Raw genomic sequence first — 215,114 nt, 5'->3', positions numbered from 1 at the left:
TTCCAGGGGCCATGCTCAGTGGGCAGGACCTGATGAGCATTTCTTGATAAGCATTTCTTGAATGAGTGAAGAATGTGCAAAGGGCTCAACAGTGGAATTACCAAGCAAACTCCAAACTCCCAGGGCAGAGATAATCTGCCAGGAGGGAGAGGCACCATCTCTCAACAGTTTGCCTCCAAAGTGTGCGGGAGGGAGAAGAGTCAGGAGTAGTTGATGTGCCAGTGTGTCCAGGAGGTGGCAGCTGCCTTACAAAGACCTGACCACCCAGAACACGGTCTGGGGAACAGACCCAACCCCCTCTCCATTCTGCTCCCCAGACGGCCAGCTGGCAGCAGGCTCAGCCCAGGGTGGACGACTTGTTTCCGTGAATAAAGAGTGGTGTGTGGACTCGGAGTCGCCAGTCCTCGGTAAGCACTCTCTTCTTCTGGGTCAGAGGGCAGCCTCTAGAGCAGAGCTCCTGCCCTCCACAGTGGTACACACGTGGGACTGGTCCCCCCTGGTCTGGGAGTCGGGTGGTTGCAGCCTGGCCGCTGCTGGGCATACCTGTCCTGGACCCCAGGTTGGCATGCTCTCTCTCAGCTCCCTGATGCCCCCGTGGACGTGGTTAGGAATCCCGAGGCCTCTCCTTCAGGGGCAAGGAAAAATTAATATATTCTGTAGTCTCAGACTCAGCTCACCCCTCAGTCAGTCCACACGAGCATGGTTTTATCTGGTCTATCTTACGTCCTTGGTTTTATTCTTTACAACTGAAGGTTGGGTCACCGGCTTGCCTTCAGAGGGAAGAAAGGACCGTCGGGTGCCAGCTGGGGGTCCTAGATCCTCCCCTCTTAACCCGGAGCCCTGAGCTGGATGCCACTCTGCTGTCCTAGCCCCACTCTGCAGGCTCTGGCACCTGCTGCTGCTGGCATGGGGAGGGCGGGGCTGGGGTCACGCACTCCAGCCCACCCTGGGAGAGTCTGGCGACTGACTCGGACTTGGTGGTGCCGAGAGGGGCCAGCCTGGTGGAACAAGAGTCACGCCAGCTGTGAACAGAGAGCCAGTGGGCCTGACGCAGCCATCCTCCTGCAGGGCAGGCCCGACCCTGTCCCCTGGAGATGGAGGCCCTCGCGAGAGAGGTGCCTGGACCCGAGAGTGAGTCAGAGCTTCTCCAGGGAGCTCGGGCCAGGCCTTCTAGCACCTCTATCCTGGTTCCTCCTGGGAGGGATCCTAGGCTTTTTGGCCAGCGCTGGATGGGGCATTAGGGACATTTTGGTTCAAACCCCCACTGTGCAGTGGTCACACAGGAAGTGTCACCCCCGAGGCGTGAGCTGGGCCCCCACTCCTGCCCCCATTCCCAGCGTCACTGCGGAGATGGCCTGGCCCTGGCTGATGCTCTGCAGGTGGATGATGGAAGGAGGGGGGAAGGCCCCCAGCATTCACTTACTGAAACCCTATCAGCCCAGACATTGCAGAGGAGGACCCTGAGAGGTGGCTAACTCTGGACGGGGCCACTGGAGGTCACGGTGAAGCAATGGCGCAGCAGGGGTTTGGGAGGGGTCCCTCCTGCAGGGATGGGGAGCCTGCTCCTTGAGGGGCCGGGTAATTGGGAAGCTGGCCAGATTATGACCTTGCAGGGACCGGGGTCAGGAGCATCGTGTTACGGTTAGGGTTAGGGCAGTGTCCCCTGGTGGGCCTGGACTTGGGAAGACCGCCGAGCTGCAGCACGGGAATTCAGAGGCCCCAGAGATGGTGTGCCTGGCCCATACAGCGTCTCACAGAGGGTTTGGATTAACAAGAGGCCAGGGAAGGTCTGCAGAGCGGGGGCTTCAGGTGGGGAAGCTGCCAGCAGCCTCAGTGACCACCTGTCAGGGCTGGGCCGGTGCAGAGGGCGCAGGGGCAGGAGACCAAGGGCCAGGGTGCAGGGTGCCGGCAGAGGGCGGAGGATAGCAAAGGGAAGTGGAAGCAGGGGCAGGAAGGAGGGGAGAGGACGTGCCCTGCTGGGCCCCGTACATCCTGTGTGTCCTCAAGGTGGATAGCCCCATCCGTGTCTGGGAGCGCAAAGCATCAACACGGGCCACCCCTCGTCTCCCAGGTGCAAGGTTTGTGCCAACTCCTTGGGGGAGCCCTTAGCCCTTCGTCAAGGGGGAGGCAGGTGGTGTTTCTGGAGCCTTCCGTTGCAGTGTGTTGGACTGGACAGCGTCAGGACATCCTGGGTACCCCCTCGGACTCTGTGGATCAGCACCTCCCAGCGCCAGTCACAAGACGGTGCACCCTGTGTTTACGATAGATGTAGACAGCGTGGCCTCTGGAACCCCCAACTTCCTGGCTTAGTGACCCATATAAAGCACAGAGATCTGGGGTGGGCAGGCCTGAGCAGGAACTCGGCAGGCCAGGTGGAGCCCACAGCACGCCCGCGTACCCCAGGGCCTGGGGCCAGGGATGGGGGAGTGAGCGTCCAATGAGTCCAGGCCTTGAAGGCCAGGGTCATGCCTTGGATTTCACCCCAAATTCTTGAGGATTCGAGCAGGGAGAAGCTTCTGATGTGTGCTGAAGAGGAGCAGGCTTGGGGAAGGGGAATGGGGTAGGGGTGGGTGGCGGCCAGGCCCCTTAGAGCCCCCATCAGCTTCTGCATCCTATCTGCCTCCCTTCCTCCCTCCTTTACTACCCGCCCCCAATCCTCCCTCCTTATTTCCCCGCCTGACCCAGCTGGTCCCAGCTCACCTCGCATGGTCCCAGGATCCTGGTCCATGACCTGCTCCACTAGGAAACTTGAAACCCTGTGCTGACGGAAGGTGCAGGCCTGGGCCCAGATGTGCAGGGTGACAGGTCCTGAAAAGGCACCTGTTGACCCCTCCAGGGGCATCATAACCCCATGGATCCCCCTAGCCTGCCCCCCTCTCACCATCACCTCCGTGGCTGGAGGTGCACCTGCGAGTCTCCCCAACCTTGCCTCAGGCTGGAGGCCAGCACTGGGAGATGGAGGGTGCCTGACTCCTCGTGCCTCAGTTTCCTCAGCTGCAGGATGACCCATGCTTGCAAAGGGCCTTTGGTGCCTGCAGCCCCTCTGGGGTACCAGCCCACGGCAGGTCAGCAGTGGGGCAGGGGAGGAGCACCGCCTGCCACCCCGGGCCTTCTGGAGCCAGGCCTGCTGCCACCCTGCACCTGCAGATCCCCCCACTTCTCCTGGCCTCGGCTGGCCCCTCACGATTGCCTTCAGAGACCCTGACAAAGGTCACCACCCTGCCCTCCTTCAAGGAGCCCCAGCCCTGGGGGGACAGCCCCTGGCCAGGCCCCCTGGGCTCCCCTCTTAACTCTGTTCCATTTCTCTCCCCCCTCCCCCCTCTGCGCCTCTCCCCCCCTTCCTCCATCCCACTCCCCCACCTCCAATTTTCTCTCCTCTCTCCCCTCTGCTTTCATCTCCCCTGTTCCCATCCCTCTTTCCCTCCTCCCTCTGTTCTCCTCCCCACTTCCTCAGGCCTCCCTTCCTCTCCTGACCTCAAGGTGGGAAGGTGACCTGGTGGCCAGTGCACATCCTTTAACATGTTTATTGTGGTAAAATATGCATAACACAAAATTTACCATCTTAACGATTTTGAAGTGGCATTAAGTGCATTCACCTTGGTGTGCAGTCACCACCGTCCATGTCCAGAACTTTTTCATCTTCCCAAAGTGAAACTTCATACCCATTAAAATATTTTTCAAGGACTTCCCTGGTGTTCTAGTGGTTAAGACTCCACGCTTCCACTGCAGGGGGCGCGGGTTCGATCCCTGGTCGGGGAACTAAGATCCTGGATGCTAAGATCCCCGATGCTGCATGGTGTGGCCAAAAAAAAAAAATTTTTTTTTTTTAAACTCATTGCTGGTATTGGAAATGAGATTTTACAGAAGTCTCAGTTTCCGGGCTCTCCTGAAAGCTTGGGAGCCCAGGCAGATGGGATCCGGGCGATGGCTGTAGCAGGTGGGCAGTCAGATACCGCAACCCCAGCACTCTGCACTGCCCACCACGGACTCCCTCTGCATCCAGGCATTGGAAGTGGGGGGCAGAAGAGTTTGTGTCAGAGTGCTGTAATGATGGAAGGACTTGACCAGCAATTGCAGGTCGAGGGGACTGTGGGCCAAGGAATGCAGGTGGGGTCTGCAAGCTGGAAAAGGCAAGGAAGAGGATTCTCTCCCAGAGCCTCCACAAGGACACAGTCCTGCCAACATTGATTCTCGCCCCACGAGACCCATCTGGGGCTTCTGACTCCCAGGACTCTGAGAAAGTAACTGTTTTTTTAAGCTACTGAATTTGAGGTAATTTGTTAAAGCAGCAGTAGGAAATTAATACAGGCACTGTCAATATTTTGTACTTTAACCAGTTTAATAGGTGGGTGCTGGTATCTTATCGTGATTTAGTTCGCATTTTTCCACTGGCTAACTATGGTACACATCTTTTCGTGTGCCTTTTGCCATCTATATATCTTTGGTGAAACGTCTGTCAAGTATGTTGCTCATTTCCTAATTGGATTGATTGTTTTAATGTTAAGGTTTAAATTTTTAAAATACATTCTAAGTAAAAGTCCTTTGTTGGATATGTGATTTGCAAATATTTTCTCCCAGTCTGTGATTAATCTTTTTATCCTTTTAGCATAGTCTTCCTCAGAGCAAAAGTTTTTAATGTTGATGAGGTTCAATTTATTAAAATTTTTTTATGAATCATGCTTTTGGTATCAAGTCTAAAAAATCTTAATGTAGTCCTAGATTTCAAGGAGTTTCTATTTTTTTTCTAGAAGTTTTATAGTTTATGTTTTACATTTAAGTCCATGATCCATTTTGAGTTAGTTTTTGTATGAAGTGTGAGGTATAGGCTGAGGTTCTTATTTTTACCCCCTGGTGGCTCCAGCACCATTTATTGAAAGGGCTATCATTCCTCCACTGAATTGCTTTTGCTCCTTCATCAAAAATTAATTGGACATATTTCAGTGGATCTATTCTGGGTTCTTAGTTCTATTCCATTGAGTTATGTGTCTACCCCTCCATCAGTACCACACTGTCTTGAGTGCTGTAGCTAATATGGTCAGCTTTGACATTGTGAATCTTTTTCTCTTTTATACTTGTTTTGGTTATTCTAGGATCTTTCCCTTTTCGTACAAATTTTAGAATAAGCCTGTCTAGACTACAAAAAATCTCATTCAGATTTTGGTAAGAATTGCACTAAACCTGTAAATCAATTTAAGAAGAATTGACATCTTTACTATGTTAAATCTTCCAATCCATGAATGTGGTATGTCTCTCCAAGTATTTACATCGTTGATCTCTTCATCAGCATTTTGTAATTTTCTTCATATAGATTCTGCATGTGTTTTATTAGATTTGTACCTAAGTATTTTTTTAACATCTTTATTGTAGAGTATAATTGCTTTACAATGGTGTGTTAGTTTCTGCTGTATAACAAAGTGAATCAGCTATGTGTATACATATATCCCCATATCCCCTCCCTCTTGAGTCTCCCTCCCACCCTCCCTATCCCACCCCTCTAGGTGGTCATAAAGCCCCGAGCTGATCTCCCTGTGCTATGCAGCTGCTTCCCACTAGCTATTTTACATTTGGTAGTGTATATATGTCAGTGACATATGTACTTAAACACTTTGTATTCTTTGGGTCAATTGTAAATGGTATTGCATCTTTTATTTTCCTTTCCTCTTATTCGTTTTCAATATATAGAAATGAAATTGGCTTTTTTTTTTAACATCTTTACTGGAGTATAATTGCTTTACAATGTTGTGTTAGTTTCTGCTGTATAGCAAAGTGAATCAGCTATACATATACATATATCCCCATAGCTCCTCCCTCTTGTGTCTCCCTCCCACCCTCCCTATCCCACCCCTTCTAGGTGGTCACAAAGCACTGAGCTGATCTCCCTGCGCCATGCAGCTGCTTCCCACTAGCTATCTGTTTTACATTCGGTAGTGTATATATGTCCCTGCCACTCTCTCACTTCATCCCAGCTTACTCCTCCCCCTCCCCGTCTCCTCAAGTCCATTCTCTATGTCTGTGTCTTTATTCCTGTCCTGCTCCTAGGTTCTTCAGAACCTTTTTTTTTTTTTTAGATTCCATATACATGTGTTAGAATACAGTATTTGTTTTTCTCTACAACTCAATTTCTTTAATGGTTATGGGACTATTCAGGTTATTATTTCATCTTGTCTGAGTTTTGGTAGTTTGTAATTTTTAAGAAATTGGTCCATTTCTTCTAAATTGTCAAATTTATGTGTATAAAAGTGTTCATAGCATCCTCTCATGATCCTTTTAATGGTTGTAAGTTCTGTTGTGATATCCTCTGTTTCATTTTCAATATTGGTAATGTGTGTCTTTTCTCTTTTTTTTTTTTTTTTTTTTTTTTTTTTGTGGTACGCGGGCCTCTCACTGTTGTGGCCTCTCCCGCTGCGGAGCACAGGCTCCGGATGCGCAGGCTCAGCGGCCATGGCTCACGGGCCCAGCCGCTCCACGGCATGTGGGATCTTCCCGGACTGGGGCACGAACCCGTGTCCCCTGCAACGGCAGGCGGACTCTCAACCACTGCGCCACCAGGGAAGCCCTGTCTTTTCTCTTTTTATCTTGTCAATCTTAGTAGAGTTTTATTAATTTTATTGATTTTTTTAAGAATCAGTATTTTACTTCATTTATTTTCTCTGTAGTCTTTGTTTTTTTTTTTATTTTGTTTATTTCTGCTCTTATCCTTTGTATTTTCTTCCCCTTCCTTTGGGTTTATTTTTCTCTTCTTTTTACTGGTTTCTTGAGGTAGGAGCTTAGGTAATTAATTTGCAGTTTTTCTTCTTTCCTAATGTACGCATAATGCTATAAATTTCCCTCTCAGTGCTGCTTTAGCTACATCCAACAACTTTTTTTAAAATTCAGTTTTCTGTCTTACTTTTCTTTGAGACTTCCTCTTTCAGATATGTTGTTAAATTTCCAAGCAAGTGTTTGTAGAGTTTCCTACAAACTCTTGTCTTTCTACTGATTTCTACTTTAAATCCATTATTGTCAGAGGGCATACTCTGTGTGATTCAGTTCCTTTAAGTTTGTTAAAGTTTGTTTTATGACCCAGGATATGGTGTATCTTGGTGGGTGTCAGTGGGCACTTGGAAAGAATGTGTATTCTGCTGTTGTTGGGTGTAGAGTGTGTTCTGTAAGTATTAATTCCTGTTGGTTGATGGTGTTGTTCACTTCTTATATCCTTGTCCATTTGGTAGTTTTATCAATTGCTGAGAGTCCTCAACTTTTTTTTTTTTTTTTTCTTTTTCAGCTGTGCCATGTGGCTTGTGGGATCCTAGTTCCCCAACCAGGGATTGAATGTGTGCCCTTGGCAGTGAAAGTGTAGAGTCCTAACCACTGGACTGCCAGGGAATTCCCTGAGAGTCCCCAACTTTAATTCTGGATTTTTCAATTTCTCCTTTCAGCTCTACCAGTTTTGCTTCATGCATTTTGAAGCTCTGTTGTTTGATACATACACATTTAAGATTGCTATACCTATTTGGTAGATCTTTTTATCATTAGGTAAAGTCCATCTCTGTCCCTAGTAATTTTCTATGCTCTGAATACTGCTTTATCTCAACTTAATATAGCCACTCCTGCTATATTAATATAAATCATAAAAATAATAAAAAAGTATATGTTTTGGTTAATGTTTACATGGTATACTTTTCCCATCCATTTATTTTCATTCTATTTTGAACTGAGTTCCTTGTAGACAGTATGTAGTTGGGGCATGTTTTTTTAATCCATTCTACCAATCTCTGTCTCTTATTTGGTGTATTTAGACCATATATAGTTAATTATTGGTATGTTAGGCTTTTAATTGTTATTTAAATTTTCTGTTTTTTCCCTTTGTTTCTCATTCCTCTGTTTCTTTTTCCTTGGCTTTCTTTGGATTTCTTGAACCTTTTTTAATAATTCCACTCTGATTTATTTGTAACATTTTTTAGTATATTGCCTTGTATACTTTTATTTAGTGATTGCACTAGGTATTTCCATATACATATATAACTGGTCACAGTCCATTGGTGTTGACATTTTATCACTTTGAGTGAGTGTAGACACTTTTGTTAATGTCTCTTTATCCTTCCAAATTTTAAAATACAACTGTCTTCAGTATTTCCTCTATGTTGAGGAACCACATTAGATGGTATTAGGATTTTTGCTTTAGCCATAATATGTGATTAAAGAAACTGATGAAGTGAAGTAGTCTATTGTGTTCATCTTTATTTACTTTCTGACCACACCACTTGGCTTGTAGGATCTTAGTTCCCTGACCAGGGATCTAACCTGGCCCCTGACAGTGGAAGCATAGAGTCCTAACCACTGGACCACCAGGGAATTTACTGTTTATATTTGTCCTTTCCATTGTTCTTTTCTTGAAGAAGTTTCCAGCCTTCTTTTGTTATTATTTTCTATTTGGAGAGCTTCCTTTAGCCATTCTTTAAAGATAAGTCTGATAACAACAAATTCTCTTAGTTTTTCTTCATCTAGGAATATCTTTATTTCCCCTGCATTCCTGAAGGATAATTTCACTGGATTTTGCAATTGACTATTTGTTTCTTTCTGCACTTGAAAAATATTGTGCCACTCACCTCTGACCACCAGGGTTTCAGGTGAGAAATCTGCTATCATTTGAATGGTATTCCTCTATTATAAATATATCGTTTCTGTCTGGCTATTTTTAAGATTTTCTTCTTTGCTTTTAGCTTTCAGAAGTTTAATCATGATGTGTCTTGGTGTGGGTCTCTTTAGGTTTTTCCTATTTAGGGTTTTCTCAGCTTCTTGAATCTGTACATTTATGTCTTTTGTAAGAATTGGGATTTTTTAAAAGGCCTTATTACTTTTTCACCCCCTCATTCTTTCTCCCTGCCTTCTGATGTGATATGAATGTTGGATCTTGTGTCATTGTCCCATAGATCTGTGAGGCTCTGTTCATTTTCTTTTTCAGTCTGTTTTCCTCCTGTTGTTCAGAATGAGTAAATTCTATTGATCTTTCTTCAAGTTTACTGATTCTATATCCTCTGTCATCTCCAGTCTACTAGAGAGTTCATCCAGCAAAGTTTTTAATTTGGTTAGTATATTTTTCAGTTCTATCATTTTTTTGTTTGTTTTTTAATAAGTTTATTTTATTTGTTTATTTTTGCTGCGTTGGGTCTTTGTTGCCACGTGTGGGCTTTCTCTAGTTGCAGTGAATGGGGGCTACTCTTCGTTGCAGTGCATGGGCTTCTCATTGTGGTGGCTTCTCTTGCTGCAGAGCATGGGCTCTAGGTGCGCGGCCTTCAGTAGTTATGACGCCTGGGCTCAGTAGTTGTGGCATGTGGGCCCTAGAGCGCAGTCTCAGTAGTTGTGGTGCATGGGCTTAGTTGCTCTGTGACATGTGGGATCTTCCTGGACCAGGGATCGAACCCGTGTCCCCTGCATTGGCAGGTGGATTCTTAAACACTGCACCACCAGGGAAGTCCCCTATACTTTTTACTTTATAGAAAATATTTATTTTAAAAAAATTTATTTTATTTAAATAAAAAAATTTTTTCTCCAACCCCTAACCCCACCTCTGGCAACCAACAATCTGTTCTCTGTATCTATGAACTTTTTTTTTTTTTTTTAAAAGTTCCACTTATAAGAGACATTATATGGTATTTGTCTTCCTCTGTCTGACTTATTTCACTTAGCATACTGCCCTTGAGGTCCATCCATGTTGTCACAAATGGCAAGATGTCATTCTTTCTTATGGCTGAATAATATTCCATTGTATGTGTATACCCCAATTTCTTTATCCATTCATCCAGCAGTGGGTATTTAGGTTGTTTCCATGTTTTGGCTACTGTAAATAATGCTGCAATGAATATGAGGGAACATATATCTTTTTGAGTTAATGTTTTCATTTTCTTTGGATAAATACCTAGAAGTGGAATTGCTGGATCGTACGGTACCTCTATTTTTAATTTTTTGAGAAGTTTTCATACTGTTTTCAATAGTAGCTGTACCAATTTACATTCCTACCAACAGTGCACAGGAGTTCCCCTTTCTCCACATTCTTACCAATACTCGTGTTTTTCTTCTTTTTGATAGTAGCCTTTCTAACAGGTGTGAGGTGATAGCTGAGGTGATTATGGTTTTGATATACATTTCCCTGCTGATTAGTGATATTGAGCACCTTTTCATGTACCTATTGGCCATCTGTATGTCTTCTTTGAAAAATGTCTATTCAGATCTGCCCATTTTTAAATTGAATTTAAAATTTTTTATTGTTTATTTATTTTTATTGCTATTGAGTTGTATGAGTTCTATATGTATTTTGGATATTAACTCCTTATCAGACATTTGACTTGCAGATATTTTCTGCCATTCAGTAGGTTGCCTTTTCATTTTGTTGATGGCTTCCTTTGCTTTGCAGAAGCTTTTTAGTTTGATGTAGTCCTGGTTCCAGTTCAAGACTGTGACTTAGGAAGATCCTAAACTCCCCTCCTCCCATGGAAACGCTGACTCTACAACTATATATGGAACAATTTCCCCTTAGAAAAATCTAAGGGCTGGCTGAGTGATAACTGTACTCAGCAAATGAGAAGAAAACCACATCGAAGTGGGTAGGAGCGGCTGGGAAGGAACTCAAACCCTGTAGCTTCTCTCTGATGAGAGGTGCCCACATCAGGCACCCCAACTTTTAAGACATGCACTTGAAAGACGAGCCCCTAAAACATTTAACTTTGAAGACCAATGGGACTCACACCCCTAGACCCACAAGACTGTAATGATATGAGTGGAGACTCTTATAAAGGGCTGGTGCACTTGGACCCACACACTCTAGGGCCCAGCTCACAGGCAGCCGATCACACCCAGACTTAAAGTGAAGAAGGCTCATCTGCTTATATTAAAGCATTGGCCTGAGAGGCAGGCATCTAATTTAACACACACATCTAAGAGCCTGCTAGAACCCTTTCTGGGGATGGAGACTGGTGGCACTTTGTGCTTTCCCTTTGCCATGCTCCAGAGCACCAGTATCTCCTGGAAGGGAACTTCTACACACATCTGATTTTTGTGGCTGCTGCCGAGGGGATGCCTCTTGATCACCTGGCTCTGGAGGTCAGAAGAGCTTGCATTCCTTGTCCCATAGGACTGTAATAACTGGCGTCACCCAGAAAGGAGCCCATACCCTTGTCTGGTGCCCTGATTTTTGTGACTGCTTCCAGGGGACACATCTATTGATACATTGCCTGGCCTTGGTAGCCAGTGGGGCATACACTCGTGGGTCTCACAGGACTGTAAGCAATGGAGAAAGAGTTCTTAAACAGCCATCAGGCACAGCAAGAAGTAACAGACCGAGGAGCTTTGTCTTTCTATGAAGAAGGCCTATTGGCTAATCATCATGACTGAGGCCTGAGGGGCAGGCTTCTAATTAGGTATGCATTTAGGGGCTAATTATAATTTTTTAGAGACCTCAGAGGGTGGATGTTATCTTTCTGCTCATCCTCTGCCATGCTACAGAGTGCCATGTCTTCTGGAGGGTATCTTTACCTGCATTGGTGCTCTGTTATTTTTGTGTGGTGCCCATTTTTCAGTGGCTACCACCCAGGAAACACCCCTTGATCACCTGGTTCTGAGGACCAGGAGGGCTTGCATTCCTGAGTCCCACAGGACTGTGACAATTGGAGAGATGGTTCTTGGCAGGCTGCCACCCCCGGGGCACAGTGGACTGAGGCATACCCTCCAGTCTTTCTGTGAAGAAGCCTTCTTTGCTTATCTTAGAGCATCAGCTTGAGGGGCAGACTTCAGGTTTGGCACACAGTGGCTTATAGAGCCACTTCTCAAGGCATGTAGGCTGTTGACACCATCTTGGCACTCTCCATCTTCCTTGCTCCAGCTCACTGGTATCACCAAGAAAAGAGCTATGCTCATCAGGAGCCCTGATTTTTGTAACTGTGGCCCAGGGGGTAACTCCAGATCACCTGGCTCTGGTGGCTAGCAGGGCTTACACTTACAGTTCCACAGGACTGTGTATATTTGCATACTTTAAAAGCTGCTGCCTGAAGGTCTGACTTCCAGTCAGCATGAGCATGAATCTAGGTACTGAGATCCTCTTTGGGACATTGACAGGTCTTGGCACATTCTTAACTACTGGGAGCTATTAAAAATAGAATAGGCTGTTTGGACAAGTACAAAATTTGAGGGAAAATCAAGAGTTGGGGCAGGGTTGAACAAGTTTTATCTTCTAGACAAGGTTACTCCTTCAAGACTGGGAGAGGTGATTGTTTCATCTACTGGATAGGAACCTACACAAAGAGTCAAGCAAAATGAAGAAACAGAGGAATAGTTTCCAAATGAAAGAACAAAATAAAAACCCCAGAAAAAAGCTGTAGTTAAATAATTAAATGATATTTAATTATTTACCTGATAAATAATTTTCCTGGTAAAGAGTTCAAAGTAATTGTCATAAAGATGCTCCCTGAACTAGGGAGAAGAATGGATAGACACAGTGAGAACTTCAACAAAGAGATGGAAAATATAAGGAAGTACCAAATAGAAGTAACAGAGCTGAAGAATACAATAACTGAACGGAAAAATACACCAGAGGGTTCAACAGCAGACTAGATGAAGCAGAAAAAACAATCTGTCAACTTGAGGACAGGGCAGTGGAACTCACCCAATTAGAGCAGGAAAAAGGAAAAAGAATGAAAAGAGTGAAGGTAGCTTGAGGGAATTATGGGACAACACCAAATGGACTAATGTTTGCATTATAGGAGTTCCAGAAGGTGAAGAGAGAGAGAAGGGGACAGAAATCTTATTGGAAGAAATAATGACTGAAAACTTCCCTAACTTGGGTAAGGAAACAAACATCTGGAGCCAGGAAGCCAAAGACTACCAAAAGAGAGGAATCCAAAGAGACCCACACCAAGCACACTATAATTAAAGTGTCAAAAGTTAAAGATGAGAATTTTAAAAGCAGCAAGAGAAAATTTGTTGCATACAAGGGAACCCCCATAAAACCATCATTAGATTTTTTTTTTTAGCATACACTTTGCAGGCCAGAAGGGAGTGGCATGATACATTCAAAGTGATGAAAGAAAAAAAAACTTCCAACCAGGAATACTGTACCCAGCAGAGTTACCATTCAGAATTGAAGGAGAGATAAAAAGAGTTTTACGGACAAGCAAAGCTAAAGGAATTCATCACCACTAAACTACCCTTACAAGAAATGTTAAAGAACCTTCTTTAAGCTGAAAGGCTGCTAAGTAGTAACAAGGACACATATGAAAGTATAAATCTCATTGGTAAAGGTAAATATACAGTAAAGGTAGTGGTTTGATTACTTATAAAGCTAGTGTGATGATTAAAAGACAAAAGCGGTTATAATGAGTATAGTAATTAGCTAAAGGATACATAAGATAAATATATGTAAAATGTGACATCAAAACCGTTAAGCAGGGGGTGGAGAGGAGTAAAAATGTTGAGTTTTAGAATGGGCCCAAACATAAGTTGTTATCAACTTAAAATAGACTGTTATAGATATAAGTTGTTACATGTAAGCCTCATATAACCAGAAAGCAAAAACCTACAGTAAATTCACAAAAGATAGAGAGGAATATAAGCATACCACAAAAGAAGTCACAAAGGAAGAGGAAGAAGAAGAAGAAGGAAAAGAAGAGGAAAGAGAAGAAAGGAAGAGAGAGGAACTATAAAAATAACCAGAAAACAATTAACAAAATGGCAGTAAGCATATACCTGTCAATAATTACCCTAAATGTAAGTGAGCTAAATTCTCCAAAAGATTTAGAGTGGCTGAATGGATTAAAAAAAACAAGACCCATCTATAGGCTACCTACAGGAGACTCACTTTAAATGTAAGGACACACAGACTGAAAGTGAAGAGATGAAAATAGATATCCCATGCAAATGGAAACCAAAGGAAAGCTGGAATAGCTACACTTATATCAGACAAATCAGACAATAGAAGACTGTAATGAGAGATAAAGAAAGGTGTTACATGATGATAAAGGGGTCAGTCCAACAGGGGCTATAACATTTATATATGCACTGAATGTGGAAGCACCTAAATATGTAAAGTAAATATTAACAGGCCTAAAGGGGGGAATAGACAGCAACTCAATAGTCGTAGGGGACTTTAATACCCCACTTACATCCAGACAGAAAATCAATAAAGAAACATTGGTCTCAAACAACATGTTAGAGCAGATGGACTTAACAGATATTTATAGAACAATCCATCCAAAAGCAACAGAATACACATTCTTCTTAGGTGCACATGGAACATTTTACAAGATAGCTTGTATGTTAGACTGCAAAGCAAGACTTAATAAATTTAAGAGAATTGAAATCATATAAGCATCTTTTCTGACCACAATGGTATGAAACTAGAAATTACACAAAGAAAACTGGAAAATTCATAAATATGTGGAGATTAAACAGCATGCCACTGAACAACCAATGGGTTGAAGAAGAAATCAAAAAATACCTTGAGACAAATGAAAACAAAAATGTGACATACCAAAATTGATGGAATGCCGTAAAAACAGTTCTAAGAGGGAAGTGTTTTTTTAATACATTTAATTAAACAAATATTTATTAAGCACCTACTTTGTGCCAGGCACTGTGTTAGGCACCCTCACTGCATGCTGTCCACACAGCATGGTAATCTCAGAAATTAAAACCGAGGAAAGGAAAGTTGTCACAACCCTACAAACTGGGGGCGGGTGGAAGCAGGCAGAGTGCATATAGACGATTCCCGTGCCAGAAAACACACCCACCAGAAACTTGTTTTCTTTCTCGGGACAAGTCTCTGCTAAGTGGTTGTTTTAAAGCATCTCTGTATATACTGAGAGGGAAGTTGCTGTCACCACACCCCCATACACTGAGGCCTGATGGACTTTCGAATACTATGAATGCTACTCAAAAACAGGAGATGGAAAGGGTATTTATATTTGGATTAGAAAATACTCTTTCAGTTCATATGGTTGCAACAGCCCTTAAGAAAGATAAACATCCTGCCCTGACTGCATAAACGTTTAAGGTAGACCTAGTTCTGGATTCCTGAGTCAGAATTGTCCAGTTGTCTGCAAACTTGCAAGGCCAGAGAAGCGAGGGGAGATTTCTATTCTGGAGAGGAGAGAGTGGACGGCATCCCTGGTTTGGAAACATGCCAACCTGCACCTGCATTTACAGAAGCAACGTGAATGGGAGGACATCCTAGTGCTACTCTGTCTCATGCACACACTGGGGACTCAGAAATGGCCCTAGTTGTTGGCGCCCAGCATGGAGAGCCCCCTGCGGAAGTTAAGCAGGTCGTCAGTCTTCCCATCCAACACCTCCAAGAAGCTCTTCAGCTCCACGTTCAGGTGGCGCTGTTGGTACTTACTCTTTTCAATGTTCGTCTTCAGAGAACACACGTTGTCTTCTAGGTTCTGACTGTCTGCTGCCTCTAATTTCTCAGCGATGTATTCACACTCTGACCTGAGTTGTGGAATGATTTCACTTTGTTTTTGGAGGTCTTTCAACTTCGTCTCCTTTTCTCAGAGTTCTGATTCCAGCTCCTCAACTCTTCTCTTCAACTGGATAGCCTTCTTCTTCTCTCTGTTTATCTCACTGCATTGCTTTTCCAGCTCATCAAATCTTGTTCCAGAGCTGGTCGTTCTCATCGTGGCAGAGGGAGAATTGCCTCTTCCACTGCTCCACGCTGGCTGCTGAGTCCTGTAGTGCCATGGTCAGCTGGGTGTTGCTAGGAGGGAAGTTTATAGCAATAGATGTCTATCCCAAGAAAAAAAAAAAGTCTCAAACAACCTAACTTTATACCTCAAGGAACAGGAAAAAGAAGAACAAAGATGAAAGTTTGTAGAAGGAAGGAAATAACAAAGATTAGAGTAGAAATAAGTGAAATAGAACTAAAGAGACAATAGAAAAGATTGATGAAACTAAGATCTGGTTCTTTGAAAAGATAAAATTGACAAACCTTTAGCTAGACTTACTGAGATAAAGAGAGAGAATACATAAAATAAATAAAATCAGAAATGAAAGAGGAATGAACAATTATACACCAAAAAATTGGACAACCTAGAAAAAATGGATAAATTCCTAGCAACATACAACCTACCAAGACTTAATCATGATGAAATAGAAAATCTTAACAGACTGATTACTAGTAAGGAGATTGAATCCGTAATCAAAAATCTAACAAACAAAAGTCCAGAACCAGATGGCTTCACTGGTGAATTCTACCAAACATTCAAAGAAGAATTGATACCAATCCTCTTCAAACTCTTCCAAAAAACAGAAGAGGAGTGAACTCTCCCAAACTCATCTTATGAGGCTAGCAATGTCCTGATACCAGAACCAGCTAGAAAAGAAAATTCCAGGCCAATATCCTTGATGAACATAGATGCAAAAGTTCTTAACAAAATATTAACAAATTGAATTCAACAATCCATTAAAATGATCATACACCATGGTCCAGTGGGGTTTATTCCAGGAATGCAAAGATGGTTCAATATCTGCAAATCAGTCAATGTAATACATTAACAAAAGGAAGGATAAAAACCGTATGATCATCTCAGTAGATTCAGAAAAAGCATTTAACAAGATTCAACATCCATTTATGATAAAAACTCGACAATTGTAGGTACAATTTTTACTTTGTAGAAAATATAGAGAAATTTTTTATAAAAAAACATACAACTTCTTTGCTGAGACTTTCCATTTCTTCATTTTTTTCAAGAAAGTTTGTAAATGCTTATTGAAGCATTTTTATGATGGCTGCTCCAAAATTCTTGCCCCATACTTCCAACTGCCAGTTGAGCTTGGCATTGCCCTCAGTTGGTTGTCTTTTCTCATTCAAATTGTGGTTTTCCTTGTTCTTGGTATGACGAAGGATTTTCAACTGTATCCTGGATATTTTGGTTATTCTGTTATGAGTCTTAATCTTATTTAGCTCCTCTATTTTTGCAGGAAGTCACCCTTTTCAGGTTTAATTTATACTTTCAGGCCTACTTTTATGGGTTAGGGTTCCAAGGTTTAGTTTTTGGAGTTCTTGCATGGCAACATGGCCTGCGAGGCCGGCGTGCTTCCACTGGGCCTGGGGCTCTGCATGGCACTGGCTGGAGGTGGGGAGACTCAGGGCTCCATGACACTTTCTCCCTTAGATGTCTGGTGGGGGAGCCCACAGCACCAGCTCTGTTGGGCCTCCCCTCTCCATCCTTTGGCCCAAGGGCAGCCTTTCCTGTTGTCTGCCTGTTTTGTCGATGCCAAGTGGTGATTCAGATTGCAGGCCCCTGCGCCAGCCCTGGGTATGCAGGAGATAAAAAGCAATGCCGGGACATACAACTTGTTGTTCTCAAGTCCCGTGGCCCCAGCCTGCCTGAATTCTTTCCAGCTTTCAGGATCCTTTAATGGGTGTCTGCTGGATTATGTCCAGGGAGGAGGAACTGGAAAAGGGAGTCCACGCCATCCATCCTGTTCTGGACTGAAAGTCCATTTCTGGGAGGTCTTACCATGTCAATATTTTCTCTCTAAAACAGGGAGCCATGATGGCTCCTAGATGACAGCTTGGCAGATGGCAGCCCACACAAATGGCACTGGGGCTTGAGGCTGCCGGAAGGTTCCCATCATTGTGAGGGGCGGAGAGAAGGCAGGCAGAGAGGAGCTGGGAGAGGGGTGCGAGGAAGTGGTCCAGAGCATCCTGCAGCTACCCAGCCTGCTGTGACCCCGGCCCCACAGACCTCCCCTCTGATGGGGCACGAAGCACAGCACAGTGTGGAAAGTGCAAATGATCTGGGATGGGGAGACAGAGGGATGAGGAAAAGGAAAAGGGAGACAGTGAGTGAGGACCGGAAGACAGGCTGCTTCGGGAGCCTCAGCATCCATCCAGCGTCTCCTCATGGACCTGGGGGCTGACATTCCTCGCGGGAGGCTCTCACGATCCCCGTCCCCACCCCCAGGGCTCAGGGACCCCTGCAAGCAAGAAGGGAAGGCAGAGCCGGGCCTGGGGCCAGGAGGAGCGTCTGGGGATGCGGGGTCCCCAGGTGGTGCAGGAGGAGGCCACTTTTCTCAGCCGTTCCAGTCCCAGAGATAAAAATACCAGTTTGCAAAATCAGCTGCTAATCTTGTTGCTAGGTAGAGTTCAACCCCAGAATTGCCATTTTGTGCTAAGTTTGGCTGAACAGCTTTTCCTGGGAATTAGACTCAGACACAGGCCCAGGTCTTAGAGGGGGCACAAGGAGACAGGCGCTTTGCTCATAGCCTTGTGAGGGGACAGACCAACAGGGTGTGTGTCACACCCAAACTGTGGAGGGACAGTGGCCCCGTGGAGGAGTCCCCACTCCACGGGGAGTCTGTGGAGGCAGCACACGGGGCTCGGGGCTCCCAACGGGGAGGGGCTGGGGGCAGGGGATACTGCAGTGAGCACCCTTGGGCGCCTGGGGGGCGGGGTTCCTGAGGTGCGGCCTAGAACCCAGCCCCTCCAGCTGAGGACATGGGACCCAGGGACCAGAAGCCCTAGGGGACTGTGAGTCCTGGAGGGGCAGGGGAGAGGGTTAGGAGCCAGGTGGAGGGGATGAGGCTGAGCCGCTCTGCACAGAAAGGCCTGGAACTGCTGACATGGCCACAGCAAAAGGAGGCATCTTAATGACTGTAATTAAAATGCCAAGGCAGGTCTGTAGCGGCCAGGTGGTTGCTGAATCCTGCTGAAGAGCTGCAAGTGCCTGAGACCAGGGGCCGCGGGCCAGCCAGGCCTCTAAGTCCTCTGGGCCAGGAAGGGGAGGGCCATACCCTCCTGGGAGCTTACACTCTGGTCCTTCTCCTTCCTGGCCTCATGGACCTCACGGGGACAATTGTAGGACCTTCTCCCCAGGCTGCTTTGTTCGTCTGTTGGTTTGCTGGTTTTGGCCGCATTGCGTGGCCTGGCCCCCAGCAGGGAAAGCACTGAGTCCTAACCACTGGACCGCCAGGGACCTGCCTTCCCCAACCTGCATTCGCACCCAGCCGCATTCTGCTTCCTCTGGGCCCCTGCTCTGCTGGGAGGTACGAAGTCAGAGAGGGCTCAGGGCCCCTGGAGCCTGGTGGGGAACTCGAGCTTCCCGGGCAGAGGCCCACTGGGGGCCACACAGCAGTGGCACCAACCAGACTGGCTCCCGCCCTCTGCTCCCAGCCTAGAGCTTGGGTCATACGGAGGGGGCCGGGGGTGGCTCAGGGACCCATACACGGTCTGTCAGGCACAGTCCTCAGCCCGTGTCTGCCGCCTTCTCCTTTCTGGACCCGGTTGTCAACAACCTCTGCCTAGGAAGGCCACTAAGGTTGCCTCTCCAGGGCCCCTGGGAGGATGCTGACACCCCTGCCCCTCCAAGTGCAGGAAGGGCTCCCTAAAATGTGACATTGGAGAGGAGAAAGAATCCTGGGCCTGGGCCACGTGTTTGATTTAGAACACAGACCTGGCAGTGCAAGAGTCTGGCCGGCAGCCACTGGAGGCCACGGGAGGGCAGCATGTTTTCTCTCCTAGAAGCAGGAGGTGGGGCTGCCAGGCCTGTCCCCTTCCTACGGGCCACCAGCTGTTCTTTTTGTTTGTTTGTTTTAATAACAGCTTTATTGAGGTATAATTCACATAGCATAAAATTCACCCTTTTAAAGTGTACAATTCAGTGGTTGTTAATGTATTCACAGAGTTATGCAACAATCACCACTATCTAAATGTAGACTATTTTCATCACCCCAGAGAGAAATCTCATACCCATTAGCAGTCACTACTAATCCCACTCCCCATCCCCAGCCCTAATCACCCACTAATCTGTCTGTATGAATTTGCCTGTTTCATAGGATGAAGTGGGACCCCTACCTCACACCATACACAAAAATTAACTCAAAATGGATTAACAACCCAAATATAAGAGCTAAAAGCGTAACACTCTTGGAAGAAAAAACATAAATCTTCAGAACTTTGGATTTTATATTGGCTTCTTAAATATTACACCAAAAGCACCACCAACCAAAGAAAATTAGATAAAGTGGACTTTATTAAAATTAAAGATTTTTGTGCATCAAAAGACATTATCAAGAAAGTGAAAATATACAGAGTAGAAGAAAATAAGGGGGTTTTTTTGTTTGTTTTTTTGTTTTGGGTTCGTGGGCCTCTCACTGTTGTGGCCTCTCCCGTTGCGGAGCACAGGCTCCGGATGCGCAGGCTCAGCGGCCATGGCTCACGGCCCTAGCCGCTCCGCGGCATGTGGGATCTTCCCGGACTGGGGCACGAACCCGTGTCCCCTGCATCGGCAGGCAGACTCTCAACCACTGCACCACTAGGGAAACCCGAAAATAAGGTTTTAATATCCAGAATGTAGAAAGAACTCCTACAACTCAACAACAAAAAGACAAATCAACTAAAATATGGGCAAAGGACTTCAATAAACATTTCTTCAAAATAAATATACAAATAATCAATAAGCAGATGAAAAGATCCTCCATGTCAATACTCAATAGAGAAGTGCAAAAACCACAATGAGATACACTTCACCCATACTACAATGGTTATAATTTTTTTTAGAAAGGCAAATAACGTGTTGGTGAGCATGTGGAGAAGTTAGAACACTTGCATATTCCTGGTAGGAATGTAAAATGGTGCAGGTTCTGTAGAAAACAATTTGGTGGTTCCTTAGAAACTTAAACATAGGATTACCATATGACCAAACAATTCCACTCCTAGATATATGCCCAAATGGATTGAAAACAGGGACTCAAACAGATACTTGTGCACCATTGTTCACTGCAGCATTACTCACAATAGCCAAAAGGTGGAAAGAACAGAAATGTCCATCCACTGATGATTGGATAAACAAAATGTAGTATATCCATACAATGAAATAAAAATGAATGAATTTCTCATATAGCAGTTCACCCTTATCCATGGTTTCACTTTCCAAGGTTTCAGTTACCCATGGTCAACTGTGATCCAAAAATATTAAGTGGAAAAATTTTAGACAATTCATAAGTTTTAAATTTCTGCCATTCTGTGTAGTGTGATGAAATCTTGTGCTATTCTGCCCGAGATCCCCAATCATTGACATTGTCTGCTCCTGACATTCAACCACTGGCATCATCATGGCTCGATGTTCCAGGATCACTCTAGTCAGATGATCCTCCTCACATATGGTCAGAAGGTCAATAGTAGCCTGATGCTACATCACAATGCCTACTTCATTCACCTCATTTCATCTCATCATGTAGGTATTTTCTCATCTCACATCATCACAAGAAGAAGAGTTACTACAGTACGATAAAATATTTTGAGAGACCACAGTCACATAATTTTTATTACAGTATATTGTTATAATTATTTTATTATTGTTGTCAATCTCTTATTGTGCCTAATTTATAAATTAAACTTGATCATGGGTATGTCTGTATAGGAAAAAGCACAATATACATAGTGTTCAGTACTATCTACAGTTTCGGGCATCCACTGGGGGTCTTGGATTGTTTCCCCTGTGGATAAGGAGGGACTGCTGTACGTGCCACACCATGAATGAAACTTGAAAACGCTATGCTATGGGAAATAAGCCAGATGGAAAAAAATGGCAAATTGTGTATGATTCCATTTATCTGAAATATCTAGAATAGGCAAATTCATAGAGATAGGAAGTAGATTAGAGGTAACCAGCAACTGGATGGTGGTGGGATGGGGAGTTACTGCTTAATGGCTACAGAGTTTCTGTTTGGAGTGATGAAAAAGTTTGGAAAGCAATAGTAGTGATGGTTGCACAACATTGTGAATGTACTTAAATATCACTGAGCTGTACACTTAAAAATGGTTGAAATGGTAACTTTTATATTACATATATATTACAATAAAAACAACTTAAACTTTTTTCTATGTATTTCGGTTCCAGGGGATAGACAGATTGCCTGGACAAGTTAGTTTGCCTCTCTAAGCCTCAGTTTCCTCATCTGTAAAACGGGACCAGATGTAATACCTATCCTATGAGGTTGCTGTAAAAATCAAATGACATGACACATGTAAGTACATAGCACCAAGTTCGGCATGTGATAAGGGCTCCTTAGGGGGGAGCAGTCATCATTAGTTACTGTGTGTGTGTGTGTGTGTGTGTGTGCGCGAGAGAGAGAGAGAGAGAGAGAAACCTGTTCAGTTTCCAGTTTGATGCCATCCCTTCCTCGAGTTACTACTTCCAGCTGTGGTGGAGGACTTGGCTGGACCACTGCCCTCACTGAGAACAAGTAGAAAATCCAGATGAAAAAATTGGTTTGAAGGCCTCAGACAGCTGCAGACAACCATGAATTGAGGAGCCAAGTTTCCAAAGAAAAGAGAACTGGAGAGATGTGAGCTCATATTCTGCACACCACTTACATCTCCAGGTGTGAACCAGTTCTTGGCTTAGAGTGGCTAGGAATCTGAGCATGGGGCTACTACTGCTGAGAGGCAAGGAAGCCAGCAGAGTTCTCAGCAAGTTCATGGAGAAGCAGAGAAAATTTTAATTATAGTGCTGACAAAATAGCCAGCACTCAAGAGGCTGGAAGCCCCAAACTCAGATGTTTTCCCTGAAGCATTTGCCTATATATTTAATGCACATGATGAGAGACTAAGAAGCTAAGAGTGGAATTTTCAACAATCTAATGGTTATGAAGAGACAAAAATTGGGATTTAGGATCTGGGTTGGGGCCTGGGGAGGGCTCCACCCTAGGAATGGGCATGAACCAAAGATAGAAGGAGGCATAAAGACCTAAATCCTGTCTCCTGTTACTTTGGATTAAGATAGTCTGCCCACACTCTAGCTGCCTCCAGAGGATAAGATGGAGAAAGGTAAAAGAATCCAGAACCTCAATAAATTGTCATGGACTGTGTCTAACATTCAATTATAAATTATAGACATATCAAGAAAACCTCAGATGACTCAGATCTTGGAGTTATCAGACAGACTTTAAAATAACTTTTTAATATTTTAAAGAAAATGATTAGATGAAGAATTTCACTAGAGGAAAAAAAAAATATATATATATATACATTTTAGATCTGAAAACACAATAATTGTATTTACAATACAATCTGTGTTTATGATAGGACACTAGAGAATAGAGAATTAATGAAAGTTGACTGATAGGATTAGTAGAAGATAGGTCAGTAGAAAATATCAAGGCTGATGCACAAAGATGTAAAAAAGATGGAAAATACAGAAAATAATGCAAGAGATATATGGAACCTGTTGAAAAGTTCTAAAATGTGTACACTGGAGTCCTAGAAAGAGAAAGATATTGGAGCAGAAGAAATATTAGTGGACATAATGGCTGATAATTTAAAAAATAAATTAATGCTATCAGTCCACAGATTCAAGATACTCAGTGAACCCCCAAGCAGGATAAATACAATGATAATCTTAAAAGGAACCAGAGTAAAAATAAATAACTATAAAGTAACTTCAAAGGAGTAACAATCAGACATATCAGAGTTTTCAACACAAATGAATAATCAGAAGGCATTAAATAACATTTTTAAGTGCTGGAAAAAATAACTACCAACCTAGAATACTATAGAATTTGGTAGCAAAAATGTTCTTCAAAAGTGAGGGTGAAACGAAGACATTTTAGGAAAAATAAAAAACTTAAAAATGAGAGCCTTCGGGCTTCCCTGGTGGCACAGTGGTTGAGAGTCCGCCTGCCGATGCAGGGGACACGGGTTCGTGCCCTGGTCCAGGAAGATCCCACATGCCGCGGAGCGGCTAGGCCCGTGAGCCGTGGCCGCTGAGCCTGCGCGTCCGGAGCCTGTGCTCCGCAACGGGAGAGGCCACAACAGTGAGAGGCCCACATACCGCAAAAAAAAAAAAAAAAAAAAAAAAAGTCTTCATTGGCAGAATATCTACACTTAAAAAAAAAAGTACAGGGAGTTCTTTGAGCAAAAAGATAATCCCAGATAGAAGATGGAAACTGAGGAAGGAATAAAGAGTAATGAATGGATGGAAAGGGTAAATCTAAATGAATAGTGACTCTATAAAACAACAACAATAAGGCCTTCTGAGGTTCAAAATGTACATAAACCCATGGGAGTACAAGTTAACAATTCTGATACTACTATAATAAGCAAATAGATGGTGGATGGTGGTAAAAAAGGAAAGAGGAAAGAATTTAAAATAGAAATAAGTATACCTTGCGCCCTTTGTTTGTTCTGTGCCAAAGACAAAAAGGGGAAACACAATGTAGCTCTTCCCATATGATTGCATTCTGCTATGTTTTTTTGCTTTTGTATTTGATCTTCCCTTTCTGCATTTAGTATTCCCTACTCAACCTACTGAGTTAATTTGTACTCCTCTAAAAAAGGAAGGAAGGAAGGAGAAAGAAAGAAAGAAAGAAAGAAAGAATAGAAAAAAACCTATTCTCTACCCCAAAGCTTGGCTCTTATCATGGAAAGCCAGGCTTTCAATAATATTGCTTCAGCTAAAGTTTATAAATTAATTCAGGTAGTAATGTATTTCTTGGTTCTCCACTATAATTACCTTTTCCATGAAGCAGTGAATATCACTGAATAAATGAGAGAAGGACCCAGGCAACAAAAATTTTATGGAAAGAAAAAGACTATGTAAATATGTAAAAATAAAATGCATGACAATAAAAACAAAAGAACTAGGAAGGTTGGAAATGGAAATAGAGAGTTTTAAGGTCTGGGAAGAGGTTAAAAAAAAGAGTGCTAATTTATGGTAGACCCTAATACCCTAATAAGTAAAGGATGCATATTGTCATCAAGGGTAACCACTAAAAGAATAATAAAGGATTGTAAACAGTAAATAGTAAAATAATAGTAAAGGAATGCTTACAACACAGGGAATATAGTCAATATTTTATAATAACTATAAATGAAATATAACCTTTAATAAGTGTGAATTACTATGTTGTACACCTGAAACTTAAATAATACTGTACATCAACTATACCTCGATACATTTTTTTTAAAGTAAAGGGATGCATAATTAACAGGCTAATAGATGGGGGACTGGAATAATAAAAAAAATACTTAATCCAAAAAAAAAAAAGAGGTGAGAAAGGAGAGGATTGAAAGAATATAAAACAGGTGGGATAAATAGAAAACAAGGATTCACATAGTAGGTATAAACTCAAATATATCAGGAAGTACATTAAAGATAAAGGGACTAATTACTCCAAGATAAATACTAAGATGGACTGGATCAAAACAAATTAAACTATGTTGCTACAAGAGGCACATCTTAAATATAAGGATGCAGAGAGGCTGTCAATAAAGGGATGGGAAAAAAATAATAAAGGGATGGGAAAATACAGACCATGTGTGTTACAGGTCCCCAAGACTACTCTCAGGCTTGGTGGTTCACTAGAAGGACTCACAGGACTCAGAAGAGCTCTTATATTCACACTTGTGGTTTTTTAAAGCAGAAGGAGACAGATTAACATCAGCAAAGGGAAAAGGTGCATGAGTGAAGTCCAGGGGAAACCAGGCACCAGCTTCCAGGGGTCCCCTCCCAGTGAGGCTGCATGGGACACACCTAATTCTCCGGATAACAATGTGTGATGACACATACAAGGCATTACCAACTGAGGAGCTCACCTGAGCCTTGGTGTCAAGGGGTTTTGTTGGGAATTGGCTGCACTGTCTATATGACTAACCTTAGCTACTCAGTCTGCAGCCCCCAGAGATAAAGCTGATACAGCATAGCCCAGTGTCTCAGGCACACAGAAATAGGCATTCACCACAAGTCACGTAAGCTATCTGATTGTATAGGTCAGCTAGGGCTGCCATAACAAAATACCACTGACTGGGTAGCTGAAACAACAGAAATTTATTTTCTCACAGTTCTGGAGACTGGAATATCGAAATGTCAGCATTGGTTTCTCTGAGGCCTCTTTCCATGGCTTGCAGATGGCCACCTTCTCCTTGTGTCCTCACACGGCCTTTTCTCTGTGCATCCATAGTGTCTCTCTGTGTGTCCCAATCTCCTTATAACATTAAAATGTTATAAAATCCACTAGCAAAATTGGATTAGGGCCCACCCAAGTGACCTCATTTTAACTTATTTATCTCTTTAAAGGCCCTCTCTCCAGATATAGTCACATTCTGAAGTACGGGGGATTAGAGTTTCAACACATGAATTTGGAGGAGACACGTTTAAGTTCTTAACCCTGGTCAAACTGATAGAGCATGGGCCAAGGCCTCAGGAATATCAAAACATGATTTTTAGGCAGGATATTCCAAGAGTGCAGAAGCTATTTCCCAGCAGCCAGTCAAGGATCAGTCCTTTCTTGGAATGTGCAGGGTTTGGGCAAACCAAGTCTGATGTATTAACCCTTTACTGCATACCATGCAGGCACTAACCAAAAGAAAGCTAATGTAGCTATACTATCATTAGATAAAATAAACACTAAGAAAATAAAGGTAACTGGAGATAAAGAGAGACATAATAATTAAAAGGTATATTTGACAGAAATACACAAAAATTAAAAATTTTGTATAAACCTAATAACATAAAATATATCAAAATATATAAAGTAAAAATTGACAATATTAAAAGGAGAAATTTAAAAATTGGCAATTATAGGGCCTTCCCTGGTGGTGCAGTGGTTGAGAGTCCGCCTGCCGATGCAGGGGACACGGGTTCGTGCCCCGGTCCGGGAGGATCCCACATGCCACGGGGCGGCTGGGCCCGTGAGCCATGGCCGCTGAGCCTGCACTTCCGGAGCCTGTGCTCCGCAACAGGAGAGGCCACAACAGTGAGAGGCCCACATACCGCAAAAACAAACAAACAGACAAACAAAAATTGGCAATTATAGTGCAAGACCTAACCTACCTTCCTTAATATATGAGAGAACAAGCAGACAAAAATCTCAGTAAGGACAAAATCTGAATAACATGATTAACAAACTTGACATTTGACATATATAGAAACCATACCCAATAATGACAGAATGCAGACTACTTTCCAATGTGTATGGAACATTACAAAAATTGATCATATGGTTGAGCCATAAGCTTCAATACGTTTTAAAAGATTTAAATTATTCAGATTATGTCCTAGGAGTGGAGGGGAACTTTTGTATTCTGTTAAAGAGTATCTACAAAAACAGTCTTAGTGATGAAATATTGAAAACTTCTCCCCTGAGATTGGGAATGAGACAGGATATCCATAATCACCCTACTGTTCAGCATTGTATTGGTGACTTAGCCAGTGCAAAAGGCAAGTAGAAAAAGACCTAAAGTTTGGACAGGAAGAAATAAAAGTCATTACTTACAGATGACATTATTGTGTAAATAAAATATCCAAAAGAATTTCAGGCAATTTATTAGAATTAATATGTGAAATTAGCAAGGTTGCTGGCTATAATATCAATACTTTAAAATTTCTATTTATATGGACCAGCAACAATTAAAATATTTTAAGAATTATCATTTCTGATAGGATTAAAAAGCACCAAATAGCTAGTAATAGGGTAACAAAAGACATGCAAAACCTTTACACAGGAAACTATGAACTTTAAATAAATGGAAGGATGTATACCATGTTTGTGGATTGGAAGACAATATTGAAATAATTTCAATTCTCTGCAATCTGAGCTATGTATTTAATGCATATTACTCCCCCCAAATATCAGCAGGTGTGTATGTGAAATTGAGAAGCTGTTTCTAAAATCTACATGAAATTGCGAAGGACCAAGAACAGGAAAGATTAGTTAAAGGGGGAGGAACAGAGGAACAACAGCAACAAAGCTGGAGGACTTGTACCAGCAGCATCATCACTCACTGCAAAGCTACAGTAATTACCCAGGGTGGCCTTAGTCAAGGATAGACAAATAGACCAATGGAACTGAACTGAGTCCAGAAACAGGCCCACACATGTATGACAACATTAACACTTGCTTATAAGTTGGGGGAAGAAGAGTCTTTTCCAAAATTACTGCTGGGTGAATTGAATACACGTACGGAAAAAAATCTTGATGTTTACTTTATATTACACACACAGACACACACAGACACACGTGCACATGCACATACACGCTCTTAATTCATAAGGATTGTAGAACTAATTCAGAGGGAGAAATGATAAAGTTGTAGGAAAAAGACATAGGGGAATATCTTTATGACCTTGGGGGTAGGCAATAGCTTCTTAAGTAGGATATAAAAAGCATAATGCCATGGAGGAAAAAATTAATACATTTAATCACACTGAAATTAAGAACCTATATTTATCAAAAGATACTGTTAATAATGTGCGAGAAGGTGAAAAGCCAAGCCACAGAGTGGCAAAAGATATTTCCAAGGCATATATCTGACAAAGGATTCTGATCCAGAATATTCAAGAATTTCTACAAATCAATAAGAAAAAGACAAGCAACCAATAGAAAAATTGGGGAAAACATGAACTGCACTTCACAAAAAGGGATATCCAAATGGCTCCAAAACATGAGAAGGTGCTCACCCTCAAGTTATCAGGGAAATGAAAGTTAAGATCACAATGTCACACACACACACACCTGAATGGCCTCAAATCTTACAACACCAGTTCTTGCTAGCTAGACTGTGGAGCAGCCAAAAGTCGTATATTGTGTTGGTGGGAATGTAACTTGGTACAACCACTGTGGGAAAAATTGGAAGTGTTCATTAAAGGTGAGCATACTCAACCCCAATGACCCAGAAATTCACTCCTAGGTATTTGCCAAAAGAAATGCACACACTTTCACCGAAACATGAGCAAGGATGTTCACAGAAGCATAATGGATGCAGGAATAGTGGTATAGTTGCATGGTTGGAGGTAGTGTGGCAACGAAAATGTTGCTAGTCCTAGACACAGAAACATGTTTGGACATCACATGGTATTGAGGGGGAAAACCTGGACACAAATGAGAAAATGCTTCACAACTCCAATTGTTGAAACCTCACAAACAGTCCATACTAATCTGTGTTGGCAAAGGTTGCTATAGCTGCAGTCACAGTGTGTGGGGGGGTCGTAACTGGGAGAGGATAGGAAGCATGCAGCCATTGTTTTGTTTCCTAACCTGGGTGCTGGGTGAAGGTGGAAGTTTTTTGTGTGTACATACTTGTGATTTATGCACTTTTCTGTATACATATGATACCTCAATAAAAATAATTATTTAAAATAATTATCTTTCTTGAACTTTGACCCATTCTGTTGGCCTCTCTTCCTCCTTTTTGCCCCAACGAAGATGCTTCTTATTTGAATGTTTTTTAAAAATAATCTCGAATTTACAGAAAAGTTGCAAAATAGTACAAAGAGCACCTATATGCTCTTCAACCAAATTCCCCAATTGTTAGCACTTCACTACATTTGCCTTATAAATCTGTTTCTCTATGTATTTTTTCTGACTCGTGTGATAATAAGCCATAGGCATGATTCTTCATTATCCCTCCATGCCCCTGTGCAAAACGGGAGTCCTCTCCTACGTCAACCCAGTACAACTGTTGAAATCAGGAAATTATCCTTGCTCCAATATCACCATCTAATCCCATGAAAATGTTGCCTGTGGCCTTAATAATGTCCTTTATAGGCTCAGCATTCAGCCCAGGACCCCGAGTTGCATTTAGCTGTTGTGGGTGTTCAGTTTCTTTCTGCCTAGAGCAGTTCTCCAGTCTTTCCTTCCTTTTGGGCCTTGAAATTTTTGAAGAGTTCAGGTCTGCTGCTTTGTAGAATGTCTCATTTGTTTTACCTCCCCTGTGTTCCTCATAAATGATGCAGAGGTAATATTGCAATGTCGATTTGTCCCACTCTGGTGATGCTCACTTCTGTTGTGTGGGTAAGATCGTGTCTGCCAGGTTTCTCCACCTGTGCTCTTCATTCCTTCCTGTAGACCTGAGTTTCCACCTGGTGTCATTTACCTTAACTGTAGTGTGTGTCTTCTGTCAATGGACTCTCTTAGTTTTGTTTATGTGAATTTATTTCAACCTTTTTTTTTTAAGGACATTTTTACTGGATAAGCATTTTAGGGGGTTGATAGCTTTTTTCTTACAGCACTTTGATGATGTCATTTCATTGTTGTCTGGCTTCCATTGTTTCTGGTGAGAAGTCTGTTATAATTCTTATAATCGTTCCCATGTAAGCAATGTGTCATTTTTCTCTGGCTGCTTTCAGAATTCTCTTTGGTTTTCAGAACTTTGTCTGTCTGAGTGTGGTTCTTATTATATTTATCCTGATTGGGGTTTGTTGAGATTATTGGATATGTAAATTGATGTTTTTCATCAAATTTGGGAAGTTTTTGACCATTGTGTTTTCATTCATTCTGCCTCAATTTCACAGTCTTTCCTTTGAGACTCTAATTATACGTGTGTGGGATCATTTTATATTGTTCCACAAGTCTCTGAGGCACTATTCATTTTCCTTCAGCCTTTTTACTCTCTAATCTTCAGATTAGATCATTTCCATTGATCTATCTTTATATACATTTTCCATTTGGGGACTGAAATTTCCAATCCATTCACTGATTAAGACCATATCTTTCTTTAATTCTTTGAACACAGTTATAATAGTTGCCTTAAAGTCTCTAAGTTCAACATCTGGGTCATTTTGTGTTCAGTTTTTCAGTTTCTGTAGATTGCTTTTTTCTTTCCTGGGGATCATATTTCCTGTTCCTTTGTATACAAAGTGATTATTTTTTAATTGACTATTGGACATTATGACTAATATGTTGTAAAACTCAAGATTCTGTTAATTTCCTCCGAAGAATTTTGACTCCTGCTTTGTAGGCAGTTCAGTCACTGGCTGATGACCTTGTTTTTGTGCTTTGTTGTTGCAGATCCTGGAAAATCCAAGGTGCTTCCCAAGGCCCTCTAATTTAGCATGACCTGATCCTGCCCAGCCTATATGCACAGCCTGGCTCTTGGCCAAGGACTTGCAGGTCCCCACGTGGAGTTCTGGGGACTGCACACAGCTTCGTCTTCTCCGGCATCCTGTCCCACATACTCCCACTGCTTCTCTGCCCGATCTGGTCTTTACCTCGGCAGGTCCATGTGACCTCTGTGCTCCAGTGCTCTGTGCCACAGAGGTGAGTGATTGTAAGTTGTCCTTCTCTCAGGGATTCAAGTCTGGCCTGTCTGTCACCTATGGCCTGAAAACAGTTGTCTCATACATTTCATCCAGTTTTATGGTTATCTCTGGTGGAAAGGTTATTCTGGTCCCAGCTCATCCACAATGTCTAGACATGGAAGTCACAAGTAAGCTTCTTGATGGAGAAGGTGGCGCTTGTCTCCACCCCCTGCCCCCACACCCTCCTTGAGACATTGCGCCCCAGCCAATGGACCCACCACCAGTGTTCTCTGCCTGGACACTTCTCAACTCTGGCTTCCAGGACTCTTTCCTCTCCTAGTTCTCTCACCCTCAGCTTTCTCCATCTGATCTCTTTGATCAACCCTTCCTCAGACCATCTGCTCAATGCAGGCTTCCCCCGGAGACCCATAATTGGCCTTTTACTCTCTTCCTGGTGACATTCACTATGGCTCCCACCCTCCTCCTTCTGATGACTCCCTGGTCTGTACCTTCAGTTTCCATCTTTGCTCTGGCCTGCAGGTCCATCTTCACCTGATGCTGCAGGTGGTGGTGCCAGGAGGCCCTGAGTGGAACTTAATGCCTTTACCCCAAAGCTGCTCCTCTCTCATGTCTTCCCCCAACCCTGCCCCCTCAGCAGGAGTGGTCATGCAGCCCTGCCCCCACCCCTGCCCCTACTCACTTCTCCCTTGCAATGGCCACCAAGTCCTGATTCCAAATGGGTACCTTCTAGCCCCCTGCCAATAATGGTAGCTATTATTAATATTGTTAACACCATGAAGAAGGTGAGATGTGCAGTTTCCATGGTGTGGCCCCTAGCAGCTTCTCTTGGGAGTTGAGAGAAAGGGGAAGGTGAGGAAGGTTCAGGAGACCCTGGGTCCTAGGGTAGGATCAAAATCAACATGGCCCCCCTGCAGAACCCTGGGCAGAAAGCCCTGGGCACCAACCACTTTGATAGAGACTCAGCCAGGTAGGAGTAAGGGAGCTGCGGTGGTGTGAGGGGCAGCCTGCCTGGGGACCGACTGCAGTCGGGGCTTCTTTGGAGCCTGTGCACACTGACTGCTGTGAGGGTCCAGGCTCACCAGCCAGTCTGCCGAGACCCCAGCTGAGGTCCTGCCCTCCAGCTGTATGGAGAGGGTTTCTGCAGTCACCTTCCTGAAGGAGAAGGAGCCTCCTCCTCTTGTGACTGTCCTATATGAGAGCCCTCAAACCCTAGTGGCCTGCCAGACTTGGGGGGATGCCGTGCAGGAGGGTCAGGGACCGGAGAAAGGGGCAGGAGGGCTGTGTCCATGGTGTGAAGCTTCTTCTGATCCATCAGGAAGGCCAGATGCAGGCAGCAGCTGGTGGAGGCCAAGGCACCCTGGGCTGGGGCCTGGGCAGCAGTGAGCCCACTACACTCTGCCGGCCTTCTGGCAGAGTCCACCCGCCCCCTCTTCCACCCACTGTCCTCAGGACCCCTGGGTGGAGGGAGCCCAGAAACCCGGGAGACCCCCATGTGATGACTGCCAGAGCAGGAGAGCCTGCACATGGGGGTGGGGGGCACCTCAGAAGAGGGCCCAGGGGAGTCCTGGCAGGATGAGGGAACGTGGCCCTCTGGGGAGAGTTTAAAGTGTTACCTCCCCTCCGCTACCCGAGACCCACGTTTCCAGGGTGTGCGAGGAGGCAGCACACTCAGAGGTAGGCGTTGCTTCCCTGGGGCTAAGGCCTGTGATCTTAAAGTTCTGTTTCCATCATTTGGACCCTTTCCGGGTGGCGCTGCATGACTGGCTGGATCACCTGCCCCTACGCCTTGGGAGGGCTGGGCTGCCCCCCACCCTTACCGCTGTCGGCTCTACAGCTCAGAGTCCAGTGTCCTCATTCTCAAAGAGGTGACCATGTGCCCGCATACGGAGGGCCACGGCTACACTAGCACTTGAGTTACTCTGGCTGTTGGCCGCCTGGCCGTGGCCTGACACCTCTGATGGAGCGCATGCCTGCAGTGCCCCATAATTACGGTGGCTGTGTGCAAACTGCATTATATTTGGCTCCCCCCACGCACGAAGCTCTTGTCTCCACGGAGCTCTCCCTCCCCATGTGTCACGTGGCCCGGCATCTCCATCCCCTCCTCCGCGTATCTGCCAGGCCAGTCCCAGCGGGGGGTGATTTGGGTTGCTTCCAGTTTTCTGGGTTATAAATAGCACTGCTATGCATGTCTTTATTACAAATCCTTCTTTCCTCCAAAACCCTGAATAACCGGTGCCCAGCGAGCGCATCCTTCCAAACCCTCCTTGCTTCCCGGAGCGTCCCACCTGTGCCGCGTAGACCCTCGCTATGGATGGTCGCCTGGCAAGTGATCAAAAAGGCACCAGGGGCAGGAATGCAGCCTCTTCCAGGTTCATGGGCATAAACAAACCAAACAAAAACTAAAGGAAGGAGCACCCAGTATTTCCTGATGTTTTAGTCCTTTAAATTTAGAACGAGCTCCTCGTGCACCTGGGCAGAGGCTGTCAGGTGCCCTGGGCCCTGGTCATTTCCTGGTCAGGGCTGTTGGGTTTGTTTGCTTACCTTTTTTTTTTTTTCATATTCTCATTGACTTTTAAAAATAGTACAAATATAATAAGTGAAAACATTCTTATTGTGCAAAGTTCACCATAGTTTTTGCATTTCTTCTATGGTATTTTACTTTTTTTTTGAGTCTCTATGAGTCATTTGTATTTTCCTAGAAAATTTTCCATTTCAACTATGTTTTTCCATTTATTGGTGAAGTTCTGTGCATAGTGTCCTTTTGTAACCTTTATGTCTTTATTTCATTTTTGTCCCCCATTTTTACCTTTTTGGACTTATTTTTGTTATTGACCAGACATCAAAAATTTGTCTATTTTACTATGAAAAAAATTTTCAAAGATCCAGCTTTTGGTATTACTGGTTAGTTTTACTATTGGTTGTTTTTTATTTCACTAGTTTCTGTTTGGCATTATCAAACTCCTCCCTTTACCTTTCTTGAGGTTGTCATTCTTTTCCAGTGTCTTCGGCTGTAAATCTTAGTTTATTCTCAATCTCGCTTGTTTTCTAGTAAGTCAAGCTGGCTTATCTCCTCTGAACACTGCTCGGCTGCATCTCACAGCATGTGAGGCATGGTGGTCACTTGTGTCCATTTATAAGTTTCATTTTTGTAGTTTCTGTAGTTTATAATTTAAATTTCCTGCTGAGTGGATGTAATTGGCTTCCTGTAGTTATTTATTTTTGAGACCCTCCTTTGTCTGCTGACACTTGGTCAATCGCTGGGACTGTTCCATGTGACTAGAAGAACATGGATTCTCCACACGTGATACCAACATTTTGTGTAATTTTATGGTTACCAAAGAGGAAAGGGGGAACAGATAAATTAGGAGTTTGGGATTAACATAAACACACTATTGTATATATAACAGATAACCAACAAGGACCTATACTGTATAGCACAGAGAACTATGCTCAATATTTTGTAATAAGCTATAAGGGAAAAAAATCTGAAAAAATACATACATACATATACATATCTACATAATATATATCTGTATATATATATATAACTAAATCACTTTGCTGTACACCTGAAACTAATACAATATTGTAAATCAACTATACTTCAATAAAAATAATCAATCAATCAATACTATTATAAAGCTAAAAAAAATTTAGGGGTAATTTACATACATAATAACATGTCACGCATGTAAATTACATTCACATAAAAATGTTCTGATTTTAAGTGTACAGTTTGCTACATTTTTGACAATGTATACACTTGTGTAATCACAAAGAAATACAGACCATTTCTACCACCCCAGGAACTTCCCTCGGGCTGCTGGGAGTCAATCCCCACATTGCCTGAGCAGTGCAGCTGCTTTTCTGATTTTTATAACCATGGATTAGTTCTAGAATTTTGTAGAAATTGTATCCTGCAGTATGTGTTCTTTGTGTCTGGCTTCTCTTGTTCAACTTTAGTTCCAAGAGATTCACCCATGTTGTCAAGTGTATCAGTAGTTCTTCTTATTTACATACACTGATTTGTTTACCTGCCCTCCTGTGTATAGACATTTACGTTGCTTCCAGTTTCAGCTACTGTGAATAGAGCTGCTATAAACATTGCTGTACAGATTTCTTTTGACATACATTTTTTTTTCTTTTGCGTAAATACCTACGAGTGGAATTAGTGGGTCATAGGGAAGGTATTTGTTTAGCTTTGTAAGAAACTGCCAAACAGTTCTCCAAAGTGGCTGTCTCTAATTTCTGCACATTTTCTTTTATAGTGCTTTGCATCTGTTAACAATAGTAAATCCTAACAGCTATTAGGTATTAGCTCCTGTCACAAAGCAGAGACTCCTAATTGGGATCAGAATTAGATCCCTGAGCTGGTGTGTACTCAGGCCCCCGCTCTTTCTGTAGCAGTGGGCTCTGCAGACACTGGCTCCTTAGGACTGACACCTGGAGAATTGGTGGGCTATGCTCACGGGTAAGGTGGCAGAGACCACCTCTTGTCCCCCCTCCAAGATGCCTTCTCCCCTCTTCTTCAGTGATGGATCCCCACATTTTAGCTGGGTCAAGACCTTTTCCCCAGCATCCTTTGCAGCTAAGTGAAGTCATGTGATAGATTCTGGCCAACGGGTCATCATGGGGAGGGTCATGTGGCCAAAGCTGACAAGGGCACTCTGTCCATCCTCCCTTTTGCTATCTGGCCACTAGGAACATGGATTTGATGGTTGGGTCTCCATGTTGGGGTCCCAGGAAGAGGGCCTGCCCCTAGTGGTGGAGGAGAGCTGTAGGCAGCTGGGTCCTTGAAGGCTACATGGAGCCAAGCAGCCATGACCGTGACCACCAGGGGTGCCACCTCTGGGTGCCTGGGGAGAAGGGAACAAACATCTGTTTCAAGTCAGCCCCTAGCTGTTGTACACAGGTCCTCTGTATTGGTGCTGGGGATCCCAGGCCTGTAGCCACTTCAGCATACCCTTCACGTATGTGGGTGGAGGGCGAGCAGGTGAGCACAGGAGGGACCTGAGTGCAGGGTTTCCTGACTCATGTCAGGAGGCAGATTCCATATGACAAGTCCCTGGTGTCCATGGCGAGGGAAATATGAGCTGGGCATGGCTCCCTGGCCCCTCATGGCCATTTGGGACCCTGGTGTCATGCTGCCTGCCCCCGCTGGCCTGAGCAGCCCTGGTTGATGGAGACGCCTGTGTGAGCATGTGGGAGGGAGCACCGGCCAGCCAGGGGCCTGGGAGTGGGCTCAGCAGGGGTCCCTGCACCCTGAGAGAGTGAATCTCCCAGACAGACCATGCTGTCCACCTTGTGCTTGGATGCCTGGTGAGAAAGAAGGAGGTCTGGAGGGTTTGTGCCCTCATGTCCATGGGCTGAGCCCTTGGACAGGCCAGGGGACGCTGCCCGTGTCCTACTGGTTAGCTTTATTACTCTGCTTGTTCGTCATTCAGGTGGCTCAGACTCCCTTGGAGGACTCAGGTACCAAGCAGAATGTGCAGATGAAGAAATGACAGATGTGGTGGTGCCTTTGCAGGCACTCTCTCCTCCGTCTTTTTCATTCCTTAAACACACCAGCTGGTTCTGGCCACAGGGCCGTTGCACGGCTGCTTTTTCTGCCTGAGATGCCCTTTCCCCCTATCCTAGTGTCTCTCTGCCATTCAGATCTCAGCTTAAATGATGTCACCTCCTCAGAGAGGACTTTCCTGGGCACCCACTCTGAAGTTGTCACCCTGTCACCCTCTTTGCTTTAAATCTGTGTAGAGCAAATATCACTACCCAATGTTTTCTTGTTTGTTTCTTGTTGGTATTGGGTGTAAGCCCTGTGAAGGTGGCAACCTTGTGCATCTTGTTTCCTGGTGTGACACAGTGCCTGGGCAGAGCTGGACACAGCTGGCACACACTAACTGAATGCATAAGGCCAGTAGTCACCCTTGAGCAGAGTGTAGTGATTAAAGGCACCAACTATAAAGTCAGGCGACTTTGGAAGCCAGTACTGATTTTTGCCATAGATTAGCTGTGTGATCTGAGCCCAGTTACAGATCTGTGCCTTGGTTTCCTCATTTGTAAAAGGAGGCTAATAATGGTTCCTATCTTGCAAGGTTGCTATAAGTTTATATGAAGTGGTGGGTGTTGGACCTTTAGAAGAGTTTCCATAGTGTAGTGGGTACATTGTAACTTGTAGCTATGGCCTTCATCATCATCATCACCACCACCATCACCACCATCACCACCACCATCACCGTAATCACCACCACCATCACCACCATCATTACTACCATCACCATCATCACCATCATTATCACAATTACCACCATCACCACCATCACCACCATCATAACCACCATCATCACCACCATCACCATCACCACCATCATCACCATCATCACTATCATTACCACCACCATCACCACCATTACCACCATCACCATCATTACCACCACAATTACCACCATCACCATCATTACCGCCACCACCACCACCATCACCACCATCATTCATCATCACTACTATTGCCTCCATCACCATCACCACCATCACCATCATCATCACCATCACCAACATCACCACCATCATTGTCACCATCGCCACCATTACTACTACCATCACCATCCCCACCACTATCATCATCATTATCATCAGCATCACCATCATCACCATCCCCACCACTATCATCATTACTATCACCATCACCATCATCACCATCCCCACCACTGCTACCATCATCTCCCCACATGCCTGCCATAGTGTCCTGCGTGGGCTGCCATGTCAGGGCCAGGTGATTGGAGATTGATGAACTAGGGTCTTCCTGCTCTGGGGTACGGCAGCCTGCTCTTCCAGGCAGATGGCTAGGACTGGGAGAGGTGGTGGCAGTGACATCCCTCCCATGACAGCAACCCCTGGAGGCAAGGGGCATAGGGGAGGCCGTGGCTTTCCTGGGAGAATGAGCCCCATGTGCAGCACTTTTGGCTCTGCAGATGTGATGCTTGCTGCCATGGTGACCGTCCTAACAATAACCTCCCAGAACTGATATTCCCCACACCCACCCCAGCTGCCACCTGGGAGAGAGAGCCCTCCTCACTGACGAAAACCAGCTAGAAAGGATAAGGTGGGAGGTGGAGATGATGTGGAGGTGCGGGTAGAAGAGGGCCCTTCCTGCAAGAGGGGTGAGAGGCCAAAGCCAGATGAGAGGGCTTCTGGGGTCTGGAACTCCAGAAAGCATCATGGCTGGTAGCCCTTCTCCCTTCCAGCTTTTCCACTCTCCCGGGGAGGAACCCTCTGGGTCTGGAGGTGGGGAGTGGGTTGTCCTGTGAGTGGAGTTGAGGGGTTGGGCTGTATAGGCAGGGACCCTCTGGGTCCCTTTGGTAGCTCAGTCATTCCTCACCGTGGTGCCCTGATCACCCTGCCCTCCCTGCTCTCCTCAGGGTCACTTGGTGTCATGCCTTTAATGTTCCAGCCCAGAGGAGGGGCTGCCCTGTTGACCTCAGGAGCTAACAGGAGTAGAACGGTGGCCTCAGATCATACCCTTTTAGTGACCCTGACTTCTCACGTAGACTTGATCCTGGGCAGCCTCCCCACCCGCGGGAAGGGACCTCAAAACAGACACCCAGAATGCTGCTGTGTCCTTGCCCAGGCCTGTAGGACGCCATGCATGTGTGTGAGTGTGCATTGAGTGTATATGTGTGTGAGTGTGTATATGAGTGTGCGAGTGTATGTTTGAGTGTGTGTGCATATGTGTATGGTATATGAGTGTGAGTGTGGGTTGCGTATGTATTGTGTGTGTATGTGTATGTGTGTGAGCGTGTATTTGTGTATGTGTGTGTGTGAAAATAAAAGAGAAAAGAGGCTTAATGGGGCAATAAGTTTTGAGTCCCAGCCACTTCTTGGCTGTGTGACATTGGGCAAGTTGCTTCACCTCTCTATCTCTCCTCTGTCCCCCCAATAACGTGGGGATCATATAGTATATGTCTCCTAGGACTGTTTGAGAATTAAATGAGATAACACCTGTAGAATGCACATAAGCAAATCAGTGTCTGCTGTCATGGTGATTTTAATGCCACTTGATCGTTGCGTGGCCTCACACTGGAAGCATGTGTGACCCTGTCAGCGCACAGGGTCTGCTTGTAGCCTGGACAGAGCCTGGTTTACTGAGGGGTGCAATTTTGTTTTGTTTGTTTGCCAATTGTATTCTACTGTGTGGGACCGTCTCCTCCTTCCGCTGCAGATGGCCCAGCATGTGTGGGGAGAGGCTCCTGTGGGGCAGAACACAACCACAAGAGCAAGCCTCTGTTGGTGGGTGAGGGGCCTCCAGTCCTCCCCTGGCTGCCCCAGGAGAGGTGGGCGCCTGCCCACGAGGAGGCACCTGGGGTGCTCTGGTTCCAGCACTGAGCCCTGAAGGTGGTCTCCCCCTCTGCCCTGCCCTGCAGAGATCAAGGCCACATCCTCCACAGGGCCTCCTCTGCCCCCAGTCCGGGTCTGGCCTTTACCCAGAGTGTTCTTTGGTCTCCAGCTGTCTCTTGGGTGCAAGCTGGGTCTGCAGAACCACCCAGCACAGGGACTGGTCACCACCTGGTCTGCTCACCTGCCTGACAGCCGTGGGCCAAAGGCATCCTGGCTGGGGCGGGCCCTGGGGCCATCCCCACCGCCCACTCCTGCCTTGGAATCCCTGCATTAGATCTTTTATCCAGGAAATATTTATTGTGGCTCTGGGGCCCGCCCCGGGCTGGCCACCAAGGTGAGAGAGATGGGCAGGACAGGCCCAGACCCTCTGCCTGGGGAGCCCACGGTGCAGCAAGTGGCGCCTGTCAGGGCCTGCTGAACCACCCAAATCCGGAGCTGGCTGCTGGAAACTTCATTTCCTCAGGGCCTCCCCAGGACGGACCCCGGCCCTTTCCTCTCTGAGGAGCATGGGGCTGCTGAGCCCAGTGGGTTGTCTTCACTGTATCTGAAGTCCCGGTTCTGGATGGCAGCCTAGGTGTGGCCCTGGGAGAGGCTCTTCTGTGGGAAACGGGGTCGGCCCAGCCTCTCCTGCCCGCCCCCCGCCCCCGCGCTCGCTCCTCCTCCTCTCCTGGGCCACTTTCAAGATGGACCCGCTTCTTCCAGGCCCGAGCTGGGAGCAGGCAGGTGGACTAGGCCTGGGAGAGGGAAAATGTGTGCCCCTACCTGGGCAGGGGGGCTGAGAGCTCTCAGGACCCCAAGATGCAGACGGAGCAGCCACTGTTTCCCTGATTCAAGGACACTCTTCCCCAACTGGCAATGTCTGTTCCTGGGACCTCTGTTCCAGACACCCCAGTGTCGAGTGCTAGGAAGAGGGAGGGAGGGAGGGAGGGAGGGGCTAGGGCCATGGGGGAGGGGGTAGCCTTCACCCTTTCATCTCCCACTCCCAGTGTCCCCAGTGTGCAGGCCTGGTCTGGGGGCCTCCTGGGCAGCTCTGCCAGGGGGCTGCACTGTGCGGTGTGTGGAGTGGTGGAGACCCGGGCAGGAGGGTCCTGTAGCATCTCCTCCTGGGGGTGTGAGGAATGAGTCTGTGGAGGGAGGACTCCCCCCTCCCCCATGTGCACCTGAGGCCCCTCCTGAGGTCCAGGTCAAGGCTGGCCTTCAGGGGAGAGAGGGGGCTGGGTTCACTGTGTGCAGTCTCGTGTGCGTGTGTGTGTGTGTGCGTGTGTGTGTGTGTGTGTGTGTGTGGCGTGCAGGGAGTCGCCAGGAGGCAGCGGAGAAGCAGGCTCAGGGAGCCAGCGGTTCCCTGTGTGCTTGGCCCCAGGCGCATGGCCGCGGGTGCTGGTGCCAGCGCAGCATGTGCAGGGCCGGGGCGCGGGTGCGAATTCTGGGAGCAGGAGTGGGTGCGAGAGCGTGTGCAGGGCGCGGGCGCTGCTGTAGGTGCAGGGCTCAGGTGCGTGTGCGGGTGCGAGTGTAGGGCGCGATTGCGGGCGCGGGGAGCGTGCAGGGGGCGGCGGGCGGGGCGGGCGCGGCGGCGGCGCTGACAGCGTCGCCCGCGCTCCCCGCGCGTAGGTGTGCGGCGCGCTCCTGGCGAGCACGGAGCGCGCAGATCTCGCGTGCGCTCGCCTCCCGGCGCAGCCCAGCCCGGCCCCCGCTCGGCGCCGCGAGCCGAGGTGTCGCCCGCGCCCGCTCCCGTGTCGCCGCCGTGCCCGCGAGCGGGAGCCGGAGTCGCCGCCGCCCGAGCGCAGCAGAGCGCACGCCAAGCCCGTCCGTCGCCGCCATGGCTACCACGGTGACTTGCACCCGCTTCACCGACGAGTACCAGCTCTACGAGGATATTGGCAAGTAAGAGCCGCGGCGCGTGCGGGCCGGGCCGGGGACCCCGGAGGGCGCCGCGCTCCGAGGGCCGGGACCCTGGAGACCCAGATCCTCTGCGCCGCCGGTTCCGGGTGCACTGCGGCCCCGCGCGACCCCGGCTCCTCCCGGCTCCGAGCCCGGAGCTCACGGCCCCGCGCGGCCCCGACCCTCGGGCCCCCGGGGCCCAGCCGCCGGACCTCGGCGCGCGCGGCCCTGCCGGGCCCTGTCCAACGCGACCGCCCGGCCGGAGGCCCCGGCTCGAGGCGCGGGGCTCGGCGCAGCGGGGGCGGCAGCAGGTGTCCCCGGAGCGCCCGGCAGACGTGACGCATTTGGCGGCCGGAGGTCTGAGAGGAGCGGCGCGCGGGGGCGGCCGCGGGGCCTGGAGCGCGGGGGAGGGGGCGGACCTAGCCGGGAGGGTCGTCCCCGGCGCGAGCCGCGCTGTCCCCACCCCCAACAAGCGGCTGGGCGCGGGGGCGGCGGGACTTGCTCTGCGCCTGCTTCTCCGCGTGGCTCCATCCGCGCGGGGGGTGCCAGCTGCGCTCCGCGCCGCGTGGGAACAGCCTCTGCTGTGGGTGCCCAGGGGAATCGGGGTTCTGGAGGATTTTCCCCCAGATCCTTCTGGAAAGAGGAGTCTGGAGAGCTGGGGGCTGAGGTCAGGGAGCTTGGATCAGGTCACCGGGGTGAAGATGTGGGGGTGAGGTGGGAGCCTGATGGGCTTCAGGGTCATGGAGGCAGGTGGGGGCTGGATTCTGGAGAGTTGTTTGCGGGGAGGTGACGGGAGGGACTTTGAAAGCTCGTTTCAGGTAGGGCCTCACCGGGGAACAGGTGGCTCCTGGGCTTTGCTCGCCAGCAGGAGCCGTGTAGGGCCCTAGACCTGCCTCTGCCGCCGGGCTTTACCCCGAAGCAGGTCGGCGGCTCCTCTCTGGCCTGCGGGTCTCCACTCTGTGCATCAGGGGGGCTGCACCTGGCGTCTCTACGTCCGGCTCCAGAACTCCTGAAGCCCTGGCTCCAGCCCGGCGCGGCCAGAGCCCCGTCCTCCTCCAGCCCACCCCGTGGAAGTGGCTCTGGCGAGGTTCCCTCTTACGCATCCAGCGGCAGATCTTTTTTTTTTTTTTTTCCTTTTATTAAGAAACGTCTGTGGTGATACCTTGTGTTGGCGAGGGATGCTGATCACTGATAATTGTGGGCGCGAGCTGGGAGGAGTGCGGGGGTGTGTGAATTCCCCAATCCTCCCTGCACGTGGGGGACGATGCCAGTTAGGCCTGGGGGGTGCTGAGGGAGTGGGGTGGAGTGGAGAAAGCCCGTGGCAGGGTGCGGGCAAGGCTGGGCCTTGGGGACCCCAAAATTCCCTTCCCTCAGGTAGGGGCTGGTTAAGTGCCTGTCCCCAAGGCAGGGGGACCTGGAGAGCAGAGAAGAGATCCAGCACACGAACTGTGTGCATCCCGGAGGCCCTGAGGAGGCTTCCGGGGCATGTCTCGGAGCAGGCCTGTGAGGACAGGGCGACGGGCTGGTGGTCCTCGGGTGGGAGCAGGTGGTTGTCCGAGTCAGAGGGCGGCAGTGGGGGGAAGGTTACCCCGTTCTAGGGGACCTTCTTGTCGTTTCTCTGCCTGTGCCCAGGCCCTCCCATCAGGCGCCCCCGGGCCCTTTGGCAGAAAGGCCTCTTCCCGTCCACCCCGTCTCCTCAACCTGAAGCTGGCTCTGCTGACCTCTCCTTCACTTTTCTGTGAACCTCCCTGGGCCAGCGGCCCTGTAGGGTGGTCAGACCAACCTCGGGCCTCCGGTTCCAGCAGCAGCGACTGGTTATTCTCGTCGCTGCCGTCCACACCCACACTGGGGGATGGAGGTCCTTGGGGCTGCCCTCGGGGAGGCCGGGAGGGGTGGCGGACCCTGCAGTGGAGGCCAGGCTCCTCGGGAAGGGAGCTGGGGACCTGGGGTGGGAGTGGGTGAGGAAGCCTAGCTGTCGAGGGGGCCCAGGGGCCTGGGAGAGGAGGGGAAGACATCCCACCAGCTGGGCCAGCCCAGCACCCCTTGGCGGGGCCCCCAGGCACCAGGCCCAGTGCGAGATGCCCAGGGGCCTGTCACAGCCCTGCTGGGGCGTCCCGGGGCGGGTGAGGAGGCTGGGCCAGTGCAGGGTGAGCTGCAGCGGGGCAGGTGGTCAGGAGGGAGGGTCGGGCACTCAGGCCAGCGTCTCCGCCCGGGGCTGAGGTCCGCAGTGGCCATGTCGGTGGTTGTTGACAGCGCCTGGCCGGCCTGAGGCACAGTTGGTGTTGCTTCCCGGCCCAGGTGGATGCGTCCAAGTTTATTTAAAGCTGCAGCCCCTGGCACCAGTCAGGCAACACTAAACTCCCTGCCCGGGAAGGGCCGGGCCACAGGCCCACAGCTGCTCTCGTGACGTGGTCACTGGCCTCTCCCTTCCCTGCCCTGTCCCCTTCTCCACCTGTCCCACCCTCGCCACTGCTGTCTCTGCGCGGGATCGTTCCCTGGGGACCCGGGCATCGGGTCTGAGGGCCAGGAGAAACTCTTTTCTGGGGCTCTGCCCTTCCTTGCCCAGCCAGGGCAGGGCTCCCCGACACCAGCCTGGAGGCCTAAGTCCTGGGTCAAGAGTCACCTTGAGCCCCGGACAGTCACAGGTCAGGGCGGTGAAGCCCTCGGCCCAACACGGACCGGCCAGCAACATGGTTTAAAATGTTTCCATATTGGGTAGATTTTTTTTAATGGAAAAAAACTAACAGGAGTAATAAAACAAACACTTGTGTCTCTTCTACCCGGAATTGGAAACTGTTCCTCTTTTGTCGTTTTGGCCTTAAGTCCTTTATTTTAAATTGTAAGAAGTAAAGCGTTACAAAGAAATGTTAAGTAACCATTCTCCTCCAAACCGACTGTCATGCATTTGGAATTTATCCTGCCAGACTCTTTCTGCTTCATTTACGCACAGATAGAAGGATCCCAACTAATATATAGGATTCTTTGGTGTGTTTTCTTTAAACTTGACATAAAAATTTGGGAACTTGCTTTTTCACTCAGCTTAGTCTTCTGGGCGTCTGTGCATAGGGACACATTCTGACCTTTCGCTGCTGCTTGTGTGTAGTGACCGTAGTATCTGTAGTACGTCACGCTCCCTTCCCCATGGCAGTCTCGGTGTTCCCAGTGTTTCTCTCTTCCACTCCCGCAGCGGGTTTGCTGGCGCGCAGGTGTGAGGGTTTCTCTAGGGTTTGTCCCCCGTGGTGGGGTTGCCAGCGGGGGTCCGGGTGTTCTCTGCGGCTGCCCTGGGCCCCCTCCCTCCGGCCCCCTCCCCGGGCTAGGTGCCAACCTGATTTGTTGGGCTGTTTGTTGGATAGGAAGCAGTCTTGCATTTTGTGTTCAGGCCCCCAAAGCTTCCACTGTGGGGAGTCATCCCCTTTAAAATATGAGTGGTTCCCCCCGGGGAGAAAGCATCTCCCACACGGCTTTGGATATAATTCAGGGGTTCATGGACCCCTTCCCTTGGGGGAAGGTTGTAACAACCCCTAAGGGGTGCATCACGTCGAACATTTGATTTTATTTGATTCGAGTTGCCGGGGAATCCCCGCTCCCCTCTCTCCCCCATTTTATAGGCATAGAACTGCAGCTCAGGGTGGGTGGGCAACCTGCCCTGGCAGCCGGGAAGGCCCCCACCTCCAGCCCAGGGCACCCCTGTCCCTCCCAGCTTCTCCCGATCCTCAGCTAGGCCCCGAGCTGACCTTGGTATGTCCTTGGCTCCATCCAGCGTGCCCCAGTCGGGGGAGAGCAGGTCCTGTCCTGGGGTGTGACCCCTCGCTGGGAGGATCGCCGTTGGCTTTCTCGGCGTCCTCTCAACTAGCAAGCGGTCTGCTAAGTAGTTAATAGATAAACTCAGGAAATTCAGAGCAAATCGACTGTGAGCCTCCTGAGCTCCGAAGCCTGGTTGCCAGGAAAGACAGGACTCAGGTGGGGGAGGAATCACCATGTTTGCTTTCTCCGCTCTCGGGCACATTGGGTGCTTCCTGCCCCAGGGCCTTTGCCAGTGCTGTTCCCTCCTCCTCTGATGGCCACACAGGTCATCCCCCTGGCTGCTCAGCGAGGCCCCCGTGCCCCCTTCCCGCCTCCTGCCCCACTCAACCTCTCCCCACTTCTGTCTTCCCCTGTCACTTGGCACCATCTGACACCAAGGTGGGGGCAGGCCCACAGTGAGGTCTCCTGCACGTGTGAGGAAGGAGTGAGTGAACCCGGTGGCCTCTGTCTCCTAGGCTGGCCCCTAGCGCTGGAGTCTGGATGCCTAATGTAGGGTATTTAGAGAAGAAGTCGCACATGTTGAGGCTGCTGTGAGATGCACATGAAGGTGAGGCTAGTTTAGTTACTATTGAACGGTATTTTTATACCATAACCTACTTTGCTGAGAGCTAAGAATATATCTTGCGCTTGCGACTTGCACTCTTTCTCTGCTGGTAACAGTTAAATGGTGCTTATTACATTAAGCTGCTTGATCTGTGGAATAGGTACCGTGATCACTCCCAGTTTGCAGAAGAGGTGCCTGAAGCTCAGAGAAGCTCCACACGGGGCCAAGGTTTGAATCCAGGCAGTTGACTCTGGAATCCATCTTCTGCTTCTCTCAGAAGCTCATGACCCCACTCCATTCTGTGTTTTTAAAATACTGTTATTCCACTGGCCGACTCATGGCCCGCTTGTGGTCTCCTCTGACCCTGGGCTCCTCAGGGCCTCACCTGTCCTTAGCAGGCTGCTCACCAAGCCTTCTTTGTGCTTTTCCAGCACAAAGGCACTGCCCTACGGTTCCTTTTTGTAAAAACGTCATTTCCTTTGGTCTTCCCTCTGTGACAACCAACACTGCCCCCATTTGAGGCCGGCAAGGCTTGAAATTTTATTTTATTGATTAAACAGACAACAAGGATAGTATCTTATAAAGAAAAACCAATACATAAGTATGTGCAGTAAATGTGACTCTTCCACACTCAAGTTTCCTCATCCCCCAGAGGAACCGGGCCTGTCTATTTTAATGTCAGTATAAGGATATATGTGTGTGTATATAGACACAGGTATGTATACTCACACATATACACGTCACACATATGTATGGTTTTAAAAACATGGATGCAGTCGCCATATATGTGATTCTGCAATTGATTTGCCTCTAACACTTTTTCATGATGATCTCTCCATGTCAGAGGGACTTTTCTTACAGCTAAGTGCCTGCCAGTTCTCTTAGAAGCAGAGATGGGTGTATATGTGGTGGCCATATTTTTAAAACCAAAAATGGGGCCCCCTTCTCTGACAAGCATGACTGAAGGAAGAGAGGATGCTGTGTTTGAAATTGGGGCTCCCAGGGTTATCAGGAATGCATGATCGTAGTGGATGAAGGAACACTTTTGTTCTTGGTGGGGCCCGGGTGTGGGACGCAGGGGTCTTGTTCAAAAAGAAGCCAAGAACGTATTCCTCTCCTTTTTTTTTTTAAATTTGGGGGATCCCCCAAGAGCCTAGGGGAGAGAGATGCCATGTCGGGTTTTCTTTCTTCTACTTAAAACAAAATTCTAGCAGAGATGGTTCCCTTAGAGAGCCTATACTGAGCTGCCTGGAATTTACCAAATGCTTTAATAAGAAAGACCAAGGGGGGAAAAAAAAAGAAAAAGAAAGACCAAGGGGAGGTGACATGAACGGCGTCTGCTACTTGGAAACATCTTGTTCTTCCCACTGCTCTCTGTGGCCACCTGGTCCAAGACAAGAGACGTGGCCTTTCTGGAGATTTCAAATATATTTTCGAAATGTTTAATTCCCTCTCTCTCCCTCCCCTCAAAATGGAATCTGATTTGGTTATTTTTAAAGCATCTTTCACAGCTGCAAGTCACTTTGTTAGTGTAGAAACATAAAAATGCATTATGTATAACTTGATTTTCCAAAAATTATCATATTGGCATGTTACATAGAAATGTATATTTTATTCATATAAGGATCTGAATCTATTTAAAACCTATTTAAAATGAAAACATCCTCGTGGTGCTCCGAGGTGCCTAACTTTCTGGTGGCCTTTGTCTCCTAGGTTAGAGGGTCACCAGCTCGTTCAGTGGCCGCAATTCCTGGTGGACATAGTTCTTTTTGCATTGACATAATGATCTTAAAATAACTGAAGTTATGATTCTTTGTTAAGCCAGATACAAGCATTTGTTGAATTCTGGAACAGATTGGCAATAGCCGGGCATAGATTTAAGAACATTTTTTTGGAGGATGCATAACCCACGCTGTTCTACGGGCCTAATTTGAGAACTACCACCTTTCCCCGCCTTATGAGCAGCCAGTGGGCACTGGGGGGAAGAGATGCTGCGACCGTTACCACGAAACGGGAAGCGTGTCCTGTCCTCGGATGTAACAGGACGCCATGGCGTCGGGCACATCCTAGTTGGTGCCCGTTTGCAGCAAGGAGCCAAGGGGCAGCCCCTGCCTTCCTGTCACTCAGCCCACGCTGAAGTCCAGGGCTTAGAACCATGCCCAGCGCACAGTAGGTGCCCAACAGAGTGGCTTCGTGTCACCCTCTAAAAGATGGGAGCCTTGTAGGTGGCTGGGGGCAGAAGGTGCTGGTGGTCTCAGAGGTCCTTGGAGATGCCCGGCCTGAGTGGCCATCTGTCTTGTCATCTGATGAAGGGTGGCATGACTTAGGTGCTGGCCACGGAGCTTGATGCCAAAGGGTTTGCAGCGTTCTGCTCGTCTCTGAATAAAGTTCTTCACGTGGCTTTTGTTCTTGTACATTGAGGTGCAGCCTGATTTTCAAAGCCGTTGGTTCGATCCAGGCTGTCTGTTAAGGGGTTTCTGGGTGAAGAACTCCGGTCTAGTTAGGAGCTGCACCTTCTGAAGAAGGCGATCTGGGCGGTGAATCCCAGCCCCTGGCTGCACCTGGCAGACCCCACCTCAGACCAGCTGTATCAGACACGAGGAGGACGATGGTGATCCAGCGGGCAGCGCAGACACAGATCCTGCAGGGGCCTCTGTGCCCCAGGCCAGGCCCCCATGCCTGCTCCCTCTCTGGGCTCTGTGAGAGGCTCACCTGACCACACGTTTGGAATTTGCCTTCCTTCTTTTGAACACTCGACGAAATTACCCCCTGACCCTATCCAAGTCACCTGGAGCAGGCCTGTCCAGAAGAAACAAAACTTGATCCACAAATGTCAGGCACAAGTGCAATTCAAACTTTTCTAGTACTTACAAAAAAACTAAACAAAGAAACGGGTGAAAAGAACTTTAATAGTGTATGTATTTAAGTCAGTTTATCCAAAATATTATTTCAACAAGTAATCAATGCAAAAATTATTGTTCAGCTATTTTATATTTTAAAAGGTGTCATGTTTTTGAAATCTGTTGTGCGTTTTACACATACGGCACATCTCAGTGAGGACCAGCCACGTTTCAGGTTCTTGGGGCTGCACGTAGGCAGTGGTTACTGTATTGGACAGCACACAACTAGAGTTTCAAGGTCATTTCTATTATTATTATTACTGTTTGCAAGTTCTCTGGTTTCTTTTGCTTTTCACACATTCAGCAAGTCTGCCTGCACACTGGTCATTTGCCAGTCATTTTCTAGGTGCTTAGGAAACAGTTAGTGAACAAAATTGAGGGTGCCTGCCCTCATGGAGCTTATACTGGTGGGAGAGGCAGGTGATAAACATTAAACAAATTATATGATCAGGTTCTTAGGTGATTAGTACTTCTGCTCTGGGAATAATTAAGGAAACTTACGAGTGCCAGTTAGGAAGGTTGTAGTTATAAAAAGGGTGGTCAGGCCAAGGAAAAGGAGAGAAGCCTCAAATTGCTAAAATCAGGAATGAAAGGGGACATTACAACTAATCTTATAGAAATAAAAGACGATAAGGGAATTCTGTGAACAATTGTGTGCCAAGTTAGAGATAACCTAGGTGAAACAGACCAATTCTTAGAAAGACACAAACAACTGAAATTGACTCAAGAAGAAATAGAAAATCTGAATAGACTTATAACAACTAAAGAGATTAATTAATAAATTAAAAGTTTTAAAATGTCCTACAAAGAAAAGTCTCTCAGGCCCAGATAACTTCACTGGTAAAGTCTATCAAACATTTAAAGAAGAATTAATACCAGTCCTTCAAAAACTTTTATAAAAAATAGAAGAGGAGGGAATTCCCAACTCATTCTGTGAAGCCAAGAACTACCCTGATACCAAAACCAGACAAAGACATCTTAAGAAAACTACAGACCAATATTCCTTATGAATATAGATGCAACATCCTCAACAAAATACTAGCAGAACAAAACTAGCAGCATATAAAAAGGGATCGTTATGAGCAGGTAAGATTTATCCCAGGAATAAAAAGTTGTTTCAAGACACAAAATTCAGTCAACATGATATGCCATATTAACAGAAGAAACAAAGAAACTATATGATCATTTCAATAGATACAGACAAAGCATTTGACAAAATCTAATACTCTTTGCTGCTAGAAACACTCAACAGACTAGGATTAGAAAGGAACTTCCTCAACTTGATAAAGTGCCTCTATGAAAACCCCACAGCTAACATATTTAATGGCGAAAAACTGAATGCTTTCTCCCTAAGACCAGGAACAATCAAGTATGTCAGCTCTCTCCACTTCTATTCAACATTATACAGGAGGTTCTAGCCAGGACACTTAGGCAAGAAAAAGAAATAAAAGGCACCCAGATAGGAGAGGAATAGGTAAAACTACCTCTATTTACAGATATCATGATCTTGTATAGAGAATATCCTAAGGAATCCCTGAAAAAGCTGTTAGAACTAAAAAATGAATTTAGCAGAATTGCAAGATACAAGATCAAGATACAAAACTCCATTATATTTCATTATACTAGCAATGCTCAATCCCAAAATAAAGTTAGGAAAAGCAATTTCATACAATAGTCTAAAGAATAAAATACATAGTAAGAAATTAACAAAAGGTAATACAAGAGTTGAATGTTAAAAACTACAGACTACTGTTGAAAAAAATTAAAGAAGATTGAGATAAATGGAAAGACATGTTCATGGATCTTAAGACTTAATATTGTTAAAATGGCAGTACACTCCAAGTTGATCTACAGGTTCAGTGTAATACCTATCAAAATTTCAGCTGCCTTTATTTATTTATTTAGGCTGCACCGGGTCTTAGTTGTGGCATGTGGGATCTTTTAGTTACAGCATGCGGGCCTCTAGTTCCTTGACCAGGGATCAAACCTGGGCCCCCTGCATTGGGAGTGTGGAGTCTTACCGACTGGACTACCAGGGAAGTCCCTCAGCTGCCTTTTAAAAAAATAAATAAAAATAAAATTCATATGGAAATGCAAGAGACCCAGAAGAGCCAGACGATCTTGAAAAAGAACAAAGTTGGAGGACACACACTTCCTAATTTCAAAACTAACTATACAGCTACAGCAGTCAAGACAGAGTGGGTATTGTCCGGCATAAAGGTGGGCATAGTGTGGCAAGAGGATAAACACATAGGTCAGTGGAATAGGACTGAGAGTCTAGAATAAACCCAGACATCAGTGGTCTGTTGATTTTTTTGAAAAGGATGGCAAGACAATTCAATGGGGAAAGAATAAGGGGCCGTTCAACCAGTGGACAATTGCGTATCCGCCTGCAAAAGAATGAAGTTGGAACCCTACCTAACACCAGATACAAAAGTAGTTATACTAGTGGACAGTAAGCACACAAGATGCTCAACACCATTATTTCAAAATGGGTCATAGACCTAATTATAGGAGCTAAAACCATAAAATTCTTAGAAGAAAACTTAGGAGTCTATCTTTGTGACCTTGGGTTTGGCAATGGTTTCTTAGGTACAACACCATAAAGCACAAGCAACAAAAGAAAAGTAAATAAATTGGACTTAATTAACATTAAAAAACTTTTGTGCTTTAATGGACACCATCAGGAAGGTGAAAAGACAACCCACGGAGTGGGAGAAAATATTTGCAAAGCATATATCTGATAAGGCACTTATATTTAGAATATTTTAGGAACTCACTACCAACAGTAAAAAGACAAATGGCCCAATTAAAAAATGGGCAAAGGACCTGAATAGATATTTCTCCAATAAAGATATACTAATGGACGATAAGCACATGAAAAGATGCTCAACATCTTTGGAAAATGCAAATCAAAATCGCAATGACATCCCACCTCACTTCCACTAGAAAGGGTAGAATCAAAAAGACAGACGATGCCAAGGGTTGGTGAGGATGCAGAGTTGGAACCCTCATGTACTGCTGGTGGGAATGTAAAATGGTGCAGCTGTTACGGAAAACAATTTGACAGTTGCTCAAAATGTTCCCTTCCTAGGTATGTACCCAAGAGATATGGAAACAAATATCCAAAGAAGACATACAGATGGCCAATAGGCACGTGAAAAGATGCTCAACATTGCTAATTATTAGAGAAACGCAAACCAAAACTACAATGAGGTATCACCTCACACCAGTCAGAATGGCCATCATCAAAAAGTCTCTAAACAATAAATGCTGGAGGGGGCATGAAGAAAAGGAAACCCTCCTACACTGTTGGTGGGAATGTAAATGGATACAGCCACTATGGAGAACAGTATGGAGGTTCCTTAAAAAACTAAAAATAGAGCTACCATATGATCCAGCAATCTCACTCCAGGGCATATACCCAGAAAAGATGAAAACTCTTATTTGAAAAGATACATGCACCCCAGTGTTCATAGCAGCATTTACAATAGCCAAGACATGGAAGCAACCTAAATGTCCATCAACAGATGAATGGATAAAGAAGATGTGGCACATATATACAATGGAATATTACTCAGCCATAAGAAGTAATGAAATAATGCCATTTGCAGCAACATGTATGGACCTAGAGATTGTCATACTGAGTGACGTCAGTAAGACAGAGAAAGACAAATATATGATATTACGTATGTGGAATATGTGGAATCTTAAAAAATGACACAAATGAACTTATTTATAAAACACAAAGAAAATTAACAGACACAGAAAACAAACTTATGGTTACCTAAGGAGAAAGGAGTGGGGGAAAGATGTATTAGGAGTTTGGGATTGACAGATACACAACACTATATATAAAATAGGTAACCAACAAGGACCTACTGTATAGCACAGATATTCAGTATCTTGTGAAAAACACCCATATATCCACACAGAAACTTGTTCATAGCAGCATTATCCACAGCAGCCAAAAGACAGAAACAACTGAAATGCCCATCAACTGATGAACGGATAAAGAAAATGTATTATATCCACACACTGGAGTATTATTTGTGCATAAAAAGAAATGGAGTACGTTATGGCTTGTGGTGCCTGAGGGCAGAGTCCAAAGCGCCGAGGCCAAGCTGCAGTGAGCCATCCCCTGTGTTCCTTAGCCCCAGCCTTCGCTCCGTCTCACACCAGGGCACCTGTCACCGTGCCCAGAAGCCGCTGAGAGCCACCTGGGAGCTGGAGGCTGGAGACTGGCATGGGACAGACAGCAGGGCGTGAGAGGCCGGGAGGGGACACCCACAAACCTCTCCTGTTACTCCCCCAAGTCCTGGTGTTCCATTTACCATAGTCTGGACTGGCTTTGGGTCCAGAGTGGTCTCAGAGTGGACACAAGGCCATGGCGGGACACAAGAGGCCGCATCCCCACCCTGTCCCTCGACCTGGATCCTGCTCCTGGACCCAGTTCCGGAAGGCACCATCCTCGTGCCCCTCTCCTGGCCCTGACTGGGGGAGGGGTTTGGGCCAGGATGGGTGCTGGAGGGTGAGGTCCCTCTGGGAGCAGGAGTGGTGGGTCCCAGCGGGTGTGGTGACGGGCGTGCGTGGCAGAAGGGGACAGGCTATCAGCGCGATTGGCAGTGACAGGAAGGGCTGGAGTGGGGATGGGGGCCAAACCCCAAACCCTGGGCTCCGTGATTCTGGGACGTCTGGTCTCCTTCCCGGGCCCGCACACCTCCATCACCGCCTCGGCTGGGTGCTCGCCCTTCTTTCTCCCTTCCTCCCCGCACCTCTCCTTACCTCCTCTTCTCCTTAGGCCCCTTGCCCAGGCTCCCGTGTCTCCCACTCTTTCTGTCCCCTGGGGCACCCTCTGGGCTGGGCTGTGACCCCTGCTGGCCTCGTCCCCAGCGTCCTGGCCGAGGCACATCCAGGAACCCGTGAGCGCCTAGGAGCAGGGCCTGGCCGGGAACCCAGCAGACAAGTGCCACACGGGGTGAGGGTCCTCCAGCCCCTTGTGAAGACCAGTGTCGGGGAGGACACCACCGTAATGCCTCAAGCTCGGGGTCCCACTTCTAGGGACCAGTAGGTGCCTTGGCTTCCGAGCTCTGCTTCTGGCGTTGCCCCACATGCCGGGGATCCACTTGCTTCTGTCCTGAGTGAGCCCTTGGGACTGTCCCATCCAAGACTCCTGGGCCGGAGCCTGGGCGCCGAAGCCAGGGCTCCGGTGTCCCCGTCGTTCCAGTATGGGGTGGGCCCTGGCGTCTCCTCATCTGTGCTCTTTCCTTCCTTGAGGGTCTGTGGCCCCTCAAGCCTGGGGGGCGCCTCGGAGCAGCAGTGAGACTTCTGGGGCGCAGACCGTGGTCCCTGAAAGGCGGTGCTTTTCACGATTCCTCTGCAGGCCTGAGAGTGGGCGCGTTCGTATCCTTCCATTTTTATTTTCTGATCCGTGAACAAATGCTCATCTTGACCGCTTGCCCACGGGGCAGGCTGCCGAGGATGGCCTGTCCTGGGGCAGTTTAACCTCTCTTTTCCACTTCAAGCTTAGCCTTTTCTTTCCTTCCTCCTTCAGCTGTGCCCAGGCTCTTCCTGGTGTGGTGACCGACGGGCCTTCCCCCTATTTGGCTGGCGGGACCCCGTGGAGCAGAGGCTGGGGGGCTGGCTTGGTCCCTCTGTTCCCCGTCTCCTCTCCTTTCTCCCTTCACTTAAAGGATGCTTAGGGGTCTCTCCTGATGCTGTCTTGGGGACGCCTTCTCCTACCTCCCCATCCTCCAGCTCCTCCGCACTGAAATGCAGGTGATTCCTCCCTCTGGATTGAGCTGTCGTCTGAGCTCCAGTCCCCTCTGCTTTCCCACGACCTGTGTCCCTCCGCCCCGAGGGACAGTTGGTGCTGGCACTGGGTGGGGGGCCAGGACTCGGCTTTGCTGGGGACTTCTGTGCTGTCACCTCTCAGGGTGCGTGGGGTCTTCAGCCTCGGTCCCCACTGGGGCACAGTCTGCATGGACTGCAGAGTGGTGACCCTGCCTGTGCCTGGGCCCTGACTGGGCCCATCACAGCTGCTCATCCCTTTCAGCTCATGGCTTTCTGTCTGGGATTGTTACGCTTTTTTCTCCTCTAAATTTTTCTTGTTTGTCAGCAGAGGTTAAGGTTTGATTTGTCATGTGGTTCCAAAGGCGCTCTTTTTAAAACCTGATTTTAAAGTCAGCATGACAAGTTACCAATTTCTTCCATTTTTTCTTAATGATTTCTTAGAGATAGAGCTGCATATCCTACCAGGAGATTTTTTTGTGTGGTAAAATATATATAACATAAAACTTACCATCTTAACCATTTTAAAGTGTGCAGTTCAGTGGCATTAAGTACATTCAGGTTGTTGTGTTATCATCAGCACCATCCATCTCCAGAATGTTTTCATCTTGCAAAACTGAAACTCTGTCCACATTAAATGCTAACTCCTCCTCCCCTCCCCCCAGCCCCTGGCACCTACCATCCTACCTTCTGTCTCTGAATTTGACTACTCTGAGTACCTCATGTAAGTGGAAGCATACAACGGTTGTCCCTTTGTGTCTGGCTTATTTCACTGAGCATAATGTCTTCAAGTTTTATCCATATTGTAGCATGTGTCAGAATTTCCTTCTCTTTTAAGGCTGAATAATATTTCATTGTATGGGTGGACCACATTTTGCTTATCGCATTCACCTGTCAATGGACTTTGGCTCTTGTGGTTATTTTCTTTATTTTTTAAATTTTATTTATTGTTTTTTTAAAGACTTTTTTGATGCCGACGATTTTAAAACTCTTTATTGAATTTGTTACAGTATTGCTCCTGTTTTATGCTTTGGTTTTTTTGGCCGCGAGGCATGTGGGATCTTAGTTCCCTGACCAGAGATTGAACCCACACCCCCTGCTATTGGAAGGCGAAGTCTTAACCACTGGACCGCCGGGGAAGTCCCTCTTGTGGCTGTTTTAAAGAACAGAATACATGGTCTCCTCCCGCTGGCCACGACTCAACACTGGGCTGTGTGGCCTTGGGCCTCCATGTAACCTCTCTGGTTTCAGTTTCCCCCTCTATAAACCAGGAGGGTTGGTCAAATGACTTTGTGGGGTCCCCCATGTCTCCACGCATTGGCTCGGTGGAAACCCCACTTCCTTCCTCTGAGACTTGCCACAAAGCTCACCTGTCAGATGCTTGGGTGTCCATAGGCCCATCACACAGGTATTTGCATTCCCGGAGAATAAAACTTAAGAGGGATGAAGTCGAATTGACCTGAAACGCAAAACAAAAACAAACCCCTAGAGCTTTAATGGATACACACCTCACAGGAAAAAGGAATCAAATGGCCATGAAGCCCATTGTTCTAAGCTCCAGATCCACTCGGGTCTGGGCCACTGTGGTTGGCGAGTCGGGTCTCTGTTTGGAGCACCTGTCTTAGCAGGCGGTGCTGCTCTCACGCCGCCCACTTGCCCTGCCTCCTGCCAGGGCCGCGGAACCTTCCAGTCGGTGTCCCTCCTCCCCCATCTGTCTACTCCTGCTTGTCCTCTGTGAGCTGCGCGGCCTCAGCAGTAATTTCAGGCCCCCGGGGGGTTGACTCAGTTCTGTCCCTGCTGGTGACTGCCTGGCACTGTGACGAGGGGGACGGATGTGGCTTGGAAGAGCTGCCTTTGAGGGTCGCTCTGCGGGCCCCTCGCTCACAGACCTGGGCTGGGAGGACAGTCCCCGGCCGCTGCAGCTGGGTGTGCATCCAGCTGTCCTGTGACCCAAATCGGCCCTCAGGCCCATCCACGGTCGCACTGGGAGGGCAGCCACTGGGCTGCTTTCTGGAGCACACTGGCCCTTCCAGCTGTGCTGAGTGCGTCCCAGATGTGGAGACTGGAGCCGGGCTCCGTCCCCATCCAGGGTGGCCCCTGAGTGTGAAGGTGGCAGATGGGGGTGCAGCTGGGGCGGGCCCTGGGCTCAGGTTCTGGGGGGCCTTATTAAGAGCACAGTGACCTGGAAGTGATGTCAGTGTCCCCAGATCAGGACAGTCAGCCTGAGCCCGAGGTAGGCGAGCGGGCTGACCTGGACCCCAGCACCCGGTCCAGCTCAGCAAGTGTGAGCTGTTCCATGCCGGAACCTCCTGTACTAGTTCCTTTGGTGCCTCTGCTGGACCTCCCTGGGCCCTCCTGGCCTGGCTGTCAGTGGCGGGCAGCTGACCATGGACCGATGCCCGGGGGTGGCATGTGTCCTTGGCCTCTGGCCTTGGGGGGTTCTCTCTGACGCTCCCAACTGCAGTTTTCCTTTTGGAACAGAAATCTCAGGGTTCACATGCACGACTTCTCAACACCCCCCAGCACCCCTGTGGAGAGGCATCAGGTCTCTGCGTCTCTGGGGTGAGGTGGGCGGGCAGCTCCCAGAGTCCCCCAGCTGAGCACCTCCATCACCACACAGTTCTGTCATGTTTATAATCGAGGTGAATTCACTTCCTTCCCATAACATGTTCATGCTTGTGAAAATATTGAAGTGTTTGCAGTCATTTGTTGGTGAAATGGCTTGGTGCTCTCTGTCCAAGTGTCAGTAGAAGGGAGGCCCATGATGTGACACCCTGGCTTTGTCCAGAGCACCCCAGATGGCTGGAGCAAGGATGGTTGTGGGTATCCAGGACGGTCCAGGGCCCTCTCTCTGAGATGGTTCTTCACGATGGAAAACAGAGGAAAAGTTAATAACGGTTCCGGCATCCTCTGTGGTCCCTGGTCTCTGATAATTCAGGGTGAGTTGGTTTTTGCCTGGTGGGCACTCGAGGGGGACGCGCAGGCACCCCAGGCGGGGCATGGGGCCAGGGGCAAGAGATCCAGGACGAGGGTCCCGAGTGGCGTGCCGCCTGCACACAGGGTAGTGGGAACCCCGGGCCCCTCCAGGCCTGGCCGGACCTTCCTGTCCATCCCAGCGTCATCCCTGGCCCCCAGATCATTGCCAGCTTCCCTTGACAAGCTGGAATCCCGTGCTGTCAGGATTCTGGGGGCAAACAGGAGCAGTCACAAGCGCTGCCCTTGAAGGCTCCAAGTTTATCTTAGGGGGCAAACAAAAACGTGCCTTGCTCCCTCTCTCCCGAGCATGTAACACACAGGGCCACAGGGGCTGCAGGTGGTGAAGGGGTGGGGGTTGCCTTCACATATAAAGAGCTCCTACAGGTCAATAAGAAAAGAGCCAAAATTCCAACTGAAATACGGATGAAGGGTGTAAGCAGGCAGTTCACAGAAAATGAAATGGAAGTTCTTTCAACCCGTGAAAACATGAAGAATAGAAATTAAACCAGAGCCAGTGTTCACTTGTTCCTGAGTTCACCTCGGGCTTCAGATACGAGACGGTTTTTCCAGGTGGCCCATGGGCTGATGAGGCTACCTCGATCAGTCTCCGGGCTCAGCTCTCCTGAAGCTGATGAACAGAGGCCCTGGGTGTGGGTGGGCCTGGGATGGGCTGAGGCCCCACAGCGTAGGCAGGAGAGGAATTCCAGAGATCCTCCAGTCCAGGCTGAGCTGTCCAGCTGCGGGAGGCCCTGCTCACCGCCCTCCCCCCTCCTCCTCCGGTTGTCCTACCAGCGAGTGCCCCGCCCCAGAGGCCAAGCGGGGCCAGAGTGTTCCTGTTAGCTGCCCCCCAGCCTCTGCAGAGGCCACTGCAGGCCGCACCGCCGGGTCTGACCCACAGGCCGTGCCCTGGCCTGGTGGGAGGAAGGGGCACCGGGCACCGAGGGGTCCAGGGTGGTGCTGGGGCTTTCCTGCCCTCCTGTCCCACTTCTGTCCTTATTTTGGCCTTTGCTTAATGCAAACCCAGTGCCCGGGTCATCCCCATGGCTTCTGGGGAGGGGGGCAGGGCCCAGTGTCGTTGCTACTGAAGAGGGTACTGGACAGAAGGGCGGAGAAGGAGAGAGACAGACACCGACACGGAATGGGGGAGGGAGGGGCGGGCGACAGGGAGGGGCACACAGACGTGAGCCTGGCCCCACGAGAAGCCCAGGAACGGCACGTGCCCATGGAGGCTGCACACGACAGGCTGGATTTGAGGCGGGTCCTCAGCGGACACCAGCTCTTGCCCAGGAGCCTCGCTCTTGTCCCCTGGGACAGCCTGCATCACCCGCCCCCAGCAAGCCTCTGGCCTGGCCAGGATCTCATCCACCCCACCCCTTCCTCCACACTCCACCCCATGCACAGAGGGGGAGGGGAGTGGTGGCATTCCCCGTTGTAGTCCCCTTTCTAGTGGCGCCTGTGGGCGGCGGGGACCCTGATCCATAGTGCTTGCCCATCCCTGTGGTGTAAATACCCCCGTCATGTCTAACGTCAAGCTACCAGCATGAGGTCAACCACAACGTTTGGTTTTCTGTAGCCAGTAAGAGCCAGCCTGTGAGCCAGACCGGAAGGAGCCCTGGCAGCTGAGCCCCTGCTCTGACCGCAAGCCCCCAGCCCCTCCTTCCATGCTGGGATGGCGCTGCTAGACTTCGGCTTGGCTCAGGTTCCCAGACTCAGCTGCTCCTGCTCCGCCCCCACTGGAATATTCCATCTATTCCCACCCAATCCCCTATTCAGGGCACCTGATAGGCGAATGTGCAGGAAGGGTGCGGAGGGGTGTCTGCGTTTAGGTCTTGCCTCTGCCACCCACAGTGCCATGAGCTCAGCAAGGCATTTGGTGCCCTCACCCTTCCCATCTTCCACAGGGGTCCTGAGAGCCCAGGGGCAGACACTTTGGACGCTGTAGAGGGTGGTCCCGGGTGCTATCAGATCTGGAGAGTCTGTGACACCCCCAGCATCCTCCTCACCCTGTGCACGTCCTCGGTCGCGCTGGGGTGTCAAGGTTTCAGTGTGACTCAGATATACCGGAATTTTCCTTATGCTTTTCTTTCTTTCTTTCTTTTTTTTTTGGCTGCGTTGGGTCTTAGTTGCGGCACACGGGATCTTTTGTCGCGGGCTTCTCTCTAGTTGTGGCTCACGGGCTCTAGAGTGTGCGGGCTCAGTAGTTGTGGTGAGCGGGCTTAGTTGCCCCGCAGCATGTGGGATCTTAGTTCCCCTGACCACCCGCGTCCCCTGCATTGGAAGGCGGATTCTTAACCACTGGACCACCAGAGAAGTCCCTCCTTATGCTTTTCTGCATGTGGTTAAAAAATCCCCCAACTCCCACCCCTGTCATAAAAAGATACTTTATTTTCTCTTTATACTTAAAAAAAAAACCCTAATGGACTTTGTTTTTTAGAGCAGTTTATTGTTTGTTTGTTTGTTTGTTTTGTTTTTTTGCGGTACGCGGGCCTCTCACTGTTGTGGCCTCTCCCGTTGCAGAGCACAGGCTCCGGACGCGCAGGCCCAGCGGCCATGGCTTACGGGCCCAGCCACTCCGTGGCATGTGGGATCTTCCCAGACTGGGGCACGAACCCGTGTCCCCTGCATCGGCAGGCGGACTCTCAACCACTGCGCCACCAGGGAAGCCCTAGAGCAGTTTTATGTTTACAGAAATACTGGATGGAAAGTAGAGAGTTTCCATATTTATCCATATTTACCTCACAGCCAGGCCCCAGTTCCCTTTCCTGTAACCATCTCACTTGCATTCAGACGTGATACACTTGTTACAATTGATGACCAATATTCCTACGTTAATATTAACTGAAGCCCATAGTTTCCATAGGGTTCACTCTGTGTTGCACAGGTCTACAGGATTGACAAAGGTATAAAGTCATGCATCCATCATTACAGTATTTCAGATCCTCTGTGCTCCTCTATTCATCCCCTCCCATCCTCCAGAGCCCCAGACAACCACTTTTTACTGTCTCTATAATTTTGCCTTTTCCAGAATGTCATGTAGTTGTGAATCATACAGTGTGTAGCCTTTTCAGATTGGCTTCTTTCACTTGGTACCATGCATTTAAGTTTCCTTCATGTCTTTTTGTGACTTGATAGCTCATTTCTTTTTAGTGCTGAATAATATTCCATTGTCTGGAGGTTCCACAGCTTAGTTATCCATTCAGTCTACTGAAGGATGTCTTGGTTGCTTTTAAGTTCTGGCGATTATGAATACACCTACTATAACCATTTGTGTGCAAGCTTTTGTATGGACATAAGTTTTCAGCTCCGTTGGGTAAATACCAAGGAGCATGATGGCTGGATCATATGGTAAGAGTATGTTTACTTTTGTTACAAACTGCCAAACTGTCTTCCAAAGCAACTGCACCATTTTGCATTCCCACCAGCAATGAGTGAGAGTTCCCGTTGCTCCACATCCTCACCAGCATGTGGTGGTGTCTGTGTTCTGGATTTTGTCCGTTCTAATAGGGCTGCGGTGGTATCTCGTTGTTTTAATTTGGATTCGATGACATATGATAAGGAGCATCTTGTCATATGATTATTTGCCATCTGTATACCTTCCATGGTGAGGTGTCTGTTAAGGTCTTTGGCCTATTTTTTTTTTTTTTTTTTGCGGTACGCGGGCCTCTCACTGTTGTGGCCTCTCCCGTTGCGGAGCACAGGCTCCGGACGCGCAGGCTCAGCGGCCATGGCTCACGGGCCCAGCCGCTCCGCGGCATGTGGGATCCTCCCAGACCGGGGCATGAACCTGTATCCCCTGCATCGGCAGGCGGACTCTCAACCACTGTGCCACCAGGGAAGCCCTGGCCTATTTTTAATCAGGTTGTTTGGTTGTGCTTTTTATTATTGTTGCATTTTAAGAGTTCTTTGTATATTTTGGATACAAGTCCTTAATCAGATATGTGTTTTGCAAATATTTTCTCCTATCTGTGGCCTGTCTTCTCATTTGCTTGCCCCATCTTTCACAGAGCAGAAGTTTTTTATTCTAATGAAGCCCAGCTTATCAATTCTTTCTTTCATGGATCATGCTTTTGGTGTTGTATCTGAAAAAGTCATTGCCAAACCCAAGGTCACCTAAATTTTCTCCTGTGATACCTTCTAGGAGTTTTATAGTTTTGCATCTTACATTTAGGTCTATGATCCATTCTGAGTTAATTTTTGCGAAAGGTGTAAGGTCTGTGTCTAGATTCATTTTTTGGCATCTGGATGTCCAGTAGTTCCAGTACTGTCTTAGACTGTTCAGGCTGCTATAGCCAAAATACCATAAACTGGGTGGCTTATAAACAACAAATATTTGTTTCTCACAGTTCTCAGAACTTCAAGTCCAAGATCACGGCTCTGGCAGATTCAGGGTCTGGTGAGACCTGCTTCCTAGATGGTCATCTTTCCCCTGTGTCCTCACATGTCAGAAGGGGTGGAAAGATTTATCTGGGGTCTTTTTTATAAAGCATCAGTCTTGTTAATGAGGGCTCTGCTCTCATGACCTAATCACCTCCCAAAGGCCTCACCTCTTAATACTGTCCGGTTGGGGTTAGGATTTCAACATATGAATTTGGTGGTGGGGGCCCGGGGGTGGGCATGGACACAAACGTTCAGTCCATAGCAAGCACCATTTTTTGAAAAGACAATCTTTTCTTCCTTGAATTGCCTTTATTCCTTTGTCAAAAATTGGTTGACTATTTGTGTGGGCCTATTTCTCGGCTCTCTATTCTGTTGCATTGATCTGTTGTCTAGTCTTTTACCAAACCACACTGTCTTGATTATCGTAGCTTTATAGTCTTGAAGTCGGGTAGTGTCAATCCTCTAACTTTGTTCTTCTCAACAATATTGTGTTGGGCATTATGGGTCTTTTGCCTCTCTGTCTGCTACACTTGATCTTAGCCAAAAGGCCGAGAAGCAATTTTTGCCTCTCTGTATAAACTTTAGGATCAGTTTGTCGATAGCCGTAAAATATCTTGTTAGGATTCTGATTAGGATTACATTGAATGTATAGATCAACTTGGAAAGAACAGATATTGCGACAATATCGAGTCTTCCTATTCATGCATGGGATATCTCTCCATTTATTTAGTTCTTCTTTGATTTCATTCATCAGTATAGACCTTGTACATATTTTGTTGATTTAAACCTAAGTGTTTCATTTTTTGGTGCTAATGTAAATAGTATTGTGTTTTTACTTTCAAATTCCACTCACTCATTGCTGATATATAGAAAAGAAATTGAGTTGTGTATATTAATCTTGTATCCTTCAACCTTGCTATAATCATTTATTAGTTCCAGGAGTTCTTTGGTCAATTCTTTGGGGATTTTCTACATAGAAAATCATATCATCTGGGAAGAAAGACAGTTTTATATTTTCCTTTCCAGTCTGTATACCTTTTATTTCCTTTTCTTGTCTTACTGCGTTAGCTGAGACTTCCAGTATGATGTTGAAAAAGAGTGGTGAGAAGGGACATTCTTGCCTTGTTTCTGAACTTAGAGGAAAAGCACCTACTTTCTCACCAAAAATATGATGTTAGTTGTAGTTTTTTTGTAAATGCTTGCTGCAGACTGAATTGTGTGCCCCCCAAATTCATAGGTTGAAGCCCTACCCCCCCATGTGACTGTATTTAGAGATTGGTTATTTAGGAGGTGATTACGGTTAAAAGAGGTCATAATGGTGGGGCTCTGATCTGGTAGGATTAGTGTCCTTATAGGAAGAGACACCAGACACTTTGCTCTTTCTGCATACGTACCCACTGAGGAAAGGCCAAGTTAGCACACAGCAAGATGGTGGCCACCTACAAGTCAAGAGAAGAGAGCTCACATAAGAAACCAAACCCTGCCGGACCTTGATCTTGGACTTCCAACCTCCAGAACTATGAGAAAATAAATAAATTTCTCTTGTTTAAGCCACCTGGTCTATAATATTTTGTTATCAGCCTGAGTTGACTAATACAATGCTCTTTATCAAGTTGAGAAAGTTCCCCTCTATTCCTAGTTTGCTGAGAGTTTTTATTATGAATGGGTGTTGGATTTTGTCAAATGCTTTTTCTGCATCTATTAATATGATCATGTGATTTTCTTTTTAAATCAGTTGATGTGATGCATTACATTAATTGGTTTTCAAATGTTGAACCAGCCAGGCTTGCACAACTGGGATAAATCCTACTTGGTCATGGTGTATAATTCTATTTATACATTGATGGATTTAATTTGCTAATATTTTGTTGAGGGTTTTTGCATCTATGTTTGTGAGAAATATTGATCTGTAGTTTTCTTGTAATGTTATTATTGATTCAACTTCTTTAATAGATATAGGTCTATTCAAATTGTCTATTTTTTTTTTTTTACTTTTTAAAATTGAGGTATAGTTAATCTCCAATATTATATTAGTTCTAGGTGTACAATATAATGATTCAGAATTTTTACAGATTATACTCCATTTAAAGTTCTTATAAAATATTGGCTATATTCCCTGAATTCCCTGCGCTGTACGATATATCCTTGTAATTTATCCATTTTATAAACAGTAGTTTGTTATCCCCTACCCTTCTCTTGCCCCTCCCCCTTCCTTCTCTCCACTGGTAACCACTAGCTTGTTCTCTATATCTGCGAATCTGTTTTGTTGTATTCATTTGTTTGTTTTATTTTTTAGATTCCACACATAAATGATGTAATACAGTATTTGTTGTTCTGGTCTATTTCTTCTTGTGAGAGTTTTGGCAAATTGTGTCTTTCAAGGAATTGGTCCATTTCATCTAGGTTTCATCAAGTTTGTGGACATAGAGTTGTTCATAGTATTTCTTTATTATCCTTTTAATTTCCAAGGGATCAGTAGTGATGGCCCCTTTTTCATTTCTGATGTTTGTGTCCTTTCTCTTGTTATCTTAGCCTGGCTAAGGGCTTGTCAACTTTATGGATCATTTCAAAGAACAGCTTTTGGTTTCATTGATTTTTCTCTGTTGATTTCCTGTTTTCAATGTCATTTATTTCTGCTCTAACTTTTATTATGTCTTTTCTTCTGCTTACTTTGAATTTAATTTGCTCTTCTTATTTCTAGTCACCTAAGGTAGAAACTTAGGTTATTGATTTTAAAATCTTCTTTCCTAATATATGCATTCAATGGTATAATTTTTTTCTAAGCACTTTTTTTTACTGCATTCCACAATTTTGATAAGTTTTATTTTCATTTTCACTTTGTTAAAATTTTCTTTCGAGATTTCTTCTTCTTTTTTTATGTTACTGTGTAATTTATTCCATAGTTTTTATTCTTAAATGTTTGTAAATTGTAAAATATTACACATAGAAGATTTTCCATTTAAAAAATAATGTGAAACACCCGTGCACCTAAAAACCCAGGACAAGAAGGTAAACTTGACCCACTGACCTTTTCCCGATTCATATCCCTCTATCATTAGCCTCCTTACCCAAGAGGTGATACTGTTGAGATTTCTTCTTTGACTCTTGTGTTATTTGGAAGTATATTGTTTAATCCCCATGTATTTTGGGGTTTTCCAGCTACCTCTTCGTTTTTCATTTCCAGTTTAACTCCATTGTGATCTGAGAGCATACTTTGTATTATTTCTTTTCTTATAAATTCGTTAAGGGTGTTTTATGGCCCAGAATGTGCTCTATCTTAGTGAAAGTTCATGTGAGCTTGAGAAGAATGTGTGTTCTGCTGTTGTTGGATGAAGTCGTCTCTAGATGTTAATTACATCCAGTTGATAGATGGTGCTTTTCAGTTTAACTGTGTCCTTCCCAAATTTCTGCCTGCTGGGTCTGTGCATTTCTGACAGAGGGGTGCTGGAGTTTCCAAGTGTACTAGTGGATTCACCTACTTTTCCTTACAGGTCTTTCAGTTTTGCCTCATGTCGTTTGTCATTCTGCTGCTGGGGGTATACATGCTAAGGATTGTTATGTCTTAGAGAAATGACTGCCTTATCATGATGTGAAATCCCTCTTTGTCCCTGGTAACTTTCCTTACTCAAGTCTGCTCTGTCTGAGATCAATATGGTATATCTTTCTCCATCCTTTGACTTTTTTTTCATTGTGGTAAAATATACATAACATAAAATTGACCATTTTAACCACTGTTAAATGTAGAGTTTAGTGCCATCAAGTATATTCACAGTGTTGTGTAACCGTCACCAATACCCGTTTTCAGAATTTTTCATCACCCCAAACAATAACTCTGTACCCACTCAGTAATCCCATTGAGTCCCACTTCCTTCAGATCCCACTGTGTCCCCTGGGCTAGTGCCCACCCTCTTGTTCCTGTTGGCTTTGCTGCCTTGAGCCCTCCAGGAAGCTTCTCAAGGATGTCTGTACCCAGTGGAACGGGGACTCAGGGGACCCCGCTATGACGGGGAGGGGTGGTGGATCTGGGCAGTACTAAGGTGACCGTGTGAGGTGTGAGGCCCCAAGAGGTTTAACAGCAACACAGTGTCACGGACAAGCATCAGAGTCAGGCTGTTCTTATCTGTGTAGGACTCACAGACTTGACGTGACTGTATAAAGTAACAATGAGGACATGAGCGCATGAGAAATGTGAAAGGATTACCCTTTGTGGTCATTTATATCTAAATCTCATTAGGATGTAGGGTACATTTTGTCATAAGCCTTACGTGGTCACGACATGGCTCCCCACTCTGCTCACGAGCGTTCCCTCTGCTCTCAGCACTGTCAGAAATGTAAGAAAACGTTCTCTCTGAGTTGACGATCTTGGCTCTTCCAGATGAAGCCCTGCGCCCCAGGGTGTCTGGGAGGAGGGCAGTGGGGGGACCTTGATGCCGCGTGGGTGGGGAGGGGGCTTCCGATGGGAGGAGCAGCCGCCATGGCCTGGGTGCCCTGTTCCAAGGGGCAGGCAGGGAGAAGAGGGGGCCACGCTGGGGTTTCCTCCATCTGAGATGCACCCACAGACTCCATGGGCAGCACTGCTGTTCTTGTGTTTGGGTGGGTGTCCTCAGGTGGCATTTCTGTCCCACCCTGGCCATTTGTTTCTTTGTTGATGGATGCATTCGGTGTTGAGCCCTTAGACTAGAAGCCCTCCCTGTCCCCCACTCTTGGCCCAATTGAGACTTCTTTGGGTAAAGATTTCTCTGGACTTGAGGACATGGGGAGGGGGAAGGGTAAGCTGGGACAAAGTGAGAGAGTGGCATGGACATATAGACACTACCAAATGTAAAATAGATAGCTAGTGGGAAGCTGCTGCATAGCACAGGGAGATCAGCTCCGTGCTTTGTGACCAGCTAGAGGGTTTAGATGGGGAGGGTGGGAGGGAGACACAAGAGGGAGGAGATATGAGGATATATGTATACGAATAGCTGATTCACTTTGTTATACAGCAGAAACTAACACACCATTATAAAGTAATTATACTCCAATAAAGCTGTGAAAAAAAAAATAAAACAATGAAGACAAAAAAAAAAAAAAAAGGATTTCTCTGGTCAAAGAAGTTAGGGAAAGGCTGTACCTCATACTCACTGGTTGGAAGTTCACAGTACAGATGAAGGCCATGTTAAAGGCCCTGGGAAGTCCTGCAGTAAGGAAGGAAAGAAGGAGGGAAGGAAGGAAAACATTTTAACTTACTGGTTTCTAAACGTTTTTGCCCACAGAACCCCCTTTGTACCTTAACATCTGTGAGCATCCTGTGGAGCTATATTTGATGATGGTCATTTGGAAAATGTTTGATTGGTACACACAGTGGCAGACTCCATAAGGCAGAGTTGGGGGTCAGCATGTGCTATGGGTTGAATTGTGTCTCCTCAAAATTCAGATGTGGACTCCTAACCCCCATACCTCAGAATGCGACCTCATCTGGAAATAAGGTTGTTATAGACGTAATTAGTTGAGCTGAGGTGGAGGGTGGGCCCTCATCCAGTAGGACTTGTCCTTATGAAAAGGAGAAATTCGGGCAGAGACACACAGGGAGAATGCCATGTGAACATGAAGGCAGAGATGGGGGTGATGCTTCTACAAGCCAAGGAGCCCCAGGGATCACCAGCAAAATCCCAGAAGCTGGAGAGAGGCCTGGGACAGTGTCTCCCTCACAGCCTCAGAAGGAACCGACCCTGCCAGCATGTTGGTCTTGGACTTCTGGCCTCCAGAACTGTGGGACGATCTCTGTTGTTTCAGCTGCCCAGCCCATGTACTGTGTTGTGGTGGCCCCAGTACCCTAGCACAGCATGGATGACTTATGACTTGAATTTCTGGCCCAGGCTCAGAGGTCAGGGCCAGGGAGCTGCCAGGATTCCAAGGAAGGACCTTGGAAAGGCCCGGGTCGGACTTTGGGGAAGTGGCAAGAGGTGGCGTTTTCATCGCTGGTGTGGTTGTAAATCACCCAGCGATTGTGCCTTTGGAAATAAACTCTACAGAAATAACCGAGATGTTTACAGCAGGCATTTACAAGCAGGGAAATTGGAAACACCCCAAATGCCTGCCAATCAGGGAAGCACTCCGCTACCCATGGAAGGAACGTTCTCTACGGTGAAGATGACAAGTATGCGATCTAGGTCAGAGAGTGGGAATTGCATGTGAAGTGATGTTAAATATAAAAGGCCAAACACAAAGCAGGAACTCACGCGCTGATAAAAGGCATGCCAGGATGCTGCAGAGACCACAGGGATTAAATGTTGTCCAGTGTCGGTCTCTAGTCTGTCTACTTCAGGCCCTGTTCTGGAACCCAGGACGTTCTGGGTCCTGGGCAGGAGTGGGACACGGTCCCCTGAGCTCTGTGTGCCGTCCTGTTGGTGGATGCTGGGCAGCCCTCATGGGCCTGCGCTCTGGACATCGCTCTTGTATTGGGACCTCATACTCCTGCCCAGCATGGCACGTGCTTGCCCAAATCCCCTCGGAGCCAGTACACTCTCCTCACCGGCTCTAACCCCGAGGCCGGGGAGCCTGGAGAGGGTCCCATACCCTCCTGGTGTCCCCGGATGGCATCCACCAGTGAAGCAAGTATGTAGCTGCCAGATCGTGCCATGGAAGTGTCGTTCACAGGCTGGGGAAGTAGTGAGAGGGAAAAGCGGAATAGAAACAGCAAGAGGCTCCTGAGTGTTGAAGAGGAAAGCCTTCCTGTGGTGTAGACCTCATTGGAGACACATCAGAACATCGTGGGACGCCAGCAATGGGTTACAGAGATGGAGGCGGCTTTGACTCGCTCTATTGAAACCACTTGTTTACTCCGTTTCTGCTGCGAGCAGGGATTCTGTTTTTTAAATTGTTATTATAAGCAGGAAAAACCCCCCACAACAACCTCATGTAGAAGTTCCTATTTTCTACCAAATAGGTCCAGATTAAAAATATAAAGGGACCTCCCCCGTCGTTTTAATCGAAGGTAGAAAAAAATTTTTTTGCTAACACACAAATAAGCAGCAGCTTGATGTAGTTTAAATCCATAAATCCAAGCAAGCGAAGGGCCTGGTGTGGTGAGTGAGCGTGTCTGCTGGGCTGTCCTCCCCGCTACCCGCCCTCCCCGCCCCCAAGCGCTGGCCCAGACCCTCCTCAGCCGAGCCCACTTGGGGCGGCCCAGGCTGGGCAGAATGGACGTACACGGCCTCAGGCTGGTTCAGGACATCCATGTGTTAATTAACGCGATAACTAAAACTGTTGGACCAGCCAAGTGCCTCTGCTGCCTGCTCAGCCTGTTCCAGAAAGATCTTCTTGTGTGGATCTGCCTGGGGAGTCGGGGGCCAGGAGGGCTGTTTTCACTGAGCGGGCACCCCTGCGCTCAACCTGTGTGGGAGGCTTTACAAAACCGATAAACAAGGCTTTGGTCCTTTCCTTTCCCTCAGGACTCCTGGCTGCTTTGGGCTGTAAAAGTTAAGAAGGCTGTGGACGGGTCTGAGCCGTGGGCCCTTGGCTCTGGCTGGCCATCAGGAATTCCCGCTTCCCGAGCACCTGAGTTAGCAGAGTGTGGACGGGATCTCCCGGGTTGTTTGGCCACCGGGTGTGCCTGCCGCTGGGCTGTGCAAACAGCTCGCAGCCCTGGTGGCAGGCAGGCAGGTGCCTGCGAGGCCGGGACTGGGTGGAGAGAGCCGGAGTTGGGTGCAGGGCTGGAGCCAGGGATGGGGGTGGTGAAGACAGGAGCTGCCACGTCCCTGGAATGTCTACTGGGAGGGATGCAGTGGAAGCGCAGAGCGGCCGCTGAGAAGCAGAGGTAGAGGCTCCCCAGGTTACATGATTCTGACGCCCACTCCGTGCCAGGGCCTTTGCACGTGCTGCCTGTGACGATCGTGAGGAAGCCCTGCAGCCCCAGGCCCCGGATGCAGGGTCCCGAGAGCAGCATCCATGGTCAACGCTTCCGTGTTCTATTCTGCAGTCCCCACCGTGGGGACAGGGCGAGACCGGACCCTCCCGCCCCATCAGCCTCTCCCACCAACACCAGCTTGGCTCAGCGGGCAGCGGGCAGAGGGCAGGCTGGGCAGCTGGGCTTGACCAACAGAGCAGGGGGGCGGACAGGTACCCAAAGCAGGCGTAGTGGGGGCCTCCATGGGGGCTGCAGGTAATCAATGTCAGGGGCAAGTACCAGGTGGCAGCGGGCGGGCGGCTGGGCGGGCACGGGGGCAGCTCAGAGGCATGGCCACAGGTTGGACGGGGAGCAAAGAGAGAGTAAAGGGGACGGGGAGCCACTGGCTGGCTCACTGCGTCTGCCCAGTGTGCAGGGGCCAGTCACCCCCTTCGCTGGCGAGAGACTGACCCTCGAGTGCCACCGTGGGTCCACGCGGCCACAGCAGTGCTGGATGCCCACCTGCATCAGACCAGACCCCAGGCAGCTCTGGGGTTAACTTCCCCCTCTCTCTGGCCGGCCTGTCTGGTGTTGTGGTCCCACAGCACACAGCAGAGAGCTTTCTGATCCGCCAGCCGGCAAGGACCGAAAGAGTGTTTGCTTCCTTTCATTAGCTTTACCTGATTTTTAAAAGCCCCATGACATGCTTGGTGCCCGGGAGCCTCCTCCTCTGAGCACGTTATTCAGATCACTCTAAACCCGAGCGCAGCAGTACGTGCCACACCGGGCATCGCGTGGCGACCTCGAGGTTCAGGGGGTCCCCCCACCAGGCGCACCCCCTTCCCAGGCACCTTCACCCTCACCCTCCCTGACCTTCACCTGCACCCAGACCCCCACCTTCCTGGCTTCTCCCCCGCAAGCTGCACTGGGTGGCCTTGCTCCAGGTGGCCTTCCTGACCCTGCAGCCGGCCACCACCCCCCACGCCGTTCGTGGACGGTCGGAGTGTCGGGCAGCACAGGCAGGTCCCACCCAGCTGCAGTCCACTGTCCGCCCTGTCTGTGTGTGCTCCTGCATCTTCATCCCAGTCTACCTGTGGGTACGGTGGGGAGCCTTCTGCTTCGATCAGGGGCTCCATGGCCTCCGCTCCATAGGAGACGTCCCCCCACCTACAGATGCTCCCACTCATCCAGGGAAGCCTCGGGAGGTGACCCTCTCCTGCTGGCCTGCGGTCCAGGGTCTGCCCCATCCCGGGCTCTCCCTGTCCTTCCAGAACGCTGCCCCTTCTTGTCCCGCTGGCCTGACACGTGCTGAGGTCCAGCATCTCCACTCTCCACAGTCGACTTGTGGTGCTTGTAGGTCAGTCCTTACTCTCTTATCACAGTCTGGACACTATGCCTGACCCCAGCATCCCGACTGCATATGGAGAGCCACAGCGTAGGGCCAGAAACAGACAGATGAATAATTATAATAAAGTGGGCAAAGTGAGCCGAGACACGTGCAGCGTCCAGCGTCCAGGGGAGACCAACCTGACTTCCTGTGGGAGCTGGGAAAGATTTCCGAGAGGAGGTGCTGAATTGAGTCTTGAAGGATGCAGAGGAGTTTGCCTTGTGGCAGTGGGGATGCGCTTAGCATACGGACCCGGGCCCTTTGTCCGTGTTGTTGTCTCAATGACTGTAAGTTTCCGGGGGGCAGATGCTGTGAGCACTGAGGGAGGGTGGTTGCTGGCCTCACTGTTGTCTGTGAGGTTCAAGGTGTCAGGGGCCCCCAGCCCATGGCCCGCACGGCACATGCTTTTTGGCACGCTGGCACTTCTGTGGGGCTTCCTTGTGATCGGCCTCGACTAACTAGCAGAGCGACCAGGAAGGGGGCAGATGCCTGGGGTGGGGGTGGGAGGAGACTGGGGGATGGTGGTGACCGAGGGGCTGGCTTCAAGGATGGAAGAGGGGAGCCGAGGGGCTGCCCGAGGGGCGGTGGTCATCGGGGGCAGAGCCTCTTCCCTGCACTCTCCCTCTGGGTAGTTAAGTCACGGAGAGCCCTCTAACTCGTGAGCTTCCCCAGGCGCCTGGCCAAGCTTTCCTGGCAACTTCCACTTGTCTTCAGCTGGGAGACCGAACTCTGAGGGCTCCCCAGGGGCCTGGCACAGCCTCACCCCAGGCCAGCCCAGGTTCCCCCTCATAGCTGACAGGCATTGGAGTGCAGGTGCCCCGTGGCAGACCAGGGTGGGGTGGCCGGGCCCGGGGGTCGGGCAGCTCTTTCTAGAACTTCTCTTCAGGCCGGGCAGTAGGGGCAGGAGAAGCCCTACCCCAGAGGGGCTTCCAGAGGTGCCCTCCCCCGCACCCGGCAGGTAGGACTCCAGGAGAGGAAGGCCCGTGTCCAAGAGCAGGCCCTGTGCCAGCCTGGATGCTACCTATGAGCACCATTGTTGAGCACTTGCTGGATGCCGGGGGCTGTGCCGGCCGCCTTCCTGGTTTCCTCCAGCGTCTGGCTCCTACCCGCTTGGCACTGCCCTCATCACCAACCCAGAGCCTTCTATGGAGGAGAGAGCAGGGTCTGAACTGGAAGATGTGGGGCAGTGGGGCAGCCTGTCCAGGATCGTCCATCTGGCTGTCGGCTCTCATTCACTTTATTTGTGCGCATCCTGCCGTGCGCCAGGGAGGATTCCTGGCTCCCTGTCGCTTAGTCCTGTACTTACCCTGGCTGGGCAGCAGCCGGTGGACAGGCTGTGTGGGTCCCTTCCCCCTCCAGGGATGCGCTCACCTTAGGGCCCCTTGGTGCCTCGCCTGGCGCCCACCATGCTGAAAGCAGCCCTCTGGCTGTTTGGGAACTTCCAGCATCGTGGGGTCGGATTCTGGCATAGGAAGCTCCATCCCAAGGAGGCTTGTGAGCCAGTGCTTGGTTGTCCATGCCCTTTGGGGGCCAGAGCACAAAGGGTGGCGGCTCAGCCCTGTACGTGTGATACCCTCCGTCCTCCTGGGCAGGAAGCGGATTCGAAGACCAGCGGTGGGCTGGGCTGGTGAGGATGAGGCCAATGCAGCCTCGGGCAGACAGCCACGTGGGAGCCTTGCTCAGCCCTCGCAGTGGCTGTGAGCCTTTCCTGCTCCTTAGATGGATGGGGAAACTGAGGCTCAGAGGGTGCAACCCGGTGCAGAGCAGGACTTGAACCCAGACCTGCTCGAAGCCTGTGGCCTTTCCCCCTCACCAAGCTCTCTCCCAAGCTAGTCTCACCGGTCAAAAAAAAAAAAAAAATCCTTTCTTAATGTTTTTTTTCTTAAAATAAAATTAAAAAAAAGAATATTTTGAGAATGTAACCCATGCACGTAGTGAGAAAATCACACAAGACAGAGGATGTAGAGTGAATTGTGTGCCCCCCGCCCGACCCCCGGCTCCCCATCCCGCATAGGCAGCCGCTGCCCAGTTCCCTGGCAGATTTTGGAAAAGCAAAGACATAACTCTGAGCACAGCTAGTGATCATGAAGACCTGGGTCGTTAAGAAAATGTTCAAATAGATTTAGTGTAATATTTATTTATTTTCCAAGGAAGTGAAGAGTCTGTCTTAATGAGTTTTGATTTCAAACAGGATTAGAGCAAAAAAGCGTTCTCTGTTTAAGACGCTGCTTTCCTGTGGCCCAGAGTCGGGGTTCGGGCAGCTGGTGGGCTTTTCAGGCTGGGTGGGCAGCAGGGCTCTGGGTGGGGTTATGAGGGGGGTTGGGGGGAGGCTGTGTTCCGATGGAGGCTGTGCCTGCAGGGCCTCTGGGGAGGGAAGGCGGGAGAGGGGCCTGTGGTCATGGGTGTCCCCAGTCCCCCTGGCCCCATGTGCTCAGCCACCTGTGGCCTTTGTGCCCACCTCTCCCTGGCGACCTCCAGTCTGGACCCTTCCGGAGACATTTCCCGTTCCGGCTGTGTCTCATACGTGCTGGGTCTGATCTTCTTCGAAGATGATCTCAAATCAAATTAAACTGACGGTGGTGACAAGTTGAATACCGTGGAGGACCTTCTCACGGGCCCCAGGCTCCCTCCGGCCTGTGCCCCATGCCTGCCCTGGACCCACACGGGCCTGTTCTCTGGGCTCTGGCTTGCCGTGCCTCCTCCTGCAAAACTTCCTCCTCTCAAGGGTCACTGTTTTGGGGCCACATGCAGGACATCTCGATGGCCTTGGCAGGGGTCACCCACTTACCTGGGTTCCCTTCTCTTGGCTCTCCAGGCTGGTCCCCTCTCCTCTCAGAAGCACTGACGCTGTGGGCGTGTAAATGTCTCCTCTGCTCTGCGACTCTGCAGCCTCTGCTGTAACTCGGGGCAGTGTTGGTGGAGGATCCGGGGGAGGGGGCCTTGGCCTCCAGCTTTGCAGCTTAATTATGCGATGCTTCTCCCTCCCTCCAGAACCTTCACAGAGTCCCCGCAGGCTGCACCAATCTATTCCGCTGTCTGGAGCTGGGCCAGGGTTCATTGCTCTGGAAGGACTCGCTGGGTCTCATAGGCCTGGGCGTAGAGTGAGGGAGGATGCTCGCTTAGAGGCCTTCGGTCCAGCTGCCCCATGAGGATGCCCAGGCGGGGGGTCTCGCAGGAGCTGGGTGTGCCAGTCGGCTGGGCTCTGCCAGCTGCCGGGAAAGGGGCCCCTGCCGGGCTGGCACTGGGCGGGGTGGGCTGGGCGTCGTTTGGGGGAGGGGCGCCCCTTCCTCACACAGAGGCTGGGCCTCATGACCGGGTGCTGGGTGTTCACAGGGGGATTAATCGTCTCCCTGCCTCTGTTTCCCATTTCTCCCCCAGGGGGGCTTTCTCTGTGGTCCGACGCTGTGTCAAGCTCTGCACCGGCCATGAGTATGCAGCCAAGATCATCAACACCAAGAAGCTATCCGCCAGAGGTAGGGAATGGCTGCGCTGGCTGGCGTGGGCGGGGGCCGGGGCTGGAGCCCGTCCTGAGAGATGGGGCTGGAGCCCGTCCTGAGAGATTGGGCTCGGCCCGTGGCTCACGGGGGGGCACCGATGGAGCGGGATTCGTGGCCGCAGTGGGACGTGAACGGTGCCCATGGCCGAATGGGGCCGGGAGGGAGAGGCACCCGCACAGCCTCACATCTGGAATTGCACTGTCGGTCTGGTTTGAGGGCTCGCGGAGCCCCTGCCTCACCTCCCCAGGGCTGGACTGGGAGAGGCGTGCGGCCACGTGGCTGAAGTGATCAGGTAAGGTCGTCTGCCCACGAACTGTGGGCCAGAGGGGGACTCGGTGACCTGAAGACTTGGGGTGACAGGGCAATGCTTGAGGGGCGGCATGAATGGCACGTTTCCTAACTCAGCCCCCGCCGGTCTTCCGGACACAGGGACGCACGTGGGGACTCATCTGCCTATGCTGGGGAGGGTTCGGGGATCTGCAGGGGTGGGCTTGGTGCTGGTCCCGGGCATGTGGCCTCACCCCATCCAGCACCGTCCAGAGCCCTTGCTGGGGGATGGCCCGTTCTGGGCAGACGGACAGACCCCTGCCCTCGTGGGATCCAGTGGAGTTCCACGTGGTGGGGATGAGGCGGGACGTTGGGTCGGGATGACATGGGGCGACAAGGCCAAGGTGGAGGTGCCGCCCTGAGCAGGTGATGTCAGAGCACAGAAGCGAGGGGACAGTGGGCCGGGAGCCAGGCAGGGGGTCTGGTGGGGCCTCCAGCGTGGGTGTGGAGGCGTGGGTCGTCCCAGTGAGGTTGCAGCACCACTGCCTTCCCCTGTGCTGTGGGGAGCCTATGGATCTCCAGCCCCAGGGTCAGACAGGAGGGGCTGGGTGACCCCCCCTTGGCAGAGGGAGCTAAGCCCCTGGCCTGATGGTCTCCCACCTCCAGGCACACCCATGACCCCACTTAACATCCAGACACAAATCTGAGCCAACAGAGAGGCTCCTTCTCTGCAAAGAGGCCCTGACTGTAGGCAGTCCTGGCCCGAATCCCTCCCCGAGGCTGGTGCTGAGAACGCCTCCGTCTGTAGGGTCTGCAGTTTCCAGCCCAGCAGCCTGTGTGGGCAGGCGGCTGAGCCCGCTGTGCGGTTCACTGTGCTGCGTGTAGGTGTTGTTTGGGCACCTGCTGTGTACCAGGCCTTCAGGGCTGAGTGTTTCCAGGGGCGCGCGCTGCTGTCCCAGCCTAGCCGAGGGGCTGGTTGTGCTCGGGTGATGAGGATGATGACACAGGGCCCCGCAGAGACAAGAGTCTGCGAGCCAGACAGCCCTGGGGCGTTTGTGTTGGGAAAGCTCAGATCCCGCAGCTAAACTGTGATCATAATAATAATGCACAAGCTAATATTTACCGAGCGTTTGCTGTATGCATGGTGCCGCCAGATGCAGGGCAGCTTCCGTGTTCCCTGACACTGGGTGGGCGGCAGTGGTGAGCCACCAGTGTCAGATGTTTGCGGGGGGATGTGTCCGCATATGTGGAGCTTCTAAAGCAGGAGGAACATTCCGCTTCATTCCATAGGCTTGTGCCAGGCCACAGGAGGAGAGAGAGCCCGCCTTCAGAGGTCCCGTGGACTAATGAGGGACACCCTCACTCATCCACCAGCTTTTTAGCCTCTCCCAGTCAGTGCCCAGCACTGAGGACGGGGTGATGAGCAAACAGACCCAAACAAGCCACTACAGCCCCATTCGAGGGGTGGGAGCACAGGGGACAGAACAGGGAGGTTGGATGGGTCTTGAAGGATGAATAGGAGTTTGTGAAACTCAGGCAGAAAACCACCTGGGTATGTTTCCATGGAATCACGCAGCTCCTTTCAAGGAACCTCACGCTCCCCTGTTTATACCCTCAAAGTGTTCTATAAATCATGAGGATCAAAAGCAGTGGAAGTCTGAAATTCCCTGCGTGCTCCACAATTACAACCTGCTCTTTCTTCCACCCCTGAGGTCTCAGGCCTGCTGCCCACTTCCTGAGAGCCAGCCTGCTTTCTGCCATTGAGTCCCGGAGGCTGGGCCCCCGGAGACCCCTGCTAAGGGTGCCGCTGTGGAGCTGTGCAGACCTGGGGCTCCGTCAGCCCTGCGCCTGGCCTCAGTCTCCTTCCTGGCTGGGCGCAGCCTGGGTTGGATGGTGGCAGGCAGCGCCGCCAGCCAGGACTGGTCTGGAATTGAAGCAGCCAGCCCTTGTCTCTTGTCACCTTCCCTCGGGACCACTTTCCGGGCCAGGGAAGCCAGGACACCCCCTGCTTTGCCTCTACTCTTGGGCCCCTGCATTGCCCAGGTCTGTGGAGGTCTTGGGCATTTTTTCCCCCTGTTTATTACCTCGTTATTATGGAAAATTTCCAACGTCCCCAAATATAGAGAAAATGATAGGAGGAGCCCCCAGCTTCGACACGACAGTTTCCAGCTCCCAGGCAATCTTGTTTTCGTCTGTAACCCTCCCTATCTCCCACCCCTGCCCATATATCTTGCAGCAGATCCCAGACCGGCCACCATGTCACCCATAGCGCTCAGCATGTTTCTGTAACGGAAAAGGATTAGAAAAACACCTGGCCACCTCCCTGTGCAGGGCCCAGGGATCTTCTGACCCTCTCCAGCCCTTTTCGGGGCTTTCCGAGCTGAGTGGGCAGCAGAAGGGGTGAGGGGAGAGGGTCTTGGGTCCCCGACCCTCATCTTTACGCTGAGTGTGGGCCAGCAATAGGGCAGCCAGGCTGCTGGGTTTGGTCTCGTCGCCACACGGCCCTGACCACCTCGCTGTATGACCCTGGCCATGTTACTTAGCCACCCTGTACCTTAGTTTCCCCAGCCGTAAAATTGGGATAAATCTGATATCTACCTCAGAGGGGCATTGTGAGGGTGAGAGAAGGACTCAGGTGCTTGGAAAGGAGCTGGCTGAGTGTGGTGCTGCCAGGGCACCCACTGCCTTCTTCCCCCTTTCTTGCCAGACTATCCTGCCCAGCCTGCAGGCTCCAGGACTCCTCCTCCAGGAAGCCTCCCTGGGCCCTCCCATCTAGCTTGGAACCCCCCAGGTCCTGAAGCGGTCACCTTCGACATTTCTCCAATGATCACTTGCTCCTTGAGGGCAAATGCAGTGGGTTCATCTCTGGGCCTTCCCAGCTCCCGGCCCAGAGCCTGGGAAAACACATGTAGGAACATCCCACCCTCTCCTTACCAGCCTTTGGGGGCTGACTCCATAAAACCCAAAGTTCTCACCTGGCCTGACACTCAGCCTTTGGCCCTGTCTTCTCCTTCCCTCCCAGCAGCTCTGCTCAGGCACTTGGTCTTTTCTGGTTCTGTACACCCCAGGACCTTTGCACCTGCCTTCTCTCTGGAAATGCTTTTCCTAAGCTTTGTATCTGCTTAACTCCTGTTGGTGGCAACTTCCTCAGAGGGGTTTCCCCTGAGCCTCCAGTGGGAATCTGGGACCTAAGCACTGTGTTTTTATTTTATGGCTGTCTCTCCCACGAGACTGCCAGGACTTCATCTGTTTCATTCACCACTGTGTCTTCCACACCGTGCTCAGGCCCTGACAGGTGGTGAGCTCTCCATGTTTCTGAATGAATGAATGAATGTTTCGAGTGAATGGATTTTGAATGAGCAGATGTGTAGTCTGTGCTGGAGTGAGGTTAGTCTCCCAGGTGTGAAGTTGGGATAGGGGCTGGGTGGAGTGAGGTCTAGAAGAGGGTTTGCTGCAGGGTCGGGTTTGCAGGGGAGGCCCCTGGTCACTGAACACCTGAGCATTTGGGAGGTCCAACTTCAGGAGGAGCTCCATGGTGAAGCCTGAGGGTGGTGGGGAAGCAGGGAGGGGTGGCCTGGAGCCCACTGCTCCTCCCTGAATCCTGGTGATCCAGGTGCAGCCTGCACCTGTGTTCTGCAGGGTCCAACATGCTCCCAGCAGAGAGGCCTGACGCCAGACCGGTCCCCTTCCCAGAAAGGCCATTTCAGAGATGCTTGCCCCACCTGTCGTCCTGGAAGGCACGGGTGGAGGGGAGCGGCCCATGGGTGGGGAGGAGGATGCCAGGCAAGTGCCCTAGAAAGAGGGAGGGTGAGGAAGTGGAGACTGGACCCAGAGGCCGGAGGGGAGGCCCCACGTGTGCCGGCTTCATATTCAGTGCAGTGTGGAGTGGGCTCGCTCAGCCCTGCAGGGGGGGTGTCCACTCCTGGGCTGAGGAGACAGGCTTAGTCCTTCAAGGCTTCCAGGGATAAAGAGAGCAGCAGGAGGAGGACACTGGTGCTGGACACAGAAACACTGTCCCACCGGTAGCTGGCAGTTCTTGGGGCCACGAGGACACTGCGGATTACACCCAGCTTGTGCCAACGGCAGGAAGAGTTAGATTTTTTTTATTTTAATACTTAATTAAGTAGAGGACTGTGAGACATTCAGAGGCTGTGAATGTACTGAATAATGAGAGATTATTAAACGACTGTTAACAAAAGCAGTTAGAGGAAAATTAATTGACGGGGTGGGGGGGTAAGGAGGTCATCGGGCACGAGAGTCTTCAAAGGATTTCCAGCTCCATTAGTACTTACTGGCCCCCAGTGTCCAGGGAGCAGGTGTCCCAGAAATGACCCCGGTCTGCGGCTGAACTCGGGGGAAGGACCCTGCACAGGAGCGAGGGCTTAGGCATTTATTGTGTCCTGACCCTCAGCAGCAGTTTTTACGAGGTCGGTGGTGGGCGCCCCATTCCACGGACGAGGAAACCGAATCCCACAGAAGCAGAGGCGTGCTCAGGATCCCACAGCCGTAATGAGCAGAGCCTGGGACACGGGCGGCTCTGGATTTCACCCAGCTGCGGAGGACCCAGGGTGGATCAGGTGTGGGGCTGACCTCACAGGTGGGGGGCTGACCTCACAGGTAGGGGCCTGATCTCACAGGTGGGGGTCTGATTTCAAAGGTGGGGGGCTGACCTCACAGGTGGGGAGCTGACCTCACAGGTGGTGCTGACCTCACAGGTGGGAGGCTGATTTCATAGGTGGGGCTCAGGTGAGGAGACAGGCCACAGACGATGAGATCTGCGGCTCAGTTCTGAGCCTTCTCCCGCCCCCAGGCTGATGCCCAGTTTGCCCTCAGATACCTTCACCTGGGGCCACCCCCTCCGCAGGGCCTGTGTGGCCCCTTCTGCCTTGGGGGGCACCGGAGCTGTGACAGGGCGGAGCTGTCTGGCCTCCAGGGGCTCTGGGGCTGAGCCTGCACCCCGGCCAAACCTGCCCGGAAGCCTTCGCCCAGCAGAAACTGGGGGCTTTCCTGCTGCAGCCGGCGCTGCCGCTTCCCCGTCGGCCCCCCGCGACCCACACACGGGAAGACGACCGAGCCAGAGGATAACGGGCGCCGGGGAATCCGCGGAACTGGGTTACCGGAGGACGCGGCGCCGCATTGCAGGGTCGGCTGAGCATGCGCCGCGGGCGCTGGGCTCCCCTCCCCTCCCCTCCCGCCTCGGGCACCCCTCCCCAGCCTGGGCACCCCTCCCGCCTATTCCGCGGCCCCGCCCCTGCCCCTCCCTGGCAGCTCCCAGCGCCCCAGGGGCGGAGTCAGGGCCTCACTGTATAATGTCCCAATTTCAGATAAACGATATTTTTTTAGAATAAGTATGTCCCAAACCCCCAGCCAGCTTTTGGTCGACCCTGCTCTCGAATCGGGGCTCCAGGGGACCCTGGGCAGTGGGAGGGGTCTTCCTAGGGACCCGGAAGGTGGGTGGAGTCGGAGGGTCCCTTCCTTTGCCCCAGGGTCAGTCTTTAACTGGACAGACCCATCCCTCCCGGGTTCTGTTGCCAGGACTTGGGTTTTTGTGTTGGGGGCGCCCACCTGCAGGTGGGGAGGGAGGAAGAGGGAAAATTGGGGAGCCCTGTGGGCGGGGGGCACCCCCCCCCAGTCCCATGCCAGGGGGAGGATGGGGGAGCAATGAGGGAACCGGCTGCGGTGGCCAGATTTAGAAGTAATTTGAATTTCAGATAGGCCGTGAAAAATATTTGGAGACAAATATGTCCCAAACTGCATGGGACATACTTGTATTAGAAAATTATCTGAATTGGGGACATATTTATATGAAAAAAAAACGTGTTGCTTACCTGAAATTCAGATTTAACTGGTCATTTTGTGTTTTATCAGGCAATGCCAAACAGAGTTGTTGAGAGAAGAGGTCTTTGTCATTAATTCATTATTCAAACAGGCTAAGTCAAAACTTCCCCAATCTGGGGTGAAGGCAGGAGAGGAGGAGAAAAGGGGTGGAGGCCAGGCTGTGTGGGCAGGGGTCCTGGTGGACACCCCCTCCGTGTTGCTTGGTGGCCTCACCTATGAGGAGAATGTGGCAGCTCTGTGGCCCTGTTCACTGGTTCTGGGGTGTGTCTGTTTCTGGGGCACGGCTGCCTCTGTGAACCCTGAGTCCCACGGGCTGGGGGGCCTGATACCGATGCTCCGTGAACTCAGGCCACAGCGGTGCCCACCCCATTGAGCTGTAGAGGGTCAAGAGAGGGTGGGGAGGTGGCAGCGCCTAAAAGGTGGACTGGTCCAGGGTTACTGGGAGGAAATCTCTATGAACTCCTGGGCCCTTGTGGGGTTGTTTTATCAGCCATTCCTGTCATTCCCCAAATCTGGAGGGGGTCCTTACCGGCAGCCCTGCGCACCCCACATGCACCAAGGGCCCCCCTGGAGGTGAGCATAGGGTCAGAGGGGCAGCCACAGGTTTGAGGACCTGGGCTCTGGCCAGAGTGGCCGCAGCCTCCTGGCCCCCGCCCTCTTGCTCAGCTCGGCAGCCCCCGGCTCCCAGCAGGCTGGCTCTCTGTCTCCGCACAGCCTGTCTCCCAGCTCCGGGGGGTGGGGTGGGGCGGGGTGCAGGGACCTCTGGGTCTCCCTCCCTGAGCCCAAGGCTGTGCTTTGCACACAGTAGGTCCCTAATGAACATGATGAAGGGGTGGGGGGAGCAGAGTGCTTTCAACTCAAGAACTGAGCTGGAGGAGGGGTCTGTGGGGAGGCGGTGGTCTGGGCCACCAGTAACTACAGGTGGAAGGAGGAGGCTGGTGGGAGGGAGGCATCCCAGAGGCCTTGCTGAGTCTCTGTAGGACCCTGACAGAATAAGCCCTGCACCCTCTGGGGGCCATGCCCTAGCCTGGAAAGCACGCCGTGCTGTGGCAGTGTCACGGGTGCTATCTTGGGGTGCGCTGTGATGGGACCCTACCCCCGGCGTAGGACCTATTGCACGGGCTGGGGAAGGAAGCAGGAAAGGAGGAGGCCACTGGTGGGCTCCTGCTGTCACCATGCCCTACTGTACTGGAGGGTGATACTGTCCCATTTTACAGTTGGCAAAACTGAGGACTCGAGAGGCTAGTCATTTTTATTCACATCGCCTCCTTTTTGCCTGTTAGTCATCGTGGGAGCCCGCCCTAGGGTCGTGGGCATGACCAAACACAGGATGGGGACCCCGGACAGCTGAGATGGACAGCAGTCTGTATCACAGAGGCTCAGAGCCCGGGGAGGACACTGCATGTCACTCAGGCCACTTTGGGTGCACTCGGGGCAGAGTGAGCAGCGGACTGAGGGAGGCAGGCTTCGTGGTGACCAGAGAGTGGGGTGCCCCTGGCTTCCCCAGGGGGATGTGGTTGCTTGTTTGAGTAATTCCTTGCTGGCAGGGGACCGAGGCCACCACCTGGGGATAGGTCTGGTCTGCTCCTGGTCTGCCTGGGAGGAAGGCTGCTTGGCTGGGTGAGCGGGCTGGGGAGCCCACAGCTAGGCCATTCGGGCCCCCCCGGTTTCACCGGACATCAGGGTAGCACATCACACGGGGCCTCAGTTTCAGGCCTTACATCATGAAATGCCACGTCTGTTTCAAAGCTGAGCTGTGCCCCGTGGTGGGTGATGACGGCTCTGAGCCTGAAGAGGACGAATCTGTTCCCGTGGAGGAGCAGCTGAAGGGCCACGGGGACCGCACAGTGAGGGCTCTGGGGACCACGTGGCCAGCCAACAGCTCAGAGGCCTCAGCGCTGCGGTGTGGGGAGCGGCAGGTCGCTAGCCCAGCTCCCATACACCTGGCGGCTTGTCCGTGCCCCTCGAGGGCCCTTTCTTTATCCCAACGAGGCAGTGGCAGCTACAGGACCCACACAGGTGCCCTCCCTGGGCTGTGTGGCTGCCAGGTGACGTTGGTGTCATCATTGCTGGTTGCGTGCCGCCTTTTAAAAAGAAAGCACACACAAGAGGCTACCATGGGAGCCGCTCTTTTCATAATCATGGCTTTGCCAGTGCCCGCCAGGGGCTGAAGCGTGACTGGACCTTCCTGGGGACCCCAGTGCTGGATGCAGAGCAGGATAGGATGCCCCCAGGGCCCTAGATGCTCCCTGGGTGAGCAGGCTGGGGTCAAGCATGTTAGCCCTTTGAAGCCTTGAGAAGCCCCAGGGGAAAGACCATAGGGTGGCTGAGGCCTCCACGCCAGCCCCCCTGGCTGGTGGCCCAGCTCCGATGCCCTACCCCACGGCCTTCCTGTGCCCCGTCCTCCATCTGAAAGTTGGAGGCGATGTTAATAACAGCCCTACCTCGCGGGGAGCCCTGGGCAGGTTGTGGGGCCTGTGAAGAGCCAAAGAGCAGACAGCAGAGGCTACTCCTTGGCGACCCGCAGACACTTCCGTGCTCTGGAGGAGAGGAGCGACCAGGGTCAAAGGGCAATGCTCCCCTGTGACCTTCCTCCAGCTCCTGAACCAGCTGGTACCCTTGACAGTGACCCTGCGCTGCCCCTGGGGTCGCCCCCACACGTGCCAGCCCCGTGAGCCCTGTCAGGAGGCGAGAGCCACCGAGGCCCTGGCTTGGGGACGTCCTTCCCGAAAGTCCTGTCTTCTCCTGCAGTCTGTCCCTTCTGCGCCCAGAAAGGGGATGAAGCTGAGGTCGGAGCCTCCAGGGTCAGCAGGTGCTGGTGCTTTTACACTTGAACTGGCCTCTGTCTGCCCTGGTCCACCCACCCCCAGGCCTGCTCACCCCCTTCCTGGGACCCTGAGGGCAGGACTGTAGGTGGTAGGGCGAGGTGCACAGGCTGGAGGGTGCCGTGGGCTCTGTTGTGGACTCCGCTGGCTGCTGTGAACGTCCAGGATGTTCTGTCAGAGTCTGACTCAGCAGCTTGGAACCACGAGAGCTTCCGGCCCGTGTTCCCGCGCTCTGTTCCCCTGGACTCTGACAACTTTGGGACACGCTGAGTTAAGGAGTTGATGCTGGACAGTGATTAGCAGGAACCCGCATGAAGTGGGATCTGGATGTCCGTGAGCCTCTGAAGGTTCTAGAAGGCTCTCTGTGCCATCCGATGGCGTAGGCGGTGGAGACGGGTGGGAAGGAGAGGAGGGAACCCCGAATGATGCATCCCGGGGCCCAGTGGCGCGGGTCACCTAGGGACAACGGGTCCTTGCCCTTGTCCAGCGCAGCCGCGGACTCCCACCTCCCTTTGGAAGAATAGAAGCCCCTGGAGAGGAGACAACTGCTGGGGTCCTGAGTGTCGTGTTGGACGGAGGCTGGAGGAGGGAAGCAAGAAAAGCAGCGAGGATGACAGGCCAGGTGCCCAGCTCTGTGGGCAGGCAGCGGGGAGGGGCCGGCAGCTGGGGTTTCCTCTCTTCCGTGGCCTCTCCCTGGGGACATCCCCCAACCCTTTTCACACATGGGAAACAGACTCAGAGAACAAGGCTTGGTCCCATTCAGGGCCCTGTGTCCAGTGTCCCCGTGGCCACCCGAGCCCGGCCCATAGGCGAGCCTGCCACGCCCCAGCTTGACGATGTTGGTTTGGGTTCACTGCTGGGTTAGCCTGGAAGGAACGGGAGCCTGGGCAGCCCCCCGCCCTCTGGAGCCAACAGCTGGACAGCCAGGATGGGACGTGGAGCTGCCCCCAGCCCTGCAGGCTACGGCTGTCCTCAGACCTCCTGAGGTGGGCATCTGACCTCCCCCCCCCGGGGGAGGGGAGGCACTGTCTCTGACTGGTGCAGGACCCCTGGCCTTTGGTCACATCCACCCGGGTGAGGACAGGTGAGGCAGCCAAGGGCAGGGGCTTGCTGCCTGGACTCCCCGCAGCTGCCGTCCTCCAGCCGCACACTCACGCCCATGCTGCATGTTCAGGCAGGTGATTCTGTAGACATGTCACCCTCTGGGGCCTGGCCACACGCACACTCCCACACTCCCCAGCTGAGGGCCAGCCGGCCCTGTCCACCCCTTCCCTGGGGGCATCCTTCTCCCCTGGGGCCTTGGCCACAAGGGGTGGGCATCTATGCTTCAGTACAGAAATGGATGGTGACCCCGGGGCGGGGGCCTGACCCCAACCTGACGCTCAGATCCCTGGTGACTCGGGGTCCAGGAGCAGCTGAGTTTGGCGGAGTGTCCTGGGCAGCAGCCACGGTGGCCCACGATCTCCAGCCGGTTCCCTGACAAGTCCCAGCCTCCCATGTCCCAGGCCAGGACCCCAGCAGAGCCCTCTGCCATCCCCTCGTCCCCAGCTCTCCCTGGCCAGGTCGTCCTCCAGCCAGTGTGGGTGGGTGGGGGGTACTGCAGAAGCCCGCGGAGACCCTTGTGCAGGTGGGGTCTCCCCAGTGAACACAGCCCGCCCGGCCCCAGGGGCTAGGGGGGTCCAGTAGGCATCGGGGAGCAGAGGGTGTTCCTGAAGCCCTCCACATGCCAGGCGGTGTGGGCTTTCCACGCGGGGTCTCATGTTCGGTCCAGCCTGACCTGTCCTTACTCCAGACCTCCCGGGACGTGGCCGCACTTGTCCTAGGCCGAGCCCTGGGGAGAGGGTGGCAGCCCCTCCTCACGGCTGGGCCTCCCGTCTTCCCCCTGCCGACCCGTCCTTCCTTTGCCCGGGCCCGGCGCCTGGCGGGTGTCCTTCTGCCGGTGACGGCACTGCTGGCGCTCGTGGCAGCTGGCGAGGGGCCAGGCGCCCACCCACGTCCCTCCTGTTGCCCTTCTCCTGACTCCTCTCACCCCCAACCGCTCCGCTCTGCTGTGAGTCATCCACAGCCAGGGAGCGGGTGGCGGCTGGGAAGGTGGCCGTCACTGGGGGGCTGTGAGGGTGGCCACCAGCCTCGGGTCCAGTCCTGGCCTCGGGGACTCTGAGCTCCTCTGGGTGCCTGTTTCTCAACCGTGCGCCCCACCCTGCAGGGTGCAGCAGGGCCCACGGACATCCTCTCCCACCTCCAAGGGCGGCATCTCCCCCCCTGCCCTCAGCAGCTACCTCTTCATTCTTGACTCAGCTCAGGCTGCCCCCACCTGGGGGTCCCTGCCTGGGAGAACCCGCCCTGTTGATGAGTTAGTTCGCGGCGGGGAAGAGCCGGTGTGAGTCTCTCTCTGCCATTCCACAGGGGAGTTATGGAAGTCAAAGTTAACGTGTACAGTGAGTGGACAGCGCCCCCCTGTGGTCACATGTGGCAGCGCCTGTCTCTTCCTGCCCCTTGGGGTCCCCTGACCCATCCCCTTTGCAGTGGTGTGTGCCAGCCACGGCACAGTGACAGCCCCAAGCGGGCCCCTCCCCACCTCCTGGGGGCTCCTGGGGTCTGGGAACTGCCATCCTGTGTGGGGTGTGCACCCAGCGTGAGGTGTGCAGGGCTGCACGGGGCCACCTCCCTTCCCGGGTCACCCGGCACCACACCTCGGGGACCCCCAGAGTGCAGGGTGGGCCTGCACAGAGATCAAGGCAGAATCACCCAGAAGCTTCCAGGTCCTGCCTTGCTGGGGAACGGGCTACAGAGCTGAGGGTATGGAGCCTCAGGGGCTGTGAGAGGAGCTCAGGCGGGTGACAGCTGGTGATGGCAGGTCCAGTGTAGCTGGTGTCTTTGAGTAAAGTGCTTTTTGTTTTGTTTGATAAGCGCTTTTATAGAGTATAAGTGAATGCTGTGTTTTATCGATGGGGTGTTTCTCTGCTGGGAGAAATAAATAGCTCGTTTCTGCCTCTGCCGGCCCCCTCGTGGGAGCAGGTGTAAGTGTTGCGTGCATGTCAGGTTGCCCCAGACGCCACAAGACAGTCGCTTTTTGGCTACAGGCCCGCAGGCACTTAGGCTGGTCTCCATGTGGGGTGCGGATCCGTAAGGCACCCGAGCATTTAAGAGATGGCTGAACTCAGGAGTTCCCTAGAGCTTCACATCAGAGGGGGTGTGAGAACCGAGTCTGTGCCCCATGAATGGCAAGCTCCTCCTAAACCCCACTCCGGCGTCCCCCCTTGAGTCTCCTTCAGGCAGCACCATTCCCCACACCCCGACTCTGCTGTCCCCAGGGCTCATGGCACTGCTGCACCTGCTTCTTGGGACCCAGGACCGGTGTCCCCTGGGTCCCCAGGACACGGTCAGTGCTGGCCTTGGGTCCGTTGTGGGGAGGAGGGCGGAGAGGTCTCGCCTTGACAGGGTGGGGTTCTGGAGGCTGGCGCGGAGCTTAGCTTGTGCCCTCATTCCCTGGCTCCCCGTTTTTCCATGTCCTATTTCAGAGGTCGCCCTCAGACCCCAGAGGCAGGGCATGTGAGGGGTGAGGCAGGGACCGACCCTGGAAAGGGGGCCCAACGCCCTCTGGGGACAGGATGCACGGGGGTGTCAGTGGGGTGGGTTCTCGGGGCTCACTCGTCCTTGCGTTCAAACCTGCACAGGTGTGGCTCACGTTCCGAGACATGTACCAATGTTCCGTAACAAAACGCCAGCCGATGTGGTAGCAGGGCCACGAGCAACAGGTGCCTGGGCCTCAGGGCAACTCTGGGCACCCGGACCCTCAGGGCACCAGGCCACAGCCCTGGGAGGGCCCTTTCGAGCCTCTTGGCTGGGCTCGAGGCACCGTGGCCTCCACAGCCCTGGCAGGTGCCTGGTTGGCCCCTCCTGGGGTCACCCGCTGCCTGCCCATCACTGCGGTGGGCAGGGCAGGGTCTGGCTGCTCAGGAGGTCTCTTGGGACCTCCCTCAGGAGGGGGTACTGGGCTGGGGTGCCCGGGGTGCTGATGGGTCCTGGGTGGGATGGGCAGCCTTTTGACTGCATTCTCTCCACGGGCCTGCTTGGTGGTCACTGCCGTGGTCTTCTGAGTCCAGGCAGGTCCTGGGGGGAGGCTGGCAGGGATATGTAGGTGCGCAGTTCTGAGAGGTCACAGGGCTTGCTCAGGGTTGCTGGCCGGTCCCACGTCTTGCTGTCCGCTGGGGGACGCGGTGGGGTGGAGGTGTCCTCCCAGGTTCCCACTGGTGGTTTAGAGCCAGGACACACTTCCTGCCAACCAGACTGGGTTAAATTAAACCCACCATGTCTATGGTGGGTTTTATGATGTTTATTTGGACATTCAGAGATGATGCCTCAACTTTGTAGAAAGAAAATCATAGGATGCGGGCAGAGTTAGGATGCTGGATTCTTCCTCACATGGCCACGTGCTGGGCCCGCGATGGGCCTCCTGGGCCGGAGAGGGACAGCCTCCTCCTCCAGCCCCTTCTTGTGGTTTCTGGTTCCCATCGGAGGTCATGGAATATCAGCTTAGATTTTTAATTTCAGGGCAAATGTTACCATAGCGGGTTTTATGACACACCCTCATCATATTTAACTAGTGGCTTTGTGCTCACTGGAGACAGGATCAAACTTCTAAAAATACCCAATATTTTTCCCTATGATAAAAGTAACACAAGATTGTTGTGCAAGTTGGGGGAAAAATATAAAGAATAAAAATTACCCGTAATTCTGCCACCCAGAGTGAAGCAATTACTATCCTGATGTGATGTACACACTTGGACTCTTACCAGCTTGGACCACGTGTTGTGATGCAGAGTTTCAGAGCTGCTCTCTGGCTGAGTGCTGCTGGGCCCAATATGGAAAGGGGACAGCCGGGAGCATCAGTGACCTGTGTGGCCATGGGGTGGACATCAGCACCTGGGCTGGGCAGCCTGGTGTCTCTTCTTTTTTTTTTTTTTTTTAACATCTTTATTGGAGTAGAATTGCTTTACAATGGTGTGTTAGTTTCTGCTGTATAACAAAGTGAATCAGCTATACATATACATATATCCCCATATCTCCTTCCTCTTGTGTCTCCCTCCCACCCTCCCTATCCCACCCCTCTGGGTGGTCACAAAGCACCAAGCTGATCTCCCTGTGCTATGCGGCTGCTTCCCACTAGCTATCTATTTTACATTTGGTAGTGTATATATGTTCATGCCTCTCTCTTCGTCCCAGCTTCTCCTTCCCCCTCCCCGTGTCCTCAAGTCCATTCTCTACATCTGCGTCTTTATTCCTGTCCTGCCCCTAGGTTCTTCAGAACCATTTTATTTTTAGATTCCATATAGATGTGTTAGCATACGGTATTTATTTTTCTCTTTCTGACTTACTTCACTCTGTATGACAGACTCTAGGTCCATCCACCTCACTACAAATAGTTCAATTTCGTTTCTTTTTATGGCTGAGTAATGGTGTCTCTTCTTGACCCCAAACAAATAATTTATCCCCCCAGACATGCCTCGGAGTAGGTCCAGATTTTTTTTGGATGCGGCTCTCTGTCCTTGGTGACAAGATTCAGTAAAAAGATATAGTTGTTTGTTATCTGCTTCCCAAAGGTGGAGTCCCACATGGATTTTTCTCCTGGTTTTCATTTATGACTGCAATCAGGCAGTTTTTCCAGAGAAAACTACCCCTGCTCCACCGCCTTACAGCCTCCTGTCTCTTTCTGACCCCAGCCTTGCTCTGGCCCCATCCGCATGAGGGTAAGCTGCTCAGATGCCATCCACATCAGGAGGAATCCGCTCTGACATTATGGGGACAGGAACAAAATTGGAATGTAGACCGTGGGTTAGATTGAGTATCGTATCTGCACTGGATTTAGTGAGTGGGGTAACTGCCCCAAGATTCTGTAAGAGAACGTCCTTGTTCTTATGAAACACACTGAGTGTTACCTGGTAAAAGGACACAAAATGCGGGGCTTCCTTTCACATGCTTCAGAGGAGGTAAGTGTACGTATAGGAAGGACCGAGGTTATACAGAAGTGCGGTCCAACAGTACTTTGTACTGTTCTTGCAACTTTAAGTTTGAAAAATGTTCAGAATAATAAATGTAAAAAAAAACACGATGAAAGAACAAAACAACCCACGAACCCACCACCGTGCACATCCAGCCCTCCTAATTCCACCCCGCGAGCGAGCTGCGGTCCTGGATGTTGCGAGAACCCTTCCCCTGCTCTTCTCTAGAGTGGGCCTCACATATATGGAAAGCCATCCGCCACCCACCTGGTTATGCTTAGTGTTGCCTGTTTTTGAGCTTCATACAGACGGAAAAGTGAAAGCCACCCCGCTTGTGTTCTTTTGCGGCCGCTTTCCACTTATCGCCCCTAATGGTGACTCTTGGGCTGCATCTTGCCTGCTGATGCTGTAGGTGCCCCGCCCACCCTTCCCCCCACCCCACCCCCACCCCGGCAGGATGGGCCACAAGAGTGCTTGCTGCGTTGGATGTGGAGGTGAAGGAGGGAGGGTGCGAGGGTCTGTCCCGAATGCCCAGCCCCTGCCCTGCGGCTCTGCCAGAGCCCTCCCAAGGGGCCTGGCAAGACAGACGGGAGCCGGGTGGGCAGCTCAGGGAGGTGTTAGCATCTCCGGGAGGCTTGAGTGCCCATCCTGAGAGGAGGGAGAGCCAGCTGGATGCCCCCAGGTGTTCCCAGAGAGATTCCTGTCTACAGGCATGCCTTTCCTGTTCAGGAGAGGCACATGTGTGTTTACAGGTATGTCCGTGTTCAGGACTGTCCTGATTCTCCCAGTCTCTGTCACATGGCCCAGGGAGAGCTGACCACACACTAGCCAGCGGGCTCCCTTCCTGCGGGAGGACCTGTTGGTGGCTGGGTCCTTTCCCCCCAGGCAGAGGCAGGGATGGGCTGGCAGGTCCGAGGAGGCCTGCCCGAGTGGCTTTACTGCTTCTGAGGACATTTTGTAATTAGCACATTAATTGTGTCCCGCTAGTGAGGGCTATCAGGTGTTCCCTGGTGAATCAGGCGGTCCTGTGGTCTTGTCTGGTGTATTAATGTCCTCCCCAGGCCCCTGCAGTGAAGGGCTCAGTGCAAGCAGGGGCGGGGCGGGGGGGTCCCAGGCCCCGAGCACCCCCTCCCCAGTCACTTCCCGCCCTGGAGCAGCTGCCATCCTGAATCCCCACCTTTCTTAACTGTCTGGCCACCCGTGTGCCCAGTGCTGTGCGTGTTGGCTTCCATGTGAATGAAGTGCGGTTTGGGTCTTCCTCTGTGAGCGGCTCTTTCCACTCGGCCTCACGTTGGGAGGTTGGGGTGATGTGCACACGCTGATGGATGTATTCTGTTGTGTGATTTATTTCTGCCTTCTCCGCTCAGTGGAAATGTGTTTTTTTTAGTTTTTTACTGTGACAATCTCCATCAGCTTTTAAAATCCTCCTGACACCTCTGTTTGAAAGATAAAATTTCTGGCTGATAAGTCACTTGGTCCTTGGCGGGGGGACCGGCCTCTGGAACTGAGGTCCTGTGCCTCTTGGGGATGGGAGGAGGGACACAGGGCTGGAGGGAGGAAGGGATCAGCACCAGTCTGACCTGGGGTGACTTCTCTCTGGGGGTTTGACTCTCCTTCCTGCTGACGTTGCAATAAACACCAGGGCCTGTCAAAATTCAGGCCTGTGTTTTGTAGGTTTGTGCGTAGGGGTAGGGGTCAGGTCGAGCATCCTTTGCCCAGATGTCCAGCCAGAGGCCGGCCCAGGCCCGTGCTGACCTGCAACACTGGTTGGACGCCCCCAGCGGACCAACAGCCCTGCTCTGCCAACCCCTCAGCCGCTTCTGAAGAACAAATTAGGCCTCAGCAGAAAGCTCTGCAGAGTCTGGAATTAGGACAAATTAGTGAAGGATTAAATTGGTGCTGTCCGTTCTGTTGCTGATAGATGGCATTGTCTCTTCCTGAATCACCTGGGGAAATTTTGGCCCCAAGGGAACACCACTCCCGTCTCCCGTGGGCCTCTCACTCCAGGCACTGGGCAGCCCCTTCCAGCCCAACACTGCCAGCCAGGGGTTGGGATGGGGGTGGGGGGCACAATGTGACGTGTCCCCTGGGCAGGCAGTGGTCACCCGGGTGGACACTGAGGGAGGTGGTGGCCAGGTCCTCCTGGCCGTGAGTCTTGTGGTTGGCAGTCTGTCGAGGGGCACGGGGTGTCACTGGCTGCAGGGCCACGAGGTGATGCCGTGTCCCTTTTTGTCCCCAGATCACCAGAAGCTGGAGAGAGAGGCTCGAATCTGCCGTCTTCTGAAGCATTCCAACATCGGTGAGTAGCCCTTGGGTTAGGGGTCCCAGCTCTCCGGTACAGCCAGCAGGGGGACCCCAAAGGCGTCTGTTTCCTTCTCCATTGAAGTATCCCACCCTCAGGCCCCTGGAAACATCTCCTCCTCCTGACCCGGAGGGATTCCTGCAGGGACTTTGGGGCAACCCTCTGGGGGAGGTCAAGGCCGGACTCCTCCTGGACAGGTCCCTGCCCACCACTCTGTAAGTCTGATCCATGATTCTGGTGAAAACACAGGGGCCTCATGTTCCGTGGCTTCAGAAAAGCCACAAGACGGCCTGATTACAGAGAAAGAAGTTTGGAAACCGAAGACCACACCAGGCACAGCCCCAGCCTGAGGTCTGAGGCCTGAGGCCTGAGGCCTGAGGTCTGAGGTCTGATTCTGGAGAACTTCTGCCGTCCCCCCAGCCCGGGGCCCCTGGAACTGCCATCTGGGGCGGGGATCAGCTGCCCCTTGGGGGCACATAGAGCCCCAGGAGCCTGGGTCTTGGCCTCAGGGAGTGTGGGTGCCCTGCCCACGGTAGGCCCCTTCCTTCTGAAACCCCAGACTGAGTAGGGATTCAGTCCAGACATAATCATAGGAGCTGCTGGGACCCTAGACCCCGGAAGCTGGTGCAGATCTCCCGGGGCCTGTCAACCTCTGCCTGCCCGCCTCAGCCGTGAGCGGCCCCTGTCCACGCAGCACAGCTGCCTGTCCTTCTCCACCTCTGGTCCCTTTAGGGACTCCTGAGGAACCCAGGACCCAGCCCTTGACCACACCGGGAAGCAGCTGGGTGGCACGGGGGGAGGGTGGGCCCACGTTCTCAGAGGCACCCAGGGAGCTCATCAGGAAGGATTCCTGGGCCCGCTTGCCTGCGTTCTGACTCAGTTGTGCAGGGATGGTGCCCAGGATTCTGTCTAAAAGGGATGCCAGGCTGTGCTCAGCAGCCACGTCCGTGCCACTCCCAGGGCAGGGCCTCGGCCACGGGGCCAGGAGGGCCACAGGGGGGCTCAGGGTCCTCGGAGCTGGTTGTGGGAGCTGCTGCCTCCCTGGCTGTGGCCCCTCCAGGCCGCTGGCTCTTCTGCAGCTGGCCCAGCCCAGGTGCGAGGTGCAGGGCAAGGCAGATCTCCCGTTTCTAGGCGGGCCCCTTGGTGTCGGCCCCAGGGCTGCTGCCGCCCTCGTGCCTGGGCCCATACTCTTTCTAACCACGGACTCTCAAGGCTGAGACTATTGGAATCACGGTGCGCAGATTCCTGACCTGCCCCCGGGAAAGCCTGGCTCGGAGGCCTAGAGCGGGCCCAGGAATCGGAATCTGAGCCAGCCTGGTGGGTGGTTCTGACGTAGGTGTCCACAGGGACCCCAGCCCCCTCTTCACTGGGCTGGGGCACGTTTGGCCCTCTGCCCGTCCAGGTCCAGGCGCCCGAGGACCCTCTCTCTTGGTGCTCCTGGCTGATGCCACCACACCGCCAGCCCTACCCACACCCCTTCCCATGCCAGCTCCCTCCCCTGTGTCTGCTGAGCGCCCATCAAGTGTGGGTCCCCCATTCTGAGTGATTTTCAGGAATCCCCTTACTAGGGAGAAGACCCACCAGCTGTTCTTGGGTTGGTGTTCGGGGACAATTCTTCAACAAGAAGCCCCCCTGCCCTGCCTGCACACCCCGTGTGGTTCTGGGTGCGTTCTGAGTGGTCCCTGGAGTCCGCGTAGGGGGTTTATTCTAGACCACAGGGGAGGCAGAGCTGAGACCGGGGGGTTCAGCTGAACATTCTCTGTAGACTCAGGAGGGGCTCTCTGAGGAGTGAGTAGTGGGGGAGACTTTTGGGGGAGGGTAGGGGAGCCCCTTGCTCCGTGGCCTGTGTCTACCCAGCCCCGTCTCTGAACAGAAGTGTTCCCAGCCCTGCACCCCCGGGAGAGGAAGCAGGACCCCGTTCAGGTAGAGGCGGGGTGGGGGCTCTGGGAGGGGCTCCCCTTTCTGTCCTGGCTCACTCAGGAAGCAGTTGTGCTCAGGGCGTGGGCAGGGGAGGAGCCTCAGTTTGCCCGTCTGGAAAGTGGAGACGCTGCTGCCTTCCTCACAGGAACCCCCCTGCAAGGAACCAAGAGGGTTCCCCTGGGGAGCCGGCCGTGAGCTGGGAAAGCCCTCCTTTCTGAAGCAGTGTGCTGAGGTTCAGAGCTCAGAGATCTGCATTCGGACCCCACCTTTCCCCTCCAAAGCCACAGCAGCCACTGAACTGCTTTGAGGCACAGTCTCCTTGTTTGTGGACTAGGCGTGTTTCACAAGTGTGTCAGTTGTCCAGGCTTGGCAACGAATTACCCCAAAACTCAACCAACAAGCGTTGATTTTCTCTGTTTCTGTAGATTCAAGAGCAGTTCAGCCGGGTGATTGGGGCTGCCACGTAATTTGTGGGATCGGTGCAAAATGAAAATCTGGGGACTTTTTTCAAAAATTATTAAGAATTTCAAAACAGCAACAGCAGGGCAGGGCCCTCTTGAGCCTGGGGCCTGGAGCAGCTACACAGGTGGCCTGGCCATGAGCTGGTCCTGCCCAGGGCTCCAGAGACAGACAGAGACAGAGAGACAGACAGAGATGGAGAGGGAAGGAGAACAAGGAACACAGTGCTTTTCCTTCCCCACATTGTGGTAAAATATATGTAACAATATTTATCAGTTTAACTATTTTTAAGTGTACAGTTCAGTGGCATTAAGTACATTCACAATGTTATGTAACCATCGCCCTCATCTGTACTCAAAACTTTTTCATCACCCCCAGGGGAAACTCTGCATCCATTAAACACTAACCCCCCGCCACTGCCCCCAGCGCCTGGCACGCACCATTCTACTTTCTGTCTCTATGAATTTGACACCCTGGGAACCTCATCAATGTGGGGACCATGCAGTATTTGTCTTTTGGGAACAGGCTTATTTCACTGAGCCTAATGTCCTCAAGGGTCATCCGTGTTGTAGCAGGTGTCAGAATTTCCTTCCTTTTTAAGGCTGAATAATATTCCACTGTGTGTATATTCCACACTGTGTTTATCTCTTCATCCATCAATGGAACTTGGCCTGTTAGCTGTCGTGACTAATGCCGCCATGAACATGGGTGTCCAAGTCTCTGCTTTCAGTCCTTTGGGGGTATACCTCGCAGTGGATTCTTGGACCATATGGTGGTTCTCTGTTTAATTTTTGAGGTTATGATACAGTCTGGGAGGGGCCACGCTGTCACCCTGCCTTATTCTGTTTGTTTGAAGGCCACACACGAGAGTGAAGGAGCCAAGCTCCCCTCTTAAAGGAGGCCCATCAGAGGGTGTGAATGCTTCTCAACGATCAGCACGATGGCACGTGGTGGCTGCTGGCTGCCGGCTGGGCTGTAGCATTAGGAGCTGGTACCTGGAGTCAGGCCCCCGGGTAGAAGCTCCCCTCCCAGGGGCTTTAGTTTCTGTTCAGAGACCAGGGGGCACCTGGGCAGAGGAGACAGGTGTGGGCCGGCCTTGGCAGTGTGGGCCCGTCCCGGGAAGCAGGCCCGGGCGTCTGGGGACGGGCATGACCCGCAAGGGCCCTGCTGTGGGCCATGCCCTCCACAGACATGTCTGTGCTGTACTCGACTGTCCATGAGGTTGGCTCCCTCCACCTGGGGTCTCAGGAATCCCCTCGTCAGCGCATATTTACGGGCACCTACCCCGTGCCAGCAGGAGACTCGGCTGAGGGCAAGGCTACCTCCACCCTCACCTCACTGGTGGGCTGTAGTCGCCTCAAGAGGTTGCTGCTCAGCACGTGAGGGTGTCTCAAACTTCCCACACTGCCCCCAGGGACTGTGGGTGACAGAGATTAAGCAGCGCCCGTGGCAGGCAGAATCTTCCACAGCCTTGTTAGAGTGGGCCCCATTGGGCGGTGAGCAGAGCCCGTCGGCCTTGACCCAGAAGGCAGCCCCCAGCCTCCCTCCAGCCTCCCCTCAGCCTCCTTCCAGCCTCCCTCCAGCCTCCCCTCAGCCTCCTTCCAGCCTCCCCCAGCCTCCCCTCAGCCTCCCCCAGCCTCCCTCCAGCCTCCCTCCAGCCTCCCCCTAGCCTCCCCTCAGCCTCCCCCCAGCCTCCCTCCAGCCTCCCCTCAGCCTCCCCCAGCCTCCCCTCAGCCTCCTTCCAACCTCCCCTCAGCCTCCCCCAGCCTCCCCTCAGCCTCCCCTCAGCCTCCCCTCAGCCTCCTTCCAACCTCCCCTCAGCCTCCCCCCAGCCTCCCCCAGCCTCCCCTCAGCCTCCTTCCAACCTCCCCTCAGCCTCCTTCCAGCCTCCCTCCAGCCTCCCCTCAGCCTCCATCCAGCCTCCCTCCAGCCTCCCCTCAGCCTCCTTCCAGCCTCCCCTCAGCCTCCTTCCAGCCTCCCTCCAGCCTCCCCTCAGCCTCCCCCAGCCTCCCCTCAGCCTCCCCTCAGCCTCCCCCAGCCTCCCCTCAGCCTCCCTCCAGCCTCCCTCCAGCCTCCCCTCAGCCTCCCCCAGCCTCCCCTCAGCCTCCTTCCAACCTCCCCTCAGCCTCCCCCCAGCCTCCCTCCAGCCTCCCCCCAGCCTCCCTCCAGCCTCCCCTCAGCCTCCCTCAGCCTCCAGCCCTCCCTCAGCCTCCCCTCAGCCTCCCACAGCCTCCCTCTAGCCTCCCCCAGCTTCCCCTCAGCCCCCTGTCAGCCTCCTCTCTGCACGCTGATCCTTTCTCTCCTGGGCCTGGCTCATTGATGGCAACCTCCTGGTTTCTGGGGCTGGAACTGCCTTCCCTTGCAGGATGGTCCACACAGGAACTGGGCAGGTGGGCACCACGGGGGACAATGGCCTTGTGAGGACTTCCTGCCAAGATGAGGAGGCCAGTGCAGGAGGGGAAGGTGAAAGGTTTCCAGTCTCCAAACGCTCAGGGCCCATGCTGTCACTCCCCAGCTCTTCCTTCCCAGAGCCCATCATATGATAGGTCACAGGGCCCTGCCCTCCCTCACGGCACAAGGGACCAGGGAGGGGTTCAGGCGCAGCTTTGGAGGCGCAGAAGGACCCCCCACCGAGAGCCCCCTGGCCTGGGACTCGGGGTCCTGTCCCTGGAGGAGCTGTGGCCCAAGCAGCAGGAGGCGCATCCCTGGGCTTCCCCCACCCCCTTGTCCCCCTAACCTAGTGCTCCCAGGCCAGACTCTTTCAGGTATTACTGGGACTTATCTGCCGCCTCTGTATGCCACCCACAGTGTTATTTACTTAGTGTTTTTACTTAACTAGATTCTAAGACAATTCCTTTCTTGACTTAGTCCTGCCTGTGAAATCACGGGTCTGATATGCTAGGTAGGTTTTCTTCTAAACCATTAAAGTAATACATGACTATTTTTTTTTTTTTTTTTTTTTTTTTTTTTTTTTTTTACGGTACACGGGCCTCTCACTGTTGTGGCCTCTCCCGCTGCGGAGCACAGGCTCCGGACGCGCAGGCCCAGCGGCCATGGCCCACGGGCCCAGCCGCTCCGCGGCATGTGGGATCTTCCCAGACCGGGGCACGAACCCGTGTCCCCTGCATCGGCAGGCGGACTCTCAACCACTGCGCCACCAGGGAAGCCCCTACATGACTATTTTTTAAATGTTAAAACTGTTTAACTAAAAAGAGTGTCTACGCCCACGTGGCCTTGACTCCCATGCAGAACCCCCAGTGTCTCCCAGGGCGAGGCCGAGGGCCCTGCCAGCAGGACCTGGGAGCCTGAGCCCCTCTCAGCTGCTCGGGGGGCAGGGCCTGCGGGCAGGGTGGCCTCCACCAGGAGGAAGGCCCAGCAGCACCCCGGACTTATGGACCCCTGAGGCTCCCCTGGGGAAGGGGGATTCCCCTGCATGGGCGGAGAGAAAGGCCCCCCGGGAGGGGGGTTCCTCTGGGGCGCTGTCTGCAGGGCTGGCGGGGTGGTGGAGGGTGGACCTCTCCCCTCCATGCCGCCCCTCCACCCTGGGCCTTTCTTTGCTTGGAGTTCCAGGGGAGGCTGCTCGGAGGGGCCGACGTGCTGGGCCCCCCCGCAGAAAGGAGTCAGCAGGGGGAGAGCTTTGGGTCCCTCAGGGATTTTGCAAGAGGGGTCTCGAGGAGGTCGCAGTGAGCCGGGGGTCTGCTGTGTGTTAGGGAGTTGCAGACCTGCCCGGGTGGAGTCGGGGTCCGGGCGCACGTGGGTGGGGTGAGGCTGGACGCTGGGCCCTTGAGCAGAGATCACAGCGAGTGATGGGAGCGGGGGATGGTGAGAGAAGCAGACGTGTGAGCCGAGGCGCCCCCCGGAGCCACCCACGCCCCTTCTCCTTGGCGACCAGATGCCCTGACTGCTTGTGGCAGGGGCCTGCCCCCCGGGCGCCAGGCCGTGGCCCGAGGTCAGGGGCCACTGCAGCCAGATTGGGGTTCCTAGTGTGAGGACGCTGCTGGTGGGGCCCTTGGGAAGCCCGGAGCCGGGAGAGGGAGGATGCTGGCAGCCAAGCTGGGAGCTAGGGCAGCTTCGAGGGCGTGAGGAAGGGGCTGTGGGCCCCGGGAGAGGCTCTGCTCTTCACCCTGTTGGTGCTGGTGGCCCCATCCCTCGTGGTGGGCTGGGGGGTGAGGCCTAAGGAGCAGAGGGGCGGAGCGGGCCGAGGCTGGGGGAGCAGCAGCTCTGTGGGGGCTCCGAGCCCCCGTCCACACTGCTGCTTTGGCCTTGTGCGAGCTGTGTGACCCTCAGCCAGTAACTTACCCTCTCTGTGCACCAGCTTCTGCACCTGTAACCTCTCGGGATGAGCACACTGCGGGCTCCTGACACAGAAGGCAGGGTCTGTCACGTGGGGGGGCAGTGTCCAAATGAGCCGTTCCTAGAAATACCTGCTGTTTAGTGCCGGGCGCGTCTTCACCTCAAGGAAAAGGAGGCACTGGGCTTGTGTTCTTTGTGCTGACATCCACTTCGCTGTTCACTCATTCATTCATTCCCTCATTCATTCATTCATCAACTCCTAATCAGCACGACTCTGGCCGGGCCCTTGTTCCAGGCTCAGGGAGATGAAGAAAACGCACTAAAGCAGAGAGGGCGTGCATGGCGTGGCACCATCCTACCGACCATGCTGGTTCTGGAATGGGAGCTCAGGGTCTGACCTTTGGAAGTGATGCCGCCCTGGGCCCTGGGCAGGTGGTCCTCCGCCCGGGGATCCCTGCCCCCTCAGCCTGGCCCGAGAGGTTGGCGATGGCGCCCTCCGCACTCCTCTCCCATGAAGTCCCTGGACGGCTCCTTTCCAGACCTGGTGGTGTGGGCCTTCGTCCCTGCACCCCTAGCCCCATCCCTGCTGCGTGTGGGAGCAGGGGACCTGGCGGGGGCTGAGAGGGGTCAGGGTCTCCCTCCGGCAGAGGAAAGGAAAGGCAAGACCACACCCCTGAGGCCCTTGGATGCTGGCCTGGGGGCGGCCGGCCTTCAGGGCCCACGCTCACCCCTTGGGCTCTGCCTGCAGCACCCCCCCGGGCCCTCCCCAGCCCGTGCTGTGGGAAGCCCCAGGCCCTCGGCCCTCCTCCTTGGAGCGCTTGTGCTACTGGCCATGGGACTGGACGGGTCGGAGGTGGGCTGGGTGGCGTGGGTAGGCCCCGGGCTGCTGCCCACGCTCACAGCCTCTCCCCTCCCCACAGTGCGTCTCCACGACAGCATCTCCGAGGAAGGCTTCCACTACCTGGTCTTCGATCTGTAAGTGCCGGAGCCTAGGGACTTGTGCTCTCAGCTGCTCCCAGCGTTGGGCCGGGCTGGGACCCTTGGTCTCCCCAGCCCCTGCGGGCAGTCCTCCGACTCCCGGGGAGCCTCGCCCCCAGCCGCGTGGGCCAGCCTCCCTTGGCTCTGCTCTTAGCTTGTTGGCTTTGCGCTGGCGCACGGAGTCCCAGGGGGATGGGACTGCCTGGCTGGTCCGCTGCCCCACACAGAAGGGCCTGCTGGAGGCTGGGGCGGAGGGGAGGGAGGGGAGTACCCCCGGAGGAACGGGCCCTCGGTCTTCCTTCCCCTTCCTTCCCCTGGCTGGGGCCCACCGGCTGGTGTGAGCATTTGCGTGTGTGCATGTGTGTGTAAGAGTGCCTCTGGGTTTATAATTGCGTGGATGCGTTTGTGTATGTTGATGAATGGGCACGTGTGTGTGTGATTTGTGGGGGCGTGTACGTGTGTACACGTGCATGTGATTTGTGGAAGGGTGTGTACAAGAGTGCCTTGTGTTATGAGTGCATGTGTGTGTGTGTTTATGAGCGTGCACGTGTAGGTTTCAGTGTGTGCATGTATGAGTGTGATTACATGAACATGTGTATGTGTGTGGTTTATGTGCATGTGTGTATGTGTGGTGTGTGTATGTGTGTGAACATGTATATGAGTTGGTGTGGACATAGGGTGTGGACATGTACATGTGTGTGCATGTCCATGGGTGCATTGTGCACACACATGTGGCTTGTGGGTGTGCATGTGCACCCACATGTGCGTGTCTGTGTACACGTGCATATGATTTATGGGGTGTACGCATGCATGCGTGTACACATGTACACATGTGACTTGGAGTGGATACACATGGGCATGTGTGTGCATGTGTGTGCACGCATGCATGCGTGTGTGGCGCTAAGTGAGAGCGTCTGGGGCCTCTGCTGCCTCTCACATCCTGCTGGATTTAGAAGCGGTGATCTCATCCCCTCACTTCCCGACAGCTCTGGCTGAGTGGTGCTATATTTAGCTGTCCGTGAGTCAGCACAGCTCGGGACCCTGGGGTGGGCAGGGGTTGTAGCTTTGGGATGGCTCTGTGTGGCCTCCACGAAGCCCAGCCTGGGGGCTGTGGCCATGGGGGCAGGACATGTCTCCATGGGAAGCTCCTCCCTCAAACGACAGATGCCTTGGCCATGGGGGCGTGGAGGTCTGAGGAACGAACCCCTGGCCCATGCAGGGTCCTTTGGCCAGGAGAGGCCTGCAGGGGCTGGGCCACGTCTCGGTCCCCCTGTGTCCCACAAGACACCACTTCAGGTCACCAGCCAGGTGACCAGGGCCGACCTGTGACACAGCTGCCACTGCTGGGCTGAGGCTGTGCCCTGAAACGTCTGTCCCCTGGCCCCTGTGGAGGTGGCAAGCTTGCTGTCACCCCCGTGGGCCCCCAGACCCACCCAGTTCCACCAGCCTCTTTTCCAGGAAATACAGAGGCCCCCGGGCTGGAGGGTGGCCATGTCCGGGCCCCTGGTGGCCAACAGGTGGGTGGGTATGTGTGATTCAGGAGTGGACAAGGTGGGAGAGAATGGTGTGCGCGTGTGTGTGTGTGTACGTGTGTGCACACTCGTGCATGTGAGTGCGTGCACGCGTGTGAGAGGGTCTTGAATCTGCTGCCCCACACAACAGGCAGGTGTGGGGAGAGGCTCTGAGCGGGGCTGGCGAGAGGAAACTGGCCGGTGTTTTTGGAGAGGATGACGAGGCGGGAGGACCTGGGCCTTGCATATCCTCCCCCCAAACCTCTGTGGCCCCCAGGCCTGTTGAAACTCCCACTCTGCAGCATCCAGGACAGCCCTAGGCCTCAGGCAGCTGTTTGGGGGGGCAGGGAAGGCCTGCGCGGGGGGCCGCTGAGGGAGGGGGAGGACTGGAGGCGTGGAGATGCCCCCCACCCTGCGCACAGCCGTCCTGTGCCACTCTGCATCCCCTCTGCGACTCTGTAGCCCCAGAATTGGGGAGACGTTTCTGGCCTGGGTTGGCCTCACCTTCAGGAAGCCCCAGGCCCTTTGGCAGTTTGGGGGCTCTGTGGATTTGGAGATTGACAGGTTTCCCCACTCCCCATGCCTCAGAATGTCACGTGGCCTTGGGGACCAGGCCTGGGAACAGAGGAAAGGGCTCTCCCAGGCTGCAGCCCAGAACTAGCCATGCTGTCTGGCCGGAGCCTGAGGAAAGGGAGAACACTGGCCTCCAGACCAGACCCTTCCCGGTCAGCTGGAGACGCCAGCCCCCTGCAGCCAACTCCCTGACCTACAGCTCTGGACCACAAGGCCCCAGATGCACAGGCTGGAGCCTCCTGTGGATGCAAGGACCCAGATGTCCTGTCCCCGGCCCCAGGTGGAGCCTCCTGGGGGGGGCTCCCTCTGCCCCTGCTACAGCCCCGAGCAATACCTGTGGCCTTGCCCCCTCTGCCCTCTGCTTGGACTCAGGGTCTGCAGGGCCTGACCTGTGAGCTGTGTGTGCAGAGAAGGAAGCAGTGAGTCCCGCTCCCTTGGGCTGGACGTAGAACCTCACCCGCCCGCTTCACACACACACGTGTGCACACAGACACGTGGAGCTCTGCTCCCTCGGGCGGCCCCCTGATCTGAGCCTGAGCCTCCTCAGGTGGCAGAGTGGGACCCTAAAAGCTCGCCCAAGTCCCAGGCTTGTTGGGAGCCTGACAGGCTCTGAGGACCAGCATCTAGCCTCGCGTGGGAGCTTGCCAGCACCCAATGCATCCTCGTTTTTGTGTTTCTCTGACACTAAGAGAGAGCCCGCCCATGCCGGGGGCACTGTTCGGCAGGGCCCATGCCCGTGGTCGCTGAGTGCTGGGCATAGAATGAAGCCAACCCAAGCCCCAACTTTGAGAACTAATGGGAACTGAGATGCAAATGGAGAGATCACAGTGCATGAGGCCAGCGCAGCTGCAGGTGGAGGGAGGGTGTGGCTGTGGAGGGAGTGTCCCTTGGTGTCCCCACAGGACACAGGAGGGAGACTCTGGACCACACGGGTACAAAAGCCCTAGGTGGAGACTTCCGGTGGACTCAGGGCTCGCCGGGTGGAGTGAAGGGCTTGGGCGGGCCCAGGGGTGGCTCCTGCCTGCTCCCCGTGCATCCGTCCCTCAGCACGGGCTCCGGACGTGCAGGCCCAGCGGCCACGGCTCACGGGCCCAGGGGTGGCTCCTGCCTGCTCCCCGTGCATCCGTCCCTCAGCACAGACTCCGGATGCGCAGGCCCAGCGGCCATGGCTCACGGGCCCAGCCGCTCCGCGGCATGTGGGATCCTCCCGGACCGGGGCACGAACCCGTGTCCCCTGCATCGGCGGGCGGACTCCCAACCACCACGCCACCAGGGAAGCCCCCTCAGCCCTGCTTTTCACCTTGCTGTCCACGCCCACGTTTCCCAGCCCAGGAGATCTAGTCATTCTGGCAAGCGACACGTGGCAAGAGGGTGTGTGGACAGAGGTCCCACTCTCCTTCTGGAAGTGGGGCTTTGAACACCTCGTGACCTCGCGCACCAGGGAGGCCAGAGCCAGGCCCCATCTCTTCCGGCCCCTGTGCTCTGTGTGGGGGCTGCATCCCTGGCCTTGGGGGGTTTGACAAGGGAAAACCAGATTTCCTCAGGCCTGGAATTAGTCACAGGGCCTGGGTAACAGTGAAGAGACCTGGCTCAGACTCCTGGGCTGCCTGAGCCCAAACTCTGGGAAAGTCCCTGAGATGATCGAGACTCAGTTTTCTGAGCTTAAGGGCACCAGTGTCGTGGAGGGGGCGTGAAGGCTAAAGTGTGAAGTGCTGCCCTGTGTGAGGAAGCGCTCGGTAAGCTGCCAGTCCTGGGTGACGCTGGAGACGGCCGGAGGTGGTGGTGGTGAGGATGGTGGTACTGATGGCTGTGGAGGTGAAGACGGCGGTGGTGACCAGCAGGTGGCGACGGAGGTGACAGGGCGCCCTCTGTGTGCTTCTCCCACAGGGTCACTGGTGGGGAGCTCTTCGAGGACATTGTGGCGAGAGAGTACTACAGCGAGGCCGACGCCAGGTGGGTGCCGAGCCCTCACGCCGTCCCGGCCCCTCTTCTCCTGCCTGGCCTTCCCTCTCTAAGCCTGGCTCCTGCCCCTCTAGCCCACATCTGCTCTCAGGCACGTTGTCCCTCACATGGCCCGGGCCGACGGTCCACTGGGCATAAGTGTCAGGCTGCCCGCCTGGCAGACGCCTGCCCCGTCTCCCCTGGGGTGGGTGGGAACTGGCCCACAGAGGGGCTCTCCTTGGGGTAGCTGGTGGGGGGAGAGCAGACAGAGCATGGTGGTGGGCATCCTGCTGCCCTGCCCTTGGACTTGGTCAGCCCTCATGGTGGTCGAAGGGGACCGACCTTCTCAGAGATACCATCTGCAGTGCAGCTGCTGGGAGATAGCAGGGCCCTTCCCCCCAGAAGGGTAGGCACCCCGTGACCTGCTCTGGCCCGTGCTGTTGGCCAGATGCCACCCCGACCCGTGACAGGCGTGTCACTCCTGACAGCGCATCTCAGCTTGGAGATGGCTGCGGGCCACCAATCCCGGCCCGCCCAGCCCGGCCCACCCAGCTCCCAAGGACACACACGTTTAAAAGAAAAAGAAAAAAGGCCGACAGTGGCCCTCTCTAGGCGGTGGAGTTATGGATGCTTTTTAATTTTTTAATCTTCTTCGTCTATTTTAAGATTTTTCTTTAATGAATATGTATTCCTTTTCTAATCAAGAAAATGAACGTTATTTTAAAAAGTAGCTTTTTGTGACTTGCTTCTGCACCCCCAGGCAACCTTGCCCGTCGGTGACAGCCTGGGTCCCCGTGAGAATATGTGAGTGGGTCCCTGGTGTCACCCGGGCGCCCACAGAGCTGGGCAGCAGGAGGCTGGGGGCCTGGCGGGCGCTGGCGTGGGGTGCTGGAGCCGGGGTGAGCTGGGACGTCAGGCTGGGGCTGCGGGTCCCGCCCACCGAGGGCGCACGGGCACTGGCTGCTTTTCTGAGGCTCCTTGAGGAGGAAGGGCTTTCATTTTGCACAGCAGCCTGGGAACGACCCGTTCCCTCTGAGAGCAGGAAGACTCCATTTTTATTTCCTACTTACAAGAAAAGTAGAAAGTAGAACAGAGGCGCCTGCTGCTGCTCTGAGATGCTCGGGCGGCGAGAATGTCCCACGTATGCGTGCCTGCCTGCTGGGTGGAGCCAGAGCCCCAGACCCGGCATCCCGACATCTGGCAGGGCAGGACAGGAGAGGAGGTCCCCAGCGGCTGCCCCCAGGTCGGGCCCCAGGGCCCGCAGCCAGGGCAGCGCCGGGACCAGGAGGGCTGCCTTCCAGCGGTACCGGGGCGCCTCGGGGGGGCGCTTGCCTTCACTGTCCTCTTCCCACCCCCCCACCCACCACCTCCGCCTGGAGCATCCTACCAGGGCTCCTCGGTTCTCAGCACCCACCGCTGGGCACGGCCCAGGGCCTGGCAGCCTCCTGCGCTCTGTGGTTGGTGGTCTCGCTGGAGGGGGACGTGGCCCACAGCAGAGCCCCGCTCTTGGCTGGGAGCCCCCAGTGCCTGCCTCTTCACCCACGCATGCCCTGTCCCCCCAGCACCTGTGTCCTCGGAGGTCCTCCCTTGCGCACTCTCACCTCCTACCTGCCTCCAACCTCGTCTTCTCCGATGCCCGCTTCTGCCCCCACCCCCGCCCCCAATTCTGTGGCTCCCTCCTGCCTGCCCGGATGGCCGGCATCCTGACCTTCCTGCCTGGGCCTCCCTTGTGGAGGCTCTCCTGGCGTTTGGGGCCCCACCCACAAATGCCTAGTTTTCTCTCACGGACTCCACCTTGCTCATAGCCAGACTACCAGGGGGGCGAGAGGGAACGAGGGACACTCTCGGGGATCCCTTCCAGCCCTTAAACCCGCACCTCAGGCTGCCCTTTTTCCCGGGAGTCCTGGACCCTGGAAGCGTGCTTTTGACCTTTGTGTTGGTGCTTAGCCTTCGGGCAGGAGGGCCTGAGAGAGTGATGTGGATGCCCACCTGGGTGGGTCTCCCACGGGCATCGTCAGGAACTGTGGCAGATGGGGTGAAGGCTTTCTCCCGCCCTGGGAGGGTGTTCCCCCAGGACCCCCAGTGAAAGGGGCCTGGACTCTGCTGAGGCTGGAGCCCTAGACGCCTGGCCGTGGTGGTGGGCACCTTCCTGGCCAGGGTGCAGGCCTGGCCCCCGCCAAATGCGTCAGCCACCCTTCCAGTGGCCTGCCCGGGGCCGTGCTGCTCAAAGCTGAGCGAGTGATGAATTTCCAACGTGTCACATCTCTAGAGGAAGAGGAAGCAAGGCAGGAGTTGCTTTTCTGAACCTTTTTCTAACCGAGAAGGCTGGAGATTCCTCTGAGGAAGAAGTGAGATCTTTATTTTGGAGTTTGTGGGGAAAAGGAGGGGTCTTTTTCAAACCTGGGAAAACAAAGTTGAAAATATTTAGAGCCCATTTTTAAAAACCCTGAAAAGCAATATGGCTCATGAGGGATGCTTATGGGGGCCGGTGAGAAGGCTGGCTGTCCCAGGGAGGGGGAGGGGGAGGGGCACATCTGAGGTGACAGCAGAGCCCAGAACCATGAGAATAACGGCCAGGACCCGGCCAGCGTCTGGAATGCTGCTTGGGAACAATTCTGACCACAACAGTGACTTTCTGAGTTGTTCAGAATATGAAAAAAGGCCCCACGAGGAAGACGGTATGATGTAAATGGCAGGTAGAAGGGAGGCAGGACCTCATGACTGGCCAGGCAGCCTCATGTCCTCCAAGGCCGTGGTCTCAGCTGGGAGACCAGGGTGAGAGCAGGGTGAGGAGGGCCCCGGGAGCGGTCCCCAGAGGTCCCTGGAGGGTGGGCTAGCTGGAATGGGCCGCTCTCCAGGCAGGTGGGTGTCCCGTCCACCTGCAGGCCGCAGAGGCCACTGCCACGTGGGTCCCAGAGATGCTGAATAGGCCCGGGAGACAGGCGAGCAGCGTTGCCGCACTGGCTGTGGGGAGGGGGTGAGCAGACCTGCACCGTTTTCTCTTGGGGGACGTGGTTTGCTTGGCCAGCTCATTTGTGAGCACTGGGGGCTAAGCCAGCACATCTCTCCATCAGGGCGGCCACGAAGCGACCTGAGCAGGGCCTGCGGGATGGGCGGACAGGGGCTGCATCAGAGCTGTAGGGCTGGATTTCAGCCAGCGGGCTGAGTTCTGTGATGCTCAGGGAGAGATGCTGGCTCAGCAGGAGCAGTCACCCCATTTCTGGCGCTGGTTTCGGGCCCTGCATCCCCAAGAGGAGACGCGGGGGAGGGCAGAGGGCACAGCCCACCCCCATCTGAGCTGACGTATCAATCGGTGCTGCGGCCGATGGATCCCTGGGTCCAAGAGACGTTCGGGGAACACGTTCCTACAAGGCTGGGCCTGAGGACACAATCGAGAGGAAAGAACCGACATGTCCCTGTGGTCGTGGAGGCCACAGTCCGGAGCAGAGACGGACGCTGCCCAGACGCCCACACAGAGCGCAGGGCCGCCGCGTGACTGCAGTGGGGACGACGTGGGTACCTCACGCTCGCTCAACACGGAGCAGAGTCCAGAGAGCGTCCTGGGGTTGAGAGCGGAGGCAAGCTCACAAGGGTGGAGGAAGAAGAGCGGCTTGACCCCATAGCTCAAGACTTGCAGGGCTCTCAGCAGGCCTGAGCTTGGAGCCAGATCATTCCAGGGCTTTCGGGGAGTGGCCAATGGCCCAGGAGATGCCAGCCTCTGGGCTGTGAGGGCTGCTGATGCGCTGGAGGGAGGGGCGGGGTACCACGGGGATGGCAGGGCACACGGCACATGGCTGGGACGGGTGTCCCCGGGGGCAGAACCAGGGTCTGGCTGCAGCGGCACAGGCGGGGGCTGGTCTGCCCCAGAGTCTCCGAGCCCCTGTATCGGGTCGGGTGCTGCAGCGTGTGGGTGGTCCACGGACTGAAGGCTGAGCTCCGTGAGGATGCATTGATGCCCCCAGCATGCCTCTCCAGGGCTCTGGGTTTGCCAGGGAGCCGCAGATTCCCGGGGACTGGGGAAGCCAGAGTCCCCTGCCCCGGGCCCTGGCTCAGTGGCCTCAGCTACAAGTGCTGGGCCTTTATCTGGCCTCTGTCTCCACCCAGCGGCCTGTCCTGACCTCAGAAGAGCTTCCCCGACCTCACGGCTGAGCTCTGCCCACGAGGAGGGAAGCCCCTGAGTGGGTCAGCCTGGGCGGTGGGAAGGGTGCTGAGCCTGTGTCTGCAGTCACGGGAGGGCTGGTGGTGGCTGGGTGTGGATTTGGGGATGCAAGGATTGGGGTGAGGACCACAAAGGATTGTTCCTGGCAGATGAGGACGTTGTGGGAGGGGCAGGAGTAGGGGGGGAGGCACTGGCAGCAGGTCAGGCAGGAGAGCTCAGGGCGTGGGGCAGGGGTGGGCTTTCCAGCCCCTAGAGGCACCTAAGGGCAGGGGGTGATGGGGGACTGTCGCCCACAGGTTTGGGCCCGGCTCCTCTTGACCCCTGCAAACCTCAGGAATCCATCATCAGGATTCTGAGGTCTAGGTTTCTGCAGGGGGACCTCAGGTTTACTTTTCTGTGCAGCAGGTGGGCTCCAGATGTGGCCAGAGGTATTTGAGGAAGAGGCCTGGTCCCCTATCCCTCCTCTGAGTTTGCTGTTAGGAAAACAAAGCCCACCCCTCCAGCTGACCTTCAGTCCCCCCACAGGGTCCAGCCATGGCAGGAAGGGTCCTGAGGGAATCTGTCTGTGCATCCCTCGTCCCTACCCAGAGGGGCTGTGGCTGAGACCCCAGGGGGTGAGCTATAGGGAGCCTGTGGGCCTCCTGTCTCCCGTGGCTGGTAACGCTGCAGGGCTGCTGTGGGAGCCCAGGGTCTGTGCCTGGCTTTGGGGGCAGCTGGAAACTTTCCAGTCCCCTGGGGCCACCTGTGGGAGGCAGGCTCAGGCCACAGGGGCTGGGGGCATCTAGGTCTGATGTTCAGGGCACGTTGCTGAAGCACAGGTGTTGGAGGGCGCCTGAGGAGAGCTGGGTGTCTCCCTCCAGCCAGTAATACCCCAGAGGGCTCGGGACTTCTCCCGGATCTGGAAGGAAGCCCCTGGCTTGGGGCCCTGGGCTGTGCCAGGCTGCCTCTTCACCAGGAGCGCATCCGGGACCCCAGGGCTGCTATGGAGCTGAGCTGTCTAGCACGGCAGCTGGCAGCCAGTGTGGATGTTCGAGTTTATTCAAATGAAATGACTCCTGCTCTAGCACATGAGTGACTGGAGGCTGCAGCATTAGCGCTGCCCCAGAACAGAGGGGGGCCCTAGTGGCCAGGGCGTCACCCACACGGCGGCACTGGCCTGCCCTGGCCCTCTCACCTCTGCCCTTTCCTTGCCTGGGTTCCCCCATCTCCAGCCTGCCTTGCAGGGTGTGGGGCCTCCCTCCCGCAGGGCACCCAGCTCAGGTCCAGGCTTGGCCAGCATGAGCCTGGGGAAGAGTGCCCTGGGGCCAGGCATGTCTCCTCTGAGCAGCACTTGCAAGGGCCTGGCCAGAGGGGAAGGCAGGGTGGGGGGCGCAGGGGGCCTGGCCGGGCCTTGTGTTGACCTTTGGGGGTGAGGAAGGAGCCTCAGAGGTCCCCTCCTGGCCAGTGTCTCCTCTCCCATGCGGCAGGCCGCACCTCAATTCCCTGCTTCCCCGCGGCCCCCTGCGGGGACCCCACCCCAGTGCCCCTCAGCACCCTGCTCCTGCACCCCCGCCCACTCTTCGGGGGCCACCCGCACTAATGCGCCTGCTGTTTGCTGCAGTCACTGCATCCAGCAGATCCTGGAGGCGGTTCTCCATTGCCACCAAATGGGGGTTGTCCACAGGGACCTCAAGGTGAGTCCCCCACCGCGCTCTGTGCCAGGTGTGTGTTGTCTGTAACTGCATGTTGTGTTTAACAGGAGGCTCTGGGCTGGGGCAGTGCAAGCGCCAGGAGACACTGTGTGCGGGGGACGTGTGCACATGCGTGTGCATGTGTGTCTGCGTGTGAAGGTGTGTGCTTGTGAGAATGTGGGTCTGTGTGCACATGTGTATGTGTGTGTGCCTGTGTGGGCACAGATGTATGTGTGCTCACATGCACATGTGTGTATACATGTGTGGGAGCATTGTGTGCACATGCATGTACGTTCATGCATGTGCGAGAGAATATGTGTATGTGCGCAGGTGTGCACATCTGTGTGTGTGGTGTTTGTGTGTGTGCACACGTGCATGTATTTGCACACGTCCCTCCCAACACCTCTAGGCTTCGGGGCTGAGAGGGGACGGTTGTCAAAAATCAGCCTATTAACACGTGTCCACTCGGGGTCTCGCTTTCTGGGCTCCGGTTGAGATTCGGACCTGGCAGGTGGGACACAGGTGATGTGCGTGCAGGTGGGGCTGATGCCTCGGGAGCAGGGGGTGAGGGACCAGCCTGGATGGTCTCTGCAAACTTCCAGCCCTTTCTTCTAGTCTCTGTGGCCCTTGGCTCAGCTCTGGGCAAAGTGACCATAGAGCGTTTAAAACAAGGTTTGTCACCCACAGGGCTCAGTGCGGCGGGAGGGTCTTCAGGAGGAGCTACACCCCATCCTCCTGCCTCCCTCCTCCCCCCTCCCTCCTTTCCCCCTCCCTCCCTCTCCACCCTCCTCCTCCTCTCAATTTCTCCTCCTTTCTTTGATTTTAGCTTTCTTCAAGTCTGGGTTTGGGTCAGTTTCTTCTGTGGGGGGGTGGGGGGACCCCTGGGCCTGTCATCCCTGCTAAGAGACCTGCTGGTGGCGTTTGAGACCAACCTTCCCATGGGTGCTCGGGCTGAATGGGGTCACGCCCTTCCTTGGGCCACCGAGGGGTGTGTGTCTGTGAGCTGATCTTTGTGGGGCTGCTCTTGGAATGTTGTCCTGCCAGGAGCAGGCCCAGGACCCTCTCCTGTGCCCTTCATGTGTTCCCACTCCCTCTCTGCATGTGCCGTGTGGTCCCCTGTCCTTTCACGTGCCCACCCAGGCCCGCCGTGTCTGCCTGTCCTTGGGTCCCCCTCTGTCGCTGTGTCTTGTCTGAATCGGTCTCATTTGGGGGCCTCTGGGAGGAGGGGCCGCAGGGGAGTGGGCGCGCATCCCCCCTTGACTATGGACCCCGTGATGCATAAGTAACTTTGAGGCCAAAGCACGCAAAAGGAGATGGATGCTCCCCCCAGCCCAGTTGTGCCCTGGGGGCAAACAGAATCCTTGCTGAAAAGAAGAAAAGGGGGCAGGAGTCTGCCAGGTGTCGGGGGAGCAGACTGACTCTCCTCCTCTAGAGAGGCCTCCACCGTCTTGACTGAGACAGCCTCCCAGAAGCAGTGCTGTGGTGGGTGTCCTCTCAGCCAAGGTGTGGAGTGGGGAGAGAGCAGAGGGGGCCGGTGCCATCTCAGGGTGCTGCGAGGGAGCCAGGGTGGAGCCCGGGGCCAGGGCATCACTGCTCGGACCCAGCTGGGTCCCCTGCCTCTCCCCCCGCCCGGCCCCGAGCCTTCTTTTTTTTTTTTTTTTTTTTTGTGGTATGCGGGCCTCTCACTGTTGTGGCCTCTCCCGTTGCGGAGCACAGGCTCCGGATGCGCAGGCTCAGCAGCCATGGCTCACGGGCCCAGCCGCTCCGCGGCATATGGGATCCTCCCAGACCGGGGCACGAACCCGTATCCCCTGCATCGGCAGGCGGACTCTCAACCACTGCGCCACCAGGGAGGCCCCCCGAGCCTTCTTGTTCAGCTCTTCCCAGGGACCAAGTTCACTTAGCTCCTTCCTGGGGAGGAGTGTTGGTTTGTTTCCTCGGGGTGGGGGTATCTGAGCTGTAGAAGTCAGGTCAAGCCCCCAGCTGCAGTCCCTGACCCCTACGATTTCAGACTTCTTTTTTTAATTTAATTTTTAAAAAATTGAAACACAGTTGATTTACAATGTTGTGTTTATTTCAGACTTCTTGATGTGGGGCGTGTGGAGAGGTTGGGGTCCCCTTGCCCCACGCACATTTGCAAAATCAAGGTGTTCAGAGGCGGGCTTCCCTGGTGGTCCAGTGGTTAAGACTCCGTGCTCCTAATGCAGGGGGCGCAGGTTTGATCCCTGGTCGGGGAAGTTCCACACGGCGTGCGCTGTGGCCAAAAGAGTTGATGGGACGTGCATTAAGAAATAAACTTTAAAAAGGAAAGAAAAGGGGAGTATTAAAAAAAAAAAAGACCAATAATCCAAAAAAAAAAAAAAAAAGATGTTCAGAGGCCTCCAGGCCGTGCTGGGCAGACAGAGCTGGGTGTCCCCAGCGCCCATCACCTGGAGGGACAGTGCCTCATCCAGCCAGCTGTGTGGGCCTGGAGGAACTGGTTTCTGCCGGGTGGGACTGGCGTGCTTCATCTCTTCCACGTGTGTCGTCCTAACACCCCAGGTGTACAGGCGGTGTTAACTCAGTTCGGTTGGTGGTGTTTGTCTTTCTTGGTGGCACCAAAGTGGCAGTGTGGTCTCAGCGGGCCTTCCCGTCGGGAGGGTGGCCTGGCGAGGGGGCCAAGGGCCCAGAGGCATGAGGAAGTCCAGCGGCTTTGAGCTCTGAGCGCTGACCACTGGGAGGTGGTGAGGCTGGTGGGATAGGCTGGGATGGGAGGGGCCCAGCGCACAGGACACAGTGCACAGGGACCCCCTCGGGCCTTCGGGGCCAAGCGTCCCCAGGCAGGGGGCAGCAGCCTCGGCGCTCCAGTGGGACCGGGATGAATGTCCTTCCAGCTTGAGCAAGGGCGCTGCTCCCCAACTCAGGGGGGTCTGCATGGACCCTTTCCCACCTGTGGGCACTGGATGGGCGGCAGTCAAGGCAGGCCCCCTCTGCCCAGCACGGGGCTGGCGGGACTTGGTGGACACATGTCCCGCACTGCCCAGCTCTCGGGGGCCCTCGGTTGTTCCTTCTTGCCCTTTGAGGGTTGCTGTCCTGCCAGAAGCGCCTGAGCGCTCCAGCAGGCCGTTGTCTCTGCAGCCAGCCGCGGTGAAGGGAGGGAAGCCCCTCTGCCGGTGGAGGTCCCGGGCCCCTGCATAGCCTGCCAGGGCCTGTAGGGTGCACTCAGTTTTTGGTCCCAGCACCCTGAGTTCACAAGCTTGCGCTTTGAGAGCCAGCTTCCCTCAGCTCTGGGGCGCCTGTCCCTGCCCCCCGGGAGTGCGGGGCAGGGACAGGCTGCGGGGTGCAGGCCTGGGGGGCCCAGAGCTCTGGGATACGCCCAAGCCAAGGGTGTCAGCTGCGCTGGGGGGACACCCACGTGGTGGCGGGTCAGGCCTGTGTGCCCCTGTCTGCAAAGCACTATTTTGTTCCCCTCCCTCCCGTGACACCCCCGGGTGTAAACCACACGCTCTCGGGCCGGTCACCTTCCCCGCAGCCCGAGAACCTGCTCCTGGCCAGCAAGTGCAAAGGGGCCGCAGTGAAGCTGGCAGACTTCGGCCTGGCTATCGAGGTGCAGGGGGACCAGCAGGCCTGGTTTGGTGAGTAGCCGGCTGGCCGGCTGGGGGCCAGGCTGGGGGCATCAGCTGCCCCCGCGGCCCCTCACACGGCCCTTTCCCCTCCCGCTAGGGTTCGCTGGCACGCCAGGCTACCTGTCCCCAGAGGTGCTGCGCAAGGAGGCGTACGGCAAGCCAGTGGACATCTGGGCATGCGGTGAGGCTGGTGTGCAGGGCGGGGTAGGGCCGCAAGGCCACTGTGAGGGACCTGCCGCTGGGCTGACTCACGGGGCTACCCCCGCTAGGAGCGCCCTCTCCACCCAGACTGGAGTCGCTAATGCGATACTGGCTGTTGCTGAGAAGCCCACCGCCCCGGTGCCTGCCCTGCGCTCCGCAGAGCGGTCTGGAGAAGGAGCGGCAGGTGCCCGGGTGGTGGATGGATGCTGGAGGGCTGGAGACCGTGCGCGCCACCCTGGTGGGGCCTGTCCTCTGCGCGGCAGAGGGGGCCGGCCTCGGGCCTCTCCTGTGAAGTAGGGTGAGGGTAGAGCAGAGGTGAAGGAGATGTTTATGCCATTCCGCCGTCAGCGTCTCCAAACAGTGACACTTGCTGACAGCTGCGGGGGCCGGGGGTGGGGGTCCCACTGGACCTTGAGGGTCCCAGTGTCCTCATGGGGCTTGCTGGCTTCGGGCAGTGACCCCCACCCTAGCTGGTGCTGAGAAACTGGCTGAGGGTCCCCTAGCTGTCAGGCGGCAGAGCTGGGCATCTGACCCCCACGCCAGGGGTCACACAGCTGACCCCACGCAGCAGCGCCCCACTGGCTTGTGGCCACGCTGTGGGCTCCATGGGCTGGGGCTGAGCCTCTGGGCGCAGGCAGTGAGGGCGGCAGTGCGAGGCCCCGTGCTTGTGGTTCCCCGCAGGGGTGATCCTGTACATCCTGCTCGTGGGCTACCCGCCCTTCTGGGACGAGGACCAGCACAAGCTGTACCAGCAGATCAAGGCCGGGGCCTACGACGTGAGTGCCGGGGACCCCCACCCCCACCCCTCCCCGTCTGGGGGAGGCAGGCTGGCAGAGGCAGGGAGCGGGGTGATGCCGCCTTTTCCAGATGAGGCCCCCCCTCGGAGAATTCTGTCCCTGCCTGGGAAGGGGGCTTCAGGCTCCCTTGTGCGTGGCTTCCCTTCGTAGTTCCCGTCCCCGGAGTGGGACACAGTCACTCCTGAAGCCAAAAACCTCATCAACCAGATGTTGACCATCAACCCTGCCAAGCGCATCACGGCGCACGAGGCGCTGAAGCACCCGTGGGTCTGCGTAAGTCGCCCCAGCCTCGGACTCCCCACCCGGCGCGTTGACCCTGGCGCGCTCTCCTCGCATCCAGTGGATCCCTTGGTTTCCTGGGGGCTGCGTGGCCTGTGGCTTTAAGGCTGGTGGGTTTAAAGACCTTAGTCCCTGGGAGACTAAAGAGCTCCGTGGGAAGAGGAGGCCCAGTCCAGGGCATGAGGGGATAGAGTAGCGAGGCGGGTGAGGGACAGGTTGGGGGGCGGACGGGCCCTGAGGGGTGACGGGCTGGGGGGTTAGGCAAGCAGCGGGGACAGGTGGCCTCCGGCTGCAGTGGGCGGCCGGCAGCTCTTGGCACAAGGGCCCTGGGGGTGCTGCTGCCCTTAGCCTTGCCCAGAGCCCCCTCTTTTGAGCCCCGCCTTGGGGACAGAGCTGATGCCCCTCAGGGCTCCTTGCAGCGTGTGACCCCCTCCTCCCGCCCCCCTCCCCACAGCAACGCTCCACTGTGGCCTCCATGATGCACAGGCAGGAGACCGTGGAGTGCCTGAAAAAGTTTAATGCCCGGCGGAAGCTCAAGGTGAGACGCCAACCCCAGCGAGTGGCCAGGGTGCCACGCCAGGCACGCATGCTCACCCACCCAGAGGGGCCGAGGGCCCTGCCCTGGGAGCAGCTGGAGGGGCTCGGGCAGGCCTGTGGGGGTCCCAGTCACCTAGGACGGGCTGCTTGTCAGCGCTGTCCCAGACTAGCCCCCCCGTGGCAACAACACCAGAGGTGCCCAGACGTGGGCCTGGCCCCCAGGTGCACAGCTGGTCCCTCCTCAGCCACCCACGCCGCCCATGAGGCATTCCTGGGGCTCCCTGGGGGGAAAGGCGCCCTGTAGTCGGTCATGCTCTCTGAGCGGGAGCGGGCTGAGAAGCTTCTGACCTGGGGCAGGTTTGGTCAGGAGATCAGCCGAGCTCTTCTGCTTGCGTGGGCAGGGGGAGGTCGGGAGGGAGGGCGGGGGGCCCTGGGCAGGTTAGGCCGTTGGGTGCCAGGCCCACCCTCCCTACAGGCTGCTCTGTGCTGAGAGTGAGTGTCCAGGCCTGGCGGCCTGGCGTGCACGTGCCTGTCAGGGAAAGGAGGTGCCGTGGGGAGAGGCAGACCCCAGCTACAGCCCCGGCGGTCTTGAAGCCTTTAGGAGCTGGGCTCAGTGGGCAGTTTAGGACCTGGGGTGCGTCCCTGTTTTAATGCTGGACGTGGGTGGCATGTCTGGGTGCAGCTGCCTCTCTGCGAGGCCGTGACTCGAGGTCTGGGCGGGGGTCTCCACCTGGCCTCAGCTGTGTGTCTCTCCCCAGGGAGCGATCCTCACCACCATGCTGGCCACGCGGAATTTCTCAGGTGAGTACAGCCTCCTCCAGGAGGTGCAGGCCTGCGGCGGGAAGGCTGGGGAACGGCCCGCCACCAGCTGCCTGCCGTGTCCTCACCCCACTGTCCCCTCCTCTGCTGCTGGCCCGGCCCGACCTTCCTCCCTCTGAGACCCTCGGGCCACAGAGGAGGCCTGGGCTCCGGCCGGGCCCTGCGAGGGCACGTCCCTGAGTGTCGGGTCTGTGTGTGAGCTGCCCGCCGGCCGGGCCGCAGCTCCATGTGTCTGTCCAGGCGTTGGTCGGCACCTCTGTGGCCTCGCTGTTGTCCTGAATCCTCGGAGCACCCGTTCTGTGTGTGGGTTAGGGGGCGGCTAGAGGAGGCTCTGGATACTCTGGCTGGCGGCCGCCCACCCGGGCACCGAGAGTGGGCAGGGCTCGGGGTGTGCGGCCGCTCTGGGGGGCTGTCGGCGACCCTGAGGCCATGGGCCCAGGCAGGTCCAGCGGGGACAGCGTCACGCGAGCGGGGCCGCTGCCCCCTGGCGGTCCTGTGGCTTGTCTGTGGCCTGCGATGCTGGTGCGGGTGCGTCTGTGGTCCGTCCTCGTTGTCCGTTTACATCAGCACGCGCCCCATCCTGTTTCTTTTGCTGTGATGCTGTGCTGCCGGGCTGGGGGGCATGCTGTCACACCAATACTAATAGGACGTGTCCTGTCCGCACGCCCAGCCCGGCACCCGGAAGGCCCCGCCGGGGTTTTCCAAGGAGAAAGGAGGCAAATGCTTTTCCACTGTCAATCGGTCTCCATCTTGTTTTCACGCTCCTGTGAAAGGGATTCTGGAACCATCCGTCACCTAAACTTTGACTCTAATCTTCTTCTGCTTCCTTTGTCTCTTCTCTTCCCTCACCTCGCCCACCCCTCGTCTGTGTCCGCCCCTCCCCTCGTCTCTAACCTGGTGCTAACAGTGGGCAGACAGACCACCGCTCCAGCCACAATGTCCACCGCGGCCTCCGGCACCACCATGGGGCTGGTGGAACAAGGTAGATGTCCCGCCTGTCGGCATGCAGGTCCCCTCGCTGCACGCAGCCGCTGGCTGGGCCTTGAGAGCCTCCCCAGAGGCCCCGGGAGCCCCTGCTCCCGCCGTGGACACACCCACAGAGCCCCCGTGGGCAGGGAGGCAGCCCCAGCTGTCCCAGCGGCCTCAGACCCCACCTATTTCAGGAGGGGCCAGGCCAGCTGACCCCTGAGATGAGTTGCCCTCCATGCCTTTGACCGAGTTCTGCAGTCCTGGTTCCTGAGTCTGGGGGTCAGGAGACCCCTCTGGTCAGAGCCCTTTGCTGTCTCAGGCTCACTCCCCACTTGTCCATCATGACCCCCGCTCAGAATGACCTTGACACCTATCCCAGGAAGCCTCGGGGCTGCTGCTGGGAGTTTGAATCCCGAGTCGGGGCCCTGGGGAGAAGGGCGTGGGCAGAGACCCTGCCCCGTGAGAGCCCACTGGCCACCCTGGCCACCCCCGACCTGGCCCGCACACGCGCCCGGGGCCTTGCCCTGTGCTTCCAGCCGCTCGCACGGAGCCGGTGGTCTGTGCTGAGTCCCAAACACGCACGTCTGTCCCGTGAGCCCCAAGACGGGGCCCTTGGCCACCCAGAGAATGACTCTGAAGGCCTCCTCTTGGTTTCTTTCTACGAGGCCCCCATTACCTCGTCCCCAACCTGTGAGGGGAGAGGCTCATTCTGCTAACGTGTGCCCCAGTCTGTGAGGGGCAGACCTCTCAGGAGGCCCAGGCCAGCTCCCGCTCATCCAACCGTGACCTTGGCTGGACCACGTGAGGCTAGTGGACCCCAAGACATCCTTGTGGGCCCATGGCCCCAGCCCGAGCTGAGGGTGGCACAAGTGTAGGGCGGGCAGAGCCAGCTGCAGCTGAGGGGCCTAGAAGAAGCCTGGCATTTCCTGCCGGTGCCTCGAGTGTTGGCCGGGACAGGGCAGACGCCCAGCCCCTCCCAGGCCCGGGCCCTTTCTTTTTTTTTCTCTTTTTTTTTTTTTTTTTTTTTTTTTTTGCGGTATGCGGGGCTCTCACTGCTGTGGCCTCTCCCGTTGCGGAGCACAGGCTCCGGACGCGCAGGCTCAGCGGCCACGGCTCACGGGCCCAGCCGCTCTGCAGCATGTGGGATCTTCTCCGACCGGGGCACGAACCCGTGTCCCCTGCATCGGCAGGCGGACTCTCAACCACCTCCCACCAGGGAAGCCCCCAGGCCCTTTCTTTACTGCACATCCAGCCCAGCTCTTACCCCATGACCCCACAGGGTGCGCAAGCCCGCCTGCCCACCCAGAGGACCCCGGCCGCTGCCTCCTGGGGCTTTCAGGGCAGGGCTGTCCTCAGCAGGAGGGTCTGTGCTCCTCCCGTGAGCCCGGTGACAGGTCCAGCAGGCAGGCCCCCAGGGGTCGTCCTGAGTCAGCTTCATTTTCTGGGCCTTTCTGGAGCACCTGAGAGGGAGGGAGGGGCACTGGGACACGGGACAGTGAGACTAGGGGCTCCTGGTGAAGCCGGGGGCGGGGCGGCGGTGAGCGAGGCAGGCGCCTCTGAGCCGCTCTCTGCCTGGGGCTCCCACCTGCAATGCCCGCTGCCTGCAAGGGGATGTGGAGCGTCCGTGCATGAGGCCGCGAGCATGTGCGGCTCTGCCCCCGGCGCCCAGGGCCGCTCTGTCCTGGGGGTGGTCCGTGCATGTGGACGGAGCCCAGCATGGCTGTCCCTGAGTGACGAGCTAGGGGACAAGGTAAAGGCTGGGCCCTGTGGGCTGAGCCCCCATCCCCGCTAGGTCAGCCCACCTCAGCCAGTGCGTTGGACCCAGCAGACACGGCAGGCAGGGGGCTCAGTCCCAAGGCCATCGCTTCTCTGTGGATGACGGCCCCTGGGGTGACATAGTGCCCTCGGCCAGCGGAAGACCGGGTGTCTTTGTAGATCTCTTGCAGTTCATCGAGGCGGCCTGGTCAGTCCCACTTGGCCTTCACCAAGAGGAGACTCAGGCAAACTGCTGGGGTGGCAGTGATGGCCTGGCCCCAAGGACCCGGGCTGGGGTGGGGCAGAGGGTCTCTGCTTATCTCCGGGGGTCTAGGGTGCCTGGTTGGTCCACCTTGGCTTCTGCTGTGTAGTAATGAATTCCACTTGAATTCGACTTGAGGAAACACGAAGGAAACTCCCTATGCCTTTGACCGCTAGTGTAGACGGGAGTCAACAGGATTCTGGAATTATTCTCAGACAGAGATGTGAATTTCCAGGAAACGCGGCGGCCAGGAGCTGCGCTCAGGAAGATGGCAGCTGTGTGTCCAGATACGCTGAACCCAGACACGCAGGTGTAGGTTACAGGGGTTCCTAAGGAGGAGTGTTCGGGAATCGATTACAAAGACAGGTGTCTGCTGCAGGGCCTCCTGGAGCCTGGGCCGTGGTGGCCGACTGAGTCCCCGGAGGGGTGGCTTGTTAGGAAGTGGAACTGGTACCGTCCTGTGTAGCACGGTCTGCAATGTGGGTTTTGATAGAATCAGGGACTGAAGGGAACCCTCTTAAGACCCACGACTGTCCCAGGGTCTGACCCAGGGGCCCCCCTTTCCTGCCCAAGGGGAAGGCCAGGCAGAGCTGACTCTGCCCCCACCAGGGCACTGGGCTGGCCCTGGCCGGACTTCTCAGACCAGCACTGGCGTGCACTGGCTCTAACTCAGCCGGCTGGGCTGTGTGGCATGGGGAGGTGGCTCTCCGCAGACTGTCCACCTTAAATTGGGGGCGGTGTCAGCTTGCTCGCCTGCTCAGCTCTCACGACGAGTGCCTTCGAGACGGGCTGGACCCCACTTTCCTCCAGCTGTGTCCGGCCAGCTGGTCGGCCAGCACAGACAGGGTCCCTGGGCTCTGTGACCACAGCACGACCCCCACTTCGGGGTCAGCAGGGAGGCTAGGGCCATGCTGGTCAGGAATGAGGCTGCAGGCCCTGGAGGCCCGGGAGTTCCCATGTCTGCAGGGCTGGATTGTTCCTCCGTGGTGAGTTACAGGGATGCGGACATAACTGCCCCCTGGGAGGTTTTCACAGTCCCCGCGGTGGGAAGTGGACTGTGGCCCTGAGCAGGCGGCATTTCTGGTCCTGGATGCCCATGGAGGAGGGCTGCCGGGGCAGCAGGGTGTGATCCTGAGTCCGGCCTCCCCAGGTGAGGCCTCGCCCTTGGGAGGATGAACTGGGGGACGAGGAAAGGGATGACCTGTGGTCCCTTCACTCGCTGGGGTACTGTGATGCTTCTCACGGGGTGAAGCCCACCGGGCGACAGGGTTGGGCCAGGAGTCAGGCTTCTCGTTAAACTTTGGCCTGTGGATCCTGGGAGGGAAACTTGAGGGAATTGATGGGTCCGTTGGGGAGGAAGGCTGGGAACTGAAGCTGCGCCCAGTGTAGCAGGTCTCTGATGACCCCACGGGGCCCTCTGGCTGGGGGCAGCCACCTGTGTGCCAAAGCAAAGCCTGGAGGGCGGCGATGGCCACCTGGACAGGGAAAGGCAATCAGCCGGGGGTGGCCCAGCGGCCTGGGACTGGCCTGGTCACTGCACTGGGGACCTTGACCAGTGGTTCTCGAACTGAAGCAGCGTCAGGATCCCCCAGAGCAGATGAACAGTTAAACTGATGCCGAGCCCACCCCCGAGTTTCTGCCTCAGGAGGTCTGAGGCAGCCCAGGCGATGAGATGCTGATGTTGCTGGCGGGGGTGGGGGTGGGGTCCAGGGGGACCGCACTTTGAGAATCGCTGCATCTCTCTGGGTCTTTCTGATGTGCCGGCCCGAGTCAACGGCCTCCATGGATGCTCCCAGCAGGAAAGGTCCCCTTGCAGGCCTGCTGGGGGCCACCCTCCTCCCTCTGGGCAGGCGGCCTCCCCTTCAGGGCTGGCCAGCCAGAGCTTTTGGAGCCGGCGGTGGGGACTGTGCCACCTTCCTTCCAGGGTGAGGGACCCCACCCTCCGGCATCCGACCCCAGGGCTGCTTCTCTAACCCGCACCGGCTGTCCTGGGGCACCGCTTGGCGTGAGCGTGGGCAGGGCGGGCGAGGCAGGAGCCGCTGAGCCCCGGGCTGCAGACTTGCACTCCCTGCCCGAACGTCCACAAATCTTGTTTTCTCTCTCTCTTCCTTTCTTCCTCACTCCCTCTCCTCCCCTCCTCACCTTTCCTTTTCCATAAGGTAAGCTGACTTCCTTTTTTTTCTTTTTTTTTTTTTTCGAGTTCTGTAATTAAAACTAACTGCTGCAGAGGGTGCAGATCCTGGGGGGCTAAGGGCCAGTGGGGTGTGGCAGGTCAGGGCCTCTGAAGCTGGCGTACAGAGAGGCAGAGGCAGAGCCGGGCAGCCCCCGACCTCCTCCCCGGGGGGGGCGGGAAGGCTGGGGTGAGACGGGCCCATCTGCTGGGCCTGGGCTTCTGAGGGGTGGTGGGAACCTGGGATGCAGGTGGCCCTTTGGACCCTCCCCCAGGTGTGTCATCCCGTTGATGTCACTCAGAGCTTAAGGTCCTTGGTGGGTGGGCACAGAGGCCTGAGTTGGCCCAGCCAGCGCTGCCAGAGCAAGGCCGAGCGGTGGCCCCAAGGCTCGGGCTGCGGGGTGGTTTAAGAGGGAGAGTGAGGCTGCCCCCCGCCCCACCGGGGCTCTGAGCTGAGAGGCCTGGCCTGAGGCCTGGCCGTGGGAACAGAGCTCCAAGTCCGGTCTGCCAAGGGAGGGGGGCCAGGAGGCCGAGAGCAGGCACCTGGGGTTGGGACAAGCCCCTCCCTTTGTGGGTGGCCAGCTGCAGCCCACCCACCCCTGCCTGAGAACATGGGGGTGCCTACCACTCCAACCTGCTGTCCTGCCCTGTGTTCCCATCTCGGGTGAGGGGCAGCACCCTGCCTTCCTTTTCAGGGCGCCTGCATGCTGCCCTCCCGGAAACTGCTGGTCACAGGTGGGAGGAGAAACCTTGGTGTCCTCCAAGGTCATGGCGGATGGCCAGGGGAAGGCCCTGTCCCGGGGACGGGGGTCCTCGGGCAGCGCCGGCCAGGCCTTCCCCAGGGCGGCCCTGCTCGGCACAGGACACAGGCCCGCTCTGTCCCCAGCTGGGCGCAGAAGCTACCTCTGCCTTGGGACCTTGGGTCGCCTGCTCACTCAGTCTTGGGGAACCCAGGCTCCTCGCAGGCCACCGAGGCTGCCTCACGCCGAGGGGGTGGGCTGCCGTGGGACCCGGGCCCCTCACTCATCATGTCTGTTTCCTCCAATGCAGCAGCCAAGAGTTTACTCAACAAGAAAGCAGACGGAGGCAAGGTGAGGCGCTGGCTTGGCCCTGGGGAGTCTGGGTCCCCCCCCCCAGTCTCAAGCCTACAGCTTTGCCCAATCCCCGAAGCTCCCTCTGGGCCTCCTCCCCTCCCAAGGAAGGGGTGTGACCCCCTCATTCTCTCCCTAATGGCTTCTCTTCCTCTCTCTGCAGCCCCAGACGAATAGCACCAAAAACAGTGCAGCTGCCACCAGCCCCAAGGGGACGCTTCCTCCAGCTGCCCTGGTACTGAACCCCTCAGCCCCCCGCTTCTCGGCCCCCCCGTACCCCGGCTGTGTGGTGGCCACCTGTCGGGAGGCCTGCAGTAAAGCTGGGGTCTGGCTGCCAGCCCGTCTCTGACAGACGACACTTGGCCCTTCCAGCCCCACCGCCGCTCGGGTGTGGGAGTGAGGGTGGACTCCAGTTCAGGCTGTGCCGGAGAGCCCCTCTGGGTGCAGCGGACAGGCCCCTGCTGACTTGTGGGTCAGCAGTGAGAGCCCGTCGGGGAGCTGGTGAGGCTGAGAGCCAGGATCCAGGGCATCGGCCTTGCTCGGCCTCTGTGATCGCCACGGGCTGACCCAGAGATCGGCCCGCGCAGGCTCTTCGGGGAGAGTGGCCCGGGGGTCGGGGGTGAGGACAGGCTAGGCGGTGGGGACTCCCCCGCCAACCCCTCTCCTGGGTGCTGCAGGGGTGTGCTGTCTGGGAGGTGGGGGCCTTTGGTTTCTCCCCAGGAAGAATGGGTGGGCCTGACCTTAGCTTCAGAGCCCAGTGATCTGGAGGGAGACAGAGACCCCTTGGTGGTTTCCCTGGTGACGGCCCAGCAGCAGCTGTCGGGTCTAGGGCAGCAGCAGCCATGGTGCTTCCCATCAGAGTCTGTGTCCTGCAGGCCCCGAGGCAGGTGGGGGGAGATACACTTCTATGGCTGTGCTGGCCTGTGGCTGCCTGGAGGGTTCAGGGGTTCCTGCTGGGGAGGGCTGGGCAGACGTGAGGTCAGAGGGACCCGCCAGCGCCAGCCCTCACCTGGAGGGTCCTGTCCAGGGGACGGAGCTGGTGGTGCAGGGTTGTGGCCAGCGGGTACCGGCCCTCCTGCCCAGTATGCTGTGTGCCTATGGTGTCTCGTGTAGAGCAGGCCATCCCAAGAGGCTGGGGTTTGCTGGTCTGCAGGTTCTGAGTTTGCTGATAGCACACTTGGTGTCCCCGCGGGCCCCAGGCCACACTTCTGGGAGTGAGCCCTGGACCGCCCGTGGGGAGGCTGGGTTTGCCGAATGGCCATCCAGCGAGTGGGAGGGCAGCCTTGGCCCAGGAGGGGAGGGTCCCATGTGCCGGCCTCGCAGCCAGCCCCCTCTCGGACCCCATCCATCCCATGTGCCACCCCACCCCCATGACATCTTCAAACCTGTGCTCCGCCCATGCCTGAGGCAGAGGGCCCAGTGACAAAGGAAGGGGGCGGAGCGCCCAATGCAGGGCAGCCAGCGTGTGGCTTCTCTCCACCGCCCTCAGGCGCACGCTCTCCATTTCCCTCCGGTCGCAGGCGCCCGCGAGTCCGGGCAGGTCTGCTGGTTCCATCCACATCGGCCCAGGTTTCTCTCCAGCTGCTCTCTGCTCCCCGCTGGCCCTCTGCCGCCGTGCTGCTGCGCTGCCACCCTCTCCTCTCCTCTCCTCTCCTCTCCTCTGGGGGGCCTCCGCTCTCCTCCTCTTCTCACCTCCCTCTTTCCTTCCTCTGTGCTTCCTTCTTCTGTAGGAGCCTCAAACCACCGTCATTCATAACCCAGTGGACGGGACCAAGGTACTGCGCGTTCCCCACCGCCCTCTTGGGAGCGTCTGCTCAGGCAGTAGGCAGACCCCCTGGCCCTGGGGAAGCTCTGGGATGTTGACCCCAGGGAAGCACTTGTGCCAAGACAACTGTGCAGGGACCCCTCCCAAGGCAGGACAGAGCCCCCCAGGTCCGCGGGCTGCTCCCTTTTGGGGAAAGGCCCCAGGTGTTGCCCTTTTTGGAGGCATGTTTGTACCAAGTCCACGGTGGACACAGGAGCCTGGGCTTCCTCATGTCCTGAGCAGGGTCCACTTCTCAGACCCTCTCCATCCTGCCTTGGCGACGGCCAGGCCCAGCCTAGCCAGGGGCAGCTGAATGCAGGGCCCATTTCAGAGACTCGGGGAGTCGGGAAGAGCCTGGGTGTCCTCCGGGATGCGCGGCCAGGGCCGCGTGCTCCGGGGGAGGGGGGCCGGCGTGGGCGGCCCGGCGTGCCCCCGAGTGTGGGGCGGGGAGGAGGCGAGCAGCACAGACTCCCCCCGACCTCACCCGTCGCTCCCCGCCTCTGCCCGCTGCGCCCGGGGCTGCCCGCTGAGCTGACCCCTCCTCCTGCCCCTCCTGTCTGCTCTGGCATCAGCTCCCATCCCATCGGCATCTTCACCCCGCGGCCAGGGAAGGGGCTGGCTCTCTGGGGTGGGCGGCCACGCTGTGTTTCCAGAACCAGACTTCCCCCTGGGCCTGGGATCCTCAAAGGGTCCCCACACACCCCAGCCATGGGCCAGGACCAGGGGATCTTGGGCAACTGGCTCTGGGCCAGCCCCCAGGCTCAAGGTGCTAGGAAGAGCCTGGGTGTCCTCTGTGACTCGGGGCCAGGGATGGGTGTCCCTAGGACGCTGTGTCTGCAGTGAGGCTTCTGGGGCTGCGGTGTGAGCCCTGATCCTACAACCTGTAGACACCCCCATTCCTGGCCCAGGGCCCAAAGTAGTGTGTCCTGTGAGGGGGCTGGAGGGGGCGGGGGGTCCCTTGGGGACCCTGTTAAGATGTTCCTTCTGAGGAACAAGCAGGCCTTCTGGGGACTCGGTGACAGGTGGCCGGCACCTGGTTTTATATCTGAAGGGCAGTAAGCCAGGAGTGAGGTAGGAGGTGCTGGGGCCACCTCTCTGCCCTTAAGGCCACCTGAGAGGTAAGGCCAGGCCTGGCTGGACGGTCCAGGCCTGGGGAGGAGGTGTGGTTGCTGCTGCAGTCTGTCTGGGCCAGGCCAGGGTTCCCGAGCACCTACTGGAAGCTTCCGCCCTGTCTGCCAAAATGCACGGGCTGTGGATGATTTTGTGCTTCACCCGGAGTCTTGGAATTCCAAAAAGCTTGTTTTTCTCTCTTGTTAATGAGTCATCTGAGCACACGGAGTCTTTTCACTGGGTGTGTGCCTTGTGGGGAGAAGGGGAAGTTGGGGTCCTCAGCTGTTGGGGACATGGTGGCCCAGCCTGGGGACAGGTGACGCCTGGGGCTGGTGTGAAGCTCCAGCGCTGCCTGTGGGTTTCTGGGGTTCAGGCCACGTCCTGACCCGTTGTCTGCTCGTGTCTCCCCAGGAGTCATCTGACAGCACCCACACCACCATAGAGGACGAAGACACAAAAGGTACCCCAGCGGGGGCAGCGGGGCGGGCCACTGGCGGGTGGGGAGCTGGGATGGAGAAAGGCCGAGGCCTGTGATGCGGGCGTGTCCCCCAGGACTGACCCTGCTCAGGGCTGCAGTCCCACCTGAACCTGGGTACAGACCAGCGCCGGGCAGTCTCCGGCATAGCATCCAAGCAGAGCCTGACGGGCCCGGGCTCCCTGAGCAGCGAGGAAGCTGCTGCCCTGGGTGGGCCAGTTCTCTGCACGGGCCCCCACATTGCTCTGGGGGCTGTGCACCCAGTTCCCACGGTTGAATTTGCTGTTTCTTCTCTCAAAGGTCCTTAAACCTGTGACTGCCCGGCTGGCAGTTGATTCGTGGACGGGCAGCAAGGGGCGTTTCCTGGGCTCGTTGTGGGATTGGGGGGTGGGCTGCAGAGACTCGAGCTCCAACCCACTCTCAGGGCTCCCAGGCCGAGCTGGGCCATGCTCCGCCTGTGCCCCACAAGGGCCCCAGGGTGCCGGGCGCCGTGTGCTCACCCAGGGCCCCCTCTTCCACCCTCGGCTTTCTCAGCTGCCCCCAGGGAGGGGATCTGGTCCCCACTCCACTCAGGCCAGGCTGCCTGTCCCCACGTGGAGGGCCTGCCTGATGACCCTCTCGGCCACATGCTTGTAGATGAGTGCTGGGTGCCCTCAGGGCTGCCCCTGGGCTGGACAGTGGCCACTCTGCCAGTTTAGGGGGGATGCAGTGACCCTGTCCTGAGTATCCTCCCGGCCCCATAGTGGAAGCGAGCATAAGGCTTTGGCCTCTGGACGCAGGGAGGGCGGACGTTCATGTGTTTTCTCCAGACTGCAGGCCCCGAACCATCAGCCTGGAGCGTGGAGGTCATCCAGACCTCTCCCAGGCCCTGTCCGTGCGGCTCCGTCCCTGCCTCAGCAGGCTGGGCGCCTGAGGCAGCCCGAGCCTGCAGGAGCATAGGGGAGAGGGCCAGCCCGGCCAGCCGCGTCCCAACCCCTTGTCTGGCTGGGAGAGGGTGGGCAGATGCCCGAGGGGCCTCGTGGGGCAGGGCAGGGCAGGCACAGGGGCCCCGGGGGCCTCTCACCTCAGCTGTGTCATCCGTCAGATGCGGAGAAGCCTCAGTGGGCCCAGGACTGGCCTCTGCTGGCCTTGGCACACAACCTTCCCACCTGGAGGCCGGCCTTCAAAGGCCCCATGTCCAGCCCTGCACGTGGTCCTGTGTCTGCCTCACGTACCTGCTGTGATCACACAGCCCTGGGCACGTGGGGGTGATGGCGCTCCAGGAGCCCTGGACCCCACCGCGTGGTTCTCCAGCTTAGCCCCTCTGGTCCTCTCCTGCACTCCCCCTCCTCTCCTGTGTGTCCTCACCTGCGTGTTCACGTCTCATCTGTCCACTCAGCCCCCAGGGTCCCTGACATCTTGAGCTCCGTGAGGAGGGGCTCGGGGACCCCAGAAGGCGAGGGCCCCCCGCCCTGCCCGCCTCCGGCTTCCATAAGCCCCCTGCCCACCCCATGTAAGTAGCCGGGCCCCTGCTGCTGCGGGGGTCTCCCTGAAGGGCCTGCAGCTCCTCTGAGGGGGCGCTCGAGAGCCAAGGGCCGGCCGAGCTTGGGCACCAGCCTGCCCCCGACAGCCCCCCTCTGAGGCTCCCCAGGGCCTCTGCCCCTCAAGCCCCCCTCCGTGCGGGCCTTCCCCACTGGCCTGGGGGGCCTCCCGGTCCACCATTCTGCTCGGGTGTCAGGGCCAGGGCTCCCTGATGCTGAGACAGGCCCCAGGGCGGGAGAGAGGAGAGGCCCTGCTTCCTCTCCGCCAGCCTCGCCCGGCAGCCTCCTCATATGTCTGCCTCCTGTCCACCCAGCCCCCAGAATCTGTGACATCCTGAGCTCCGTGAGGAGGGGCTCAGGGACCCCGGAAGCCGAGGGCCCCCTGCCCACCCCATGTAAGTAGTGCCCCAGGCCTGCTGCTTCTGCTGCCCAGCGGCTCCCGCGTCCCGCCGTGCACGGCCTCAGCTGCTCCCAGGCTGGGCTGCCAAGGCCTGGCTAACTGTCTGGCCTGGCTGGCTGTCGAGGGGCACACGCGCTAACTCCCCCCCAACCCGGTTCCCCGACCCTCACCTCCCACACCGCTCCCCGCACTGCTGTCCAGGGCCCCAGACCTCTCCCCCAGAGGGTCTCCCAGGCCCAGGGCAGCCGGCAGGGCGCCTGTGAGGCCGCCCACCCACGTGCCCTGCCCCTCGGGCCCTGGGCCGTGCCCTTACCAGTCACACTGACTCCATGTGTGCCCCGGGGAGCCCCGGGGAGCCCAGGCACAGGAGCTATTAGAGAAATCCTCCCAACCCCAGGCCTGTGGGTTTAAGGGGAGAAGAAAGGGCCTGGCCTCCCTGCAGACCTGGGTTCTCCACTGAGGGGCTGGGTGTTCCGCCCATCCTTCACTCACTCATCCCTTCCTCACCTGTCGGGCGCTGACCGAGGGCCTGTCCTGCACTGGGCTGCCTCCTCTGTCCCCTCCTGGGCCAGGCTGCCCTTCAATGGAGGGCACCCTCCGCCCGCAGCAGCTTTCCACACGCCCCCACTGACCTGGTCAGACAGGTGCAGCTGCCTGAACGTTCCTGAAGCTTCCCCCTGTGCCCCACACCCCTCTCTGTCACACTCCACTGCCACGTCCCTTCTCTACCCCACTCTGTCCCCCCCGTCCCCCTCCGTCCCCCATGTCCCCTCTCTGTCCCCCTCCATCCCCCATGTCCCCTCTCTGTCCCCCTGTGTCCCCCATGTCCCCCCATGTCCCCTCGTGACCCCCCCGTCCACCCACTCTCTCTGGCTTTGGCTCATCAGCTCATAGGTTTTGTCTTCTGTGTGTTTCCCGCCTGCCTCGTGTTTCTCGTGTTCACGTCTCGTCTGTTCCGCCCCAGCCCTCAGGATCTCTGACATCCTGAACACGGTGAGGAGGGGTTCGGGGACCCCAGAAGCCCAGGGCCCCCCACCCTGCCCTCCTCCGGCTCTCCCAGGCTCCCCACCCACCCTGTGTAAGTAGCACCTTGAGTGGCCCTGCTGGCTGCTCCTGGGGGCTCACAGGGGTGCGGAGACCCCTGGCTGCGGTGCGCCGCCCCCTGGCTCTGGGAAGGGGCCGGCTCGCGGGTAGGGGGACGTGGGGGGTAGGGGGACGTGGGGTGCAGGGAATTCCACACGGAGCTGCCGTTTGGCTAAAGACATGCACGTGTGGGAAGAGAACCAGGAAGCAGGTTCCCGAGATCTAGAGCCACACGCTCTGCGGGTTTCTTCCGCAGCGAGGATGGGACAGGTGCCGGCCGGTTGGTGCCTGGGGTTACACCCCCGCTGGTGATGCTAGGGGTGGGGGCCCGGCCGGGCGGGCGCTGGGCTGGGCCACCTCCCCAGGCAGGGAGGAGCCGCCGCAGCCCGTCTGCCGCCCGCCCGCCAGTATCGCTTACAGGGATGGATGACACCCCAGGGCGGCAGCCATCCCCACCTCCGGGGAGACACCGGGCTCTCAGAGGAGAGGCTGCGGGGCCGGGGGCCGGGCATGGCGGGGGAGAGGCTGGGTGAGTGCCGGGCCGGGAGGGTGCTGACCCCCGCCCACCTGCTGCGGGCCAGCCCCAGGGGCCGGGCCGAGAGGAGGGAGAGAGGGAGGGAGGCCCTGGGAGCAGTCGGGGAGGCACGGAGGCCTGAATACCGTGGCCTGAATCCGGGCTTGGCTGAGGGGAGTGGAGGCGAGTGTCCGAGGTGAGGGACCAGGATCTTGCGGGTGGGCGCACAGCGGAGCCTGTGGCCCATTTGTGCGGCGTCTTATCCGAGGTTAGAGGCCTCCACGTCCCCATCTCTGGGATCCTTGCGGCCCCTTCCTTCACAGTTGAGAACGGTGAGGGGAGGAGATGCGGAGGGTTGTGCCCAAGGGGGCCACCTGCAGCGTGACCTCGGCCCAGGGCTGTGACCCACCCTAGGAACATGCGCAGGCCAGGTGGAGACCTCTGAGGACAGGGCGTGCCACGGGTGCTGAGCACCCCAGGCTGACCCGGGGGGCCCACAGCACTGGCTTGCCCCTTTAGGGGTCTGTCCTGAGCTTGACTCCGGGAGGTGCGGCCACAGAAGGTTCTGTGACCAGCACTGAATGGAGGGGGTGGCCGGGCCTGCAGGGTGCAGGGGAGGGGCAGATGCAAAGCCCTGGGGGGCACCGAGGGCGGGGGGCCCCCATCAGTCTCCCTCAGGGAGCGGGGGTCCTCGTGCCTGGATGTGTACCCTCCTCTCACCCGGGCCCAGCATCCCAGCTCCATAGGCCTGTGTGAGGGTCCTCGGGTGAAGGAACGTGGGTGGGGCTGGCCTGGAGAAGGGACTGCTGAGGGGCCGTTGTGGGGTGAGATGTGGCGCTCAGTGGGCTGAGTGGGTGAGTGCCAGAGCCGGGGTGCCCCCTCTCCAGCTCTGGGACCAGGGTTCAGCCCCTCACGGCACCGAGGCCCGGCTGCAGAGGGTCATCCCTGGGCTGGGTTATGGGTACCCTCCTTTCCCGGGAACGTCCCCGCCAGCTGTCTCAGTGTGTAAACGGGATCGGTGCCCACTGGCCGGGGCCGTGTTCTCCATGATCAGGGATTACGCACAATCCAGGCTGATCCTGTGCAGCTGCCTCCCTGGGGTGGCTGGGGGCATCCTGGTGCCCCTGCAGCTGCCGAGGGACAGGGCTTGGGGTCAACCTGGGGTTACTGGGGTCCCCCCGGACCCTTTGCCGGTGGCCGGGCCTCCCTGGCCTGTTAGCTCACCCCAGGAGAGCCAGAGGGGACTTGGGGGCTGCACTTCAAGCCAGACCTCAGCTCCGTCCCCGGAGTTGTCTGGTGGGGGAGGCTTGTTCTCAATAACAAGCTTCACCCCTGCCCCCAGGAGTCCCTTCGCGCAGCATGCCACTGGGGGAGGAAGGATTGCTCCGCAGCGTGGGGTTAGACGTGGGGGGCAGCCCCTCCGAGGGTCAGGAGCGTCCAGCCCACTCCTGGGCTGTGACTGGGCTCGTGTGGCCTCAGCTTTCCCATCTGCAGAATGGACGTGGTGGCCGTTTCCTTAACTTCAGATTTTGCAGTGTGTGCTGCGACCGTAGGTTTCTATTTACTTAATTCTTTCTCTTTACACTGACTCCATTTTTAATTACGCTTTGTTTAAAAACGCTCAGTATTACTTCATTAAGTGGAAGATTCGGCTCACCACAGTGCAGTAGGGTGACTGTAAAATCAGAGTGCACGGGAAACAAAACAGAAAAAGAGTCACTCAATTCCAGCTGCAAGGCTGTTGGCTGAGGGCTCACATGAGGCGGGGGCGGCTCACGACGTCTGTGAAGAAGGGGGGTTGACAAGTGTCAGGGTGTCAGGGTGTGTAGACGTCCCCTTGGCGAGATCAGCAGGATGGCCTGGAGCTGACAGAGTAAAACGCAGGTGGGAGGTGGGGGCTTCTGAGCAGGGGCTGGACCTGGTGCCACAGGCGGGAGGCGGCGGGGTCCCGGGTGACAGGCCGCCCTGGGCAGGGACGGAAGTGGCAGGGGCTGGGTGTTGCCCTCGGACAAGCCCAGGCCTGGCCCTCTGGGCGGGGTCTGGTGGGGGAGCTAGGCTGCACTGGGCGGGGAGATCAGAGCCTGAAGCTCGAGGCCACCTCCGCAGAGGTGACAGGTGAACTGGGGATGGGTGTGGATGAGGTCCCAGAGGAGAGAGGGTTGCCCAGAATTGGGAAACGCCCAGGCAGAAGGTGGAGAGGTGGGCAGGCTGCGGGGGAAGCCCTGAGAGGGGAGACGAAGTGTGATGGGATGGGCGAGGGAGGGCGTGGTGTGTGGGTGGAGGTGTGAAATATCCAGAGGGTGAGGACAGAGGCCGGCCTGCTTGCGTCTGTGTTGGGACAGAGCTCTGCAGGTGGACGTGGGGCATCAGGGCAGCTGGGCCCACAGCTCGCCTCCTGGAGGCCTGCTTCCAGGGCTGACCAGACAAGGTGGGGCTCGGGTTCTGCAGAGACAGCCTCAAGCCCAAACCCTGCTATAGTCCAGACACAGAGTTCGGTGAGGATCAGAAACAGGATGCCAGCAGAAGCGCTGCCAGGTCCAGAGAGAGCGTCTCTTTTATATAGTGGAAGCCCACGCGTGCTTGCGGTTTGGTGTGCGCATACACACACTACAAACACACACATGCATGCCCATGTGCCCACACTCTCACCTGCGCACGTGTGCACGAAGGTGCACACACACACACACACATATGCTCATGCATGCACTCAACCATGACACCCTTGGGTGTCATGGAGCTCACACTGCAGCCACTGTCCAGAGCCAGTGCGGCACGACCCAGGCTCCCAGCTCAGACATGGGCACGCCTGGGCTTGCACACAGCCGGCAGCATCTTCTACCGTGGACTCTGTCCGCTTCCTAGCTGGGTGCCTGGGAAAGTGAGCGCCCAGACAGCCGAAGGTGCTGATGGGAGGGCCGTGGGCACATGCTTCAAAATGCTAACTGCGCCTTTTTGGAGCTGGCAACCCACGCTCTGGGAATGTAGCCCGCACATCAACTCACGCGTGTGCTGGTCCCGGCTGCTCTGGCAGCTGAAGACTGGAGACCTACAGATGCCCATCGTTAGGCCTGGTTGAGTGGTGATGCCCATCCCACAGGAGTGGCCGTGCAGAGAGTCTGTGGTCCCGATGTGCTGCTGGGAGCAGGGGGGACACGAGTACCCATGCTGGGAGTGCGCAGACATGCGCAGCTGGTGTGGCCGTGACCGGGGAGGGAACTGTGGTTCAGAGCTCCTGGGATCGTGCTTTCGGTGGCCTTCTTGGGTCTGAGTTTTATCACTGGCATGTTATCACTGCTTTAAGAAATCACCACGTGTGGATGTGTCTGTGCCTGTGTGCACACTCGTGTGTGTTTCCTGTGTGCCTTTGGGTGTTTCTATATCTGCACAGAAGTGGTTAAGCACCTCAGGACGATACTTCTCTGGGGAGAGTGAGTGAAGAACAAGATTCAGGGGAACACAGGCATCTGCATCTTTATCTGGAAGGTTTTATTTCTTGGAAAGAAATCTAAAGCAAATCTGAAAATGGTTCAGATTTGAATCAGCAGGCTGTGGGCTATATTATTTTTTCTGCTTCTTCCATGTGTTTAAAATGTTTTGCCTGAAAATAAATGGTAGTTAAAGAGATAATGGAGCCCCCAGGCGAGCACCCGGGGGACTGGGTCTGTCTAGGACCAGAGGTCAAGTGGGCAGGAACGCGGAGAAGGCTGCCGGCCCAGGGCCTCAGGTGGAGGGTGCAGGATGGAAAGGTGATGCCAGAGGACTGGCCTGGGGGCCCAGGACCACAAACAGGTGGAGGCTGGAAGAGTTGGAAGGCCAGGCGGCAGCCTGCGGCCTTCCAGGGAGAGAAGGCAGTGAGGCCCGCACTCTGCCTTCCCCTGGGCCCGGCTCCCTGGCCTTTGCACTGAGGCCTGGCCCTGCAGTCTTCAGTCCCCTGCCTGCTTTGTGAGCCCGCCCTTAGTAGACAGCTGTCTCCCCAAGAAGGACTATGAGAGCAATGTCCGTGGCGGGGGGGGCGGGCAGGAGCTGGGAAGGCTGGTCACAGTGTTGCAGCTGCCGAGGGCCCAGGGGATACAGCCGGAGGGACTGGGGCACGGCAGGCTTGGCTTCCCCTTCCTGCCTCCTCCAGACCTTGTACTCTGGATAGAGTATTTCCGTCTTTCAGGGACGTTGTATTTAAGACAAATAAGACAGAGGCTTGTTGGACTTGGAAATGGGGACCCCGTTGGTGGCCCTGAAGGGAGCAGTCTGAGCCGGGCAGCCTCGGGGTCCCTCCTGGAGGGGGAGGGGGAGGGGCGGGGAGGTGGGGGTGCTCTGCGTGGGACGCCCCCGGGGCTGCAGGGGCGTGGCTCACGGGTCACTGGGCGGCTGTCCCCCACAGCGCGGAAGCAGGAGATCATCAAGATCACGGAGCAGCTCATCGAGGCCGTCAACAACGGTGACTTTGAGGCCTATGCGTGAGTCAGGGCTCCTGGGCCCATCCTGGGGCCGTGGGGTGGGAGGGGGTGGGCGGAAGGGGCGGGTTCTGAGGGGCCCCTCCTCACCTGGGTCTGCCCCCCAGGAAAATCTGCGACCCAGGCCTGACCTCGTTTGAGCCCGAAGCCCTGGGCAACCTGGTTGAAGGGATGGACTTCCACAGATTCTACTTCGAGAACTGTGAGTGCGGGGCGGCACCCCCGGGGAGCCCGCGGGCCCCCAGCCAGGCGCCCAGGGAAGCCCTGCCCCGTCCCCGCCCCACCGGGAGGGGGAGGGGTGGCCGGGCTGGCACTCGTAGGGGCTGGGCCAGCGTAGCGGTGCCGGGGGCGCGGTGCCAAGCCCCCGCCCGCCCACAGTGCTCGCCAAGAACAGCAAGCCGATCCACACGACGATCCTGAACCCGCACGTGCACGTCATCGGCGAGGACGCCGCGTGCATCGCCTACATCCGCCTCACGCAGTACATCGACGGGCAGGGCCGGCCCCGCACCAGCCAGTCCGAGGAGACCCGCGTGTGGCACCGCCGAGACGGCAAGTGGCAGAACGTGCACTTCCACTGCTCGGGGGCGCCCGTGGCCCCGCTGCAGTGAAGGTGAGCGCCCTTGCGGGAGGAGAGCGCCGCCCGGGCGGGGCTGCGGAGAGCGGTGGGGAGGCCAGCGTGGTGTTGTTAGGGGGGCGGGGGCGCCGGGTCAGGGCCTCCAGGCGCCCACCTTGCAGACACCAAACCCGTGTCAGATGGAGAGCGGCCGCCCGACGCTGACCTGCCCGCCCTCGGCCTGCCCCGTTTCAGAGCTGCTGCGGCTGGTTTCACGGGACAGACTCGGTGTTTGAAGCCCAGCTGCCCTCGGGCGCACGGCCTGCCTGTCGCATGTTTGTGTCTGCCTCGTTCCTCCCCTGGTGCCTGTGTCTGCAGAAAACCAAGACCAGAAGTGATTTCTTTTTAAAAACAAGACGACAACCGCACACACAAAATTGATGTCGGATGAAACGGAAAAAAAAAACGAAACAAGGGAAAAAGCTGTAAAAAGCCCTGGCGTTTGTGGGGCTTCGAACCTTCCGGCCGCTCCCCGCCCAAGCTCCACGTGTCCGTCTGCTCCTGGCCTCCTCCGGGGACCGGCCAGGGCAGTGAACTTGTCTGCAGGGGCCTGCCACCCAAGGAACGGTGTTTGCTAGGTGGCGCCCACCCCCACGCGTCTGCCTCCTCCCTGCCGCGCATGGCTCCTTGTCAGGAGTGTCAGGTGTCGTCTGGGGAGAGGCTGGGGAGGCTGAGCATGGCTGTCCTCCGTCCTGCTTCCCTTCCCTCCTCTCCTCCCCGGGGAGGCGCAGGTGCGAGCTCCCGGTGTCCCTGGCATGGGTGAGCAGTGCAGAGGCTGGGCCAGCCCCTCTGGGAGGATGCGGAGCCCTCGGAGAAGGCCCGGCAGGCCCACGGCTCCAGCTCTGGCCCCGTCGTGGCCAGGGAGGTGCACTGGGTCGGGCAGGGGGTGCAGGGGGGTCACCCCTTACTTTCAGACCTCACGCCTGGCAAGAGACATGCCGAGAGGACGCTGCTGGCTGTGGCCCAGTGTGCAGGGGACCCCGGGGCTGGCCTCCCTTCTGTTCAGGCACCTCTCCCTCTTTGTCCCCTCCCCCTCCCCCCGTGTGGGTGTGGGGCAGGAAGGAGAGAGGGGTCAGAGGCGGGTGGGTGCCTTCGGCTCCCAGGCCGAGGCAGAGTCCAGGCAGGTGTTTGCTGAAGGAAGCTGCGCTTTCGGAGTCTGGGCCCAGGGCAGCAGGGAGCGGAGGGCCGCACGGGGCTGTGTGTGACAGGGACCCCCGGGGTTGGGAGAAGGCGGGCTGGGCTCACCTGGGGTCCCCCTGCGTGCTGGCGGGCACTGTGGCGAGCCTCCGGGATGGGCCACGTGGCCAGGGGGCGGCAGGGAGAGCCAAGGGCCGTCGTCTGGGTGTGCGAGTGGGTCTGAGCTGGCCCGCTGGGCCGTGTTGCGGGGGTGCAGGGGCCGTGATCGCAGAGGTGCAGGACCCCCTGCCCCAGTACCTGCCCTCTTCAACTCATGTCGTTTTCAACATGGATTTTCTTTATCTTCCCCCGCAATCAAGCCAAGGGAGGGGCCCGGAGTGGGGAACAAGACACAGGATGCTGGTCTCCAAGGGGACCGTTCATCGACAGACACTCAGAGTGGACGCTCACCTGCCCGTCTGCGGCTGTGCTCAGGACAGCTGTCCCCACCCATGGACGCGGGGTAAACATCTGCCAGGCTCCCTGGGCCTCGGGCAGCGGCAGGGCCCGCCGTGGACAGCGTGTGGCCCGGCCAACCTCGCCTCCTGGGGCCTCCTCCCCTCCTCTCCCCCTTCTCTCCACGGAGCTGCCTGTCTGGGATAATTTGGGTCTTTTTTTTCTGGGGGATAGTTCTTTTGCATGACCCCTCATGAGCAAGCCACACCCGCTCTTCTAGCTAGATGTCCGCGGTGTGGCAGCGTCAGCCAGCCCGCCCTGCAGAGGGTCGGCTGCCTGCGGTGCTGGCCGGCCTTTCCTCTTCTCTCTTTTTGCTGAGTTTCATTGTCTTTTCTTTCTGAGCCTTGTAAGTGTACAAAATTATTATTTTGTTCTGTCTCGGGAAACTGCAAATAAAAGGAAAACAGGACAAACTGCTTCAAGTGCATCCGCGTGCTCTATGCCAGGACCCTGCCGACCCCTCACCTCACGGCAGGTCCCTGCTCCACCATGTGGGCCCTGGGCTGGCCAGGCTGCAGAAACCCTAGGCCAGACGTTCCCGAGCCCGTCTCGGTGGACGGCACACGCAGGTGGGGCCCCTCCGCGCCGCTGCAGGTCAAGCTCTGCCAGCTATCCCCACCCCAACCTCTGGTTCCCCTGAGGCCCGGGACAGACCCCTGAGTCCCCACGCCCCTAATCTCTCCCGTCACCCTAGTGGCCTCTGAAGATGAGGCTGGGAGAGCGGATCTATGTGGGAAGAGCCGCAGGACCAAGGCCTGCTGCCCTGTCCGATCTCTCCCTCCACCCATCCGTTCTTCGCGCACGTTGATTGGAACACGCGGTGCCCAAGGCCAACCCCGGCTGCTCCCGTGGGCCCTCACGCTGAGTTGTGTAGACGGCATGTAGATGGCACACAGGCCAGCGTGGATGTCAGACACCGACGTCAGAAGCAGAAGAGCAGTGGCTGCTGAGACGCACAGGACAGAGCGGGCGATGGCGACGGGGGCCCGGAGAGGCTCTGCGAGGAGGCCCGAACAGCAAGAGCCCAGAGCAGAGACCGGGGGACAGAGAGATGCCAGGTACAGAGGCTCCCAGATGGTCCCAGACTGAGGGGAGGGAGGGAGCGAGGGCCCGGGGTCGGCACAGCCAGGCAGTTCCCACCAGGCCTTCCCTCTGCAGCTCAGCCCCAGCATGGAGGGACGCGTCACCTGGCTGCCCACGGCACCCCTACAGCAGGGGACAGAAAAGCCTGCTGGGCCTCCCTTGGGAACACTCACCCTCGGCCTGTACGGCTGAGTGAGCGCTGGCCACGTGGCTGCCTGGCCTGTCTGATCACCTGACCACAGAGCCGCATGGCAGCCCGGCCCCGCGGCTGTCTGACCACGTGGCCGCATGACCACACCGCTGCATGGACACATGGATGCATGGTTGCCTGGCCCTCCGGACACCTGCCCTCGTGGCCGCACACACTCAGGCCCCGCCGGGCGAGGGCTGCTGGGGCCTGCCTGTGCTCTGCTGTCCCTCCCGCAGACCTCTTGGCCCACCTCGCTCCCAGGCAGACCCGGGGCAGCCCTGCTGGTACCCCAGAGGCACCCTCCTGGGGAGATGGGCAGCCTCGCCTCCACGCCTGGTCCCCAGGCCCTGCTGCCTGTCTGTACCTCACGCCTCGAGCTTACTCAGCACAGAAATACAGGCTTCAAAACAACCTGATACACCAAACGCGCCCACCCAGGGGGTCCAAGTGACTTCTGATGAGACGGCTGCCGCTTCGGGCCAGCTCAGTCCTGTCCACTGGGACAGAAGAGGCCTCCTCCTCCAGCCTCGGCATCTGGTTGCAGGCACCTTCAGATGGGCCAGGAGGCCCTCGATGCCAGCTTGTCGGCCCCGTGGCCGGTACCCGGCAGGGGCTCTCAGGTGTGCAGGCAGGAGGGAGGGCTGCACGGGGAGCACCTCGGAGGATCCGAGCGCAGGGCACAGAGAATCTAGGACAGAGCCCGCGAGTGGAGTCTGTCCCCGCCGCCACAGTATCTAGGGCTCCACTCACCTATCAGCTGTAATCCGAGGAGGCTTTCCAGGCCAGGCCTCCCTCCGGGCACCCGCCACCACCTCCCCCCACCACCCTCCTCCCCACTGTGGGTTCCGAACCCTGAGGTGTGCCAGGACTCCGAAACCCAGAGCAGGGCCAGCAGGACGGGGAGAGGGAGGTCAGTGAGAGGGCCTTTCACTTGTCATTTTAAAAAGCACTGCTTCGGGCAAAGCTCCCTGCACCACGGGTAAATGCCCCGCCCCGGCGGGTCCTCTGAGCAGGAAAAGCGGGGAATGCCCACGCTGCTCCTGTTCCCACGGTCAGAAGTAAGGCTGAAAAGAGGCCCCAGGCCAGTGAAGAAAGAGACTGAGAAGGGTTTGCAGACCGTCTAAGGACCAGCTGCCGAGGACGTTCCCTAAACGAGGACGAGAGTCCCAGGCCTGCAAGGATGCGGGGAGCACAGGGAGCTCCCACACCCCAGCAAAGACAGCCCGCGCTGGAGGGGTTCCCGTCTGCGTGGCCCCGGCTCCGTGGCTGTGCGGCAGCCTCCCAGGCGTAGCGAGGACCAGGTCACAGCGTTCAGAGCAGGGCTTCTCTCTGCTCTGCGGCTCCGTCACCCACTTCCTGCTAGAAAAGTCTGAGGGGAGATGACCGCTTGGGCCTGGTGGGGAGGGGAGCAGCGGGTGGGGGGTTAAGGGAGATGCTGTCTCCCCCGACAGGAACTGCCCCGGGAGACGGGGGACCCCACGCTCTGCAGGCACACAGCACGGAGGGGCAGGGCTGCCGCGGAAAGGGGTCCCTGGGGCTCCAACAAAGCACAGGACTCTTTTGGAATTTCAAGAGTCAACTTTATCCAGATAGGAACCTTTCAAACAGAACACAGAGAGAAAAAGTTAGGCGGCAGTTATTAAAATACACTTTGCCACACGATTTAACAGAATACAAGAGGAGCTGAGGAGATGCGGATGCGGGGTCTCGGCCAGCCCCACCCCCAGTTCCTCCCCAGTACCCTCCGAAGTGGGAGGAGAGTCAGTCACGGCCACCTCGGGCGCCAGCGAGCAGGCTGGCTCTGCGCCTTTCAGGGGCGTCCGCAGCAGGGCGACTCACGGGCAGGCTGCTTTTAGAGAAAAAGGGCAGCTGGCAGGTAAATCTCTTCGGGTGGGGTCCTCGGAAGCCCCGCGGATCCCACCTTCTGGCCCAAGCAAGGGAACTCGCGGCCGCTGGCACTTCCTGTCAGGGCAGTGGGACCTCCCAGTTAGGGCAAGAACAGAGTGCGCAGGGAAGGACACCCAGGGACGAGACCACACTGGTTGACACCCCAGCAGGGGCTTCCACGGAGACTGAGTCCCGCGGGGGCATCCTGAGCTTGTGTCCTCAGGAAGCGCAGCAGGGCCCCAGGAGGCAGTCTGGAACATGGCAGTAGGGCCCGAGGGGCCAGAGAGGCTGAGAAGGGCCCAGAGCCCCCCGGGCCACTGCCTGGGCTGCTCTGCGTGTCTTGTTTCCAGGGTTGGGCCTCAGAGCCGTGGGCCTCATGCTGCTGGGGGCAGCTGGTGGGGGGGAGGGTGTGGACTCAGCAGTGCTTCCGCAGGGGGCCGGGCTGGAGTGTGGAAGGCTCAGACCATAAGTGGGGTGCCGGGAGCCCCCGGGCTGGCTGGCATCTTCTCTTGGTGCCTGGTAATGGTGGCCACAGTAAAGGTTACTTGCTAAGACATGTGTTAAGTCCCAGGTGATTGTCAGGACAGTCTTGTCACCAGAAAGGCAAGTGAAACCTGTTCATGAGAGGCTACAGCACACCCTGCTCTGGTCCAGATGTTCAAAGCCAGACGGCAAGTCCGGGCAGGCGCCCCTCCCCCACTTCCAAGGCATCTCTGTGGAACTCGCTAGACGGGCACTGCAGAAAGTCAGTCTCGGCAGGAGCGCAAACAAGGTCTCAGAACTTGTGAAGCCCAGTGGCTGTCTCCTCCCGACGTGGACGTGCCGGCCCGAGCCTCCATCGGCGCCCCCCACGCCTACCGTGCCCGCAGTGGCTGTCTGTCCCGTCCCAGCCCTGTAGTCAGGGCACCCCACTCACCGGACTGTAAACACAGCTGGCGTACAGATAAAACCCAAAGGTGTACTGAAGATCAACAGAGAACCGGCTCTGACCCCCGTGGGCCTTGCACACGTCCTTCCCAGGGGGTTAGAAACGAGCCCTGCAGCATCTACAGGAGTCACTGAGCTTTATGGTTTCATTCTTCCCGAAATACACGTTTAGGGGGCCTCCAATTACTAGACACGTGAATCTGAACGTTCCCCACCCCCAGGTCCCTTCTGCCCTTCGCTTCCTCCCACGAGCTCCAAAGCCAAAGTTGAGTCTGTCCCACTCGGGTCGCTCCACGGCGGGTCTGCTCCCCGGGGGCTGCAGTTCCGATGCGAGTGACGGTGGCGTTCCAGCGCAGGGGCCTCTGCCGGCTGCTGTCACATGATCACACAGCACGAGTTTTGCTTCCGGGCCTGGAAAGAGACAAAGAAGAGCTGAAGAGGCGGACCTCGGCACACGTAGCACTGGGGGCTCCGCAGGGGTTGGGCGGCTTTACCGGGGGCTCCGGGAATCGCAAGGAGAGAGAGAGAGAACCGGCCCGTCCGCGACGCCTGGAGCGAAGCTCTCCAGGAGCAGTTCGTACCCCTCAAGTTATTTTGTCCGCCTTCCGTTAACGCTATCAGTAAGGAAGTAAACTTCCTGTTGTTAAGCCAAGTACAAAGAACAGGGACGTAAGTCGGGTCGGCGAGTCTCTTCCCCTGCTCCGGCCCCGTCTCCCCGTAAAGCTGTCTTAACCCACAGGGGTGTTTCTTACTGAGGATGTCCTCAGAGAACAGAGAGGTTCACACTTGGTTTGTGGGGCCTCTGTTACCTTTCCTCTCGCCTCCTGTTCGCAGATGCCCCCTGGCCCCACTGGCATCGCCCTCCAAGGCACACATGAGAGCAAACGTGTGTGTGGATGGACCAAGTAAACGCAGCGCCCCGCTGTTCAAACTGAAACCCTTCGGCTGAAGGGAAGCTAACTAGGAACATAAGGAACTCTCTGGGAAGGCGGCGCGCTGCTGCCCCATGGCAGCCAGCAGGGATGCGGGGCCCACCCTTCCGGCCTGGTCGGGGGAGCCCGGAGGCAGGGCGGGGCAAGGCCCCTGCTCGCCTAGGCTCCCACAGCGCCCCAGTGAACCTGCCGCTACTGACCGGCCGTTACTGAAGGTTCCAAGGAAGACTTGTTTAGTGGTGAGCACGCGGCCACTGCTCTCGGGAAGGGGTGCCCGGGAGCCGGGCTGCACTCACCGTTTTATAGAAGGCTTTAGACTGTATTCCCAGCACTTCGGATTTGGACACCAGGTCATCTAGCTTCTCGCCTCGCTCTAACAAAGACTCCATGGTGTTGTGCTGGACAAGAAGAAAAACAGAAAAGAACACTTTGCTCTGTTCACAAAGTGAGTAGACACGAGCCCCCCCCCCGTGAAGCTCAGTCACAGGAAAGCACTTCCTTTGGGCCCCTCCCCCATATCTGGGACACTGCATCAAGACACAGTGTCCCAGACCTGCGGAGGAAACAGGACCTAGTGACCTTCCTGGAGAATCTAGAAGGTTCTAACTGGGACATAAAGCACTTCCCCCCAAATCCTCCACAGCACAGGCTCAGACAGCCACACTCCAGGAGGGATCACCTCACCTGTATTTATACACACACATTCCTACTGCACAGAATGTGCTTCCTGTTCCCCCAGGGGAACTGTGTCTAAATCGCATTACTGTCAATCCTGTGAGAGCATCTCTGCACTCAGCCAGTGCAGACAGACCCTTTCCGAATGGGTGAAGGGATGGAGGCCCTCAGAAGAGCCCCCAGCCCCGCTGCCAGGACCATCAGGAAGTGGCCGACTCACTCCCACCCCAGATGGCCATTGCTAGGGCAGCTGCAAGGCCCTCAGAGGCCTCTTCAGAGCAAGTGGCACGAACCTAGCTTTGCACATGTGAAACGGCACAGAATGAGGAGTGAGCAAAAATGTGCTTTATCTCTACACACAGCTCAGCAACTCAGATTTCCACCATAAAAAGTTAACTGGCTCAAGACATGAATGGGACAAAAGGTAGCATAACCAGTAATCCAGATTTTATCACTGCAGCCAGAATGGGCTGGGTGTCCAGGACCCATCTGCTCTGTGCAGTGCAGAGAGAAGGAAAGACAGAGAGCGTGTGTCCCCCGGCTCTGTGGTGCTCACGTGCGCAGGTTCTGAAGCAGCAGAAGGCAGAGACAGGGCTCGGTTAGGAAACGTGGAGAAACATGTCACAAAAGACAGAGAAGTGCTCGAAAACCGTCACATCTAACTTTCATTCCAAAGCCCCCAAACGTTATCCAAGGCATGGTTTAGAAGACCTAGCCTTGGAGCCCCTGGGATGCTCTTTATAGAACACAGCCTGCTGGGTCCTGCCCCAGACCTGAGTCCAACCCCAGGAGATGCAGATGTGCATGAAAGCTGAGCCAGCATTGGTAGGAGTTTTATATTTGGGGTAGGATTTGTCTGGGCACCTTTTCTGGGTTTTATTTTAATTTGGGGGGTGCTGTGCTGCATAGCTTGCGGGATCTTAGTTTCCTGACCAGGGATCGAACCTGTGTCCCCGCAGTGGAAGTGCGGAGCCCTAACCACTGGACGGCCAGGGAAGTCCCCTTTCCTGGGTTTTATATCCATCTACTTAGGCGTCCATTAATTGCCGGGCACTGGCTAAGCCCTCGCCCTAAGCCTAAGCCGGGCGTTGTTCTGTGAGCAGGGGCGTAAAGATCAGGATAAGCTCCCAGTCCTGGGAGCTTGCACACGAGTCAGGCTTCACGTAAACGTGCAGTGACAATGCAGCGACATTTGGAAAGGGCCTGTACAGCCTCCGAGTACCCTGGTGGCCCGAGTGCGGGGCACCCGTGCAGGAGGCAGGCAGGAAAAGGAGGGAGGGCCCAGGGTGCGAGACCACGTCAGGGAGCCTGCACTTTATCCTGGAGCTGACTTGGGAGCTGCTCAAGGACTTCAGGCAGAAGAGTGACAGATCAACAGCTACTGTGTAGTGGACAGGCTGGAGGGAGGCAGGAAGCCAGGGGACCAGTCAGAGGCAGAGGCCCCAAGAATCAAAGCCAGTGCTGATCGAGGGCCAAAGGTAGCTCAGAGTTTTGAAAAAAAGTTGAAGCAGCAATTACAAACCAGGAGATTTTAGCTAAAAATGCAGGGTTCCCGCTCTTCTAAAACAGGCCTGATTCCGACAACTCTGGGCCTGTACTTAGTCAGAGCGGGTGAGCCTCAGACTGCGCCGAGACCCAGACCCTGAAAGGGAGGCGCCTGCCGGGCAGTGGCTCAAGCTAAGGCAGGCACTGCAGAGGCAGGACCACAGAATTCAGACCCCCCGAACCCAGTAACTACCCAGACAGTGAGTGGGGACGGGAATATGCTGGGTCCCTCAAACAACGGGTGCCGTTAACCAAGACGGGGCGCAGGAGGGATCCTGCTGGGGTTGTCTGAGTGAGTCTGGCTTTGAGGCCGCTGATGCACGGGGACAGGTGGGCAAACCCCACTTTCAGAAAAGTGCTTCGACTACAACGAAAACAAATGTCGGCTGCGCGGGCCTGACTACTGGCAAATCGTCCTGCCCCTCAGTGTGGGGACTTGCTCTCCTACTTACTGACTTACCAGGATGATTTTGGTCTCATCTAGTTCAGCCTGCACTTTAGTCATGGGGTCAGCTTCTCGGGGGTTCTAGGAAAGAACCAAAAATAAAAACCATGTCAGGACTGGAGTGGCCGCCTGGAAAACGGGGCTCAAAACCAAGTGAGCTGGACACACTTTCAGAAGTTAAAAACCACAGGCTGTTTAACCACATGATAGAGAAGCAAAAGCCTGCCTAGGAGCTCGGGTTCCAGGTCTTAATGTGGATCCCTGCATTTTACAAAAGGACATCAACATCCACATCACCCAGAGCCACAGCCACCAGGGCCGCTGGCTTTCTGTTTCACGCAGTTTTGGCACACAGTCTTTACACCCTACCTGGTATCTACTGAGGTGACCGTCCAGGCCTGTGTACTGGATGGTATCGGGGGATCCAACTGGCCAGTCTATCCTGTCGACCTGCTTGGAGAATTCGTCTAGTACCTGCAAGACAGCGGAGCTCAGCAACACGCCCTCCCCTCTGCTGTGCTCATCCGAAAGAGAGGACCCGGGGAGGAGGGTAGAGGAGGATGGCTAATGGCAAGGGGGAAATCTAAGCTCAAGTTCCTCCTTCCTCAGTATTCTGGGAATTAAAAACCGAGGATGCCTAGCCTGATATGAACCTCATCTGGTGAATGACAGAAGTATTAGAATTTCAAAGTACAGATTTCCACTTTTATCAGATTACGAATTTCCAGAACAAAGCATATTGGCCCTCTAATTTTCCAAAACAATTCTTCAGAAAGGTAATTAGGTCCCTTGAGTTTAAGCAGCCACCCGATTTCATGTGCTTATAAGTGTATGAGTGTTTTGGGGGACGTGCGGCCAGGGCCTTTGAGGAGTTTATCATTAGCACCACACAAACACACTGAAGAACGTGGCGGCGCTAGCCCCACAACGGGGAAAGCTGCTGCTGTCACTGCACGATGGGCCAGCAGGGGGACTCCTCCAGCAGAGGCACAGAGGCGGGGAGGGGCCCAGTCTGTGCCCGATGGGCCTGTCGGAGCAGAAGAGGGGAGGAGGGGAAGAGGGGAGGAGGGGAGGGGAGGAGGGGAGGAGGGCAGGAGGGGAGGAGGGGAGGAGGGGAGGAGGGCAGGAGGGGAGGAGGGGAGGAGGGGAGGAGGGCAGGAGGGCAGGAGGGCAGGAGGGGAGGAGGGCAGGAGGGCAGGAGGGGAGGAGGGGAGGAGGGGAGGAGGGGAGGAGGGCAGGAGGGGAGGAGGGGAGGAGGGCAGGAGGGCAGGAGGGGAGGAGGGCAGGAGGGGAGGAGGGGAGGAGGGGAGGAGGGGAGGAGGGCAGGAGGGCAGGAGGGGAGGAGGGGAGGAGGGGAGGAGGGCAGGAGGGCAGGAGGGGAGGAGGGCAGGAGGGCAGGAGGGCAGGAGGGCAGGAGGGGAGGAGGGGAGGAGGGGAGGAGGGGAGGAGGGCAGGAGGGGAGGAGGGGAGGAGGGGAGGTGGGTCACGGGCAGAGCACGCAGTCCAGTGTGGCTCAGAAAGAAATGAAAGTCATGACTTTGAGGGCAGAGGCAGGAAGAGAGCCAGCAAGAGGAGTGACGGGGGCAAAAGCACAGCCGGAGCTGACCCGAGGGCCCCCTCCCGGAAGGAGGGATGCTGTGACTCTGTGGCCAACAAGAAGAGTCCAGGCAGCACCAGGGACACTAGTAGGGTGAGAAGCAGAAATCGGCAGGGGCAGGGGGTACGGTGGGGTGGGACGGACGGGACTGGGAAGGCTCCCAGACTCTCTCTTGGTTTAGGGTGAGGAGAAAAGCTGAGAACAGGTTGATTTTGGACACACTACTTCGTCCCTTCCGCCTTGGGCCCTGTCGTCACTCCCGGCCCCAGTCCACACTCGTCTGTCCAAGTACAGTCCAGCCGAGCTGCAGACACACCTTCTCCAGCAAGGTAAACGCCACCCGGGATGGGTATTCACTGTCAGCAATGACCACTCCCGCCAGACTGTCGTTTCTCACGTAGACATGGCACAGATATTCTAGGGAGACAAGAGGCCAGACACACAGAGGGTGACGTGAGGGTTTCAGACTTTCTAACCACCAAAACCAGTCAGAGTGTTACAGTGCTGGGCTCCTGCCTCCTGGGCCAACGAAGCGGCTCTGAGTGAGGTTTATCGTCAGGCCCTGCACATAGGACAGCACGTGTAGTTCTGAAACACCTGCTGCAGGGCGAGTGAATGCCCCAAGGCCCAGCGTGCAAAGCCAGGGTCTAAAGGAGCACCAGTGGTGCAGAAACATCCCAGGTAACAGGGCCCCAGGTGCACGTCCAAGTCACATCCTTGAGCTCTAGGTCAGGCTCGCCTGTATCTTGGGAAGCTGCCGCCCTCTGGAGCTCTGCTGTGCTCCACTCCCAAGCTGATGGAACCTTGGCCAAGCCAAGCAGCCTCCACTTTCTTAGAAGTCACCTGTCAGGGCCTCAGCCTTCCTCATTACAGCAACCTAGCCCGCTCCACTCTGTGGTGGGCCTTGGCGGGGACGGGGCAGGATGGGAGGAAGAGACAAAGCCCATCCAGAAAAAAAATTAGCCATGGCTGGCTGGGGTCTCAAGCATGTGCTGAAGTCATCAAATTATCAAAAGGTACGGTCTATACAAGGGCTTCTGCAAAATAGTCACAACCCCTGAAATTAAGTTTTGTCACTTTAAAAAGATTCAGAGATGACACAGCTCACCAAATGCCTGTAAAATAAACGTCTAAAAATTTTTACAGGAAACCTGAATCATGAAAAAGAAAAACTAAGGTCAAGAGGAAAAAATAATGAGTTTCCAGATTCCTGGGCAAAAATCTAAGCAGCACAGAATACAGTATTACCTCCACAGGGCTGGGTGGAAATCCTTTCCTGAGATGTCTACAACTCCAGAGGGGAAAGAGGACACAGCAGGAAGGCCGCTCACTGCTCCGAGAGGCGGACCCTAATCTCAAGCGAGTCCAAGCTTTTGGGGGTGATTTTAACCAGGCAACTTCGACACCAACAGTGGGCATAGAATTTTGCGTAACAGGAAAACGAGGAGGAGGGAAGAGAGCAGCTAGCAGAGGAGTGGGGTCCTGGTAGCCCTCTTCATCACGCGGCAACCGCTCCTGCTGATCGAGCTGCGAGCTGCCTGAGGTGGGTCAGCCAGGCCAGCACACACTCACAAGGTAGCAGGTTCTCTTACCTTGTTCCTTGACAGAAGCTCTGCTGCCTTTCGAGGAGCGCTCCACAATCAGCTGACTTGTGAAGGTCATGAATTCCTGAACGCTAAGAAACACAACACATATTACCGGTTCCTGTCACCTTGTCCCCAACACAGTGGAAAGGGACCTCTGAGCGTATACACTAAGGAGACACTGCTTCTTGGTTTCATTCCTTTCCCTCCCAACCTTAGGAAGAAATAATAAACACCCTGTCAAGGATCACAAATACAGGTAATCAGAAATCACCAAAACCATTCAAACCACATCTGCTTGCTACCTAGCTCGCTCAGAAAAAACACTTCCAGACTTCCAGGGAACTTTCTACAGGTTATACTTAATTTAACATTTTGGTCAGTGTATGATTTGGGGCACAGTGGAGAAGCAAAAGCCAGCTCCTGTTTTCAAGGCTCCACTGACTTCTGAGAAGCGGGGACAAGTAAAATCTGTGACAGAATAACGTAAGTGGCAAAAACTGTTCGGCGGATGCACAGTCAGTTATGGCAGCTGCCACTGGCTGAACCCGGTAATGCGACACATGTCCAAAGTGACTGCTGGCTCTGGCAGAGAACAAGGCCTCCGGTCTGCTGGGGCAAAGCCACCGTACGAGCCTGAGGCACTCTGGAAGGAAGGCAGGGCAAGAGCTCAGCCAAGACAAGGAAACGGAAAATGGCTTGCACAGAGGCTGAGAGGGAGGAGGAGGCTCACGGGCCCAACAGAGAGATGTGGCCAGAATGGAAGGGTCCCAGGTGACAACGGTCCAGCTGGAGGAAGCGGAGTTAACAAAAAGCCTCTGATCGGGAATGCCATGTAAAGGGCCGTCAGCACAGGGCCGTGACTCGGGGAATCCCCAGCAGATGTGGATACTTCTGAAACTGCACGGAGAGCCATACAGATAAGTGAGGACTCCCGACTCGGGAGTGGACTTCCCTGGCTGGGATCCCAGCTCCACCACTTATGAGACGTATGACCTCTGGGGCAAGGTACTTAGTGCACCAGGCTTCATCTATAAATCGAGATTTGCTGCGATGATTAGGTGAGCACTTAGCACGATGTCTGGCGCACAGTATTACTTGTTATTATTATCTTGAGAGGGTGACAGGATCAAAATGATCCCTTAGAGAAAAGTCTGAAAATAAGGAAGTCCTTGCAGAAAAGCTAAAACGAGACAGAGCTTAGAGTAGGACTATAATTAGACAAACGAAGAACTGCATTCATTGTGAGAGTCTGCATACAAGGGCCAGAAAAGCTGGAAAACCCTTTGAAGGTTTGAGGCTTGGGTTCTGATAACTGTGAGGCAGGCAGGATGGAAGAGAAGAGGACTTATGAGAAAAACAATGAGCTCGGCTGGACTACGTGTTGCTTTAAGAGGCACTGGTAGAGATGTCCCTACAGTATCGCAGTTGTGTTAACCATCAGAAACTGGTCTGGGTATCGCAAACCAGTGAGGTGAAAGTCCTACAGTGAAATCTCTGAGGATCTTCAGTACACGTGGGGAGGGGAAAAAGAAAAAGTGAAAGAATCAGAATTAGCCAAGTTAGCTCCCAAAGTTCGATCACAGAAAAGAAGGGACACGGAACAGAGACTAGAGGTCATGATAAAGAAAGCTAAGAAGTACCAAGAAGGACCCAGAAAGAAGCAGAAAGTTTCGACAAAATAACGAGAGGAATTGTCAGACATCCTGCCCGTAAGCCACTCTCATCAAGAACAAAACAGCCGCACTGAAGCAGCGAAAACAGAATCCAGACTGCAGATTCCCCCAGACCCGGAGACTGGATGACCACAGACCCAGACTCTGTAGGGTCCTTCTCCTTTTGTGCCTGAGTCACCCCCATCCCTCCCACGAACAGGCTGCAAGTGTCTGTGGTCATTCTAATACACACCTGATTGCATTAAAGTGCCTCACGAATGTTCAAAAGCTTGTAAGCCCTACAAATCCCACGCTTCCTTCCAAATCTTCACCGCAGAACCCTTCTGTACCACTAAAGCCCAACCATAAAGAGCGTACGATTTGCGTTGGAGTCCTGGCTGGTTTGGTATCCATCTCTTGGGACCTCAGTGACTTCACCCATAAGATGGGACAGTATACCAATATCTCTCATACGGAATTCCTGGAAAGCCCCACCAGATAATACAAACGTGGCTCTTAAGGTGTGGCACGTAAGGTTCCTAGGTCAGCATCACTAAGTGGGCGTTGCTGGTTTAAAATATAGATCGCTGGGCCTCCAGTGGACGTGAACCTGGGGAATCTGCACTTTTTCAAAGCCCCCTAATAATTTTTATACGACAGAAATTTGGAAAAACCCTGATTACAGCATTACGTTCTACGATGGGATAAGGCTTTTTGCGATCGAAAAAAACATGATTCTTCAGAGGCACAGTCCGCAGGCCGAGGAAGAGGCCACCGCCGGCTCCACTGCGGGAGGCCGAGCCCCGGCCCTCCCCCGATTCCGGGGCCGTCTCCAACCCCGACCCCGGGCCTCCCCGCCCGGGTGCCGCCCGCCTGGGCCCGCCTACCTGGACCTCTGGAAGAAGCTGAAGGAGGACACGTCGTACGCGGCTTTGAGCAGCACCGCCTTGGCATCGCCTTTGTACAGCACGCTGAGGCTGTACAGCCTCATGGCGCCGCGCCCTCGGGCCAGCTACCCGCCTGGCCGCGGGACCGGCTCTCAGGGAGCAGCGCGGCGCCGCCCCTCGAGACCACTACAGGCTGCTGACGGGTCAGCCGCCGGCTTCCTCCTCCTGGCTCTGGGTCCACTTCCGGCTTCGGTCAGGGGCCGCCGCCCGAGGCCTAACGAAGAGTTTTCGTGCCCCGGATGCAGAAAAGAGCAGCCGGAAGCACGGGCGAGGGGGCGGAGCAGAGTGCTGCGCGTGCGCTTGAGGTCGGTCCCCGCCCCTCGGGCTTTCGTAGGCCGGCCGGCTCGCTGCTCGTAAGTCTTTAGCCTTCCCCCGCTGTCCTTCTCTCTGTGAGGGCCTGTCCTTTTCTCCCTGGCCGTCCTGAGTTCTCCCAGGGGCCCTTCGCTTCTTCCCGGTCCGTTCTGAGTCCTGTAGGGTCGCCTGTGTCCCCCGGCGCTGTCCTCCCTCCGAACGGTGAGACCCAGAGTCTCACCCACACGCCAGGGCTTTGTAAACCCCACACAAGGGACTTTGATTTATGGGCGAACTGCTGTCCCTGGAAAGTGTTTTGTGAATCATATCTCCTTTCTGAGTGAAAAAGGGCAGGGACCTGCCGGGAGGTGAAGGCATGCCTCTCATTTTCAGATGATTGAGTCCTCTCTTGACATTCCCACGCCTTCCTCCTGCCTGCCTGGGAGCAAGTCCCTGGTCACACAGGTCCCTTCAGCACAAGCCCGCAGGGGTGAGGGCTCCTGGGCCTGCCCACCACCTGGGAAACCAGATGTCTAACCACTGATTTGGGAGCCAAACTGCTGACCTCACAGAGTAGCAGAGCCACTTCACCCCAAAGGGGCAGAAATTCATCTCCAAACTGAGGGAGCAGCTTGGCTTACCGTGACTTGGAAAACCTCATTTTGCTTGAGATGTTGGAATAATGCTTTTTCAATGGATGGGGATGAATGAGGCTCAGTTCCCTAAGGGTAGTACGTCTTTCATGCTTCTTGTTTGTTAAATGGTATGTTATCCGAAAGCATCTTGCAGGACAGAGGTGAAAGGACCTTGGTGTTTGGAATTTGGCAGAAAGGTTACACAACTATCGTGCTAGAAGCAGCCAGATCTGAAATGATGGGAAAGAGGTGGTAATATTTGAAAAACCAACAGCATCACTCTAAACGTTACCCTAAATCAGGGTGTCTCAGCCTTGTCGCTATTGATATTTCGGATTGGATAATTCTTTGTTGCTGGCGGCTGTCCGTGCATTGCAGGCAACATCTCAGGCCTTTTACCCACTAGATGCTGGTGGCACCCCACCGGCCATTTGGCAACCAAAAATGTCTCTGGTGGGACTTCCCTGGCTATGCAGTCGTTAAGACTCTGAGCTTCCACTGCAGGGGGCACGGGTTTGTTCCCTGGTCGGGAACTAAGATCCTGCATCGTGTGGCCAAAAATAAACAAACAAACAAATAAATAAATAAAAATACAACAGTGTCTCTGGACATTGCCAAATGCACCCTGGGTAGCAGTGGCTTAGAGAACCATTGCTCTAAATATTCCTGTGGCTGAAGGAAGTTCCCACCACCTGCTTTCACTCAGCACCTTCCTCACCGACCCTCTTCCCTGGCTATTTCCAAGTGCAGAGGGTGGAGAGAGCTTTCCCACATCCCCTCCATGTTGGTACTAAACGTTAAGAACAGACTTTGGCCAACGCCAGGCCAGTGTCACGGAACGGTGGAGAGCTGTTAGTGCAGCCCCATCCTGTCTGCACTGACATGGTTGACCTATAGGGGGCGGGTGAGAGCCATTTCTGAAGACAGTTCTCAAAGTCCCTTTTCCTTTGCCACTAAAAGTCGTACAAAAGGAGGAATCAGGAGGACGGCGTTGGGTTGGAATAGATTTAAATGTATTCACGTGACACGTAATAGTAATTGTCTTGAAGTTTCCCTTACACCAAGCACTTTCCGTATGCGCCCTCATTTAATCCTCACAGAAACAGAGGAGAATATTATTACCACCTTACAGACATAGAAACTGAGATTCACGTTAAGGAAATTGCTCCTAAGAGGCACACGTCGACACCAAAACACGTAACAAACTTTCACAGCTCTAGCAGCGCTCTCCATCCTCTCTGGCCTTGCTTGTCCTCCATCACCCCAGAAAGCCTCGCTTGGCCTATGTGGTTACCAACCCCCCAAGCTCATCCATCTTACTGAATAGCAAGACCCACCTTCCACTCCAGCACCCCAGCTGTCACCCAACTTGGATTCGGTCCCAGCACTTCCACAAACCACAAAACCACAAAAGTGAACAAACCATTAACTCCTCTGAGTCTCTTTCTCTCTTTCATCTGTAAAACTGGAAAAATACCCTTTCCATAAGCATGTTGCTGGGAATGATAAGACATTATGTTCCAAGCTCTAGTCATAGTAGCTGTTTAACAAGTAACAATGATGATTACGTGTACTGTTATCGTTCATGACAAAAAGGAGGAGAGGTCATGGTGGGTTACAGGTGTCCTGCAGGCTGTGGGAAGTGGAGATTTGATGGTAGGCTGAAACCTGAGGAAGGTCTATAGATTGCAGATTAGTATTGTATCTGTTTTAATTTCTTGATTTTGCTCATGGTGTTGTGGTTATGTAAGTGAATTCTTTGTTTTTAGGAAATACACACAAGTACTTGGGTAAAAAGACATCCTGTCTGAAACATGCTCTTAAAGGGTTCAGCTCTATAATACGTATGGAGGGTAAAGCAAATATGGTTAATTTAAAGAGTCAGGATGAAGGGTATCCAGGAGTTTCACTGTACCATTCTTGCAGCTGTCCTGTAAGTCTGCAATTATGGGGATAGAAAAGATTGTAGGGCAGGGCGCTGATGTCATGCATGCAGCATCCACACTTGTGGGGATGGCACATTTCTCTGGAGTCCTGGCCCCCCTCATTTGCTGGGCCCTGCAGACAGAACTGGAACAAGGCTGCCCATGACAAATGGCTGAGGCTCTCTAAGTTCGCCCCCACTGGGCAAGGCAGGCAGCCACCCACCTTCGAGGCTTTGCTCAGCTCTCAGAAGGCGCTCAATTTAGCTGCACAGTGGAACCCTCTAGGGAGCTGGATAAAAGCTGGCTGAGGGGCATACTCCAGGAGGCCCAGCCCAGGGGGAAACCAGCCATTCAGTGGCCTCGGTCCCCATACCCCCTTGTCCGGCCAGTCAAGGCCAGGGCAGCAGGGCTGTTTTCACTCTAAGCCTAACACCAGCCTCCACAGCCTACCCAGGAAAGGGGCCCTGAAAGGGGCCACCAGTGTGGTCAGGCCTCCAAAGGAGTTCAGAGCATGTCACCTTAAATATGTTGCTTTGACATATTGATTATTTTGAACCAACCCTCATTTTCCTTAGTCACTTCTCCGCGGTTTACTCTCCCTACCCCCAACCCCGCTGTCCTGTCAATTATTCACAAATTTATTGTTTTTTTTATAAAAGTATAAAAGCTTTTTCTCTGGTCACTTCTTTGGATTTTCATTCTCTCGTGAAGGCACCTCTGTACAGGTAAAAATTTAAATAAAACCTGTATGCTTTTCTCCTGTTAATGTCAGTTTAGTTCCTAGGCCCAGCTGGAGAGCCAAAGAGGGCAGAGGAGAATTTTTCCTCCCCTATACCTTCGTAGTAGTTCACCAAGTCTAAGGAGCATGGACTTGATGCCATCAACCGGGGTCTACTAGCAGACCCAGCCTCCAGGAAGGCTGCTCACCAGCACCACTGCTTACCCACGTGTCCTGTGCTCCCACTCGGTTCTCCAGGCCACAGGGAAGACAGGCACAGACATGGCTCTGCCAGCAGCAGAGAGGGAACAGAAGATGACAGAGCAGGAGAGGACCGGGTATACTATCAGGTTTACCTGGAGGCAGTGGGCAGGAAGAGATCACAGCCAAGGAAGACAGGAGGCAGCTGGGAGCTCCCTGAAATAGAGGGACAGGCACCCTCAGAACTGCCTCTCCTGCAGGGGCTTCCCAGGAGCTGTATTTGTACCACCAGGCACCCCTCCCCTGCGCCGGGTCTAGGGATGGATGTGTGGCCCACTCTGGATACATGGTCACTTAGGCAGGTGACTTGACCTGAGGCACCCTTACTCCTGTGGTGCTGCCCTGCACAGAAAGTGGGAGGAAGTCTGCAGAATAGGAAGGGGGGAAGGGGGGCAGGCAGAGGCCCTGGGAGAGGGGCAGAGCGGCCACCATGAAAGAGGAGTCTGGGCCTCTGAGAGCAGAAAGCAAGGACGGGAGTCATCATAAAGGAAAAGTCACGGCGAAGAATCTGAAAGTGCAAGTGATAGAGCCCCCTCCCCAGCCCCTTCCAGCCCCACAATGCCTGTTTCCACATGGGTGCCAGGAAGTCTGAGCCAATCAACACAATCCCATCCCTGTTGCCTCCGAGACTGGTCTACAGATGGGCGCCTGACCCACGTCTCAGCCAATCAGTGCAGACCGTCTCCCCACACCGGCAGGGTAGGCCGTCCAATTAGAGCAAAGCCCAGGACTTCGTGTTTGACGCTTGGGAGAAGCAATGGGATTTGCCCAGGTTAAAACGGCCAGCGAACCCCAAACAGTATTGGTACAAACTTCTGCTTAAACATAGAAGTTGAAATACATATGTTTATCTGAACTTCACTAGGATGACACAAAGAGGGCAGGAGGAGAATGGCAAAACGTGAGAGGCTAACCAGGGTAGGCAGGTTTAAACTGGGGAGAGGTGGGGTGATGGGGGCTTAGCAGAGTGAGGGGCTGAAGCACAAGGTCCCGGAGCTGCAGGGGCGGGGGTGGGGTGGGGGAGGAAGCAAGGGGAGCCCTGAAGACGCTCCCTCCCTCCTGCACCACAGATACTGCCCCCAGGAATGTACCATCCTCTGCCTCACCCTAGGGAGGAAGATGCAGGACTTTCCTATGGAGACTTGAACGTTCAGAGATTCTGCCACTTTGAGGCCCCCATAAAATCACCTATTGTTTCAAGTAGTCCCTGTTGGGTAAACGTCTCCTGTGAGGTCACTCCCAAGGCTCTGACCTGTATGCAGTGTGGCTGCCCTTGGATCAGGTGACATTGCAGTCATCTGTGGCCAAGGAGGCCACAGGGCTATGCAGCAGGACCTGGGACTTCTGCATGAGGACTGCCTTGGCCCCTGTCCTTGGGGGATGGTGAGCCTTTGCAGCCCAATCCGTCAACATCCCCAGTGTCAATGAACTCATTTGAAAGTGGTAAAAATACTACCACCCCTGCCTACTGCCCCAAGACTGTCTGATCAAGTGACAGAATGAATACAAAAGTACTTTGTGAATGATAAATGGTTTAATCAGTATAATTATAATGACAATTTCTCCTCCATATAAATATATTTCCTTTCTTTAGGAATAAATCTAATAAGAAATGTATATGATCTATAAGAGAAAAATAATGAAGCTCACCTGAAGGGCATAAAAGAAGACCTGAACAAACAGAGCAACTGGCTACATTTCTGAATGAGAAGACTTGTCTGTTCTCTAAAATGGATCTCCAAATCCACAAATTCGGTGCCTTTCCAATGAAATTATCAACAGCATTATTTTAGTGAAATGGGAAGAGTAGATTCTAAGATTTATATGAAAGATAAAAGCCTTATGGTAAAGAAAATTTTGTAGGAAAATAAAAGGAAGGGATCCCTTCCCACCAGATATCAAAAAAACTGAAAAGTGCCAACTGAAAGAGTGCAGTATCTACAGGAACGGACAGACATCCAGCTCATAGACAGAGCTGAGGCCAAGGCAGGCAGAGTACCAAGAGCCACTTTTACATTTAGACAGTCTGTTGCTGACACAGGCAGCAAAATAAAAAGAGAGAAAAGAAAGAAAGAAAAAGAAGAAAGAGAAAAGGAAGGAAGGAAGGGAAGGAGGAAGGAAGGAAGGAAAGAAGGAAGGAAGGAAAGAAAAGAAAAAGCACCCAAATGTGCCACTTCCCATCTTTGTCCCATGCACCAGAAAGGATGACACCCAACCAAAGAGAGCTGGATGCCTGCGCCTCAAGTCACCCCAAGGCATCACCTCTGGCTGGGAGCCCATTCTAGATGACAGCTACACCCTGGGGACAGGGACAGAAAGCGTCGCATCTCAGAACCAGAGATGAGGGGAAACCCTCCTGATGCCTCCTGGGCAGATGTGGAAGAGAGTTGGGGGGTGGCCTCAGAGCAGCTCCTCACAAGTCCAGCCTCAGTTCCTGGAGCATCACAAAGTGTTCTGACAGGCTCAGATTAGCTGTGGTCCCAGACTTGGCCTGGTGGCCTTTGAGGACACCTGCAAGGTGACCAGAGCAGAGCCGTTCCCTCACAACAGAGAAATACAACAATGGAGCATAAACTGTGGTCCCTGCATTGGCAGGCGGACTCCCAACCACTGTGCCACCCGGGAAGCCCCCAGAAATGCTTTTCTTAACAAGACACGAGCTTCAAAAAAAGAAAGCAAGACAAATTCATAAAAAAGAAATACTTCTGTGTGTTAAAAGACAGCATTGATCAAGCCATATGTTTAGCAATAGGTAATACAGCATATTCAACGAGAAAAGGATTAATAGATATTATGGATGGAATATAAAAATAGTTTATACAAACTGAAAAGTAGAAGACAATTCAGTAACAAAACAGTTAAGTAATATAAACAAATCATCCTTAGAAAAAGGAATACAAATAACCATAAATATATGAAAAGGTGTCCAGCACTTTGCAATTCAAATTACAATGAGATGACAGATAAGCAAAAGTTATAAAGATTCATCATCTCAAGGACTGGCCAGCACGGAGTCAAACTCCTAATGATGCTGGAAGGATTAACTGGTGAAGCCATTTGAAGGGGCCAGTGTAGTCCTGTCTGCACAATCATAAAATGTGCCCAGCATTGGACCCAGCAATTCAGCCTCTAGGAAGCATCCAGAAGAAACACATGCACGTGTTGACCCTGGTAAAAGGCCAAGATTTATAACGGGAAAACGGAAACTGCCCAGATGACCATCAATACGAAATTGGTTTAAAAATATTTCAGCGTATCCATTTGGAGAGGTCTCACTGGCCACTCCTTCTCTTTCCCTCTGCTGGATCCCAGCAGAGCTCATATTTCCAGATGGTAGTCAGGGAAGGCAGTGACCAAAGCTTGAGGGTGGCCTGGGCACATGTGGCAATGCCACTGGCTAAGCCACCTGCTCCCTCTCCTCTGGTTCCCAGACTCAAGGGGGCCTCTCCTCCTTAGGACATGAATTTGGAAGACCCTGTGACCCTGCCCTGGGAACTGGACAGGTGGCAAAGTCTGCGGTGATAAGGCGATTGGGCTGTCGCTATGGTGATGGGGATGGAGGCCTTTTGCCATCAGCCCCAGTTTTCTGCATGGCAGCTCTAATGACAGGATGGTCAGCCCTGCAGAGGCTGGAGGGTGTGAGCGCAGAGGCCTGTTCCTGGTTGCCATGGCAGCGTGGGCCCTCGGAGGAGCGCAGAAAGCCTTGGCAGGAGAATTCCCCACTCGATACCTGGTCAGAGCAGGAAGTGTTGGGCCGTGACTGAGCCTCAGGGAAGCAGGTTGGGGTGTGAGAAAAGAACAGTCGCCCACAACTTAATTACTCAAAAGCTGCCCCCCAGCCACAGGAGGAAAGAGGACCTTTTCTGCTGAGTCTGTCTAGAGAACACCACGCCGTCACAGCTCAGCACAGCCCGGAGAGAAAGCTGACCAGTGCTGACCAGCTCTGGAGCCCGGCAATGGCCCTGCCCCGACCATACCTGGCCTGACAAGGCCTCAGTGGGGAAGGGTCCCGACTGGGACCCAGAAGAGAAGGCTGGCAGGCTTGCTGGAGAACAATGAAAAGGAGGAAACTCTGTGATTGAACCTCAAGCCAGAAGCCAGCCAGAAGGTGGACCATATTCTACCAGACACTCGGGCCGGCCGTGACCCTTGGTTGGGAAAAGCCTGGGGATATTTCTGCCTTGGAAGCCCGTCGGGGAACACTGAGGGGTTCCAGCTCCCCCGGGCGGGCTGCGGTACAAATGCTGGATGACAGAGCCAGGATGGAGATCGCCAAGAAGGAAAAGGTAACTCTCTGCTGCATTCGGTTTTCTAGAAATGCTTCTTACACGTTCCTGTATTCAGTGGTTTGTTTAACTTGACCAAGTGTTTGTGCCTCAGTATCTGATTGTATGTGCAGGTGCTTTAGGGACGACCTGCTGGGAGTGAATTATGAGGCATTGACTTTGGTAATGATTTTATTTTTATTTTTTAACATCTTTATTGGAGTATAATTGCTTTACAATGGTGTGTTAGTTTCTGCTTCATAACAGAGTAAATCAGTTATACATATACATATGTTCCCATATCTCTTCCCTCTTGCGTCTCCCTCCCTCCCACACTCCCTATCCCATCCCTCTAGGTGGTCACAAAGCACCGAGCTGATCTCCCTGTGCTATGCGGCTGCTTCCCACTAGCTATCTATTTTACGTTTGGTAGTGTATATATATGTCCATGCCACTCTCTCACTTTCTCCCAGCTTACCCTTCCCCCTCCCCGTATCTTCAAGTCCATTCTCTAGTAGGTCTGCGTCTGTATTCCCATCTTGCCCCTAGGTTCCTCACGACTATTTTTTTTTTTTAGATTCCATATATATGTGTTAGCATACTGTGTTTGTTTTTATCTTTCTGACTTACTTCACTCTGTATGACAGACTCTAGGTCCATCCACCTCACTACAAATAACTCAATTTTGTTTCTTTTTATGGCTGAGTAATATTCCATTGTATATATGTGCCACATCTTCTTTATCCATTCATCGGTCGATGGACACTTAGGTTGCTTCCATCTCCGGGCTATTGTGAATAGAGCTGCAGTGAACATTGTGGTACATGTCTCTTTTTGAATTATGGTTTTCTCAGGGTATATGCCTAGTAGTGGGATTGCTGGGTCATATGGTAGCTCTATTTTTAGTTTTTTAAGGAACCTCCATACTGTTCTCCATAGTGGCTGTATCCATTTACATTCCCGCCAACAGTGCAAGAGTGTTCCCTTTTCTCCACACCCTCTCCAGCATTTATTGTTTGTAGATTTTTGGATGATGGCCATTCTGACCGGTGTGAGGTGATATCTCATTGTAGTTTTGATTTGCATTTCTCTAATGATTAATGATGTTGAGCATTCTTTCATGTGTTTGTTGGCAGTCTGTATGTCTTCTTTGGAGAAATGTCTATTTAGGTCTTCTACCTATTTTTGGATTGGGTTGTTTGTTTTTTTGATATTGAGCTGCATGAGCTGCTTGTAAATTTTGGAGATTAATCCTTTGTCAGTTGCTTCATTTGCAAATATTTTCTCCCATTCTGAGGGTTGTCTTTTGGTCTTGTTTATGGTTTCCTTTTCTGTGCAAAAGCTTTGAAGTTTCATTAGGTCCCATTTGTTTATTTTTGTTTTTATTTCCATTTCTCTAGGAGGTGGTCAAAAGGATCTTGCTGTGATTTATGTCATAGAGTGTTCTGCCTATGTTTTCCTCTAAGAGTTTGATAGTGTCTGGCCTTACATTTAGGTCTTTAATCCATTTGGAGTTTACTTCTGTGTATGGTGTTAGGGAGTGTTCTCATTTCATTCTTTTACATGTAGCTGTCCAGTTGAGACACTGACTTCGTTGGGCAGACCAGGTCCTCTCCCTGCTGCTCCAGACTCTGGCCCTGTGACCTGGAAGTCACAGGCTGCCAGGAGGCCCGGGAGGTGACCTCTGTTGGGTAGAGGGTCTGGGGAGTTTAGAGCCCCAGCTGGGGGGCTTGGGGCCTGGGATCTTGGTGGCAGAACCAACTGCCCAGCCATGAGGCAAGACTCAACAGACATCACGAAAGGTCTCAGATGCCTGCGCTTCCCTGCAGGAATCTCTGCCTAAGAAGCCTCAGGGCCGTTGCTCCTGGTGAGGGGTGGAGAGCAGTTACTTTTTCCAAAGCAAAGAAAAATCCAGACGTCCTGTGAGCCAGCCCTGTGCGTGAGCGGAGCCAGGGCTGGTGACAGGGCAGAGGGAAGAGCCTGCCTGCTCCCCCAAGCCAGGCGGGGCGGGGGAGACGGAGGAGAGGGCCCATATCCAGTCCCTTTGGCATGGTTTCCTCCTCACATGTCTTTTCTTCTCCTTCTTCTGTGAAATGACGAGGTCAGCATAAACACTGGGCTCGTTCCGCTCCTGGCAGAGCTAATGATGTTGGGAGAAAAACAACCAGCCTGGGTCGGGGTGCCCGCAGCTGCAGGCAGCAGGAAGCCCGCGTCTGCTGGGTCCTGGGGCGATGGCCAGAGTTTGGATGAGAAATCCTGCGCAAAGGGGCCGTGGAGGCCAGCTGGGAAGAGGGGAGGCGGGGTCTTTGGCACAAGCAGTGAGCTGGCGTGGCGACAGTGAGAGGTGGGGCCTGTGGCTCCCCGTGGGGAGCTGGTGTGGGGAGCCCACCACGTCAGACTGGGGCTGGCCCACGCCCCCTTCTCGTTTGTCCCAGGGGCACAATGCTCCACGCGGTAAACCATTTCTGTTCCACACATGCGGCGTGCTGGCCCCAGTTCAGGAGCCAGGCTGGTTCCAGATCGCTGGTGGGGGAGGGAGGGGTGTTTCACTGACAGCCTTGTCAGGGCAGAGAGGAGAGGGAGGCACCGCCTCTGGCACATGCCTTAGGGGGGTACCAAAAACATCAGTCATCAAGATAAATAATATTCTAATTCAAATTCTAAAGAATCAAAATCAATGCAAAAAATTACGATGAGCAAAATGCCAAATTTCTAAAGAAAGAGGGCCTGAGTATTACTGATTTTTTTCGCTTGTCTTAGGCCTGTGCCGGCTGCCCTTAGAGTGCCAGCTAGCAAGGTGCCAGGGCCAAAAAAAGAAAAGGAGGTGTGGGACTGCGACGTCCACACCCCTCCCGTCTGTCCTGGCTGCCCAGAGGACCCACCTCTTGTCTGGGGGCTGGGGGAGCGGGCGGGGGCGCTTCAGCTTGGTTTCAGGGCCATCCTAAGGATCTGAGGTTTTGCTGCCAGGCCCACCCAGGTCCAGCCCTGCATCCCTGGGAAGTGACACGCCCACCCCAAGCCAGCATGTAGCCTGGAGTGGTCAGCTGGGGCTGTATCCACCGCAGGCTCCCAGGAGGAGAGCGTTCAGGTTGCTTTGGAGGGAACTGAAGTGCTGCTGGTTTTGCTCGTTCTTTTTTTTTTTTTTTTTTTTTTAATTAATTTATTTATTTATTTATTTTTGGCCGTGTCGGGTCTTCACTGCTGTGCGCGGGCTTTCTCTAGTTGCAGCGAGCTGGGGGCCACTCTTCGATGCGGTGCGCAGGCTTCTCATTGCGGTGGCTTCTCTTTGTTGCGGAGCACGGGCTCTAGGCACACGGGCTTAGTAGTTGTGGCACACGGGCTTAGTTGCTCCGCAGCATGTGGGATCTTCCCGGACCAGGGCTCGAACCCGTATCCCCTGCATTGGCAGGCGGATGCTTAACCACTGTGCCACCAGGGAAGTCCTGGTTTTGCCGTTTCTGTTTCTCTTGTTCATCTTGCCTCTGTGACCTGTCGGATCACCTGTGGTCATCCCCCTATAATCTGCAAGAGTGTGTGGCCTCAGTACCGTTTTCAGTGGCTTCCCTGGGGACATGGCAGCTTCTTACATGGTTTTTTTAGAGCTCCTTGGGGGCAGGCCTGCTCCTACTGATGCTGCTTCCCCTCCCCTCCAGCCTGTGGCTGTGGAACCCCACTACAGAGTCATTCCCTTGGCATGGAGCTCTCTCTTTTTTTCCCCATAGTTTTATCATCTGTAAATGGGTTAAAAATATCATCTTTTTCCTTAAAAAATTTTTTTTAATGAAGTATAGTTAATTTTCAATGTTTCAGGTATACAGCAAAGTGATTCAGAGACATATATCCTTTTTTAGATTCTTTTCCATTATCGGTTATTACAACATATGAAATACAGTTCCCTGTGCTATACAGTAGGTGCTTGTTGTTTATCTATTTTATATATCGCAGTGTGTATCTGTTAATCCCCAACTCCTAATTTATCCCTCCGTCCCTTTTCCCCTTTGGTAACCATAAGTTTGTTTTTTATGCCTGTGAGTCTATTTCTGTTTTATAAATAAGTTCATTTGTACCATTTTTTTTGGATTCCACATATAAGTGATATCATAAGATATTTGTTTTTCTCTGTCTGACTTACTTCACTTAGTATGATACTCTCTAGGTCCATCCATGTTGCTGCAAATGGCATTATTTCATTCTTTTTTGTGGCTGAGTAATATTCCAGTGTATATATGTACCATGTCTTCTTTATCCAGTCATCTGTCAGTGGACATTTAGGTTGCTATGGAGTTCTACCTCTTGATGGCCACAACTTCTAGGAGACCTGAAATTGGGTCATGGGAGCCACCTTGGAAGTTCCTGGTCTATTCTTCCCCCTCCCTCATCTGTGCCCTTCTGCTGGTGGGCGGGAGCGATGGGGGCTCTAGAGCCCGTACAGTTGGCTTTATGTGGTGGGTTTGGGGAGCACTTTTCAGGAGGAAAGCTGGGAAGGTAACACTCCAGGTGTCTTAGTCTGCCCAGCTGCCATCTGGGTGACTTAACCAGCAGACATTGCTTCCTCACAGTTGTGGACACTGGAAGTCTGAGATCAGGGTGACATCGTGGTCAGATTCTGGGGAGGGCTGCCTTCCTGCTGTGTCTTCACATAGCTGCGGGGGGGAAGGAGAGCGCTCTGATCTCTTCCTCTTGTGGGGCCTCTACCCTCGTGCCCTCATCTAGCCCTAATCACTTCCCAAAGGCCCCACCTCCTGACACCATGCACTGGGGGTTAGGGCTTCGACATATGAATTTGGGGGAACACAATTCAGTCTATAGCATGAGGGGTGGGGGTGAGAGCCATAGGGGGCACTGACCTCCCTCCATTCAGCCCCCCTCAGCTGCCCTGGGCACTTCGCTGCTGAAGGAGAAGGCTCAGAGATAGGGTGATTCTGCCTCACTTGGCAGGCATGCTCATCCAGGTTCCCTGGCAGGACTTGTCCCAGCAGATCTGGGGCCCCAGCAGGAGCGATGCCCCGCCCCCCAAGCCCCTTGGAGACCTTGCTACTGCCAGATGCTCAGGAGGACACGAAGCTCCAGGTGGCCCCCAAGCAGGTGCTCTGGGAAAGGGGCCTACGCAGGGAGGAGCAGATGGCCCCACTGAGCAGAGCGGTGATAAGACCCTGAGTGTGGGGGCAACCAGGCTCCCCGTGGCTGGTGTGGATTCAGCAACAGGGGCTGGGGCTGTGCCTGCCTGCCGTGGGCCCCTCTCGGCCAGGAGCCACTGGCTCTGAGCAGTGTGAGGCATTGTCCCTGCGGTTCCGTGACGGGGCTGGGCTGGGAGGCCATGGAGCAGAGACTGCCCCAGGAGAGCTGAGCAAGCTGCCTGCATTCCAGGCCTCAGGGTCCAGGCACCTCAGGAAGAGCCCTAAAATCCCCAGCATGGCTGTGGCTTTTTGGGTCAGGAGCAGGCCAAGGGAACCTGGCAGTGAGACGCAGTGCAGACCCAGCCAGGCCCACGCCTGCTCCTGCAGCAGCAGGACCGGAGGGTGGGAGCGGGGGAGAGGCACAGAGTGCTTTCTGCAGAGCTGCCCTGAAGCCACCTGAGGCAAGAGAGGGGAGAGCTGCATTCAAGGGAGGCCCTCCAGGGAAGGTTCTGGGGCCCCCACTGTGGGCTGCGCTGCAGCCTTTGGGGGCAGCCCAGGCGTGTTCCCCATGTGCCCCCATCCCTGTGACAGGGGCAGGCCTAGCCTGGCCCAGCCCCTCCACCTTCATCTCACTTCTCTTCTCATGGGTGGACGCTGATCCTCAGGAGGACGCGGCTCTCTCTTTGTTTCTCTGTCTCTCTCCTTCTCCTGTCTCTCTGTCTCTGTCTCTGCGTCTCTCTCTGTGTGTCTCTATCTCCCTATCTCTCTCTCTTTGTCTATTTCTTCCTCTTTTTCTTTCCCTCTCTTTCTATGTCTCTCTAGGTCTGTCTCTCTGTCTCTTCATCTCTGTGTGTGTGTCTCGCTGTCACTGTGTCTCTCTCTGTGTGTCTCTCGCTGCTTCTCTGTGTCTCTGTCCCTCTCTCTGTCTCGGGCTGGGTGCACATTGAGAAGAGGCCCCCTCATCCCCCCCAAGACTGCTGCCTCCCACATCAGCCCCTCAGGGCTGGGTCTTCCCCCTGCCCAGCTTCCTCCCAGACTGGAGTCCCCTCGGGTCCCTCCTCTGCACCCCTGCTCTGCTCAGCTCAGGGCTCCCTGCTGGGCCCACTCCCTCCTCTCCCAGGCCACTTCCCTTCTCAGCCTCCAGGGGCCTCCCGGGAAGCTTCTTGGCATCCACCAAGGCCCCTGGTCGTCTGACCACCACCATCTCCTCTCTTGTGCCATGTATTCTATTCCTTTATTTCTGAAAGAGCAGCCGTTACCTGGTGACCAGTTTGTGTGCAGGCCATTGAGCTGTTTAGAGAAGCCAGCTTTATGGGACGAAGTTCCAGCAAGTACATGTGCCTGATGAGGGTCCATTTCTGTTTGTTTACTTCTGCTCCAAGGAATCCCTCACTGCAGCCACTCATGTTTCAGATACGGCTGTGGTGCCAGCTCCTGCCTCCCCTTTCTCAGTGAAGTTTAAAGCCAGTTGTCAAGTTTCATAAAAAGCACCATGGGGGTTTTGACTTGGGGAGAGATGAACCTTCCACCCCAGAATATGGACCACTTCCCCCTGATTCAGATGGTCTTTTTGGCTTTTCGAACACGTGTTCACATTTTCTCTCTTTGGGTCTTGGGCTCTCCTCTCCACGAGACTTGAGCTCCTGGCCCAGGCCTCTCCCCGACCCCTGAGAAAGCCAGTCTGGCTCATCCTCCTCCGGCCATTGACGCCAGAAGGTCCCGTCCTGAGGTCTGGGGTGGGCCAGGATGCTTGGGCTCTGAGCCTTCCACAGGCTCCCCGCAGGGCAGCTCCCGGACGCTGAGCTGGGTGCCGGGGGTCCCCCCGGCTGCTGGAACCAGCGGGAATTGCCTGGTGCTGACAGCCCAGTCATGTGCTAGACCGAAGGGGGGTGATTGGGAGGGGCACTGGGGGGAGCGGGGCTGCAGAGGCCGTGAAGGCCAGAGTGTGTACCCAGAACACGAGTGGTCCTGCGGGGTAAGGGGGACAAAGGACCAGGTGTGCGGGCAGACCATGCCAGAGAACCCACCCTTCCGGGTGGGCGGCCGGCTCCCCTGGGCCCCGATGCCTCAGGACCTGCTGCTGCCCTGCTCTTGATCACCGCCCCCTTCTCATCCCCCCACTTGCTCTTCACATGTCTCGCTCAATCCATATCTGCTCTTCCCCCCTCAGCTGCCCCCCACCAGGCTGCACCTGCACAGCTGGCGGCAGCGGGCAGGGCTTCCAAGTCTCCCCCACTGGTGCTGTACCCAAGCAGGAGTCTCACCGAGGGGAAGAGCCCCAGCGATGGGCCCTTGCTCCAAAGTCCCCGCTGGCCAGGTCTGCCCACTGCTCAACCACTGGCTGTTCTCGGCGATGGTTCTCGGAGGCTGCCCTGCCCCTAATTTCACAGAGGAGGGCTTTGCAGGCAGAGAAGCCCCGTGAGTTGCTGAAGTCACACAGGGTGAGTGATGGAGACCTGGGTTCAGTGAGAGCATTTGTTCTTAGGCAGTGGCTTCATGAGCCCAGGGGTGGCCCCTGGAGAGGGCAGAGCCTGCACGGGCTCTGGAGCCAGCTCCCTCGAGGCCTGGTGAGATCTGCGCGGCTCTGGGCCTCACCCGCCTGGTCTGCAAAATGGGGCAATAGCAGCGTGTGCCACCTAGGCTGGGTGTGGAGACTTCTGTGAGGTGTAGCTGGAGGTCTATCAGATGGGGACACGGGGACCAGGAGCTTCTGAGAGGCCCCAGGGCTCTGGCCACCACTGCTCACTGCTCCGGGGTTGATAGTGCCTACACTGTCTCCTTTGCTCCCGCCCCTCCAAGGCGTCCTAGCATAGTGTGCTTGGGGAAGCACATTCAGGACCATGGCCTTATGTCCCGTGAATGCCTGTAGATGCCTGCTGACCTTCCAACACACCCCTGCCACACACAGCTCAGCAGACCCCTGAGCCCTGGGCAGGACCCTGGGTGTTGAGTGGTGAGCCAGCTCGGCACAGGCTGTGGTCCTCCACCCTGGGCACCCTGGGCTTGCCCATCCCTCTGGGGCCCACTATGCCAGCCACCCTGCCCAGGCAGGAGACCTGTTTGATCTCGGAGAGACGGCAGTGAATGGTAGCTTGAAACGAGATCTAGTTCCCTGCCCAGGAATTGAACCTGGGCAGCCTGGATCAAAACCAGGCATCCTAGCTGCTAGACCACCAGGGGCTGGAGGCTAGAAACAAAGTTCCCCCGGCCCTTGCCCCAGTGAAAAATGCATTTCTCAAGGAGGCAAAAACTGTAAAAACGGGTACAAGTTGACTATTAGAGACACAGTACAACAAGTGGGAGAGCACACAGAGAAACCGTTTGTTTAGTTAAGACAGAAGTAAGGCAGAGATGCACACCCGGAGGGCAAGGGTGTGGGCGTCCCCCCTAATGAGGAGGAGAGCGGTTAAAGCATTCATGGAGGGCAGTTCTTCCGGGTCTTTGTTTACCTTTGGCCAATTACCTGGTTTCTTTTTCCACACCTGACCTGCCCTAGGACCTCCCCGACGTGCGTGCTCACCTTTCTTTCATGATGGATTCCAGCCCAGAGGCCTATGGGGGGCCTTGGCATCACATATTATGGGGTAGCGCCCCCTCCTTTTTGACCCCCAAGGAGACTTTCTGCGCATGTGTAGTGTTTCCCTTGCCCCAAGGATGGGAAATATGTGACCTCTTGATCTTTTCCTCAAACGGGGTTTAGCCCCTCTCTGCTCCTGTCATGACTGTTATCTTAAAGTGTCTTCAGGAGACAAAGCCTGGCTATTTACCTCGTTTCTGTTGTTATTTCTACTTTGAAGTGCAAACAGGAGGCTGATTGTAAATGTCTGACCTGAAGCCCATCTTTTTCTCACCCCAAGCAATGTAAACAGGAGGCCAGTTGTAAATGCCTAGCCTGGAGCCCATCTATCTTGCCCCTCACAGGGCATCAGCAACAGACCTGGGTGGAGTGCTTCCGGCCTGTAAGGACCCAGCAGATCCATCCTTTGCCCCCAGGGGAGGTGAGGGACGGGGAGGAGATAAAGACCCTCCCTCATTAGCAGTCCCCAGAGAGCAGAACTGGTCTGCGCACCCAGAAGGGAAGGAGGCCAGCTCCACCTCCAAGGACTGCCCTCTGCTCCCAGCCTGCGCCTGGCTGGGCTGCAGGCTCACCCTCACTCTTCCCCTTTCCAGCAGGGTGGCCTTGGGCGACTTGGAAATCCCTCCAGACCTCAGTTTCCCCTCCTGTACAGTGCCCCCCTGGGCTGCTGTATGGGTGTGAGTCCCTGAGTGTGCGCCTCTCGCAGGCACGAGCAGGGCGGGGCCCTCATGCTAGGTAACCGAGCGCCGACCTTTCCAGAACAACACTTCCACCGTGAGTAGAAGCGCAGAGAAGTCCCACAAGTAGACAGATGGAAGGAGGAACGCGATGCACCCCCTTCCAGAAGATGCGGAGTCCTCACCCTGCGTCCTCCATCCCTCCGATCTCTGCTTCCGTCATTGTCATTACGTCTTCTTCTCTGACCTTCCTGCCTCCCCCTTCCCTCTTCTAAGGATGCTTATGATGTCATTGGGCCCACGGGATAATCCCGGACCATCTCCCTATCTCAGGGTTCTTAACAGCTGCCACGTCCCTTTTGCCATGTAAGGCCACATTTCACAGACTCCAAGGACTAGGAATTCTTGGGGAGGGTGGCTTTGCCTCCCTGGCCACCCACCCCCACCTCAGTGACGGGCACAGCCCCGCCTGCCTGCCTCACCCTTTGGCTCACTGGCTTTGAGGACTTTTTCTTTTCAGCTGTAGATATCCGCCCCCCACACCCGCCCCGACCAACCGCACACACGCTTTTAATCAAATTCTGACACTTTTAGGACTCCCCTAGCAGTCCAGTGATTAAGAGTCCGCACTTCCACTGCAGGGGGCACAGGTTTGATCCCTGGTCAGGGAACTAAGATCCCGCATGCTGTGGGGCACAGCCAAAAAAAAAAAATTCTGACACTTCTAATCAAAATTTTATAAAACAGACCACACAGAGCTATTCCCCCTCCTGGGCAGCCCTGAGGAGGGCAAAAGAGGAGGCTGCCCAAGCCCAGACCCATGCAAGGTCACAGCCTGCATTTTCCCTATGTTCAGGAATTGGTACCAGTCTCCTGCGTGGCCCAGTGGAGGGCAGGAGAGGCCAGGCTAGGGGAGGGCCTGGGGGCCCATAAACAGCAGAAGGAAGGGACTGAGAACCAGGGCAAGTGGCTCCCGGACATCTTAGGGAGTTTGGGATGAGGTGCACAGCATGCCCTTCCTTTTCAATCTTTTCCAGGTGGGTTGGCCAGGAAGGCCAGTGAGAAGGGAATGCTGCACAGGGGCCTGTGGGGGAAGCCAGCCCAGATGGGATGTGCCCATGAGGGTTTCGAGGCAGGAAGAACACTCGGGACGGGACACGTTGGGTCATGAGGCCCTGCAGCACAGGAGAAAACCACTTTCCTAGGGGAGGGGCAAGGACTTGACGCTTCTGGTCCGTGAGGATGAAGGGACAGCACCGCCAGGAACAGCCAGGAGTCCCCCACCTTTCCCCTTGTCCACGGCCAAGTGCCCTGCTTGTGTCTGACAGGTGACCCTCAAGGTGTCAGCCTTCCCTCAATGCAGGCACATACCCCTGCACATCACTGTCTAGGGGAAACGCAACATTTTCTAGTAGGCACGTTACAAAAGTAAAAAGAAGTAGAGAGATTAATTTTCATAATGCTTTATTTAACCCACTATAAACAGAATATTATGGGGACTTCCCTGGCGGTCCAGTGGTTAGGACTCTGTACTTCCACTGCCGAGGGCCCAGGTTCCATCCCTGGTTGGGGAACTAAGATCCTGCAAGCTGTGCAGCACAGCCAAGAAAAAAACCCAACAATATTATCATTGAAATGTGTAATCTACATAAAAACTGTTAATGAAATATTTCACATGCTATGGTTTATATTGCTTTCCAAAGCCATGTGTATTTTCCACGTACAGCATCTCCCAATGTAGACTTGCCACGTTTCAAGTGCCCAAGAGCCACATGTAGCCAGTGGCTACCACCCTCAATAGCACAGGTCACAGCCACTCTGACAGGTGGTCACCCAGGGAATCGTCAGGAATCCCTGGCCATAAGCAACACAAACTCAGTGGAACCAGAGGAAGCAAAGAGGGGCTGGACTGGCCTGATGGGACCAAACTCCATGTGCTGAGGTGAGGGCAGCTTTGGGGACCAGGATCTGAGACTCAAAGGCAGCCAAGCCCCCTCTGTCCACCTCTGTCTGGGGCTGGCATCACTCTCCCCACCTGATGATGGGGACCCGGTCATAGGAGCTCCAGACTCACAGCCTTACAGCCTTATGACCAGAGAGAAAGGAGAGCTCTTCCCTGTGAGGTCCCGCTAGACACGATTCCCAGGAAGGACTCCTCGGGGCTCTGTTGGGACCACGAACCCACTGGAGATCCACAGGGTGCGTGCAATCTGACCGGCCCAGCCCAAGGCGCTGGCTGCCCGAGACGCTAGAATCAGCCGCCTTCAGGAGGCAGAGGGCTGGTGTAGGGACACAGGACAAGGGTCCTGTTCTGGGCACACCCGGCCTGAACCCCGTCCATGCCTGTCCTAACAGCAGCGTGGCCCCCGCACAGCCCAGCTCCACTCACCAAGACACTCACAGGCCTGCTCTCAGCTGTCTTGCATAGCCCATCCTTGCCGTGTGCCCCTTGGCCAGCTGGCCCCAGCAGCCCTTCTGCTCTACCATCCTCACCCCCACGCCTGGCTCCGCTGGCCGTCCCACCTCAGGTCCTTACCTTGCAAGCCCACTTTAACCACTGCTTCCAGAGTGAGCCATCTAAGCGCAATTCCCTGCACAGAACCTCCCGTGTCCTCAGCGCAGAGCCAGACCCTCATAGGGCAGCCCAGATTTTAGCCTCAAGGCCTGAAATCTGCTGCCACACTCCAGCCACCCCAGACCCAGTGCCCTTCACTGTACCCAGTCGAGCTCCTTGGCCTTGGCTGTTGTTCTCTGCCTGCCTGGCTACTGGCACAGGAGCATGGGTGAGCAGGTCACAATTATAGCTTTAAATTTAGTGGGACTCTTCTTGTTCCTCTACTGGAAGCAGCCCTCCTTTGAGAACCAGGACCTCTAGGCCCACAAAATGTAAGGTTATGGGTACAGAAAGAACAAATTCCCCAAATGGGTCAGGGGGAGTGATGAAGAGCCTTTGGTTCCCAGACCCATGTATTTTACCTTCTAGGGACACAGCATCACCCAGTGGCCATTAAAGAGGACATTGCACCCTGGAGGACACCTGCCCCTTCTATAGGGGAGCATCTTCAAGCTGACAGCTCAGTTGTACCTTCAGGAGGCTGTTTGACCACTGTATAAGGGGGGCAGCTTCTAGGTGGGAGGACTAGTGGATCCTGTGGACCGTGTGCTAACTGCCAAGCCTCCTCTGCCATGAAGCGGGTCCTTTATCTGCGATCGTGTTGTGGAGGATCTCACATCAGTAGATCAGACATTCTGTGGGGCCTCGGTTGGTGGAACTGGCTGAAACACTGAATGTAGGAAAGGCAGATGCATGCCTGAAATATCAGATGAACTGTTGCCCCTTCCAGAGAGGGAAGGGTCCAGGGTAGCCAGCCTGTCACCGAGTCGTGGCTGGCTGGTCTCCTGGAGGAACAGTGTCACACCAGGGGTTTAGGGTCAGTCTCTGATACTGGCAGGTCACACATTTGACAGCAGCAAAAGCTAGATCAGCCTTGGCAAAAGGGAGCCTATGCTTTCGGGTGTAGACACAGCTTCCACCTCCGCCACCACTGTTACTGGTTTGTGAGGGCATCGTGTAAACACTGAGCAGACGTAAGGAGCTGCTGGTCTGTCCTCCACGTGCTTATTTAGTGCCTCTTCTCTGGCAGATTGTTTCTCACAGGCAGTAACTCCTCAAACTTGTTCCCATGCACCTGGATTTATCTAGACGCCTCCTCCCCACACCTCTCCTGTCCCCAGTCCTCTTAATCTCTCTCCTTCCAGCTAAGCTGTTCACCCCTGTCCATGGTCTCTGCATACCTTGACCTTTGGGCCACTTCTCGCTCCTCGCAAAGTGAGTTACTGGGTGCCCTGCCCCACACTCAGGCTCTTGAGAGGATTTCTCCTCACCGCTGTCTGCTGGGGCCACCCCTGAGTGGGACTGCGGTGCAGCAGAAGTCCACTCCCAGCTTGTACCAGCCGGCCAATCTGACCTGTCCGTGGACCAAGCGTGGGTGGGTTTTTGCCCTCCTCCACAGCCAGGCAAAAGGAAGGCCATCTGTGAGCTGAGAGAGGGGCACGGGGGCATCGGTGCAGGAGTGGTAGGTGACAGGTGGGTCTGGGCCAGCTGTTCCTGCAGCTGGACCTGCTTGAGCCTGATTGCAGATGCCCCACTTCCATCTTATGATGGATGGCTGCGGGCCCTGCCCGATCTGATGACTTAGCAGCTCTGACAGCATTCAGCTCATGATGGGCAGTTCTGGCCACGTGGTCACTCGATGTCCCATGGTCAGATGCTCTGTCTCTACCTATGCCCAGTGACAGGCCAGGAGCTGCCTTTCAGGTGGTGTTTGGTTCTCTGCTGCAGTTGGCAGGACCTTGGTCCAGAGCCCGGTGTCTGGTCTGTGACCCTCCTCTGGGGGTTTATCACACTTCACACAGTGTAACATCTCAAATATCAGGGCTGCCAGGTCACATGGCCTCAGAGTCAGGGCTGATTGTGGCTGACTAGCTGCAGAGCCCTTTCTTTCTCTGTCTCCACTTAAACTATCAGCCTTCTGTTTCATCTGGTAAATAGGTTGGAACAGTATTGCCAAGGGCAGAATATGCTGCTTCCAAAATCTGAAGAGGCCTATCAAGCACTATGCACCTTTCTTAGCGATAAGAGAAAAAGGCACAATCATTTGTGTGTACTCACTTGAAAGCAATCGTCCTTGGCACGTCCGGACCACTGGGCCCCTACACGTTCCACCGATGTGGCAGGCCCCTGAGTCTTTCCCTGGTGTACCTCGCCAGGACATCCATGGTACTTACCCCCTGTGCTCGGTGGGTCCAACTAGCATGGTGTCATCAATATGGTGATTCAGTATAATGTTCTGTGGTCTGTGTAGACCAGATGGTTTAGGTCTCTTGGGACTGTACTGTGACAGAGGGCAGGAGAATCCACATCATTTGGAGCAAGGCTGTGACTGAATACTATTATCCATCTCATGTGGGTGCAAACTGCTTCTGCTCTTCCTTCCTGAAGGGAATTGTAAAACAATGAATGTCTTCGCTTGGGCTGCCATAACAAAATACCATAGCTTCAGTATGGGTGGCTTCAATAGCAGACATTGATTTCTCGCAGTTCTGGAGGCCGGAAGTCTGAGATTAGGGTACCAGCAGGGTTGGGTTCTGGTGAGAGCCCTCTTCCTGGCTTGCAAATATCCACCTTCTCACTGTGTCCTCACATGATGCAGAGAGCTCGAGCTGCCGTCTCTTCCTCTTCTTGTAAGGACACTAATCTCATCATGGTGGCCCCACCCTCATGACCTCATCTAAGCCTAATTACCTCCCAAAGGCCCCACCTCCTACAACCATCACACTGGGGGTTAGGGCTTTAACATACGAACTTTGGGGGGACTTTCAGTCCATAACAATAAATTTGCCAGACTAATAGCTGCCTACTATGTACCTACTATAAACTGTGTTAATCTGTTTTAGAAGAGATACTATATCCAGCACTTCAGCTGCAATTGTATAACTGAATTTGTGGTAGTCAGTCCACTGCCATCCATCCTGATCCATTCAGTTTTCAGGGATCAGACTGGAGAATTTAATGATCATGTGATGTGACCCACACCCTGCACCCTTAAGAATGGCAATCATTTCTGCCATTTCCCCAGGATTTGACACTTTTCTTTTGGCTCGTGTGTGTGTGTGTGTGTGTGTGTGTGTGTGTGGCAATTTCAAGGGCTTGCACTTGGCCTTTCCTATTACAAATGTTCTCGTTCTGTGGATCAAGGAACCACTGTGAGGGCTCTTCCAATAGCTAAGTAAATCCATTTCAATTATATGTTCAGGATCCAGGGAAGTGGCCACTGAGTGACTCCGTGGAACTAGTAGATCCCACATAAGGCAGACCAGGGCCAGAACCCTATTTATCCCCTCACCCCAGTGTGCCCCTGTGCTAACAGGGGAGCCATGATAATACATTGGGACCCTAGATATCAATGTCAATTGCTATGAAATAGCCATTGAAATATCTGAATATTATGTGTATTCAGGCAAATAGCCACATATCCCTATTATATATACTTGCTGTGGTGTCCTTCCTCATGGAGACTCAGTCCCTCTTTCAATCAATGGGTTGTGGACCTGAGAACAGGCTCGGGTTTGGAAACTATGCCTTTGCATCTTAACTTTCCACTGGGGTGGCTGACCTCAGCCTTCTGCTCACCCTTTCTCGGCCCGAAGGATACAACACTCTATCAGCTTTCTCCTTCGATCCCTGTAGGCCAACCCCCTCTGGCTGTCAGTCTTGCTGCTCAGTATGGTAATTATTCCTGCTTTGCTTCTGGTCTCTGCCATTAAGGGATCTGGCATCCCCACTGCTACTAAGAAATGTAGTTCTGAAACAACATCTCCTCCCATCAGCCCTGGTCTACAGAGGACAGCCCCCTCTGAGCCTTTCCGTTGATGTCCCCTCATCAGCATGTCCCCTACAGCCTTGGAAAACAGAATATCCCTCTACTTTTCCAAGGAGTATGGCCACCCTGTGGGTTTTCCAGTCTTACAGAGCAGATCAACATTATTATACCCATTTCTCTTATCCTTTTGATCACTTCCTCCACGGTCTGCCATATAAACTCAAGAACCTCTGCCTCCTTTATTTATTTATTTTTAAAGCTTTTTTAAAAAAAATTTTATTTATTTTTGGCTGTGTTGGGTCTTTGTTGCTCCGCGCGAGCTCTCTCTAGTTGCGGGGAGCGGGGGCTACTTTTTGTTGCGCTGCGCGGGCTTCTCATTGTGGTGGCTTCTCTTGTTGCGGAGCATGGGCTCTAGGCACGTGGGCTTCAGTAGTTGTGGCTCGTGGGCTCAGTAGTTGTGGCTCACAGGCTCAGTAGTTGTGGTGCATGGGCTTAGTTGCTCCGTGGCATGTGGGATCTTCCCGGACCAGGGCTTGTACCCGTGTCCCCTGCATTGGCAGGCGGATTCTTAACCACTGCGCCACCAGGGAAGCCCTATGCCTCCTTTTTTTAAATAGAAACATAGTTGATTTACAATGTTGTGTTACTCTCTGCTGTACAGCAGAGTGATCCAGTTATACATATATATATATATATTTTTAAAAATATTCTTTTCCATTGTGGATTATCGTAGAATATTGAATATAGTTCCCTGTGCTATATAGTAAGACTCTACCTCCTTTAATGTGGGTCATTGCTTTTTTAAAGCTTTGAGAGCCACCCCAGCAATGTAATGGAACCCTCTCTCGGGACCCTTGCCAGGGTGTTAAATCCTACATCATCGGTGAGCGCTCCCTTGTCAGCAAAGTCGCCCTTCTCCTTAGAGTCTACCTGCCTTGGTCCAGCACGTGCAGGTCAAGTCTCCCACTTCCTGCCAGAACATGTTAGCCAGAGCCTGCAGAAACCTCAGCATATCATTCTTTTCCTCCCTCAGCAGGTCCAAGCCTTCCCCAGCTGGCCGTTTTGAGATTTGACCTTAGTGCATATGGCCAGGGGCAGAGGCAGAGTCAGGTCCTGAGAAGGACATACATCGTCTCTTTGAGACTTCTGCATTGTCGTCAAGGGAGACAAGGCCTCCTTCTCACAACAAGGCTACTCTGTAAGCCCAGAGCAGAGGCTGCATGGGAATCTGGGAATTCAAAATTCTCAAGCTCATCTACACATACTCGGAAAGCCAACCACATGCCTCTCTTTCCAACTCCTCCTTCAGTGATGCCGTGTCGGCAGCTTGAAATTGGCCATGGAGGGAGGACTTACACCATGAAAATCAGAAAATGCTACCAGGAGCTTTCCTGGTGGCGCAGTGGTTAAGAATCCGCCTGCTAATGCAGGGGACACGGGCTCGAGTCCTGGTCTGGGAAGATCCCACATGCCACGGAGCAACTAAGCCTGCGAGCCACGACTACTGAGCCCACGTGCCACAACTACTAAAGCCTGCATGCCTAGAGCCCATGCTCTGCAACTGCAACAAGAGAAGCCACTGCAATGAGAAGCCCGCACACTGCCACGAAGAGTAGCCCCCGCTTGCTGCAACTAGAGAAAGCCCGCGCTCAGCAACAAAGACCCAATGCAGCCAAAAATAAATAAATAAAATAAATAAATTTTTTTAAAAAAGAAAAGAAAATGCTACCAACCAGGACCTCCATCATCCCTGAGAGCCAGTTGTTAACCATTGGCCAGCACACCACTGCCCACACTCCTCCCTCATGGGGCAAGCTTGCCCTCTCTGCAGTTCAAATACTGCTCCCGTACAATTAAGTCCTGCATCTGGTCTCCAGCTCTGTTGGCCTTTGGGTGCAGGAGACAAATACTGCCCAGGAGACCCTCCTCCTCTCCCACTTTGCTTTAAATCAAGAGATCCGAGCCTGGCATTTTCTCTTTTCAGTGCACTGTGACACTTAGCAGCAGCCACTCAGTTGCACAGTCCTTAGGCTGATGTCCCCCCACAGAGCCCTTGGCGCCAGACATCACACGGGCGGTGCCTTCCCTTCCATCAGCAGTCTGCCGCCACCATGGGAATCAGCGGAAGTCTGCCACCAGTACTGCTTCTGCCACCAGTGACGCTCCTTCCTCTTGTCAATCCGGCTGCAAACAATCCACTTCCAGAGCCCCACCTCATTTCTAAGACCAGCCTGACACCAACTTAGGTCCTAGGAGGAGGGTCCCAGAAGGCCTGCGGCGAGGCTTCCGGTGCTGGTCACTTGTGAGAGAGTGTGCTCAGGTGAGGCCAGGTGCATGGGTGTTGGGGTAAGACAGGGTTGGAGGCAGATTCGGATTCAGCAGAAGTCAATCCCCAGTCTGATCTCACGGGGAGCTCTGGAGCATGAATGGCGTCGTGAGTCATCCCTCCTGAGGCCGGGCAGCCTCTGCGCTCCTGTACTGGGCAGTCATTGGCTGGGGGTCCCAGTGGGAGGGCCAGGGCTGCCAGATTCAGCAAATAAAAATTCAGAATGCCCAGTTACATTTGAATTTCAGGTAAACAACAAATAAATTTTTAATATATGTTCCCAGTATTGCATGACACACTGTATTTTCTCTGCCAATCCCGGAGGCACATAACCTTCCAGGTATTTCTGGGTGGGGTGACTTCATAGACTGAAGACAAGTCTTAGGAGAAGGGTCCAGCTGTGCGCTGCTGGCAGCCAATCGGAGCAGCTGGGGAGCAGGTGCAGTGCCCAGCAAAGGGAATCGTGGCAGGTACCAGCACCGTCTATAACGTGATAGGTTGTGCCGTGAACAGGACCCCTGTGTACTCCATACAAATACAGCCACCGTTGAGTTCTTTAGGAGTTCAATGATTAGGAAGTTGAAGTTTTGAATGCTTTATAGTATGCAAAACTTGTTGGTGGATTGCTGTATATAAAGAAAGTTTTAGTGATATTTGGAGAATGAGATGGAGGGTTTGGATGGGCATCATTTATTTTTCATTTAAAACAAGGACTATAGGCTCTTGCTCTTGGAAATTAGTTCACCGCCATGTTTTCAAAGTGGCTGCAAAGTGATGAGTGTAGTTCAGCCACCTGGGGAATCCACGTGGGGAGCAGCAGCAGACCTAGCTTGACCAGTGGCACCATTAGCCGTGGAGTACGTCAGAGGGTAGAACAGGGCGTTTCCCTCCATCCTTTCAGACACAGCCCCAACTCTATCTGCAGGTGGTGGGGCCGGAGCGATGGGGGGAGCATGCAGCGGAGCCCCCCATGCCGTTGTCACATGGCCACTGCCAGAACCACAGCCCCCGGGAGGTGGCCCAGCAGGGTCAGGGGATCAGGTTCCAGGGAGGCTGGGGGGCCTCTGTTCAATTCCTCCGCTCAGGTCTTTTCCCCTGGAGAGCCAGTTGTTTTCCGGCAGAGCGCTGGTTTCCATCACCCTGAAGGGAGTAAAGTCCAGCTTCTGCCTCACCTCTTGGGGGCTTTCCTGAGCCACCCTGTTGAGGGTAATTACCTATGGGTGTCCCGCCGTCCCTTGCTTCCCCCTCTCTAGGCTTTCTCACGTGCAGCAGAGCCGAATGACTTGTTGGTCCCCACTGTGGCAGTTCGGGCCCATTAGGCTGTACCAGATACCCAACTATCACTGAGTTCTCTGATAGGGCTCATAATCTCACACAATAAATAGGCCAGAAGTGGTTCTCAGCCCAGTACAGTGACACCCTGATGTCAGGCTCGGGGTCAGCTGTGCTGGCTGTTTTCGCCTCCCCCTCATGGCTGCGAGGTGCAGCCACAGCACAAGGGATACCAACAGACCTAGTGATGCTCCAAATGCAAGAGGGGTGGGCCTTCTGCTGCCACATCTTCCCCAGGTGCCTCCCTCCTGGCAGCTCCAGAAGGGCTGGGCTTTAGGCCAGACGGGGCCATCCCCCAGTGCTGGGCGTGTCGCCACCTGAACCCCAAACGAAACGGAGGGTCTGTGAGCAAGAAAGAAGGGGAACCAGCGGTGGGGGGGCAAGAAACAGTGTCTGCCCTCACCCCTAGGAGCAGGCATGAATCACATGTCTGAGGTCAGGTAGGTAGCAAGTGTCCACCAGCTCCCATCTCCTGCTCCAAGTGCCACGAGGGAGCTGGAACGATGACTTCCAGGGTCCTGGCTCCTCGGGGTAGAGAGACCCGCTGCAGAAGGAGGCTTGAGGAAGGCAGCAGCTCTCTGCACAGGCGCCTGTGTCTTTCCACCTCTAATGTGGATCCCTGACTCTCTGCAACTTCAACTGCTACTCTTCTTTTTTATTTTTTATTTTTATTTTTATTTATTTATTTTTTTTGTACGCGGGCCTCTCACTGCTGTGGCCTCTCCCGCTGCGGAGCACAGGCTCCGGATGCACAGGCCCAGCGGCCATGGCCCACGGGCCCAGCCGCTCTGCGGCACATGGGATCTTCCCGGTCCAGGGCACAAACCCGTGTCCCCTGCATCGTCAGGCAGACTCTCAACCACTGCGCCACCAGGGAAGCCCTACTCTTCTTTTTTAAATGACGATATAAAATGCATACATTAAAATTCACCTTTTTAAGTGTACAGTCTGATGAGTTTTGTCAAATGTGTACAGTTATGTAACTGCCATCATTGTCGAGATACAGAATCTTCCCATCACCCAACAGATTCCCTCCATCCCGCCTCTTTTTCTTTTTAATTAATTTTTATTGGAGTATAGCTGCTTTACTATGTTGTGTTAGTTTCTGCTGTACAGCAAAGTGAATCAGCTACGTGTATACATAGATCCCCTCTTTTTTGGATTTGCTTCCCATTTAGGTCACCACAGAGCACTGAGTAGAGTTCCCTGTGCTATACAGTAAGTTCTCATTAGTTATCTATTTTATACATAGTAGTGCATATATGTCAGTCTCCCAGTTCATCCCACTCTCCCTTCCCCCATTGGTATCCCTACATTTGTTCTCTAAGCCTGTGTCTCTATTTCTGCTTTGCAGATAAGTTCATCAGTACCATTTTTCTAGATTCCACATATAAGCGTTAATAGACAATATTTGTTTTTCTCTTTCTGACTTACTTCACTCTGTATGACAGTGTCTAGGTCCATCCACATTTCTGCAAATGGCACAATTTTGTTCCTTTTTATAGCTGAGTAATATTCCATCATATATATGTACGGCATCTTCTTTATCCATTCATCTGTCGATGGACATTTAGGTTGCTTCCATGTCTTGGCTATTGTAAATAGTGCTGCAATGAACATTGGGGTGCATGTGTCTTTTTGAATTATGGTTTCCTCTGGGTATATGCCCAGGAGTGGGATTGCTGGATCATACAGTAGCTCTATTTTGAGTTTTTTAAGGAACTCCATACTGTTCTCCATAGTAGCTGTGTCAATTTACATTCCCATCAACAGTGTAGGAGGGTTCCCTGTTCTCCACACCCTCTCTAGCATTTATTGTGATGGTGGCCATGCATCTAGCCTCTTGGTGTCAATCACCTCCTCCACTCCCAGACCCTGGAAACCACTGGTCTGTTTTCTGTCCCTTTGGTTTTGCCTTTTCTATATAAGTGGGATCATTGAGAATACAGTGTTTTGTGTCTGTCTTCTTTGACTTTGCATCATGCTGTGCACATATCAGCAGTCTGCCAGTCCTTCTTACCTCTATCTCCACAGCTGAGCCGTGGTCCACTGCAGGGATGTGCTATGTGTCCATTTATTCATTCACTAGCTAATAGGCACTTGGGGGGTTTCCGGGTTTGGCTACAATGAATGAAGTTGCTGTGAATATTCAGTTACGAGCTTTTGTGTAGACTTGTGTCTTCATTTGGGGGAATAAATATCTAGGAGTGGTGCCAGGTGGCGTCAGGTGGCAAGTGTATGTTTAACCTTGGAAGAAACCACCAAACTGTTTTCCAAAGTGGGCTGTACCATTTTCATTCCTAATATTTGAGGACTCCAGTAACTTCATGTCTTCCCCAACACTTGTTTTTGGCCATCTTTTAACTTTTAGTCATCCCGGTGGGTATACGGTGGCAGAACATTGTGATGTTAATTGGCATTTCACTGGTTGACTAATGAGGTACATATTTTCATATGCTCATGGGCATTCTTTGTGAGGTTTTAAAAATTGGGTTATTAGGGCTTCCCTGGTGGTGCAGTGGTTGGGAGTCTGCCTGCCAATGCAGGGGACACGGGTTTGTGCCCTGGTCCGGGAAGATCCCACATGCCGTGGAGCGGCTGGGTCCGTGAGCCATGGCCGCTGAGCCTGCGTGTCCGGAGCCTGTGCTTCACAACGGGAAAGGCCACGACAGTGAGAGGCCCACATACCGTAAATAAATAAATAAATAATAAAAATTGGGTTATTGGACTTCCTTGGCGGTCCAGTGGTTAAGACTTTGACTTCAATGCAGGGGGTGCGGGTTTGATCCCTGGTCGGGGAGTTAAGATCCCACATGCCTCGGAGCCAAATAACCAAAACATAAAACAGAAGCAATATTGTAACAAATTCAGTAGAGACTTAAAAAAAAATGGTCCGCATCAAAAAATGTTAAAAAAAAAATTGGGTTATTGTCTTCTTATTGAGTTGTAAGAGTTCTTTATACGTTCTGGACACAAGGCATTTTATCAGACATGGTTTTGCCAAAGCGGTGAGAGTAAAGCTATAGGGATCCTATTAGGAACGTGGAAACATGTTTCTATGAACAGAGTTCACAGGCTTCTGCTCCCACTGCTGAACCCCCGGGCAACAGCCCTCACCCATCACTGCAGACTTGCTGTGATGACACCCCAAGCTTGTCTGGGGCTGGATAGCTCAGTGACTAAGAGTCACTGGAGACAGAATGCCTGAGTTTGAACCTCATATTTGCAGGGTGATAAGGGTAAGTAACTTACCTTTCTGTGTCTTGATGACTGTACCTGGCACAGCACATAAACAGACATTATTGTTGTTGTTGTTTGTTGTTGTTATTTTCCCAGCCCCGTCCATCCCACCTCTGCCACCTCATCTCCCTTCCCCCTGTCCGCCTGCTGTCATAAACCATCCGGCCTTCCACTGTCTGCAGGACGCAGTTGAACACACAGCCCCAACTTTTGGGCCCCTCACATACTGTCCCTGCCTGCCAAATAAGTCTTATCTACTTATCATCTCATTAAATAAGCATTTATTAAGACTTGTTATGGGCCAGGCCTTGCACTGGACATTTCCATAGCCATATGAAAACAACAGCAGCAACCACAAACAAACAAACAGAAAAACCTAGCAAGACCTGGTATTCTTGTGAAGGGAAGTTTTTTGACATCTATTAACATTTCTTCTATTTTTCTCCATCTGGTCAGGTTTTTCTTATCTTCCTGAGTCAATTTTGATAATTCATATTATTTGGAAAATCATCCCTTTTCTCTAGATTTTAAAAATTTATTGAAGCAAGTCTTACACATAACTTTCATAAGACATTTCAAGCTCCTCTTTATCTGTGGTTATGTCTCTTTCTTATCCCTGACGTTATTTATTGGTGTCTTCTTTTATCCTTGATTAGATGACCAAGTGTTTGCTATTTTATTGGTCTTTCTAAAGATCTGGGTTTGGGATTTCTTAATCAAGTTTACTATTGTTTTTGTTTGCATGCTTTCTGTACAATTTGTTTCTGCTTTTATCATTACTGATTCCTTTATTCTTAGGTTTACTTTATCTTCTCTGTGTTGGGGATTTTAAGACCTTGACAGGAATGCTTTGCTCATTGATTTTCCATTTATTTTTTTGTGAGTGCATTTAAGGGCATGAATGTTCCTTTGAGTATTGCTTTGGCTATTACCCATACTTTTTTTTTGGCTTCACTGGGTCTTCACTGTTGGGTCTTAGTTGCTGCACGCAGGCTTTCTGTAGTTGCGGCGAGTGCGGGCTACTTTTCGTTGCAGTGCACGGGCTTCTCATTGCGGTGGCTTCTCTTGTTATGGAGCACAGCCTCTAGGTGCGCGGGCTTCAGTAGTTGTGTCATGCAGGCTCAGTAGTTGTGGCTTGCGGGCTCTAGATGCAGGCTCAGTAGGTGTGGCGCACGGGCTTATTTGCTCCGTGGAATGTGGGATCTTCCCAGACCAGGGCTCAAACCTATGTCCCCTGCATTGGCAGGCAGATTCTCAACCACTGCGCCACCAGGGAAGTCCCTACCCATAATTTTTATTTTCGGTACACTCATGGTTATGCATTTCAAAGGGATCTGTAACCCAACTCAGATTACCTCTTTAGCTCAAATGCCATTTGCAACAATCTAATTTCCTGGGTGTGCCCTCTGTGCGTGTTGGTTCGAGCCACTGTAAGTATCTGTGTTTCTCCAAATGCCTCTGACTTTGTCCTGTTGGCCCCTCTATCTGGAATGTTCTTCTCTGCTGGCTGCTTCCCACTCATTCATTAAGGGCAGCAGGAAGCAGTACTGAGGAATCCTATTCTCCAGAAAACCCCATCAGTCTCTTCCATGTTCCCCCAAGACTCTGTAGCTCTGCCAGTATCAGTTTGTATTTGTTATTTGCTTGTTCCTTCTGCTAGATTGTAAGCTCCTTGAGAACTAAAAACTAGTCATTTTCATAACCTTGGACTAAGCACAAATTAGGTGCTTAATAATGTTAAATAAATGAGTGATTCAGTCCCCTCCCAAGCTCTATTTTTGCTCATTGGTGCTATCATTCTGAGTATTAATTAGGGCAAGCTTAATTGCTGTAACCAACACCAAAACAGGAAATGGGTCTACAGAGCAGAATTGTATTTCTGGCTCATATGATAGTCAATGCAAGTGTGAGCTGGCTGAGAGGTTGTCCTCTACATGGTAATCTAGGAATCCAGGCATCTTCCATTTCTTGTCTCCACTGCCTCCTAAAGCTTCCTCATCATCAGCGTGATGAAGCCCGCAGAAAGGTAGGAAAGAATCTAGAAAAGCCACTCTCTGTTTGAAAGCCTGGACCAGGAAATGGTAGGCTCACACAAGGTGCTACATCTCAGAGCAAGAGAGGCTGAGAATACAGAATGGCTGGCCAGCCATGCACGTGGCGTTGTTATCACAGTGGACAAAGAGGACATGGATTTTGGCCCACAGCTGGTAATCTCTACCACAGTCCATGGGTGCCCTTCTTCGTACACTTAGAATTCCCATTCATCCCTCCCCACAAGTGATGAGCCAAGATCCCACACAGTCCTTGTATCCAGGGGGAGATGCAGGCATCTCCACCAGGTGCAGGTAATGCTGAGCACGGTCCCATCGTCCGGGAAGGAAAGATGAGTCACCATCCATCCTTCTTCCCTCCAGGACCTGGGGAGTGGGCGGAGTGTCCACAGTCAACATTCCTATTAGGAAAGGGGAAGAATGGAAAACAAAGAGTCACATCCATAGTGATGGTGAAATCTCACCAGGCAGGGACCGGGAAGACCGTGCCCTGGTGGGGACATGTTCCCCCACAGGACTCCGGTTCTGCCCTCCGGGGGAGACTCTGCCGCCCCGGGGCCCACCCTTTGGGAGATTCTTCTTTGACCACTATCCTCTATGATGTAATACCCTTTCACAGCCTACTTCTTTCTGATAAAGTTTGGGGGCCCAAGGATTATCCTGCGGCTTAAGCAATCAAAAGCTTTTTCAGGCCAAGTTCATGGGGGGTTTAGCAATACAATTCCTCAAAAACTTAGGGCATCACATCTATTTGCTCATAGACAAATGGTGGCAGTAACGACAACCAAAATCTCTCTCCTCGACATGGTTTTTATATTGTCTTTCTTCTTAGTCCCTATTCCCCTCTTAGTGGCATCCAAAACAACAGATCACCGTGAGAATTAATCTTTGCCACAGGGCTGAGTCCTGTTGTTTACAGAAATGACTGAACGGGCCTTCTCAAAACCTTCTTCAGGCTTATGTCCAGTTTGGGGGGAATCCAGAAGTAGACTTCCCTCACCCTATTCATAAGCCATATCACATCCATGTAGTGTGCAAGGCACCTGCTGGTAAACATTGTTGAAAGAATGAATGAATGTGCAAGGGGTGATTGAGTGGTGATTCCATTTGGGGCAGTAAAAAACTTGCTTTTACCATAAAAATAAACAGCTTGTTAGTATTCTCTCTTTTATTATTGTGGCAAAACATGTAAAACATTAAATTAACCATTTTAACCACTTTTGAAGTGTACAATTCAGTGGCATTCATTTCATTCACAATACTGTGCAACTATCATCACTTTTTCCAAAACCTTTTCATCATCCCAGTCAGAAAACTCAGTAACTCCCTATTCCTCCCCACCATTCCCTAGGTAGCTGCTATTCTACTTTCTGTCTCTATGAATTTGCCAAATTTGATTTTTTTTCTTTTCTTTTTTTTTTCTTTTTTTTTTGGCAGTACACAGGCCTCTCACTGCTGTGGCCTCTCCCGTTGTGGAGCACAGGCTCCGGACCCACAGGCTCAGCGGCCATGGCTCACGGACCCAGCCGCTCCGCGGCATGTGGGACCTTCCCAGACTGGGGCACGAACCCGTGTCCCCTGCATTGGCAGGCGGACTCTCAACCACTGCGCCACCAGGGAAGCCCCTATTTTGATATTTTATGTAAACAGAATCATACAATATTTGTCATTTTGTGCCTGGCTTATTTCATTTAGCATAATGTTTTCAACATCCATCCATGTTGTAGTGTGTCAGAACTTCATTCCTTTTTATGGCTGAATAATATCCCATTATATTTAATAATACTGTTCTTTTATCCATTCATCTGTTAATGGAAAGTTAGATTGTTCCTACCTTTTGGCTATTGTGAATAATGCTACTATGAAGATTAGCATACAAGTATATTTTTTAGTCCCTATTTTTAATGCTTTGGGGAATATACTTTAAATACTTTTGGAAATTGTTAAGCCATTATTTCTTCAAATACTTTTTCTGCCTCCTTCCATCTCTTTTCTCCTTGTGGAACTCCTACAATACTTATGTTGCAATGCTTTATGGTGTCCCACAGGTCTCTCAGGTTCTGCTTATTTTACTTCATTCTTTTTTCTTCCTGCTAGGCAGATTGGGTAAGTTCAACTGCCTTATCTTCTTGTTCACTGACTCTTTCTTCTGCCTGCTCAAAACTACTGTTGAAGCCCTCTAGCATTTTCTTTTTTTCATTTTAGCTATTGTACTTTTCAGCTCCAGAGTTTCTATTTGGTTCCTTTCTATAATTTAAATTCTAGGGAATTGTCATTCCCTGTTTTTTCATACATTGTTCTTCTAATTTCCTTTAGTTCTTTATCCATGGTTTCCTTTAGCTCATTGAGCATGTTTAACTTAACTTTTTTGACTGGTAATTCCAATGTTGATTTAATGTGTTTGACTAGTAATTCCAATGTTCAGGTTTTCTCAGGGATAGTTTCTATTGATTTTTTTTTTCCTGTGAATGAGCCATATTTTCCTGTTTCTTTCGATGCTTTCTGATTTTTTGTTGAGTACTATATTGTGGTAACTCTGGAAGTCAGATTCTCCCCCTCTGTAAAGATTGGTTTTGTTGCTTGTTGAGGACTGCAGTTGTTCATTTGTATAGTGACTTATCCAAACTTTTTTTTTTTTTTTGCAAAATCCGTATTTCTTGTTGTATATGTTCACTGAAGTTTCTGTTCTGATTTCTCTGCCGTCAGCCTGTGACCTGGCAGAGAAATCCTTAAATGTCTGGATCCAAAAAACAAAACAATACAAAAAATTTAAACTGTTACGTATGTCTCTTTAACTCTTCTGCTAAATGCCACCAGGGAGGCTGCTGCAGCCTGAGGAGAATGAAACAAAGGCAAGCTCTGTACTGAGCCCTCAGGGAACCACCAGATCAACCAAAATACACAGCCCAAGGTCCTGACTGCCCAAGGAACATGGGTGCCATTCCCATGGCCATGGTGGGGAATGGGGGTGGTAGCTGGTTTGTGTCCACTGCTCACTTACAAGCCATCAGCAAACTCTCCTTTCATCAGACACTCCCCTGGTTGCTCTTTAAGTGTCCAATCAGGTTTATTTTGATCTTTTTTTTTCTAGTGTAGTGGTTGTTTGGGTGGAGGGACTCCTCTCTGGAACTTCCTACTCCACCATTGTCTGTGATGGCATCCTCTTTCCAGACAATAAGCTTCATTGATTTACTGTGGGAGTGGCATCCAAGAGGCTGTGCCACCTGTCTGTCTCCTTAGAACACCAAAATAATCAGCAGGCATGGGGGTGGGAGTTTGGATTAGGACCTGCTGTAGATCTAGAGCTTTGGACGGCCTGTATTCTAAACTCTGACCCAGGGGCTAAAGCATCCTTTGGTAGTAAAAATAGCTACAAATTATTGAACAACTTGTATTGCCAAGAGTCTTATCTACATCATCCCATTGAATCTCCTCAGTAGCCCTGTGAGGTAGGTAAGTCATTACCTCCACTTTACTGATGAGGAAGCTGAAGCCCAGAAATTAAGGGACTTGCCCAAGTCCTACGGCCAGTGAACTGCAGTTTTCAGACTCAGGCTGGTGACCTCATGTTCCTGTGTCACCCCAGCGTTATCCTGCCTTCCTTGCGGGGGTCCTGGATGATCCCACAGCCTGCCTCCCCCTCCCCAACCAATGTGCAGGACACTCCCTGTTCCTCACCCACCCTCTTCCCCTACCCCTCCCATGGCCACAGCCTTTAGGTGTCCCCCTGAAACCTGGCCCCAGGCCTCCAGGCCCACCTACTGTCAGAGGCAAGCACCATGCAATGCAGACCTTGGCAGCTGCTGCTGTTCCCAGCCCCACCAGCTGAAGCTGAGGTCTCTGAACATCCCCAGCATGGAAGCAGCTCCAGAGGCTGTTTCCTGACCCTCAGCATGTGCTTGGCCCTGAAGGAGCCCTCCCCCTCTAGTCAGGAAGACTAATCTTCTAGTACACCTGGAGTCAGGCTGAGCTGTGGGCAAATCCTGGCTAAGTCACTAATGGCTGTGGTATCTTGGAACTCCCTTAACTCCCATGGGCCTCAGTTTCCCCACATTTAAAATGACTGCCCTGGGCTTGCAGGCCAGTTGTGATCCACATAAGCACCTAGCACAGCAGCCAGCATGTGGAAGCCACTGGGTACTCACTAGCTGTGGTTATCATGACCCCAGCCCACTCTGCTGTCTCTTGGCTCCTCTCCCCGTTGCCTCTATCCCTGACATGGCCACATTGCCTGACACCCTGTCACCACCAGGCCCCTGGCCTGCCCTTACGCAAGGGCACAGCCAGTCTCCAGTCAATCCTGCTGTAGGCAAACACATGCAACACCATGCTGACCTCCAGGCCCCATTGCTTCAGGTCAGGGAGTGCCCACACTGTTGCCCAGCTGGTGCTGAGGGCCGTCAAGCCATTGGGGAGGGGCTGGCATGCTGGGCTCTCCAGCTCCCAGCCCCATTTTCTTTCCCACTGGAATATGGGGGCCAGCAATTTGACACATTTAACTCTGAACCTGCATCCTTCAGAGTCTTGGCATCAGAGCCTCTGTGCAAAAATAGCAGATAAGGCCCAACCTTTTTATTTTTTAACTTGATTTTAAAATAGTACTCCATTAATACACATTCATTGCAGAAAAACTTAGGACATACAGATAAGCAAAGAGGAAAATTAAATCACTCATATTTCCATTATCAAGATAACTACTATTACCATTTTTCTGTGTTTCCTCCCATGTGTATATTACATATAATATACATATACATGACAAAAACGAATCATGCTGTATTTTATAACTGTTTTTCCTCTCTATTTGCTTCTCTTGCTTGCTTCTCGAAATTTAGGGGCTTGAAAAAACAAACCTTTATTATCTCACACTGTTTCTGTGGGTCAGGAGTCCAGGAGTGGCTCAGCTAGGGTGTTCTGGCTCGGTGTCTCTCCTGAGGTTTTAGTCAAAATGTTGCCTGGGGTGGCATCACCTGAAGGCTCGACGGTGGCTGTTGGATCTGCTCCCAAGGTGGCTCGCTCACCTGCCTGGCAAGTTGGAGATGCCCATTGTCAGGAGGTCTCAGTTTTTCTCAGTGGACCTCCCAATAGAACCTGAATGTCCTCAGGTCCTCTGGTGCTGGCTTCCCCCAGAGTAAAGAACCCAGTAGAAAAGCAGAAGCCTCAATGTCTTTGATGGCCTAGCCTCACAAGTCACACTCCATCATTTCTGCAATAGCTTATTAGTACCATAGGCTAGACCTATTCAGCATGGGTGGAGCCTACCCGGGGGGTTGAATGCAAGACATGGGGCTCATTGGAGGCCCTCTTGGAGGGTAGCCACCACATTCTCTTTAAACAGGATGTCATGAACATCTTTCCATGCCAATGGAGGCAGATCAATCTTACTATTTTAAATGACTGCATATAAATGTAGCATAATTTATTTAGACTATTTCCGAAGGTTGGGTGTGAGGATTATGTCCCATTTTTGGATCCTAGAAAGAGTAACCTGGAATATCCATCTCCGAATTTGTCAGATTATTTCCTAGAGATAAATTACAAAGAAAATTAAATCATGCCTGTCAGTCAGCTCCTTGAGCAACCAAGAGATGAGGGTACCAACTGGGACATAGAGAAAAGTCCCTCTGGTCCTGCTCTCAGATGCCCCACATCTCTCTCTCCCTATTAAGTCGGGAGCTCACTATCTGCTGAGACATCCTAGCCCATTGTTGTGCAGTTCTGGGTTTTGGGTGGGGCGGAAGTCTAAGCAGAAACCACATTCATTCAACCTCCTCAGGGCAACCCTTGAGATATTGAAGACTCTAATTATGTCCTGGGCATCCCTCTGGAGCCATTGTCTCTGAGGCCCTCCCTCTCCTGGGCCCTCTTCTCTGGACAGGTCTATCCCTTGCTACAGGGATCCTTGACCCCAGCCCAGTGTTGACCCTCTGGTGTCACTCCCTCACCTAAACAGGAAGCGGTGAGACAGGGCACACCTCTTGTGGTGGGAGCACAGGAGAGCTGGCAAGATGCATGAGAGTCTGGCTCCGGAGGATTAACTAGTATGGGGAAGTGGGGCTGTTGGACGCCTTCCTTCCGGCCCTCACAGGTGCTGGGGAATGCAAGGAGGCGGCCCCAGGAAAGGGCTCTGGTGAGGGGTGCTTGCTGGTCAAAGTGCAAGCCAGAGAGGACACTGGAAGTCCAGCAAACAAGAAAGGGTCCCACTGATCTCTGCCCAGCCCTGTCCTCTCCCACTTCCCAGAGGACAGAGCTGGAGGATTTTGATCGTCTTCTCAGGTGCTATGTGCCTGGACCAAGAGAAGAGCAGCTGCTCCTTGGCCTGGCTGGTCCAGAAGGCCCCCAACTCCAAACCCAGGGGTGAGCCCTGCCCACCCTGTGCAAACAGAGGCTCAGAGCCAGGGGCTGGTGGGACAGTGATCTGTCACATGTGGGTTTGGTGAAGCCCTTTTGGCTCTATTTTGGGAAGGGGATCAGTCATGTCAAGGGCTTCCTCAGGGATGACCACACTGGCCATTGGCGGGAGAGCCTGGCATTCTGTCAAGCTACCACTCCCCAACCCCGCCCACTCCTGAGCTCTTGCTAATTTTAGCAGGGCTTGGCAGCTTCTGGCAGGTCCAGGCAAGACAGGTTCACTCCCAGGCAGGGAGTTCTCAAAGTGAGCGCTGGCCTGGATTTTGCAGATCCAAAACCCAAGGATAACCTTCCCCGCCTTTTGAGGCAGGTTTTGACGATTTACAGTTGAAGACCCCTGATGAAAACAAGCATTTTCTACTTGGTGGGAGCAGATGGACCTGGGTGGGGGTGGGGCCAGTCATCAGGGTGGTGCCCCGCCTCCATCTGCTCCCCCTTACTTCCCCCCCCCTCCCCCTCCCCACCTCCTGGCCCCACCACCATCCCCCACCTACCACCATCCCTCACCCCCACCCTCCAGTCCCTCCTCTGCCCAGGGTCTGAGCCTGGCTCTCAATGACCCAATCGAGGTCTTTCGTGCAACCCCCCAACCCCGCTCCCCCCACCCGTAACCAATCCTGCCAACCAGTCCTGACTGGCCACACGGCAGGGCTTTGAGGGCTCAGGAGAGGAGCGGCCCAGGAGGTCCCTGCCCTCCGCACCCCTGCTTCATGAGGAGTCTGCCTTGCTCAGGGCCTCAGGCTGGCCTCCCAGCCACCAGCCTTCTCTCCCCTCCCAAGTACAGGACAGGCCCCAGGTGAAAATTAGCCAGGGATCCCCGTGGTCCAAGACCAAGCCCAGACCCTTCATCCTGCATGGGTCCAGCCCCTCAGCAGCCCCACCCTATCTGCCCGGCTCTGCAGTGTGCTTTCCTGACCTGAGCAGCATGATGACTGCCCACCCTGGCACATCCAAGGACTGGAGCGCATAGAGAATGGTTCTGCCCCCTCCGCAGAAACTCTGGGCAACGAATCCCCACCCCGGTGGGCTGAAGGCATGGGGCACCACCCCACAGCCCTCCCCCCGTGGCCCTTGTCACCCCTCACTCCAGGCAGGCCTCCTCTGCCCTTTTGGCCCTGCCTGACCCGGTGGCGGTAGGCAGAGTATTTCAACAGCCAGCTGCTGAATGCTCTCTGCAGAAGCCCTGGGCAGCCTGCGCGGGCAACTCCCCGGCTAGGCGGCCCGCACCTGCACGGGTGCGCCTCAGACTCCCGGCCTGCAGCCCAGCCCTGCACCTCCGCAGACAGGAGTGTCTCCACCTCCCTGCAAACCTACCTTTTGGCCCCTCAGAGAGATGGCGATGGAGGCCACAAGGAGCTGGGCCCAGACAGCTTTGAATCTGGTAAGGGTCACCCCAAAGCCAGGGCAAGTGGTCCCCAGGGCCACGGCTGGGGCAGGTTCTTCCTGTGTGGGTAGGGCAAATAGTTTGGTAGAGTGGAGGTTAGGGGGAGCTCTGGACCCCTTGGAAGGAGGCGCAGAGGTGTGGAGGCTAAGAGGCAGCTGGTCCCTCCCCATACCCACCGTCCAGCCTCTCCAGGAGGGGTCTCCAGGGACAGCATCTTCTAGGGGACTTGTTCCTGGGGCTGACAGTGCTAGGCTGTCCCCTGTGCTCTGGCCTCACTATTCAACTGCTACTTGGCATCCATCTCCCCTTGGCTAACAGACACGCCAACGTGCCTGCAGAGACCAGGCGGATTTCCCCAGCCCAACCCACCCCTTCTCAGTCTGCAGAACGTCCCCTCCTAGCGCTCAGCCATCAGTATGAGGACAGTCCTTAAGGACACGGGTCTGGACAAGGCCATGGGCTGTACAGGTTGGAAGCAAAGTGGGAGGGGCCAAGCTGGTTGGGCAGGGATGACGGGGGCTGGTGAGGCTCGGCTGGGGACACCTGCCCCATTTATGCCACAGTCAGTGCTTTGGGACCCTGCCCCAAGGGCTCAGGAAAGATGGCAGGACATCCTGCGGGGCTTCTATTTGACAGATGAGGAGACAGGGAAAGGTCTGAGAGGGCTTCCCACACCTGCACAGCAGTGGACGGGCCCCAGAGGGCCAAGGCATGGGGCCCCTGGGCAAACTCTGGGTGCCCCGTGAGCTCCAGAACCCATCCCAGTGTCCTGGAGGGCAGTATGAGCCCTGCGTGGGTCCAGCTGCAGCCATGGGATGGCTGTGTACACATAGTGGGTGACCCTGGGTCAGTTGCCGCATACTCCTGGGGAAGTGTGTCCCCAACCCGCCAGCTTCACACCCTCCTGGAGAATCCCAGGAGAGCCAAGATGGGAGGACCCCAGAGAGCCAGAGGGCACTGGGCAGTCTGGCTCTTCTGCAAAGCCCCGGGCAAGGGCATCAGAAGCCAGAGTCCTGGGGGGCTGTGGCACTGTCAGATGGTGGCAGTGGCCCTGCCTGGAGAGTAAGAGAGTTGCTCGGGGAGAGGACCCCCTCCCACCATGTTTGGGTGCAGCCGTGAGCCCTGATGCTGTGTCCTGTGACCTCCTGGTGAGCAGGCAGGGGTGCAGCTATGGGGGCAGGGCTGTGGGGACAGGCTCTGTCTGTGCTTTGTTCTTCTGTGACCTGGGGGGACAGGTGGCTTTTTGGGGTTCCTCAAGCAGCACCCCACAGTTCCTAGGCTGCTCGGCAAGACCTTTAAGCCAGCTTGCACGGACACCCAGCCTGCGCTCAGGGAAGGGCTGGGCAGCCCAGCGGGGTAGGGAGGGGAGGTGGGCTCAGAGCCAGCACCTGGGTTCAAAGCCAGCTCTGAGCCATCTAGATCTGTGGCCTTGGAAAGGAAGTGGAGATAATAAAATGCTGGGGTTCCAGGGGGATTAAGCGTAAGGGAGAACTGGGGATGCCCCAAGTGGGGCCTGTTGCATGGTGCCTGCTTCTGGGGATGCTCCCACGGGGTCTGTGAGGCAGACCTCTGCCCCGTGACTTGAACCCCACTGGCATCCGCCTAGACACGCAGCCTTGGGGGTGAGGTCGGAGTGCCTCCTCTCAGGGTTGCAGGCTAACTGTGGTGTCTGCAGGCCCCAATGCACCCGAGAAAGGGGCTCGCACCCACCATGGAGGACGCTCCCCACTGCCACAGGGGAGGGTTTCTGGAGGCCCGTGTGAGCCTGTGGCCCCCTGGAGTGTTGGACTGCAGCCATGGAACCTTCCAGCACCCTTCCCAAACTGTGCCCACATGGGCCTGGACACAGAGGGTGAAGCCATTGGGTCACTGCCCCTCGTGAGTCCAGGCTCATGGCCACTGGCTGGGCTGCCATGACGGAGAGGGAGGGGATGGAGCCCAGCGGGGCCTGAGGGCTGGACCTTTGCAGGATCAGCATCGCTTTTGTTAAGAGCCCGTGATGTCTTACAGTTCTGTTTTGGGAGAGATGCCGGGCAGCCTCTTGAGGACTTCTGACAGCGGCCCTTGAGTGCATGGCTTTGGGTGCTGGCCTCACTCTGTGTGCTGGCTGCAAGTGGCTGCATCTAGAAGATGAGCGGGTGCTGGCCCCTCCCCCGAGCTGTGTCAAGGATGAAAGGCAGCTTGTGTAGTGCACTCACCTCAGAGCCTGGCATATTGGAAGGATTCAGCAAATGTTAATGTTACTATTCCTTCCTGGCACATTTTACTTGAAAGTGTGTGAAAGAAACAGAGACGAGGCCAGGCTGTAGGCATGGGCCTCTGAGGACAGCCTGGATTGTTTCACAGAGCATGAGGGCCTCTCCGGGGTTATGTCCTGCCAGGACAGCCTTGGGGTGGGCTGCACCCTCACCCCATCTGGGGCTGTAGCTCACCCCAGAGCTGCAGAATGGCTTAGCAAATACTGGTGTTTGACTCTGTGTGTCTTGTCGTAGACTTTGTCAGCCCCATCCCTTTGTGACCTTCCCTGGGTTTAAATTCTAAGTGTGAGGTCTTGGTAAGAGAATTTGCTCCTAAGTAAGGATCTGTATGCATTAGGAATGCTTTGGGCTGCAGGAAACTAAAAACCTGACTGACTGTGGCCTTAAGTGATTAGTATCTATTCCCACAACCGGCACTTGGAGGTGGGTGGATCCAGGGTTGGCTCAGCACATCAGTGATTTCACCAGGGCTGGGCTCACTCTGTCTGTCTTCTCTGCCATCTATAATATGCTAACAGCCTTTTCTCTTCAGCCTTGTCTCCTCGTGGTTCAGGATAGCTGCTGCAGTGCCGGTCAACACACCCTCATACAGCTATGTTCACAAAGTTAGAGGCGCACTGACCTTCCCAGAAGGCCCCCCTCCTGCTAAAATCAGGCTTCCCTTCACCTGACACTGGCCAGAACTGGGCCACATGCCCATCTCTAAACCAAATCACCAGCAAAAGGGGATAAGATAGCTGGGCTTGGCTTAGCCCAGTCATGGGCTGTGCCCTGGGCCTAGGAAGGGGCTGTCTTCCTTTGATGTGATAGCTCCCCAGGCCCCCAACAAAATGTGGGCTCTAAAAACTGAGGAAGAAGGGGCAAGCAGCTCTGTTGTCTCCTGATTGGAATTCAGAGCGTCTCCACCCCCTGAGCTTACATGGAAAACTGCCAGCGAGAGAGTATGAGTTTTTTGAAGAGTGGACCTACGGCTTTTATTCGAGTATCCTCCCTTTCCTTTTTGGTCCAAATATGTAGGGAATCAAAGTGGTCTTCTCTCCATGAACACGTGCTATTGTGCAAAGGGGAAAGGGCAGCCACACCACTGTCCACACGCAAGGTCAGAGCAGGGTCCCTGCTTCCGGGGGACTAGTGGGCATGGGCACAGTGTTTAAGCCCAATGTCATGCCACCATGAAGGGATGAGCAAGCGGCCACTCCCCCAGAGGGTGCGGGAGGAGAACCCAACCCAGGCCGTCCATACTCACGGGAATGGCGGTATTGAATCTGAGCTTTGTGTGCCAGCCTCCCTCCTGTCAACGTATAGGGACCTCTCCTCCCTCTGAGGGCCTCAGCGCCTTCCAGGCTATGGACTGCCATGCTTTAGTCCACCAGACACCTCTAACTAACTGGTTTCACCTCTAAGTAGTGTGTCTTGACCATCACTTATGAACATGTGTACGCACTGGCCCACTAACTCCCTTAGCATAGATTCCTAGAGGTAGAATGACCGGATCTTTTAGACAGTAACGCCAGCTGCCCATAGCCCTCCAGACGGGCTCTTCCAGCCCGTGTCTCACTCACTCTCCTGGTTAGCGCCTCCCTCCTCCCCTGGCCTGGATCAGGGGTACAAAGGGAGGTGCCATGTCTGCCCTCTGCCCCTCACCCTCCAACACGCCCCAAGCTGCATTTGTTTGGAAGCTGGTGTTGGAACTGTGCTGTCTTAATTTTTCAACTGGTTGTAACTGTGGTAGTGTGAAATGATGGGCCATCCTGGACCCAGGGTCAGGGGACAAAAGGAGACCGTCGGCGTGTGGGGGAAACACACACTCTGTGGTCCCCCTTCCCCGTACTGCACAGCCCCTCCTCTGCTCAACTGTTCCCCATCTCCCTCCCTGTGCAGGTGGAACAGATCCTGGCGGAGTTCCAGCTGCAGGAGGAGGACTTGAAGAAGGTGATGAGGCGGATGCAGAAGGAGATGGACCGAGGCCTGAGGCTGGAGACCCACAAGGAGGCCAGCGTGAAGATGCTGCCCACCTACGTGCGCTCTACCCCGGAAGGCTCAGGTACCACGGTCCGGGGTGGGGCAGGGATGGGACTCACATGGGAACCATCAGGTCCTCATCCAGAGGCAGCTCTCCCCTGGCCCCAGCAGGGAGAAGTGCCCCAGGCCCTTCCTAACAGCCCTGACTGTCCCCAGCAGCCCTGAGTCAGCTCCCCAACATGCTGTGCCCCAGACACCAGCCAGTTCTCACCCTCTGCTCCGCCGGCCCAACCCTGGGGCCTTCAGGCTCACTCTGGCCTCAGGAAACTGGCTTTCTTCATCTCACAATGAGAAACTGGTTTCCCACAGTCATTTGGGGGACTCCCAGCCCAATCCTGAGTCTGGGCCATCTTCCTAGGTCTTCAGGTGGGCCCTGGGCTGGGGGCGACTTCAGCCCAAGACAAGGAATTCCTGCTGACTTCCCCAGTTGACCTTTACCCTTTCCACAGTTTATCCTGGGGTCCCCCAGATGTCTGGCATCAGGGGCCCCTCGTCCAGCTCTTCTGGTCCCCCCACCATGCCTTCCCCTCCTCCTCTCCCAGTCTTGGGGGCTCCTGCCAGGCGGTGCCCATGAGACTGATGTGCTTCTCTCCGTGACTGCAGAAGTCGGGGACTTCCTCTCCCTGGACCTGGGCGGCACCAACTTCAGGGTGATGCTTGTGAAGGTGGGGGAAGGGGAGGAGGGACAGTGGAGTGTGAAAACCAAGCACCAGATGTACTCCATCCCCGAGGACGCCATGACGGGCACTGCTGAGATGGTGAGACGCTCGGGCTAGGGGTTGGGGGGCCAGGGACCTCGGTCAGGACCACCCAGGATCTCGGAGCTTGGCTAGTCCTAGTGGGAGGGCCCACCTGTCCACCAGGGGCGGGCGGAGCTGTGGGCCCAGCCTCAGGGGACCCTGCTGCAGGAGGAGGAGGGAGCTGAGAGGCTTAGGTGGACGGCCACTGGGTGTGGCCCCGGAAGGTCGCACCCCTGCCCAGTTTCCCAGAAGGATCTGGAACAAGGCAGGGCAGCCAAGAGAACACGCTGGTCCAACAGGCTCGCAGCCCATTGTTCTATCTCCACCCCACGTGTCACCCTCACCCTCCACCAGCATGGATGCCAAGTGGCATGACTGCAGTGATAATATCTGACCCCGGGGAGGACTCAGGAAGGACCACAGAAGTAGAATGAGCCCTGGGCGGAGGTGGGGAGCAGCCAGAGCCAGTCCCCGAGAGGGGCAGGGTTTCAAGGTAGGAGGCCAGTGGCCGCCTGGTCCTCGCCACACCCCCGCATGCCGTGGGTCTGGGCGTGGAGCCACGCTGGCGCCCATCAGGGAGCTTAGTCAATCAGCAGGGCACTCTGTAACGCCCAGGTCTGTGGATAGGCCTTTGTGAATGGGGTGGCAGCTGGTCCTCGCAGGGCCAGGGGTGGGGCGGCCAGAACACTTGGAGGCAACAAAGAATATGCTGGAGTCAGAAATCGTAGTTATTGCCAGGGATGCGCCTCTGTCCAAAGCCTGAGACTGGACTCCACTGGGTCCAGCTGGGAGGGCCAGGCTAACAGAGCACAGCTGGGCTAGGGACCAACCCCATCGTCCTGGCGTTGCCCTGTCCCGAGGGCTGCTGTCAGCGGGACTGTGGCATGGGGCGGGGCTCAGGGCCTGAGTCCCGACAAGCGGTGGTGATGAGGAGGTGGGGACTGAGGGTAGGCCCGGAGGCCACGCTTTCCTGGGGCCCTATGGCTCAGCAAGGGCTGAGGAGCCCCTCGGCAGGAGGCTCTCCTCTGCAGCTGACGGCCACCTCGGTGTGCATCCTCCAGCTCTTTGACTACATCTCTGAGTGCATCTCCGACTTCCTGGACAAGCATCAGATGAAGCACAAGAAGCTACCCTTGGGCTTCACCTTCTCCTTTCCTGTGAGGCACGAAGGCATCGACAAGGTGGGACCAGGTGTAGAGTGGGTGGGGGGAGGTGGACGGATGGATGGACAGACACCCCAGAGAAAGGCACCCATCAACTCTGCCCTGTGCTGCCTTCAAATGCAGCTCCCATTGTTGGGAAAGAGCCTTGGATTCAAACTGGCTCTATCACTTACCTCTCATGAGACTCTGGGAAATGATCGTATTAGCTGATTCTTACTATTTGCCTCCCACAACCCTATGAGGTGTGCGTATCACCCCCATTACAGGTTAGGAAACTGAGGTGTAGCAACTTGCCCATGGTGGGAAGTGGCAGTGTTGCAGCTCAAACTCAGGGAAACAGGCTCCAACACACCTGTGTGTCATCTCTATGCTGTACTGCTGTCTGTGGCAGAGGTGGCAATGTGCCGGGGCTGAGGATCTACCCTGCCTTCCAGCTGGCAAGTTAGCCTGTCACAATTACACGCACACACACACACCAGTTATACATGCTCACATAGACACGTGTAAATTATACATATGTATGCACATAAATTATACATGTGAATTGTACACATGGTACACATAAATGTATGCACTGCATATATTTAAATTATACACATGCATGCACTCATGTCGATTATACATACATATAAACACAAATTGTACATGCATATTTTTATGCATAATAAATTATACATACATATATATACACAGGCCCGTTATATATTCATATATATCTACACATGCCAATCATAATACATATATACATGTAAATTATACATATCAAGTATACATACATATAAACGTGTAAATCACACATGCATATTTACACATGTCAAGTATACATGCATGCATATATGTGCATGTCAATCATACATATATACACATTCACAGGTCAACGATACATACACACCCACACACATTGATTATACATACATATATACATGTGTGTGTAATTTATCCAAACATACGCACAGTTATACATAACACACAGGACCTCTGGGTCAGAGAGAAAGCCAGGTCAGTACTCCTGGCAGAAGCAGGAGCAGAAGCAACATCTCATATTGCTTTTCCAGCCCCAGTCCCCGCCGGGCATGCAGAGGGTGCACACAGGAGAGGAGCCCCAATCTTATACTGGCTGCACCCCTCTGGACCTCATCCTCACTCTGGGATGACGACTCTGGGCTTAACTACACAAGCATTCTTAAATTGGCTGGGACCCAGCCCTGCAGAAATACAAGATATTGGTAGAAACTTATCTCCAACACTTCTTGAACTTATATGGCTGCTTTGAGCCTCAGTTTCCTCAGCTTTAAAGTGGGTGCACAGGGACTTCCCTGGTGGTCCAGTGGCTACGACTCTGTGCTCCCAATGCCGGGGACCCGGTTCAATCCCTGGTCAGGGAACTAGATCCTACATGCCACAACTAAGAGTTCGCATGCCGCAACTAAGGATCCCGCATGCCGCAACAAAGATTCCGCGTGCCGCAACCAAGACCTGGTGCAGCCGGATAAATACATAAAACTAAATTAATTAATTTAAAAGAAAGGTTGATTATAAAGTGGATACACATCCCTGTGGTCCCAGTGTGCTCCTGTCCCTTCACGCCTGCCCCCAGCGTCCAGCAGCCACCGGGCCCCCCTCTTCCCCCAGGGCATCCTTCTCAACTGGACCAAGGGCTTCAAGGCCTCAGGAGCAGAAGGGAACAACGTCGTGGGGCTCCTGCGAGATGCCATCAAACGGAGAGGGGTGAGTAGCACCTGCCCCCGCCCCTGCCCTGGGCCCGCTCCCCCTCTCCTCCTGCCGGGAAGCCAGGGAGGGCCTTCTGGGCGTCCCCCCGAGAAGGGGTCTCTGCCTTCTGCGCCTGGCTGGACTGGCCTGGAGCAGGCTGAGAACGCCCCCCAGCCCCATCACCACTGCCTCTATGCCCCTTGGCAGGACTTTGAGATGGACGTGGTGGCGATGGTGAACGACACCGTGGCCACGATGATCTCCTGCTACTATGAAGACCGCCGGTGTGAAGTAGGCATGATTGTGGGTAAGGATGTGCTCCCTGCCTGACCCGGGGGCCTTGGCCACCACCAAAGACGCGGCCGAGGCTTCCCGTCTTCAGCAGGCTGCACACGGCCTCTGCGCCAGTCATGGACTCCAGAGGTGCTGGAGCCCAGGGTGGTCTTAGGGAGCAGCAGGGGTGTCCCGGAAGACAGTACACCATGTACATTGGTATTGGGTGTACCAATAAACAGGTGCTGTTTATTGGTAGGAAGCATTTCAACACTCACAAGTCACTGCCTCAGATGGTGTACCAGCTGCACGTCCACCTGGCCCATCAGGATTTAATTAAATCACCTTATCTGGTAAGTTGACCGACCTGGACAGATTTGTCCAAGTGGAAGAGGATAAGCCAGAGTGGTGTCATCCCTCCCTGGACAGTCTTACCACACCCCGGGGCAGCCATCTGCCCTGCCCAAAGTGGAGGCAGGTACCAGGAAAGGAGGCAGCACTGGCCCCAGTGGTCCTTTCCCACCAACCGAGGGCCTTTCCCAGAAGTTCCCAAGGCCTTACTACAATGAGTGTTTACTGAGGAGTGTTTACTGGACACACAGGCGAGCGGGTATTTCCCTGGTTCCCAGAAAGTCAGCATTAAATGTGTTTGCTTCCACGGCCTCTTCAGGGCCAGCCCTGAGGGTTTCTGTGTTCTTAGGACCCATCTCCAATTGCATGAACAGGTCCTAAGGGGCGGGCAGCCTGCTCTCTGCCTCTCCTCTAGTTTCTCACATCTCCTCCTTCCATTCTCACCTTTCGGATGGAAAGTTCTTTGTTTTTAAAACATCTTGATTGGAGTATAATTGCTTTACAGTGGTGTGTTAGTTTCTGCTTTATAACAAAGTGAATCAGCTATACATATACATATATCCCTATATTCCCTCCCTCTTGCATCTCCCTCCCACCCTCCCTATCCCACCCTTCTAGGTGGTCACAAAGCACCGAGCTGATCTCCCTGTGCTATGCAGCTGCTTCCCACTAGCTATCTATTTTACGTTTGGTAGTGTATATATGTCCATGCCACTCTCTCACTTTGTCACAGCTTACCCTTCCCCATCCCCATATCCTCAAGTCCATTCTCTAGTAAGTCTCTGTCTTTATTCCCATCTTGCCCCTAGGTTCTTCATGACCTTTTTTCCCCCTTAGATTCCATATATATTTGTTAGCATACGGTATTTGTTTTTCTCTTTCTGACTTACTTCACTCTGTATGACAGACTCTAGGTCCATCCACCTCACTACAAATGACCCAGTTTTGTTCCTTCTTATGGCTGAGTAATATTCCATTGTATATATGTGCCACATCTTCTTTATCCATTCATCTGTTGATGGACACTTAGGTTGCTTCCATGTCCTGGCTATTGTAAACAGAGCTGCAGTGAACATTGTGGTACATGACTCTTTTGGAATTATGGTTTTCTCAGGGTATATGCCCAGTAATGGGATTGCTGGGTCATATGGTAGTTCTATTTTTAGTTTTTTAAGGAACCTCCATACTGTTCTCCATAGTGGCTGTATCCATTTACATTCCCGCCAACAGTGCAAGAGTGTTCCCTTTTCTCCACACCCTCTCCAGCATTTATTGTTTGTAGATTTTTGGATGATGGCCATTCTGACCGGTGTGAGATGATATCTCATTGTAGTTTTTTTTTTTTTTTTTTTTTTTTTTTTTTTTTTTTTTTGCGGTATGCGGGCCTCTCACTGTTGTGGCCTCTCCCTCTGCGGAGCACAGGCTCCGGACGCGCAGGCCCAGCGGCCATGGCTCACGGGCCCAGCTGCTCCAAGGCACGTGGGATCCTCCCGGACCGGGGCACGAACCCATGTCCCCTGCATCGGCAGGCGGACTCGCAACCACTGCGCCACCAGGGAAGCCCTCATTGTAGTTTTGATTTGCATTTCTCTAATGATTAATGATGTTGAGCATTCTTTCACGTGTTTGTTGGCAATCTGTATATCTTCTTTGGAGAAATGTCTATTTAGGTCTTCTGCCCATTTTTGGATTGGGTTGTTTGTTTTTTTGATATTGAGCTGCATGAGCTGCTTGTAAATTTTGGAGATTAATCCTTTGTCAGTTGCTTCATTTGCAAATATTTTCTCCCATTCTGAGGGTTGTCTTTTCGTCTTGTTTATGGTTTCCTTTGCTGTGCAAAAGCTATTAAGTTTCATGAGGTCCCATTTGTTTATTTTTGTTTTTATTTCCACTTCTCTAGGAGGTGGGTCAAAAAGGATCTTGCTGTGATTTATGTCATAGAGTGTTCTGCCTATGTTTTCCTCTAAGAGTTTGATAGGAAAGTTCTTTAAGTCCACACCTAAACAGGAGCTCCAGGGGCCCTGGCAGTGCTCCCCTGGCTCTCTCCGGTTCCCCAAGACACCACCACCTGGGCTCTACAGCCGCTTGCCTCAGGCTCGCCCCATCTGGAGCAGAGATGGCAGAGTGGCGCGTGGTCGCATCTGCCCTGATGTGCTTAGAAACATGTTTATGATAATTACCAAGAGCTAAACATTGGGAGAAACCATATCAAAGTCTGGATTTCTGTGTTTTTTCCCCACAAAAACTTGGAAGGCCCGGCATCACTGGGCCCGAATTCCAGGCAGCTCCACTCCTGGTGTGAGGTTGGCATGACTGAGTTGCTGTCCCTGATGGCTTGAGGGGTGTGCAGTCACGTTCAGATTGAAGCTCTGCTGTCACCAGTTTGAAACTCTCAGTTTATGAACAAAGGACTCCATGTTTTCACTTTGCATGGGACCCTGCAAATTACAAATTCCTTAGCCAGGCCCGCCTGCAGTGGCCCATGTGCTGCTCCCAAGGGCCCACACTGTGACTTACTCACCTCTGGGTGCCCGCCTCCTCCCCACAACAGAGCCTGGGACAGAGAAGCTCAAACACATGCTTAGAAAGTGCCAGAACACAAGGGTGGTGCATAGACAAGACAAAATCATAACATCCCATACCCATCTCTAATTGGCAAAGCACTCTGACACATGTTCTTTCCCTCATTTCTCTCAACTACCCAGGTAATAGGAGGAGTAGGTGTTACCAACCCCTCTTGGGGAAGAGGAGCCGCCCAGGGAATTGGGCTTATCTACCTGAGGTCACACAGCAAACCCAGGTCTTCCAGCTCTTGGGAGAGCTGGTTTCCTTTGCTCCAGGGGATGTAGGGAGTGCTGGGGGTGGAGGGCTCAAGGAAGCTGGGAAGACAGGGCCACACGGGGCTTCCTGCCGGGGGGATGCACCCAGCAGAGGAGGCATCCCAGGAAGCGCAGCGCCAGGTGGGGCCTGACACTGCGGCCTCTTGCAGGCACGGGCTGCAACGCTTGCTACATGGAGGAGATGCAGAACGTGGAGCTGGTGGAAGGGGACGAGGGCCGCATGTGTGTCAACACCGAGTGGGGTGCCTTCGGGGACTCGGGCGAGCTGGACGAGTTCCTGCGAGAGTACGACCGTGTGGTGGACGAGAACTCCCTGAACCCCGGCCAGCAGCTGTAAGGACCGCCCCTCCCCCTCCCCCCACGCCGGCCCCGCCCCGCTCCGGCGGCAGATGGGGCCGGCCCGCAGATAATGGGCTTGTTTTTAAACAGCTCTGGGGAAAAGCAAACTGACAATCCCTTCGTAAGCTGGCTCTTCTCTTCCTTCAGCTCGTACGCCTGTGCCCCTCTGTGAACCGGGAACAGTGAGAGATGCCAAGGATTAGTCTTTAAAAAGAGGGTCTATGGGGCCTTACCTTGCGGCCCAGTGGTTAAGACTCTGCGCTTCTACTGCAGGGGGGTGTGGGTTCCATCCCTGGTCGGATCCCACATGCTGCGCAGCGTGGCCAAGCTAAGATTACCAAAAAAAAAAAAAAAAAAGGGTCTGTGGATAGATGAGCGGGAACCTCCCCGCTTCCGACAGGTGACCCCTGGCACAGGAAGGCTCTGAGACGCCCCCCCAGCAACGTTAACTGGGTTTAGCCCAGAATCCCCCAAAGTACAGCTCTGAACACGTTCACAGAATGAATCATAGTATTTGGGGGTACGCTGTGGGTTCGCGGATAGCTGGAGAGCCAGCCCTCACAGAGCTTGTCCTGAGTCAGGGCTCTCCTTTATCAGCCGCCTTCTGCGGCGCGCCAGGCACGTGCTAATTCTTTCATGAGCTTCCTCTCGGGCTCTCATAAACCTCTACTAGGTCGGTAGTATTCACTGTACTACAAGATGAAAATACGGAGGTTTACAGGCTCTAGCGCCACCGGGCCAACTCCGTGGATTCCAGGAGCGCAGGGACCTAGGAGCCCTAGCAAGTGAGCAGAGGCCCGCCCCAGGCTGGTCACTAGCCGCTCTAAGCCTGAGCTTCCCCAACTGACACTGGGTGATGAGAACAGCACTCGTTCCACAGCTGTGGGAAAACCCAAGTGGGCTCAGCGCAGGGTCCTCCCTGAGGATGGTCTCAGAGGGACTGAACCGAGGCCCCACAGTAGAGCGTTCTCCCGAGGCCCCAAAGCCCCTGTTGATAAATGCGGGAACGGGCATGAACCCGGTTTTGCCAAGGCGGGGGGTGGTCACAGCGTCCCACATGGCCTCCTCGTGGCCGTGACTGGGGGTGGTGGCTGGCCTCTGCCTGCTCGTGGGGACCTCCCTGCTGGGGATGACCCGGCTGCTCTCTGTCCAGGTACGAGAAGCTCATCGGCGGCAAGTACATGGGCGAGCTGGTGCGGCTCGTGCTGCTGAAGCTTGTGGACGAGAACCTGCTCTTCCACGGGGAGGCCTCGGAGAAGCTGCGCACGCGCGGCGCCTTCGAGACACGCTTCGTGTCGCAGGTGGAGAGGTGCGCGGGCGCGCGGGGGCGCGGGGTTGGGTACAGTGGTGGCGTGCGCGGGGCGGGGTCCTGGACCCGGACCCACGGGGCGTGGGGGCGGGGCTCAGAGGGCAGGGGCGGGACCCTGGTGAGGTCAGGGGTCAGGAGCCCAGGACCGGGTAAGGTTCCAGGGTGGGGCAACGGCGGCGGGAGTAGCCTTCAGGCCCCCGGGGAACCCGCCGTCGGGCAGCTGACGGAGACCAGGCGTCCTCTCTGTGCTTTCCCACCCGCTGTGGACCTCGTCTCACTTCATCCACACAACAGCCCCGAAGCGCGGCAGTGTCACCCACGTTAGGGCGGAAACCCTGGGTTTAGAGAGAGGAGTAATGACCAGATTACCTCTGGTCCCTGGCGGAGTCAGACCCGCTCCGCTCGGAAGCCCGAGCCCCAGAAGCGCTTTGCCTGGGAGAGGTGGGCAGGGGGAGGAGATAGAAGCCGCCGCGGTGGGGATCGGGCTGGTCTGGGACCAAGCGACCCTCCCGCGACGCCCTCCTGTCCCCGCCCCGCAGTGACTCGGGCGACCGCAAGCAGATCTACAACATCCTGAGCACGCTGGGGCTGATGCCGTCGGCCACCGACTGCGACATCGTGCGCCGCGCCTGCGAGAGCGTGTCCACCCGCGCCGCGCGCATGTGCGCCGCGGGGCTGGCGGGCGTCATCAACCGCATGCGCGAGAGCCGCAGCGAGGACGTGATGCGCATCACCGTGGGCGTGGACGGCTCAGTGTACAAGCTGCACCCCAGGTGGGCCCGCTCAGCCGTCTGCACCTCCCCGCCGGGTCCAGCCTCCCTCTTGTGAGCTCGCCTCCTAAGGGCAGAGCCCGGGCATCGGTCTCCATCTATGATATGCAGACCGAAACGGATGCTCTCCGAGGTCCCAAGGATTCTTAATCTCCTCGCTCCCCTAAGCCCACAGACTCAGGGGGAGGTTCCCCTTGGCTTAGCCCCTGCCCTGCCTTAAGCGTGTTAACTAACCGCAGCCCCCGCTTGCCCGCTGCTCAGCTTCAAGGAGCGGTTCCACGCCAGTGTGCGCAGGCTGACGCCCAGCTGTGAAATCACCTTCATCGAGTCGGAGGAGGGCAGCGGCCGGGGTGCGGCCTTGATCTCCGCGGTGGCCTGTAAGAAGGCCTGCATGCTGGGCCAGTGAGAATAAAGGCTGCAAGGCAAGGAGGAGGCTGTGGCCGCTACTAGACCTGCGCTCCAGGGGACACACTTCCTACAGGTGCCCTCAACCTGGTCCAGTCAAGAGGCTTCTCCTTGTAAGGACCTTGGATGCCTCCCATCCCCGCTGTCACCCCAGGAGATGGGGAAAGCTTCTCTGGGGATGCGGTGAGGCCCTGAGCAGGCCTCTTCTCTCAGGGTCAGTTGGTAGGATAGCCCTAGGGCCCTGACTGGGTTGGGGGCTGAGATGAACAGGAATGGAGAACCCCCAAAGTACCTCGCCTTTCTTGCTGCAATCAGGGGCCCAGAAGGGAGTTATTAACTCAGGATTTTGTTGCATTTCTGCACTGCTTGCCTCTTGGAGCTTTCAGCCTGGCTCAGCCCTGGCTCTGGGAAGGTGGTGCCCTCTGGACCCTACTATGGCCTGGTTTCCCTGGGAACCCAGCCCACATAGGGAGGCAGCCCTCATGACCTGGCCAGACCTAGACCTGGGCTCCACAGGGGGCCCCGGGGAGCTGCAGATCACCGAGGCCTGGGAAATGGAAGGGACCAGCTCCATGTTGGAGGCTGTGGGTACCCCGAGGCCTGGAGGTGGCAGCCTTTTCCCTCCCATCCTGCCATCCCTGAGTGGTTTCTGGTTCTGGGATGGACCCTCACAGGAGGTGCAAGAGACAGAGCCCCCAAAGCCCCTGCCCAGAGGGGCCCAGGAAAAGGAGGAGTCCCCCCACCCACAGACAGGCCTGGGAGCATCTCCGGGATCGAGTCCTCGGCTCCCACGGCGCTGGGCACTCAGAAACCCCAGCAGCACTCAGCACACCCCCAAGGGACAACCTAGGCCTCTTTCTTCTCACCAGACCTCCATGTACCACACCAACCTCTCCATGCCCAACCTGGGACTGTGTGGGGTTTTTTAATTAAAAGTTTTAAAAGTTTAGAACATGACCTTGTCCACCGTTCTTTGATCTCTGTGTATAAGACTGTGAGGACAATAAACATATAGACGTGGTCACACGTACACAGACACTCTGCAGGCCTAGGCGTGTTTTGGAATTTGCCATCCTCTCCACAGAGCTATGCCAGGGAGTGTGAAGAGTGACAGACCAGGCCTTAGGAACAGGAATGGGGTGGCCTGGCGGGGTGTGGTCAGAGGTCCTGGACTTGCCCAGGCCTCTGCCCCCCAGCCTGTGGGATGCGGGGTGTGGTTCTGAGGTCTCCAGGAGCTCTAAGGGAGTGTCTGGGAAGGACGGCTGGTTCTTGGGACTTGTCCTGCTGCAGCTCGGTCTCAACAGGGGATCCCTTGGAGCCACTTGGGTTGTGACAGTGACTGCAGTGGGAGGCCAGGATTACAAGAAGTCACATGATTTCTGCGGTCCTTCCAATTTGGTCCTGGATGAAATGCCTATTTCAAGTTAGCCAAGCCTAGGGCCTAAGACCAGTTACTTATGAACACGTATTTGTAAGATTTTAACATACACGCCCTTTTTTTTCAGGTCTTTGGATGTTATCATCCTTTTTTAATTTAACTTTTATATGGGACTATAGTTGATTTACAACGTTGTGTTAGTTTCAGGTGTACAGCAAAGTGATTCAGTTTTACATGTACATATATCCACTCTTTTTCAGATTCTTTTCCCGTATAGCTTATTACAGAGTATCGAGTAGAGTTCCTTGTGCCACACAGTAGGTCCTTGTTGATTGTCTATTTTGTATATAGTAGGGTGTATTTCACTCACTTCTCAATGAGAGAAACTATCCAGCAAATCTGGAATGACTGTGTTGTTTTATTCAGAACTTAACCCCAAGTTGTGATTTTGAGTTGTCACATCCTCCTTGAGATGCTCTCTCGTTTTCTGGTATGCCTCATGTGGAATTACTTCTGATCTTTTTAGTTCTCTCGAGTCTAAATTATGCATCAGAAGTTTGTGTGAGCATCTGATGACTTCATTATCAGTAGTAATGTACTCGTGTTCCACCATTCAGCTGCAGTATTTGATCTCATTTTACCATAAATTATTTCCTAGTTGTCCTTTATGTTATGGTTCAGGGCATTGTATTGTTTTGGGGTTTTTTTTACAATTCTCTATGGAGGTAGCTTGTATAGCCTATGAATTTCATTTCAGGAGAGTAAAAGAGGTGTTATAAAATACTTACTTGCTATACAAAAGGGACATTCGGGCTGATGGAGGAGAACCCTGCTCTCCCAGCTGGCCTCCCCGCATTCCTCACCCCAGTGGGCCGTCTCCTGTACCGGGTTCAGGGAGCAGCCAGCAGCCCACCCCTGCTCTGGGCGGTTCCCAGCCCCCCAGCGCCCCAGCCCCTGTCTACCCCAGCCCCGCAAGGAGCCTCGAGGCTGCTGCTCTGGCACAGCGGACGGAGCCCGGGCCCCTCACTCTGTGGTTGAGCCCCACGAGAAGGGCTCGTGACCCACTTTCATGGGGATCCCAGGGGATGCTTGGGGTCCGGGCAGTACTCCGTGCTCCAAAAGCATCACATGGAGGCTCTGTCTGGGGTCACAGCCAGCTCAGGGCTGCCTTCTGCCCCTTGGTCAGAGGGGCCAGAGGCCAGGGCCAAGCATCTTCACTCAAACCTCTGGGAATCCCCAGGGGTCTCAGGCCAGACACCATCCTCAGAACCACCAACTGCCCTCCCAAGCCCAGTGGGGGCCCCAGGCCAGCCCCCCGCACCACTGCTGTCCTCTTGGCCTGAGCGGGTTCTGGGCTGGAACTGCAGGAAGGACAGTCAGGTGGAGTTACAGGGGCCCCTCGTTCAGCATGAGAGTGGTGAGAGTTGCGACTCTCCTCTCAGGAGGTGTTTCACCCGGTGCTGTCAGGGTCGGTAGACACCCGGATGTCACAGGGCGGCGGGGAGGGGGGGGCCTGAAGGTCGCCAGGAACGTGGCTGGAATCTGCTCGGGGGCCCTGTCCTCCCCCAGCCCAGGCAGAGGCTGCCAAGTTTGGGCCTATCCTCTCTTCCTGTCCTTATTTGGTGCGCCCCAGGTGATAAGGCTGAGACATAAAGGGGGCTGTGGGCCCCTCGCAGCAACGAGGCTGCTGCAGAGAGAGACGATGGTGAGTGCCAGGTGGGGGGGACTCAAGGCCGGCGGCCCCCCAGGTGCTGTCCTTTGGGCCGGGGGAGCGGAGCCAGTGACTTCTGTGCCTGTGTTGGGCCCGGAGAGATGGTCTCCAGGGACAGGAAGAGGACCCTGACCCGGGCTCTCCTGGGAATGCTCTGGGGAGGTCTGTGGCAGGGAGTCCTTGGGGAGCTGGGGAGAGGACCCCTCCGCACTGTGTTGCAGGCCAGCAGGAAGGCGGGGACCCGGGGCAAGGCTGCGGCCACCAAGCAGGCCCAGCGAGGCTCTTCCAACGTCTTTTCCATGTTTGAGCAAGCCCAGATCCAGGAGTTCAAGGAAGTGAGTGCCCTACCCCCAACAGCCTGGGACCCATCCGGACACCCTGCCCCCAGTACACCCCTCTTCTCTGTAGGTCAGTGGTCCTGGCCCCTGTCCTTGCTCCTCCCACCACCCAGGATGCCCCCACCTCCCGCCTCCCCCGGGTGGGGACTGCTCCCACCTGGAGACTGTGGCCCGCACCTCACAGGCCTTCAGCTGCATCGACCAGAATCGTGACGGCATCATCTGCAAGTCAGACCTTCGAGAGACCTACTCCCAGCTGGGTGAGGGCGCCCACCTCCCACCCGGCCCTGCCCTGCCTTGCTCGCACCAGGGTCCCGGCTCAGAGCTGCTGGGCTGGGGGGAGCCCGCTGAGAGGGGATGGGCAGCGCAGGGCCTGTGTTCTTCTCCCGGCTCCCCCTCCGCCCTCCTCTCACACCCCTCCCCCATCACACCCCCTCCCCCATCACACTTTCCTTCCACTTCACCTCCCCCACCCAGAGCTGCCTCTCACTCTCTACCCTGGGAAGGAGGGAGGGGCAGCCCAGGCCCTACTCAGGGACACTCAAGGTCCCTGTGTCCATTTCACGTCCCGCCCCCCCCAGGGAAGGTGAATGTTCCAGAAGAGGAGCTGGATGCCATGCTGCAGGAGGGGAAGGGGCCCATCAACTTCACCGTCTTCCTCACACTATTTGGAGAGAAGCTCAACGGTGAGCCTGGGGCAGCTCTGGATCCCCCTGGCCAGGCAGCGAGCTTGAACCCCACCTGGACCCGGCCTGAATCCCACCCAGACCCCTTCCATACCGTACCTGGCCCTTGCACACCCAGAGGTTGTAGGGCCCACCTCTGCATTCCAGACCCATGAGCACTGATCACCCCACGTCTCGGGGTTGGGAAATATGCCCTCAGCTTCCAGTCCCAAATCCCCAGTCCTGGTCTCCCTGCCAGGCTCACCCATCTCAGAAGGACAGCTGATCCTGGCGCCTCTGAGCCCCGAGGGGCACTTTCTGTCGGAACACCCTCTCGCTTCTCTGGGACTGGAGGACTCTCCCTGCACCCTGGGTTCCTCCTGGGTGGGACTGGGAGGACGGCAGTGAGGCTGCTTACCTGGCCCCCTCGGCCTCCCAGGGACAGACCCCGAGGAAGCCATCCTGAGCGCCTTCCGCCTGTTTGATCCCAGTGGCAAGGGCGTGGTAAACAGGGACGAGTAAGTGCGAGCAGCAGCAGCAGGGCGAGTGCGGGGGGCACCATGCTGGACGGAAGCAGGGAGGGGGGTGTCCCCTTGTGAGGGTGGCCACTTGAGCCAGGGGAGCCTCCATTTTCCCCTCCCGGATCGGCCGACCCTGCCAGGCCCTCCCCACTGCTCCCCCCTCCTCCAGGTTCAAGCAGCTTCTCCTGACCCAGGCAGACAAGTTCTCTCTGGCCGAGGTGAAGATTCCGGCTCCTTCAACACCCCTCCGGGCCCCTTCGCAGGGCCCCCACCCCACAGGGCCCTGGGGAGGTCTCGGTGACCCGCTGCCCTCGTGGGCTTAGAGCCCAGCTTTCCGGAGGAGGTGCCATCTCTCTTGGGATCTGGAGGGTGAAGGACGTGGAATCAGAAAGGGAGGAGGGTGCAGGCTGGGCCAGCTGTGTGTGCAGAGGCCCAGGCGTGAGAGTGTGGTGCACCTCAGGATCTGGAAGAGGTTTCCTACACTGGGGAGGGGGAGGGGAGGGGAGGGGCCGGGCCCTGTGGCCAGGGTGGGCCCTGTGACCCACCGCACCCTTCGCTCCTGCCCCAGCCTCCGGCTGAAAACGCTAAGGGGCAGCGTACAGCCCCAGGGGCGGGGCGAAGGGTCGCAGGCCTCCCTCGGGTCCCAGGCACCGGCCCCCAGGATGCCCTGGCTGGGCAGCGTCTGACCAGTGCCTCCCCAGGTGGAGCAGATGTTCGCCCTGACGCCTATGGACCTGGCTGGGAACATCGACTACAAGTCCCTGTGCTACATCATCACCCACGGGGACGAGAAGGAGGAGTGAGCCCGAGGCGCTAGCGGCTGGGACTCAGGGCCGGCCTGTGGGGACACCTCAATAAACGCTATTTCCGAATTAGACCCGCAGTGGTGGCCTGTGTGTGACAGATGGGGTGGGGCGCCACAGGGACCACTGTAAGAACCAGCCCGGCCCTCACCGGCCCCCTCCGTTCACCCCACACCGTCCTGTGACATATGAACCGTGATGTGCCTGGCTTACAGATGAGGACGCCGAGGTCTGCGAGGGTGCCCAGGTCCACTCCTCTAGGAGAGGAAACCCAGAGCTTTATGCCCGTCTCCACCAGGCCCGGATCGAGCCACGCGATGGGCCTCTGCTCAGCAAACATCTGCCAATGGCCCAGGGACTCTGCCCTCCTGGGACCCCATCTCTGCACACGGGCTCAGGTGGGCCTCTCTGCACGCGCGTGTGGTGTGCTGGGCCCTGTGTGAAAGGCACTGAGGGACCCATTTGAAAACACAGCAGGTGAGGTGCCTTGTCACCAAAGGAGGGGCTGGAGTACACGCACACTTCCAAAGGAAATACTCCGGAATTGGCCTCATGCCTCGGGGGTGAAAGGATCAGGCTGCCAGAGAGAGGGAGAGGGTGTCTCTGGAGGGCCCTGTTAGTGTCCCATTCCCCACCTCACATACAGAAACCAGGAGCTGGGGGGCGCCCAGCTTCATCCTGGGAATGGGAGGGGGAGCAAGGCAACCTCCAGAGCACCCACGGCAGGGAGGGGGAGGGAAGAGGCAGTGGGGAGAGAGACAGCTTGAACTTGGGCAAGACCCAGAACACAGGAACCAGGAACGCTGAGTGAGAGCTCTCTGCCTCCCCTCCTGCCCTCCCTCCAGGCCCTGCTGCAATCCCCCAGCTGGGGAGGTGGGAGGAGGTGAGGGAGAAAGGAGGAACTGACCACATTCCCTCTAGAAGGCAAGCAAGAGGAAAGGCATCTCACCCGAGAGGTGTTCAGTTTGGATGTTTACCTGGGACTTGGCAATTTTAATTACTACATTGAGAATTGAGATTTAAAGTTATCATGGCGCTTCCTATTACTTATTCGTGATCACAAACATCATGGCACTGCCTGAGTCTTCATCCAGAGAGCAGGCAGCCTCCCCGACTCTGCCTCCTACCCCCCGCAGCATGCTTGCCGGGAAGATGGGTGAACAAGATCAAGCAGGTGTTGGGAATTCCCTGGCAGTCCAGTGTTTAGGACTTGGTGCTTTCACTGCTGGGGCCTGGGTTCAATCCTGGTCAGGAAACTGAGATCCTGCAAGCCTCACAGCACACACACACACACACACACACACACACACACACACACACACAGCAAAAACAAAGGTCAAGCATCAAGCAGGTGTTACGATTCTAGCTCATGAGTTCTGCTGTTCAACAAACTGATTTCAAGAAGTAAGGGATGGGGGGCCTCCCTGGTGGCGCAGTGGTTGAGAGTCCGCCTGCCGATGCAGGGGATACGGGTTCGTGCCCCGGTCTGGGAGGATCCCATATGCCGCGGAGCGGCTGGGCCCGTGAGCCATGGCTGCTGAGCCTGTGCGTCCGGAGCCTGTGCTCCGCAACGGGAGAGGCCACAACAGTGAGAGGCCCGCGTACCACAAAAAAAAAAAAAAAAAAAAAAAAAAGAAGTAAGGGATGGGGCTTCCCTGGAGGCACAGTGGTTAGGAATCCACCTGCCAATGCAGGGGACACGGGTTCAAGCCCTGGTCCAGGAAGATCCCACATGCCACGAAGCCTGCACGCCTAGAACCCATGTTCCACAACAAGAGAGGCCACCACAATGAGTAAGCCTGCACACCACAAGGAAGAGTAAGTAGCCCCTGCTCGCCGCAACTCGAGAAAGCCTGGCGCAGCAACAAAGACCCAATGCAGTCCAAAATAAATAAATAAAATAAAATCATGATAACTGTAGAAAAATGACTGAAAGAAAGCTCCAAATATTAAAAAAATAAAGTTCAAAAATTAATTAATTAATTAAAAAAAGAGTAAGGGATTATTTTATAATTCAAGCCTCTTCAAGGAAAAGTTGTGAAAGACTCTGAAACAGACCAAAAAGATCATGTGTGTGTGAACAAAGAACAAAAAGCGTCGTTCACCACCGAATTCTACAAGTCACAGCCCACTGCAGTCGCCCACCATCCGGATAGAAGACAGGAGGAAGCATTCTGTGCTTTGGATAACCGGCCCCTAGATAGTTAGATGCATTTCTCAGGAAGGATTCCAATAACCCCAGATTCCTGCATCTTCCCATACATTGAAAAGCACTAGAATCATTAACTTGAGACGTCTGTTCTTTGTGACTAGGAATAATCATTTACCAAGATGTATGCTTGACTACCTGTATTTCCTAGCCAAAAAAATCGTATATAAATTGGCTTCTCCCCTTCCTCTTCAGAGCAGTTCCTCGGAGCTCGCGGAGCAGCTGTCTCTCAGGCTAGAGTCCTCAGTAAGACCCGCAGGAGGGCCTTGAGCCAGGGCCGGCCCGCTGTGCTGCTGAGTCCCTTGGGCTTTGAGTGGTGCAAGCAGAGATGGCTGTAAAGGCAAATGCAAATTTAAAATGAGAAAAAGTTAATACTCGCTGATGCAAAGAACGTAAACACTCTCCTCCCCTTCCTTAGAGCATTTCCTTTAGAAAACTTGTAAGTTCTTTCCCTTCTCTTTCTTGTGTGTGTGTGTAAATCTGTTTAAAAGCTAAATCAGCCTCTTGCCAGTTTGACAACGCTGGACCGTCTCCCAAGAACCTGGGGGCATCTCTCTGGAGAGAGGTTGCACCCCCCTCGGCCAGATGCCCTGTGCGGTAGGAGCCTTATTTCCGTGGCCTGGCTTGCAAGCCTGCTTCCAGTTGTAAAGAAATGAGAAGTTTGCTTTTCCTCCAGATAAAGGCGGTTAGCAAACGCAGGTGGCCCCCTCAGTCCCAGTGGGGCAGGGCGGGGTGGGCGGCCGGTGAGCTGTGTGACAGACAGGGCTGCCAGGCCTCTCAGGACTGGTTTCTGTTTCTCTTGAGGACGAGGACAGATGGGTTGAACTGGCATGAAAGGGGCGAGACTACTTCCTGCTCTGCCATCTCTGTGATGAGCACAGAGTCCTGGCTTCGTGCTTATTCAGTAACGCGTCTGTCTTCTTGTGACTTTGGTGGAGAGGTTTTCTGGGTTGGCAGGAGATGTTTTTTGAATTATCACCCCAGCTTCGCCTGAAGCTCCATCCCACCGGAGCCTCAGCCTCGCTGGAGGGGGTGGGCAGTGGGGGATGGGAGGGTGGGGACCGAGTGGCCTCACCGGGCTGGCCAGGGTGGATCCAGGCCCCAGTTCACTGTATTTTCTAATTTTATCCTGAGACTGTGCAGCCCCCAGCCCGGGCCCCAGTCCCTGCCCTGCCTCCACCCCATCTCAGAGGCAGGGCTCACATTCTTTCTTTAGCCATTTTGACACCACTGATAAAGTTAGAGACAGCCTCTTTTATCAGTTCTGCCCTGGCATGAGAAATCTGTGATAAGTCTGCTTCTCCAGAAGATGTGGCCTGTCTGGAGAATTAGCTGACAGGGTCTGATGGCTGTCACTGTCCCCATAGCCCACCTCACCCACCCTCTGGTCCAGGCCCTCTCCCAGCAGGCTGAGAGGTCCAGTCCCCCAGTTTGGGTGACTGAGTGGATCCCAGAGATCTCAGTGTTGGTGCTTTGCTCTGATTTCACTGCAGCAAGGATGCAGTTACGCTGGAGAGACTAGTAAATAATAGATCTACATACACTTGCCTCTTCTTTGCAGTGAGCCGTCTAGACTCTTCTGGTCTGAAAGGCCAGGAATGTGGAGATGCAGAGGGAGGCACCGTGCTGGGGGAGGCCTTCTCCGCAGCAAAGGAGCAGGCCTGGGAGTCGGGGCCACACTCACCGTGTAGGTGAGTGACCTTGAACGACCCCTGCTCCCTCTCTGGGACTCGGTTTCCTCATCTGTGAAGGAGAGGCAGGTCTGGATGTGAACAGCACCTGATGCTTGTTGAGCACTCCTGTACCAGGCACGGTGGAGGTACCTCCCAGGGCCACACGTGGCGGACTCCTCATTGCCAGTCTCTAGCCCCAGAGTAAAGTCTACACTTCTCAGCCTCCTTGCCGGTAGGTGTGACCCAGTGCGTATCAGTTTTGCCCTTAAGAGACAGATGTGTGCCCTTCTTTACCTCCCTTCCTGGCATACGACCCCCAGGGCTGTTGGGGGGGCGTGAGCTGGACCCAGCTGGGTCCCTGACACTTGGGGGCACCACACGACACCTAGACCTCCTGTCCACAAGAAGAGAAATAAAATTCTATGTGATTGGGCTTCCCTGGTGGCGCAGTGGTTAAGAGTCCACCTGCTAATTCAGGGGACACGGGTTCGAGCCCTGGTCTGGGAAGATCCCACATGCCGTGGAGCAACTGGGGCCCTGAGCCACAACTATGAACCTGCGCTTCTGGAGCCTGTGCTCCGCAACAAGAGAGGGCGCGATAGTGAGAGGCCCATGCACCGCGATGAAGAGTGGCCCCCACTAGCCGCAACTAGAGAAAGCCCTCGCACAGAAACGAAGACCCAACACAGCCAAAAATAAATTTATTTTTTTTTTAAAAAGGAAAAAAAAGAACATGTTTGGGCGACTTCCCTGGTGGTCCAGTGGTCAGGACTTTGTGCTTCTAATGGAGGGGGTGTGGGTTTGATCCCTTGTTGGGGAACTAGGATCCCGCATGCCACACAGTGCTGCCAAAGAACAAATAAACAAAAAAACATGTTTCGTTTCACGTTCAGAAAATCCAAAGTGGGGAAAACAAATTAGGGGTTCCTTTTCTAAAATAAAATAAGAAGTTAGCAATTGCTGGTCCTGGTTCAGTAGCTAAGTGGTATCCGGGTTGGCATCTCTGCCGGACACTACCAGGCACTGTATTCACTACAGAAAGAACGGGGAAAGGCAGTAGGCTGTGCCCCTCCTTCTTATCACAAAACCAGATTTCTCAGAAACCCAACCTTCCCCCCCTGCCCGCATCCCTGCCAGACTTCCCCTACATCTCTGCCAGATCTGATCTCATCATCACCCTTGGCTGCCAGGGAGGCTGGGAAAGTCAACACTTAAGCCTTTCCGTCCTTGCAGACAGCCAGGGGAAGAGAGTTAGGGAGGGATGTTCCGCCCATGGAAGCACACCCACTTGTCCACAGCCCCCCCTTTCCCAGCCACCATCATTCCTACGATGACTGTTGCCCCCGGGTCTGTCCCACACCCCCTCACCTGCCCCAACTGCGTGCCTGACACAGGCCTGCCAGTAGCCCACCTCAGTGGAGAGGCTGCCCAGCTTCATGTCTGAGCAGGAGTATCAGGCGGGGGGGTTCCAATTCCAGCCCCCGGCTCCCTGGCTGTGTGACCCTGTGCAACTATGAATCTTTCTGTAAAACGGAGATCATAGTACCTGCCTCACAGGGCTATGGTAAGACTCAGTAAGATAATGCTCTTGAGACGTTTAGCACATTACGTGCCCCGCCCCACCCCCACCCCGAAAAGTGCTCATCTATTCATTCAACAAATACAGGCTGAACTGGGAGTCTCCATGTGTCAGGCACTGTGGTAAGTGAACTAGACTAGCTTCCCGCACATCCTCTGAGGGCAGACTTACCCAATCCAGTCTAATTGGATGTTTGACAAATGTCTGAACGGCAGGGACAAAAGTGAAGTAATGGGTAATTAGATGGGCAGTTCAGCTGACCTGCATACGCAGAGGGCCAGCACACGTACAATGTCAGGGCTGAGTCACGCTGCCTGAGTGAATCCTAGTCGTTACTCACTAGCCGTGTGACCTCTCAGTGCCTCAGTTTCCTCATCTTCAAAGGGTTATTGGAGGATTCGCTGAATTTGTATGTGTCAAGAATTTAGAACAGTGTCAGGTCCATAGCAAGGGCTTTTATGTGTTATCCATAACTATTATCTACTTTGTTGCGGAGACAAGACTGGGACTTGGGAAACAGATGCAGAGTGAACCAGCAGAACAGCATGTGCTAAAGAGACTGAATCCCGGCGCTGGTGGGAGTGGAGAGGAAGCGTCATGGGGAAGAGCCACTCGGGCTCGCTTAGGAATTCCAAGCGATGTGGATTGGTGGAGATGTGGAAAAGAGCCCGCACGAAGTGCGGGACGGCACGAGAAATCCTTGGTGGGTAGGGAGGAGTGTGGATGACATAGAGGCAGTGAGGGCA

At 54.2% G+C, this 215,114-nt stretch overlaps 4 protein-coding genes and 1 pseudogene across 30 annotated transcripts; 3 read left to right on the top strand and 2 right to left on the bottom strand.

Moving 5' to 3' along the window:
• Positions 1 to 15,245: 15,245 nt before the first annotated feature.
• Positions 15,246 to 39,640, bottom strand: LOC307058344 (homer protein homolog 2-like; annotated as a pseudogene). Its single transcript has 3 exons — positions 39,586 to 39,640; positions 38,090 to 38,159; positions 15,246 to 15,727 (listed from the first exon to the last, which is right to left on the bottom strand). The product of its transcript is annotated as a homer protein homolog 2-like (transcript).
• Positions 39,641 to 41,220: 1,580 nt separating this feature from the next.
• Positions 41,221 to 133,615, top strand: CAMK2B (calcium/calmodulin dependent protein kinase II beta; the record flags this gene model as incomplete). 23 transcript variants are annotated; one of them, XM_079711266.1, is made up of 23 exons in its annotated part: positions 41,221 to 41,285; positions 74,306 to 74,400; positions 91,596 to 91,655; positions 99,251 to 99,305; positions 103,280 to 103,345; positions 109,093 to 109,165; positions 112,674 to 112,776; positions 112,865 to 112,948; positions 113,650 to 113,744; positions 113,916 to 114,038; positions 114,499 to 114,582; positions 115,340 to 115,382; positions 116,308 to 116,382; positions 121,610 to 121,647; positions 121,811 to 121,882; positions 123,378 to 123,422; positions 124,973 to 125,021; positions 126,415 to 126,528; positions 126,871 to 126,951; positions 127,921 to 128,034; positions 132,932 to 133,007; positions 133,112 to 133,206; positions 133,383 to 133,615. In XM_079711266.1, the coding sequence occupies 23 exons, from the start codon at positions 41,221 to 41,223 to the stop codon at positions 133,613 to 133,615; spliced, it is 1,938 nt and encodes a 645-aa protein (XP_079567392.1). The 23 variants fall into 23 exon arrangements, with proteins under 23 accessions (XP_079567392.1, XP_079567381.1, XP_079567398.1 ...); XM_079711255.1 differs by having other exon boundaries at positions 121,607 to 121,647; XM_079711272.1 differs by lacking the exon at positions 126,871 to 126,951.
• A 5,844-nt stretch (positions 133,616 to 139,459) lies between these two features.
• Positions 139,460 to 148,865, bottom strand: YKT6 (YKT6 v-SNARE homolog). Its single transcript, XM_079711353.1, has 7 exons — positions 148,659 to 148,865; positions 146,126 to 146,208; positions 144,850 to 144,950; positions 143,306 to 143,410; positions 142,952 to 143,017; positions 140,568 to 140,669; positions 139,460 to 139,750 (listed from the first exon to the last, which is right to left on the bottom strand). The coding sequence occupies exons 1-7, from the start codon at positions 148,760 to 148,762 to the stop codon at positions 139,715 to 139,717; spliced, it is 597 nt and encodes a 198-aa protein (XP_079567479.1). The 5' UTR covers positions 148,763 to 148,865; the 3' UTR covers positions 139,460 to 139,714.
• A 7,924-nt stretch (positions 148,866 to 156,789) lies between these two features.
• GCK (glucokinase) lies at positions 156,790 to 204,437 on the top strand (the record flags this gene model as incomplete). Its single annotated transcript, XM_079711036.1, is given in 11 exon segments — positions 156,790 to 156,834; positions 193,451 to 193,613; positions 194,041 to 194,135; positions 194,137 to 194,349; positions 195,393 to 195,512; positions 197,127 to 197,222; positions 197,412 to 197,511; positions 200,818 to 201,001; positions 202,161 to 202,316; positions 202,856 to 203,089; positions 203,348 to 204,437. Coding segments are annotated over 11 exon segments (1,551 nt in total). The 3' UTR covers positions 203,493 to 204,437.
• Positions 204,438 to 206,526: 2,089 nt separating this feature from the next.
• Positions 206,527 to 208,970, top strand: MYL7 (myosin light chain 7). Of its 4 annotated transcripts, none has more exons than XM_079711052.1 (6): positions 206,527 to 206,915; positions 207,103 to 207,178; positions 207,500 to 207,604; positions 208,023 to 208,101; positions 208,274 to 208,322; positions 208,806 to 208,970. In XM_079711052.1, the coding sequence occupies exons 1-6, from the start codon at positions 206,682 to 206,684 to the stop codon at positions 208,905 to 208,907; spliced, it is 645 nt and encodes a 214-aa protein (XP_079567178.1). In that variant the 5' UTR covers positions 206,527 to 206,681; the 3' UTR covers positions 208,908 to 208,970. The 4 variants fall into 4 exon arrangements, with proteins under 4 accessions (XP_079567178.1, XP_079567177.1, XP_079567179.1 ...); XM_079711051.1 differs by having other exon boundaries at positions 206,989 to 207,178; XM_079711053.1 differs by lacking the exon at positions 208,274 to 208,322 and having other exon boundaries at positions 206,989 to 207,178.
• Positions 208,971 to 215,114: the final 6,144 nt, after the last annotated feature.

Source organism: Hyperoodon ampullatus (genome assembly GCF_949752795.1).
Source record: "Hyperoodon ampullatus genome assembly, chromosome: 9".
Taxonomy (NCBI): Eukaryota; Metazoa; Chordata; class Mammalia; order Artiodactyla; family Ziphiidae; genus Hyperoodon; species Hyperoodon ampullatus.
Note: the sequence above shows the minus strand (reverse complement) of the source record. Positions and strands in the feature narration are given on the sequence as shown.

What these genes read in the sequence shown, in the direction of transcription:
- YKT6 (XM_079711353.1), bottom strand. Translation starts at nt 148,762, where the DNA reads ATGAGGCTGTACAGCCTCAGCGTGCTGTACAAAGGCGATGCCAAGGCG. An exon ending in GTCACCTCAGTAGATACCAG is followed by an intron (nt 143,018 to 143,305) that starts GTAGGGTGTAAA and finishes GTTCTTTCCTAG; the next exon opens with AACCCCCGAGAAGCTGACCC. An exon ending in ATGAGACCAAAATCATCCTG is followed by an intron (nt 140,670 to 142,951) that starts GTAAGTCAGTAA and finishes CTTCTTGTCCAG; the next exon opens with CACAACACCATGGAGTCTTT.
- MYL7 (XM_079711051.1), top strand. Translation starts at nt 206,682, where the DNA reads ATGGTCTCCAGGGACAGGAAGAGGACCCTGACCCGGGCTCTCCTGGGA. An exon ending in ATTTGGAGAGAAGCTCAACG is followed by an intron (nt 207,605 to 208,022) that starts GTGAGCCTGGGG and finishes TCGGCCTCCCAG; the next exon opens with GGACAGACCCCGAGGAAGCC. An exon ending in ACAAGTTCTCTCTGGCCGAG is followed by an intron (nt 208,323 to 208,805) that starts GTGAAGATTCCG and finishes GTGCCTCCCCAG; the next exon opens with GTGGAGCAGATGTTCGCCCT.